Source organism: Sinohyriopsis cumingii, unplaced genomic scaffold (assembly GCF_028554795.1).
Source record: "Sinohyriopsis cumingii isolate HCF-2022 unplaced genomic scaffold, ASM2855479v2 utg001397l, whole genome shotgun sequence".
In the NCBI taxonomy this organism is placed as follows: domain Eukaryota; kingdom Metazoa; phylum Mollusca; class Bivalvia; order Unionida; family Unionidae; genus Sinohyriopsis; species Sinohyriopsis cumingii.
In genome coordinates, this window is record NW_028315993.1 from 1,300,793 (window position 1) to 1,583,414 (window position 282,622).

At 35.4% G+C, this 282,622-nt stretch overlaps 1 protein-coding gene across 1 annotated transcript; it reads right to left on the reverse strand.

The window, feature by feature from the left end:
* Positions 1-50,279: 50,279 nt before the first annotated feature.
* LOC149772535 (uncharacterized) lies at positions 50,280-183,080 on the reverse strand. The gene is made up of 22 exons (XM_089947643.1): positions 183,011-183,080; positions 171,107-171,886; positions 168,732-168,820; positions 159,219-159,348; positions 153,137-153,403; positions 143,380-144,126; positions 142,718-142,824; positions 139,412-139,633; positions 135,926-136,144; positions 124,368-124,619; positions 120,996-121,114; positions 116,580-116,743; positions 100,727-100,854; positions 95,713-96,021; positions 85,839-86,408; positions 83,691-83,709; positions 79,479-79,514; positions 73,116-73,207; positions 67,142-67,631; positions 65,484-65,530; positions 60,635-61,227; positions 50,280-53,509 (listed from the first exon to the last, which is right to left on the reverse strand). Exons 1-21 carry the CDS (start codon positions 183,078-183,080, stop codon positions 60,922-60,924), a joined length of 5,163 nt encoding a protein of 1,720 aa, XP_089803769.1. The 3' UTR covers positions 50,280-53,509; positions 60,635-60,921.
* Positions 183,081-282,622: the final 99,542 nt, after the last annotated feature.

Genomic DNA, 282,622 nt, shown 5'->3' on the forward strand with positions numbered 1-282,622 from the left:
TACAAAAACAACCCTTGTGGGTGAGGTATAGAGAACGTGTGCCTAAAACGCAAATCGTCTTTTTCTGCCAAATCTTCGTGGTGTATTGTGTCATCGGGGCAGCCATCGCAAATTTGAGTTTGCAACAAGGAGACAAACAATTCTGGACCATTGTATTGAGCAGTTACATCGGTTACCTGCTTCCCAATCCCTCCCTGAAATTCTCCTCGAACGGGAACCACGGGAACCTTGTGTTCAGTGTCAGTGCCAGCCACCACTCCAACAACAACTCCATTTTGGGCGGAGACACTCCATTGACTTCCAGTATCGCCTCGGAGAGCCACAAAACTCTGGAATTATGAGCAATAACAGCCAATTTTACTTAACCTTACCCAGTGACAGTTCCATGGAGGTGTTTCCCAACAACACGTTGTGCTGTTACACGGTCAAATTACCTCAGACCATCCAGTTAGATCACGAAGCCCATTGGGAAGTGGCTTTAGTGGAAATCATTCACCCAACACAAATCAAAAACATCACCGAAAAGCAAAACACTTTCGAGGTGGAAATCCTGAATGCCCAATTGGAGGAAGAAATCAACAAAATCGGGTTTTTAGGGGACACAAGACCAGCCAGCAATCCAGCCTTCATTATCTACACCTTGAAAATTCCTTCAGGTTATTATTTTAGTGGTGAACATTTGGTGGACACTATTGCGGACAGGTTCAACTTAGCCTTTGGCAAAGCACTGAACAGAGCCAAAAAAAGTGTGAAGATTGAGTACCATAAAGTGGCTCATCGTCTCGTGATCAAATTTCAAGATACGGACACATTGTCCCTCAGGTTCAATGGTAGTTTGTTTGAAATTTTGGGTGGACATGCAGAAATGGTCGCAAACAATATGAGCCCCAAGATCAAAAGTAATATGGATTTTTACAGAGCTTTTGGAAACCCGGTAGAACTGAACCAAGGGCTTAATTTGATCTTTGTGTATTCCGATGTGGTGGAGTACAACGTGGTGGGACACACCTCTGTTCCATTACTGCGTGTCATTCCTTTCAAAGTGGATAGTACCACAAACAATGACCAGGAAGGTGCAAACACCTATCACGTACACCGTGAATTTGTACATCCTCACTATTTACCCGTCAGTAAGTCGTATTTAGACACTGTCAACATTGCTATAAAAGGAGATCTGGGACAAAATATTCCCTTCTCCAAAGGGAAAGTTACAGTGAAACTCCATTTTCGAAAACGGTTCTCTAACGAATTGTAAGTCAAGACAGCGAAGAGGGACATTTTCACCCTATAAAACCCGGCCAGATGCGTGTGGAATTTCAGTTTGCAGAAAATCTACGCGCAGATAATACGGTGAACGTCCTCCTGTATGCTGAATTGGACAATACGATATAAACCAACAGTTTGAGAGAAGTCATTCTACACTATTAGAAGTCATGGAAGACTTTTATCAATGTTTGTATAGTAGGGATTCTTTGGACATGGAATGTGAAGATCCTGAGGAAGGAGAACCCCAAGACAAAGACGAAGAAGTCATCATGATGAAGTCTAGATGGCCAGAACAAGAATCACATATAGTTTCCTGTTATGCTATAGTCTTGACAGAAAAAAAATTAAGGAATTGATCAAGAAAGATTGCTATGGATGTCATAACGATCATCCCAGTCAAATTCAACACGATAAATGCCTAATGCTGAGTCAAGAAGAAAAATTGGACGAATATCTGGACGAAGCTTGGAGTCTCATCTCGGACGAAGTCGTGTTGCATCAGTGGTATAAAGACTTGCGTGAACATTCTTGTCCACCATTAAACACTCAAGAGATCGATCGTATCGAAGCTCTCCTGAATCAGAGTGAGGAAACGAAACGAAGAAACTGTTATTTGTCAGACATTTTCAAGCAAAAAGTCAGGATCGAATTGATGACCTGTTATTACCTGTGAAGAAGAAGAAAAAAGCGCACAAAACATGGATACCTGGGAACTTTATTACCTTTTGAACCACAGTTCGTATACGTCTTCTTGGAATCCCGTCGTCTGTGCTAAAGATGAACTCCCTCATCGCAAACCTCAAGACCATCTAGCTTACGTGATCAACAAGAACGACAGTCATCTCCCAGGAACCCACTGGGTAGCCGTTTACTTTCCTCAAGAAGGATGTGTGGAGTATTTCGATTCGTACGGATTGCCCCCTTTGGAAGACGATATCATCGACTTTATGAGAAGAAATGCTCAAACCACCCGATTCAATAATGTGAAATTACAAGGCACAGATTCCTTGGTGTGTGGACAATATTGTGTGTATTTTCTGCATCATCGCAGCCTGGGCTATTCCTTAGAACATTTAGTGACTCATTTTGATCCTCGTTCTTCTTCTAGAAATGATGTGAAAGTAGATCAATGGTTTTGTGACCATTATGCTTATCTTTTGTCTCAAGCTAGGAAACGTAGTGTCAATCAATGGCCTGATGACTTCCAACAGTGGAAATCACAATTTCATTCACAACGTTGTCAGCCCTGTTTAAAGTAGAGTGTGAATTGAAAAAAAATGTTTGGTATTTGAAAAAATGTTTGATGTTATAGTGTTAGATTATTGTTAAAAAAATGTTAGAGTTGTTTGTTAGTATGAATAAAAAAATGTTGTGTTTTGAAGAAAAAAATGCCATTGTGGTTTGTTTGGCTATAGGAATCTTGATTCATGCTCTTTGACTTCTTTCTATCCCTCCCATAACACTATTTGAACGTTCCGGCTCGAAAACCGTGTAGCAATATTTTCCTTCACGTCCGCACTTGGACAATAAAAACGGGGAAGTCTCCAGTCTGCCCATCCATTGTTAACTTATCTTCCTACGTAGATGTGCTCAAGATTAGCCAAGTTGAACGAAGCCTATGTGAATTTGCATAGGGTCATGACAAGTCTGATACCGAGACCTGAAGAGATAGACAATATCATAATGTTGAAAGTCACTGAAGACCTGAAAGAAGAGCTCTTCAAGGAGGAATTCAAGAAGGAGAAAGAAGAATGGATGGAGAAGTACAGACTTCATAAACGGCAGAGAGAGAGCAGCAACAGCAGCAGCATGAACCTGACAAAGGCTTTGTCGATTGTCGTATCGACACCAAAGAGTTCTTCTTCTCTTTTCCGAAGAAGCAGATCTTATCCTGTGAGAAAGCCTGTCGTCAGAGGAGGCCGCCATCTTATAACCTAAGCGATCGCCATAGCTTCAAGTTCCCAAAAACATTTCAGGGCTACCCCATACTCTCGAAAAGAAATAACATTGCATTGCCTATGATATGTTAGTCAGTTAGAAGAAAAAATACAGAAGTGAGTCTATCAGCACATGATTTCTTTATCTTGGTTAGAAAGTGTGACTCTAAGTTGTTCGTTTCCGTCGCTTATCAAAATTTTAAAAATAGTAATGTTCTGTAAAAAAGTGAGTGAGTGTTTCTTTTAGGTCTGTGCGTTTTTTTTTTTTTTTTTTTTTTGTTGGTGATAATATGGATAATGTAAGTTCGGGTACAACGAAATTAAAAGAATTAGGCCCAGAACTCGGTGTGGAGGGAAGAAACATACGCAACAGCATCGGGAGCAAGAAATGCAGACCTAGCCAGTTAGCAATGAGGCATTCTGCGTTTGACAATGCCTTTGATGTCGTACACGTCGTCTTTTTTTGGTGACACGACTTGATTTGAAATAAGTACGGGCTAGCGTTTTGGTGAGTACTTAACATCCATGGCTGTCTTGCTGAGCACCTTTTCCCTCCTTTACCACGCTCGGACAGAAAAATGAGTGTGTGGTGAGACAATTCCCACTCATGTGTAAAGCCTTTCAGTCAGGTTGTTAAGGACTAGTTAGTCCTACACCTGAGTGGCTAAATTTAAAAATAGTCTGTGAGTACATAAAAGCCTGGGGGATGAGGCTCTCTTTCCTTCCCCAGGAGTAATTAAAAATCACGCGGTGCGTTATTGAACCAGTGATACATGCTCCATTAGAGCGAAAATCACTTTAATTCAAGTAAGCAAGCAAGCAAGTTCGGGTACCGTCTCTAGCACTCTTGATGACACCAACTGTCTGGGTTATTTTCTTTCTTGCAAGCCCCTATGTTCCACTTCTGTTTGTGATAATAACTTGTGATACTTCACATTTCCTAAAGTGGAAATCTTTACAAGCCGTACAAAATACAAAACTTATATGACTTTGGCTTTTGACACTTGCACAGACTCTTCACTTTATAAGTGTCACGAGAAAATTGTATATCCAAGTTTTTACCATTTTCAAAAACACGCACACACTTGCAGCTTGACCAGAAATATGTACATCTTGTTTTGTGGATAAGTCACAGACAAGTCCAAGCATATATAGGTGGTTATGAACGTTAGGAATATCCTCTCATTTTTTCAGAAATATCAAAGCTTGTATGTGCATTTTCCCTTTTCCACTCTATATTAGTGCTTAGATTTGTTCCAAAACAAAAAGAAAAAAGAAACGAAATAATTTTGAAGAAAAAAAAACAACAACTGAATTTTGAATTCAGGTTTCTCTCTGTTTATAATTTTTTTCAAGTTGATGGTGCATGACAGAGTACATTCGCCTACCTTTCCAAAGTGAGAGGCATTTCTTCACATGTCATTGCCTTTGTTAAATTCGGTTTCATTGGTTAGTTATCGTTAATCTTTAATTTTTTTCATGCATTTCTTTTTGATAGAAGATGTAAGGCTTTCTATTGTTGTAACGGTATTTATGTTGTTTAGTCTGTTGATGAAATTATCTATAGCAAAGTGCTTAAGATTTTTCAGCTTTTTTTATTATTTCAAGTCCTACAAAAGGAGACCAAGTTTGTCTTCAAAGACGATTGAAACTCTAAATTACACAGGCGTGAAGGAAAAACATCGTTGTGTTTAATCTAATCATGCTTGCCGTATCTCTTTGTGTTTTAGAGGTCATATTTCTTCTTAAGTAAATACACGCATCAATAGACAGACAGATTGGGTCATCATCCTTGAGTTTCACTGTACTTTCGGTTCTTTACTTCATACAAACCCCAAATTTATTAGTTTGAAAAAAAAAGATAACATGCCCCTCAATACTGTAACACGTTTGTTCTGATTCTACCGATGTGAGTGTGAGTGTTTATGTCGAAATGTTTAAGTGAGATATAAAAAAATGGTCAGCTTGAAAACGCGAACCAATACTGTGACGCTCAGTATTTTGATGTGGTAAGAGGAAATGGTACAGCACATACACACAAAGAGGGCTTGTAAGTTCACATTTCAGTGTCTGCACTGTAATGGTAACAACGCAAGAACATAGGGATTATTATGCCACACAGTCCTAGAACAAAACAATGCATCACCCGTTGTAAGCCATTTCATTGGCTATACTTATTTTCTTACCGCGTTCGCTTCGAATTGACTTGAGTAGCTATTCACACAGTGACGAGAATGGCCATGCTTTACTGGGTCTATCCTATAGGCGATTTATATAAAAAAATATTTTAAAAATTAAACTAATGCACGGACAATCGTACCATGGGCGATCCGATGGAAATTGTGTCCGTCTTATTGCAAAATACATCAACATTTAATTTAACCGCGCAGATCGCTAAACAAACCTCTGATAATACACATTTTGAAAAGTGTTGTGTGACACGGATCGCCATTGTCGTTTGGTGTCTACTTTCTTCTTCGAAAAGAGATCGTTTCGTCTTGACTATAAAAATTTAATTTGACTAAGTTTTACGCACTACTTGAACTCATACATTTACGTTGTAGGTGTAAGCCGTCGTTCTCAGTTTTCTGGAAGTTCGTTTTTGCGTTTATCAGATGTGATACTATTTTGTATGGACCGAACGAAATTTCTTTTGGCATGAATCAGGACTCGTGGTTTTGTGGCAGAATGGAGAGCATTGATTAAAGCCCAGTTATGTCGTCTTCGAAATCGCTGACACGGATTTGAACTAACACTTCAGGTTTTGTGTGAGGCGATACGGTACATCATTGCCTTTTACTTCCTCAATGAAATCGTTTCATCTTATTGCAAAATTACATTTGACTAGGTTTCATACGCAGCAGGTCTCTGTATATAAGGAGAGTGTCTTAGCGTCAGAGTATTCATTCCGCTCTCAAACGATCAAAGATGGAAGAGTCAGCATAGATCGACCTGCTGGTCAAATATTTGCTAAAAGTCATACGAAAGCATAATTCACATGCGAAAGTGGCAACAAAACTTACTCTTTTGGTCGTTGATTTGATGAGAGTCATACGAAAGTGTGTAAGTGCTAATGAAGTTTGCTATATCTGCAAAGGTAAATGGGTATTTGTCTCCAAAATACCTGCTTCGTCTAAGAAAGAGAGACAACAGTCAAGATACCTAATATCGTTGTCAGGAGAAAGGACACTGGAATTCAGAGTGCCCTACGAGAAAAGAGAATAAACAAAATACAAGACGAAACAGAGAAGAGGGATTCAGAAGAAGAAGAAGAAATTGAAGATGATGAAGAACTTGTACCAGTAAAGACATGGAAATGGAAAAATTGACAATGTGAGCCGATGCGTTGGCCCTGATGTGAAATTTCATACTACCTTCTAAAAGAGAATAGACTAGAAAGAAAACGTAAGTGTCTCTTGGTCTTGACATTGTATAATAAGGATGGCGTGTTTTGTTTTTACTCACACTTTATTAAATTGTGCTCTTTCACCTCTCTCTATCCCTCTGGATCATCTTTTAGTTAGAATTGAAATGGAAGGATGTTTTCCTTCACGCACGCTCTTTAGGCATGCAAGTCCGTAAACAATAGTCAGTCTATTCATCCATCATTTTTGTGTCTTGATGTTTCCTAAAGCACACACTGATGCCATAAAATAACGGGTTAAATGGGTTTTGTAGTGTTGGGAGTGGGGGTGGGGTGGGGTGTAGGTGTTTGGCAGAGTTGGTCATTGCAGGTGAGGGCTTAGGTGCTTTTTCTTCTTCACTCTGTGTTGATGGAATATAATGGGTTATTTTCTTCACTCTCTGTTGATAGTATATATAAAGGGTTATTTCTTCACTCCGTGTGGATAGTGTATAATGGTTTTCTTCTTCTTCCCTCTGTGGTGTGCGCGCGCGTGTGTGTGTGTGTGTGTGTGTGTGTGAGTGTGTCTGCGCGTATGTTGTGTGTGTGTGTGTGTGTGCGCGTGTGTGTGTGTGAGTGTGTCTGCGCGTATGTTGTGTGTGTGTGTGTGTGTGTGTCTGCGCGTATGTTGTGTGTGTGTGTGTGTGCGCGTGTGTGTGTGTGTGAGTGTGTCTGCGCGTATGTTGTGTGTGTGTGTGTGTGTGTGTGTGTGCGTGTGTGTATTGGTCTCTGTTTGTCCCTATAAAACTCACTTTATCCCTATCAGATACACTCTACCTACCTACCTACAGTAGCGCGTATTCAGGTCAGCCACTTGCAACACTGTTGCCATTTAGCCCGTAGTGTTCAGTACAGTGACGTCACTGACGCTGGAAATTTTGAGACTATAAATATCGACTTGGGGATTTCCACATTTTGTGGAAATTTTGAGACTATAAATATCGACTTGGGGATTTCCACATTTTGTAGCTATACATATATACTAGAATTCATAAACAGGAACGTCACTCAAGCTGAGGCTATAAAAAGATAGTGGGATTTTCCAAAGGAAAAACCCACAAGTTGGAGCTATAAATAGATAGTGGGATTTCATAGGAATTTCAGCTGATTATAGATACATAGGTATTTATCCACGATCGTCACAGAAGTTGATATTGTAAGTAGTTACTAATTTTATCCATTTTAGTCTAAACCATTGTAACTTAATTTTCGGGGATATGTTTATTTTCCTTTAAATTCTGGGACAATTTCGTCATTTTAACGTTACTTTTAGTCACATCCATTTTGTCGCTGAGCATTTCCTTGATTATAGCTATTTATAGCATCATTACAATTATGCAAATTTTTGAACACCCCAGCAAGATTTCAGGTCTTGGTAATGCTTTATATATAAATCCCACGCTTGTACTAGTGTATGTATGTTTCTGTCTCTGTTGTGTTTGACCCTCTACCATCATTGTCCCTAGATAGTCCCACCATGTTCAATTCCCCTTGACGCTATACAGATCCACCATGTTCAATTTCCATATGTTAAATTCCCTTGAGGCTATATCCCCCAGGGGTTTCCGTAATGTTAAATTTCCCATTGTCCCTAGACAGTCCCACGATCTATTCCCCATGTTAAATTTCCCTTGTACGTAAAGTGACCCACGATTTATTCCCATGTTAAATTCCCCTTGTACGTAGATTGTCCCACGATTTATTCCCATGTTAATTCCCCTTGTACGTAGATTGTCCCACGATTTATTCCCATGTTAATTCCCCTTGTACGTAGAGTGTCCCACGATTTTTCGCCATGTTAAATTTCCATTGTACGTAGAGTGTCCCAAGGGGTTCTGTAATGCTAATTCCCATTGTACGTAGGGTATCCCCCTTCACTACTCACATTGCTTATTACTGGCTCCACATTAATCCACATTACTTAGTATTAACTCTAAATGAATCCACATTGCTTAGCACTGTCTCTACATTGATACACATTGTTTGGTACTGGCTCCACATTAATGCACATTGCTTAACATTGGCTCTACATTAATCAACATTGCTTAGAACTAGCTCTAAATTAATCCGCATTGCTTAGTACTGGCTCTATATATCAATACACATTGCTTAGTACTGGCTCTACATTAATACACATTGTTTGATACTAGCTCTAAATTAATCCACATTGCTTATTACTAGCTGTACACTAATACACATTGCGTAGAACTGGCTCTACATTAATCCACATTGTTTAGTACTGGCTTTACATTAATCCACATTGCTTATTACTGACTCTACACTAATGCATATTGCTAAATACTGGCTCTACACGAATCCACATTGCTTAGTACTGGCTCTACACTAATCGACATTGCTTAGTTCTGGCTTATATTAATACACATTGCGTAATATTGGCTCTACATTAATCCACATTGATTAGTACTGGCTATATATTAATCCACATTGCTTAGTACTAGCTCTACATTAATCCACATTGCTTAGTACTGGCTCTACATTAATACACATTGTTACGTACTAGCTCTAAATTAATCCACATTGCTTATTACTGGCTCTACACTAATTAACATCGCTTAGTACTGGCTCTACATGAATCCACATTGCTTAGTACTGGCTCTACATTAATCCACATTGCTTGGTACTGGCTTTACTTTAATCCTGATTGTTTAGTACTTGCTTTAAGTTAATCCACATTGCTTAGTACTGGCTCTACATTAAACCTCATTGCTTAGTACTTGCTTTAAGGTAATCCGCATTGCTTAGTACTGGCTCTACATTAATACACATTGCTTAATACTGATTCTATATTAATCCACACTGCATATAACTGACTTTACCTTAATCCACATTGCTTTGTATTGGCTTTACATTAATCTACATTGCTTGGTACTGGCTTTACATTAATCATGATTGTTTAGTACTTGCTTTGTATTAATCCTCAGTGCTTAGTACTGGCTCTACATTAATCCTCATTGCTTAGTACTTGCTTTAAGTTAATCCACATTGCTTAGTACTGGCTCTACATTAATACACATTGCTTAATACTGATTCTATATTAATCCACATTGCATATAACTGGCTTTACCTTAATCCAGATTGCTTTGTATTGGCTTTACATTAATCCATATTGCTTAGAACGGGATCTACATTGATTCACATTGATTAGTACTGGCTCCATATTAATCCGCATTGTGTAGTACTGGTTCAACCCAGGAAGTCAGCGAGAGTGATTAATGTAAGTTGTAATAACTTATTTTGCAATCGATGGAAAATAGATAAGTTTAAGCTCTTCAGACGATGCGCTTTGGCAAAAATGACAACTAAATGAAAATAATAAGCAACTTTATTTCAAGCCTTAACGTTTATAGTTTTTAACAGGCTTGAAGTCGATCACTCGTCATACAGATCAAAGTTTTAAAAGGCATTGAGTAGATAGGCATACATGTTTATCGTATAAGCAGCCTTTTAATTTCAATTTTGTCTGTTAATATTTGGGTTTTTAACGTAGCACCAAATATAATTCAGTCATATCGCTATTATTTCAATTTAGCGAGGCATCTTTTATTATTATCTTTGGCATCTTTAGCATGACTCGGCCGGGGTTCGAACCAGTCCCACCCCCGCATCCGAGTTATCCGAGACAGACGCTCTAACTACTTTGGACACCGTATCAGTCTTATTTTGTTTTTCTTTTTAACAATATTTGGATAATTAGTAATGGTGTCATTCATTTTACTTAGGTAAATTGATTATAATGTTTATATTAATTTTACCTGGGTAAACTGCTTATCATGTTTATATTCATTTTACCTGTGTAAATTACTTATCAAGATTATATTCATTTTACCTGGGTAAATTACTTATCAAGATTATATTCATTTTACCTGGGTAAATTACTTATCAAGATTATATTCATTTTACCTGGGTAAATTACTTATCAAGTTTATATTCATTTTACCTGGGTAAATTACTTATCATGTTTATATTCATTTTACCTGGGTAAATTACTTATCAAGATTATATTCATTTTACCTGGGTAAATTACTTATCAAGTTTATATTCATTTTACCTGGGTAAATTACTTATCATGTTTATATTCATTTTACCTGGGTAAATTACTTATCATGTTTATATTCATTTTACCTAGGTAAATTACTTATCATGTTTATATTCATTTTACCTGGGTAAATTACTTATCAAGATTATATTCATTTTACAGTGGGTAAATTACGTTTGAAGCCTTTAAAGCACAACTGTTTATTATACACGCGTTGTAGGACGGGTCGTATTATATGACGGCCAGTGGCGTCATATTATAATTCGTAGAAACGTTACTTATATCGAGACGATTTATCGGTTGCAACTTTACTGTCACAGTGTAGGTCAAAGGTCAAATCGTGTCCGGGCCGTAAATATTTAACCGGTTGGTATATTGGAATCAAATGGGCAACAACGTCTATAATTCAAATGATGATGATGGAATACAAATTTGGTACACATAGTTACTCACACCGTGCCGCAGACGGGCTTGTCTTGCATGCGGCACTATAGTTATCGTATTAACTCACCTGAGCAACTACTTACATGCTCAGCTGAATTACATTGGATGGTTTTACTGTCCGTCCATCAGTCCGATGAATTTGTGTGTACCGAGACATTTGAGTATACATGCAATCGTAATTAAATAAACATGATAACAACTAATATTTCAACAATATATCGGCTCCTATCTTTATCAAACAATATCCGTTTATATCAACCAGATTTATTAAAATTTGCTTCAGATTGTAATAGCTTACTTAATGTTACAATTTCTACCACTTTAAACCAAACTTGGAAGAAACTAAGTTATTTCCAGAAGATTTCTGTTTCTTTACTGATTTAGCAATATTGCTAATGCTTACAAGAGTAATAGGTATTTTTGTAATATTTAGTATTTTATGTACCATAGAGTTTTGATGTTTCAGCCAATTATAATCAGACTTGAATTTAATTTAAATGTATATTTATATTGGCTGTTGCAACTCATTATATATACAAGTGTTTCATTTGTCTACGATTGCCGTTCTTGATGTTGCATGAACCATATACATTTCATTCTCATTCAGCCTTCACCAATGTTAGCACCAATTTACAATATATAATGAACACAAAATATTGTGTATGACCAATTATTTCAAGAATTGACTCAATGTATGCTGGTTCATTTCTTTGACCTAAGTCATACGTTTATACCAGGGTTATGCCTCCTTTAATTTGTTGTCAATTCTTATTTGGAACATTGTGTGGACCATATCTTGATCAGATTCTAGTCAAGTCTGGCCAGGAATAATGTTGTTGTGATGGCATTGGTTCTTCATATGGCGTAAACGAGTAAACGACATTCACGTTAAAAGTGGGTTGGCAGGTGAATCGAATGGAAATGATTGTTTATGTTCAAGACAGTAGCACATTTGCTTAGTTTATCTAATTTTATTTGATGTTGTATTTTGATCTCAGCTTGATTTTTGTTGATAATGATCAATTTCGTCAAAACTAGGTCACCGGAATAAATTAAAACAACAATAGAATCAGTATAATCGATGAATGCTCTGTGAAACCTGCCCTTGACTAAGTGATCCACCCAACCCCATTAAAAAAAAAATCTAAGGATGATTTTGGTATTTTGTATAATCATCCAATGCACCTAAGCAATGCACATTAAAGTATTATGATAAAAGCTGTCGCAGGTTGTTCGGTAAAACGGGACCCTGATGTTTATGATCTAATATTAATAGTTGTCTAATTCCTCTGAGCTTTCATCAATATTAAGACTCTGACCAAGGTTGGTAATGATCAAATGCAATACGAAGGTGCTAGAGTGTTCGGAAAGCACATTAAATAATTTTTCATTTATCAAGGGCCATAACTCTCAAGTTTAATATCCGATACTATTCATCTCTTCCAAGCTAGAATATAAAGAATGGCCAAGTTGTGGTAAAGTCTGGAAAGTAATAGTGTTGACATCAAAAGGTTAACGGACGGACGGACGACGGACAACAGACTATGTAATAAGCCCTACTAATAAGGTCAGTAGAACTAACAATGAACGAGGAGCAACGAACGAACGAACGGGCGGACGCACAACGCCATAGGGAAGCACGATAATCCTTGTAAACAAGGTGTCCAGCTTAATTATTCAAATTTCCCCATAGACAATAGTAGCATCAAACTTCGGTGAATGAATCTGTACTCTCCTGTTATTATTGTAATGACTATACATGTTCATTTTAAAGACAAAATGCAAAAACAAAACCTATCAACTAAACAACATTCCTTAATGCATCATTTGTAAGAAGAACAAATACTTTTAATACGACACAATATAACTGTTACACTATAGAATCGATCTTCCATGTTTGTTACTTTCCGCATCCACAGGGGAGATTTTAAAAGTAGTGATATTAAATATGTACGACTATGTGTATTTCACCACCAGTAAAGTGTTCCTCGTTGTTTGGCGTCATCTTACAAACTGAAGTCGTAAATTATAACATAATGTCCATATATTAAACGACGTCTTAGTGGAACTAGAATATGTTAATATATCGTACTTAATTAGACAGTTCGATAGGCATATTGTTTAAAATAGAAAGAATTTAAATTTACGACAGGGTCAACAATTTTGACTGACTAATTATCACATCCAAATTATTTTCAATTGATGAAAATGAATTTTAAAAAGTGACCGTATAACGAAATTAAAGAAATATAAGTATACATAATTTTCTTTTCTTTAATGAATCAAACGACCTTTCCACTATTATCACTGCTTTCCGTGTACAATATATTTAAATTAATTATTCTAACTAAACTATGTATGTATATCTAACTAAACGTCTATTTTGATTTATTGAAAATATCACTAGAAAGATTGATGAGACATGCAAGTCCGACAAGTACTTTGACAACGTATATTTTCACAAATGCGAACTAAACGACAAGAAAATATTTCATACAAAGCTTTGATGAAACATATGCATACACAATGTTGCATACTTAGATATGCTACTAATTAAGTTTCTTCCAATATCCTTTGTAGACAAGTAATTGGGGTATTCTCGAGGTACAAAAATAAGATTGTAGGGTAGCCCAGAGTATTCTTAGCCTCATCTATGACAGGGTCGAAGTGGTAATTTATGTTCTCGATGAAAACCGCGTTATAGCCGGGTGTAATTCTCGACAGCGATTTATAGGCAAGGCACGTGTAGGCATTGCATCCTGCCTGTAGAAACAATACATGTAGACGGATGTGTCAGTTTTGCGAACGCAAGTGTTTCCATATCAGTACCCGAAGTACCCTCTTCCTGAACACATTAACTTTGTAAATAGCGATTCATTGGTTGCGAATAAAGTTGACGCAAAATATTTTGATTCTCTTTCATACATTCGACTACTTTCTTTCTCACGATGTTGTGTAACATGTGAACCGCTAACACCGGGTAACTTTTTGTTCTAAACAAACAATTATAATCCCATAATGAATATACGTACATCTTGTTTTGCATTTAATGAAATCGACCTCGCTGTACCGGTTGTGTACGCTATTTTACACTTCACGAAATATTTTTGATTTGTTCATTTTCCGGTAGAGAATATTATAAACAAATGCGTTCTGAATACTACTAGTAATAGTGCTACTTTATTAATCAGAAGGAATTATATTTCCATTTTGGGTCTCCATATTCCCTTGTTGTACTATGTAGCTTGTATTATGTAGCAGTAAGACAGGAACAACCATAATAGTCAATGTCTACATCATAAATGAAGAAATTGAATGCAAAATATATTTGCAATAACTTCATAAAATTGAATAATAATAAACAAAACACCATTTTCTATGTTAAAATAACAATTTAGAGAGGAAATCTCCCACACATATACTTGAAATATCCTAAGACATATCTATTTGAAATCTCCCACATATATTTGAAATCTCCCCAATACATCTATTTGAAATTTCCCCAATACATCTATTTGAAATCTCCCCAAATACATCTATTTGAAATCTCCCCAAATACATCTATTTGAAATGTCCTCAATACATCTATATGAAATCTCCCACATACATCTGTTTGACATCTCCACACATATATCTATTTGAAAAATGAGGAATTTACTGTATACAGAGGATCACTAACTTTGGGATTGAACATATATTGACCAATGTTTGCGCATTCAGTTGATTTTGTGGAGCCATTCATGTACATGTTAGCGATTTCTGTAAAGAATGGGCCTGCATACAAACAATGAGTTTGTTACAAAACACAGAAGCCACAATTTATAAACAAAACCAATGTAAAAGTGAATCAATGAACCTTACAATTGGTATGGCGATACAAATCAGATAGCCTGACACCATAGACTATTCCATTTTTATTTCGGACAGCAGGCAGCAGTTATTCCAGGGCAAGTGCTAATTTTCAAAATCTAAAATGAAATGTCCCAATTTCATTAATAACGCTCAATTAGGACCTGAGCATTTAATATACGCGCAATGCTTGATTTTTCTGGTATCAACGTTCGCCTAATCATAAGGTTGTCTTTGAAGCTTTAACACGAAGATCATGGGTTTCAACGCTCTTGGTATATAAGGCAAATATTGATACCATAACAAGTATGTTCGATATTCTTAAATACAACCTCACCAAAACACGTGTAATCGCTGTTCTTAACAAAGACCCCACTGAAATAATTATGACTGCTATTCCAACATAAAACCTCAATAACTCATCATTGATCGATATTATTATATAAACTCACAAAAGGTATGATCGCTATTAATAAACCCACTAACACATATGTGACTGCAGTTCTTTTATAAACCCCACTAAAACATGTATGATCGCTATTCTTACATATGACACCACTAAACCATATATGACTACTATTCATATATAAAACACCACGAAAATTGTGCATGATCAATATTATTTTTACAAAACTAAAGGATTAGTGATTGTTGTTATTACGTAAAACCCCTTTAATACATGTACGATCGCTATTCTTACAAATAATCCCACTAAAATATTTATAATCACTATTCTTACACAGAATCCCACTAAAATCATGTAGGATCGTTATTCACACATATAATCCCACTAAAATCATGTATGATCGTTATTATTACATATACTCCCACTAAAATCATGTATGATCGTTATTATTACATATAATCCCACTAAAATCATGTATGATCGTTATTATTACATATAATCCCACTAAAATCATGTTATGATCGTTATTTTTTCATTAAACCAAATCACTGAAGGTTATAAATGCGCTGATATATATTTGCTTAATCCTTTCCTGTGCCGGAGAGCGTAGCAGATCAACTGACGTAAATTGAGGGAATTGTTCATTAGAATAATGTTGTTTTTGTTGTTGTGTTTAACGCCATTTTTCAGCACACGATGGGCTATGCATGGCGGCCATTATTACTGGTGGAGGAAGAACCCGGGAAAACCCCGGAAAGAACCACCGGCCCTCGAGAATCTACTGTCAAGCTTTCTCACATACCCAAATTGGCTGAATTGGAAGATTCGAACCGACGCAGACAGAGGTGAGATGGCAATGATCCGTAACGGAGTGCGCTTAAGACCACTCGGCCACTCGGTGCCTCTCATTATAATAACGAGGAATAAAGAAGATACAAATCAAAGATCTTTGGTAGATAATAATGTGAAATTAATCAGAAAATTTGCAGTAATTATGTGAAAGTACTTAGATTGTGAGCCATATTTTCATTATACGGAAATTGATGGTTGATATGAAGCAGACTACATCGATATCCCTTTGAGTTTATCGTTATTTCTATCACTCTGAATGAATATTACTTATTAGGTTTGGACACACGGTACTAACTATACGGAAGAACTGTGAACCAGTCTAGAAATGGGTGAAGAAATAATAGAGCATTTACGGGTTTGGTGGTCAATAATTGGTTAATAATGAAAATTAAAATTTTAGTAAAAATATCCTTTTAGAGCTTATCCCATATGACATTTTCAAAAAGTATATATACATATTTTACTGATGAAATGTTAGCCTTCTTACAGGCTTGACTTAGGAGTACTCAGTAATGAATGTAGGACCTGATTCATTTGGTGCAGAATCAATAACATGTGTTTCATGCACATGTATGTAAACAAAATGCCGCGGGTCATATGGTGTTCTCCACACATAAGCTTGCACCAAGGTTAGATGTGCATGAAGAATTATTGGTCTCATCATCAGTACCCAGACATTTTAAGTTATTGAATTTTGAATATGATGGTGTTTCCATATGTTTACTATTGGAGTTGAATTAGTACCGTGTGTCTTAATATGAAGCAGACTACATTCGAGATTCCTTTGAGTTTATCGTTATTTCTATGACTCTGAATGATTATTATTTATTAGGTCATATTTGTTCTAGTTGGACTGGATTTAATGTTTTCAAGTTATACACAAACTATGAGGAGGTGCATAGCCATTTTGTTATAGTGCAGTGGAGTGCGGCCTTTTCAAAAAATTATATCAACACACAAGGGCATGAATACCGCGTCAAGTCCATATTGATACATGCTTACGGCCACATTGATATACCTCATCCATCAGATCAATACTGATACATGATAACGGTAACATTGATATACCTCATCCATCAGATCAATATTGATACATGATAACGGTAACATTAATATACCTCATCCATCAGATCAATATTGATACATGATAACGGTAACATTAATATACCTCATCCATCAGATCAATACCGATACATGATAACGGCCACATTGATATACCTCGTCCATCAGATCAATACTGATACATGATAACGGTAACATTAATATACATCATCAATCAGATCAATACTGATACATGATAACAATAACATTGATATACCTCATCCATCAGATGAATACTGATACACGATAACGGTAACATTGACATACCTCATCAATCAGATCAATACTGATAAATGATAACGGTAATATTAATATATCTCATTCATCAGATCAATACTGATACATGATAACGGTAACATTGATATACCTCGTCCATCAGATGAATGCTAATACATGATAACGGTAACATTGATATACCTCTTCCATCAGATCAATACTGATACATGATAACGGTAACATTGATATACCCTATCCATCAGATCAATACTGATACATGATAACGGTAACATTGATATGCCTCATCAATCAAATGAATACTGATACATGATAACGGTAACATTGATATACCTCTTCCATCAGATCAATACTAATTCATGATAACGGTAACATCGATATACCTCATCCATCAATTATGCACAAGCATTCTGTTTTTAAGAGGGATATGTGTCAATATGGCGCGCTGAAATGTAACTCTCTAAAAACTTCAGCAAATGTCGGTCGATGGAAGGTATGTGATAGCTTGGTTGACTTGATTAGAATAAAGAACATCAACTCGGCAATCGGTTGCGTTGTTTTGCAGGAAGCTCAATCTGTACATTCTCTACGTATGATCTCCTCTATTCAACTTATTTTGGGTACATTTTGACAACAGATCTAAGATTATTTGAGAATGTGAGCAATTATTGTGTCTAGCCAATTAAAGGGTTTTCGACGGGTTAAGGAGCCCTGTTGGAATGTGAACTGTTTGTTTAGTCAGGATACCGTGTTTTAAAAATAAACGTTAGCAGATCTGGGGCCGATTAGAGTCCATATGTTTTCCATAGTCAATTTTGATCAAGAGAAGAAAATGAAACTTATTTGATTTTATGTAACACAATAGATCGTAAATTACAATATTATCGAATAGTGAAGCAAAATTATGTATACTTTTAGAACTTCACGATATCCCTAGTTACGTTCAGGAAACATACACAAATAAATACGTCAAACAGTGTCTGACAGGAAGACACATCATGTTTGGCAGGTCAAATCTACCGGAATATATCACGTTACGTTTTTCAACATCTCATACAATCTTAGAATGTACTAGACACAATATCTTAGATCGGAATGTTGACAAGAAAAATGAATTGACATTTCACTTACGTGATCATGGTGGCGACTGCTTTTTTTTTATCCCAATGGCAAGCACATCTTAGATATTTTGGTTATTAAATTCTTGAATAGTATCAGCTGTAGCAAAATGTCGAATATGCACTGAGAACTACATTCTCTAATCTGGCCGATCGTCTTATACAGATCTTCGTCCTGTTTCCGTAATTACATAGATGCTGCCTTGGTTTGGATGATTACGTTTTATGATCAAGTTTTAGTTTGATTTAATATTGCCCTTATTTTTATTTCACGCTTATAATACTTAATTTTAATTGTATGTGTTTGTTTATGTGTATGTATGTATGTATGTATGTTGGTATGGATGGATGGATGGATGAGTGTGTTTGTGTGTGCGACAGGAAGAGACTTGATCCTTTGACCGTTCATCGGCATGTCCAAGCACATTTGTATATAAATAACATACTTTGACATGTTTTGACCTTTCATCAGTATGTCTAAACGCACGGCAAGAGAGAGAGAGAGAGGGGGGGGGAGATAGATAAAAGGAGATAGAATGTGTTGACGTTTTGACCGTTCATTATTATATGCCTAAAACATTTTGTTAGAATGAACAGAGACAGCGAAACTTAACGCTTTGACCGTTCATCAGTCTGTATATAAGCACATTGTGAGAGAAGGTGAGAGACTTGATGATTTGGCCATCCATTAGCACATGTCTAGGTACATTCTACTTTGAGAGAACACAGATTTAACCTTTGACCTGGACCATTCATCATTAAATATCTAAGCATATCATTAAATAGAGAGAGAGAGATGACGTTTTGACAGTTCGACATTACGTGTAAGTACTCCATAACTCATATCAAAGATAGGGGAGCAAGTAGAAGCCAAGTAGTCTTAGGTCTCACTGGACATTTTATTTTGGCAGATCTTGATCAGACGTTGACCTATTGCAGACAAATTGATAATAATATTACATTAAAGACACCAATAAAAGCAAACTAATGATTTTTGTTAAAAGGATGCTTGTAAGATTTTGACTGAGGTATTAAGGTTAAATCCTAATGCAATTTGTGGCTTTTATACTGAACCTATTCCAGTACCAACCCGTCTTTTAGCATTCATTTTTGAAAGTAAAGAGCTATTTTGAATATTTTCCTGTGATAATGCAGCTAAAACAATCAGCATGTGCCTTATGCATGAATAAAGTTCACTAGTTTTATAACAAATTAGCATACTTTTCATCAACCTTCACCCGTCTAGATTTTTAGATATTTACCTCTGTTGCAGATACACGTAAATACATATGCCAAGTCGGCTGCTCATTTACAGCCCAGGTTACGCATTTGATCTCCAGTGGTCGCCTAACTGTGACAGGCAGTCACCAACAAGCCAACCTTTCTAAGCCTAACCCAAAGTAAATGCAAACCGCAGTGTTTCCCTTTACGCACATTTGTGTGTCAGGGACGCACGCTAGAGAAAATTGACGCACACATTTTGTTGCCGTGCGTTTTTTTTGACGCAAGGGATTCGCATAATGCAATCAGGATTTATTTAATATCCAATTCCTTGGACGAAGTGTGGCATCGTGTATACATCGAACATAGGCATTGATTGGTTCCTCGCTTTGTTTACTCCCAGTGTTGCGCTTCGCTATTCGTATAGCGGAGTGGAACGCAGGGAACATACGAAATAAGGAACCAGCATAGGCAATGTTATGACGGAGTAGCTTCCTCTAATCTCGCGAGCTCCCACGCGACATCCATTGAGCTCAGCAAGTAGTCATCTTCATGTTTAACCTCAATATTTGTTGCACTAGAAAGCGATCTCCAGATTAAAACGTTGTGCATTAAAAATCATTAGCGAAGAAAGTGAAAAAAAGCAGAACACAAAAGAGTAACTGTGGATCTAACTTTAATGAAAACTGGAGAAAATAGTTCCATTGGCTGGAATACGGCACATCCATTAGGATTACAGGTGTGACTTATGATAGCGAAGACTACATAAGTGAATAATCCTTTCGTGACAGGGGTTAAGAATTTTAACAAATCTGCCCTCGATCGCCAAAAGATATATGGAGAACACATTATAACCCAAGACATTCTTTCACAACAAAGAAATCAGTAAACTTGCCGAGACAAATGCGTTTATTTGGATTACACAGTCAGGGAGGCATTGCAGATTTTGTTGGTTTTTAACTTTGCTGCAATAAAGGAAAGACCTTAAAGTTCAACTGTAACTTATTTGAAACAAGATGAATCATTAGTCTCCTTGATTTTTGGATAAATTTGTTCCAGGACTAAGTACAATGAAACCGATGACAGTACACATTTTATGACAGGCAGTAAATTGACTGTCATTCGGTTATACAGATTTATTAGTCTTTTTGTATTGGCTTGTATGTAATATGTTGGTCTATAATATTGCTTCGAAAAGATTATAAGGAGACTTAAAAGAAAAATGAAGTAATACAATTATTTTTTGAATGGACAATGCATTTGTTTGTTAAATTTAATTGTGCATGTTGGTTTATTGGTATGTTTAGAGAGAGAGAAAGAGAGAGAGAGAGAGAGAGAGAGCGTATGGTGTGCAAGTTGCAATATCCTATTTCAAGCTGAAAACGTACGAGTTGAATGAAAATTTGTCAGTATATTTTGGTCCCCACATTTTTTATTTGACCCCCAGTTCTGACACCAAAGGTTTTTTTACCCTCAGCTTTACACCCCTGGCGGATACGCTGTTTAAAACCACATGACATCTTTAGCTTCTGTATGAATTTATATATGCTAGGATTGTGATAATTAGGCTCATACCTTCTACCTTAAAGATCAGGGGGTTTCAAAATATCAAACTTTCCAGTGAGACCTTAAGAATTCAAATAGGAGTCTGATTAAGGGAAAGTCTTCTTATTTTCAAAACTTTGGCCAATTCTAAATAAAATGCAATCGTATGAAGTGTACAATTAAAAACCGTTTGTTTCCTATGATTTATTGAATTTATCGATGACCAAAAACAGAGCAACCGCTATGAGACAGCTTTATATTTCATGTATTACTTTCGCCACTGAAACACATACTTTCCTTATAATATGCCAGTTTCATCATACTTCATAGCTAATACAAACAGCATTATTAATGCCTGGTGATATGAGAGATACCTGACAGCACAACTAATAAAACTCGTAATGAAATCGGAAATTGTAGTGAAACAAAAGATGTTAAAGAAATCAAGCTGAATCTCTTGTAAAAATAATTCAGAATGTATATGCTAAGTACTTGAAAGAATAATGAAGACGCATATCATATATAAACTGGCCAGTACTCTCTCACTGGTTTAATAACGAAGGTCAAATCTATGTTACAACAGAGAAATCTGAGGTAGAGTGTAAGGGAGGCAACTCATCATGTAATCCCAAATTTACTAACCAATTTTTGTAAATATAACCGATTCATTTGGGAAACTTCAGCACTGTAATTCTATACCCAGACTCAGCACATATGTTGATATGTATGGAAAATGTATTTTAACAGCCCTAAGAAGGTTATCTTTGGGTCACGTTCACATTGGCCAGCACGTATTGTTGCTGAAGCTGCTGTTTTTCAGAAGGTTTAATTTCCTATTGAGTGTAACATGCCTACACTCGAATCTAAAGTAAACATAAAATCATGCAAAAGAAATCAGGGGAGGAAAAACCCCCAGTTTAAAAAGGGACATTCTTTTACTGGAACTCACAAAACTCCAATGCAGTTGATGCCGATTCACCTGATCCTGCAAAAGCCCCACAACAACTGATGTGGCTGACTTATTAATTTCAAGACAATACCACATTTGGTTGAAGCTTTTATAAACCATATGTGATGTTCCAAAACCAAGGTTATCATTGAGAAACAAACGGGATTGTGTATTACAGCTGCAGTCACTTGTACAAACTGCAATTTCACATCTATGGATGTATGAAACTGTTAAAAAGTCACGCATGCCTTCTGCTGGTGTACTTAATGAAGCCCTGACAATGCTGAAATAGCTCCCTTCTTCTAGTATAATTTTCTACTATCAAATCTATTGGACGTGATTGGAATACCTTACTATGTCTGATTCAAGACATTGAGCTAATACGGAAATGAGTTACGGCACAGCTAATCACATTTGACAAGACTAAAAAATTTACATGGGTTCTTGAGGTCGCACGGGACAGGTTTTTTTTGTTTTTGGGGGGGGGGCATATTTTCATCCAACGATGACCTATTGCAAACAAATGATTAATATTACATTAAAAAGACAAATACAAACTAACTAATAATTTTTGTTAAAAGGACGCTTGTAAGATTCTGACTGTGGTATTCAGGTTAATTCCTTATGCAACTGGTGGCTTTTATAATGATTCAATACTACCACCAACCCCTCTTTCTTACATCATTTTTGACTGGAACGAGCTCTTTTGAATATTGTTCTGTGACAAGGCAGCTACAAGAATCAATATTTGCCTTATGCATGAATACAGTTCCCTAGTACTATAACAAATTAGCATAATTTTTATCACCCCTCAACCATCTAGATATTTAGATATTTACCTCTGTAGCAGACACACGTAAATACGTAAGCCAAGTGGGCTGCTCACTTGCAGCCCAAGATACGCATTTGATCTCCAATGCTCGTCTAACTGTGACACACAGTCATAAACAAGCCAACCCATTCCTAACCCTAACTCAAAGTAAATGTAAACAATCTTACAAATTTGGCTTTCGTGTGAATTTATAAATGCTAGGATTGTGATAATTAGGTTCAGGCATGCTACCTTACAAATTGGGGGGGAGTCAAAATACGAAACTGTCTAGTGAGACCTTAGGCGCTTGCTTCTACAGAGTACGGTAAACATTGACATGTGAGACATTTTTCCAGTAGCCTCCTGTAGTTCCGTACTTATCTCGGGGGTCTTCATGTGTTATTATTGTTATGATCACAATGGGTTTTAATATTTTATAGAACCAATACTGTTTATTTTACTAACAAGGGATTTATAAGGCCCGTATTATTTGCGATAACAACAATGGCCTTTAACAATTTATATGGCCCATATTAATTTGTATAATCCCAGTAGACTTTAAGAACGTAGAAGGTCCGTATTAGTTGTTATAATGAGAATGGATATTATCCATTTATAAGGCACATATTACGTGTTATGATAATAATGGCCCTTAATCAATTATAAGGTCCATATTGTCTGATATAATAACAAAGGCATTTACACATGTATAAGGTCCATATTATTTGCCTTAATAACAATGACCTATACTCATGTATAAGGTCCATACTACTTATTATAATAACAATGACCTATACTCATGTATAAGGTCCATATTATTTGATATAATAACAATGACCTATACTCATGTATAAGGCACATATTTCTTGATATACTAACAATGACCCATACTCATGTATAAGGTCCATATTGCTTGCTATAATAACAATGACCTATACTCATTTATAAGGTCCATATTACTTGCTATAATAACAATGACCTATACTCATTTATAAGGTCCATATTACTTGCTATAATAACAATGACCCATACTCATGTATAAGGTCCATATTGCTTGCTATAATAACAATGACCTATACTCATTTATAAGGTCCATATTACTTGCTATAATAACAATGACCCATACTCATGTATAAGGTCCATATTGCTTGCTATAATAACAATGACCTATACTCATTTATAAGGTCCATATTACTTGCTATAATAACAATGACCTATACTCATTTATAAGGCACATATTACTTGTTATGATAACAATGACTTATACTCATTTATAAGGTCCATATTACTTGCTATAATAACAATGACCTATACTCATGTATAAGGTCCATATTACTTGCTGTAATAACAATGACCTATGCTCATGTATAAGGCACATATTTCTTGCTATAATAACAATGACCTATGCTCATTTATAAGGCACATATTTCTTGCTATAATAACAATGACCTATACTCATGTATAAGGTCCATATTACTGGTTATAATAAAAATGACCAATACTCATATATAAGGTCCATATTACTTGATATAATAACAATGACCTATACTCATGTATAAGGTCCATATTACTTGCTATAATAACAATGACCTATACTCATTTATAAGGTCCATATTACTTGCTATAATAACAATGACCCATACTCATTTATAATGTCCATATTACTTGCTATAATAACAATGACCTATACTCATGTATAAGGTCCATATTACTTGCCATAATAACAATTACCTATACTCATGTATAAGGTCCATATTAATTGTTATAATAACAATGACCTATACTCATATATAAGGCACATATTACTTGTTATGATAACAATGACTTATACCCATTTATAAGGTCCATATTACTTGTTGTAATAACAATGAACATTAATTATTTATATGGTCCATATAAATTGTTATAATAACAATCGATGTTGGTCATCTATAAGGCCCATATTACTTGATATAATAACAATGGACTTTAATCATTTATTAGGTCCATAATTTTTATTCAAGCTGCCTTGTCACAGGAAAATATTCAGTATAAATCTTGTCGAAAATAAACCATATTAAAGAGGAGTTATAGTGTTGTTTCCGTGCAAAACGTCTAAGTTCTATACGGAACCCTGATAAGATGTTGCAAGCATGTTGTCCACATAAAGATATAGCTGATTTTGTTTCTAAAATGTCATTGATTAGAATTATATTTCTGCAATCTAAAATTTGAGAAGAAAATTTTTCAACGCCGCTCAAACTCTCCAGTGAGATCTAAATACGATTAAAGCAACACCCGACCAACGAAGACAATATGCCCCTTGTAGGGGACACAATTCTAATTACCAACATGCTTTTAGCCCGATTATGATTACTTCCCCTTTTGTTATGCACGTTTTAAGTTCATTCTATGCAATATCTATGTAATGGAGAATTAGGAACATGTTTAAAGTTTTAATAAATATAAGCATTTAAGAACCCCCCTTACTAACATTACTAGTAATATTACTACTACTACTACTGCTAGTATTACTACTATTGCTCCTAATAATACTATTACTACTACTACTACTAATAATAATAATACTAATAATAATACAGGTTATATTTATTCATGGGATCGTCTAGTCAGGGAAACTTCAAAATATGGGGTGGGAAAGTGCTGATAGGTGGGGTGAAAATGTATTGGAGGGAGCATGAATATTAGTTTGTAGTTTTCATACACAAACGATTTTCTTTCCATATGTGACCAAATTGAAAAGGTCAGTTACCATCGACTCCTTCTAATTATAATTCTGTCTTTTTAATCCTACAAACATCACATACACCACCACCCACCATGTTTCATTGAATTGAGAAGGGTCGTTTCTATACTACCAAAACCATTTCTACCCTATAACACATGTATTGTTAGATTGGTAAGGGTACTTTCAATCCAATCAAGAACAATTGAATTCACCGACCACATGTCTTGTTGAACTGATAATGGTAGTTTCCTTCCCACTAACCACAAACACACTCACCTCATGGATTGACAAGCATGTTAGTACCACCTATTTATAAATATATTTCTTAATATTTATCCTACAGCTCGCCCACCCACCCTGTCATCTCTGATTGATAAGGATTGTTTAGCCACTGTTTTATCTGATTGATAACTATAGTTCAATCCTAACACACACTCTCGCAACCTGTCTTCCCTGATTGATAAGGATAGTTGCCATCCGCTCAGCCTCTTTACAATATTGTCTTGATTTCGATCCAACCATCAGCACATGCACCCACCCACCACTTATATCTTGTTGGGTTGGTAACTATATTTGCTATCTGCGACAGGTATTTTTAACAATATCTTGATCTCTACAGATCCACCCATCCACCACCATATTTATCCGCTGGTGGATAATGGTTGTTGCCTTCCGTGACACCATTTTGTACCTGTATCACCTAATCTATATCCAATCATCAACAAACACAAACACACCCATCTCATACCTTGTCTAATAGATGTTGCCCTTGACACCTATAACTCTGTTTTATGATCGCTATCCTATCATCAACACACCCACCCATTGACTTCAAGACATAAATTTAGTTTGTATATTTGGTACGTGTTGACTTTTGGGTCCATAGAAATCAAGACATAAGTATAGTTATAGACATAACCATCAACACACCGACCCACTGACTACAAGTCATATCTGATTGATATGGGAAAGAGAGAGAGGGATTAGAGGTACTCCATCCATAGTATATTTTTTGGAATTATGTTACATATTGAGGATCCATAGAAATGAAGACATAAGTCTAGGTGGTATATTTGGTGCGTATTGACTGTTGGGTCCATATAAATCAAGACATAGATTTAGTTGGTATATTTGGTGCGTATTGACTGTTGGGTCCATAGAAATCAAACATAAATTTAGTTTGTATATTTGGTACGTATTGACTGTTGGGTCCATAGAAATCAAGACATACATTTAGTTTGTATATTTGGTACGTATTGACTGTTGGGTCCATATAAATCAAGACATACATTTAGTTTGTATATTTGGTACGTATTGATTGGTGGGTCCATAGCAATCAAAACATAAATTTAGTTGGTATATTTGGTACGTATTGATTGTTGGGTCCATAGAAATCAAGACATAAATTTAGTTGGTACATTTGGTACGTATTGACTGTTGGGTCCATATAAATCAAGACATAAATTTAGTTGGTATATTTGGTGTGTATTGACTGTTGGGTCCATATAAATCAAGACATAAGTATAGTTATAGACACAACCATCAACACACCCACCCACTGACTTCAAGTCGTATCTGATTGATATGGGAAAGAGAGAGAGGGATTAGAGGTGCTCCATCCATAGTATATTTTTTGGAATTATGCTACATATTGAGGATCCATAGAAACCAAGACATAAGTCTAGGTGGTATATTTGGTACGTATTGACTGTTGGATCCATAGAAATCAAGACATAAGTCTAGGTGGTATATTTGGTACGTATTGACTGTTAGGTCCATAGAAACCAAGACATAAGTCTAGGTGGTATATTTGGTACGTATTGACTGTTGGATCCATAGAAATCAAGACATAAGTCTAGGTGGTATATTTGGTACGTATTGACTGTTAGGTCCATATAAATCAAGACATAAATTTAGTTGGTATATTTGGTACATATTGACAGTTAGGTCCATATAAATCAAGACATAAATCTAGGTGGTATATTTGGTACGTATTGACAGTTAGGTCCATATAAATCAAGACATAAATTTAGTTGGTATATTTGGTACGTATTGACAGTTAGGTCCATATAAATCAAGACATAAATCTAGTTGGTATATTTGGTACGTATTGACAGTTAGGTCCATATAAATCAAGACATAAATCTAGTTGGTATATTTGGTACGTATTGACAGTTAGGTCCATATAAATCAAGACATAAATCTAGTTGGTATATTTGGTGCGTATTGACAGTTAGGTCCATATAAATCAAGACAAAAATATGGTATGGTTGTTTAATATTGAATATATGTTCCAGATAAATTAAAGCATGTCTAGTTGCTATGTTCGGTTCATAAAGACTGGAGGGACATAGAAAAAATCAAGACTTAAATCTAGTTGGTATGTTTAGTTCACATAGACTGGATGGACATAGAAAAATTAATACTTAAATCTAGTTGGTATGTTTGGTCCATATAGACTGGAGGGACATAGAAAAATCAAGACTTAAATCTAGTTGGTATGTTTGGTTCATATAGACTGGAGGGACATATAAAAATCAAGACTTAAATCTAATTGGTATGTTTGGTTCATATAGACTAGAGGGACATATAAAAATCAAAACATAAATCTAGATACAAGTCTGTATCTTCAAATGTAAAAAAACAAATGTACCAGATATAACAAACGTATAGATGTTTCGTAATAGGGTACATTTCAAACTATCATATTAAATGTATTGTTTATTGTAAAAGGAAACGTCAAATAAGACGTCACAATCAACCTTTAACTTACTTATATTTAATATGTCATTGTTTATTGTAAAAGGAAACGTCAAATAAGACGTCACAATCAACCTTTAACTTAGTTATATTTAATATGTCATGAAATCTTGCCGGTTATGTGTGAATGTCACAAATCTTTGTATATTCATTCCGAATTTTAGAATAATTTTGTGAAAAAAATATTTCTTCTCTCAAAAACAAGTTATAGATAATATTTTTCTTTGTTTGTGTTAATGCAGAGCAAAATACTTTTTGTATCAAGTGGCGTAAACATGGATAATACAGTCATTCATAATACTAGAGCCGAGAGAGAGAGAGTTATGTAAATATATATATTTTGCAACTCCTATTACATAATTTTATTTACTTAGTATAATTCTTATTTGTGGCTGTAATGTGTATATAATAATATTTCTTATAAATTGTTTACGTAAATTTCATTTGTTAGGAACGCAAAATTGCGTAGGATTTATAAAATAGATGTTTACGCACGTGTTGAAAATTAGCAATAATAATCGCAATAATTAAACTTAAAATGGCGCACAGGACTCAATTTCTCATGTGAATGATGGGATATGGACGGTTCAAGAATAATTAAATGGTTTTCCATTGGTTGCGTGAGGTCACATGCATATTCATTATTGATTCACAATCTATACTGTACAAAGTCACGTTTAGTCTGTTGCGAAGTATATTAGCGTTACTCTGTGTATATAAGTAGAAAGTCAATCAAACAGTTTCATTCAAATTTTGGGAGTCGTTCACACTTTTTGGCTGAAGACGTGTTTCATGTTGTACTTAGCTGTTTTTCGAGAGGAAAAGCATTTGGTTGAACTGTTCAATGATGAGAGAAAGTTCTCATTATTTGGACAATAATACTATTCTGGAACTGTTATACCTTATTTGATAGAACTTTGGACAACGCCATATTGATAACGTCACGTTTCTTGGAGGACCAGTACATTTCCGGTACTGATATAATAAAAGACTTTTCATTCGTTTGTCTTTGAAAGACCTTTATATGGATAATTTTTGGATTCACTTCATTATACTGTAAGTTCCTCTCACATTTTTTATTTATCACTTTAATAATTAAATTGTTTTTTAAGGTTACAAAACTTGTTGGCTCTGTGTGTGTGTGTAAGAGAGAGAGAGAGAGAGAGAGAGAGAGAGAGAGAGAGAGAGAGAGAGAGGAGAGAGAGAGAGAGAGAGAGAGAGAGAGAGTTGTGGGAAGTTTTCATTTTGTTCCATGCGTAATCCAGATTTACAGTCAGTACCATGAACTGTAACAATGTAATTGCTGACTGTCCACACTCAATCAGTAAGGTTACAGTTATCGCAAGTGAGAAAAATAGCACAGATGTAATTTTTGTGAGCATACCGAATCATAATTCGTGAATGTGTCAGCATTAAACTGGTCTTCAAAAACTGATAAATGAAAAATGTTCTAGCCTTATGACAAAAGAGAATGTCTAACAGTAAATCAATTAACGTTCTCTAGTGGATAATAAAGAAATGAAAAGCAACTATAAACCAGCATTTAATTATTAGTAATACGTCCCTTACTCATTCCCAGATAGCGGCATAATATTAAATCCCCGTTAGACGGCATGGCTTATTTATCCTCCAATGGTCCTGAAAACGGTAGCTGCCATCCACAACACATATTTATAACTCTATTTTTTGATCGTTATCCAACCATCAACCCTATCCACTAAATGCCTTCTCTGATAGTTAAGGGTAGCTGACATCCGCAACACCTATTTTAAATTATGTGTCTTGTTCACTATCCTACCTTCAACGCGTCCATTCCACCCCACTTTTTCCGTGATACGTATTTTTTTTTAATAATTATATCTCTTAAGAGAAGAATGATGTCACCTCAGTAAGGGGCGGTATCCTTGCACGACAAATTGTTAATCAGATTATCGTTTCTTACTTAGAGTGCATATTGAAAGGTTAATCTTTGGCATATTATAAAATATAATTGTTAATGGCATAATTAATTATTTAGCAAATTCAAACAGCCAATATATTTAATCTCTTTAATCTGATGAAGCATGTTTTCACCTGCTCATTGTACTCAATACAGAACTAGTATTTGCTGACAATGCACTCTTTCCTAAATATACATTTTAAAAATGTACATTTTTAAAATAGTCCACTCGCGATTTGCATGCCACGTGGGATATAAAAAAGATGATACAAAAATAAAGTTGTAATTAAAAGACTTTATTAACACAACTTACATTATGACAGAAAGGTGAAAATTTGTACCTTTAATGTATTTCTTATTCTGTCAATCTGATGCAGACACATTATATAGGTCCTAAAAAATTATTGCCATCTCATCTATCCAATTTAGACACATTGTGTGGGTCCTAACTAGTTTTGTCATCTCAGTCCTGAATCTCGATATGCTATATTATATCCATCATGATTCTGATCCCAGTGATATTATGGCAATGAGAACGCGAATATGGCATGATACTATTTTCATTTATATTATGTCAATGAGAAAGAATAGATGACAGCAGTCTATTTCCATTTATAATGTGTCAATGAGAAATTGAATATGATAGCATAATGTTTCCATTTATATTATGTGAATGAGAACCTGAAGATGACAGCATACAGTTTTTAGTTCTATTATGTCACAGAGAATGTAAAGATGACCGCATACTCTTTTCATTTATTTTATATCATGTTGTCAATGAACCAGTGTCGCTGTCAGTACGAATTGTGATCGAATTAATAGCTGTTGGTAATACACAGTTCAGCACAGGGTGGTGGAGGCTTGAACTTTGTTTTTGAGAAATGGTATCAGGAAATTGCAATCGTGATATCCCATTCTTTCCACTCATATAAAAGGCACCATTTAGAAGTATATACTAACAACTTATACAAATAGTTCCGTAAGTTTGTTCCACATACTTTGATATAATGCACAGCAATATGGAGTCTGTATATAATGAAAATGAAATGCCATTGACACCTGTGAATCATTCTTTTAGTGACAAGCAGACGTGCCATTTACACCTGTGAATAATTAATTTAGTGACAAGCAGACGTGCTATTGACACCTATGAATAATTCATTTTGTGACAAGCAGAAGTGGTTTTGGATACATTGAACATGAGCTGATTTCTGCACATATTGCTTGCAAATAAAATGAAATCTAGTCAGTTGTTAACCTTTACAGTAGTTCCTAAAAAGTGAACGATTGGCCATAAGAACCGCGTTATGAAGAAGACAATAACACAATTTCAATATCTTTTCGAGGTCATACAAAATGACATAATTTTAGTCGAAACAGTTGTATGTTCCCCGAAATCAAGAGTCTGGACTATTCTGCTCACACGCCTTTCTGTACATACTGAAAAATCTATCGTACAACAATTTATAATTAAGTTTTCTAAACTTTAGCAATTATTGAATCTTTGAGATAAAATATCTGACCAATTTCTTGGTATCCTAATATTGGGTTAAAGGCAAAATGTATGAAAAATTCAAGATATTAGTCTGATATTTTCCCTTTATGCAGACCACCAGCCACACTAAACTGACTCCTTGTATCCTGGTTTCTTTATCACCAAAGTACTTGCTAATGACTACACTGTACAGCGACAAAACCTAATTTATCCAGGATTCACATGTCATACACAAAATAATATAAATAACTAGTTATCACAATACTGAAAAGTGTCACCAAATCATCACTGATATGCACTGTTATTTTCAACAGAAAAGCACATGATATGTACACGAATAAATGGCATGTACCGTCAACATTCATATCGCCCTATACCTCCTTTAACATCGCCCTGTGCCTCCTTTAACATCGTCCTTTGCCTCCTTGAACATAGCCATATACCTCCTTTAACATCGCCCTATGCCTCCTTTAACATCGTCCTATACCTCCTTGAACATAGCCATATACCTCCTTTAACATGGCCCTATATCGCATTGAACATAGCCCTATACCTCCTTTAACATAGCCCTATACCTCCTTTAATATTCACAATTACTGACAATCGTAACATCCACCACAACTGAACGAAGTACCATCTTGTAAAGTATGCATATACTCTTATATCTTATCTGATCAGTTTGCAATTTTGTCAAAATGTCCTGTATTGACTGCCTTTTCACACACTAGCGTAAACGCATACCACAACTTGCATAGTTCTCATACATACGATCAAATTCTATATAAATCCCATTTATTTCATACATATGATTTTTAATTAGGATCAGTAGCTAATGACAAGTATTTTTATCATCTTTAGATCGGAGTTAAGATTTGAAAGAATGGGATTACTACTTAGAAAAGTACGTGCGGTGATAGATGAGATGAAAAAGAGCAAAATATAAACAGGCGAATAATTCATTGTTATTTTCGAAATGGTTAGTAATTCTCTTTGTTATTATTAGTACCGACAAGAAATTTACTTTCAATATGGAAAGTGTGTTAGCCATCGGGCTACACGAATGCGTATAATATTATTGCCCGTCAATGGACAAGGTTGACTGGAAGAAACCGAATGGCAGCCACCATTAATTTGTAGAGTGATATTTGCCACTTACATTTTATACAATGTAGCTCGTAGAAATAGGTTTTCAGTAAAACAGATTGTTCTCAAACATTTAAATGGCAGTTTTGTAGGATAATAATTCATAACTTCAAACTTGTTATGCACTATACGTGACATTTGATAATACCACACCTACCCACCGGAAAAGCGAACTAGTATTACAAATAGCCATTAAAGATTGTTCTACTTTGTAGTTCCATTAGACCAAATACGGAAAATCAAAAGATTAGAAAATAAATGTTCGCCGGATGGGAAAAAGCATGAGTGTACAAAATGAAACTCCAGTCTAGAAACAGTTTTTAAAAAATACTGTTACCTGGTTTCTCTTTGTAGACTTTGTCGTCATGAAAACGCTGGTTTTTTTGAAAACAATTATTATGACCTAGACTCTCCTTGTGGACTTTATCATCATGACAATGCATGTGCTTTCCAAAACTAAATGTTCTGGCGCAGGATTTCACTGTGGACTTACATGGATTTTCCCCACACCAAATAATCTGACTATTTGGAGTGAAAAGATTCATCGATATATCGATGCATCGATACGTTTGCTGTAACGATGCATATATCGATAGAAGAGACGGATAATCGATACAAAACAATACTTATAGTATATAAGTTATTTTAGTCTTCAGCAGACATGAATAATTAGTGTTATAGTCTGAATATACCTCCTCATTTGTTTGAGCCCCCAACGTATTTAAACATGATTTGAATGACGAAAACGGCAAATGAGATAAAAAATGCATAGCATTTAGACAGTTAATTTATTGATTTATAATTTCAAACCTGAAACTGATTTATAAGTTCATGCCCAGGTGAAACATTAACACCGTTATCGCCTACGCGTTTCATTCCAAACGAAAGATTTCAGTGTAAAAGACGACTTGCATAACTCAGGTTATAAATTATAAATCGATACAGGAATTGTCTAAATTATGTGCTCTTTTTATCACCTTAAAATTGCGATTATTGAAGTCAGTAAGGTGTACAAACAAACGGAGAGATTTAGTGATGCTGTATAATTCACCTACAACATTTGCAGTTCTAGCACTCATTCTTATTAGCAGAAAATATACTAAACACTCTTGAGAATACTTGCTCGTGGTCTGCAAATTAACATAAAATGACATGATTGGTACTCTGTGTCCTCCCCCATTCCATGCTAATTATATTAATCTAGCAGCATGTATTCCACGTGTATGATGAAGTACTTTATTCATCATAATATCTACTTTTAAGCGAAGTTTCTACGTTGAAATTTATCTTGCTTGCTTTGGTCATTTTATCAGCTACACTACCCATGTGTCAAACTGTGAAATATGTTACATTTGAATATCATTGCTGGTTATTACCTGCTACGGTCCAGGTTAAATAAAAACTACCAATCAGGAACTGGTGTTGGTTTATCTCTGCGTGGACTGGCAAAGCATCGGAAACATTGTGCAAATGTCATGAACTTACATGTAACGTACTTAAACATAGATGATGTTGGAGTGGGCCAATGCGTGAATCGTGCAATATTTGTACGAATTCTCACACTTGAACATGAATGCGCGAGTACGCCAGAAAATTAGTTGAAAGTCCCACATATGAAAATGTCCTCGTCGAATACACTTTTTTAAAACCGTCATGTTTTTCGGTTAGGCACATGTTTTTTGAGTTATACAATCATTACATGAATGGTTGTTAAACTAAATTCGATTGGCACATTTTGCCCTAACGTAAGTATTATGTTGTATGTTGCATCTTCCATGAAGGATGTTTTCTTTATGCGTGTGTAAAATACCGGCTACCTTGAACATACAAAATGTCTGATTCCCGTTTTTTGTCATTAAGTTTTCGTTCGGCAGATACTAGATGTTGATAGTGATGAAGGCCACAGTTTTTAAGGTTATGATGTATATCGGAGTATTGGGGCGTGAACATGGAGATACCAGTGACTGATTTTGAGCCAGCAAATAGCGTTAAATACGAATCAGATTTACATGATGGATGGATAATAAGTAGACGGCATGACGGTCAATATCCCTTTCAACGGTGTATTGAAATTAAATGTATAAAGGGTAGGATACTGAGCCTAAGTAAAATATAATGCAATTTCATTTTTGTACCAATCACTTTAGTCCTGCGGATCATACGCTACAAAACCATATATCTATATCAGGGTTAAGATAAACAAAGGATAAAAAAAGAAATTACAATGTAAAGATATGTATTTGAATACATATGTCAGCACATGCACTATGGCATTGATATTGATGGACTAAAGTCCTTAACGACATTGTGGAACATAATACGTCTGGCATGGTAGTCAGCAAACTAATGAGTCGAGAAAGTATGTTCGGGAAAAGTCAAATTTTGGAGAAGATGTATCCAAACAATAATATTTGTGAGTTCTGGATCAGTTTCCAAAACGTCTTCAAGCTGAAAATTATAATTATGTATATGCCCCTTCAGAAGGAAGCACATACTAATATTCATGCACATATATAAGGAACAGAATATGCTCAGGAATAATTAAGAGACTAATGCTTATACAATTAGGTATAAAATCTTTTAAAATCTTTGAAAAAGAGGAGCAGTAAGAGAGACATATTTTGAAGTGTTAAGTAAATAGCGAAATATGACCATTTCCTCCTCCCTCTCCTTATGTTATATTCTCCCCTTATTTCGGGAAAAATGGGCTAAGGTCCCTTTAAAAGTAAAGTCCTCCCAGAATCTCTCCTTAAAATGGATATGGGGAAAAACATTTCAATTTATGCAGAGATATTTAACCAGTGAATGAAGGTGCTGATGGATTAAATACAATTAACATATAATCAGCAAGGTGGCAGATTTCAAACTGCTTAAGTTTAATACCTTGTGTAAATGGTTTGCAGAAATATTGAATAAAACTGGGTGTTGTCAATAATTTCCCTTCTTCACTACCAAATACAAGTGCTTGTGGCCACAGCAGTGTTTTGCATCTGCAAGAAGTACAATGTGATATATTGTGATGGTATTCATACTCATTTCCTTGCCCGGATTTGATCTAGATGAGATTTCCTTTGTACGAGGAAATTGATTGATTTCTCCTGTTTTGAAGATAACATCGAAATGTCTTCCACGTTTAAGAGAGACATGAAGTTGGTAATCAGACGTTTTCACAGCATTTATGCCTTGCAAAACAAAAGGCCTAGTGGATAATGTGAGTTAGATGGAGCCACCATTATTTAGCATACATCGCTGAATAAAACTAACAGAGAACCAACAAGAAGTCTTTCTGAAAATTGTTTGTTTTCTTGTCATTCATGAGAATGTTTTATTAATATATGGTAACTATATCTCTATTTGTGATCTGCATCCTATAAATAAAGCCAGTATGACAACATACTTAAAAGGGCACCGCCTCCCTTCCAAAGATGAAAAGACCATTACGTTCATGTATGTATTGATATGTATTGTATCGAAGGCTGTGTATCGCGGATCGTATCCATACATGTCACCCCTACTGACTATACGCTCTGTGTACTTTATTCTCTTGACAACATGGGTTTTCCCATAATCAAAATTCTGACCTTGACTGTCTCTAATGGACATTATCTTCACACCAAATTAAAAACTCTGAAGCGGACTCTGTTTAGACTCTACCATTATTTCAATATCTTTACATAGAATGGATGCAAAAATAAGATGTTTACTTATCTTTAAAATTCATTTGAGTGAGGGGCTGCAGATGAAAACATACAATAAAGCATTGGCTAAAGGTATGTATATGTGCACAGATTCAATGAATTTAAATTTAATTGAAATGCAGCATAACATCTAACTACACACTCTCAAACAAGTGAAGTAACTGGAATGGAAGAGCGGGTAAGTTCTCTGAGTAGTTGAACTTTCATCTGATCCGGATACTTGATAAAAGCATTTATTGATTTTAGGCGTATTGATCCTTTCCAGTTTCAGCAAACTCCCACCTTATCAATCCTCATTTCTAAAATACTCCAACCCCCATCCTACTAATTATCATTTCTAAACACCTCTGACCCCCAACACATCAATTCCCATTTCAAAAATCCTCCAAACCCCACCCACCAATTCCCATTTCTAATCAGCCTCCAACCCCCATTCCACCAATCCCCATTTCTAAAATTATCTGATCCCCAACCCACCAATGCCCATTTCTAAAATCCTCTCCCCAACCCGTCCAATCCCTATTTCTAACCGCCACCCACTAATTTTCCGACCGCCGCCCACTAATTTTCGTTTCTAAAATCCTCCAACCCGCACCCAACCAATTTCTAAAATCCTCCAATCCCCACCCCACCAATCCCATTAAGAATGTTCTCCAAATTCATTAAAGATCCAAACTAAGATTTAGTATAGTAGTTACAAGTGTTAAAAACGCAAGAAATTCTGATCGGCAGATAGCCCATTTTGCTCCGAATGTATTGGCATAGATGGATTTGGAATGTAGAAGGAATCGGATCACAATTATTACTTCCAGTTTAGTAACCACATATGTAGTTCCAGTCTATTTTTATTTTTAAAAATGTTCCACCCTCAGTTCGGTGTTGATAGACGAGTTAGGTACTTTTTTGTTTAGAATTTCAGCATTTTGGTGTGGTTGTCTATATATATTTAGGCGACAATGCACATAGAATAATGAAGCATTTAGCTTGATATGAGAGTGAAATCCGTGACCTATTGTACGGTACGTTGTTTACACTCCAGCCTCGAAAACATAACTTCATCATGAATTTATATTTGAAGTTATCGTTTAATAGGCAATGATTTATTATGTTTTGGACACAGTGTAAAGTTCACTAATGAGAAACAAATCTAGAGAGTATATAGGAAGTATAATTGTGAGCGAGCCCAAGAGTTGGAGGGGGATATTGTAGTACTCGCGGTACATTGTCGGTTTCACGGTACTGATGATATGGAATAATTTGAATTAGTCGAGAAATGGGTAAACTGAAACCTGATTATTTATGGGTGTGGCTGGACAGGAATGTTTGGTAATGAAAATAAGGTTTAATAAAAAGTGTCCTACGAGAGCTTACCCAAGTTGTAGCTGAAACAAAATAGAGACATTGTTCAGTTAATATAATTTCGATTCTTTTACAGACGAGTTTGGAAAACTCATTGCTGAATTTAGCATCTGTTTCATGCGGAATCGACAATACGTGTTTTAAGAACATGTAGATCCAGAAAATGCCACGATTCGAATGGTTTTCTCTTCACAGAACCTGTCATCAATAATGTTTCTATACTGATAAATATAGGCTTGATCATAGGCGCTCAGAAATGTAAAATTTATTTGGTTTACTATGGGAACTAAATTTATACAGCGAGTAGGTACTTTTGATACAATTACTGGAAGAGTCGATTCGTATAATAGAAAATGCTATTTGCACTTAGGCCGCTCAAATCATTAGGGACAAGTCCAAAATAGTCCGAATAATGTAAACCCAGTGAAACCTAGCATATAGCCATCAGCTGCGGGTTTGGCGGCCGATTTATCGGATTAGAACACGCCATGGAAAAGGAAATGTTATCCGTAGGGAGAATTAACACTTTTAAAACACAATACGAAATACGGAGATGATACTGAATATTACAATGTGAATTATAGCTGTGGTTTTGTATATTACAATATGGATAATACAGATGGTTTTGAATATTACAATGTGAATTTTAGCTGTGGTTTGGATATTACAATATGGATAAATAGATGGTTTTGAATATTACAATGTGAAATATAGCGGTGGTTTTGAATATTACAATGTGAAATATAGCGGTGGTTTTGAATATTACAATAAGGATAGAAAGATGGTTTTGAATATTACAATGTGACATATAGCGGTGGCTTTGAATGTACAATATAGATGGTTCTGAATATTACAATAGGCATTATATATATTTATTTTGAATGTAGGATATGAACTTGTGAAAGTAATTACATACTTGCAAAACTATCTTCGTTTTGGTCTTCGCTTTGTCAAATTATTTTATTTTTTCATTTCAAACTATTTATAATGTCTGAAAATGACCCTCAATCCTAAATTGTAAAAATATACTGCATGCTTGGAACAGACATCATCATATGGATTTGTTCAACAAGGGATCTTTATGTACGGATATATATTTAACTGTCGCTAAAAGACCCCAAAAGGGAACGCCCCTCTTAAATGCATCTAACATTTGTAAGTGCAAAAATGTTTCACATAGAGAATAGGGAACTATATATCTTTATAGGTAAGGAATGTTTATATTTCTTACCTCTGATTCGAAACACCATGGAATATAAATATATTTGTGAAGGAGTTCCTGAGAACATATAGATTTAGTACATCAAACACAATCACAACAATGTCATAAAAATAATCACAACAATGACAAAAAGATAAATAACATTGAAATGTATACGTCGCTAATATTACCATATTAAACTGTACACAATGTTTTAAATGTATATACTATCAAGTGTATCGTATAATAAGTTTATATACCATCGCGTGTAACGTATAATAAGTTTATATACCATCACGTGTAACGTATACTAAGTTTATATACCATCGCGTGTAACGTATAATACGTTGATATACCATTACGCGTAACGTATCATACGGTCGATATACCATCACGTGTAACGTATAATAATTGTATATAATATCACGTGTATCGCATGATAAGCATTGCATGATAAATGTATATGCTAGTACATATATTGTGTAATAAATTGACATGCTATATCATGCATTGTCTGATAAATGTATATGCTATCGTGCAATTAATTGATATTATCACACGTATCGTGTACTAATTTCATGATAGTTTATATGTTCAATGCAATAACTGTACATTTTGTATTTCTTAATAGAAACACCTCCACATTTAATGGCTAAGAATGTAAAAACCCACGACCTTACAAATACTACGTGATTTATAATTTAATTTCTTATAAGGGCTACGTGACTATGTTTAAGACATTTAAACGTTCATGTGTAAAGTTAGTTGTAATGTGTTAAATATCCTTGCCTTAATAAAAACACATTTTTGTACTAAGGAATTAACACAACACGGTTTACAATAACAAAAAGAAACTACGTGATTTATAGGTTTCTTTAATTCATTTGCAATGAATGCACTGACGATATTTAAAATAGCTTAACATTTTACAGTGACTGCTAAATACAAATAGACTGCACGGGTCATGCAACTTCAAAATAATGGAACATGCTATCATATCAGTATTCAAAGTTTGTACAATTTAAAATACGAATTATGGAGATGGTTTTCAATATTACAACATGAATTATAGGAATGGTTTTGAATTTTACAATTTGAATTATAGAGATGGTTTTGAATATTACAATATGATTTATGGAGATGGTTGTGAATATTATTTATGAAGCATAAAGATAGTTTTGAATATTACAATATGAATTGTATAGATGATATTGATTATTGCAACATGAATTATAGAGATGGTTTAGTTATTACAATATCAGTTATAGATAAGGCGAATGTGTTGCTTGACAGATAGGCCCGTGTCAAAGTAAAAAGTTTTCGCCAATTGTCAGCATCTTGTTCCTATGTTTGAAAGCACACTGTTTTATTATTACTACCATTGCACAAGGACTTAATTTTTTTTGTAAGATTCCGAAAATGAATGTGATCGGCTGATTGATGTTTCACTAGGTGATTACATTATTTGTATGATTTATGTTAGGGTGAATTTTTTAAAACAGTTGTATAACAGCGTGTTCACAAAGGTTATTTGCATACATTTCGATTAGGCTACCTTCGTGACAGAGGTTTTTTACATTCCGTTAGGGAATTTAGATACATATACAAACGGTATCAATATGTATACCCTCTCTCTCCCTCACACACACACACACACACACACACACCCCTTGGGTTAATGTGAGAAGCACAATACTTGCATAAAATCTTAATAACGATATCATGTAAATGTGTAGAACAAATGCTACATGTCTAATGTTCATCTATTCATAGGGCTTTCTGTATCTGAATGTAGAACTGATTAAGTACAATTTTGATCTAATGCTTACAGTAGGCTGGATGCTAAGATATTATTGTGCATCTTTCAACTACAGTAAAATTTTTATAAATCACTGTATTGACTACATTTACAAAATGATATCTATTCATGATATGAACGGATGAACCAGATCATATGCAGGTAGGTTGTTATGTTATCCATTAAAGTTTTGAGCTTCATTTTATTGTTGTGAATTGTTTAGATCTATTATTATGTATTCTTGCTAAAATGAAGTATTTTAGTTCTAAGTATTTAACACAGTGCACAAGGAAACATATTTAAAACATAAGTTATAATACAATTAAATATTTAATTCATATGTTTAGTTACAAAGATACAAAGAATAGGGCAAAAGATGAACCCATGCATACAGAACGAATGGCCACTACATCTTCATGGTTCACATCAACACCTGGCCAAGTGCTTTTGCAATATACAGAGAGAATGAAGACACCTTCAGTATCTGAAGTATTTGCTTTTGAAAATTCAGGGAGGTAAACGTTACACCTTTTTCCGTTTTTGTTTCTGGGGGTCATACAATTGTCATTCTACTGTAAACAATGATGTAACAAATGCAATGATGATAAAGGACAGTACTTTAACTGTGCCAGCAGGATGAGTTCCCACATTATACTTTTCTTAGTTTGACTTAGAACAAAAGATCATTGAATTTCGCTTTTTCAGAAGTGGGACGGGATACTTCAACTACGCCACTTGATGCATGGTAAAAATGCATAATTTGAAATGCCATTGTTTTGGGTAGGCAAAACGGTTCCAGCGTAATGTCCGGGCTAACTCAATACATCTTAGATGACAAGTGATTGTATATTGATATTGTGTCTACATATCTCATAAGCTTTTTTATTCAGTTTCCCATTTATAGCTATGTCCCACATGCAGTTCTTGCTAACACCCTGTGCCCATATATCCACTTAGATTATGATGAATGCACATAGGAGATATATAATTTAAAACAAAATTATGAGATGACAGAGTTGAGGATGTTTAGGACACCACTAGCATTTAATCAGAATTTTATTCGTTAGGACTGTTGATTAAACTTATTTGGCATTGAATTCACAATACTGTATGTCATTTTTAAGTGTTCATTTTTTCTTGGGAATTAAATGATTTGTTGATTTTTCCAAACCTTGTTGGTTTTCAGTCTTTGCTGGTTTAAAAGTTTGGAGTTAGAAAGCTGTTTCTGTTTTGATTATTACTCGTCAGGAACACTGACCCAAGCAAAATTGCAATCCTCGTACGTTAACTATTAGCCGAATCTCCAATGCAGCTTTCGCTTGATGATATAAATCAAGCTGTATTATCAATATGGGGTCACCATGACAAAATCATCCATCTTTAGGTGCTATATGTATAGATTGTGGCATTTTTCCAAGTATCTACAGGAGTGTCCTACATCACATCACCAATGCACATGAGTAGATATGCTCACATGGCCAAGGCATTAATAAATGTCTACATTAACTTTTGTTGGAGAATGATGAGTGGACACAATTTTGGCTTGATTCCAAGAAGGATGCCAAAGTGCTGAACATTTTGCCACAGGTGCTTTTGGACCAAAGGTTCCTAAAGTTAGTGGAGTATTATTTACATTTCAGATATGCCATTTCAGGATTGCAGCAATTGCATTGTATGTAAATGAAAAAAATGTGAAGACTGCTTTAAATGCTGTCATTCTCAACTTGAGAATAAATTACTGTATATATTTACCATTTGAAGATCTGAATATGTTAGCATTTGTAAGAAGTGTGCTGATGATGCATGCGCAGTGACTTTCCTCAAGTCTTTGGTAAGTTCAGGTATAATAAATGCACATCAGGTATTTTAAAAAATCCATGACACTCTTTCAATAAACACTTCAGTAAAGATGTTATGTATGCAAAATTTATGAACAGTAATTATTATTTAACAATTGTATTAATGTGTTAGTAGATTACAAATGACACATGATATAAGATACAAATTTTGATAATTGCAGAAAAACTGCTAAGCTTTACGCTTTTCATCACCACATCCTGTTGTACTGTGCCAAGAGATTTCCATACATCCCTCCTGTGTAAGGATTAGGAATGAGCTGACTGCTTTGGATCACAATATCCATAGTGGCAGAGGTGTAACAAAGAAGGGGAGATAGTGCAAGTTTGTTTCTCTACAGGAAATTAGAAATACGTTTATATTTTGAGTGTACACTATGATCCCTGCTTTGACATCAAGCCATTGGAATATTATTCACATGTACAAGTCATACAAACTTAGTATTATATAAAGATCTAGATACAAGTCATTTTGCAAACCGGCACACATTCTATTAATATTTGTGGTAAGGAAAATTAATATTTTCATGTACACATATCTTGTGATTAGTGTTGTTTTCATTCTAGTGGATATTTACATCGTTCCATTATATTTATTTTGATTTGAGCAATGCAAGTCTTAAAATTAGAGCCAATGATATGTATAGCACTATCCCAGGGGACAGACACATTATTAAGGATATATGGGGTTCATGGACGTTTGGGGAAGATGGTGTCATCATGACGATTACTAGCTGATACCTGTTAATGAAAACATGTTGCCTTCGGAAGAAATGGGCACACATACATCTTGTCTCACGTAGTACTTTTTAGATAGAACACATCGGAACAAAACCAACCCCTCAACAGCTCATTGGGAACTGGTTACGAGGCTCTAATATTGCGTGAAAGATTGTTATGGGTTAACATGGGGATGCTTGCTTAACAAGTTAAGAAAATAAAATTTCCTTTAAACAAGTATCGATGTTGTAAACAAAACAACTGCACATGGTCCATCTGACCATACAGAGAAAACAAGATAATGATTATATCCTTAATTACTCTGTACACATATTTTTTGCTGTTGTAATGTCATGATGTTTGTTTATGTGAACTTGTCATTGTATATGTTTGTTTGTATTCTCCAATATCGTACACTCCTTAAAGCATCTAAAGTTAGGCGATATTTTAAATATACATTACTATTATTATTTTTATTATTATTATTTTTATTATTATTATTATTATTATTATTATTATTATTATTATTATTATTAGCTCATTGTCGGAATAAATAGCTTATTCATAATAGTTCAGCCTTGGTGTTCGTCATTCCTTATTTTCCTCACATCTCTCACAAACGCTAAATAAGACTCTGCATTTCATAAGGCAAAGATGCATACTTTCCTAATGCGCTGAATTTATTTTCAAGATGGAAGCTTGATCATATCTCATTAATTAATTTAGTTTTTGTTGAAAAAATGGACGTGTACAGTTTCTAAATTTTCTGTGACCCCAGAAACGCTAAGAACAATTAAAAGGCGATCAATGCATACAATGTATATTACAATCTGAGCATACAATAAAAAATACAAGATAATCGGTCTGTGAGGTAAACCCAGCGCATCGCCAAGGCATATTTTCGTGCGTATGAAATCAAAGTGCGTGAGATTATTTCTGCTCGAAATGGATTTAAGTCCTCAAATTGACCCCGGGTTCCAAACGAGGAGGAATTTGGGAGTTAAGTTATTGATATAGGTCAAGGCCTTCGAAACACCATGCCCTATCATAGAGCAATAATCCATTAAAAGTAACAATTACCAGAGAACAAGAAAAATAAGCCAAAATCATATTAACGTGGTTTTCTTTGATGATGTGTGCTAAGCAAAATCAGCAGATGAGTAATTCATCATTCATCATTAATGTCATAGCATTACGTATATTTGTTTTTATTGCATAGCATTCCTATGTCATACTTCGTACCTATCGTATATTCTTAAAGTAGTTGCAACAAAACCCATTCCAGTTAGACTGGTGGAATAATTCCATTCTTTGTAGCTTCATAAACGTTGTGAGCAGCGGAGGTCCTAGAGGTTACATCTCTCTCTCTTTCTCTTCTTCTCTTCATTTGTTTAGAAACAAATCTCATGGAATCAAATCAAATAGAGAGAGAAGGAAAGGGTTTAGCGTGCCATCTGTTTGGCTGTTGTTATGTATATCCGTAGTTTTGTTTGTTATTTTCCCATTTGTTATTTCTCCTGTGTCTTTAAGCAACCCTTTCAAAAGTTACTGTTCAAATAAGAACAATTTCAAAATTATGTTATGAATAAATTCATTGTACCCCGGTCATTATTTCAAATTATACACATGTTCTTGTTTGGGAAAACTTGGGCTGTTTTCGACAAACGTTTTCAATATCGCTACTCTCCAAGGAATGTACATTGTCCATTTACTAACATGGAGTTATTTAAAGCAATTGCATTAGTTATGCATCAAAACGTACGACTTGTATTTAGATGCACTGTTGCTGAATTCCTTTTCTTTTGGGATAATGGATTGGTTCTGTAAAATGCAATGAATATCTTGTTGTCAGTGACATTAAAGTAAACTGCTTTAATCTAAAATGCTCATCGTAAGATGAAAATATTTTCTAAAGTTATTATTCTGAGCTGGATTTACCTTTAGCAAGAATACATTTATGTCTGGGTATTTTTCTTTCTAATTTACGTTATGACACAACGAAATTTCAAACAATAACGTATTATCGGTTAAAAAGTCCATCTATCATGCGTATATATAAATAACATTAATATATTGTTTTTGTTCGGAACTTGTGGAATCGGTTACTTGATGATATTAACAATGATCTTAATATACTGTTTAAATACCTGTCGCGTATCTGACAACATCAAAGGACCCGTCTTTGTGAAGAGCATGAAATCGAAACTAATTACATAAAGATTGGAGCTATAAACATTCTACAGAGGTTAGGCAACTAAAATCTTTCCATTTAATAATGGCATTATTCTGGACTCTTACATTGCATTCCATATAAATTGACCATAAACATTTAAAACACGCATTTGTGCATCGTATCATAGCACTACTACTGCTACTGCTTATAATTATGATAATAATAAACCAGAAACAGCAATTATAGTAGAAGTTGCACGAAGGACAACAAAGCAATGAAAACTAACCGGCATAGATGGACATGCATTTCATGTTTAATGTTGTGGTTATCTCGAATTAATTTTCATGAAATTGTCCAACTTTTATTACAATTATACAATGATAATAGAGCTTGAAAACTAGATACCTGTATTAACAGGGACTTCATTATAGCTTTTGCCTATTCACAATACAATCATCATGACACTACATTAATATTTAAAGCTGATCGGAAAAATTTCCTGTAATATCTGGGCAGGACCGTAAAAGTGCGTTTGTTTATAAATCAAGAATGAAGAAATGAAATTTGAAAATCAATCTTTGGAATCATTGCCGTACAGATATCTAAAATCTGAATAAATAATTTAAATGTTTGAGAATATAAAAATAACATTATTAATATATTGTATTACGCCTTATTTTACTATAAAAAAAAATCTTTTCTACCTTAAGTAATGTTTCTATTGATTTATTTTCTACCTCGGAAATTTAAAAACTGACAAATTTAGTTATGGTTTATATTATATTTGTTAATGTAAGCAAATGAAGTTATATCATAAACTGTAAGATATATAATGTATTTGGAATAATGGAATACTCACTGTAAACGTTTGCAGGACCATTATATAAAATTATCCAGGTTAATGTAGTTTTGGGGTGCATATAAATAATTTAGCAAATCAATTTCAGTAAATCTGAATGATATTGAGCAGCTTTGTCTGTGGTACCAGACATATGAGAAAAAACTAAGCAGTGATGGCTATTTTAGACAAGATGAAAGATGTGACTGAGGACTGGTAACCCATGTTTTCGCTTATCAGAAACGGAGTTTAATCCAGTGTAGCAAGTATTTCAAATGTATAGATAAAGGGAGCAGTGACATAGACCGATTTACGATTATAACCTGAGAGTATTTTAGTACAAACATGATAATAACCCTATATTTCAGTGCCAATTGCCATTTTAGGAGAAACCACCAGCATAATAAAACATCAAGGGTTTTATCCCAATCGTGTTGTAGTATGTACACAAGGACACTAACCCGATATAATTTTAGTGTAATAACCTGGTAGAGTTTTATCAAAAACGACAGGCTAAGGACAATAATCTGTGTTGTTTAAGAACAGATCGTAATGGACAATGACTCTATAATGTTTTGGTACAAACCATTAGGATAAAAAACCCAGGATTGTTTCAGTATGTACCATCAGAGATAACAAAAACACATGACTGTTTCAGTATGTACTATCAGGATAATAACCACAGGACTGTTTCAGCATGTACCATCATAGATAATAACTCTGTTTAAATAAAAAGCATTAGCGATAATAACATGAGACGTTTTACCGTCAGGATAATAACCAGAGAGTGTTTTAGTACAAATAAATCAGGGATTGTAAGTCAAGGTCGTTTTAGTACAAATTATCAGGTTAACAAGCTGAGTGTTTTACTACAAACCATCTAGGATTATTAAACTTAGAGTTTTACTACAAACCAGCATGGATACTGACCTTACAGTGTTTTAGTCCAAACCAATACGGATAATAAAATACATTATTTTTGTACACACCATTAGTAATAATAACATGAGAGCATTTAGTACGCACTGTCAGGGCAGTAACATCAAGCTGTTTTAGTACGCACTGTCAGGGGCAATAATATAAGAGTGTTTTTGTATGCACTGTCAGGGGCAATAACATGAGTGTTTTAGTACGCACTGTCAGGGGCAATAACATCAAGGTGTTTTAGTACGCACTGTCAGGGGCAATAACATGATAGTTTTAGTACGCACTGTCAGGGGCAATAACATGAGAGTGTTTTAGTATGCACTGTCAGGGGCAATAACATCAAGGTATTTTACTACACACTCTCAGGGCAATAACATGAGAGTGTTTTAGTTGAAAATTTTAATGACAAAAATTATAGAAATTCTTTTTAGTACAAACCATACTGGATGTTAACCTGATAGTGTGTTAGTACAAACAATCGGGTATAATATCCTGAGACTGTGTTAGTACAAACCATCAGGTATAATAACCTGATATTGTGTTAGTACAAACCATCAGGTATAATAACCTGATAGTGTGTTAGTAAAAACCATCAGGTATAATATCCTGATAGTGTGTTAGTACAAGCCATCAGGTATAATAACCTGATAGTGTGATAGTACAAGCCATCAGGTATAATAACCCGATAGTGTGTTAGTACAAACCATCAGGTATAATATCCTGATATTGTGTTAGTACAAACCATCAGGTATAATATCCTGATAGTGTGTTAGTACAAACCATCGGGTATAATAACCTGATATTGTGTTAGTACAAACCATCAGGTATAATAACCTGATAGTGTGTTAGCACAAACCATCGGGTTTAATAATATCATAGTGTGTTAGTACAAACCATCAGGTATAATATCCTGATAGTGTGTTAGTACAAACCATCGGGTATAATAACCTGATAGTGTATTAGTGGATATTAACCTGATCTTGTTTTATTACATACCATTAGGGGTAATAATATTACAGTGTTTAGTACAAACCATCGGGTATAATAACCTGGTAGTGTGTTAGTACAAACCATCGGGTATAATAATCTGATAGTGTGTTAGTACAAACCATCAGGTATAATATCCTGATAGTGTGTTAGTACAAATCATCGGGTATAATAACCTGATAGTGTATTAGTGGATATTAACCTGATCTTGTTTTATTACATACCATTAGGGGTAATAATATTACAGCGTTTAGTACAAACCATCGGGTATAATAACCTGATAGTGTGTTAGTACATACCATCGGGTATAATAATCTGATAGTGTGTTAGTACAAACCATCAGGTATAATATCCTGATAGTGTGTTAGTACAAACCATCCTCTATAATAATCTGATAGTGTGTTAGTACAAACATTCGGATATAATAACCTGATAGTGTGTTAGTACATACCATCGGGTATAATAATCTGATAGTGTGTTAGTACAAACCATCTGGTATAATAACCTGATAGTGTGTTAGTACAAACCATCAGGTATAATATCCTGATAGTGTGTTAGTACAAACCATCAGGTATAATAACCTGATAGTGTGTTAGTACATGCCATCGGGTATAATACTCTGATAGTACGTTAGTAGAAACCATCGGGTATAATAACCTGATAGTGTGTTAGTAAAAACCATCGAGTATAATAACCTGATAGTGTGTTAGTACATACCATCGGGTATAATAATCTGATAGTGTGTTAGTACAAACCATCTGGTATAATAACCTGATAATGTGTTAGTACAAACCATCGGGTATAATAACCTGATAGTATGTTAGTACAAACCATCAGGTATAATATCCTGATAGTGTGTTAGTACAAACCATCGGGTATAATAACCTGATAGTGTGTTAGTACAAACCATCGGGTATAATATCCTGATAGTGTGTTAGTACAAACCATCGAGTATAATAATCTCATAGTGTGTTAGTACAAACCATCGGGTATAATAATCTGACAGTGTGTTAGCACAAACCATCGGGTATAATAATCTGATAGTGTGATTGTACAAGCCATCAGGTATAATAACCTGATAGTGTGTTAGTGGATATTAACCTGATCTTGTTTTATTACATACCATTAGGGGTAATAATATTACAGTGTTTAGTACAATCATCGGGAGTTATTACCTGGGTGTGTTTTAGTGCAAACTATAGTGGACAATTGCCTGCAAATAGGCTAAACTTTAATTGTGGAACTTAACAATTAAAAATAATCACTGGAGATTATATCCATCACTGGAAGACAATCAATCGAATAATTTCAATTCGATCCACGACTGTCTGTCAAACGGGAAAACGGATTAACTAAAAATCAAAGTGACCCTTTACATTCTAATGAAACGCACATACTCAATGCAATTCAAAATTAAGTAATAATGCATAGGCAATAAAATAAACAAAATGAGCAACACAAATATGTAAAATCGGTGACTCATTTGAATTTATTGTTTATTCAGATTCATATATGTGCAATATATAATATTTGCTTTAACATATGGCAAGTATTCATTATTATATTAAATGCAAAATAAAGTATGTTTATATCAGAATTCATGTATATACAGTATGAAATAAAATTTTAGCAGGCAATGTATTAATCATGGCATTTTCAAAATTGTTATTTCATATTGATATTTCATATTGATATAACCATATATTTTATTCTTATTCAATTCAAATACACAAAAACAAAGTTGTTATTAAAGTGTTTCACGCAATATAATATATGATCTCATTCCCCTTATTCACATAGGTACACCATCCTACGTCATATTTTTGTCAAATATAGTCTCGACTTCAGGAATAAAAATTACAAATTTGACAATATGTGCACAAAGCTTAGAGTAATCATCTAATATTATCATTTTATGAAACATAAAATTTACAGGAGTCAAATAAATAGGTGCAACACAACATAAAATGTGTGACGTTTTGAGAACGTACATTATTTAACTTTTTAACATAAATGATTGATATAGGGAAACATGTTATGAACAGCATATTAAATATATAACCCGTTTGTATCAGTCCCTATCTTGGAACTTTATAGGAACTTGCTGACTGGGGTGGTTATTGATCAGTGGGCCTAAATGACCACAATTCATGTCAAGGTATGCAATATCAACTAAAGTGTGGGGAAACCATTATGTTCTTATTAGACATGTTATGGCAATGACTCCTGATCCCCAGGTTCAGGACCATTGGGTTCTTCTGATATCCAAGTGGAAGTCGTTCACACATTCACAAAATTATGCTGTAAAGTCCCCTTTTCTATGCTACATATGACCATTCTCTTTGATTGTTTGACCTCAAGTAAATATGACTCTTCCATATATTAAGTGCATATCATCCAGGAACATTGGTCAATGAATGTACTCTATAGTTGAAGTTATGAAGGCGACATATTAACACTAACCACTGACCATTTGACACCAAAATCAATAAGTTCCTACTTACATGACACGAACGTCATCCACAGATTTTGGATGCAGAACGGACCCATTGACTATACAACTTGCCAGCTCAACCGAAATGCATGCTATTTATACAGTTTGATCTGGGTCAGTTCATGTCTTTTCTCAAAACTATATTTGCAGTGAACCTGACCGTTTACCTGAAAATCAATAAGTTTCTTATTCAACACAATGCAATATACTTACACAGATTGTTTGAGTAATGTGATGTTCAGATAACGTTACTGTGCAGAAACCAACTTCAAGTCACAGTCACCGTAGTATTTTAACTTTGAAGACCCGATATGCTTCTTCCTTTACATCATGTGCAAAATATTCACAAATGTTTGTCCTGGTCTGTGATTTAGAATATATGTTATAGTGTAGAGACAGAAGAAACTTATTTCTTTCAGTCATGGTGACATTGCATGTTAACCTTGTTCCCATGAACTTAGATGACGTCATCCTTATCGCAAATGCAAGATACATGTACATTTTGTTTGGTAGAAGTATAGCAGATATATGTGCTGTGTAAGTGAAGGTGTCATCTGCGGTTAAATAGTATATTTCCCGAAGTAGAACAATCTACTGGACCTTTATACATGTTGACATTGTTAACATGGCATTATGTCATCATTATCATCATCATCCACTGAGACGTTATACCGGCTGTCATTGTCACATTGTCATCAGTTCATCCTTTACAGTATCGTCTACGGTAACTCATATAACAATATTAGTACAACCATATAATCACATAAAAACAATATTATGATGTGTACATTTACATTTTGTAGCAAAACTCATCAACAGCTCTAAAGTCTAGTGAACACGAAGTGAGTTTTCCATCGTTTCATTAGCCCCATTCTTATTTACTTTACTAGTAAATATAATATGAATTTTAGATCATTGCAAGGGGCCCGTGGTTTAACTTCCATTGCTATCTAACATAAGATGGGTTTTGGATCCTTTTTCAGTCTTCTTCATGATGTACTATATTTGTGAATAAAATACCAGTTTTGGGTCACTTTAAAAGCCTTCCCCACCAGATTTGTTTCCTTTACCAGCTACTACACGATGGATTTTTGAGCCTTTCAACACAGAAGATAAATTCAGTTTATACATATTTCTAAAACGATGTTCATATTTCACGACTTCTTTGCTCTATGACACTATGCGTATGATCCAGGTGTATGCATATTTAGTGCATGAAGTATATTCGGTTTGCGATTGATTTGTACAAGTTCATGATCCAAACAAATAGATAGCAGATACAAGTCCATCTAAAGTCCTTAAAACATAACCAGTGCCAAGATTATCTCTGTCATCCACAGCACTATCAGGATTTCTAAAGATGTGTTTACTTCCAATTGCCTGTCATCCAGTATTACAGGATTTCCCCAGGATGTGTTAACTTACCACATAAATTGTAAACAACACTCTGTCTACAGTAACATTAGGATTTATCCAGATGAGTTAACTTTTCACCTAAAGTGTAAACAACACTCTGTCTACAGTAATATTAGGATTCCTCCAGATGAGTTAACTTTTCACCTAAAGTGAAAACAACACTTTGTCTACAGTAACATATGGATTTATCCAGAGTGAGTTTACTTTCTACCTAAAACAGCTATGCCGTCAAAGACACTATGTACTGCCGCCTTAAATGTGCTTTGAGATTTGAATCCCATCGCAAAATCAGCTATGTATAAAGGCTGAACCATTGTAATGTAAGGTTTGGCCAGTCTAATTTGCAACTGGTCATCGCGATATACAGAATGAATTTTCCCAATTTAGGCCTGATGTTCCTGTGATATTGATGCTACCTGTAGAAGAGGAACATCATTACCGTCACTTATCAGTGTAATGATCTGGAGAAGAATAATGATGGACATCTGTGTACAAGATTCTAGCAGAAGTATGGACTTTTATTATCCTATTATTCTCATAAAGATGATGATCATCTGTCATCCTCGTACTATGCATATTTCCTTCATTGTGTTTAGAAAAATTGAATTACCGTCTTGTCTCCATCTTCTCCTCTTTAAGGTGATGTTCATCAATCATCCCTTGCCTCTGCATAGTACTGTTTCAATCTGACGATAAAGATATAATCACATAACTGTTTTTCTGCCTTCTCCATATAAATATGATGCTTATCTGTCATCCCTTGTCTCTGCATGCTAGCCTCAATCTGATGAGAAAAATGGGCAAACTTATAACGAGTTTGGCTATTAGAAAATGATATAATAATTACCCTAAAATGGCCATTATAAAATACATAAAAAAATTACACTCAAATGTATATATGTACATGTTATATACACAATGGGTACATTTATATAATATATAGACAAGACAAACATTACATATTCAATACATATATATGCTGGAAACAAGTACATATTAAATGCAAGTACACTGGACATACATGTACATATTACACATATATGAATACATCATACATGTACATATCGTATGCATATGCATATTACATATATATGTACAAAGTCTGAGAAAGATGCTATAACACAGATTCTGGAAAATATTCTGTCATGGCTATAACAATGATTTGTCTTGTCTACCAAAATATGATATAACACACTCTCCTGGCTGCCGTATAATTCAGTTCTTGTCTAATACATTTTCACATCAGTCAACTGTAATCTTCTGCTCAAAACTCACATCTGGTGCTTATCACAGTTTTCAAAGCCATTTACGCCACACGTGACGTCTGTGACTAGTCCTAGGTTTTATTTCCATTTATATCACACGTAGCATCTGGAGACTAGTCTTAGCTTTTACAGCCATATATGTCACACGTGACCTCTGGGAACTAGTCCTAGCGTTTACAGCCATTTACGTCACACGTAGTGTCTGGGGACTAGTCCTAACTTTTACAGTCGTTTACGTCACATGTGACGTCTGGGCACTATTGATATCTTTTACAGCCATTTATGTCAAACGCGGCGTATGGGGACTAGTCCTAGCTTTTACAGCCATTTACGTCACACGTAGCATCTGTGGACTACTCCTAACTTTTACAGCCATTTGAGTCACACGTGGCGTCTGGGCACTAGTCATATATTTTACAGCCATTTATGTCACACGCGGCGTATAGGGACTAGTCCTAGCTTTTACAGCCACTTGCGTCATTTAATGGTCTCCAGGTGATACAATATGTTATCCTAGGTTGTTGGGTTTCTAAATAAAAATCTACTAAGACCTTTACGAAGGCTTTTGGGTCTAAAATAAATTATGACCTGTATATCTATTTAGGTGATTGGGTCGATACTTCTGTTTGGTGGCCAAATCTTTTAATTTAATGCTATGTAGATGTTCACTCGGCTTTGGGGGCTTATATGTATGTATGTATATATATACACACACACACACACACATATATATATATATATATATATATATATATATATATATATATATATATATATATATATATACATATATATATATATATATATATATATATATATATATATATATATATATATATATATATATATATATATATATATATATATATATATATATATATATATATATATATATATTATGCATAGAAAATATATTTTGGCTATTACCTGATGTATATCAGCATGCACTTTATTTTCTTATTATGTGGTTAAAACTAGCTTCAATAATATATTACTTACCTGTTGCTATTGCATAGCTGGTACTATGCCAAATATACAACTGTGATGATAATGTGTCCTGCCACTAGGGTGAAACAGGATTCCAGTACACTAGATCACCAATTAGACACCTTGCACAAGCTGCTCATGCGGACTGTGCCCTTCATTCTTTTTCCTAGGTAGAAGCCTATCTCAGTGGGATATCAGTACAGGATGAGATGATGGAAGTCGGCAAATTCGTAAAGATTTACCATCAATGCTAGTCTCACTATCCAAACTCTAGCCAAGTATCAGCAATACTATACATGTTGCTACTGCAGAGCATAGGTAGTCAGTCTGTTGGGAGGCTGATGATCATGCAAATGGTGAGCACAAACAAACACAACAAATACTCACCTTGTGGCAGTGTGTCATTTTGATTGATAATGTAGCTTTTAAAAGCTTTTCAGTCATATAGGTATGATGTCTGCTTTATGACTGTTTATATTGATGTCTAGCTCTGGGTCATCCTATTGCACAATGTAGCATACTGTCTCATCCATTCAAAATATCCTGACACCTGGCAACCAGTCCTAGTACTAACCTCTTAATTCTTAGTGCCGAGTGAGTTAGCTGCTAGTACCATTTTTATAAGTCTTTGGAATGACTTGGCATAGGTTCAAAGCCGCAACCTCCCACATCCAAGGTGGATGCTGTAACCACTAGGCCACCGTTGTGGTTCTTATTGTTGAGTAACAGACTATAGCATTATGGAAACCACAGCGATCATTTTCTGAGCAACAAAAGATTAGTCCCAAGGTAAAGAGATTATCTCTGGTTAGCGAACAAACAAAGGTAAATTGTTGGGCAAAAGTGACAAACATGTGGCTTTCATCAGATTTTAAAAAGACAAATGAATGGGAGAGGTCATTGAGACAGCAGTAGTTGAAAGGTCATGGCCTTTAATTGTCATGAAAGAATGGTCCTCATCATCAAGGGACTTGCAAACCCTTGACAGAAAATGCAATGCATCTAGAAAGGAGAAATAATTAAGCTGAAATAACAGCAAAACCTTAAATAGGTAGGATAAAGTAATTCCTACCAGTTGTTCTCACTTTAGTGACAGCTAAATAAAACTAAAAAGCACTAACAAGAAACAAAAGTATATCTTTATTGCAGGGACATTCAGGGTTGGAGCAACTGGTAGCAATTGTTCTTTTTTCTATAAAATCCTGTAGGCAAATGATAAACCGACTTATAATTCCCAAAGGACCTGATACAGCCTATATTGATAAGGCATTAAGCCATCTTCTTTTGTCGTGCCAACATTAATGCGACAAAAAATTACAAACTTCTTGAGGGTTAAAATTCTCAAAGGAAGCTTCACCTTAACTTCAAAGAAAGTTTATTAAGAGACCACAATCTAAAAGAAAGATTCCATTTTATCATTAGAGAGCGAGATACTGGTATTTGCTGCTCAGATTCTTAATCCCTGATCTGATCTGCTAAATGTCCCAATGGCTGGCTCATTTGAAAATGGGATTGCTGGATAAAGCAGCTCAAACGTTTTTAACAGTAGAAACTAAGGGTTATTTCTTTCAAAAAGAAGAGACAGAAGAAAATCAGCCATAAAGCTCATAGATGGAGAGCTAGGATTGATAAGATTTCTCTTCGCTAATCACACCGGATTCTCCAGTTGCCATAAAATACCTTAGACATTTATCCTGTCTGGTTAGAATGATACAAATGACACAACTCGTGAAAAATATGTCTTTGTAGAGAGTTCGTTTTAGATGGGCCTAACATGAAGGTTCAGAATATGTGAGTTGTTGTGTCCGAGAGAACCCCTGTCTTGCAACAGGTGGTCTTTCCTTTGAGGTAAGGTCCTAAGATATTCCACGAGCAGGTTAAGAAAATCAATAAGCCATGATCGCTATGGTCGCAGAGAAGTGATACCATTGAGCTGAACTGTGGAGTATCTGACTTTCTGTAGAGCTTGTGGGATCATCCTGAACGATGGGAAGGTTTAAGGCAATGGGCTTCCAATTCATGCTGAAATCACGCATTGTCCAGACCATTTTGTCCACGACTAGGGAAACATAAAAGGGCATTTGGTTTTCTTCCAAAATCAGAACAGGGTAATTGATATAAATTGTGGATCTACCATTGTGTGATGACTATCAGCTCTTTCATTGGAAGACTATATGAGGAAATATTAATATTTTATCTGGAAATGTAGTGAACTTGGAGGGTAATTCCTTCTGCAGTTGCTCAACAAAGTAGGTGCAAACCTCTCTACATAGAAAAGTTGTACATGTTCCCCATCGTCTCATTGCTGTCAGAGGAGACCATGCATGCACCACTGAAGGGCTAAGAACGCTGACCTCATTTTTAAATTGTTGATGTGGGGAGGTCATGAACCCTGTGTAATCGGTTCTTCCAGTTCTAGTTGAGTGTCCGATCCTGAATATAATTGTTTTTGTTTAGGGTTTAATGCATTTGTAGCGTATGATACGCTATACATGTCTGCATGTATAAACGGTTGAAGACAAACTAGGAAAGCTCATGTAAGAACCAGTGAACCAATGAAATTAAAAGCAACCTTTCTCACAAAGCCGAATTAGCTGAGACAGAATCAAACCCACGAAGACACAGGCGTGTGTCTGAATGTGATGCACATGTGAACGGGAGGGGTTGGCGTTAAGGAAAGGGGAGTTCCAATGTATCTACCAAATCAGATGTTGATGGAAATACCGACCAAGTATCCGGAGTGTTGGATGGGCCGCTGTGTGATTTATACAGTCAACACGAGAAACTGGTAGGTTGCTAGTGCAGACTTCCTAGGGGAACCAATTCTGCTGTGGAGCTGAAGGTCCCAGTAGAGAGAGAGAGAGAGAGAGAGAGAGAGAGAGAGAGAGAGAGAGAGAGAGAGAGAGAGAGAAAGAGAGAGAGAGAGAGAGAGAGAGAATGAGAGTGTGTGAGAGAGAGAGAGAGATAAAAAACAAGCTGACATTGGTAAATTTATTCCTTCAGAGATACAATCATGAGATGGAGTGAGATCTGACTTTTACAAGTTTGCCAGAAGACCTAGTATGGTCATCATAGCCAAAATAGGATACAGATGTAGTCTGATGAACCCTAACGGAGGATTGAATTTTGTGTTAATTAAGGTACTTAGTGATCTAAAATGGCTTGACTTCTGATGGGTAATTATGAAATGGCGGTGTTGAGCTGACTTTGGGCAGTCAGACAACATGCAATATTAGGGCGTTGTGCTACCTGTTTTATCAAGTATAAATATAGCACTATTCATAATACAGATGATTCGAGTTACACTCATTCATATTGAACAATAATATGAACGAACGTGCCTCCATAGAGTGATGAAAGATCTGTTAATTTAACAAAATACCCTAGAGAGATAAATGAAGAACCAAATCACTATGATTTGGACACAGGGATTAAAAACAATAAGATAACAATGGTATGGTGTAAACAACATTTACGAGACATATGATATCATCACTCAAGGGAGTTTAAATTAACATAAAAAGGGGCATACAATAAAAGTTTATGAACAATATGCACAAAAGAGATACATACATTCATTGTTTAATACACTACCAGCAGCAGATTTTCAAGAACACAAACAAAAAAGATAATACATACGTATGATCTTCATGGGTGAAGTGCGAAATGGGCAACATGTGTGATGTATTCCAGTGGTGTTCCAGATTACTGGTATGTTCTGCTTCAGCCTAATTGGAGGATGAATTTGTGTCGTATAGTTGGGGCATTTTCCACATGCTAGCTGTGCAATAACAACATCTATATTATTACTGATATTAAACATACATTGTATATCTATTTAGAGCATTACATATTCTGGGGGCTAAAATAGCTACAGTAATCTATTTTCATTTGTCAATGGTACCGATACGAGTCAACTATTTGAAAGCGCTAATATATATAAGCTTTGTAAACGTAACGGTAAATTGTTAGTATCACTGAAATCAAGTGAACTCTGTGGAAGATCCACCATATATAAGCCAAATATTCCCCAGATATATTGAATATTAAGCTGACTTATTTTAATTTGACAATGATATTTAGGCTAATCATCTGGTCTTATCATGAAAAAATGTGTATATCATGTATGATATTGAGTCAGTCTTTACTGCAGTATAACATGTATGATATTGAGTCAGTCTTTACTGCAGTATAACATGTATGATATTGAGTCAGTCTTTGCTGCAGTATAACATGTATGGTATTGAGTCAGTCTTTACTGTAGCATAACATGTATGATATTGAGTCAGTCTTTACTGCAGTGTAACATGTATGCCTGGGGAATCTGTTAATGTTGTATAACATGCATGCATTAGGTCATTATTTACTGTTGTATGACATGTATGCATGGGATCCTTCTATACAGTTGTATAACATGTATGCATTGAGTCAGTCTTTACTGCTGAATAACGTGTATGAATGTGATAATTATGTAGTGTTCTAGGATAAGTTGCATAGATGCAAAATGACAACAGCCCAATATAGGTGCAAGCTCTATCAGAACCAAGCATGAACATATCATATTTACTTACTTTCAATGTTCAACTAACTACGAATATAATGTACTCAGATCAGATGTCATACCATGTGCTAAATTGTGGCACTAGAGACTACATTGTCATATGAATGATTTTAAGAAAACTTCATACAATTGGAACTCACAAAACATGACGTTAGATCCAGGTCAAATACTGGAGTAATTTAAAGCATATACCTTGATACCCCAGTGTAAAGTGTGAGGTCAGAGATGGGTCTATACTGCAATAATGCAGCATTACAAATATTGATTTCCCGTTGTAAACTGTGATGTCAGACCTAGGTCTGTACTGCATAAGTGAACTAAATACATGTTGATGTCCCAGTGCAAAATGTGAAACCAGATATATCTCTGTGCTACACTAAGCAAACATCAAAAACATCAATCAGCAAGTGCAACATATGAAAGTAGAGCCGGTTGAACATTGTGCAAAGTGAACAAATTAGACCACAATCAGCCTTAGCAACATAAAACAGAAGATCTACCTATATAGCGTGCTAACTGAAAGGAATGCACCTCAATCAACCAGTTTAACACACGACTGTATACTGGTTTAGGATTATACTTTGCAAAGTGAAGAGAATAGGACTCAATGTGCATGCGAAACATGTAACACTAGACCTAGGTCTATGCTGTGCTAATTGAACAACATAAATCTTCCAGTGCAACATGTGACAGCTGAACTAAGTCTGTCCTCATAGGCTTTGATTTTCTATAGCTGTACGTGACAGCAAACATTGCAGTAAGGGAACAACATATACCTTGTTCTGCCACTACAGCATGTTGACACCAGATCAAGAACTATACTGTTGAAATTAAGGAATACAAACCTTGATATTTTAGTGAAAAGTATGGCCATTGCATTTGGGTGCACTCATACCAGAAAATACAATACTAGAATGGACTAGAATGGATACTCTTCTGGTTTCAAATATAAGCACTCAGGTTGGGAATTTCACTCCACTATCGACTAAGAAGGATGCTGTACTGGTTTCAATTGTGAACAATTGGACATTTCACTTTACCCTTGACTTGGGATACTCATTCCACTCTTGACTAGAATGTATGCTGTCCTACTTACAAGTACAAATTGGGATTCTCACTCCACTCTTGAGTAGGATGGATGCTGTACTGGTTTCAAGTACAAGTATACAGACTGGGCATTTCACTCCACTCTTGAGCAGGATGGACGCTGTCCTGGTTTCAAGTACGAGTATACCGACCGGGCATTTCACTCCACTCTTGACTATAATTGATGCTGTCCTGGTTTCAAGCGTGCATTTTCAGATTGGGCATTTCACCATATTCCTGAATAGGATGGATTCTGTCCTGGATTCAAGTATGAACATTCATAGTGGGTAGTTCACTCTACTCTTGACTATGAATGCTGCTTTCCATGATATCTTTGATTTCCTTGGCCGTCTTGTGAATTTCATCAATCCCTATTCCAACACTAGCGCCCGTCATTATTTTTATTAAGATATCATAGTTTCCTACACCGATTTTCCCTGTATCTTCAAGAGCAGACAACAAGTCATCCATACTTTCCACTTTTTCCAGAGTTATTCGGTCAAGATATGTCCTTGCCATTCGTTTCATTCTCCTCAATGCGTCTTTTGTTGAAAGTTCATCTAATTTAACACACAGCTGATTGTGTTTTGTTTTCACCTCAATCTGTAAGAAAAATACATCCATATACTTGTTAAAACTCTGCATAACTTAGTGAAGCAGACAAAATGGGGAATACTTTAACTAATCATGATTATATAAATATACTATACTATAAATCCCTCTTGATTTTTTAATCCATTGATTATTCTGTATTAGTCTTCGACAGATCTGTTTGCATAGGACAAATAAAATGGAAACTAATCTTAGACATAATTTCAAGGTTAATTTGCAAATCAGAACATAACATTAAAATATTTATTTGGCAATCGTTAAAGACCAATCTATATTAAACTAGCTTTAGTCCATACTCATAAAGCATAATTACAATCTTTATTCAAAATTACCAAGCGTTTCAGTCCATTTCAAGCAAATAAGCCTTTTATTACTGCCTTGAGATATGTCAACGTTTTAAAGATAACTATAAAGACCATATATAACATTCAAAAAATATTATTGTATGGGAATTAATACTTCATCCTTAATAACATTTAAGAAAATAAATTTGCTTAATTTCTTTAATTTCCACTTATCAACAAGTTTCCATCTTATCCTCAGTGTACCCAAAATACTGTCATTCATAATCAACTATCAGTAAATTATCATGGTAATACCTAATGCACCTGTTGTGATTAACTCATAATCCCATGTCGGTATATACTATCTTGACAATACAAAGTGTAATCTTTGGTTAGTAAAGTGCCATGACATGTCATTAATAATACTCTATCAGTACAGTAGGATGATAATGTCATTCATAATACCCTGTCAGTCCAATGTTGTAACAATGTCATTCATACTACCCTGTCAGTACAGTATCATGACAGGGCCATTCATGCTCCCCTGTTATTAGAGTATCATGACAATGTCATTCATAACACCCTGTCAGTACAGTGTTATGACAATGATATTCAAACTACCCTGTCAGTACGGTATCACGACAGTGTCATTCATACTCCCCTGTCAGTACAGTATAATGCCAATGTCATTCATACTAACCTGTAAGTGCAGTGATATGACAATGCCGTTCATACTACTCTGTCAGTACTGTAGCATGATAATATCATTCATACTACCCTGTCAATAGTACAGTATCATGACAAGGTCATTCACGCTAACCTATCAGCATAGTATCATGACTACCATTCAATCTACCATGTCAGTACAGTGTTATGATAATGCCATTCATACTGCAAATTCAGTACATTATTATGACATTACCATTCATTATACCATGTCAGTTCAGCATCATGACATTTCATTCATTCTACCCTGTCAGTATATCATTATGATAATACCAGTCATACTACCCCATCAGTAAAGTGTGAAGACAATGTCATTTACACTACCCTGCCAGTGCAGGATCATCACATTACGATTCATTCTACCTTGTCAGTAAAGTTCATGACAATGGAATTAATACCACCATGTCAGTACAGTATCATGATATTACCATTCATTCTCCCTTGTCTATATAGTATCATGACAGTGTCATATATACACCCCTGTCAATGCAGTGTTTCTACAATGTAATTCATACTAACATGTCAATACTACAATATGATGACAAGGTCATTCACACTAACCTGTAAACACGGTATCATCACTACCATTGATTCTACCCTGCCAGTACAATGTTATGACAATGCCATTCATAATACCCTATCAGTACAGTATTATGACATTGCCATTCATTCTACCCTGTCTGTGAAGTACCATTATATTGCATTCATTCTACCTCGTCAGTACAGCATTATGAAAATACCAGACATACTACCATGTCAGTATAATGTGATTACATGTCATTCATACTATCCTGTCAGTACAGTATCATGATAATAATACTCATACTACCCTGTCAGTACAGTCTCGTGATAATGACAATCATTTTACCCTGTCAGTACAGTATAATGAAAATACCATTCATACTACTCCGTCAGTATAATGTGATGACAATGTCATCCATACTATCCTGTCAGTACAGTATCATGATATTACTATTCTTACTACCCTGTCAGTACAGTATCATGACATTGCATACATTCTACCCTGTCAGTACAGTATTATGAAAATACTATTCACACTACCCTCACAGTGTAATGACAATATCATTCACAATAACCTGTCACTAGAGTATCATAAAAATACTATTCATAATCCCATGATAGTACAGTCATGACAATACCAGCCATACTCCCATGACGTTGAAGTGTATTTGGATGGTTTGACTCTAAATGAATAGTTATATGTCCAGGACAATAAATGAGTATAGTATATCTTACACTCTAAACGGTTTTGAAGTGAATCTTGGAGTCTGACTGACTCTTAAGTGTATTCACATGCCCTGGACTCTGAATGAGTATAGAATGCCTTACACTGTAAACGGCTTTGAAGTGAATCTTGGAGTATAATCGACTATTACGTGTATTCACATGTCCTGGACTCTGAGTGAGTATAGAATGCTTTACACTGCAAACGGCTTTGAAGGGAATCTTGGAGTCTAATCGACTATTAAATGTATTCACATGCACTTGATCTCTAAATGTTTCACGTTCAAACTTTAAGTATAGTTGTTGACATGGAGTTTAACTGACTGTGAGAGTTACATAGATGTAATAACTCCAAATAAGCCTAAATCATACTTGGATGCTTTGGACTCTGAGATATATTTAGAAACCTTGAACTATGAATATTCTAAGCCTTCAGTGGCATAATGATGTCTTTCCCGATGTCAAGAAATATTATGGGACGTGTAATATTGGACCAAAATGATATTGGTTTATTAGATTCCGACGTCAAGAGGTATTATGAAACGTGTACTGTTGGACCAAGATGGTATTGGCTTATTAGACAAACATTGCAGTATATAAGTAATAGCTAGTTACAATATATCCGTTTCTCTGTATAATAAACATGTCTTCAGCTACCTGATTAACAGTATTATCAATTTTATTTATATATTATCTATCACAATATTATTAGCATTATTAGTAGCAGTAGTTGTAGTAGTAGTAGAGGGATCAACTTTTATTTGCTAGTTATCAAATTACATTTAACATGACTATACTGATATTTTGTATAGACTGACCAATCATTTCTTAAATTTATCGTTCACAAGTTCAGTCAATAGTCGTCTTATAGTTATATAGATGTAAACAATACAACTTTCATAAATGATACACATGTTTACACACACATATATGTTTAAGTACAAAATACTAATTTACTAATACAATACTACCATATATATATATAGAAACATAAGTGTGTATTTACTATTATCTCAAAAATTACCTCTGGACATTAAAATATCCACCCATCGTGCTTCATTGAGAGGAAACACATATTTGGCTAAGAATGGTTTTAAGAAACCATAACATATTATAAACTAATCACATTTAGCATTACTCCTTTGCATTACGGTTTTAAGGCCATCACATAATTACCATTAACTTCAGCTGCAAGTTATTTTATTGTTGTGCTGTTATCTTGATAAATTTCCTCACTTTTAAAATGTACGGTGTACAACAACTACAACCAAAATTTCATATCGTTGAGTGTGAACTTTTAAATAAAGGAAATAACAAACCGTTGTATATTATCTGTATCACACAGCAATCATAACATTTGTTCTGATCGCTTCCTGAAATGAAGTTCAAAATGTCAGATCTCAACGGGACCATCTGAATGAATATTGTACAACAACGACAACCAAAGTTTCATATCTTTGAGTGTGAACTTTTAAATAAAGGAAATAACAAACCGTTGTATATTATCTGTATCACACAGCAATCATAACATTTGTTCAGATCGCTTCCCGAAATGAAGTTCAAAATGTCAAATCTCAACGGGACCATCTGAATGAATATTGTCTGTCTTGGGTTAAAAAATGACTGCTATGTACACAAGGACTGCATCATTTTCTCAAACAGACTGCTATGTACGTAAGGATTGCATCATTTTCTCAAACTGATTTTTGTTATATAAAAAACAAATAAAAATAAAAATGTGAACTAAGTTTACTTGTCATACATGAGATATGACTGGATTCTAACTTAATTTCCCATCCCAAGGGTCAATAATTGGATATAAGCTAACTGGTCATGTGACTGGAATCTAGCTCGCCTCTCATATTAAGGGATGTAAACGGGATCTAAACTCACTTGTCCTAACAAGGTATGTGACTGAGATCTCACACAGCTCGTAATAAGAAGGTATTATTTGTATAAGTCTTCTTTCAAACAAATTGAATGTGTACTTACATATTTATCTTCGATGACACCATCAGCGCCTGTACCACTAAGTGTCCCTAAAAGATATATATATATATATATATATCATGCACACAGATTTCTGTACCCGTTGAAAATTGTATCATTCACACATATTTCTATAAAAGTTGAAAATTTTATCATCCACACAGATTTCTATAAAAGTTGAAAAATGTATCATCCACACAGATTTCTATAAAGTTGAAAAATGTAACATCCACACAGATTGCTATAAAAGCTAAAAATTTTATAATCCACACAGATTTCTATAAGAGTTGAAAAATATATAATCGACACAGATTTCTATAAAAAATTGAAAATTTTATTATCCACCAACATTTATGTATAAGTTGAAAATTTTATCATCCACAGATTTGTGTAAAAATTCAAAAATATATCACCCACACAGATTTCTATACAAGTTGAAAAATGCATCATCCACACAGATTTCTATAAAACTTGAAAATTTTATCATCCACAGATTTATAAAACAGTTTAAGAATGTATCATCCACACAGATTTCTACAAAAGTTTTAAAATGTGTCATCTACACAGATTTCTACAGAAGTTGAGAAAGATATCATCCACACAGATTTCTGTAAAAGTTAAAAAATGTAACATCCACACAGATTGCTATAAAAGCTGAACATTTTATCATCTACACAGATTTCTATAAAAGTTGAAATTGTTTCAGTCGCACAGATTTCTATAAAAGCTGAAAAAGGATCATCCACACAAATTTCTACAAGAATTGAAAAATATATCATCCATATAGATTTATATAAAACTGGTCGAGAATGCGTATATCGAGTTCGTAACAGTTCGTAATTGTAAAGCAGCTAAGACTGAGAAAGATTAACATTATTTGAACAAAACTAAAATGTCAAAATGTTGGTGGGCAAAATTTTAAAATGTGACCGTAATATTAAGGTATGAAGAAGTTGTACAAGGCTCTTCATGTCAGCTTTGAAACTAATAATTAATAATTGATGCTCATCATGTCAGCTTTGACACTAATAATTAATAGTTGATACTCATCATGTCAGCTTTGACACTAATAATTAATAAATGATGCTCATCATGTCAGGTTTGACACTAATAATTAACGATTGATGCTCTTCATGTCAGCTTTGACACTAATAATGAATTAATGCAAGTTTATAATATTACATAACGCTTAAATGAAATGGCAAACTTGGATCATTTTGAAATAATTATATCTTATACAAGAACATTTTCTCAAATAAAATGCGCTAAATCAATGTAAAAATGTTTTGTATTGAAGAATTACAAATTGTGCAAAACAACTTCCAGAGTTATTTGAGCAATACATCACGTGGTCACCAAGTGAGTTCATGAGTGATACTATTCATTTGCCATATACACCTATCATTATATAACGCCAGCTGATTAACTGACAATTATATCAACTTTCTTTCCTGAATATGAATGATCAAAATTATCTTTTACTGCCAAGAGGACATTCAAGTGTTAGTCACTGAATGAATTCAAATGAAATACTTTAAAACAATTTAAATTTGACTCTAGTAAAACAGTTTTAGACACATGGATGAAGCTGCGGATAAAGCTGCTAACTTGTTGATGTTACAAACATTTAAACGAGCATAACAAGTAAACTTCTATCTCACCTTGAGTCTGCAGCTCCGATAGTAACTTGGGCCACCAAATGCCTCTCTGACTGGGATTCCGGGCATCAACATAGTTCAGGACACGAAGGTGATCAGGTACATTACAGTCCTGCAGTAATATTGGGACAACACAGTTTCTACCTTCATCAAAACCTTGAAGCAAGGCCATTTGAATTTCATGTTGAACAAAACCGCTCTTGAAGGCTTCCTTGGTCATAACTACAACAGTTTTGTAGGCATTTCGTATGCTATCATCAACAAATTTCAATAATGATGTTCCTGGAGTATTGTCTCGATCATACTCGCAACAAACAAATCCATGATTGTTTTCTAGTCTTTTAACAGTATCCTTTACCCACTGTATGTCTGGGCTTGCGTAACTGAAAAATGCATGGTATTTCTTTCCTGGTGGCAAAGTCAACTCATGATCCTCAGTTGCAGTCAGATCTGATGCCTGAGAATATATTTGGTCCACGTTATTCTTCGTCTCCTACAACGAAATATAAAACCATTATTAGCAACTACGTATTATATAAAAGATATCACATTGCTGCACTGCTTCCAAACAAGGAAATGCAAGTTGCTACACCATTTATGATGGCAAAAAGTGTGATAAAATATAGGTTTGCATGTTTTGCCATGAATAACACATGAATATCAAAGACAGGTGTGAATCGTATGCCATTAATAATGCATGGATATCGAAGAATGGCTTGCTTTGCCTTGATAGTATTTTCAAACGTATATGCCGTACTAAGCCAGGAGCCACAGTTGAACAATTTTCTAGAAACGTGTGCTATCTGGCGAGCTGCTAACTATGTTTCTACTCTGAATAAATTCAGTGAACTAGGTGGTAAATGTATATACTATCTAAGACGGTTAATGGTGTTCACGTTAGGACTAGATGGTCAATTGTCATTATGAATGTAAAAGGTGTTCATATTAGGACTAGATGATGAAATTCCGTCCTATGCATGGAAGGAAAAGGTGCTTGTTTGTTTGTTTGTGTGAGGACAAAATGGTTAGGATTAGCTGGTGTGAACGAACACGGTGTATTTGCTGACACTTTTTCATTTACTCTTATTTCTTATGGCAGTTATATATATATATATATATATATATATATATATATATATATATATATATATATATATATATATATATATATATATATAGAGAGAGAGAGAGAGAGAGAGAGAGAGAGAGAGAGAGAGAGATATCTATTTATCTATCTATCTATCTACTTATATATCTATCTATCTATCTATCTATCTATCTATCTATCTATCTATCTATCTCTGTATATATATATATATATATATATATATATATATATATATATATATATATAGTTTACGGGCTAAATGAGCTCTTCTTCTAGGGAAAACATAACTAACACATGCAAAATACGCATTTAACACAATGCATAAAATAAAATTTCTGGACTACTGCGTATTATAATCACTTGATTTAATTTACAGCAAGAGATATAACAATACTAAGTTGTACAAGAGTAAAAATGCAATCGGTTCTTGTGTTTATCACAGTGAACCAGTATGTGTTGACCTAATTCTAGATTAAGAACACAGGAAAGAAAATAGTGTAACGAGTAATCTATAGGATTTGGTAACGAAATTATATCCAGTATAATTATCCAAGGAGGTTTTGAAGGAAAGATATTAAGATAATAGCGTATCAGGACATTAGACAAGAACTACTGCTGCTAATACTCCCACAACAACAAATACTACTATCACTAATACTACTACTAATAATAATAACCATACCTACTTCTACTACTACTACTACTAATAATAATAATAATAAAGGCAATACAATATCAAAATACGTAATTATTTGGATAAAATTAGCGCACAATTTGCGATAGATGAAACACTATTGACTGGCTAGAATGTTGATAATATTGCAACCAGAAGGTTAGATTTGTTCATTTAATCCAAACTCATGAGTTTTTAACTTGTATTCTGTAACATTGTTTTCTGTCTGTTTACCTCAGGTTTGACTCAGTTGGTAACATCTCAAGGAACGTGACTAAATGTGAGTTCTATTTGTATGGATTGGCGACGATCACGTTGATTTTCTTGCGAATGCAGTTTTGTGATTGTCATTCACTTTCTGAAATCAATGATTTCCTCCAAAATATTGAATGGCACATGCAATATTTGTATTAATGGCTTGACATCAGCACTTCTGATTTATCATGTAGATAGCTCTTGTTGTTGAACTTCAGAAAGATTTTGAATCAGGCAGATGTTTGCAAACTAAGCAACATTTTTCTTTGCAACGGTATGTGCCTGTATCTATAATCATGTTTGAAGTTACCGTAGCAAGTACTAGACTGAGATTTTATGTCTACGGTATGCAGCCATGTAATCTTCCGGAAATATGCTCTGATATGGGTTTCATCGCAAAATAGATGAAATGTCAATTTAAGATTCTTTAGGACATTCAGTACTACCCTGATAAAATTTAGTGTAATAGAGTATTAAGACAAATTTGTAAATGCAGTCTTAGTGAGGTTTCTAAAACAAGTGATTGAAAAAAGTACTCATATTCATCAGGTATAGTCATTGTTACTATTATACTGAGGCGATTCTTAACAAAACTAGGCTCATCGACAGAGCACAGAGGAACCCTCCTGTACTATAAAACAATGAAGACCAACAAGCGTGTCCATTTTAAACAAACTTTACACTCCGATGCCACAAACTTACAACAGTTCATAATGTTATGTATATTTAATTTAATTGTTTGACTTAGTTTTACATATTTTGTATTTCATTATATGCATTTGTAATGTAACATTGTTTACTGGATTTGACATTGTCCAAAATTGAGTTAATTTCTTATTGACTTTACTTTTTTAATTTCTTTTATGTAAACAATTAATAATTTTTCATTATGCTCTGTTTGTATGAGCTTTTAAACCAAGTTATGTTTCAGGTAAACAAGAAGTGGCATATATGTTGATCATGGTCAGGTGTTTTGGAGATTCCCGTGTGAACTTTATATGATATTGTGTTGTAAGTAAACGAAGCTCATTAGTTCATTCAAGAAGGTTATTTTCCATTAGGTATTACGAAAATGCTAATGTGACATGCTGTCAAGCAGAAGACTATATTAGCTTGTGACTCAGGACTTTACAAGTCGTTCTGTAATATCTGGCATTTTAAGTTGTGTTATACTGTGACTGTAATTTTACTTTCTCCATATTATTCAATTCAAGTGGTTATTTCCTCTGGAAATACAAAAGTGCTCTAATAAAATTCTTGAATAAAGACATTCACTGGAATTTATACTGAACTCAAACCTTTGATAATATTTCTGTGATTCAATAAGAGACTGTTGACACATCAGTACTTCGTAGACTATAACAGACGCGCCATCGCCTTCAATTTGAGATCTCTTTGGGCCTTCGGGAAATGGGTTTCACTCAGGAAATTTTATTACTATATATTGTGCCTTTAATTCTTGATCAATTTATTACGCAAGTTACTTGTTCATATTTTTCACTTTGTTTTCTAGGGAAATACATTATTTGTTAAATTTTACAAAGCTTGTTGTCTTCCCTCTTTCTGTCACTTACTTTAGGACACCGCTCCGGTGGCCTAGTGGTTAGAGCGTCCGCCTCGGATGCGGGAGGTCGTGGGTTCGATCCCCGGCCGAGTCATACCAAAGACTTACAAAAAATGGTACTAACAGCTGCCTCGCTTGGCCCTCAGCATTAAGAGGTTAGTGTTAGGACTGGTCGGCCCGGTGTCAGGATAATATGGCTGGGTGGGACATCATACTACATGTCTGCGGCATGATGCCCCAGTGCTAGATATCATTATAAACTGCCACATTACAGACATCGTCGCGATATGAGTGAAAAATTGTTAAAGCTACGTTAAAATAAATCCAAATCCAAACTTACTTTAGGAGCATAGACCCGTAACAATACGCAAACAGTGACACCCTACTGAATCATTTGAACGTCTCAAGTGTTAATGGAGTCAAAGCAGTCACTCCGTAAAAGCATCTGAACATTTACTCAAATTTGTGGAAGAAGATCAATAGCAATTAGTCATTTTCCTATCAGTGTTTGAGGAGTCACATCTGTCACTTCGACCAAGCTAGTGACAATTAGTTCATACATGTTTGGGATGAATGAGTACATACATGTAGATTTTTATATATTTTGTTATGAAAGCAACATCAATGCTAGAAGACTTGCATCAGGCACTCTGACCAAACGTGGGGAAATTAGCTCAATATACATTTTGGGGCAGAAGGCTGAAATAGGTTTTCAGTCTTATTGATATAGTCATACTCGTTGAACATCACTAGACAACATTTTGAGTGAGCATATTCATTTAAACAATCTTTCTAAGTTTGAGCAATAGTGACACATACATTCTAGAGAAGATAATACAAAATATGTTTCCATATATTTACAATGGAAATCAAAACATTTCTAATGGAAACCATGTTGAAAACAATTTCGATGGCGAATTCCCAACCAAACATTCCTGCAAGGTTTTGAATGAAATTCACTCAGGTGTTCCAGAGAAAAACTAATTGCTAGATTTTATATTTGGTCTCAAAGAAAGCTTCATTATATGTACATGTGACAACAAACACAGCTTTTCATTGAACCTGTCCTAAAAAGTATTCCTTGATTGAAACTAACTTGGCTTTTCTTGTGAAGTGTTAACATATTAATATAGTTACTGAGATGACCCCGCTGTTGTGGGGTAGAAACATTGAATACATTATTAATGGAAAATAATAGAAACATTTGTTACGAATATAATAAAACTGCTCTAACCCACGAAGATGAAAATATGTTTCTAAGACAACACCATTCCCAATATAATTAAAATCATCTATCTCTTGTCATACGTGAAGATGTGACAGCGACAGCTTCGGTGTCGTGTTCTGGTGACCTTTGAATTAGCCAAAGCAAATGCAGCTTTCAGACATTAGAAAGTGAACCTGTTCTGGAAATATTCATGCTCTTAAGTTATATTGCTCAGTCAAATAAATGTGAAGGTATAAGAAATGATGTCCTGGTGGTTGCAACCAGCTGGGTTAGAGTAAATATTGCAAAGCGTATTATTTTGGGTTTAATGTCTTTTATCAGCACATGATAGGCTACACATGGCATCAAGTAAATTTGGTGAATGAATAACCTCGGATGATCCTGGGTAGAACCGCCAAACCAAATAAAACTATTGGAAAGCGTTCTCACATACTGAAGCTGCTCGAGTCGAGACCCAGGTCCACACACAAGTGAGATGCGAGCGATATGTAAAGGGGAGAGTCTTAGGCCATTCGGCTACATACGGCCCCAACATTAGGATAGATCAGGTTGAAGAGTCAACTCTGAAGCTGCAGAATGATATTATCAAAATGCCTGCTTAAAATTATCATGAAAAAGTCAAAGCCAGTTCTTATCCTTTTCAGACCATATCTCAAATATAAAAGAAATTAATTATAAGACCCTCTGCAAATAATTTTAGTTATACTTATTACATCTTAAACATAATGACAATAATGAGTATAAACGTCATCTAATACATGCAAGAGGAGAAAACGGACATCTTTATTATATATTCCTAGATTAACAGCAAACTTGTAAGCTGAAATCTTAAACTTAGTTCCATAAACTAAGAGTACCCACCTTCTATTTCAGATTTCAGTTTACTGCTAATGGTTTTTGGTGAGAGTTAATTTCCGTTCTCAGTTAATAATTGCGGCATCTATACAAATTATATGAACTGTAAAGAAAATGATAACACTGGCAACAAGTAATTTGATTTTAATTATGTAGTACACTGCTTTCCTTTCCCAAAATACCAAGTCCCCATTATACGATAATATTCAAAGAATTGAAAATAATATGATCAGTCTGATTCCTTATTCATATTTGAGGTAAACTGAGTTGCATAAATCACAAAATTGCACTCACAGATTCCTGTTCAGTCTTTGTAGATGTTTCTGTAGTGAAATGCTGTTTTCTGTCGTTATCTCCCAAATCTTCTGGGGCTGGGTGACCTCCTACTGAGAAGACAAAATGATATCAGGTTTAACCATACCATCATGCAATATAATTTGATAAAGGATATTAAAGTCTGCAATGAGAGTGCTTTGAATGGCTTATACTACATCCGTGTTGTGCATAAAGGTCTTATGTAAATAGCTACAGAGATTTTATTCACAGCCTAACTCTAATCAAAAATATTTGGTTCGATGCAATGGTTGTCAAGTATGTGCGGAGAGTTCTTTTTATCAGGCCTCCATAAATGATACATATTAGCCTGTGTTTGTGGTTATCAAGAAATATCTGACATAAATTGTTTTATATGACATGCCACAATGAATGATACTTTTTGGCATCTGCTGCTTTTATCAAAACAGTTGAATACATTCAAATGAATAAAATCTGTGCTCAAAAGGAGACTATGCATGTGTATATTGTATGGCTAACTTATATTGATATATCTGAACCAAATGTCTTCACAGTCATATTACAAAACCAGCCAAATGCATGAGTTTTAAGTATCAGTATGGTTAATTAATGTGTGTGTGTGTGTGTGTGTGTGTGTGTGTGTGTGTGTGTGTGTGTACCACATACATTAAAACATGGCTTTTAAAGTGTTGGCATAAACCAATTTGATATACCAATACAACGGGTATATCAAGTTTTGATCTGCCCATAATACCCATATATAAACAATATTGGAACTGTGTGCTAATGGGTCTATTCCTATTGATCAATGATGAATTTCACTCATTAATCATTAGTGAGTTATTCAAATAAGTATAAAAAGGAACAATAATCCCTGTTTCCTAAATAAATTTAACATGGTACACAATTTAATCTCAATCCTTTCTTTTACCGTTTCCCCTCCCTTCTCATGCACAAGGGACAAAATATGGAGAAATTTCGAGTGAGAGAAAAATGAATTGGGCCGGATAAAGATATTTGAACCTGAAATTGCACCAAGTAACTTATAATATCGTTCTTAACGCTTCCTTTGGGACTTATGTAAAGTGTTTATATAATTAATGATACAAAGTTGCAATTGCCGGTCGACAGGGGCACACATATGTATGATATGTTTGGCTTTGTTGATGTTGTTTTTGTTTCTTTAACCTATTGTATTGTTCTAAAAATCGATTATTATTAATTAAATATGAAATTATCCAAAGGCCGCCTCTCTCTCTCTCTCTCTCTCTATGTTGAATTTATCGAAAAACATTTTTAATTTTTATTTTAAAGTCGTTTCTGTGACAGTATGTTTTATTCAGGGAATGATCTGGATTGTCCAGTACTGGCCAATGTAAGTATGTAATAATTTGTTCCCTTGGCAATTATGTAATTTGTGACCCATGCAATCGTGTAATAATTTGTGACTTTGTCTGGATTCGGTCCATGGATGTGTATGTTTCGTCCATATACTTACTATGCTGTACTTTCAAATTCGGCTGGACATAAAAACCTCATCCCATAACAGTCTGGGTACTCTAGTGCATGACTAGTTCAAGTTTCGCCTGATCTTCCATTTAAGAAATAATGTTGTGGAATCCTGACAGAGATTTTGTTTTAAGACTGAATTAAATTAATCCATCAGCGACTTGTAAAGCTTTTGGAAATTACAACTGCTTCTTCAAATTGATTACTAGGTTGACAACATTTACATTCTTAATCCAATTTATCATGCATTTTCCTATTGACTAGAACGCCTGAAACAACTGGAATATCACGTGTCAAAATCTTATTTGTACAAAATCTGTTTAAATGTATTAACCACATTAAGTACTTTTTATCAAAAGTTTCAACAGTCTTGGATTGAAATGGTCACGCAATGCATACACAGTGAATAAGTGTACTGCTAGCACAGGGAAATAAGACATGTGTTTCACCTGATGATCATTAATTGTACGTCTGTGTCACCTAATAACATTCACCTATCTCACCCGTCATCCAATTAATTTGAAATCTTATTGAAATAAGCATGAAGTCCAAGTTTTTACAGGACTGGATGGCTTCCAGAATATCAACTCATGAAAATGCGTCTATCTTGCTGTTTACCTAACTACCTGAGAATGCGATGATAAAAACGCATCTTCCCACAGTACTATGTGAAAAAGCAGGAATAACGTATGGCTACTTTAAACAGCGAAAATAAAAATAATGTGTAATGTATGTAAATTACTAAACATGATACAAACTTTACTTGCCTATGCAGACCTATACAAATGCATGCTGTTACTTGCACATTAGCTTATATTGCGTCCAAAAGACTGACATAATTATGTTTTATTATTGTGAACATTAGTAACCCAATTCAGTTTCCATGGGAAACATTTTATTTTGCCACACATTTATTATACTGCACAAATATTACTAATATTTTTCAAATGTATTAGACTATGATGATTTTTTAATAACATTGTCACGTTCTCTGTTAAACACATACAATTGGGAAATCATAAATACATCATCGTTTAGGAAAAGTGTATTCAATATAAATGACGTTAACTGACTTGGGTTAACGATACATTTCTGACAGAAAACAACCAAGATTTTGTTATTTTCAGAGTTATTATTTTGGAAAATAACACAAAAAAAATTCGTCAGCAAGTGTTGAAAAGCAAAGTGGAATCTAAACTGGTATTCTTCGAGTTTTTCAGATTACAACACACGTTGTCTCATGAAAAATAGGAGAATCAGTCAGTTATATAATCTCAAGTCAGTGTATTGGCAATATGAAGAAAGAAAAAACTGGTGGGAAGTGTTTGTATGTTTCATCTTTTCTGGTACATGACGAATGTGTTAATTTGGGTTATAATTTATGCAGCCTGGCTTTATTTCAGATGTGGACCCTCGAAAGAACTGCAGGCTACATCTGATCATCGTAAATTTCTGGACATCAAAGTTCAATTGTAAAGAAAGTTATTGATAACATATTTTAATAGAACTTATTTTATATATTATATATTTTGCAATTCATGACTGCACATTAAAAAGTTGGTATTGCCTACTCTGGCACAGTTCAATTTCCCTTTAGTAATACTTGATTAAAGATCATATACATGAGACTAACACCAGGTGAATTTTGAATGTATAGGAGCAGATGTTTTGATTGGCTGCATGCTTAGATCATCCACATTACAACCACGAGCATTATGTAAAGAAATGACATAGTGGTATGCCAAATTCTCTTCATGTTCCATGTTGCAAATGCAAAGAACTTCACCTTACACCTGTCACTCTTTCCGAAGCATGGAATATTTCTAGAGTGCCCCATAAATACATTGTACTGAGGTAATGCTTGGAAAATACATGTCTAAACTTTCAGAGTTTTGCAAATCACAAAAATATTCAATACGGTTGCTAAAAATAGCCACAGCCTGATAACATAGCTCCCAGATATTGATGTGATGTAATTAATTGAATCTTTGTATCCAAAAAGTCAAGATCTGGCCAGAGTGCGCAATAAGATTCACAAACATTTACTTACTTTTTGTTCCATTATGACAAGGGTTAAAACTGTATATACCGGATCGTGCCAGACTATCCCAGTATTCTCACTGGCATGCTCATTACTAAATCATTTATGTTTTGACCTGTATTCATACTTGTAATTTTCTTGGCAATTAAATCTGATTAAATTAATTAAACTGTGTGTGCTGGTGATGAAACTCAAACAATGCAGTTAAATATATCTGTCCAAAACGTTAGATAATCCGTACATATTAAGGAGTATATAGAATGACATCCTGACAATTTCAGGATTGTACTATTCCTGTTAATATGCAGAAGTTCTTACTTATTTCACAGATCCAGACCATAAGTATATTCATACGCTGTAAGTTTTAAGGCTAAGTTCCAATTCTTTAAAATGTATTTTATAAACTACTCAGGTGATCAACACCGTTTATGGACTCATCACAGCTTAAAACTGATGTATAAATCATACGGAAGATGGACATGGTTCAGTGACTTAATACGCCTTCACAATGTTTTATAACTTACACAGGTGATATAAAAGGCTATTGGACTAATTACAACTACAAAATGATTTGTAACTAATTCCATCTTTGAAATTATTTGCAACCTACACAGTTAATATACGTGGTTCACGGACTAATTACAGCTTTAAAATGATTTCTAACTAAAAAGTGAGGAAAATTGTTTATGGACTAAGTATAACTTACACTAGTGATGTTCATCTTTTATGAAACGATTTATAATCTACAAAGGTGACATAAAGTGTTAAGAGACTAATTACATAATTTTATTTTATAATTTATAACGAAGTACATATTTGCAATGGCATTGAACCTACACAGGTGATATACATGGTTTATGAACCAAGTACATTCTTCAAATAATTTGTAACCTACACAGGTGATAAGCATGGTCTATGGACTTGGCACACCTTTTGAAATGATATGCAACTAGGTCCATCGTTGAAATGATTTGTAATCTCTTTAGGAAATGGACATGGTTTATAGATTAAGCACATCTCTGAAATAATTTTCAACCTAAACATGTGGTGGCAAAAGTGTACAATCTAAGTTCATCTTCGAAATGATGTCTAACCTACACAGGTAATAAACATGTTTTATGGATTAACTTTATATCTTTGAAATGGTTTCTGACCTATGCAGGTGATGGACATCGTACAGTTTTGAAATGATTTCTGAACTACACATACACTGGACTAAATACTCATTTACATTGATTTATAACATGCTCAGGTGATTGATATTGTGTATGGCCTAGGAACATATATGAAATCGTTTACTACTTACTTTGATGATTACATGGGTTATGCACTAAGTGTACCTCTGAAATGATGTTTATCCTACACAAGTGATGGGCATGGTTTATGCACTAACTTGTATTTTTAAAGTGATTTATAACTAGGTACATCTTTGAGTTGATTTATAATCTAGACAGGCATATGATATATACAATACATAACCTAATCAGGTTATGGACATAATCAATGGACAAAGTAAATCTTAAATCTTCAAAATGATTTATAACCTGCACAGGTGATGGAGTTTGAACTAAGTTCATACTGGAAATGATTTATTATCTTATACATATTGTTTATAGACTACGTATATATTTGAAAGAATCTCAACATCAGGTTTTTTAATCTTTGAACAATTTTAAATAAGTGTATATTGATTTGTTTTGTCTTAAAGACGGCACTAGTACTTTGGATCAAACTATTTAATGTGAGTAGTTTGCCAGATCAGAAGTTTTAAAAGTCATTACTTAACAACAAGTGTAAATAAACTTGAAAATACTGTTGTTAATTTAAAATCAAGAAAGGAATTAAAAGGACTGATATAATAATCAATCCTTTGAAGGACACTGGAAAGACAGACACTGGAAGGACAGACACTGGAAAGACAGACACTGGAAAGACAGACACTGGAAAGACACACATTACTAAGTAATATACAAGTATCAGTGTCATACCATAAGTATTAGAGAATTTTGGTTTAATACCTAACACTTTTACCAAATAGTGCAACATATCGAAAGAAAAGAAAACTATGATTTGACAAATATTTTATGCATGGCAAAGTCAGTAACAGCAAAATTATGTAATGGCCGTGTCTTTTTCATGTTCTGTGACTCGTCTGTAACGAGATGGAACTTCAGTAACTTTAAGTTTACATTGTATATGTCGAGGGTATTGAAATATTTTAATTCAAAATATTCATCAACATGGTTTGACCACGCTCACTATGGCTTATATAAATTTATTTTACATGGTATTTATACAAATATTACATGTAATGGCTCATGTGCAAGAAAAGTTTTCAAACATGAATCAAAAATAAACAATAATGTCCCCATGATAATTTATACAAACTGAAATTATTGCATTTATATATTTTTAATATATTCAACAAACGAGGTTTGCCATATCAATTTTTTGGAAATGGTTGCTTCCCCTGCCAACTGAAATAACAGATCCAAAGCAGGAAAAGTATTTAATTTAGTATCATGCAATTCTACTAAATATGTACCAGGATACTGCGTATGAAATATAATAAAGACTGAATGGATGGATAGCAAAATAAACTGGCAGAGGCAACAATTATAAAGTATTTAATTTCCCTGCCTAAACAAACAAGGTAACACAATTGTATCTAATGACTTGTACTATTTTACCAACCCCCACCACCACATATTCCAATTTAATTTAACTTGTGTTTCATCTCAAACAAAGTCATTATATTGTGGGGCCGTCAACAGCTGTTTAAAATGTTTTTGAGCAAGAAAAATAGTCATTACCTTCCTCTGTAGGCTGTACTGCTCCTTGTTTCTTACCTGAAAGCATGCATACATCCTTCTACGTTTTATTGTATTATTATCAATACAACTAGCAATTTAAGGAGGTGCTCTTCGTTTCTTGTCTTATTATATCATTTGATGGTATTATTGTCAACGCAATGTGCAATTTAACAATGTAACATTTTGAATAAAGTATAAAAAAAAAGCCCACATTTAATATCGGAACCTTAATCAGCAGCAATCTGTAAATAATAATGTATATTATAATTACTATGCAGTTCACAATATTTGCTCCTACAAAATACAGCAAGAATAATGAAAAAACTTTCAGAAAGAAAAGATCCTAATACATACCTTTAATACCATTCTTCCTATTATGCCAAACACAGGTGATGGCATAGCAATCAGCATGCAAAATGATGTCATCACATCAAGTATCATTTATATGGAATTTGAAACACTTTATGTTAGCTTAAAGAGAGATTTACAATGTTATCTGAAGCAAGAGTTATTGATGAGACTGATGCTTGACTGGCCATATAACAATTTCATATATTTTTGCACTCACTGTACTTCATTTAAATTTAATTCTATCAGTATGTCATATTCCAAATGATAGATGGTTGCTATCATGAGAGTGTGTTGATGCCATTCATGAGCTTGAAGGCGGGAAAAGTAGTTATTTATTTGCGGCAGAAATTAGACATGCCTTTTATAAAAGAGTGACACATATTGTGTCTGAAATCGTGTTCTATTAATATCTGATGAAGAAATCTAATTTATAATCAGGTGTATCCATATTTTCAATTCCATCATACATAATCATGACTAGATTCATAAAAAAGATGCTGCCATACAGACACTACTGAATATAAAACAATGCTCCAAAAGTCCTGTTTAGAATACTGCCTTCACTATCATCACAAGAACTGTCCAATGCAAACTCAGCAAACTGAAAGACTCATGCCTGAGCGATAAGGCAAACAAGATGCACTTATATGCGGACTCGAATTACATAATCCGCTTTTACGAGGATTTAAAAACATCCATATTAAGTGCTTATGGAACCAAACAACCCATTGACAAAGACAAAATCTTACAAAGGTGGAGACAACTCTTTCACAACATTGTCAGTTAATACACTATATTTAACTGTTTGACTGCAGATATTTTGCAACACTGACTGAACCTGAGAAAGCAACCAACTTGCTGCCAAAATACCGGTATCAGATTTTATGTTGGCAAATATCTACCATGCCAGAGGCTTGAACATGATTGAGCAACAGACTGAACTTTTCTGGTTAATCCGGACACAAGGAACTGTAACCCAGGGATACAGGAATGCATCCGCTGTATACTTATGCAAGCGGACATAAAACACAATTGTGACAACAATCAGGACATGCCCTTGCTGTCAAAAGCCAGCAAAATCCTCACCAGGATTCCACTGAATTGTCGTATGTGTCATATCAGTCAAGTGCTTCTTTCTGGTTTCAAAGGGCAAAGAACTGCATACATGGTGCTCGTAGCTTGTTAACTGCAGGATAAATGGCACATAGAGAATTCCCACCTGTACATGACATTTCTTGACCTGATAAAATCTGTTGACTCAGTTAGTCAGAGACACGCATTTATGATGGCCTCTGGACGATCATAGTACAATTTGGTTGTCAAATTACTTTGTTCTAATTGTTTGGCAATGCTATAATGGAATCCCTGCTTTCATCATGGACAACTGTGCATCTGAACCTGCTGCCAGTGAAGTCATGCAAGTCTGTATAAGGGTCTTTTTAGTATAATGTTTTCCATCACGTTTTCAGATTTCATATTGACCGTAAGTTCTGGAATCTGAGTAGACCAGAAGTGAAGACAAAGCTACAAAAGTGACTGTTCATAATCATCTATTTGCTGTCAACAGTTCATGTAATGCCAACTCGAAGTATATGCAACAAGCATCGCACCATTTCCCTTCAGCATGCGACAATGTCTGTCTCATAATAACAATCAATCCAACACAGGTGATGCACCAGACTATGCCAGGAAAGCCTTACGCAGGGTTTACCTTCACAAAGAATGGCCACACATTCCAGGAAGGTGACAGTGTCGCTGATCTTAAGAGTCCAGATTGATACCAAACATCCCCAAGCAAGCATAGCCTTTGCAGACTATACACAAAAGCATGGAAGAGCATATCACCAGTTGGCAAATGAGTGATTGCAAAGGATACAAGCTAAGTTGAAAGAGAGAAAGGAATCTGTCGAATGACTTAAATACATTCTTAAGTTGTTCTTTAAATACTTCAATTATAAAGTCAGACATTGGATAGTTTCATCTGATTCAGTCTCATCCATATTGGATCAACAGAATGCGAACTCAGTCGAACTGCTGGATCAGTGGAACAGAAGGGCGCGCATCTTATTTATCAGATTAGATTGCAGCATGTTTTGTGTTAAACAAGCCGCCTCAAGTGAATCACCTGTTCACTGTGATACGCACAGTACATATGAAAATTGATCCGAGCAGCCAATCACGTGGTCAAGGAAACCAATCTAGTTAGTTATGTAATGCTAGTCTTTAGACTCAAAAGATGAAGAATATCCTTAAGACATGGAGTAATATGGCGCCTTAACAAGAGTAGAAGAGATCCACATATCATGTTTTTCTTCTTTTACTGCAAAGCTTACAAATGCATATAGTAGAACCATCCACTTTTAAATGAAATGATAGCAATGCAGGCAGTACAACCATCATCTTTTAAAAGAAATGATATCAATGCATGTGGTACAACCACACTCTTGTACAAGAAATAGTTGCTATAATAATGCATACCTTAACAGAAAGAAAAAAAGATATTTTCACTACAAAAATAAAGTTTGGCAAATAACCAGCCTGAAAAGGTTTTTCCTAAACTGACCATCCATTCTGGGGATGTAGTGATACCACGATGTTCAATATGGCTACTGTGGTAATCATGTTGGATGTGCAAACATAATCATTTTTACCTAAGATGAACTAGAGCATGGGATGAATTTGGTACATCATAAGTCTTATAATTATAATAGTGATTTGACCGTTGAGGTGGCGCTCTAGTTTCGTATTTTGCATAGGGTTAGAATTTTAAAGAAAAATAATTTCCCTGGCTTTCCTCGCTGGTTATACTGGCTGTTTAAAAAAAGACCTTGCATATCTTAGGTATAATTCAAAGAACCTTTAGTTCCCTTTATTTTGGTGTATGATTGATGGGTATAATATGGGTTATAGAGTACGCAGCTTGGTCTTACTCCAGATGTGCACCTTTGAAAAAGTACTAGCTCCTCTTGGTCATTTTCACTTACTGAACTTCAAAGGTAAGTTGTATAAAAAGGAGCCGATAAGTTCTTTTTACATTTTATATATTTGGTAATTCATTCATTGCACTTTTAGAGGCTGATATTGCCTAGTCTGGCAAAATTCATTTTCCCTATTGTAATACCCGCTATGTATAGTGTACTTTAGACTAATTCAGGCTGATTTTTTAGCACAAGGGAACAGTCATGTTTGTTAGCAGTGTGCTTAGATCGTGTACAATTTCCAAAAGTACAATATCCAAATAAATATCATCCACATTACATTAATGTAGCATAGAGGTATGCCAACATTCTCTCCATTGTGAATGTTTACATATTCTGACGAATCATACTGATGGAATCGTTAATCTAAGTTTCTTGTTTTTGTTTAATTTTTGTCAGTTCATTATTCTGTTTACTTATACCTTGTTCCAGTTAATAACTGTTTTAGTCATATCAGTAATATAACTAACTGCACATCAGTGTGTTAAATATTCAATATTCTGATCTTCTGTACATGAGTTAGATTTAGGATTCTAACTACCTTCGAACCATCCATAAATAGAGATCATATTACATGAGTTAGATATAGGATTTTATCTACCTTCGAATCATCCGTAAATATATACCATATTGTTGTTACCATTGTTAGTATATTCGTTGTAATCTGACCCCAACCTGGTTCATCTTGTTACACTAGCAATAAAACTGTTGACTGATGACAGTAAACTCATGAACTGAAGTTAGTTACATCACTTGACCTTATGAGAAAGATAACCTAGAAGAAAGTACAAGAACAACTTTAGATGACATGTAATGCCCCAATAAGGGAATCTCGTAAATTATTGAATGGTTAATGTGAATAATGAGAAAATGATATATTTACATCCATCCGCAGACTGTTCCTGAAAAGTAAAGAAAATAACATTTTAAAAGTTATTATTCATTGCTGCTTATGTGCCAATGTGTGCAAAATTGCACCATGAGTACAATTGTGACCCTCACTTATGTAGGAGCAAGAATTATCAAGCCCTAATGATACAGGATAAATGTGGTGACGTGGTGTAAGGAATCTGCCATTTCGTCTAATACTGATAATCCAGGCTAAATGTGGAGATTATGGTGGAATGGATCTGACATACTTTTCACAAAGATTGCTGATATGGGATAAACGTAACATATTTAACAAAAGATGTTACAGTAAGTGAGGAGTCCAGTGGCATGGCAAAACAGGCATTGGTGATCATTCCTGAATTATATCAAACACCGCCATGAAGTGAAGTGATTGGATCCATTGTTGAGTTTATATGGCATGTATTCTAACCTATCATATACATGGATCCATTGATGAGTTTATATGGTATGAATTTCAACCTATGACATACATTGTTGTTGTTGTTGTTGTTGTTGTTGTTGTTGTTGTTGTAGGGTTTAACGCCATTTTTCAGAACGCGATAGGCTATACATGGCGGCCAGTATTAATGGTGGAGGAAGAACCCGGGAAACCCCTGAAAAGAACCACCGACCCACGAGAAGCTACTGGCAAGCTTTCTCGCATACCCACATTAGCCAAATCCGAGACTCGAACCCACGGAGAGGTGAGATGGCAGTGATCCGTAACGGAGAGCGCTTTAGATCACTCGGCCACTCGGGGCCCCATGACATACATGGATCGATTGATGAGTTTGTATGGCATGTATTCCAACCTATCATATACCTGGACCCATTGATGAGTTTATATGGCATGTATTCTAACCTATCACATACATGGATCCATTGATGAGTTTATATGGCATGTATTCTAACCTATCATATGCATTAAGAAGTAAGAAGAGTAGCTTGAAAGATCTGATGCTCTTCTGGGCGATCATACATTCCAGGAATTGAAGTAAGACTAGTAAGACTGTCTCTTAATTTTAACTGCCTGTCAGCTTTGCACTCCGTTCATTAGAACAAAGGAGACATCATTAGAACACTTCTCGTGAAATATCCATGTCGTCATGATCAGATTTGCACCATTTTCATTAACATCCAACTGGACATCATATGAATAGGATTTTCTGCTCAAGAAAGTGTCATACCATTTTTGAGATGCCATCCGTATGGGATACCAGACTGGTACCTTTTGTACTTAGGACTAGCTAAACAGTGTAAGACGTGTTTAGTAAAAACTTCATACTGATATGACCATATATGTATAATGAATAACAGTAACACAATCTTAACAATCGCCACTATGGTAGCCATACTGAACCTCAGATCGGTACCACTTTAACTAGACAAATACGTATGTTAGTTAAAACCCCTTATTTATATGACTATCCATAACAAGATTTTAAGATGGATGCCATGTCGTAAATATTCAACATCAAACCGGCATAATTTTTGTTCAGAACCAACTACATATCACACGAAGTCTATTAGTGAAATGTCCATTTTTTAGTATGAACATCAAATCAGGAGGAGAGGAAATAACGAGAGTTTAAAGATGGTTGCCATATCCTACCTGAAATATTTCAACTCATTATTGATGTAACACTCACACATATATTTCCACGTGTTGTTTTAAATGTGTACATTATAAATCAGTGCGCATCAAGTGAATATCAACATTAGAGTTACAAGAAGAAATGTATTGTATTGCATTAAAAACAATTGAAATTTGCATACAATTTTGGTATTGATATGAGTTCAACGTTTTTATTAGAACTATGACCATTTACTGCACAATATAACTAAAAGATATGCGATCTCTTAATCTTATATAAATCATTCATGTTCTTTTAATTCTAAGTGTCCTTCCTCAGTATTCATCCGGAATACAGAAACTTTAATAGAAGATATGGCTTGTTCACAAATATTAAAATAATTGTGACAGCTGGATTACTTCCAACAGTACCATAACATAAAGAATTTTTGAAAACATAAGTACCTCACATATCAGAGTGGAGAATTAGCTGCAGATTAAAAGAAATGACTCTCTGCATGCATTTAACATGCATCAACTGCAAATAGCAAATTAATCCTTTCTCACCGTTTCCTGAAACCAGAAGTTTATCACATCCTGGGACATAATTACATGACTGATCTCATGGAAATGGCAAGGAACATCTTCATTCCCTTTGAGGTCTTCAACAGGGATCAAACAGTCTACACGGTACCCGTCCATTCTGGGGCATTGTATGAAAAGGTCAAATCGTAGACTCTGTCCCAGATATGAAATAATACTGGACAAAGTCATTGTGATGAACTTTTGAACACCGGTACACAGTTTAGAAGAAGGATTCTTCTCAGTGGCCCCCATTCTTGTGACTTGTGCAAATATGACATAGTCCCTGAATAATATGGTCAGTCTATGATGAAGATCAATATTAAACACACAACAGCCACAAAAGATCAAATTTTCAGACATTTTCTTAGCAATGGGCCAGTGACCAACACATGTGGCAAGAAGACGATGGAAAATGGGAGCAGGAAGGAATTTCCCTCGGAAGACATAACAAAGGACTGAGGAACTGTTCCTCTCTGGATGTTGTGCAAGGCTGATCAACTCTGTGGGTGTTCTTTCCTTAAGCATGCATGGTGCGAGGTAATAACTTTCCACCTGAAAAATAAAAGAGACGAAATGTAGTTGAATGTGTTGTGGGGTTTTAATGCCATTTTCAGCACAAGATAGGCTATACACGGTGGCCAGTATTAATGGTGGAGGAAGAACCCAGGAAAACCATGGAAAGAACCACATACCCAAGCGAAGCTACTGGCAAGCTTTCTCACATAACCCCATTGGCCGAACCCAGGTAGACGGAGTTGAGATTACGTGATCCATAACGGTGAGCGCTTTAGATCACTCGGCTACTCGGTTCCCTATGAAATGTAGAAAGCGTTTATACGTTCAATTATGTTAGAAAATATGAACATTTAAAAAACGTTATAAATACACGTATCAATTTCAGTCTAGTAGACATAATTTCTAAATGAATTTAAGCTGAGGAGGAAACAAGAAAACTACCCATTGCAGTATAGCCAGGTCACATACCATACATATAGTATGAATTTTATTAATGGACTGACCAATCTAAATGCCAACTCCATTGAAAGAGCATAAACCATACATATAGTATGAATTTTATTAATGGATTGACCAATCTTAATGCTAACTCCATTGACTCTACAAATAATAACGTCTGACAAAGTGATAATAGACTGACTCATCTAAACACCTCACTGTGGCACTCTCTACAGAAGCCATAGAATACCACCTTATAGAGAATGTGAGTATACTGATGTACATTATACAGTACACCCTCACTGTGACACTCTCTACAGAAGCCATAGAATACCACCTTATAGATAATGTGAGTATACTGATGTACACGATACATTATAGCCTTATTGTAACAATGTCTACAGAAGCCCTAGAGAATATCACCTCATAGTAAGACTACCATAAAATAAAGTAGATCAGATAGTGTCACTTTATTATAACACCATCCATAACAGCCAAATTATATCAGCTTATAGTGAGACTGTGTTATAATAAAATACTATGGACACTTAAAATGAAGGAATACTTACTCGTTATAATAGTAATATTACCTACTAATGTAGTACATGATACTCACTCATTATAATTCTGTATGTGGCAGATATCCCGTATACTGCCTTATACTTCATGCAATATTCCCTGCTCCATGGCAGATGTACTGAATACTGCCTTATGCACGTCATACTGTATTCAATGATCAATGATATTTATACTGTATGCTGCCTTCTATAGATTATGCTGTATTCACTGCTCCATGGTACTGTATACTACCTTATATACATCATACAGTATTCAATGATCAATAGGATTCATACAGTATACTGCCTTATACACTTCATACAGTATTCCCTGACCCATGGCAGATATACTGTATACTGCCTTATACACATCATGCAGTATTCCCTTTGAGGCAAAAGCTTCTTTAACCAAGCAAGAAATATTTTGGTCCAGTATTTGGTGGAATGTTTTGGATAAAAGTGTTTTGGTTTCGATCATTAAGTCTGTATCAGACTCTGACATAAAAGTAAAGAAATTAAAAGTAAAATACAAGATTGAATTTGAGTGAAGAAAGCTGGAACATCAGAAAGATAAAGAAGAAAAACAAATGTAGTTGAAGTTACAGAAAGAATAAAAACATAGGCAGCTATAAATGACGGAAAGAAGAAAAACAAACGTTATTGGAGAAAAAGGAAAGAGAAACAAATGCAGCTACAAGTGAAGAAAGAGAAGAGAGACAAATGCAGTTAAAGAAAGAACAAATGGAATTAAAGAAAGAACAAGCGCAGTTACAGAAAGAGCAAATGCATCAACAATTGGAGAATGAGGAGAGAAAGAAACATTAAAATGCAAAGACAGAAGGAAGAGAGGGGAATATCAATATAGAATAAAAGAAATAGAGCTGGCAAGTGAAATGCGCGTTCCGACTTCACTTGCAAATTCAAGTTTTAATGTTACTAAGAATTTTAGGTTAGTGTCCCATTTTAGTGAAAAACTAGACAAATATTTATTATTTTCCATATTGGGCTCAATTATTACAGTGTGAACTTTGTTGGCAAAACCCTATATATTTATTCAGTTCAGACAGTGCCGACTATGATCAGGTTAAGGAATGCATCTTAAAGGGTTATGATTTTGTCTCTGAGGTTTAGCAACAAAAATGCAGGAACTATAAAAAAGAAACTGGACAAACTCATATCTAAATTGCAAGTGAAAAATAGTAGCTATTTAATAGGTGGTGCTTAGTCAGGAATGTTGATCAAGATTACAAAATTCACAGACAACTTGTATTACTTGAAGTGTTCAAGAACTGGGTCCATAGTGACATTAAGACTCATTTGGATGAGCATAAGATCGAAACCTTGGAAAACGCTGCTCGTGTTTCTGACGAGTATTATTTATTTCGTAAAGTTCTTTTTTAAGTAAGTCTTCCACTCAGCAGTCTTCTGGTACAAAAACGTATTTCATTTTTATACAAGCCATTCTAAGTTTAAACCTGGCAAAACTGTTAAAAATCAAGTTTCTGATAAGAATGATCAGAAATCCTTATGTCTTCCTACGTGAACCTATTGCAAGAAGAAAGGACACGTTATTCCTGATTGCTACAAACTGACAAATAAGCGTCAGAATCAAGACGAACCTATTCCAAATGCCTTTGTTTCTAAGAGGTCATAGTCACGGTCATATATGGAAAGCAATACACTTGTTGGGTCTAATAAACCCCAGTCTGCTTTTCTTATTAAGAATTATGAACCATTCATGTCAGAGGATTCTATATCACTCTTGGGTGATTCAGCCAATCCCATCCCTATTAAACGTTTAAGGGACACACGGGCTTCTCAGAGTCGTTTATTATCAGGTACTTTCTTTTTTTCTGAGAAGTATTCTTCCAACGAGAATGTTCTTATTCAGGGAGTAGAGTGCGGCTTTGCTAATGTTCCTCGCCATTGTGTAAATTCGTCATCAGACTTAGCCTTAGGACTCGTGACAGTAGGAACAGTGTACGCTTTACCTGTTCAGGGCATTAAGTTATTACTAGGCAATGGCCTAGTTGGATATAAGGTTGCGGTCAATCCACTTGTAACTGACAAGCCTTGTTTAGATCAGAAGGTGGATCCTATTGGAAATAATTCCTTGAGTAAAAGCCTTGTTTGGATCAGAAATTCGATCTTATTGAACAAGAATTTCCTGATTTATTCGCAGCTTGTGCAGTTATCAGAGCTATGGCAAAGAAAGCTCTTGAAAATGATGTTGATCAGGAAAGTGTTCCTTTAGCTGACACATGTTTTGGTCAAGCTTCTGATGAGGTCACTTTCACTCCTTCTTTGGATCAATCAAAGGATCACAGTGATCTTGAACTGCTCATTCTCTTTATTCTAATCAGGGTGACAAAAAACAATCACTTGTTGTCAAACAGGACAAAATCCTGGGATCTCATGTGTTTCAAAAAGCCATTAGTGAAACTTAAGTCACAGAAGCACCTGTCTGTTATTTCGTTAAAAATGGGATTCTTTAAAGAAAATGGAAACATCCTGAGGTACCTGCTGATGAAGAATGGCCAGTGAACTGTCAAATTGTAGTTCCAAAATCATACAGACAGGAAATACCAAGTCTGGCCCATAAAATTCCTTTGGCTGGTCATTTAGGGATTAATAAGACGTATCACAATATGTTGAATCACTTCTACTAGCCAAAAATCAAAAGCTATGTTTGTAAATACTGTAGACTTTGTCATACTTGTCAAATGGTAAGCAAACTCAATCAGAAGATACCTATGGTTGATCTGCAACCTATTCCTACATTTGACGAACCATTTAGCAGAATTATGGTAGACAATGTCAGTCCCTTACCTAAGACCAAATCAGGTGCTGATACGTGTTGACCACAATGTGTGCGTCAACAAGATTTCCAGAGGCAATTCCTTTGACGAATATTAAAACTAAAACAATAGTAAAAGCTTTGATAAAGTTTGTTTTTACTCAATTTGGCCTTCCCAAATCTGTCCAAAATGATCATTGGTCAAATTTTATGTCTGGAAATTTCCCGCAATTTCTGTACAAATTAGGCGTACAACAATTTAAATCTTCTGCCTATCACCCTGAGAGCCAAGAGGCTTTAGAAGGATTTCACCAAACTTTGAAAAATATAATTCGGTCATATTGTTTCTATAAAGGCAAAGATTGGTGTAAAGGCATTCATTTACGTTTCTTTGCTGTTACAGAATCGGTTCAAGAATCTTCAGAATTCAGTCACTTTGAACTAGATTTTGGTAATACTTTGTGTGGACCACTGAAGTTGTTAAATGAGAAACTTCTTTCTGATGAAGACACTGGAATTAATCTTCTTGATTATGTTTCCAATTTTAAGCACAAGTTGTGAAAGATTTGTGAGGTCGTAAGAACTAACTTGCACTCTATTCAGTCCAAAATGAAATCAAAGTATGATAAGAATATAAAGGATAAGAGTTTTCAGCCTGGTGATAGAGTTCTGGCTCTCTTGCTCTTCTCACAAAATCCTCTTCAGGTCAAGTAGCATGGTCCTCGCACAGTTGAAAAGAAATTAATTGATTTAAATTATATCATACACACTCATGGGAGGCGTAAACAAAAGCAACTTTGCCACAAAAATATGTTAAAGGTGTACGTTGAGAGAGAGAGAGAGATTAATCATGCAATTAGTTCAGTTGTACCTGTCATTCACTCAGGATTTAAGTGAAGGGATGCAATCAGACTCTACTGATTTTGAAGTGACAATTCTTCAGAACTCAAAAATTATGAATGATCTGGAAAAAAAAACGTTCACATTTGCAACAAGAAGAAAGGAATGAACTTAAACAGTTATTACTTGAATACAAGCACTTATTTCCAGACGGACTTACAAGAACAAACACAATTTTTCATGACGGTGAAATTGTAAATTCCACACCCATGAAACAACATCAATACAGGATGAAACCTCTCAAACAGGAATACTTGAAAAAAGAAATTCAGTATTTGCTGGAGAATGATTTCATAAAGCCAAGTAAAGGTGAGTGATGTTCACCATGTATACTTGCTCCGAACACAGATAAAACAGCTCAAGAATGGATGACTAGATTTTATAAGACAGGAAATGCAAAGTATGTTACCTAATTTGACTTTCTGAAAGGAGTTTGGCAAATTCCATTGATGGAAAGAGCAAAAGAAATTCTGGCATTCATGCGTTTTATCAATGAAAAGTGATGTCTTTTGAGATGAAAGGTTCGCCAAGTACTTGTCAACATCTAATGAATATGATTTATTCTGGTCTAGATAATTTTGATGCTTACAAGATGATGTCATCATCTGCAACGACACATGGAAAGAACATTTAGCAACAATTCGTAAATTCTTTGACAGACTCACTGCTGCAAATTTGACAATTAATTTATTCAAAAGTGAGTTTTGCAGTGCTTGTGTAACATTTCTAGGACATATCGTGGGAAATGGACAAGTTCAAGGTATAGATGCTAAGGTCAACGCTATCTCTTGATCCCTGTGCCTATCAGTGAAAAGTAACTGATGCCATTTTGTGGTATGGCTGGATACTATTGGACATTTTGTTCCAATATTTCCATAAGGGCTGAAACCCTGACAAATTTTTTAAGCCAAAAAAAAACAAAAACATGTTTCATTGGACATAAAAATGGCAGGAGGCTTTCGATAAGTTAAAAGCCATAATTAAGAGTGCACCAGTTCTTACAGATCCAAATTTCAGCCATTAATTGAAACGGTTGGTGCAAGTGATGTTGGGGTTGGGGCAGTATTGATTTAAGAAGATAATAATGGTGTTGATCATCCGGTATACCTTTTTGTTCTAATAAATAAGCATCACAGAATGTATTCAACAATCGAGAAGGAATGTTTGGCTTTGATATTGACATTACAACACTTTAAAGTTTACATTAGTTCAGCTCCTCCAATTATTGTGTTTTGTGATCATAACCCCTTTACTTGCATCAGCAAGCTGAAAAACAAAACTCAGAGATTATTAAGGTGCAAATTGTTATTACAGGAATATAATATTGACGTCAGCACATCAAAGGAAAAGACAATTTAAGTGCACTTTCCCATTTATATAAATATTATTTCATGTATACCTTTTATCATTCAAAAGATTTCTTCTTCTCTTCTTTTTTTTTATAAAGTACATTTATAATTGACATATGGTAAAAAAGGCTTTATTATATAATTTGTTCTTTTTCTTTTATGGGGTAAGTACTGTGTCTATTTAATTTAATTATTTGTTATTTTTTAATATTTTTAAAACTTCTATTGCATGATATTGTAATGAGACTTTGTATTTGATATTATTTAGAATAAAGTTCAGTTTTGACTGATTTTTTATTTTTGACGCAAATGCTGACCTAGTTCGCTACCTTGTTTCCAAATCAGTGACAACTGTAGTAAGCAACTTATTACCATTTTGTTTTAATTCTTTTTCAGAATATGAATTAAGTCAATGCCATACCTGGACTAGGTGATAATTATCATGTAACAAACTTCCATCTGTTTTGCGTTTCAGCTAGACTGATTCCTAATGTATTGAGATAGCATTGTCAGTCGTACCATAACACTTGAAAAGTCAAGTTGTTGTACGTTGTGTCCAGTTTGGGCTAATTATTTTATTTTCTTCAAATTATTTTGAATTCAAGTGACATTTATTGAAACAAACAGAATTAAAAAAACTGAAATAATATTTTCTATGATTCAACAAAAGACTATCGACACTGCAGCACTTTGCATGTTCCAACAGATGTCATCATCTTCCATTATGGATTTAATCAGGATTCAAACTCAGTTTCATTCCGGACATTTTATTACTAGAACTTATATTGTTTTAATTATTAGATTATGTTTGGTTTCGATTCGTAAAACCTAAGTTTTTTTCTTCTCATTTTTAACTTGATATTCTAGGGAAATACATTATTGTTACATTACATTTTGTAAGAGCCAAGACATGTAATACATGGAATATATACACTATACTGCCTTGTATATGCATCAGTATTCTCTGATCTATGGGATCCATACTGTACACTGCCATACATACATCATACATTATTCCTTGATCTATGGGACCCATACAGAATAATGTCTTATATACATCATACATTATTCCGTGATCCATGACTGATATATAGTATACTGCCGTATACACATCATGCAGTATTCCCTGCTCCATAGCAGATATCGCGTATACTGCCTTATACATATCAAACAGTATTCAATGATCAATGAAATTCATATTGTATACTGTTTTATATACATCATACAGAATTCCCTGATCCATGGCATATATAGTATACTGCCTTACACACTACATACAGTATTCCCTGATGTATGGGATCCATACAGTATACTACCATATATACATCATACATTATTCCCTGACCCATGGCAGATGTAGTATACTGCCTTATGCACATCATACAGTATTCCCGGATGAATGGGATCCATACAGTATACTGTCTTATATACATTAAACAGTATCCCCTTACCCATGACAGATATACAGTGTGTCAGATATATCATATAGTATTCCCTGACATATGGGATCCAAACAGTATATTGTCTTGTATACATTATAAAGTATTTCCCGATTCAACGCAAATATACTGTATACTGCCTTATGTATATCATAGAGTATTCCCTGATGCATGAAACCCAAATGGTATAACATAATAATAATATTTATTCTTGCAACAAGTTTGTCTTAAAATGTTTGCAATCAACAAGCAAAATTTTGTAGGATATTTGTAATAATTCCAGTTATCTACATAGAGGTATATCAAGTAATGCAATTTGTATGACAGTAAATAACTTAAAGTAAACGTGGGATAATTAACAACAAAGTGAAACTCATGAGCACGAAAAGGGCATGGGAACACAGTCCTGGGGATGCTGTTATATCTACTTATATTTACCATTACATTGAATATGTTATAGTATACTTCCTGATATTGAAATGCCTTATAATAAATGCAGATGATACATTATTCCTTCATTACAATGATGTAAATGGCAATAACACATTGACTTATAGTGACAGTGTAGGTAGAAACTGGATAGTCATGCAAGACAATTTTGGATACAGAAGGTGTATAGTCACTCATGACTGTTGTGTATACATGAGGTACAGAGTCACTCATAACTGTTTGTGCAGACATGACGGATACAGTCAAAAGTGACTATTTTGTAGACAGGAAGTGAATAAATCATTCGTGACATGTGCAAACATAAGGTGAGTAGTCACTTGCGACTGTTTTGCAGAGAGGAGGTGTATAGACACTCATCACTTATTTGCAGACAGAAGGGGGATACTTAGTTGGGATAGTTTTGTAAACATAATCAGTGTAATCACTCTGGTCGGTTTTGTTGGCAGAGGCCATATAGACAGTCCATTCAGTTACACTGGCTCTCTAAGGGTATAGTCATTGAGGTATTGACAAAGGAGGTATAGTCATTCAAAACCGTTTTGATGGAAGAGAGTTATATTCATTACCGCCAGTTTTGTTGTCAGAAAGGTTATTGTCTTTCCATATAGTTTTGGTGGCAGAGAGTGTACAGCAAATTTCCATACCATTCGGAGAGGAAAATTAGGAGCATAACGTTTAGAGAAGGGACAATTCACACATAAATTTGACTTTTTTGAAGAAATGTCGATGGATTCAGTTACATGGCAACATATAACTGTGTGTGTTAACTGTTACCTGTAAGAATACATTTTTAAAACTGTTTTCCTAATCCATATTATATCACGGAATAATAGTAACTGTTACATGACAATAATATAAACCACATAATGTATGGCCATGTCTTAACAGTGAGACAAATCATTTCGATGTTCAGTCACTCTTTCAGCAGACACATAAAAAACGATGCGAAATGAAGCATCGCATTAATAAAAAACAGACAGTTACAGTAACAATTACAAAATAAAACCATTGTTGTATGTATTCGCAATATTTATTTGTTGTATGTACTCGAAATATTTAATACCACTTGTTAAAGACTTTTCCAATAAATTCATCATATGTCACAGGGTATTACTAACACTTAACAAGGCACCTGTCTTCGAGTTTTGAGTAGTTGAAATGTATATAAGCTCTTTAATGGTTACTTATTATTGTCATGCTGGTTTCTCACAGAGACAGTATATAAGATTTCTGATTTTAAATCTCTATCTTAAAAGACACAACATTCAACATCATGTTCTTTGAATGTCTTGAACGAAAATGGAGAAAAACACTACTGGTTTATGAAGGCTGTCTTTACCATTTGCAAAAATATTAGAGGGGAAGGAAATATGACAATGTAGTAATTGTCCCTCCGAAGGTCAATGTCACATTGCCAATGGAGGAATGATCAAAGGTAACAGCAACTCTGCCAGTGGAGAAATGATCAAAGGTCATTGCCACACTGCCAGTGGGGAAATGATCAAAGACCGTTGTCACACTGCCAGTGGAGAAATGATCAAAGGATGTTGCTACACTGCCAGTGCTGAAATGATCAAAGGCCATTGCCACAGTGCCAATGGAGAAATGATCAAAGGTCTTTGCCACACAACAAATGGAGCAATGATCAAAGGCCATTGCAACACTGCAATGGAGAAATGATAAAATTATGTTGCCACACTGCCAAAGGCCATTGCCACACTGTCAATAGAAAAACGATCAAACGTCATTGCTACACTGCAAAATGGAGAAATGGTCGAAGGATGTTGCCACACTGTCAATGAAGAAATGATCAAAGACCGTTGCCACACTGCCAATGGCAAAATGAACAAAGGCTATTGCTACACTGCCGATGGAGAAATGTTCAAAGGCCATTGCCACACTGACATTGGATAAATAATCTAAGGTCATTGCCACATTGCCCATTGAAAAATGATCAAAGGCCACTACCACACTGCCAATGAAGAAATGATAAAAAGGCATTGCAACACTGCCAATGGATAAATGTTCAAAGTCCATTGTCACACTGCAGATGGAGAAATGATCAACGGCCATTGCCACACTGCTAATGGAGAAATGATCACATTGCCTTCATATGATCTGTATGCTGCATTTTCAGGAGAAATTGGCAAGCGCATGTTAGAATATCAATCAAATAGAAATGAAGAATCGGAAGAACATTCTCCGGTTATAGTTCAATCAGTACCTTGAAATTTGTCTCAGGGATATTTCCATGTTTTTAAAGTTTAAGGATGAAACATTGCCTTGACAGTTTATTTTGGATTAAAAACACAATATTTACATAGCTTAAGATCAATATGATTAACAGCTCCTAAATACCTAGAAATTATATATGAAATTTGATAGCAGGGTAATACATGTAAGTATTAGACATTATTTTCAAGTTAGACAAGGTAATATGTATTTTATATGAAGGGATTAAAGAAATATTAAAACCATAAGATGCCTGAATTACCTTTATTTTTGTAAACATGGAAAATGTTCCCCAACAGACTGGGCACATGCAGCTTTACTTGTAAATATATAGATGACACATGTCTCAAATCATACCTTTTACACATAGTATCATTGGATACTTGCCAGCCCATTTGAAGTTTTTACATGTTTATATGTTCAAACAAACATTACAAAACAAAAATATTATATACGGTTGTTGTCTTTCATAGGCAATTTTGTTTTATCTTGTCTTAATTAGTCAAATATTACACCTGTAAAATTTCTGCAATTTTCAACCACACAAAACTCATTGGATCAGCAGGTGTATGTAGGTCAGACACCAAAAAGAATTCATCAAAATAGTTTTCTCTTGAGTAATATTTTGAAATATGGTATTTTTTCACAAGCTCGAACCGTAAAAACCATTATTTTCACAGTGATTTGTGAATAATTTGTCCAATTTTCAATAACTTATTATTTGATATCTAAACTTTGCTGTCTTCAAATCAGTGAGAATGCAATGATATCATTGTTTTAGATAAATTATTTCAAAACTCGCGACGTTTCTATGAATGTTTATATTAAGTGGCCGGATTTGGTCTTTTATCTTACATCTCACAGCAGATTCAAGAAACAGTGCATTATTTATGGAGAGTACCAAACTATATTTGGCCAGTCAATGGCAAACCCACAGTGAGTATTAAGATAAGAACAACATGCTGGGAACCAGTCCATTTCTGACTTACATAGAAAAGTGAGTTTTTTAAATGAATTCACAGGAAGCATTCAGACACATGTACCGTCCACTAATTTACTTCGTGCTGAAAATTGCATAGTGTTTATATGTGGACATTCCGCTTTAATGATAAATTCACTTTTTCTTTGTTCCAGGTAATTCTGAAGACTTTCTGTGCCTTTTTATCACACGCCCCTAACATTTTTGCATGAAGTAGCATAATCATGAGCCATACCAAGTTGAAATTGTATGTTACTCTTAAAACCAATAGTGCATATTCATTACAGTGTTCTTGGACGGTGCAACAATGAATTTTGGATGTCCTAAATTTGCGATATTTTCATAATAATTCTGACCCTTGTTTTGAGTAATATTACATAGTTCATGAAATAAAGACATATGTGGTATCAGAGATAGAGACGAAACTGGCACTAAGTTGGTTTACAAGAAATATTTATGATTATGTATTTGTTTAAATGGAGAAATACTACAGACCGATTATCTATTGCTTGGCTTATGATGACAATATTCATATTGATACTCACAAAATAATGCCATGAAAATTTTAAATGAATTTGTTTTCATTCTTCAGAATTCTGAAAAATAGTTGAACTTGTAACGTTTTTCCGTCCTTACTAAACATTAACATTTTAATTTTAACACCAGTGTCTCTAGATAAGAATCGTACCTAGAACAGATGACCCGCCATTGCTAATATCTCAGTGATCACAATCACATACATGTTATCAATACGTCTAGTGTCACTGAATCAGTGAGTGATACTCCCGTCAAGTCTCTAACCTCGAAAATATATCTCAGAACAAAAATCAGTTTATTCCAAAGTTCAGTACCTCATTTTCAGTCAACCAATGAGAAGACAGCATTCCATTCTGTGCGGTGACTTGCATATTAAGTAGGTGCAATCATGGCCATGTTGAGCTATAGAGTGGGAAAAATGGCCTATCGTTCCATAAATGTATGCCAGTACGACAAAGTTTTAGTATGCATACAAAGTCGAATGCCTGTCAGATCAAAACATAGGTACCAAAATTATTATGTTACGTGCAGTTTAGCTTAAAAGGTCACGTGAAGTTGCGAGAGGAACTGCGCAATCCGGTTTAATTCAAGGTCGTGATTTTTTTCCGAAGCACGTACTTGTCATTCAAATAGTTCTAACCAATCAAATGGAAGCTAAGAGAAGAGAACGTTTTATAAGTTTGCGGAGTTTCAAATGTACGATTTTCAAACTTAATTCTGAGACTGAAGCATGGTCTCACCCTTGTATCTGTTTATCGTCAAGTTCTCACCTCTAAAAGTAGCCACAGCTTACTCCAGGCTGAATGAAGTCAGCTATATCCCCACATCTTCGACGGACCACAAGTTGCATCCATTTTTTTCATGTTCTAAATATTCGTCTTCAGCATCCATACCATATATGGCTACATCCGAAGACTTCCGAATAAACACGTTCCCATTGTTTCCGTATTTCCGTTACAATTACAATTCATCGGAAATTGCAGATTTAGTTTTTCTTTTCCCTGAAATCGCGCGACTTGTGATGAGTAATCCGAAATGACGTTATTTTTGTTAATGGGAGGGAGGGGGCAGAAACACAACGGTGACATTATAGAAACATATTATTAAAATAAATAGGCACCACCGATAGAAGTATCTTTTCTTTTGATATGACATGGCACAGAAGTGATTATTTTTTATTGATGACCATGCGTGGAAGTTTTTTTTTTTTATTTTGCCGTCTGTGGGGTAGAGGTATGTTTAAATGGAATAGACCCCACGTCACAAAGACTACTTTACCAACAACTGAGACTCTTAAACACGAAATCAGAATATGCTATCATTTTCATTCAATTGAGAATAAAATCTTTCTTCTAAAACTTATAAACACGTTGACTGGTTCAATGTTACTATGTCACGAGGAAACTTTCATTCAATTTATGCGGATAGGAGATCTTGAGTTCTTAGCTGGAAGTCAAATTAAATTATGTACATGACTGTAGCGACAACATTAACCTGGTTGCACAAATGTCGGACTTATCCCAATTTACAGAAAGAACTTTTTAATAATAATGGAAATTTTGGTGTAATAGTTCAGATGATCTGAATATTTTTCAAAACGTTTTGAAAACAAAACATAATATTTCATTCATCTAAGAAATATTATGTTTTATTTTAATATTGACTGTGTTCAGTCTTATGTTTTATAGACAAAAGGGGTATTGTCAATACATGCAGTTTTCTAGATAGAATGGGTATAACAATCCAGTCATTTTTTCTAAACAAAATGGGTAGAGTCATTCCAGTTAGTTTTCTATATGGAATGGGTATCGTCACTCTGGTCAGTTTTCTAGACTGACTGAGTATCGTCACTGAGCATAGTTTTGTAGACAGAAATGATACAGTCACTCAGGACTGTTTTGTTGGCAATCCATGGGCAATTAATTCAGAACAATTGTAGTGGCATCTAAGTGGCATAGTTTTACAGGACTGTTTTGTTGGCAGAATGGGACATAGCTACTTACTACCATTCTGTTACTCAGATAAGTTTTGTTGGCAGAAAGGGCATAGCCACTTGGGACTGTTCTGTTGACAGAAAGGGCATAGCCACTTGGGACTGGTCTGTTGACAAAAAGGGCATAGCCACTTGGGACTATTCTGTTGACAGGAAGAGCATAGTCACTGAGACCGTTTTTTTGAAAGAAAGGGCACTGTCACCTGGGACCGCTATGTAGGTAGAAGATGCAGTCATCTAGGCACATTTGATAGACACAAGTGTAGTCACCTAGCACTATAAATCACTAAATATTGTTTTTATTGGCTGAAGGGTGTAGTTACTCAGGAGTGTTTGAGGGCAGAAGGCATATAATGACTCCAGTCAGTTTGTTGGAATGGGTACAGTAACCCAGGAACATTGTTTGAAGAGAAAGTGGTAATAATTCAGGAGTTATGTTGACAGAAGGAAAATATTCACCCATAACAGTGTATGTTTATGGTGTAGGAACTTCTGTCAATTTTGTTAGAAGTTCAATGGATTGCCATGGAAGACAGTTTTGTGCCTAAATGGAACAGTTTTATTGGTAGCTTACTAGATGATAGTTGAGGTTGTTTCCATTGTAATAATGTAGAAATAAGACAAAATTCCAACAAAACTCTCATACAGTATACTTTATCATTCAGACTTTCAAGTCAACTCACCTTGATTTTAGACCCATCCTCACTGTAATATCTTGGTTTGGCAATAATGTTTAATTGTTCCATGAGTAGTAAGATGTGTTTTTTGTTGTCATGGAAATCTGGATTATTCTTCTTTGACCAGACAGCATCTGGAAATTGTAAGAGAATACATATTACATTAACAACTGAGGTACTCATGTATTTGCCTTTTTTAAGACAATTATACAAAAATATTCTTTCAAACAAACTGAAAGCATCCTAAATTGTGTAGCGCATATGTAGACAAATGACTCACATTGTGAAACATCATGAATAAATATAATGTAGTTGGTATTAATGATGGAAAGCCATTGTACACTACTGTGTCCAGTCTCAAGGATGGCTATTTATGGCATGTCGCGTTATGCTACTGTATCCAAAATCAAGGAAGGCTGTTGATGGTATGCCACTGTACACTAGTGTATCCAGACAAGAGGAATGTTCATAACGAATATCCCTGTATGATACGGCACCAAACTAGAGCAATGCTGATAGCATGTCCCTGTAAATTATTTCACCCAAACAAGTGGAATGCTATTGCTGGCATGTCATGGTAATCTACTACACCCAATCTTGAGGAATATTAATGATTGTGTGCCAAGGTAAACTAATATACTTTCTTTCTTGAATAAATTCCAGCATTTAATTATCATCATGCTAATTATTGAACCAGCCCAACTCATATATTCACTGGTTGCCTCATATGACTGTAAGGGATGTACTTTGGACCCAATCAATATGACATGGGATGGGTGTGTTTCTGTTAGTAAATATATGGTTAAATGGTGAAAATCTTGATAGTTTCAGAACAGTATGAAGAGGACATTTCAAATGAAAAAGGGATAAACATAGTATAATGTTCAATTTTTGGCAATTTATGGAATAGATGTATGGGTTTAAATTTAGTCAGATGAGTGATTGCATTCATTAGGCAGAGCTATGTATCATATAACATGTTGGCGATATCTGCGGTTAGGTAATACCTTGTGAAATGTTACTGCAACCTTAAAGAGTGTATCATTCATCTACAAAAAGGAAACTTATATCCCAATGTGTTGGTCCTTCTGGTCACAACTTTAGTAAATTTGCAATAGTAAATGTTTCTACTTGCTATCTTGCAAGAGTTTTGAGTAAATGTTCCATCTGTATGTAACATAGCATCATGTAGATGCCATATTCATGATAATTATAAAAAATATTCTTTCAAACATACTGAAAGCATCCTAATTTGTGTAGCGCTTATGTGGATATAATGTAGTTAATATATAAATCATAACCTTGGATTGCCATACATGCCCTTCTGTGTGCCGTCAGCCATCCAGTGGTTTGGTTGACAAATGACTAACATCGTAAAACATCATAGATTACCAACATTTGAATACAGTTGGCATTAATGCTGGAAAGCCACTGTACACTACCGTATCCAGACTCAAGGAAGTCTACTGATGGCAAGCCACTGTACACTACTGTATCCAGACTCAAGAAAGGCTATTGATGGCATGCCACTGCACAGTAACTGTATGCAGAATCAAGGAAACCTATTGATGGCATGCCACTGTACACTACCGTATCCAGACTCAAGGAAGTCTACTGATGGTATGCAACTGTACACTACTGTATCCAGACTCAAGGAAGGCTAATGATGGCAAGACACTGTACAATACTGTATTCAGACTCAAGGAAGGCTATTGATGGCATGCCACTGTACACTACTGTATCCAGACTCAAGAAATGATGTGGATGGTATGCCACTGTACACTAGTGTATCCAGACAAGAGGAATGTTCATAATGAATATCCCTGTACGATACTGCACCAAACTAGAGCAATGCTGATTACATGTCCCTGTAAATTATTATGCCTAGTAAATCATCAACCTTTGTGTCAGCTATCCAAGACATACCGCTGTGTACTGCATTAGTAAATGCCCAATCAGTAGGACCACCTGAAAAGATTACTGAAATAGTTATTTTTATCAACGACCAGAATATTAACGTATTTCTCCTGATAGAAACGTGGCTAAAAACATCAGGCGATGAGCCCAAGTGTGCGTATCTAACACCCACTGGTACTCCATCAAGTCGTTCCCCCGTAATTCTCGCGGAGGTGAAATTGCTGTCATCACAACGAACTCCATGATCAAACGTCTTAACCACACAACTTTCAATTTATACCACACATCGTTTGAACTAGCCTAAACCACTGTGCAAAGGTCAGTCCATTTTTTATGCCTATACCACCCTCCTCCTAGTAGAAAAAAAATAACGAGTTGACTGAATCTCTCTTTTTGGAGCAGTTTCCGAATCTCCTGGATTATGTAGTATCGATAGGTGGCAACCTGATTATTCTTGGAGATTTCAACTTTTACTTTCACAGCCCTGGAAACCCATGCACATTAAATCTCCTAGATTCCACTAATGTTTTCAACCTTAAACAGTCAGTGAACCAACCCACCCATAAACATGGTCACATTTTAGACTGGATTCTTCATAGACCTGATGATAACATTCTACTGTCCTCCCTGGTATCCCACAAACTTGCATCAGATCACCTCTGCATTAAATGCCATCTGGACCTATCAGTCCCTAACCCTCCACCTTTATTTGCTTCTAAGAGAAACATCCGTATGATAAATATAACCAAACTAATGCATGACATAGAAGCAAACCCAACAACTTGCTTACTTTCTACAGCAGAACAACTCGATAACTGCCTGCGTTCATTGCTCGACAAACATGCCCCAGCCACCAAGTGCAGAGTATCGATTCAAGACTGTTCTCCATGGCACATCATTGCTATGGAACAGCTTCAGACTGCTAAAAGAGACCGCCGTAAATCTGAGAGGGTTTGGGTTTCACCAGATTCACTATTCATAAGCAAGTCAATGAAGCCGCTAAGAAGAATGTCAGAAATATAGTCCATACAGCAAAATCAGCCTACTTCATTACTAAGATCCTGGAAAGTTCCAGCTGCAAAGAGCTCTTCGTGATTACTAACAAGCTAATGTCAAGGAACAAATGTACATCACTTCCAACTACCTTCTCACCTTTCGACCTTCTGGACCTGTTTGCAAATTTCTTTCACGACATAGTACAAACTATTAGAGATAAGCTTGACAACACAATTTCAATTGACTCGTTGTCACTATACATTTGGGATACATAATTTCAGCGGCAACAATTAGCAGCATTTGAACCGGTCTCTATGGATTTAATACAAAAAAGTGTGCAAAAACAGTCATGTAAACTTGATCCAATTCCAACATCGCTTCTGATAGAGTGCTTAGATCCAGTATTGCCTTCATTAAATGATTGTATTAATACCCCTCTCTTCATCCGGGGAATTCCTATCATTTTTCAAAACTGCCATTGTAAAGCCTCGGCTGGAGAAACCAACACTCGACCATAACGATGTAAAGAACTACCTCCAATTTTCTAATCTCCCATTCATATAAAAAATCTTAAAAAGGTTGTTCTATCCCAGCTTGTATCTCATCTGAATTTCAAACAGTCTTTTTAACAGTGTACAATCTGCATATCACCCTTGCCACAGTACTGAAACTACTCTTTTAAAAGTAGGTAATAACATTCTCTCTGCTTTGGATAGCGGAAATATTACAGTCCTCACCCTCTTTGATTTGTCTACAACATTTGACACAATAGACCAAGATATATTAATTCACTGTCTCCAGCATGTATTTAGCATTTCTGATAAAGCTTAATGTGGCTCAAGTCCTACTTGGTCAACAGGACACAAATTGTTTCTGCGATTGGAATACACTCCAGCCCAGTTAAACTATGTAGTCGCGTTCCACAGAGGTCTGCTCTTGGACCTGTTCTCTTCATTCTATACACCCAGCCGCTTTCAAGTGTCATATATCATCATCCAGTGTCTCACCAATTGTACGCTGATGACACCCAAATATACAAATCTAGCCACCCAACTGAAGTTGATACTAGCATCCAAGGTGTAAAGAGGTGCATTCTGATGGGAAATCATTGATGACATGTAACAAGCTATAGATGAATGATAATACAACTGAGGCCATTCTGATCACAACATAAAGACTTTCTGATTCACATCATTTACTTCAAACAATAAATATCAACAACACCCAACATTAAATTCAAACAGTCAGTACAAACCGTATGTGTTACTCTGGACAGTACTCTCACATTGCACCAACATGTCATGAACATATGCAAGGCGGCGTAGCTTGCATCGCATCAGCTCCATTCTCAAAATGTAATATCTTTTAGTTCATAACTCTAAAACTCTTGTGTTCATTAGTACTTGCAAGACTAGACTATTGTAACGCAATTCTGTCTGGTTCGTCTCAATATCTTCTCCAGAAACTTCAAAAAATTAAAAACACAGCTGCTCGGATCATACTTAGAGTATCACGATCAGAGCATACCTCCATGCTGCTCTGTACCCTACACTGACTATCCATTCGATCCAGAATCAAACACAAAATTTGTTCTCTGTGCTACGTTTCACTGACGGACTCGAGTCCAATATACATATCCGACCTCACCCATGTGTATACACCAGCAAGATACTTACGCCCCTCTTCTGGCAATTGTACACTCATTATTCCCACTATGAAAACGAAGTCATATGGGCAAAGTTGTTTTGCATACCATGGCCAAGCAACGTGGAATGAATTGCCCACTGAACTTAGACACAAAGGTACAGAAAACATAACAAACATGCTGAAGATAGTTAAGGTAGATCCATTATTAGGTCTTTAAGGTTGTTTTTGCAGTCGAAATAAGTAAGTTTTAAGAACAACCTTGAATGGGATATTTCCTTTCCCTCAAATTTAATTTGTATATTTGTTCACATACACTGGTAACAAAGTTATAGATAAGATGTATATGTCCGATAAATAAATATTTAATTACCATTTTGTTGAGTTACGTATTGTGTAAATATGTAAGGAAATGATTATGCTGTGATAACCCTTTCTCTTTATCTAACGGTATAATCGGTTTGGGAACAATTGTGTGGCCATATTGTTTCTGGGTCTGACAGGTTCAGTGACAGTTTCATGTATAAATGTGCATTCGGTCCAAAAGCAGGTGTATCTATGTTCGAGTTATAGATTTTTCTTAAGGCCAAGCAGATGTACGAAAGAAAACAACGGATAACACATTGTTTGTTTATCTCAATGTAGGCACTAACATGTTATCTATGTATCTAAGCATATATGCATACATTGTAATGGCACATCAGCACAATCCAGGTTCCAAACAGTTTTTACATGTATAATCCATGCCACAGTGGATAATTTAAACTAGTGAGAATTACTACCAACAATAATTATCAATGCCATATTCCCATTGCAAACTACAACATAATGAGCCAAGATATATCGCAATGCATTTTTGTGAACTATAATCAATAAAGGAACTTAGGCTTAGTCGTCACTTAGACATAATACCTCGTATCTGAATTTGTTCTATACTGTGATGAATATTTACAAAGCTTAATGACTTTCCAGGTTGGGATCAAACCTACTCTTTCCACCATTATTTTCCTTATTCCCTGTTCATGTAGGGATATGGGGATGGGGCCAAGAGGACTGCGATAAAGTATTAATCACTTTTGTCTTTGACTTCTGCTGACTGCGCTTGCCTTTCATGCCTATGTATCTGCCACTGCGAACATTGGTTTACGCAGGTTATTGCAAGTGGAAGTCGACACATAGCAGTTGTCCTTGTCCAGCTGAATATTAAATACACTGTACAAGTACACAAATATGGCCAAAACGAATTTAGATGAACTATTGATGAGACCATTTTCCCTCGAAATGAGTAATAAAGACATGTTTAATATTTTTTGAGAAACATCACTATTTTCAAATTAGCCTCTGTGTCATCAAATTGAATGATCTACTCCATTTTTATTTTTGACCAATAAAACACCATTAAACGTTTTTTGGTGAAACTTCATGTCACTATGACCATTAATTCAGGATATGTGATAATTAGATTCAAGATTGATACCATGTTGATCAGCTATAGTTTTATTAAGGACCAAACAACAACATATATCTATATAACATTTACAACCATCTTGAAGGATTAGCAGTCACACAATTTAAAAATGTCCATCAAATCAACGATACTACAAGCCAGATTTGCAATACTGTAATATATAACCAATTAGACATAGCAACGAGTCTTCTGGTTGACATTCCATGTCAATATGACATTCCATTGGGAAGCAGTGGCAAGATTTTAAAGATGGCTGTCTGTCAGATCAGCACCAGATTTAGATAGGTCCAATTATTCATCATGAGAAGTTGACTGGTGTTTATACGACATTCTGTTTATCAGGAGTAACATCAGGATTTCAACATGACGGATATGGCGGTAATATTGGACATCAGGAGTAACATCAGGACTTCAACATGACGGATATGGAGGCAATATTGGACATCAGGAGTAACATCAGGACTTCAACAGGATGGATATGGCGGTAATATTGAACATCAGGAGTAACATCAGGATTTCAACAGGATGGATATGGCGGTAATATTGGACATCAAGAGTAACATCAGGACTTCAACATGACGGATATGGCGGTAATATTGGACATCAGGAGTAACATCAGGATTTCAACAGGATGGATATGGCGGTAATATTGGACATCAGGAGTAACATCAGGATTTCAACATGACGGATATGACGGTAATATTGGATATCAGGAGTATCATTAGGATTTCAACATGACGGATATGGCGGTATTATTGGACATCAGGAGTAACATCAGGATTTCAACATGACGGATATGGCGTTAATATTGGACATCAGGAGTAACATCAGGACTTCAACAGGATGGATATGGCGGTAATATTGGACATCAGGAGTAACATCAGGATTTCAACAGGATGGATATGGAGGCAATTTTGGACATCAGAAGGATATCATTTTATTTTGAGACCATCCACATATGATATGAAGACTTCCAGTGACATTCCCAAGTTAATATTACAATCCTAATCCAATAACAAGATTTTCATGATGTCCGCCTTGACAACCTTATTAGATGTCTAATTATCACAATTTCCATTTAGGACCAACTTGAAACACAAATGTTAATATGACTTTCCATTAGGGATAAGTAAGTGATAGCAAGATGTTAACAATGGACGCTGCATTGACTGTGATAGCTATTGAGGTATAACTAGATCATGGGATTAATGTGTGTGCAAAGTTTCAGCATGTTCAAGGCAATCCTCCAAGTAGTATAGGATTCATATCAAAAACAAACTTATGCTACCAGACAGAAGGACACCAGATGATGAACAACACACCATCCAATATCCTCTTCTAGTCTATGGCCAGTATAATTAATGACCAATTAAACATTGTCATTGTAATAAGAGAGCTGCTGCAGCACTTTGGTTTTCACAGATGTTCCTCTTCAAGCATAAAAAGATATAAACTCTTACAACCAGAGTGTAATCAAGAATTACATAGCTCACCTATATGAAATAAAGTAGGATCCAGTAGATACTGTAAACATCGATTATCAAGCGGAATTCAGATTCATATTAAAGTGATACCGATAAAGAACAGTTCGACCCTTTTTCTAACCGATTTATTTTCTCTTTTTTCGTTTATACATTTCAGGAAAATAACTTGTAATAGACATTATATAGCTAATATTGTGCTGATATACCATTCAGCTATAGATATGCATACTTTACATATATATATTCTGTGACATAAAAAAACAAATAAAGGAATAAAGTGTCTATAGAAGATAAGTATAGGTGTTATACTTAATTGGGGGACAAAACAGGTTTTTTAAAATATAAAAATTGAGTTATTATTAAATAAAGTTGGTTCAGTAGCCATTATACATGTCCACCACTGGAAGACAAACCAATGGTTAGATTTGCAGGTTTAGTGCCATTTTCAGCACACTATATGCAATACTATATTGTGGTCAGTATGCATAGTAGAGGAAGAACGTATGAAAACCCCACGAAGAAAGAGCAACCCAAGGGAAGCTACTGGTAAGCTTTCTCATGTACCCATGATAGACCAGCCAAAATACAAACCCATGCAGAATTGTTTCATGATTCTAGGTCGATCATTATGCCAGCAATTCATAGTATCATAAGATAAATCCCAAACCAAGGCAGTAAAACAATAAGCTTATGTTGCTCTAAGAATGGGATACTAACCTGCATCATTAATATAGTGACCATTGCCTACCAGATAACATCAAACACAAATCTAACTTTGTGAAGCATAATAATTGACACCAGGTAGGAATTTGTATATAGATCAACCACTCGTCATTCTAGATTCAATAGTATGCACACGGCAAGCAACGAACCTATGAGATCATCAGACGAATTCAAAAACAGAACCCAAACTCAGATAGTAAAATGTATTAAATGTAAAACAATAGAAATCACACAAATGGCAGTAGATTTGACAGCTCAAATGGTAAAGTGTCAGACTTATAATCCAAAGGAAACATATTCGATAGTCATGCTTCCTCAGGAAAGATGTCATGTTGTGTCTTTGGAAAAATACACTTACCTCACACAGGGTTATAAGTGAATTATTTTTAGGTTTATTCCAGCTTTTACAATTTTCTTTGAGGTTGATGACACAAAGCAGTTACAAGATTATCTCTAAGGAGAGCATAACGGTTATTTTTTTATATAAAAAAATTGATATAATATTCTTTTAGATTATTGTCTGAGCAAAATGAAATTAAAACGGTTCCCACCCTTTTAAAGGATATATTACCAGATCATTTCCAGGTTTTTTTCCAGGATAAAATTAATTTTTTCAAGGTTCACATATGACAATACTGAATGAATTCATGAACAGTTTAGCTTATAAAACAAGCATGTTTTTATAAATCAAAGATAGTTCTATTTCAAGAATCTAAGTCAGTAAATATGATCATGCACAAAACCATAAAATGTATCACATGAAACAAGTTTGACTAAGTTATAATCCTTTAAATTTTCATGTAGAGTCATTTCAGTGTACGTTATAAAATGTCCAACTTTACTTGCATGACATGTATTATGTTTGTACGAGGAAACAACATAATGAACATAAATTTCATTATAAACCAATCAGATTAATCAGTTTGTAAATCAAGATAACAATATGTGTTCTTGTTACAAAAATTAATCATTTGATACCAAAGTATGAAAATAAAACAATATATGAAAAGTGTTAGAATCTTAACTTGTAGATAGATAATAGATAAGTTTAATCACTGAATGTATGTGCCAATAAAACCCAAAACAAGATTTTTCAAATAATCTAAACTCAGTAAGACGATCTAATTAAAATCCATGATTTAAAAAAATCATTTACAAAAGAGTTGATAAATGTTGACAAAAAGACCTTCACAATTAAATACTAAGGTAACTACTAACAAGGACTGGTGTTTGTTTGTAAATGAACATATGTCTGCTTCTATTGCGATAATCCAGTCCTAAAACCTGTATTAAAGAGTTTGTACGGTTTTGTGATATTCCATACAAGGGACGACAATCTTCCTTTTTTATGCGACCTAAATGAACTCTGAAGCCAAAGCAGAATAATAGTTTAACACAAATGCTCAGCTCAGACACTCAACATTTTGGACCACAAATATTTGACTTAAAACGAATGGCAGTCCGTTTTCTAATTCGGGATTCCTCAGAAGATTCCCACATTTTCACATTTTGACAATTTGATTGTGATGTGATATGATTGTCTATGAAAAAATTAGACATCTGCTGCCATGGTGTTGTAGTCTGGTTCCCTGCTTTCTATGATCTCTGTGTTGCACTCCGTTTTATGAAGTCAGGTGAACGCCGACTCCATATTGTCACGTGATCGAACAAATGGCCCCATATGGATAGACCTAGTTAATTTAACCACGGCACATTTATTCCTTTAACATTCTCTTTGTTAATGACACAATGCGATTTTAACAAATACTTTCTATTTTAACTTATGGCAGACATTATCTTGCGTTCACGCTTAACCACCAATTCGGTCATATAATTATTTTTACAAATATTGTTATTAGTCGGCGAAGTTGAAAGAGATGGGTACACCCAATGGAATTTTTGTTAATATTGCACATTATAATAGCTAGATATAATAAATTCCTTCTCCAATCAATTCCAGGATACATTTTAAGCCGAAATTGATATGAGGTGATGTACACCAGCCTAAATATAGCCAAAGATTAATAAGAAAATTTCACACCTCTTTCATGAGGGGTGCGGGTAACGATTGTTTTACAAATATTGCATGCTTCTCACCATGTCATCTAATATATTCTAGCTGCAATACATTTCTTGATCAATGTTGCACAGATATTGATTCCTCGTTGTATATGTAAAGTACCATCGTTAGATTAACTAGATCTCTCCATATGAGACCCTTTGTTTTGATCACGTGACAATATAGCGTGGGCGTTCACCTGACGTCTAATAGCAGAATGCAACGCAGGGAGCATACGAAGCAAGGAACAAGACTAATGGTGCCGTAGTGGCATATGATAGTCGCTTACCAGAAGGCCTAGCAACACTTAAATGATGTTACATCATGTCATGCCTGTATGTAATCTGTAGTAAAAAGGATTTATTTATCAGAACTGCCAACTATAATGATCATTAATATGCAGACAGACTGGGCAGAACTACAGCATAGATGAAATCTGACCCGGTGCTCACTATTTACATTACTAGTCAAATAACTACACACATCTAAAACTACATCTTAGGTCCAACATTTATGTAATATTAATATTACTATCTTAATGTTGTTGTAAGAAATTCAATCAAATTAAATGAAAGTAGAAACCAGAAAGAACCCATGATTCTCAAAATATTTATTTCAAGAACAACAACTAGAAAATTGTAGAAGTGAACAGAATAGTCGACACGTTAGTCACGTGATATAACAGAACATGTGCAATTGTTCCCGCAATAAGTATATAAATAAATGGATGTTCGTCTCGTATTCTTCATTATTGCAAAGAGTATACGAATTTAATTTAATATGTTATTTTGTATCTGCAGCATTTGTAATGGGTTATTACTGATATCATGTGACTACCGTTCTATGATGTCTTGAATATTTGGATCATGAGACTTGTGCAATCATGAGCTTAGCAATGCAAACTGTGAATATCAGATCAAAATTCATTAAAACCATAGCTTCATCTCGTCTTCGAGCAGATTCAAGACGTAACTTAAAACTCGCATTATGTGAGAAAATAAATAATTTTCATATCGATTTCATGCAGGTATGACTCAATGCAACAACATTTAGGTTTTCTAGGACATTTGGTAAATTGATATGCTTTGCCACCAGCATGTCAGCTTCTAGTGATGATAAACTGGTTTTCAAACTTAGCTGTCTGTGAAACAACCAGTCTACTATCCTAACCTAATCACCGAGTGTTGGCTCAACAAATACGGCAAGTTCCTAAATGATCCATATTGCAACCTCTGCATTGTCTGGTCAGAACTCTATACATTTAGCTCATGATCAGTTCCGTTATGACTCAGTTATGTAATTGTTTCTGGCGTCAAGTGTTGGCAGAAAATTATGGGTTTCCTTTGCACTTTCATCAATATTCAAGGACTTTTCATGGTCAGAAATTATTTTAAATCATTTTTCCTGACTTATTCCCAATTTCCCAGTAGTGAGGGAACCCTGAATTAAAGACAACTGAAAATTAATTTTAAAAAAAATAAAACAAATAAACCTGCAAGTGCTAAGAAGTTCACCATTAGTTATTGAAAGACTAGTTGGGTTCTGAAAAGTAAAAGTAATAAAATTCTTTGAAAACCTGCTGATGTAAACTTATTGATCAATATACACATCGTCTGATATGGACCACAATGTATACCAAGTTTGAGGCAATGCATCAGAAGAAATGGGTCTAATCCTGTTCGCAAGAGTGCATCATACATGAGATCCAGCTTTAAATACCAAAATGAATTAATTCATGCAAAAGTCAACGTGCAGAGTTATTGGTGAATATGCACTTTTTAACTTGCTACCATGATACACACAATTAATCCATTACAAAGAACAGAACAAGCAGTATCTACAATACTCTGTCGTACACTACAATACTCTGTTGTACACTACAATACTCTGCCGTACACTAAAATACTCTATCGTATACACTACAATGCTCTGTCGTACACTAAAATACTCTGCCGTACACTAAAATACTCTATCGTATACACTACAATACTCTGTCGTACACTAAAATACTCTGTCGTACACTACAATACTCTGTCGTACACTGTATGCAGTGGAAAGTAATAAATTACAAAGTGAAGAACGTGCCATACCTGCAAAATATATAGGTTACTGCATTTGCATGGAAAAATATGAGAGTGTTTTGGGTTGAATACTGCACGAACTTGGGAGTTCATATTTTCCCATACAAATGCAATAACCTTTTTACTATATGGTCATTTTTCATAATACGTAAGGCTTTATTATATAAACAAAATACTCTTCAAGAAACAAGATAAATGACTGTATGCCGTATTCCAAACTAAATACACAAGCGCATTATTACTGCGCACATAACTACGCCCAGATTAATTTAAACTTAGTCGCGCGCTCGACATAAATTTCGAAAAAAAATGGCGTGTCTAGATATAATTGATATTGGAAGTCATATTGTGAATGAATGTGCATTGCAACAACTTTTCCATTTGATCTGGAATACATATATTTTGGTATTTTCTTCGATTCTACGAAATTTCGTGATTATAAACTGGATTTGTATGTGACAAAATTCCACATGAAATACATGGGATTGAAGAAGCATGTTGACATCTGCAAATGTGTTTCTGTTTCTGTTATTGAATCTTTGAAATCTTAATGTGGGAAAAATATGAAGTCTTTGAGTTGAAATTATCAAAAGATGCTATGGAATTTAATGCTTATTTCATTTCGAGTGCAGGAAGGAGGATGTAATTGCGCTTATCATCGAAATTACAGTACAGTTTCGAAATGTGTAATCACGAAGGAGAATCTATGACATGGGTCATGTAATTTGGATTTGCAGAACTAAGAAAGTACATTTTGAGGAAATTCCCGATGTAAAAGTGCAAGTATATTTGTTTAGCCATTCGTATCACCAGCTAAAGAAGACAGTATATGGCTTGTCACTTGTATGTTATTTGTAATGACCTGTTCTTGCGTTTGCTGTATACTGTAGCTAGCCTAAATCCGAAACATTGTATCAACGCGGAATGTTCCAAAGCAGCTGGTATGTGGCAGTCCCGAAACATCTGTTTCAGTTCATTCAGAAACAATTTTAAACAACCACAACATAAAACGCGTCTTACACGAGTGTACATGATTCGTTTACAAATCTAAAGTGCTGGCGTCTGGATCCATTGTTTGTTTACAACATAAAGTTGTTCGTTTATGCATGTGAATGTTATGTTGTGTATTGGCGCGCGGGTTCAGTATCGGGTAATACTGCATGATTCTGACAATGTAAGGTTAGCGGGGAAAAATGAGCATATAATAACATATTTTACAACACTTCATCAGATGCTTTAAGACAAGTCAAAATTAATGAGACACCAGTCAGGAGATGTATTAACTTAAAGTCAGAATGGACAATACTTTAAAATGCATTTTAAACCCTGACCCATATTTAAGTGTCCTCTATAAAATAGGTCATGCTTGACTCTGGAGACTAATGGGCAGTGGGTCTTAATGATGAACCTTTCATCAGGCTATGTATTACTGACCTAAGGTCATTGTGTATAAATCTTTTGTTCATATTCGACTAACCATGGCTATGACTTCTAACCTCTGGACCCCAATATCTATACATTATTTATAAAATACTTTGGGTCACAATGATCAAACACTTTGAGCTTCTGGCCACAGCAAGAGTGACCCCTTCCATATGTTAAGCTCATGTCGATAATAAATGTAATCTTTACATACAAACACCATTTTGTCTTGTTTGAGTCCCATTAACCTTGTCTGTTGTCCTTTCCCAAAATAGCAATAATCTTTGCCTTGAATCAGGTGCAAAACATTAACAGTTTAGTATAGGTCTGTGATATAGAGCTTAAGTTAATATGCAGAAACATTATTTCTACGTTCAATTACATTGACCTTGACAGTTCTGTTCTTCCTGAATCATTATGCATCTGTATTACCCAGCATGAAAGCCATAACCAAGCTTTGGTGAAGGTACATTGTTGCAAACTGGAACTTTTGTGCACATACTATCTTCTCGCACTTATACAGACTTTGATTATTGACCTTTCGTCCCAAAATTGATTGGGTTTTTCCTTATGCCAACTGCAAGCTATCAAAAACCTCTTTTCCAAGTCTGTCATGATGAATAAAGGCAAAATACATTTCCTTTCAATATGTCACCTATTGGGACACTTAAGTTTGGCAGTGAATCTCCATGATTAATAACCTTATTCCTTACCCAAAGTGCAAACCGTACATAACGTTTGCTTGTTCCAGGAATATCAGAGAACTTTTGATATTGTGCAGAAACTATTTTACTCTTTTCAGTCTCAAAACGATTAGATTACATTTTTAACCGCTGAAAAATTATTCAACATTACCATATGTGCAAGATATGTACAAGGTTTGGTCCAGATGTTGAACCATTGGTTTGGGGCATAAACTATTTTCTTATTTCAGTCATATTAAACATTGACCATTTCAGCCCAAATTCTAAAGGTTTGTGTTTTACCCGATGTAAACGCTATCCACGCAAGTTAGTTCAGATAGGCGATGTATAACTATCTGTAATGTGTGGAATCCATTTTTGTGGCCCTGGCATTTGATTTTTTTACCCCAAAGTCAAGACGCTTCTGCCTTAGTAGTATGTAACAGTCCGACATCAGGTTAGTAGTAACATTCCTTCATCCATTTATTAGTACATGTATGTATCATTCACATACAGTGCATGTAACATTACTACATCAGGTTAGTATCACGTAAAATTCAGCACAGTAGAATGTAACTTTCCTATCACTTTTGATCCAGCCGGATCCGACGTTTTTGGGGAAATTGAAAAATATGAAATGTTGCTGGATAGTCTATATACAATGGACAGTCGAAAGACAACAAATAGTCAACATACCATGGACATTCAATAGACAATGGATAGTCTATATACAATGGAAAGTCAATTGACAATGGACAGTCAATAGACAATGAATAGTCAACAGACCATGGATAGTCAATAGACAATGGATAGTCAATGGACAATGAATAGTCTATGGACAATGTGCATTCAATATATAATGGACAATCAATATACAATGAATAGTCAACATGCATGTATAGTCAATAGACAATGAATAGTCAATGGACAACGGATAATCAACAGACAATGGAGAGTCAACAGACAATGGATAGTCAATGGAAAATTGATGGCCAATAGACAATGTTCAGTCAATAGACACTGAATATTCAACTGACTATGTATAGTCAATATACAATGGATTGATGCATGCAAGACAAATTATGTGACATACAATAATGTAACACCATCTACATCAGTTGAATTTATGGCAGATTTACATATCACATGATGCCTGTGCAAACACAAGTAAACATATATATATATATATGCATAGAGAGGGCCAGAATCAAAATATCTGAGCTTTTTGTTAAACGGATTCGGTCATTGGTTTAATCAAAATAAAACCCAAATATGTTTGAATTAAAGATGTACCTGATTTGTTATTTAGTTTAATTACCGTGAAATTTAATGAGGCAGTCACATTTCAAAAATATATATTGCAAAGTATGGACTTTACAAACCGATCAGCTCTGGATAAAGTTTTCCTTTCTGCTTGAACTCGTGCCATTTGTCAGCGATAGCTAGGGCACTTTTCAGAACAAACACCTCAGCTGTGATGAGGGACTTGAGGGCATTAATCATCCACTGTGGGTCCAACACAATGTGCTCTTTCAATACTTCCAGGCTGTGGACGATGAATAAAAGTATCAATGAAAATCAGAGCTATACATTTATTACTCTTGCTTCAGAGTCTAGAAAAAAGTGAATCATAATTATTAAAACATTAAGTACTTTGAATTTTCCTGTACACTGCTAGCAACAACAACAAAAAAATAACTAAATGCATCAGTGATATTATTCTTCAATTTCCCAAGCGAACACCAGCCTCCAAGTTTGGTAACTTTAAATGGTCCTTAACGCAATGTCTTTTGCAGGAATAATTGCCCTCAGTCATGATTAACTTGACGTTTCACCAAAAAATTGATAGGTTTCTTCCTTACACAAAGTGTAAGCCATAAAATTTAGTAATTGTATATGGTAAAGAATTTGAGTGCTTGTGCAGAAGACACTTTTCTTCTTTCAGTCACTGACCTTGACCTTTTAACCGTTGATGCCAAAATATATAAGTCACTTTCTTCCACCAAGTGACATCTATTGCAAAGTGTAGATGGTAGGAAATTTGAGTTACTGTGCTTACAAATATGGTAACAGACATATCAGCAGATCAGCAGATGGACAGAGACATCATAGTACAATGTGTTTAACCATGGGATATTTGCCCATACAGTGAGACAATTGTGGTGATTTCAAAGGTATGGTCTGACATCCTCTATTGGTGTTACTTTAACAACTTTAAAAAGACGTGTGTATAACTCACAATGCACACACACACACACACACAAAGACACACACATAAACACCTATATATATATATCTATCCATATATATAATGAGTCCCCTCAAAACTAACTTCAGTATACCAGAATCACCTCAACATCACTTCATTTTTAGTCCTGAATTTTTCCTTGTTTAATATTGTCATATGTTTTGCCAGTAACCAATCCCATTAGCTTGAACACCAAACAAATTTCGATCCCAAATGTCATCTTTACTCTTAAAAATACCCCATAAAACTACAGCTAAGATGACATTTGGACATATATTTAGCTACTAAATTCCTGACTCAAGCTGGAACAGATTGATTACAATTAACAGTACCATCAGTTATCTGCTCAATGAAACAAAAACAAAGAAACTATCATAAGGGCATGCATGGTTAAAGCAGTAAATGACAGGAGTGCTGACACTGATGAAGGCTAATGATAGTCTAAAGTCCTTTGCACCATATATATATAAGGTTGATTACATTTAAGGCTGATTACATTTAAGGTTCATTACATTTAAGGCTGATTTGCTAATAAAACTAACAATCCTATTCCAACATGAATAGTTTGTTAGCTGAGCTGAACCAACATCAGCAGCCAATTCATACTTACCATGAAAGCTGCCATTCCCACAAGCCAGAAAGATGGTATGCATCTTCCAACATCCAAAAGATACTAATTTCGAAGTAAGCAAAGCAAATATCCACAATGAGTCTATCACTAAGTCAACATGTTACACATTATCTTAAATGTATAAGATAAATTATTTCATATATATCACCAAATTAAGTGTATACCAAAATAAATATTTTGAGAGTTTGGAATATATATTAAGTCATACATTATATGAATGTTACTTAAGTAGACATCATGTCAAGGGGGTAAACATGAGCTAGAAGCAAACTGAAAACAATAAAATAGGTCAAATGCAAAGATACGTCCAAAATGAACAGCGGCTCGTTTAAACAAGGATACATCCAAAATGAACACTGGGTCATATAAAGACATCAAGTACAAGCACTGAGTTATGCAAACACACTGATACATCAAGACTGAACATTGGGCCATATGAACACACTACTACATCAAGAGTCAACACTGTATCACATAAACTCATGGACACATCAATAATGAACAATGGGTCATATAAACACATTGATACATGTAAAATGAACACCAGGCCATGGAACACACTGATACATCAAGATTTAATACTGGTTCACGTAAACAAACTGATACATCAAGATTGAACACTGGGTCATATAAACATAATGTTACGTCAATATTGACCAATGGGCCTTCTAACACACTGATACATAAATAATCAACACTGGGTCATATAGACACATAGATGCACCAATATTGAACAATGGGTCTTCTAACACACTGATACATCAAGAATGAACACTGGGTCATATGAATACACTGAAACATCAAGAACGAATTCTGGGTCATATGAACACATTGACATATCAAGAATGAACACAGGGTCATATAAACATTGATGCATCTATAATGAACACTGGGTCACAAAGCCACACTGAGACATCTAGAATGAACCCTGGGTCATATAAATAATGACATATCAAGAATGAACACTCAGTCATTTAAACACACCGATATATCAAGAATGAACACTGGGTCACATAACCACACTGAGACATCTAGAATGAACCCTGGGTCAAATAAACACTGACATATCAAAAATATACACTGGTTCATATAAACACCGATATATCAAGAATGAACACTGGGTCATATAAACACTGACATATCAAGAATGATCAATGGGTCATATAAACATTGATAAATCTAGAATAAGCACTGGGTCATATAACACACTGACACATCAAGAATGAACACTGGGTCACATAACCACACAGATACATCTAGAATGAGCACTGGGTCATATAAACACTGACATCAAGACTGAAAACTGGGTCATGTAAACACTGATATATCAAGAATGAATACTGTGTCATATAACACATTGATACATCAAGAATGAACACTGGGTCATATAAACACACTGGTTCGGTACCATGCAAACTGAACTGTTTGAGGAAAAATATATACATGTAAATTTATCAAGCATGACAAGCACGGACTCTGATAGTACGTATTTTTGATAACTGTCGAAAAATGTTGATTATTCCAATGACAAAAATGTAAAAAAAAAATAAGCAAGGTGGCTGGAATGCCCATCACATAGGAATTTTTTTATACCTACAATTGTCCACATACTGTGATATTATTACATGCGCTGAGCCAAATCCAACACTAATAATCTATTCGATATTCAGCACATTTTGATGGCAATTACTGGTGTGAAACCAGACCAGTACACTATAGTCATGAACGGTGTTGGTGTGAGACCCCTACAGGACATCACAACTTCAATATATTTCAGTTTGTTAAAGAATCTTGAAACAAAGTTTTTTTTTAACAACACAAAATGCTGACAATAATTGGTTACAAAGCCCCAGACATAAACTATGTCTACCCTACTAAGTCTAGAAACAACCAAAATTACTTGATTTATGATCAAGTTTTATGTAAAATATTTCCTAAGCAGAAACGGTACCAAAAACGTCACTGCAGACAAATTAACAACATAGGTCTAAATAGTCCCAACATTGTGTAAACTACAATGAAATCTATAATGAACCGACAGTAAGCACTATATCGACACATATAGCCTATTTAAATGCCGGAACGTTACTCTGATATATGAGATAAGAAGGAAATATGTTTTCAATTCAACAAAACAAAATATATGTTGATAAGAAAAATGATGGCTATTGAGCATAAGCTTGTGACATGGGGAATATACTGGGTCTATATTCTTTCTCGTTCTGTGACATGGGAAACATAATGTGTCTGTCTTCTTTCTAGTTCTGTGACATGGGGAACAGACAGGGTCTGTATTATTTCTAGTTTGATACATTCTAAAACTTTCCATCTGAGGTGGGGAAACAATGAAGCAATGCCACAGCGGCATGTAATGAAGTACTGATTTCAAAATCAACACTCCATCGGCAATTGAAACAGCTAACATATATTTTGGTATCTTTGATTCCCGGAGTCATTTTTACAAAAAAACCTAGAGGCGAAATCTTACCATAAGCTGTTGCAGTAAAGACAGCTTGTATCCGTGTCTAAGCAGACATGATCCCATCCAACACATTAATCAATATTTGCTATTGGATGAAACTTAAAGCAACTGGCCAAGATTACCATATAGTTTGTATGGCACTGAGATAAAATGGTGAGATTATCTTTTGAAACAGTTGATTCAGAACCTACCCCAACTTTGCTTATGTTGATAGTGTTGAACCCCTTTTTAACCCTCAAAAGGTAAAACACATAATTCCTCTGGAAATTACATTTAGTATGCCTATCCTTCAGACAAGAATTATCTATATTTATGTTTTACAGAAATGAATTTCCTATAGTTATTATGTCCATTCTCAGTTCAAACCTTTGCCCTGGATATGGGGTAAGAAAATAAAAATACTTATGTTTACAGAGACAAAACAATCCCATCCGTACCTGAAGTAAAGGATTGTGCCAATGTCATGGAGGAATCGAAGAAATAAATCTAGTTCATCTGCTGCTATCTGAACAGCTCCGGCCTTGTTCAAGTCTTCCAACAAAGTCAATGGAATCACCTGTAGACACAAAATATACATACGATTTAGTTTCCTCGAGTTAAATGTTTCTTATTCATTTCATTTAATGCGATTATCTCCTTCAATTAGTAACTGGGCATCTTACCAATTGTAGGTATAGAATAACAAAAACCAAAACAAAACATTACCCATGTCCAATTCCTCAGTTAACTTCCGTCACATGGAATATTGTCTTTCTTTGACTTAGACTGAGCCTGAAAGAACATCATAACAGGGAGTGAGGAGGGAATTGGGAAGTAAGATCAGACATGCGATATCAAACTAGAATTATTTGGGCAAATGCTGCATTTGACAGCCTGGTGAGAGAAAAGTTGCCAAAGTGAATCTGCCCATTGTTGTCAGTAGGGTTCTTTGCTGTACGCTTGAAGATAGCCTGACAAAATTGACAGATGAGTGCCTTCACTCTGATGCAACATAGAGTGAAATGATGAGAAGGTGGACGGAAACTGCCAAACATGTGGCTTATATGAATAATATAACTGATGTACATGGATACATTGAAATAATTGTTTATACCTTCTTTCACTTGAAAGGGTGGGGACCACAGATCACCAATGCATAATGTAAAATAGAATCGGAAACAATCCCACACACCTAGCTGTAAATTAAGAGTTTCGCTAGCACTGAGCTTTCCCCAGATGTCTTGATCTGAACACTATTTGCACTGCCCGTCATTTATCAAGGTGGGGTCAAACCAAATTATTTAAAGAAAAATCAGTGTCACACTATGACGCTTGATGATCATGTTTATTACCAAACATAGCTGCACACGGTTGAACATGGGATGCCGAAAGGTATGTGTGGAAAGCTGTATGGGTATATGTTGCCATGCTCATAGATTTCTGACATACCTTGTTGAAAATGTGGAGTCAATGGTACTTGGAAGTGTTACGGAAGCAGGACGATGGCAAGAGGCTAAAAAAACAAAACAACAGGGAAGTAGTTTAACAAGGTTACTTTTGAGAGTGTCTGTGGACAGATCTCACCTGTCGTTATCCTTTCCAACTCCACTAACGTTCTGTATTATTTGTGTGTGTGTGTCCGTACATATGAAGCCACTTAGATATTTATATTGGTAGTCAGTTAGAGTTAACTAAATGGCTGCAAGTACCCTATCATGCCATTCATTCTCTTTGGTAGCTTCCTTCAGCAGCGATAAGAACGTTATTGCTAATAAAGGAAGTTATTCCCAACAAAGGCAAAGGCAGTAACCATCTTGTGCTTTTATGCTCGCCAGAAAAATGCAGTTTCATTAGCAAATATTGTGTCCAATGGGAAAAAGTAGTGGTTCTAACTGCCTTTAAGTTAGCTGCATCCTCAAAACTGAGATGACAGATTGCATTTTCAGCGGCCATTTCATGATACATGTATAGCCCATTTCAATACTGCTGAACACATGGAGATTTCCAATGTTTTTGGCATATGGTGTCAAAGGTATCTTTTCTTTTTGGGCTTCGAAAAGAGAGCTACAACAGGAGCGAATGGCAGGTTTTATTATGAAAGCGGTTCAGCTGCCGTCTAATAGAAGAAGGCAGTTCCTCAATCTGTATTTCAAGAAATTTTATTTTATCCGACATTTTACCAGTGTTGGTGAATGATATTATATGTCGACAAGGCCTGCAGCAGACAACACTTTGATGCCCCACAGAACGTAAGGTAGTATTGGCCTTTGCACACTATCTCAACTGGAACCACAGGAACAGTGGTATGCGTGATGGCACTCTCTTTTACTGTTCCAGCTGTGATTATTGTTGCGTAATAGCAATGAGTCCATATTTAATGAGGCACTGATTTTATTAGGTTGACTAGCTTTTTACCAGATTTAAAACTATGCAAGAGCCACATCACCTTCATCATGCAAGATGGTGACCTCCCTAAAGTTAGAACTTCTCTAGATCCAACCTGGGAATGGAAGGTGACTTCCAGGATAAAGAGGAAGAATCAGGTTCCTTCTTTCTGGCTCAATAGCAATGGTGACGTTCAACTGTTCATGCATACATATGCATGCTGAATTGGTTGGTGGTTTTGTCCCAAGCAACCATTTTATGATAGTATCTGCATAAATCTTGAAAATTATTCCAAAATACTGAAAGAAAGCTATAATTAATCAAAGCAACCATTATGGAATGGAACACAGGTAAATACAATCAGTGTGATGACTAGGGAAAATGTCAAATATGGTGAAAAAGGTTATAGTTGACAACATAAATGTCAAAGATGCACATGACATAACAAATGGCAAAAGACAAATGGGATGATGAAAATGTTGAGATAAATGAGAACTACACAATAGCAGGCAGAAAAGCTTTTAAAATGTCCACAGATTGTATATTTTGCTCCTTGAAATTACAAGCAACAAGAGATTATACAATTTTATGATACGATTTTGTAGATAACTTTTAAATTACCATCACACTGAACCTGTCTCCTCTCTCTCTAATTAGGCATAATACCAATGGACAATGTTGATAAATGCTTAATGTTGAGCTGAAATGGTGTAGGTCAGTTAATCGTGAAACCCATGTCACAGTAACGTCACCATAGAAAAGATCGCAAGGAAAATCATTTTTGCAGTAACAATAGCTTTTTAATTCTTGTCCATACACCATAACAACATTTGGCGGTTAATAATGTAAAACATGTCCACATGGAACTTTTATAAAGAAAATAATTAAGAAATACATACACTGTTCTTTCTGGTGCAAAAATATGTCAAAATTGACTGCAACGCAGCACTATATACATTATGTGTATTTGTATTTACACTGTTTATATCAAGTGGCTGTTGGTCAAATGTGCTGTGGTTTTTAATGTCAAAAAATCCAAAAAGTTAAAAAGTGTTTTAAAGCTGAAACACTACCCCAATAGCCTGAAACTATCAACAAGGGTTATGTGCTTATAACTATGATAAAGCGCATTAGATGTTGAAGTTGACTGTTCCTTAATGCCACTTTAAATACTGAGGACGCACGAGGCTGCTGACATTAACTGACATGGATGGGTATTAATCACCTGTCACTTGAATTAGGACTCCAGTGCTCTAACGAATGAGTTACCATAGCACAGAGTAACATTAAACATGGTTTTATATTTACTAGATTGCATAACATCATGCAAAACTATATTCAGGATTGATGGCCAATGGAAGAACAGCATAAATACTATATGTCAATATGACTATCACAGTAAGAAAAGAAATTATTTGTACATTATCATGCCTGTGAATGCTTACTTTGATTCCAACATCTTTCAGCTTCATCAGCTCTTGTTCCAGAGGAAGCCACCGTGCGGGTATCTCCTCCCCCCAGTATGGCTGATGAAATGCCACCTCAACAATTTTCCTCTTCAAATCCTCCAATTTGCGGTCTAAAATAGTGTTGTCAATGGCAAAGTCCTCATCAACTAAGTGAAGCCTTGTAGGTTTGTCTCTTAAATAAGAACGGATCTCTCTGAAGTACTTTGCACACAGTTCATAACGATAGCTCTGAAATAAGAAAGATAATTTTCAGTCCATTACGTTTCTCCTTGAATACTTACCGATCAGGTTAACATTATGGAAATAAGCCCTCCTACCTCCTGAATCCAGTCCTCCCAAAGGCAAAGATTCTTCTGTTGTGCGTTTATTACATAGAAAAAAGGAAATAACTCTTGCACATTACCTTCCCTTGTTACCAACCCGTGGTGGTAGTTTTCAGCTGAGCAAAACATCATGAATGTGATGCTCATATTGAAGGAGACGAGGGGAAGGTATTAAACATATGTGATCGGGCAGGTGTTCTAGGAGAAACAAATAAATGTGCTTTCTCCTTCAAATAAGAACTAACATTTGGAGAAGATGTAATAGGTGGAGAGAATGTTGAGCATCATACAAACACATCAATCAATCTCTAAGAGAAGAAGATTGGATTGCCCACTCTCTTAAATAGCAAGCTGCCCAAATGAATGCAACATGGTTAAATCTGGAAAGACGAAATACTAAGATATTCTTTCCACATACGATTTCCAGGTGTATCTTATAAAAGCTGCACAGGGTGCCCAGTCAATGGTTGTGGTGATGACAGTTGAGTCACGCTGCTACTTGTGCGACTGAGGCTAGGTCTACCTGTTCCAGAATGTGTTGTGGAGACAAGTCTTATAGATACATCTCTAGAAGTTTGAATCTGCATGCCAATTGATGGCCTCTATACTATCTTTGATGGACATACGACATTCAAGGCAACTGCTTGAAGAGACTGCTTTTCTCTGATGAGCAGAGCTCTTCATGAGACAGCTCAGTTCCAGTGATGTGACATTACCTCAATCATGATGGACTGAGGGTTTTTCTAGGTCCAATTGAACGAAAGAAGCATCGTTGAGCTCCAAAATCGGGCTCAATCCACCTCAAATAAAATTTGAGCACTTGTAACAGGCCTGTTTGGAAGTCTCTTGGGTTGTGTCAGTAGAAGACAGAGGTCGTATGATGAGTTGCCGAGCAATCTCAATGAAAATGAAGGTAGGCTAAGGCAACATATAGGGCATGTAGTTTACTGACTCTGCATGTCAAAGCTAATACCATCAAGAAATGGGATGTGCATGAAAGGAGCTTCAGCATGGTCCTGAATTAACCAGTGAATGATTTAGACTTATGTAAGTCAAAGTTGGACAACAAGTGAGATAGGTCATGGTTACAACCAAGATCCTTCTGACATGATAATATAACATGTCCAATGGGATGTAAAACCGGCCATTAATTTTACTCGGAACTAATATTAACTCTTAGAGCAGTCAAATAAAACAAGTCAGCTACTTTTGGGACAGCCACACTGGAAATAACGATGTTTTATTTTTACCATGCACTAATACCTGACAACATTCAGTTTACCATAATGAGCCTTTAAAGTGGAAGGTCTTTTAGGCTGTGCAATCTTTTCTATGACTGAAGGGTTGAATTGTTTCTAATACACGGTTTTCCAGACAAGAGCTAGGCATGAAGACGCAGACTGCCTGGACAAAGATAAAACACGTTGCCTCATGACTGTTTCCTGGTAGATATGTCATTAGAGTGAGAAGATTGTTGATCCAGGATTTGTCCCAGTGGAGAGAAGTAATCATAATCAATATGAACGTCTGCACCTCAAGATCATTGTGGGGAGATTGGCAAAAGTCAACATACCACTTCAAATTAAGACATTTTGGAAATAAGATCGTTGGGGATGGGGGTGCAAGACAAAGGCAAACATATCCTCCCAACAGAGAGAAAGAGCGTAAATGGACCAAACCTCGATATCTTGCACTGGATATATGAAGGTGGACTATTTGTGATTATACCTGGATGCAAAAGGATCGATCATGGGATGCCCCCATAGGGGTTGTCCATAAAGGAAATCCGCAGATAATACATGTTTTACTACCCAACTCTCCCTTGTACACCTTTGTATGCATGTGGCTTACCCACTCCCCGTACGTCCGGACCTAGCATTATACACTGCTCTATGGTCCGGTAGTGTAATAGCTGGTGCTCTCAAAATACAACCCTCACTGATGTCATCACAACATGTAGCTCAAAACAAAACAACAAAAAATAAACAGAAAGTTCTTTCTTAAAAAGTCTTTATTTAGAACTTACAACTAAAGTTGTCATCTCAAAGAAACCTAAATTTGACGGACTGTCACTCTCTTACTCCACTTCAACTAATACAGACTGTAGCTAGTCAAATAAGTTGTGAACAATTGGCAGACCATCATCACTACTTTCAGTTGCGGAAGTTGATGATGCAGTTGACAGAATAGCGCTAACAGATTCAGGCTCCACAGCGCCTATGTCTGCCACCTCAGCTTGTGTGCTCACTGTTGCCTGCCTGTGAATACGGTCATCATTGACTGAGAGGGAAAGTACAGGCCACACTGATTACAAACGAGCTTCTCAAGATCAGCAGTCGCCGACGGACAGTATAAATCAAATGTCATCCTCAGGAAGTCGTGTGAAGGATGCAGATGTAAAAGAGCCAGTCGTTGATAAAGGATCGAAGCGTTCCACTGTTGTTGACAACTGGTACATAGGTAATCCCTTTATATGTGATGTAGTTTGGAACAGGTGGAGGTAAAACTCATCCAGGAAACATATCACTGTAGTTATTGCGACGCTGACAACAGCAGGATTCAATGTTGCACTTCACAATCTGCAAGCAATAATGCGACTGTTTAATGTGACGACTTGACCACTCATCTGAAGTTGGATTGATATCCAGTTTTCCTGCATCACATGATACAAAAGATGCTACCACACCAAATCCATCAATAACCGTTGAGCTCCAGATTTCTGCCAACACTTTACCGCCTTCTGGAAATTGGCCCTTTCCAACTCTCACATGTCTTGCCATTGCTGTCCAAATGAGATCCATGATGACTGTAAGGCAGAATCAATCCTGATAGGTCGCATGACAGAGTAGCTATGCGTCGTTCGACGGTGTTGTAGGCAGAGTGCCCTGGCGCATGGCAAGCAACGAAAATTGCATGCAGGTTGTTTCAGTGGAAGGCTTAATAGGCTGCGGCTAGTGTTTTCAGAAATCGAGGATTCTCATCCGGACTGCCATCTGCTGTTATGACCACAATCGGCTTCACTGATCCATTACTACACATAAAAGGCTGAAAAGCAGGAAGTTGTTTGAGTTCTTCAAAATCATCAGCGTGTGTCATTGCTGTGCTACTGCCATGGTTCCCACTATGAAGATAGCAGTTGGCCCTGAATACGATACAGCCCCTGGTTTTATAACACATGCAGCATAGACTGATTGTGGCGTTCAGCTATGACCCAATCGTGATTTGGCAGCTGCATACGATACTCCATGTGCATCAGAATTGGCGCCTGCTTATTTGCATCCAGTAGCATATTGGGATACGTTCCTTGTCATCTTGGCTCAAGAACAAAGCAGTGTTCTCCCACAGCGACAGCGAGATCTTTCAAGTAGCAGATTGTAGCTGAGGCAAAATGAACATTCACATGATTGCACCTTTCACTGTTTGCTGCCTTAAGCAGCATAACAGGCACTGATGGTCATGCGACGCTTACCTTCAGCCGTCGCTGAATTACACAAATCTTTCCAGGAAAAAGAATTATTTCTTTTGAAATCCAAACGATCTGTAGAAAATTACAACACAAAAATCTGACTACAACACAAGAACACAACTTGATGCTAAGTGTAAAAGCCAGAAAACAGATCTCTCTCTCTAAAACAAAGGTTATATAGTATTCTAAGACGCAGTTTCGAAATTCCCCAAATTGCCAAATCAAAAGAGGGGTCACGTGATCGTGTTTGCATATAACAAAGATCACGTACACATAATATATCCTTCATTAGACCAATGATTGTACTTTGAGGATAAAATTTCAAAAAATTGTTTACTTCTTAACCCATGTAATCCCATAATGACCTTGACAACAACCAATCATTTTAAAATAAAAACAGTACTTATTCACGTGGCTGCTACTAATCTTGAATCAAGGTCAGAATCCAGGTCAACACCTGGTGTTTATGAAAGAATGATTAATGTCAACCGATTTTCTGGAAAAATATCATGTCCAGAGAATAAATTTACATTATAATAGCATATAATATAATAAAATATTTAAAACTGACAAACAATTCAATTAAAATAAATATGAATTCAATCTGATATACGTAACAATATTCTTAAATAATATGTAGTATTAGCCGGAAAAAATATAAATATTAAAATGTTTATTAAACTGTGTGTTGTCTATGTCACTGATTAACAAACAAGGCAGCTGGAGTCGATGCTTTCAGATATACTGTGCGAAGCAGCATTGGCTATTGCAGCCAGCCACCTGCTTCAAGGCCAACACATTCATATATACCCACCATGTTGGCCAATTCTGCGCGTCGGGTAATTCTGCGCAACGATATGTCATTACTGTAAACATTGGATCACGTGTTATTTTGGTTCAAAAATCCATTTTGTATCAAGAAACAACGATCGTGCTTTAATCAAGGACAGTGATATTCTAAATGTCAACATGTAGACCCACTCCATGGCCTTCTTGAACCTGTAACCCAGAACATCCAATTTGCTATGCAGCCTTTACAATCATAAAAATAATTACATTATTCAAAATATGGAAATGTAAATCTTATAAAAATTCTGAATCTTAATCCAAGTTTCTCATTTTGCAAGAAGTTGTCCCACACGTACAAAATTGTCTGCTACCCATCGCATAAACTTGCCGCTAGAACGAAATTCCAGGGCGTACAGTTTGTTTCTAAATTCTTTAGTAATTTTTCCCCATAAACAAGACGTTGTAATCACATTACATCCTATTCAATGTTGTCTCTATTCCATATATTAGCTTATTTTTTATATCAAATATTGAATTTTTTACAGGATCGGTTTAGTTGTTTAATAGTTCTTGCCATTATTGGCATTGATACGTTGAATTTTGTAAAACTACCTTTAACACTGACCTATTTAATCAACTGAAGTGCTGAAAGAAACAGTCCAAAGTAATATATTTCATGTATATAGCCGGATATATAAACATTACATGTTTTCAAAGCTGTGCGCGTAATAGGTCGACCTTTCGTGAGTAATGAAAACATGAGGTTGGTATCCGGTGTGCCCAAATTAATATTAGTATGAATAGATTATTCAGGTGACAATTGCCACTTTTGAAATGGTAGGCATCACAATATTTTCTTTTCGTCAATTGGTCGAATTCGGTATGCATTTTGCTTCAATATTGGAGACGGAAACTTAAGTGCGCAGAAATGCTTGACAGCATTGTATTCTGTGGCACAAATCGTACGAAAAAATTAACAAATGATTTATACTTAGTGATCACCCATTAATGATGTCCGCAAAACATACTGGAATACATGTAGTAACCCTATAGCAGCTGATCAACAGAGAATATCATAACATAAAATACTAGCTTCCGAAGGTCGCAAGGTCCGTTACACCTGTCCCCTTGTAAGCAGTTGTCCCCAATTAAACAAACCTCCCTCGCCCATCTTTGCGGACGTCCTTTATGGAAAACCCAAAATTGGCAAATCCTATGAAAGACTGGCCGATGGAAGGATATTCTGTGTGGAGAACCTCTCCTATCCTTGACAGAAAAGCAGCAAACAGTTTGAGTCTGCTGGGAATATGTCCGATGTGGATGTCGATGTTGAGCTGCGTTCACAAACAGCTGAAGGTCCAGAGCATAATGTAGAACTGGGGTTATTTGGTACAGCATTATTTGAGATAGTGTGTCACCACCACTGAGTTGCCTGACATGGACAGGACGAACTTATTCTGAAGACCGTAACTTCAACAATGAAAAGCTAAGGACAGATTTCATCTCCAAGAGATTGATGAGCAGACCTGTGTCATTCAGACCCCACTGTCACTGTTAGAGTCAAAGTCAAGTCACTGATGGGTAATCCTGTAGTGATCCAACTTTTCTTGTGCCACTGGTCTAGGAATGATACTATCTCACTCGTTACCATAATCCTTTACTCGAGGGACATCTTTGAAACAGGAAGGTCATTTAAAAGGGCGCATGTAGAGGTGATAATATTCGCTTCTGGTTCAAACAATTCTCGGAGTTGCAGAAATATGATAAAAGTGATCCATTTCGTGGTGGAAATTGATTCTGTTTGGAAGGTATGGACAAAGATCGGATTTCCTAAATGATCAGAAAACACTGATGACACAAAAGGGAATGATAATATTTTATACTTTGACAAGAATGGAACTGATCATATATTTTGTGGAGAATGTCGTACGCCATTGCGGGTGTAGATAAAATCATACGGAACATGGATATGACAAAGTAGAGTAGTTGCATAAAGATCCAATGACTTATATTTAAGTCAGTAGAGGTCGCGAAATGCTAGGTGTATGAACTGTAAGAATGTAAGTAAAGACGGATGAAAGGGAATATAAGATTATGTGTCAGTCAGATAGAGGGATGAGGCAAACTCATTTAGACAGATGGAGTGGTGAACTGATCTTATCATGTCATCTTAAATGCTCGTCCTGTGTAGAACAAAAACTTGGAGTAAAGCACCAGATATTGTGGCTTCTGAACAAATTCCACTGCCCGATTCTCAATATAAATTGGGAACGGTTGCTGAAAAGATCCTTAACTGAATCTGGAAATGTGCACTTGGAATACATGAGACATGAGGCATGATATTGTCGATGGCTTTGAATTCTTACATTGGGTATACTTAATCATCACAGCAAATATGGAATGACAAAGTAAATACAAACAAAATGCATAGTTAAATGCATTGAGAATGCCAGAGACAACCTCTACATCATGGGTAATAAATAGTGTTAGCAAACACGAACTTAAACATGTTCTTTTACAATGTAGCCATGTTGAGCCATGCAACGATATACTGCAGAAGCTACGTCTACACAGCTATGCAAATTTGTATACTTGTGATCGAAATATAAAACTAATGTATACCACCTTTAGAATAATCTTTAATACATCCAAAAGTAACAAAATCCGCAGTGGATAGGATGAAAAGTAGCACAAATTTTAAAAGGATGTTGGGAGGCTTAATTAAAAATGTTGCCAGTTCACAGCAAAAGCTTAAAACTAGTGCCAACTGTTAAAGACAACGGGAGGTAAAGGGCAAGAGTCATTGCCCTTTGTCTACATAATATAGACAGAAAAGACGAACTTGCGTCTTTGGGAGGGCTGGATTCAGAAGGTAATAGGAGTTATATTCCTAGCGTTAATGTGTTCGTGGAATGTATACAAAGGTGAAGGAGATAGTGACAAAGTGTGTTACCTAATAGGGTAAAGTACTTAAAGCTTTTAAAGATTATACGCTGTACTAAATCCAATTATTATTTGTATTAATAGTATTAGTAGTAGGATGCTCAACATGGTTCACGATATAGTAAATTATGTAATCAACTGAATACGTTTAATGCTCGAATTTTTAAAGACCTGGTTAAATGCACCTCAATCCCAATTTAATTTCTCCCTATTTAAGGCTATTGACTATTTTTTGGTTTTCTTGCAATGTTTGTAAGATTTCTTGTTTGTTTAGTGTTAACTTGGTAAAAATGAATATTTTACAGTGATCGTGGTATGCATGTATTACACAAGTGAAGACAAGAAAGTAGTTTATAGTGGCAATTGTGTCAAAGAAAGTGACAGTTTAAAAGTAAAGGAATATTTATAAGAAAGCAGAATGTAATGCCAATGATGGAACTTACAATGTCATTTTTTGAAAACATACGGAAACATCAAAATGTATGGGACATTAAATACACAGAAGAAACGCGGAATGAATACAACTCATTTCCTTAATTTAGGATACGTTTGCTCGATGGAGACCACTCTGCTGTCCTAGTTGTTAGAACATCTGTTTTGGATGGGGGAGTTTGCGGGTTCAAACCCCGGCCAAGTCATAACTAAGACATATACGAATGGTACTAACAGCTACTTGCTTAGCATTAGGAGGTCAGTGTTGGGATTGGTCTGCCTTGTGTCAGGGTAATGTGACTTGGTGGACATCCTGCTACATGTCTGTGGCATTATGCCCCAGTGCTAAACATTACTATAAACTGCCACACTGTAAATATCGTAATAATATGTGGAAAATCAAAATCACACACACACATACTGGTATGGAAACAAGCAGAACGTTAAACAGGCGTGGATAAAGAGGCAGAACGAAACCGAATGCAAAATATTCACGATCAAGGGCTCACGGTACCCGAATAACACAATAAAAATACCACAAAAAAGTAATGTCAACCATTCACAGTTTCTGTTTGTCACCCTTACAAACTCTTATCTAATTTGAAAGTGTTCCACTCTGCCATTTTAAATCGTAAACACTACTCATTCATCTTGCAATACTTATTAATTAATTCATCTATCAGTGATTAACATGTCACTATTATAGGTATCATTATCATCCACCGAATTGAATCATGTCATAGATATGATCATTAATTTTGGAAAATGCGTAATGAAAATCCAGCTTTATTGAAATTCAAAGATTTTTTAAAACGAATATTCAATTCCAAGGCATTTTAAAATTCGCAACATAAGTTGATATTTTACAAGTGTCCAAGACCTTGGAACATCATCATGGAATCCAATGCCCAGAACAGAACAAAATGATATGCAGGAGGGCAATTCAGGCATAGTTCATACCCCAATCCCAAACATTAATCAATTGTTACATAGCCTCCAGCAGCCAATGTAAAACATATTAAGTAGAAGAAAAATAACTTGAGACTACAACGGCATCATTTTTAGAATATAATTTGTTATCAAAGAATCTGACTTTAGACATAGTAATCTAATATTTAAAATCTTAATCTTAACTTTTAATTTGAATCATAGGACTAGTATTTTGCAGACGTACTCTGAAACATCTGCTCCTCATAATGCATCCCCAATTTGCATTACTCTGTGTACAATAGTATGCTCATAGCTTGATATGCGGTCATGAAGTAAATGCGTTAGGACTATGGGTCCTGAAATATGTAGTATAAAGTAAATGCGTTAGAACACTGGGTCCTGAAATAGCGGCCATGAAGTAAATGTGTTATGACTCTGGGTCCTGAAATATGTTGCATATATTAAATGTGTTAGGACTCTGGGCCTTGAAATAGCGGCCATGAAGTAAATGTGTTAGGACTTTGGGTCCTGAAATAGCATAAAGGAAGTAAAACCAATAATTTAAGAATAATTCAACAAACAATGCATTTCCCGATAACACAAAGTTAAAACACTATATATTTCATGTATTGATCATTCCAAATAATCATAAGTGTCCTATCACAATGTCAAGTAATATGGTATGTTCTGAATGACTTCTGTCTTGAATTCGCTGATATATCACTGATGTAATCCAAGATGTATTTTAAAGTATGCACAAGGTCCAAGTAATGAATTAACCCAAAGCAATGAGCACTTTAGTAATTCCATGAATGATTAAAACAAATAAGTTCTGTCTTATTATTTCCTCTTTCGGCAACACAAAAAACTCAACAGATTCCCAAAGCTGTGTCAACAAAAATGGAATAACTTCGTTACCAACAATTATGTACACACCTCACCTGACCTATGGCCTAATGTAATGTTATACATTCTAACATGAAAAACAGCCTAACTGTAAACAAGACTAGGCCTTCAACTCAAATATTATGAAACATCCAGCTTACAACATAAATCTGCAGAAGATATGAAATCTTAGCTTAATCCTGTAAAAGTAAAATATATATGGCAATGACCTTTTGTGGCAGCAATGTTGTATGAATAAAGAATTATTAATGTAATGATAAATCATGAGCTAAATGCAAACAATTAACAGAAGCCATGAGGGGAGTTAAACTAATTTAAATATTTTAACATTCACATGGTTCTATTGCATAGCTTGCCCCTTTCATGAGAGACATTATCCTTGCTTGGTTGATGAGAACTTGCCTCCCACTGAGTGACATTCCAGGAGATTGTTGAATTTGACCCTATGACCCAGAGCATTGACCAATGATTATAATCCTATTTCAAGGTCATAATCCATTAGTGGGACATATGTATCATGGGAGGAGGTGACCTGGCAATAGTAACAGGTGATTATTATATCATTAAAATTAGAAAAGTGGCGGGCATGCAAAGTTGATTCCCTTTCCTAATCTGATGCCTGAAAACCAACTAACAGTACCCAGCTGGGTTCTCAGAGCATGATACTCCTCCTTGAAGGGTTGGTGTGACTCATTCTCAGTCCTATGGAAATGGAAAGGATTTGCTCCTCCTCACATAGGATCCAACTCATTCTCTAACATATAGGAGTGAAAAGGGTGATGCTTCCCTGTCACAAGTACTGTGGTTCATTCTCTGCCTGTTCATTTCCTCCTTTGAGAGGGACCCCATGAGTCTTATGTTTCTCTAATGCTAGTGGTGACACCTAAATGGACACCCATCTATCCTTTCATCATCTGAGATATCGTGTGATTGTATATTTTTATCTATATTTATAGATCTTTTAAATTTCCAAGTGCAGTAATTGAATAGCAGTATAAAGCAGCATGAAAATATTTCATTCTTTTAAAGGTAGCTATTTCCTAGAATATGTAAAATTGCAGCAAAACAGTGCATTAGGACTGTCGCACAAGACCAGACAAACTAAAGCACAAACAAAATATAAAAGCTGACAAACAACATAATGAGGTACATGAAAAAATAACATAATGAAAAAGCCCAACAATCAATGTTGGATAGTAACCGAAAATCAAATATTCAAATAGATATTTCATGAAATGTTACCAATGGAACTGTGAAGAAACAACAATCAGGAAATGGAGAAAAGGAGTATAAAATACCAGCGAAGGAAAACAAATTACATCAAAAATGACATTACAGCTGGCATTAAAATACAGGAAATGAACAGCTTAGCGTCAAAAAAGATAATTTAATCCAAATGTGTAAAATAGTGAAAAAGATTGTCAATAGATTTGCACAAGAAAAGAAAATGTCATACCATTTTTTTTAAGATTAGCAATAGCTAATAAGTTATCATATATAGATGGAATACTGTTTTAAACAGCTAACATCTACATAACGTTTGAGTCGTCTTTATGTTGAACCATTCGAATGCATTGAGACAGTTAGCACAACAGTCAACACCTTTAAAATAATTTTATGAAATCAAACCCAATACCCTGAAACACAATTAGTCAGATACTTGAAAATTAAATAGTGGGAGTAATCGTAAATTGCCTGATAATGTGCCACCGATGAGACTGTTAGTGACATTCTTATAAACTCACCTGCACGTAACAAGCAGGTACCAGTCCCACTTCACCCAGGGTATTTCTAACCTTCCACCATCCAAAACCTTCCAATGATTTATCAATCAAGATCAATTGATCCCCCTCTAAGATACTCAATTCTCCTGGTTCACTGCGTGTGTAATCACACATTGCTATTAAAGTCTCAGGCTTATTGTGATCTCCCAATCCTGATGTAGAATATTTGTCTGCACATCTCTGAAATATGTCATAATCAAAATAAATGGCAGATCAGGATTCATCAAACATCTTGTCTACGACGAATGATGAGTAATTATTTTCAACCATCTGCAAGACAACTAAATGTATTCAAAGGAGGTTTTTCCAAAATCAAATAATTATGTATAATGTGAATAAAACCTGTCTCATGACAGGATGTGACATTATCAATTATTAATAGTCTGGTTATCAAACTTCTGATGTTAATTAATTGTTGGGTTACCACTGTCAGTGTTAAATACTACACTATAATTTAAATTTCTTAGTGCAATGTAAGTGTCACCTCTCTAAAGTCAGATCTGAGACTGACATTCTGTGGAATGAAGTCAGAATCCATATTATTGCGCACAAACCTACATATGCAGTGATCCCCAATATACTAGAGTCTAGCAGACTCAAGGTATATATTACACATCTGGTGCATAATGTTTTGTTGACGGCAATTATTGTTTAAAGACTAAGAACACTGTTGATATTTCTATGTAAATTGAATGTTGTCATTTGGAATTTATTTTTTTCACATTGATTCAGATTGATTTTTCTTTTTAAAATTGGGTTAAATATATGTCGTTAAATAAAGTAAACCTTCAGCAAATGGATTCCCTTTATGTTCAAAATCAGGAAAGAAAAATAGTGTGACAAAACTAATGTAAAGAACGTACCTATTTCCCCTTCGGACTTGGTATTTTAATCATATTCAGTACAATTCAGCTGATGGTACACAAAGTTTCTTTATTGCTGCTAAAATTATATTTTTAGTATATTGCCATATCCTGTAGTTTTCATGATTGCTGTCCTTCTTAATCATATCTTCATTAAACTTGTTGTCTTCTGTCCGTGTTTCGTATGTGAAAGTTCTGTTCAACTCAGCCATGTCTTTATCTTACTGACACCTAAATATATTCTTGTACCCATCTATTTATTTGCCAAATTGCATTTCAAATTATTCTTCAGCAGCATCATAAGTCATCAATTAACTTTTGTTCCAATGCATAGCAATGTTGATTTAAGAAATTTAAGATAAATGCACGGCAAAATGACAGTAGGCAAGATGAAAACATGGCTAGAAAAGAACACAATGTAGTAACTGCACAAATATTATAATATCTTCATAGAGTTGAACTTGAAATACAACAAGGATAATAATCACAAGAAATTCAAACATCTATTCTCTAGAAAGGTAAAGAGCCCAAAATTTCGGAAACAATGCATATACACTTAACTAAATTAAACAAATCTAAAAACACAGTATTTCATATGTACCTAAGCTGTTATGGGTACCTTGTTCATTAGATTAAATTCGAGTAACAGGATCCTCGTCTCCATCAAACAAGAGCCATAGTAGGACATCAGGATAGAATTTAAACAATCTTTTATAATAATGAATGTATAATAATCAGAATAAGATGGCAGGTGTTTGTGTATCAATAGCCTAATAATGTAGATGTTTATCGAGTTTGCACAACATAATATCATGTTGACTTACCACATACCAGGGAAATCTGCCCTGAAATCAGCCTTTACTTTTACACATAGGATACCGGTACATATATACAATATCTGCTAAAGATGTCAAATTTTCCACCATCAAAATGGATAATAAGTTAGATTTCAAGATTTCAAACTGATGAATATATTTTCGTTAAGTCAATAAACAATCATCTATAGCGAATAAACTTTTACCTGATAAATATCACAGAAGAAACTGAAAAACAAGAAGATCCAGAGTGTGTTGTTGCAGAACCGAGTCTCCTAGATAAAACTCTGAAAGGTTGACTGTGCATGCCAACCGATGGTCATTATTGTGTCAATGATAGAGATATGACGTTCAAGGCAAAGAATGCAGAGACTGCTCTTATCTCACGAGCTGTGATCTTCATGAAACGACACTGTTATATTATTCTATCCTTTAAATATTTTGAGATACCATGTATATTTGTGTATTTGTATCTACATTTGTAGATAATACACAGAGGATAAATTTTGTCTGATTTATACGTTAATTTAGATGTGTGAATAAAGCAGTCAGAAATAGTTTCCATCATCCTATCTTTGCCAAATATAACTAAAAAAGAATATAACCCTGTTTGACACAACCACCGATATACTGCTGAATCACTGAAGAAGAAAAAAAAACAGATGACAAGTGCACATCCAGTTACACATAGTAAGCATTAAAACACATATTTGAAGAGCCGTAATTTGATAGGAGTATACATGAGCCTAAAAACATTTAATTCTTTCTAAAGTAAATATCTTCTATCATATGTAGAACTGCAAAACAAAAAGAAAATAAGTGCAGTATGGCTGTATCACAAGACCAGAAGGACAAAGGAAAGTACACAAAAATACAACACAGTCGAAGAACAGAATGGGACACGTGAAAAAATAAAAAAATAATACGGTATATACAATATAAATAATGGCAAACCTGGGTAAAAAGTGACATCGTAGAAAATATTGAAAGAGGACTCATTAATAGAATGAAGTTGATTCCATCATTTCAGGGAAAAGATTTAAAACTAACATGATGAAAATGCAAAGCATTAATTTTGGATAGTAAATGAAATTCAATTATTCAAGTAAATTGTATAATATATAATAAAATATTACAAATGCAACTGAGAAAAAAAATGTATTCAGGAAATAGAATAAAGGAGAAGAACATACTGGTAATGGTAAAGATTGCATCGATGAAGGCTGGTATAACAATACAGGAAATGAACAGAATGAAGTCAATAATCTACGCTGAATATGGGAATGTGTAAAAATTGTGAAATATATGGTCAATAGATTTGCACAAAAGAAAGTTTAATACCACTTTGTTTAAGATATATCAGTAATACCGAAAATATTATCATACATATATGGATTACTGTTTTCAACAGGTAACATATATATCACCTTAAAGTCAACTAGAAAGTTTAATACCATTTTGTTTAAGATATATTAGTAATACCTAACATTTTATCGTACATATATGGATTACTGTTTTCAACAGGTAACACCTATATCATCTTAATGTCAACTAGAAAGTTTAACTCATTTGAAGGTATTAAAACAGCTCTCTTTAACAAGGTCACTATTTTAAATTAATTTAAAAATACCAAGTTTACTACCTTGAACTAGATTTTTTCATATTCAAAGCGTTCAATGTTAATACTGAAATACTACATATTAGACAAACAGCTTGCAGTCTGAGGATGTGGGTGGATGAAACTAATAGCAGCATTTGTTTTAACTCACCTGCACAAAAGAAAGAGGTACTAATCCCACTTCACCCAGAGTATTTTTAACGTGCAACCATCCTACACTCTCCAATGATTTATCAATCAAAAGAAATTGATCTCCCATTAAGAAACTTAATTCTTCTAGTTGATCACGTGTGTAATCGTACAGTGCTATTAATATCTCAGGAAAGTTATGATCTGCCAATCCTACTGGTGTATGATGTTTGTCATCGCATATCTGAAATAAATACAAACATGTTATAAACAAATCAAATACGGCATAGTAGATAAGGGTCTTCATATCTTGTCCATGATGAGAAACGAGTGAATGTTTTCAAGCCCACTGCAAGAATATTAATGTATTCAATGGGGTGAGGGCACTTTCTGAGCAAGCACTTGAACACAAAATAACTCAATGGTCAAACGCTTTCCATCCTACAGAGTAAAAATGAGACTGGCTGAACCACTCATCCAGACCAAGTCTGATGACAACACATACATAATATGGAACATATCTCACAGCACAAAGCTATATTGTGATGAATGTGAGAGTTCAGAGAAACATATCATAATTAATTCATTAATTTAACATATGCAAAACAATATCAATATCAAGAGATAATCTATGTTGGTTTGCAAATTTGGGTGGAATAAAAGTATAGTGAAAGCTAGGTGCGCTATAAATAACAGTCAATATATTAAAACTGTTTGATTTGTTATTTGCATGAATCAAAAACAGATATTAACAATGTTTAATGCAAGATGAAGCATTATAGATTCAATTTAATAGTTACATGGATACAAGAATGGTTCAAAACGCAGCCTATCAAAATGGAATAAATTATCGTAGGTTTGTGGATGTATAGCCCAGTAATGTGGAATGTTCATCACGTTTACACATCTGTATGCTAACCTTTTCACGCAATAATATGATGTCGACTTTGCCATGCAGCAGTGGAATCTGCCCTTACATGTGCATACAGTTAAACTATAAAAAATAGCTGCTAAACAGCTAAAGATGTCAACATGTCCACCATGGGAATTAGTGTGGAATATAATCTAAGCAAAATGACGAGACAATAGGTAATTCAAATAGTTTAATATATTTAAAAGTTCATCTAAGTCATTATTCTGCTTTAATGAACATTACTACTGACCGTATAATTATCTCTCTCTCTCTTGTCTTGTTCAGTTTGATTGAACATTTGCCATCATACTTCACTGGTCCAGAGACACAAGTGAAAGTCCTCTATTCTTGTCTTTTCACGGATTTTCGCCCTTTCCTCATTATTACATTGCGGTTATCTCAATCCACATCATTTAGCTTTACTTTAACAAACTAACTCTAGCAAGCAAGTTTGCCATTGATAAATTGCACAAGTGATCACATACTGGTTGGCCTTATCTAAGAATGTTTGTACTTCTCAGGAATTACACAGTAATCTGAAAGAATTTAGAGAGGCACGAAGATTCAACATGAATATGTATTTCATGTTCACTTGATCTTCTGAAGAAATGTTTCCATTTTAAGTTGGAGGCAAAGTTATCAAAGGTCCACCTTTATTTTTGTATATTCCTGAATATGGTGTATTGTTGCATGATTGCATGATTCTACAGTGTGAACGAAAAATGTGAAAAGTGTATTTCCTGCACGAACCTTCTTACATAACTCCCTAAAATTTGCCATCACAAACAAACCGGATGGCAGCAACTGTGGAATAGAAAATAAACCCTATGACACTCTTCTTTCCTCAAAGTATGTGGTCTTGAAATAGATTTACTGTGCAAGACTAGTTAGGTTTCTCTATTATCATAAGTGCAAGCATTTGGTCAAGAAATGTACCCTGGAACAAACTTTATTCTGCACAACCCAGTTATCTTAGAGCAATACATTTCAGACCTCCAACCACCCAATTCGTTGTGCCCCTTTCATATCCCAAAAGTAGTGCAAGCACTCAACAATCTGTGTTCATTGTACATGGTCTAAAACAAACGTCATTGCACAAAAAGCATTTGTATTCTTCTGGACATAGTAGCATTGACCCAGAACTGCCAAACCTAACAAGACCTTCTCAGAAAGGCATTCGAGTTTTCTTAAGTTGGACCCGTTTCCAGTAATGTGTAATTAAGTATCATATGCCACTAATGACAAGCTGAAAACATGCATTGAAGGTCCAGGTGTGTGATTTTGGACTGTTGCAGGGAATGTAAACACTGCGTTCAACTCAAAAGGATGTAAAGTTGACTTTAGTCTTAATTGCGTCCAGTACAGCTTCACAAACTACGGTTCCAAACCCCATGCAGCTCATTGGCTTTTTAATATCTGCCAACTTGACGTGATCGTTAAAACACAATTCTTCATCATTCCCGCTAACATGTGACATACTCAAATCAACACATGATGTCCACTAAACGATTGTTTGTGCCCTTCCTGCTTTTTAACCAAGAATCTAAATATTCCACTATATTCATTTTGCACTAATGAAACCTTTTCAAGAGATCTAGTGTTCTTTTCTTCATGACATGTTACTTATTGGACATAATTCGTAAAAAATAAAACCAAATGAGCAAAATGTTGATCGTGCAGACCTTTTTCATCACACTGCATGTGCAGTTTAAAAAGCCTGGAGTACTGTGGTAAAAGATAGTCTGGTTCCCTGAATAATTCCACTGAATTTAATTTGAAAACTGGATCCAAATTAAACGCAGACATGCCATTAGCCGGATCATCCCTCAATCAATCATATTTATATATGTTCTTTTATTCTGTAAGTCCATATTTTAAACATCATTTTCGTCAGACTTACAGCAAAACTGTAAAGATTTGCAGGTCTATTGAACTTTGACAAAATCAATAGTCCTCTTTCATACACTAGGTGCCAACCATCCACACAGTTTGGCCCTGGTCTGTGATGCAAACTATTTTTTCTGTTCAGAAACCAGTTGTACTCCTCGAGTCATACAGATTTTCATTTTTCATATATGGACACTGAAATTGACAGACTGTTTTACACTAGGCTGGATGCAAGCCATCCATAAAGTATGTTATCTACAAGTAATGTTATTATACAGAAACCATGTTCTGCTTTCTAGTGAATGTGACCTTGACTCCAACCACTGAACTCTGAAATTCATAAGCACATTTATAATGCCAGGTATAAGAAATACAGTTTGGCAAGCGAAGTCTGGTGGAGGTACTGTTCGGAAAAAAACAGTTGGACAGACGAACAAAAATCACACTGAATCATGTCTTATGGTAGGCATATAAAAGGAGGAAAAGACAAACGTTGGAACATATTGGTCATTTGGCTTTATGCTGTACCTGATTAACTTTATCCACATGTGTTCCCACCAAAATCACAGGCGGGATGCCGGCTTCAGAAGATGGAGCACAGGAATGTATAGAGTTTAGCCAAACATCAGTCAGTTCTGAAAATAAATAAAACATTACCAACATATATTTTACGTTTAATGATTTCCATACAAAAATCAAACAGGTGACAAGTATTGTATCATGTGACAATAATTGTGCTGTTCATCTTCATGATACATTTATATCTTGCAACGAACAAATGTGAGCATAGACCTGCAATGAGATCCCGCTCTAAGGTTCGTTAATAATGGCATTTATATATCTAGTTAAATACAACAACATACGGATACAACTCCTGAGTTTCAATAATACTGGTATTTATTCAGCTAGATAAAGACAAGCATTAATCCTACCACTTGAGTTTCGATCATGCAAGAGGATAGATAAGATAGCTTATAAATCGGAAGAGACTGACTGTTATGTAATGCAAATGCAAAGGTAAACATGGCAACAAAAAACAGATGAACAACAATGAATGCTTTCAACGCTTTTCTTGATCTCTTTGATCCTTTGTGAGATAATGCTGCGCTTAGACTGACTGTGTTTTACCGTTTAACATTACTGTGAATAATACATGTATAATTGCATTAGGTAGATGAAGTCATACTCACCATGAACTCTGCATTTTGTAATCCCTTCACTATCAAAAAAACACTCATCAGCCACAAGATCAGTAACCTCTCTACTGACATCTGAAACCAAGAGATATATGGCTCGTCTTGTTAGGAATGTCTGGTGTGTTGTATAAAATGCGTACTGCCCTGCGAAATCCCATACAGACAATGGCGAGACTTTGCCTTTATCATGTTTTAACTGATCAGTACTTTCTTGCAATAGTTTTAACATTTCCGTCATTGGATCCTTAATTTGTTCCTTGTCTGCAACATATGCATTACTGTCTGGAGTTATCTTCCCCTGAGGAGGGATGATGATTTGTATAGTGTCTGCAACATTTGCATTGGTGTCAGAAATCAACATTTCCCTCATTGGATCCATGCTGCCTTGTTCCTTGTCTGCAACATTTGTATTACTGTCTGGATTTATCTCCTCTTGAGGAAGGATATCGACCTGTAAATCAGCAGTAAGATTTGCATTGCTGCCAGGAATTAACATTTCATTTCCTGGATCCACCTTAACTTGTTCCTTGTATGTGACACTTAATTTGTTGTCAGGAGATCTTTCGTCTTGAGGAGGGCTCATAACTTGTTCTTCTTCATATGTAACATCTGCATTGCCATCAGAAGTTATCTCCCCTTGAGATGGGATTACAACCTCTTCATGAGCAAACCCGTCACTCACTGACTGTTTCTCAAGTAAGACCTTGGCAAGGCGCTGGAGTCGATATTCCTGTTCTGTATCTGAAAAACAGGAGAGATAGTGAATAAGACACATTCTGCTTTGAATGACCAAGGCAATCAAGTTTGAAATGGTAAGTCCCTAAAACACTAGGTACATATACACATGTAATAATTCACAATTTCCCTGTATAATCTAATGTTTCAATCATGTTTCCTAACTATTTTTCGGACAGGTTCCCATTAATTTAAGGGTCTGTCCTTAACCCCATGCAACCCAACCCCTTAAGTCATAAACTGGAGACCACCGAAATTTGGATGGAACAGCTGTTCTCAAGGAATTGGACCACATTCAGTGATTCACATCCAAAAGAGCTATGTTGACACAGTGGTTTGATGGTGGACTCGTGTCCAAAAGGCTGGACGGAGAATCAATTCCAACAACACGATCAGCTTGGATTCTCATTTATAAAGACGGATCTCATTTATCATGAAACTGATCTGAGAACTTGTGACTATATGATAACATGGCAAGTCTGAGGCTATATGACATGAACATGAGGCTATATAATAACATGGCAAGTCTGAGGCTATATGACATGAACTTGAGGCTATATAATAACATGGCAAGTCTGAGCCTATGTGACATGAACTTGAGGCTATATGATAACATGGCAGGTTTGAGGCTATATGACATGAACTTTAGGATATATGATAACATGGCAAGTCCGGGGCTATATGATATGAACTTGGGGCTATATGATAACATGGCAAGTCTGAGGCTATATGATATGAACCTGAGGATATATGATAACATGGCAATTCTGAGGCTACATGATATGAACTTGAGAATATATGATAACATGGCAAGTCTGATCAAGGTCAGTTCAGATGGTTGGTCTCCTGAATATTGTTAAGCCCAACACATATAATACTATATGTGGTAATTTTGCTAATAATTGAATATCTTCATACTTTTTTGATGCAAGCTCACATGCCAAATCTAATCAAAGTCTCATTAGACATGAAACATGTAGTCTTCACAAGCGAATGTAATCAGATGTAAGATCAACTTTTGTGCAGATCTCGCTCATAGCTTAACTAATCCAAAATATGGAGATATTAAATATTACATCTGATTAAAATCTGATCCAAATATGTCCTCAGTAAGGTTCAGAGCTCAACACTGGGTTCAAGAACACGTCATCAGTGTATGTGGATCCCTTTCATTCTTAAATTCGGAATATGATCAAAAATTGATCAGATATGTGACCTCACGATAGTTCACAAGCTCAGCAAATCATATGCAAGATAACCTCATTAATATTCATTTGTCTCACTCGTAATCAAATTAGTCTTGAGATCTTGATGATATAACCAAACAATCCAATTTTTTTTAAAAATCTGATCAGAAATGTGGCCTATCGAGTGTTCCAAGCTTAGTCAGTTAAATGCAAGATCAACTCATTAGTTTGCTTGGATGCGACTCTAAAGCAAACTACTCCGAAGTCTTGACAAGGTATACTTAAATAAGATGGTAGTGTGATCAAAGCTCTGACCTCTAGAGCGTTCACTAATTCTGCCAATCGGATCCAAGATCGTCTCATTAAATATGCATGAATGTTGTTTATAACCAAACTCGTGAAAGATCTTGATGATACAAGCTTGGATACCAAATCTGATCAGAACGCCTCTGGTGTGTTCACGAGTATGTGTTGATGGACAGATGACTAATGACTCTGGTGTATTCACGAGTAAGTGTTGATGAACAGACAACTAAATACCCTGGTGTGTTCAGGAGTAAGTGTTGATGGACAGATGACTAATGTCTGGTATGTTCATGAGTATGTGTTGATGGACTGATGACTAATGACTATGGTATGTTCGTGAGTATGTGCTGATGACAGATGACTTATGACTGATATGTTCATGATTATGTGTTGATGGACATATGATTTATGACTATTACGTTCACGGGTAAGTGTTCATGGACAGATGACTAATGTTTTGAGTGTTCATGAATATGTGTTGATGGACAGATGACTAATGACTGGTGTGTTCATGAGTATAGGTTGATGGACAGATGACTAATGTCTAATGATTACAATGCAAGAATTAGCTTCTGATACATTATATACCTGTACCAAACAAGACTCACCTGCTGATTTAGACAATAAAAGGGTGTTATTTACAGCATACCTATACTAAATAGCAATGCATTCCTGTTCTAGACAGCGAAAAGTGTTATTTACTGCATACGTATACTAAATAACAATGAATTCCTGTTCTAGACAGGGAAAGGGTGTTATTTATTGTAGATATCTATACTAAATAACAATGCCTTCCTATGCTAGACAGGGAAAGGGTGATATTTATTATAGATATCTATACCAAATAACAATGAATTCCTGTCCTATACAGTGAAGGTGTGCTATCGATTGTGGGTACGTACACTAAATAACATCTTGGTTAGGTGAATGAAAGTGTGATATTTTTTGTAGATACGTATACCAAATGACAGTGACATCCTGGTCTAGACAGTGAATATGTGCTATTTATTATAGATAACTATTCCAAATACCAATGACATACTGGTCTAGACAGTGAATATGTGGGGACATCCTGGTCTAGACAGTGAATATGTGTTATTTATTATAGATAACTATTCCAAATACCAATGACATACTGGTCTACACAGTGAAAGGGTGTTATTTATTGTAGAGGCCTATGCTAAATAATGATGGCATCCTGATATAAACAATGAAAGGGTTGTATATTGACCCGATTATACAGAACATCAGTTAATGGAGAATCAAATTAAGTATCATCATTTGAAATCGACCAAACTGAAGATATCATCAATAATGCACACTTTAAGTATTAATTATTTTTGATAATTAAGGGTTTTGAAAGTGCTCTAATTCAAGGATAATAAAATATTCACCCATTCTATTGATGTGCTGCTATTAAATTGGCCTACTGGTTTTCTCAGTACGGTTTTCATTTTATTTAGAAACATAAGAGTTGTATGTCTGCTTGAAACATTCTATACTGTAATGTCTATAAGTTTGATGAACTGACACCATTGTAAATGAAATTTTGTCCCAGTCAAGGAGTAGGAGTGGAGACACAATCCTTACTAACTTTTATAATGTTTTTAGTACCTCAGCAAAATTATACTTAAAGAGAACTTTCCGAGTCAATAATTCTGAACTATTTCTAATATAAAAAACAGGCTTCAGTTGATGTAGAGCTGCAATCCTTCATTGTCTGTTCCTGCAGTATACACTGAGTTACTTCCCCTCATAGCTATAATAAGGTAGATTAACTTTCTTCATGACTATACCAAAGTGGATTGCATGCAGGCATGACTATCTCAAAGGGTTTTATTTCCCTTCATGGGATCTCAACAAGAATGTTCTAAGAAAAGACATTGCACGGAACCTGTTCAGGAGAGATGACTGTTTTGCCTGAATAACCCCTAGCATGGATACTGTAAGTATTTGTTTATACAACATATATGGGTTTGGGTTATGCCTTAACCTAGCATGGACCTTGTAAGTATTGCGTTTCTCCAGCATGTGTATGTTCGGTTTATGCCTGAAGCACCCCATAGTACGGATTCTGCAAGTACTGGGTTTCTACAACATAAGTGCATTTTTCAAAACAAAACTGACCAGAGAGCAGACAGTTCTCGATTTTAATAGTAATGGGTATATATCCATTCGTCAAAATTATAAATTTGTTTCAAGTAGATGTTTGAATAGAATATAATACATTCATTAATACACATGCGCTGCTTCAATTTGACTACTAAATACATGGCAGAAAATACATATTGGTAATACACACATGTAGTGCTTCCATTTGACTACTAAATACATGGCAGACAATACATTATTGGTAATACACACACACACATGTAGTGCTTCCATTCGACTGCTAAATACATGGCAGACAATACATATTGGTAATACACACATGTAGTGCTTCCATTTGACTACTAAATATATGGCAGACATTACATATTGGTAATACACACATGTAGTGCTTCCATTTGACTATTAAATACATGGCAGACAATGCATATTGGTAATACAAAACATGTAGTGCTTCAGTTTAGTTACTGAATACACGGCTGACATATTTTTGCCAAGGTATGCTTAGAATAGTGGGGAATTCTAATCCGCTTTTCAACTACCTTCTTTCTAATGAAAAAATAACATTTTTATCACATTTAATTTCATTTTTAATACTGGTAGGGGAATATACTTTAAATATTTTTCAGTTAGTTGACTCTTATGTATTTTGTAATGTGCTGCAACAATTAAAATATTTATGAAAAAATATAGCATCAATTTGCTGTGAAACTAATGATGATATGTGACCACATAACACATTATTCCTAACAACAGAAATTGATAAGCATTATTATAAAGCATTATTCCAATAACACCAAAAAATAACAAAAAAAAAATATAATGCAGCCTTAAATTAAACCATGCTTGACAATTAAATAGAAATTCCCTTACTATTAATTTCGCAAGAAAAGAATTCCTGATATTAGGGATGGGGGCCTCAAAATGTCATTGTTATTATAATCCTTCATGTAGTATACCACTGTATGACTTTACACAGAAAACGTGTATTCTGTGTTATCGCTTGTATCAACACCATTATATGACTTTACACAAATAGAGATTCTTCTTTATTATTACATATATGTACTCCATTCCATAACTTTACACAGGCTGTTGTTGTTGTGGGGTTTTAACGCAATATTTCAGAACACGATAGGCTATACATGGCGGCCAGTATTAATGGTGGAGAAAGAACCCGGAAAAACCCCGGAGAAAACCACCGACTCACGAGAAGCTACTGGCAAGCACTCTCACATACCCACATTGGCCGAATCCGAGACTCGAACCGGCGCAGACAGAGGTGAGATGGCAGTGATCCGTAACAGAGACGCCAATATATGTTATAGGCATCTCAAGCACTTCAAGATGTGTCCCTTACGTAACATCCTAACATCAATATATGTTATATACACCTCAAGAATTTCAAAATGTCCCTTATGTAACATCCTAACATCATTATATGTTATATGCACCTCAAGCATTTCAAAATGTGTCCCTTACGTAACATCCTAACACCAATATATGTTATATTCACCTCACGCATTGGTAGATGTATCACTTTTGGAACATCCTAACAGCAATACATGTTATATGCATCTCAAGCATTTCAAGATGTGTCTCTTGTGTAACATCCTAACACCAATATATGTTATATACACCTCAGGCATTTCAATATGTGTCCGTTTGTAACATCCTAACACCATTATATGTTATGTGCATCTCAAGCATTTCAAGATGTGTCCCTTATGTAACATCCTAACACCATTATATGGTATATACATCTCAAGCATTTCAAAATATGTCCCATATGTAACATCCAAACACCATTATTTGTTATATACACCTCACGCATTTCAAGATGTGTGCCTTTTGTAACATCCTAACACCAATACATGTTATATGCATCTCAGGCATTTCACAATGTGTCCCTTATGTAACATCCTAACACCAATATATGTTATATGCATCTCAAGCATTATCAAGATTTATAACTGATGTAAAATCCAGATCCAATATACAACCTGTGAAACATGTTCAAGATGTAATCCTGACATAACATCCACACACCAGTTTACATTGTATGATTCTCCAATATTTTCAAGATTTGATCTTGGCGTAACATCTCAACCCACTATAACTCATATAAATCTCAAGTATTTTCAAGATCTGACACCGGCATATCATCCCAACACATTATATCTCATATGAATCTCATGCATTACAAGATTTGACCTGACGTAATATACCAAAACCAATAATATTCCATCACAAATTTCACATGGATCTCAAGTGTTTTCAAGATTTGACCTTGACTTAATATACCAACACCAATAATATTCCATCACAAATTTCACATGGATATCAAGTATTTTCAAGATTTGACCTTGACTTAATATATCAACACCAATAATATTCCATCACACATTTCACATGGATCTCAAGCATTTTCAAGATCTGACCATGTTGTAACATCCCAACACGAATATATATCATACGAATCTCAATCTGTTATATTCCAAGACCAATATATCATATAAATCTCATGCATGTTCAAGATCTGACCCTGTTGTAACATAACAACACAATTGAAAGTCACCGGTCATAGTCCAACATTTTTATTTTAAATCAGATTTGATTTGCATTACATGATTAAAAGGCTTATACTTGCAACAATGAAGAGACAAATTATCAAGTGTTACGAAGAAGTAATATTTTAATTACTCAAAAAAGAAATATACAACGCTGTTACTTCCCCTTATTTATGATTTCCCATCTATAGATGACACCAACTGGAAATGGCGTACATTTTTCCCTACAAGACGAAGTATATGCTTCTTGTTGTCGATAAATAAGCACTATAAACTATGGATAGGGAATCTTTAGATGAAACTAATGAAATCTAATTTATTGTTCATCTTTATATAGGCATGCGTGCACGACGCACTAGATTGTGTCACTTTCAAAACTGTTCCATTGCTTCAATTTATTTTGAAAATTCCCATTAATACTAGTAAAACGAAATCAATGCTGGCTTCCCTATGTCGGCAGACTTTATATCAAATAAAGAAAAACAAATCGGCACATTTAAAGAATCCAAATAAAATCAAACTTGACTTCTTTTTGTTGGCGGACTTCATAAGAAAAAATCGGCATACTTGAAAGATAGCAAAGTCAGTTTCTGGTGTTGGTTTGCTTTGTAATATGATAATCTATGCAGTTGATATCCTGTCGGTAAGTTTAAACAGTGAGTTTATTGCTCCCTGCCAGTTGCGTTTATCACCAGGGCTTGTATTTGTTTGCCATATTTAGTCATAATTGATGTTTGCTGTGCAAATAATATACACAACAATAACTTGCTTTAATAACATGTTTGAAAAGATAATCATTTGTACCCAGAGTTAATGTATTCTAAAATAATGATTTGTATTAGCGAGATACCGTCTTAGAGTTAATCTGGATACAATACATTTCGGGTCAGTGTGCATCTTGCAATTTGTCATGCATGAAAGGCAGGTGCCTTCAAGCAATCGGGTGATCTTTTCGTCTCATTTCCGATTTTGTTATTTGACATAAACGATACACACTACACTAAGGATGCATGCATAAGCCGGCATCCGCTACATATAAGGAGTTCGTGGATATCTATTGTTTAAAAATAATTTTCGCATGATGAAAAAAGAAGGAATATAGGATACCAATGCAACGTTAATTTCTTTCCTTTTATTTTCCATTAATTGTATCAGTTTCTTTTGTACCGTGCAGGGGTGGGAACAAATTAAACACAAAATTATTTTCTTTCCAATTTGTACGGAATATTGGAGCAACTATGATTGACGATATTGACTAGTAATGACAAGCTTTCAATTTACACGCGCTCACACTAAGACAACTTGAAAATAAAAACAAACAATAAAATTAACTGGTAAGAACTTCATATTGCAGCAACTAAATACTGACAAAATGCTCAGCATTATTCTCTCACTCTCATGTGTAATCTAGTATGCATTGTATGCAGCTGTGTTACAACGTGAAACCTAAAATTAAGTATATTTGTTATAATATCTCATGTACACTACCCTTAGCAATATGTGTGCGTATTATGTAGAATATTACCTGTTAAGTAGTATTGTTTCATATATCATGCTTGATAATTTGACCGGAAGACTTAAATTGAGAATGTCGTTGTGCAGATGCATATATTTTTAGCATAAAAAATGTATATAAATATTTTAATTAGAACGAGCACGATATGTAGTTTGTGTTTTCTCTCATAAATATGAACGTATGATTATTTTCTTTGAAACAATATCAAGATAGTTTGTTTAAATTTAGTTTTTATTTCCCCCTAAAACCTATTTTGCATAGTATACACTTGTTGTTTTGAAGAAAAGGAACGTACAAGCAATTGTCAAGTTGGGCCAAATGGTCTTTCGAGTTGGGCCAAATTGTCTTTGGGCCAAATTCACTATAATCTGGCATAAATGATAAAATTTCCCCACCCCTCCCCTATTCGATCCCACAGACTAAATCCACTTTTTTCTTTTAGACATCGTCTTTCGGAAAAGGAAAGAACCCTTTATCCCATCAGTACTCTTTTGATTGCATGGTTATGCATGCGTATGCAACACAGTGCACCATATTTGCTGTACAAAAGTATGATCGTACAATATGGCGCAGACATTTGGGTGTGGAAATTAAACCCTTGAATGGCTAGGTTGAACAGAAGGGATACATATGCGTCATTTCAAAAAGCTGAGTTTTAAGTCTAATTAAACAATTTTTTGGTGTGCATACATAACAAATGCGTTTTGTTTATAACTATAATAATATCACACGTTTGTACAATATAGATAGCCAGTGACCTTAAACATATAAAACTCAAACATTTTCTTGATCTTAACCTGATATAACATAATATTCCTATAGCAATATAAGTCTTATGAATCCAAGGCATTTTCCAAATCAGGCCCTGGAATAACATCTACATGAAAGAAAAAAATCATCAACTATTTTGCAATATTTATGGAAAATGATGGCTTACCTGATTTAATGTCTCTATATAAATACAAGATAACTAACAAGCTTCATTACTCAGGTATGTTTGGCCCTGTTTAATGTCGCTGTACATACACAAGAGGAGTACCAATACATCTTTAGTGAGGAATATTTGGGTAGACACAAGCATTAAACTCATTCTTTTCTTTGTAAAGAACACAAATAAACCATGACCTCCAAGCAAACCTAACACCTTTATTTTATTTTGCAATTGTATTTTGATTGTTTTTTTCTAAATCTTGCTGTACATGTTATATAATACTGTATTGCGCCTAGAGGTTCTAAAGATTTGGTGCTGTGCTAAGTTCACATTATTATTTATATTATTATTAATGTCACCGAAGCTGTAGTAAAGCTTAGGGATTATGATAGCGTACCTGCATACTGTACTGTCCATTGCCCAGTGTCTAGAGAGATTTTGCAGCAATGTTTATACACATCGATTCCTTCTGTGCTTTTCCTCTCAGATATATCGACTTGCTGCCCTATAAGGCGCTTTGTTAATGTTGTCTTTCCAACTCCAAATGGACCTACCACCATGACTCTAATGTTATATACCTTTTCCTTTCCATCCTGAAGAGCCTTTTTGTACAACTTTAGTGACTCAGTATCCATACGAAGAATCTCCACAGGAATTGTAGAGTCTGAAAATAGAACATATCAACAACATATGGAAACGACTTTTAAAATCAGCATTAATTAAAATCAGTCCTATTCTTAATAGACACATGCAGGTTTATCTGATGGCAACAATTTCAAAATTAAAAATCAAAGGTTCAAACTGTATACAAAATATATTATATCATTCTTTGTCTGCGTAAATGATATTTTATTTTTTTTAAAAATAAAGTAGTATTTAATTTCCTGCATTATTTATTTTACCTTTTCACCACATTAAAAACCCTTGTCCGGACTAGATGCACCATTCTCCTGTATAAGAAAGTTCATAGGCCCATGCTCCATTTTCCTGAACAAGACAATTCAGAGCCCCATGCACTATTCTCCTGTTCAAGAACATTCAAAGACCCATGAACCATCCTACTTTACAAGGAAGTTCATAGGCCCATGCACAATATCACCTCATTTTTCTACCACCCTCAGTATAGACTGACCTCGGAGCTGGATTGGTAATAAGCAACGCATGCCCATAAACGGAACTAAAGTGTCCCATCAACTCAAACCCATTACTAGAAATAAAGGTGCCTTATTTTAATATTTGTTAAGGGAAGAGTAAAAGGCAAAGACACAAAATATGTCCTAAACACTGTGACTCGAATAACAAAAATATATACTGCAGCAAGGTCACAACCAACTTGAAGGGGTAAGTTTGAGTGATGTCTTGAATAGCGTGTCAACACATGATGGGTTATACTTTAATGTGAAACAGTTGATAGGCCTGATGACATCCTGTATACGAACTTAATGTACTTGATGCACTTACATGACTACTTCAGTGATTTTTTCAGTCACTAATTTTACATCAGCACATGATGGTTGTTGTTGTTGAAGGGTTCAATGCCATTTTTCAGCACAAGATGGGCTACATGTGGCGGCCAGCATAAATGGTGGAGGAAGAACCCAGAAAAAACGCAGAAAGAACTACCGATCCACAAGACACTACTGGGTTTTATCATACTGTGATATTGTTTGAAATGCAAGATAGCATTACGCACATGATTGGTCACATCATACTGTGATAATAGTTGAAATGCATGACAGCATTCTACACATTATGGGTTATATAACACTGTGATAGTGGTTGAAATGCAGGACACATCACCAAATTAGGGGTAATATCACACTGTGATAATCGTTGAAATGTAGAACAGCATTCTACACATGATTTGTTGTATCATACTGTGATAATGGCTGAAATGAATGACATCATTCTACATATGATGAATTATGTCATACTGAGATAATGTTTGAAATGCAGGACAGCATTCTACACATGATGTGTTGTATCATACTGTGATAATGGTTGAAATGCATGACAGCATTCTATACATGATGGGTTGTATCGTACTGTACTAATGGTTGAAATGCATGACAGCATTCTACACATGATGTGTGATATCATACTGTGACAATGGTTGAAATGCATGACAGCATTCTACATATGATGGGTTGTATCGTACTGTGATAATGGTTGAAATTCATGACAGCATTCTACACATGATGGGTTATATCATAATGTGATAATGGTTATATCATACTGTGGTAATGGTTTAAATGCATGACAGCATTGTACACATGGTGGGTGATATCATACTGTGATAATGGTTGAAATGAATGACAACATTCAACACATGATAAGTTAATCACACCACAACATTCAATTCTACAACACATATTTTGAACTGATCCAAACCACACTCACACTGGAACAAAGGTCAGTACATTTATCTGCCTCTACCGCCCTCCTCCTAGTAGACAAAACAAGCTGACCGAATCTCTTTTTGGAGCTGTTTCCGAACCTCCTGGAGCATGGAAATTATATAGGTGGCAACCTGATTATTCCTGGAGATTGAACTTTCATTTTGACTGTCCTGGAAACCCATACACATCAAAACTCCTAGATTACATTCATGTTTTTAACCTCTAACAGTCAGTTAGCCAACCCACCCATAAACATGGACACATTTTAAACTGGATTCTTCATAGACCGGATGATATTATTAAACGGTCCTCCCTGGTATCCAACGACATTGCTTCAGATCACCTCTGCATTATATGCCATCTTGACATATCAGTCCCTAACCCTCCACCTTTATTTGCTACTAAGAGAAACCTCCGCATGACAACTTGCTTTCCGTATACTACCTGCATTCATTGCTTGACAAACATGCCCCAACAACCAAGCGCAGATTTCAATTCACAAGTGTTCTCCATGGTATAGCAGTGTTAGGGACCAGCTTCGCACTGCTGAAGGAAACCGAGCTCTTCGAGAATACTAACAGGATAATGTCAAGAAACAATTTCACATCACTTCCAACTACCTTCTCTCCAGTCGACCTCCCGGATCTGTTTGCAAATTTCCTCCGTGCCAAAGTACAAACCATTAGAAATGAGTTTGACAACACAATTTCAGTCGATTCATCATCACCATACAGTTGCGATACAGAATTTTAGCTGCAACCGTTAGCATTTGAACATGTTTCTATTGAATAAGTATGTACAATCGTGATGAAGAGTTCACCAAAGTCATGTGAACATGATCCAATGCCAGCATCACTGCAGTCTGAGTGCTTAGATCCAGTATAGCCTACACTAACTGATGTCATTAATACCTCTCTCTCATCCGGGGAATTCCGATCATTTTCCAAACTGCCATTGCAAAGCCTCTGCTGAAGAGATCAACACCCGACCATAAAGATCTCCCATTCATATAAACAATCTTAGAAAAATGTGTTCTATCCCAATTTGTATCTTATCTGAATTCCAACAATCTTTGTACAATATGCATATCGTGACCTACCTGTGGGTTGTATCTAAAAATAACATGGTAGGGATGTATGATGTACAAGAGAATGACATCACACCAAATTGTGGGTTGTATCTAAAAAATAACATGGTAGAGATGTATGATATACAAGAGAGTAACATCACACCAAATTGATGGCTGTATCTTAAAATAGCATGGTAGGGATGTATGATGTACAAGTCATTGACATCACATCAAATTGTGGGTTGTATCTTGAAAGGACATGGTAGAGATGTATGATGTGGGTTGTATCTTACAATGACATGTTATCACTGGAGCAAAGGTCAGTCCATTTCTTCTGCCTATACCGACCTCCTCCTAGTAGAAAAAAACAAGCTCGCTGACTATATATTTTTGGAGCAGTTTTGTAATCTCCTGGACAATGGAAATTCGATAGGTGACAACCTGATTATTCGTGGAGACTTCAACTTTCACTTTGACTGTCCCGGAAATTCAAATACATCAAAACCAAACTAATGCACGACATCCAACCTAACCTAACATCTTGCTTACCTCCTACCGTAGAACAACTTAATAACTGTCTGCGTTCATTACTTGACAAACATGCCCCAGCTACCAAGTGCAGAGTATCAATTTAAAAGTATTCACCATGGTATAGCAGTGTTAGGGACCAGCTTCGCACTGCTAACATAGACCGTCGTAAAGCTAAGAGGCTCTGGCTTTGCACCAGACTCACTATTCATAAGCAAATCCATGAAGTCGCTAACAAGAATGTCACAAATATAGTCCATGCAGCGAAATAAGCCCACTACACTACTAAGATCATGGAAAGTTCCAGCTGCAATGAGGTCTTCGAAATTACTAACAAGCTAATGTGAAGGAACAAATTAACACCACGTCCAACTACCTTCTCTCCAGTCGACCCTCCGGACATGTTTGCAAATTTCTTCCATGACAAAGTACAAACCATTTGAGATAAGCTTGACACCACAATTTCAACTGACTCGACGTCACCATACTGTTGGGATACAGAATTTGAGAGGCAACCATTATCAGCATTTGAACCTGTCTCTATAGATTTCGTACGTACAATCGTGATAAAGAGTGCACCAAAGTCATGTGAACTTAATCCAATTCCAACATCACTGCTGCTTGAGTGCTTAGATCCAGTATTGCCTTCACTAACTGATGTTATTAATACCTCTCTCTCATCCGGGGAATTCCCATCATTTTTCAAAACTGCCATTGTAAAACTTCTGCTGAAGGAACCAACACTAGACCATAACGATTTAAAGAAGTACCGCCAAGTTTCTAATCTGCCATTCATATAAAAAATCTTAGAAAGGTTTGTTCTATCCCAACTTGTATGTCATCTAAATTCAAACAGTCTTTTTAGCAATGTACACTCTGCATATCGCCCTTGCCACAGTACTGAAACTACTCTTCTAAAAGTAGTTAATGACATTCTCTCTGCGTTGGATAGCGGAAAGATTAAAGTACTCGCCTTCCTTGATTTGTCTGCAGCATTTGACACATTAGACCATGATATATTACTTCACCGTCTCCAGTATTTTTTTGACAATAATGACACAGCCTTACTGTGGTTCAAGTCCTACTTAGTCAACAGGACACAAATTGTATCTGCAAATGGAATACATTCCAGCCCAGTTGATCTATGTTGTGGTGTTCCACGGGGGTCTGTTATTGGACCTGTTCTCTTCATTCTGTACACTCATTCGCTCTCAAGTGTCATAGATCATCATCCAGTATCTAACCAACTGTACGCTGATGACACCCAACTATACAACTCTAGCCACCCAACTGAAGCTGATGCTACCATCCATGGTACAAAGAGTTGCATTTCTGATGTGAAATCATGGATGACATGTAACAAGCTGCAGATGACTAATGATGCCATTCTGATCACAACACAAAGACTTTCTCATTCACATCCTTTATTTCAATCAATAAATATCAGCAACGCCAACATTAAATTCACACAATTAGTACGAAATCTAGGTGTTACTCTGGACAGTACTCTCATATTGCACAAACCTGTAATGAGCATATGCAAGACTGCATATCTTGAGCTGAGACGCATCAGCTCAATTCGCAAATATCTTTCAGTTGATGCCACTAAAACATTTGTGTGTTCATTAGGACTTTCAAGACTGGACTATTGTAACTCAATTATGTCTGGTTCATCTCAATATCTACTCCAGAAACTTAAAAAAGTTCAAAACACAGCTGCTCGGATCATACTTAGAATACCACGATCAGAGCACACCTATCAGCTATTATGTACCCTACACTGGCTATCCATTCGATTCAGAATCAAACACAAAATTTGTTCTCTGTGCTACGTTTCAATGTCGGACTCTAGTACATCATACCTATCTGACCTCACCCATGTGTACACACCAGCAAGATACTTACGCTCCGCTTCTGACAATCGAATACTCACTATTCCCACTATGAAAACAAAGTCACATGGACAGCGTTCTTTTGCATACCAGGACCCAGCAACTTGGAATGAATTGCACACTGAACATAGACACAAAGACACAGTGATCACATTCAAGAGGGTTCTCAAAACTCACTTATTTCGACTGTAAGAACAAAGTTAAAGACCAAATAATGTTTCCTACCTGAAATATTCTTTTGTAATGTTTTTCTAATTTCATGGTGTTTGTTTCTGTAATAATATTATTATATGTTTTTTATCATAAAGGTGTTGTCTAATATTGTAAAGCACTTAAAGCTTCTAAAGATTAGGCGCTATACAAGGTCATCATTATTATTATCATTAGGATGCAGCACAGAAAGTTTTATATACCAAAACAAAAAGCGGAATCTGGTATCCATGGATCCTAGAGAAGAATACTTGATAACATTAAGTAAATGATCCGTAACAGTAAGCGCTTTAGTCCACTAGGCAACTCGGGGCCCCACAGTATATCATAGGAATGTACCTAATATAAACAAACCTGTACAATTCATTGCAGCCTAAATACATTGAGTCATGTATATGATCTTGTAATAAGTTGTGTAGTTACCATTGCCTTGTTTGTCATCTTCAGATTCCTCAGGGACCAGTAAAGATGAGGGCATTTCTGTAGCTACACTTGACTGCGCTTGATCTACCTAAACAAATGGAAGAAATACTTGGTAAACGAAGGCAAAACTTAATGTATAAAATAACAATGATCTGAGATAAGATACTAGAGTCGGCATCAACATTTCAATTCTGCTCATATAACTGGCTTCAGGCACAGGAATTTATGAGGAAACACAAATATCATTATTGTACTATAATTGAGAAAATCATTCCATGGCATTTCCCTCTGCATATCTCAAGACTGGATTAAATTACACCGGCTCATTTGCACAAAAAATACATAGTCCTGTAATTGCAAATTATTGTTAAAGATTTTTTAAAGTTTGGTTTGTGATTTAGTGTCATGTCATAAAAGAGTAGTCAGGTTAGTTTTATGTGTTTGCTTTATCGAAGACACATTTTTAAAATGGAGTATCAAATGATGTAAATTGTTCTGGTTTGGTGGTCTCTTGGAAATAAACTTGTGGAAGGTAAACTTGTGGAAGGTAAATAAAAACATCTAGTCGGTTCTAGATGAATAGAATAATAACAGACCTTTATTCATGTGCATAGTGAGCAATACGCTTGTGAAAGTATCCCTTTATTTGTGTGTACAGTAAATGTGATTTTCCAATAATTCATATAGAAAAGTACAACAACAACTTCATGGACAAGATCTGGCACATGTCACCAAAGGTTGTCATTACAGACGTTGTCTTCAGTTATTGTATGAATTTCGTTGATTTCAAATCACAGGATTTGTAATCAACTAGCAAGGTCACCAATGGCAAGGTCGTTTTGGATTGGCTGACTGATTGGACTGCTTCGTTTACCACAATATTTGCAGATGCGTGCTATCTATCTAATCATTCTGATTACAAAATTACCAAAATGTATGTCTTTCGACCTGTAAATAACTCTTCAACCTCAATGCTGCTTGTATGCGGTGTCGATAACACTTGTTGACTTCCAAGTGACGTAGGCATGTGTATAATACACTGCTTGAATATTTAGTGCCTCGTAGAAGTGTACCCCATTATCGGTATGTTAACTAAACGTTGATTGGTTAACAGGTTACACATCTTTGATCATCATAACGAATGAGAGGGCTGTTTACTCAATATTTTGATAAAAGTCTGAAATGTCGTACGCTAAATGTACACACACTGGAAGAGGCTTTTCCACACTTTAAGTATGTAGTCCATATAAAGAAAGATGGATTCAGGTTGAGATGTGAGCGAATTTGTAGAGTTTAATGGTAGCGATATAAAAGAATTAAATGGATCAATCTTAGAAAGTGGATCAGTTATTGATGTTAGTACAGTTTCAACACCAGCTGCAAGCAATTTTAAATCAGACGCAGATGATGCCATAGGACCAATTACATAATGGAGTAATGACATAGACACTTGATTCTGGGAAAACTAATGTGTTATATGGTGAGTGTCTACATTAGTTTCACCAGATTTAAGTGCATGTAAGTAATGACATCGCTATATTCGAGATCAATGATTTTCATTATGATGTTGTGTGAATTGATTGGAGTGATGACGTCGCCTTGTTAGAAATTGACGATTTTTAATCTGACGTTGATTCTGGCCAACTAAGTAATGAGAATCATTTTTCTGAAGTTTTTTCCTTCCCGTGAATGCAGCAGATATCCAACAACCCCATTGCTTGGATTGCATCAATATATTATGGGACATCAGGAATACCAGACATCATGACCAGAGAAAGGTTTGACAAAAGTAGGCAGATATAATTCGTGCTAATGACAGAAGAGTCAACAGAGCTGGAGACCAGCCAGAACATGAATAAATTTGGCACATAAAGCCTTTCTATCACACAGTCCTGGAGAATAACTGAAAGAGTATGTCCCTTCAACAAAATCAGTCAATTAATGAAGGTATGGTTGCGTATAAAGGAAGAATATCATTTAAATCATACCTGCTGGAGAAGCCCACAATATTTGGATTAAAATTCTGGGAAAGAACACATTCCAAAACCAGCGATGTCCACAAATTATATGTACATGTTGGTAACCCTAATGGTCCATAGAGAGGGAAGACCTTACAAGAAAAAGAAAAATAGCCACCATATATATATATATATATATATATATATATATATATATATATATATATATATATATATATGTATGTATGTGTGTGTGTGTATGTGTGTGTGTGTGTGTGGACAACTTGTTTTCAAGTCTTCTGTTGTTTTAAGATTTACTTCAGGAAGGGCTCATCTGCTTGGTATAGTCTCAGCAAACGAAAAAGGACTGCCAAAACCTTAAACAAAAACTGGTTTGAAAAGCCAGGGGGACATGAAAATTAAGCAAAACTGAAGATGGTCTGATCTGCCTTGAAAGACAAGAAAACTGTCCATATATTGTTTAATAGCATGGATCCCACATTGCACCACTCTCCACTACTGTTGTGTATTTATAGTGCATTTCTTTCATATTTTATAAGGGATTTATTTTGTGGGATATTCAATTTGTAATGTTTGTTATTTGTTCGTCATCAGTAGATGTTATATGTAATTGTTTTTGCACTTTACCTTGTCCAAAGTCAAGTTCATCGTATACATGAAAACTATCTTTAAATGTTTCTATTAGTGTAGGTTAAATATTAAGATCATCATCAATCAAGGTAAACACGTTTATTTGGGTCTGGGTTTGGTACATTGGTATTTCCCCATGAAGACCCTGTTGGACCTGATGTTTACCACATTCTTTATTATAACATATTTTAGTACTAGATTTTATCTATTTATAACTTAGACTTTTGCATGCAAAGAATCATTCCAATTCAGCTCAGAATGTCAGGCTAAATTAGCATATAAAAATAAACACTAAAGGAAACATAAATAAAATTGTAAAAAATTAAATAATGAAAACACATGCATTAACACTGTGCAACGCATACATATTTTTTTAAGTAAAAGTATATATATGGGAAAGCATAAGATTAGATTTGATTTGGACAACTCCATCCCCTACAAGAACAAAGGAGAAAAGAATGTAGAACAAATTCAATACCACAAACACACATCATGGGGTCAAAATTAACAAAACTTGACAGACCTTTGGGCAAAAGTCACTTATTGATTTAAAAGGGAAAAATACAAGGATTCCAGACAAACGGGATCATCCGTGAAGGAAAATGAGTATTAATCTAGAAATCTCTGCCGGATTAGGAAATATAACAAAAAATAAGGAAACTAACATAAAAGAAAGAAAACTCTTGATTCAAAATTATGTTTTCCAAATTATTTTTATTTTTGTAGATAAAATACCCAATCATCAAATAATGGACAGGGATAAACGGGCATTAGTTTTAGAAAACATCAGGGGGCATCCCTAAAGTTTATGTGCTGGGATGGGGATGTGTGGTGTCCAGAGATAAGAAGCTTACAGAGCTAAACTCTGAAAAGGAAATTTCATCTACAAAATGTCATAATAATTAAATTTTGGAAACTCCTAATTTCACATTACTAAAGTAGAAGAGCTCTTCATGTGAATTTCGAATTGAGGTATTTACTGTTTATCTTAAGTATTAAATTATCTCAGATTATTAACTGTTTACAAATAGGCCAAATTGTTGTATTAAATGGGAATTCATGAAACTTTATAAACTGTAGAGATATACCTGATAAGTTATTATACATAACATCTAACAGTACTCAATATTATTATTATTATTATTATTATTATTATTATTATTATTATTATCTACCACTCCAGTAGCCTAGTGGTTAGAGCATCCACCTTAGTTGCAAGAGGTCGTGGGTTTGAACACTGACCAAGTCATAACAAAGACTAATATAAAGACGGTACTAACAGCTGCGTTGATAGGTGCTCAGCAAAAAGAGGTTAGTGTTAGGATTGTTCGGTCTGGTGTCAGGATAATGTGACTGGTAGGGACGTTATGCTACATGTCTACGGCATGATGTCTCAGTGATAGACATTATTATAAACTGTCACACTGCAGACATCAAAGTGATATGACTGCAAAATTGTTAAAGCTGCATTAAAAATCCAAATCTCACACACATTGTTAGTATTATTATTATTATTAGTAGTAGTAGTAGTAGTAGTATTAATTATTTACTTATTTATTATTATTATTATTATCATTATTATTATTATTATTATTATTATTATTATTATTATTATTATGGTATGTATGTTTAGTTTAATTGCTTGTCTGTTAGTTTTAATTTTTTTAATTGAATTACATGTTATTGTAATTTAACATTGTTTACTGGACTTAACCTTGTCCAAAATTGAGATCTGTTCTGTTTGACCTTATTGGCTTTGTTTTTAATTTGTTTTATTTCATTTAGGAAAACAACTAATAATAGCTTCGTGATATTCTATGTGTGTGAGCTCATTGACCAAGTTATTATTCACATAAACAAGAAGGCATAAGCATGTTGATCAGGGCAAGGATTTGCAGATCCCCATGCAAATTTAATAGGCTATTGTGTTGTAAGTCAACAAAGATCAATCTAGAAAGTTACTTTCCATTAGGTAATGTTTGATTGTAGAGAAAGCTAATCTGACCTGAGGTCAAGCAGAGAACTTATTATCTTGTGACTGAGAATTTTACTAGTTGTGCTTTAACATCTACCCCATCAGAACTGACAAATCCAAGCTGGGAGAGAAGCAATGCTTTGCACCCTCAGAAACATCTGCAACAAGATCTTGCAAATAGGAGTATGGCGAATCATGGACAATAACAACTGACTTAGAGGAAAGAACACAGGCCATAGAGATGAGATGTTTCCGAAAGACCCTTTGCATCACATACAAAGACTGTGTCTCCAACGAAGAAATATGGGAAATGATCAACAAGCCATTGGGCCTCACGAAGAGCTGATCATATTGCAAACACTTAAACTGCAGTGGTGTGGCCATGTTTCACGATCATCAGGACCTGCCAAGACAATCATGAAGAGAGGCAAGCAAAGAAAGAAGTGGGAAGATAACATTCGAAAGTGGACAGGCCTGACTTTGAGTTAATCACTGAGAAAGACGGACATTTGAGAGGAATGGGGAAAGCTGGTTCCTCGGTCTTGTGCGATGCCCCAACAGTCTACAAGACTAAAGGACTGGTGATGGTGATGATGCTGTAACATCTAGCACTGTAAGTTATGTTATGTTGTGAACAGTGAGGGCTGAATTTATTTTCTTCAAATTATTGAATTAAAGTGATTATTTTCGCTGGAAATATAAAAGTGACCTGTTACAATTTTGGGATAAAGACATTCACTGGAATTTATGTTGAATTCAAACTTGGAATAATATTTATGTGATTCAACTAGAGACTGTTGACACATTACTTTGATGACTATAAGAGACATCATCACCTTCCAATTTGATCTCACTGGGACTTGAACTCAGTTTCATTCAGGACTTTTATTGCTAGGAGTTGTGTTTTTAATTCTTGGATTATTCTTGGATATAATTTGCAATATCGTAAGTTTCTTTCTTCTCATTTTTCACGTTGAATTCTAGGGAAATAAATTATTTGTTAAATATTACAAAGCTTGTTGTTTTCACTCTTTGCTGTTACTTACTTTAGAAGCATAGACTCGTATCAAAAAATTGGGTGGTCGTCCTTGGGATAATAATTTTGTTAAAATGTTTCAGAAAACTTTGTTTTTGAAATATAAATTCCATTAAGTTTTGGGATTTTTTTAAATCCCAAATATTATTTCACATTTTAGAAATCTTTATCAGTAAGCTTTTTACAATGTCATCAAAAGTGGAGATCTTTATTTCAAATCCTAGCAGTTAGACTGTTTGCATAAAAGATGTATTGCTTCAACTTGGCAGAAAATGTTTTCTTTCTGAGGCAAATGTTTCTTTAACGTAGCAGGAAATATAATATATCTTGGTTCAATATTTGGTGGAAAAGAAAGTTTTGGATACAAGTGCTTTGGTTTCAATCAGTAAGAGCAGCAGAGGGGGCGACCCCACCTCAATAATTCCGATAAAACAACTCTATATGGCTTACCTTAACGGGGGTAGGTTCAATTTTGAAAAATAAAGCTTTGAAAAAGGAAAACTCCATTGGAATGGCCAGGGCAAAAACGTCTATAGAGGAGATGTCGCACCCTCGTTGCTGCTATCCAAAACATTTATCAAGACTTATATCATATCTTGATCGGGGGTCATGTAAGTTTATTGTTATAAATCCATGCGGTGTTGACTGAGCCTGACTAAATTAATTTCTAAACTTAATTATGTATATATATATCCAAGTCTAATGAATATTTCGTAACGTATGTGTATCAACTCCGTTAAACACAGCAAGAATATCACAGTTATATCTGATCACTTTTGGTATTTGAGTATACCGCTGAGTAACATACATCAAATCTGTGTTTTTATGTCTTCCACGCGAGAATATCTGAGCTGGATTTGATTGTTTGTCCAGCATCACATCGTCATATACAACTAAATTATTAATAAAACCATCGAGGTCATCTACTGATGGTGCTTCACTGATATCAGTAATACATTAAATAACGTCTTCGTTTAACAAATTTGCATTTTCATTAAAATCCTTAAGTACTTCGTAGCATCTCTGATCATCACCTGACGGAGCAACTAAATATAACTTATCCCATTTCAACCATCTCACCATTAATGTAAGTAGCAACTGTGTTCCAGACGGACCTATTATGATCATTCGGACAGATATTGGTAGCGCTGCATGATGCTTGACTGGCTCTTGCTTTCGTGTCGCTGAGAAATCAATTGCATCCATGCTGTAGAAATGCTATAAATGATATTGGTTTATATCGTGTAAAATGCAAGGCGCGTACCCCTACAAGTGGACTAACAACTATTACAACAAAACATAACAAATCAGCAGTTACAGATAGGTGTGAATGATGTGATACAAAGAAATTAAAGTTCATTTCCGCTGACAAACCAACGGGCAAAACAAAAAGGAGAGGTGATATTGCCGCGCAGTTAACAAAGTTACCAGGAACACCATGGGCTAAGTATCCAAGAGAAAAGCATCTTTAAGGATATAATTAGTGTGGTTCTGGTACCAGGCTTGATATCCGACTTGATAATCAAGATCAGCCAAGGCCTGGTGAGTATACAGTAAATGCTATTGATAAAGCGTGTCACGCTCATGATGTAGCTTATAAAAGTATAGATCTTCATCAGCGACTTATCGCAGACGTAAAATTAATGTCTGCGTTAAATTACATAAAATATAAATCTGTCAAAGAATCGTTTGCTAATTAGTTCGTGAGATGAGCGATCTAGGGTAAACTATCCTTAGGAGCTGGTAATTAAGGACCATATAGCTCATAATGAGTCTACTGGTATAAAACCACATGTATATGTCATATTTCACTTAAAAGAAGTAACGAGAAGATTGTAAAGATTCCACCAAGACAGCCAATGTTGGATATCCTTCCTAGTTAGTATCACGTGACGTGTTGGAATGTTCTCTCTGCCTGATGAATCTTGCTGTTCTAGCTTGCTGCGACAGCAGCAGATTTGTGGATGTTCTTGGAATAAATATTAAAAAGAATGTGTCATTTATTGTTTTTCACGTACATGGCTTTTATTTAATATTATTTATATTTTGTACAACTTCATTGGGAAAGGGGCTTCTGTTGCTATCACATGAAAATAGGACCTCTGATGTCATGGATTATAGGCTGCTAGACTCTATTGACAAACAAAGAAAACTAGAACGTACTATGTCAAATTTTGTCAACACCAGTTTTCTTTGTAATTTTGGAGAAGATGAAATAACTTCCAATTGATTTTTAACACTTAGCAAGAATGTAAGGCCATTTAATTTTGTCAGGCTAATTAGTAAGCAGCTACTCCAATGTGGTTTATGTGAATTCCAAGTTTCCGATGGGCAATGCATTCTGACCCATACCCAAAAACATATTAAAAATAATCTTTGGTGTAGTGGGAAAGATCAGAGGAAACTATGACTAGTTGAATTAACATTTTGTTTAGAAGATGTACCAACAAGATTTAGATGGCGGCCGCCAAACTGGCTACACGTTCATCGAATGCAATTTTGATCGTAGACCAAACTGACATTGCAAGTGTTTTCGTGAAAATCCCATGCTAATATACTCATTCGAATTTCAAGATGGCAATAGTGGTGGCAAGATTGGATATTCAAGTGGCAATGTTTTCATTTAAAATCAACCAGTGGTTTTTTTCCGAACATTGGTTATAATTGATTATCAGTTGGTTGAGCAAACCAAAAAGATAGTCGACTGAGACGCTCCGTAATCGATTGTGTGTGAAGGGAGACAACTTCTTTTAAGTTGTATGCAAAGCTCAAAGGCTAGTAAAACTCCCAGCCAGTAAAGTTGATCTGAATTATTGTTTCCCTTTATAACTACAGATATAAAACCATCGGATATTCAATAGATGCAAAATTTCATAATTAGAAACGTAATGTCATGATTACATGATCAAGCTGTTAAATTACTGAGTTAATAAATGTAAGCACATTCTGATGATTTGTTTCAGTTTAAATGTAGAATCCTTTGTAGTATTTGTAAACAATGACAAAGAAGAAAACCATGTCCTTCTATACTCTAACTTTAGACATATCACATTTGGATGAAAAGATTTGGGGGATTGCTACGGTATTTCAGTTGCATATGACGATCAGCCGTAAAAATATGCGTTCATTTAACAAAGGTGTAGAACATAAATAACACAAACTAGAAAAAATGTAATATTATCATCAGGTTCAAGTATAAATGTCATTGAAATAGATTGCTCCTGTACATGTATTAACGTCTTGAACTCTTTATCAAAGGTATCACTGTATAACAAACAAAAATTAAAATTTGCTCGTAGTAACCAATTATAATCGATTACAAGCTGGTTAAGTGGAACCGATTATCGATTTTGAAGTTCTTTCCAATTCCTATCACTAAGATCAACTATATCGTGGCATGAACGTGTCAGTACATTTTCATGGCAATTTTCTGTGAAGTTTAGGAATAGATTCAGATGATGGAAAATGGGCCATCCCACAAAATCTTCTGGTCTATAAATATAGCAGTAGACTGCTATACAAAAATTCATGCCAACACATTGACCAAATGAAATTCAAACAAGGTCATTACTTTCCAGCTCGAACTTCATGTCTTCATTTACAACCTGTGTTATTTTTAGCAAATGTTCCCTGACTTTCAAATGTTAAGGGAAATTACCTCTCCCCCTAACTTTTCAGTTCTACTGTAGAATAGACCCTGATTTAAAAGTAAAAATGCTTGAATAGTAGTAAAGGTGTATCATCAAATCATATCGCACTTCAGAAGTTCTGTATTGTGATAGAGTTATACTGGAAGTGGGCTACCAGTACAATGTGGTAAATTATATGAAATGCATATATGAAGCACTTACATTTCCCTGTCCTATCTGTATGGCTGTCTCCTCAATGACAGAATGTCTTCTTTCATCGATCACTAGAATATCTGAAGCTTGATGACTTCCTGCAGCAAAAAGAAATTTGTCCCAGCTAATTAGCAATACAGAAAAACATCGAATTTGAGAGAGGTATTTAGTAACATCTGTACAAACGATAGTTTACAGTAAAATATGTCTGGGAACAATTCAGTTTTCATAAGACAGCACGGGCTCTACTGGCCAAAAGTATTGAAAGATACTCCAGATACAACTGTACTTTCTTGTTCAACTTGCTAAGTACTGAAAGCATCTCAGAATGACGGTGGGGACTGGGGTGGGGTGGGGTGTCTTGCAATACCTGGAATGTCTTGCTCGACAAGATGTAAGGTTACTGGGTTCAGCCCCGATTACATGTAATAAAAACCAAATTGACAGCAGTCAGACTTAACCTACAATATTTCATATAATTATGTTTGGTTTATTTCATAAAATTATTCCTCACATTTTCAAACTTAAGTCAGTAAGAAATAAATAGAGAAAGTGACTGGTGGATATTCTTTGCTTTCTTCCTATTCCCTTGCAACTTTCTTTACCACCTCACTGGAAAATTAATGATGCTTCTCTGTTGTTGATTTTTTTTTTTTTTGGGGGGGGGGGGAGAGTACAAAAATTACACTTGTAGCTAGGTTGATAAAGTTTTTTAAAAAATATTATCCCTTTATACCCCGTTTCAGACTTAATTTTAAAAAAGAAAGAAAAACCTTATATAAAAACTGTACATAAATTACTAATGTTGTGCATCAATTTCAATGTTCTAATCTGGACTCAATCCAATTAATTCACAGAAATCAGCTTAATGAAAATCAGATTTGATTTTACAATATATCATTTCGGTTTGTTTTATTGACATAAATTTATTTCCAATATTTTCAAACATTTTTTTGGTTGCTACCCCACTGTAAAACTACGATAATTCTAAAAGTGGGGGAAACAAAATATTGTCATCTAGCTTGACAAAAAGTGTTGTTCTTTTAAAAAAAATAAACAATCCGTGTGTTTTGCATCATAAAGCTTAATTGCCTCAGAAACAAATATTCTATTATTTTTTGGTAAATTAGAACCTTAAAATTTCCTTATGTAATGTGGCAATTGTACAGTATCAACTATTATTTCACAATTTCCGATGCACATATAAACAGATTATTTTATAGAAAAATGTAACAAGATGAAAACGTTTTAAAATTATGGATGATTTCCCTATTTATCCACCTAAAGATTTAAGTCAATAAAAACGGGGAGGCGCGGGGGGGGGGGGGGCAGAAAAAACATCATAGTCTTAGAAACAAATGTACAGAACTTACACATTTAATTCATTAATTTCCAATGTATAACCTGCCTAACACTATAGCACAGCACAGACTTTTCCTTACTAATACAGCCTAAAACTTACGAGGGCGAGTCCATGTTGTACCACACAAGTGAGATATTGTTCGCCGTCTTAGACAAATAGTTTTTATTTTTGTAACTTTGAGAATTTTATTCTGTTAGAACACAAGGATACAAGTATACTTTTTTAGTTTTGCTCAATTCTTCTTACACATGGTGTTCGAAATATTAAAACTAAGCATTCAAAATATTGGCAGTTTTTCTTGCAAACGGAAACCCGGAAAGGAGCAACTTTCTGATTGTTGGCAACATCTTCCGTCGGTTTTAAAATATTTTTTTTTACTGACGGTTATTTTGTGATATAAATTTCCAATTAGAAAATGTTATAAATATAAATTATAAATGAAGAAAAATTAATTTATTTGTAAAACTAGCAAATATTTGTACACATGGTTAAACGTGTAGATATGGTTAAACAAAATATATACATAATTTTTGGTAAATGATTATATAACCGTGTCAAGAAATACGGTATACAGAACAAATGAAGACATCCAACGGCCATCTTTGTAATCTATACTTAAACAGATTGAATGGCACGCGCGAGGAATGAACGCGACACTTGTTGGATAAACTTGGTACAAAATGTCATCGTCCTTTTCAGTCATTGATAAATGTATGTATATAAAAAGTATATTAGTTTTATATACGCATAGATGAAAATATCACAAATAAATAGTATACATAATGTTGACTACTTAACGATATAAATGTGAACATAATATACATTTTATGACAACAAAATACTGTTTTATTTATACGTAACTTCATATCAACATGACATGTATGCGTGACGAAACTGTCATGTTGACATTTTGTTTTCTAAATTGAAAATGACATCTTTGAGAATTGTCAATAAATAAAGTTTGTAATTTAAAAATAATAAAAGTTTGTTATGTCAGTAAAATATAAGAAATATGAATTACTTGTAAGCACGGGTTGGAATACAGTAATGTCAATACTCCCCCAGGATGTTACATACAAACGTCCATTGTCCCAGAATATGGCACGGGGATACCGTGGAATTCCCTGTGTGAAAATGGCGAGAAGTTGACATGAATCTGTAAGTCGATGAATACAGTCATCAAGGAATCCATTGCATACGAAAATATCCCCGTCTTCATTTATAACGATTGATGTCGGCCACTGTAGACGTTGATGTTTGTATTTATATTTACATTGACTAGGATTCAAAATGTCGAATCCATAGACACCAGTATCAGGGAATTTAAGACCAGCATGACACAAGATATAAATAATGTTGTCTTTTGTTGTCACTCTACTCCATTCGTCCCCTTTACAAATATAATGAATCTTGTCAGCATGTCCGTCGAGAAGTGACACAATGCACCAGTACATTGTGCCCTGTTTAGCACCAGTGATAACAAGACTGTCCTTGTATCTGACAACGCCATGATATCTATTAAATACTCCCCGTATCCGTAAACTCCTGGTCCTTTTAATAACACGTGACACGTCTGCAGATTCAATGGACATCATTTCTAACAGACCGTCGCCATGAAGAACACAAATTGTCATGGCGTCCATCAGACACATGTCTCGTGGTATAGGCTCCAGCGTGTCTGACGTGGCCAGGAATTTTCCATCATGGAAACGATGGATCTGGACTTTATCCGCATCGATGTCTAGCAAGACTATCTTGTCTTGGCAGACGACAATAGAGATGTAGTGGGGGGACTCGTCGGCTGTGGAAATAAAGTGAGATAAACATTAATGCACATCTACACAAAAATATTAAAAATATATAATTTTATTAAAACATGAAATGACTTGTACATTTATAGTGCGTAAGTATTAATACATTAATAATAATTTCACTACTTATATATTAAATATTTATTCCTGTTAAATCTATGATAAACATTCCACTGTTCTAAATTTAACTGTAAAACAGTTCAATGGTCGTTGTGGTATATTTACTAAATTTGCATTTGTATATTTATATTAAAATAATAAAAAAACTAGCATTTGTACTTGACATAAACATTGGAATAATGCATAATATAAATGTTTACACACATTTACACAAAAGATACTATATATGTATAATTTAAATACTAAATAACTGACCATTACAATCGTCGTAATGGCGTCATCGTTTTATTATTATTACAAGAGAGATTTACAGCAGACATCACACAGACCCAGTAATCACACTATTATAGTTCTGTACAGCATTTTAGTAAACTGAAGATACCAACAATAGTGTGTTAACAGGTTCTGAGTGGAAATTGCTATTGTCCCTCATTTTCTATCATGTTACGTACCTGTATTCGTACGTATGTATTAATCTTATACTCCTCCAAAAACGGACAACACAAATTAAGACACGGAGCCCATCCTTACATTAAATAAATCAGTCTCTGTGTCATTGCTTGAAAGCTATTGAGTAAAGGTCTTCATTCCACTACCACGTAATAACTGTGCGCAAAACAGGGACATACACCAAAATGAGGGGGGAAATACAATTTAAAAATAGCAACCGTTACGGTATTTTAGTCAAAACAATGAAATAAACGGATAGACTACTAGTTTTGCAAATATAATAATGGCTGTCAAATTTAACGAGTGTAACTATAAATAAAGCATGATCGCACACTAAATTAAACACAGTCAACTTAACTTCCATTTGTTAATAAAACCATAAGAAAATTAGAAACACTTCATTAATTTACAACTATAATAGTATCACTTAAAAATTTCAATCTTGTTTCAAATTCCATTAAAAGCCGAAAACATATAGAAAATAAGAAGAATTTAACCTGATGAATGCCATTTGTTTCATTCTTTGAAAAGTTGTTTAACCACATTATTCGCGTTGGCCATGCAAACGGGACATCGCAGAAGGAAGACAGGTGAACGAAATTCACTAAATAATAATAATAATAATAATAATAATAATAAATGATTCATCTAATATTTTCCTGTCATACTCAACATTTAGTCGTTACCCTATATGTATGTACTACCCTGAGTATTTCATTGAAGATCCGTGTTAATAAACGTCTTCATTCATTTACTTGTCTGCTGTATTTTCTTACATTGGGCTGCCTGCCTTGGATTATGACAACTGCACCGACAAGAACGATGGCGGAAATATACACCATGGAGAAACGTACTAATCCGCGAAGCCTGATGTACTAAAGTTTACATGAAACGGAAACATGCAACATGGAGAAACGTATTTATTTACAAATGCGGGAAGCCCGATGTACTAAAATTGACATGACGCAGGGGTCAAAACAGCGGTAGCGATTTATTATGACAAAGTTCGAGTATCCAGGTCTGAAGGAGCTCGCGTCTTCAACTGTATCACACAAACTCCGCCTACTAAATCACTCTCTGGGAAAAAATGACAATGTCAGACATACATAACGGAAAACATATTATACACAAGTTTATGTTTCAAAGATTGCATTTGTTGGTATATTATTTTACTTTATAATATAAAACAAAAAATACATCGACAACTTTGAACCAAATGGTTATCGTTGTTGATGTTGTTATGTGAAAACGTCTGGTAAACATTTGCAGCAATCAAAATAATAATTTGTAAAGATATTTAAACATAGGCACTGTCAATATGCATGGGGTTATCACTTTTTTTGTATAGTAGTTCTGATGTCAATTTATCATCTTTTTCAAGAGAAATATTTATCAAGCCTTAAGATCCAAGCTCCAGACATATAATTATCGACATGTGTCGAATTTTATTTCCTTAAAGGATGTTGCACCATTTGATCATGTTCAAGAATATTAAAGACTCAGTTATGTCAAATGTCGTGCTTGTAATTTTCCTGTGATTTTTCACGAAGAAGACTTTTCGCGATAAAAGTGGCTATCTTTGGGAAGAAAGCAACGGCATTTTAACTTTAAAAGCGTGTATCCTGGCCCTATCTATCTATCTATCTATCTATCTATCTATCTATCTATATATATATATATATATATATATATATATATATATATATATATATATATATATATATATATATATATATATATATATATATAGCTATCTATGACGTGTTCAGTATATTCACGAAAAAATGACTGGTCTTCCGTGAAAAATACACTTTTTTTACGTATCTTCACCGAAACTTTCTGAGAGGCTAAAAGCAGAGACTGTAAATTTGAGAGAGAGAGAGAGCATGATTTAGGTGCTCCCTCGCATTGCAAAATATAATTTCCTAGTAAAATGTTCTCCTTAAACGTACATATTATATTCATTTTTACACGACCTCTTTGAGAAATACCGTACGCATTCACATATGTAATTAACACACACACACACACACACACACATATATACATACATGCACACACACACATATATATATATATATATATATATATATATATATATATATATATATATATATATATATATATATATATATATATATATATATATATATATGTGTGTGTGTGTGTGTGTGTGTGTGTGTGTGTCTGTGTGTATATGTGTGTGTGTATTATACATGCCGTTTATAAAATTATGCTTGTATATTAAACAATATTTTATTTGAACATAATTATCCAATTGAGAAGATAACATACTCATCTCATTAAAGTCCAAATTTTAACAATAATTCCATATAACTATAAACACTGTCATTAACAAACTTTATACTGACATTGTTCCATATACAATAATTCCATATAACTATAAACACTGTCATTAACAAACTTTATACTGGCATTGTTCCATATACAACAATTCCGTATGACTACAAACATTGTCATTAACAAACTGTATACTGGCATTGTTCCATATACAATAATTCCATATAACTACAAACATTGTCATTAACAAACTTTATACTGGCATTGTTCCATATTCAATAATTCCATATAACTACAAACACTGTCATTAACGAACTTTATACTGGCATTGTTCCATCTATGTAAGCCTTATAAGGGAGCACGCTATTGTTACAGCAAATTATAATTTGTTTTGTTATACATGGAAAGTTTGGCAATATATTGCAGATTACATATTACAAAACTTTGACTTAAACAAATTAAATTGCAAATTAAAATAAAAATGTCCAAATTTAGACAAAAGGATCTTCTAGACACTTGAAATAGCAAAGGAAATTTACAGCGAAGCGAACACGTTTTGTCATTGTTGCTGTCATCTGAAATGAATGTGTAATGTCCAATCCCATAACTCAGAAACTATAGATAATGATAAAAGCTGATTCGATTGAGTCTACGACGTACTATTACCGCGTCATGCCTATTATTGCATCATGCCTACCACCGCGTCCCATAACTCAGAATCTACAGGTAATGATGGATACGATTGACGTCCTATTACTGCGTCATGCCTACCACCGCGTCCCATAACTCAGAAACTACAGGTGGTAATGAATAATATTGACCCTACGACGTCCTAATACAGCGTCATGCCTATCACTGTGGTGTTTGAGCGTATACTACAACCGCTGTCATATTGCATCACATATTGTCAATATATTAGGTGGTAAAATAGATCAACAGAAGTGGGAGCTACGGTTTCAGGCAGAGCAACCCGTGATAAATAAGCACATGCACACGTCATATGTTTACAGTTGTTGAAACATATATGGCTTTACACTGCAGTATATTCAGGAATACGCTGTCAAACAGGTATAGCACTGTACCGTATCCCCTCGACAAAGATTAACTGACTCGGATTCTTTCCTTATGCATGCGAAATCTTACCGATGTATTTATAAAATTACGGTGTCCTTTAAGTGATATATACTTTATAAAGGAAGTACTACATCGAAATAATGACATATCTTGTTTAATGGAGTTATGTATATGTATGAAGCAATACAATATCGTTATTTCACAAATAACGCGTCAGTAAATTGAAATATTACTTCGTTATGTCATCATTTGGAAGCCATTGCTTCTTTTAATAAATATGATCTTATTAATTGTAAAGAATGCATGGGTGCTCAAGAATTGTGCACAGCCGTCAATAGAGTTTCCTCCTTTTGTGAAAGGTCAATCTATTGCCTGATAGATTCAACGCTTATAATTGCTAATTGCGCTGCAGTTGATATTTTACTTTTGTCTGTTACTTGTCAGTAAGTTTCATTTTTTTTCTTTTTTGAAGCAGGAATATTAACTGAGTAATCTTTTATAACACAAATATGGCCCGATAAATTATCATTTCATTCAAAACAACATCCACGTGAATTTAATTATCTGAAGTTAACAAAGGCTATAACCCGTGATAGATAAACAGATATACAGATATCACATAAACTAAAATTAACTTTTAAAGTGTTGGTATGAAGTAATTTGATATACCAATACTGATGGTATGACTACGCATATAATTATTGTTTCAACGATTGATTATTTAATAATGCAACAAAAAGAAAAGCTCCTGAGAAGTTCCGAATGTCCATTTATGGATCATTTACTAAATAATAAAACAGAAAGAAAGGTAATTAATATTTACCAATTCAGAAATGAATTTGATCGGAATTTCCTCTCATTTCCCCTATAATTTATGGAAAAAACGTGGTGATTATGGAGAGTGACAGGAAACGGAATTTGAAGGGATGAACATGTTCAAAATGACCTTACATCACGTAACCTACATGAACCCTGGTCATTATTATAGCAGGCGTACACTTTCCATGAGACTTATATACAATGCTACAAAGTTAAAATAACGTCACGAGATGAGAAAATCTATCTGGAAAACCATCGTGTGTCATACACATACATGTACTTATTTTTTGTTGCCAGCCATTATTTACTAATTTTTCTAATTGAAATATTTGTGATAATTCACCGCAATTAAAATATAAACGGCTTTGTCGATACTATTTAAACCAAGAAAGACGAGGTCTTTTCAGAAGCTTGAATAGCGCGCGCGCGTGCGTGTTTGTGTGTGTGTGTGTGTGCGCGCGCGCGTGATTTGGATTTTTAAAGTAGATTTAATAATTTTCCAGTCATATTGCTACTATGTCTGCAGTGTGACAGTTTATAGTGATGTCTATCTAGAACTGGGGCATCATGCCGCAGACATGTAGCACCAGTGCCGGATTTAGGAATAAGCCAAACATCCTACAGCTTTGTGCCTCACAGTCCGTTGGGGCCTCTCAAAAGCATTTTTATACTAAATATGGCCTTTACAGCTTCTCATAGCTTAGATCCTCGCTGCACCTAATTCCGTCACTGTGTAGCACGATGTCCCACCCAGTTACATTATCCTGACACCATGTTGACTTGTCCTAACAATAACCTTTTAATACTGAGAGTTAGCGCGGTAGCTGCTAGTACCATTTTTATAAGCGTTTGGATGATTTGGCCGGGATTCGAACCCGCGACCTTCCGCACCCGAGGCGGACGCTCTAACCACTAAGCCAAATGAAAGGTTCTTGAATAATGTAGCAGTATGTATGCACGAACAGCAGAGAAACCAAATTCAAAATAAAATTAATATGCATACATTTTTTCTTCATTTTTTTAAGGTGTTGTTTTGCCATAAATTTGGGAGGAGAATTATATTTCTACTGATTTTCCTTTATAAATATGCAGAAAACACCGTAAAAGTTAAATTGTAAACAGCTAACGTTGTTGCCACGGATAGAGTACAATATATGCTCTCAGTCTGTGACAAATATTGTTAACTAGTACGTTTGAGCAAATGATAAATGGAAATTTGTTGAAGCGAGTGAGTAACGGGAATATTTTATCTGATTGGTGAAAATGCCTAGTTTTTCTTCCACTCGACGAAATATATCCCGTATTCACTCATTTCAAGCCAGTATGATCTCTTAAGTCAACTGTTCATTGAGTCTATCGCTCTGACACACAGACACACATTATACTCTTCTCTCTCTCTCTCTCTCTCTCTCTCTCTGACCAACAAACAGAACAACAGAGAGAGAGAGAGACGGGGGAAGAGAGGATAAAAGCAGTCTGAATGTGATTAGCAATAGTAAGTAAAACAAGCCTCGTTTCTATTTGTTGAACAATGTATACATCACTTTGTACATCAAAGATAACAGCTTACTAAACTACATACATATATACATTTTTACATATATTTTTACATACATACATACATACATACATACATACATACATGCATGCATACACAGACAGACAGACAGACAGACAAACAGACAGACCCAGACAGATTGTGTGTAAGCTTTATCATTTGTATACCACCAGATGTTTAAATTTTCCAGTAAAAGGAAACGGGGCAAATTCTACATCAGTATCTCTTTTTTACCCTTTCGGTTGGTCGATTTGAATGGATTTTTACCGTCATTATTAGGATGGGACACAGTCCAATGACAGTCTAAAAAAATATCGTGATACGATGGTACCCAGAGAGAGATAGAGAAAGAGAGAGGGGGGGAGGGTTATGGAATAATTACCAAAGGTCATTTTTGCTGTTGACAATCCCTATATTTATATGTTGGTCGATTTGTCTGTTGCCGGACCAACCAAAACAGGGACAATGTAGATGGGGCATCTTGTTTTACAACCCAATTATAGGTTTAAGAAAGAAAAGAAGAAAAATAAAACAGCAACAAAACTTAAGCATTAAGTAGATTACAGTGTGTGTGTGTGTCTCATAAACAAGAAAATTACCTTATAATTTCTACAGATTATTGAGAATTTGTATCACTGATATACTGAATACTGTAGATACATCCAAAGGAAAGTGTACACATACCGTTACAATGATGCAGGTTATAGTAGGCTACTTGGTTAAGGTTCAGTTTCAAGAGTTTCATCAAGCTCTAACAAGTTGTATCACTCACTCCAGATTCCTGCGTGCTCTGTCCTTTATGAATGAAGAAGAGAGCACGGGCAGAAATTGGTGCAAATAAATTGTGTATCTGGTTAAATGCATTTAGAAAGCGGGAATTCTTAATATTTGTATCGCTATTTTCTTACGTTGCTAGTGGTTGATCAGTGGAAATTCATGACTGATCTATATAATTGATGACAGAGTCGAAACAACATTTACTTAATTATATGCAGATGATGCCATGTGACCAGATTTGAAATGTTCTAAATCAGTGAGAGTTAGAGTAAACAACTTTTAATTTGTTTCAAAGTCTTTCTCACAGTAAGATCCATAAGGTGAAATTGGCGCCATACTTGGAGTGATAAATAGCATGTATTAATTAGGTTTTTCCAGAGGATTGACCCACATCCGGGCATCTGTTTTGCGTCGTAGCTAAATTTATTATTGATGTTTTGAGAAAAAATTTTCATTACTTGCCTTAACACTGGAGACGCCCAGGTTTTTTAATGTTGTGACCAGCTTTTGGGTAATTATTTTATTTTATTTTAAAGAAAAGTTGCTATTTTCATATGAAATGATAGTGCTCTAAATTCATTCTTGGAGAGCGGCATTTATCGAAATGTACACAAAATTAAAAACTGGAATATCTTTCTGTGATTCAACAAAGAATTGTTGACACATCAATAAGATGCAGACCACAGCACTTTTTATTACTAAGACTTCTTTTTTTAATTCTTGGATTATTCATTTATTATTGTTGGATTTCATTCGTAAAGCCGTAAGTTCTTTTCACCAGTTTTACTATGCTTTCTAAGGAAATAAATTATTTGTTAAATATTTATGTGTGTCTGTGTGTATGTGTGTGCGTGTGTGTGCGTGTCTGATATGGTCCAGCCGTCATCGAACTGGCTGGAGATCAATGTATTAAATGCGTTTATGAGCCTCTGATTGCACGACTGAAGAGTGTGTTTGACCAGTCCACATCATCTTCCCTAGTCAAGGTTCCGATAACCCTATCTACAGATTTATTCATCGGAACCTTGGCTAGCGAAGATGAGTCCATATCGACGATTTGTAACCCTGGTTGATGGTTGCGCAAGTATGGTGAATAGTCAATCTCTAGCAATCTCCATGGCAACATAATAGCATATTCTTGTACCGGAAAATAACCCTGGTTGACAGTGGGGTGGGTAGGGCAGTTACTGAACTTTTAATTTCTAATCGTGTCAAAATAATATCGTTTTAATATTATTCATATATAAATCTAAATATATTGGTAATCGAACTTTATTTGACCTAGTAACATGAGGTGCCATTTTACCTTTTTTAGACCTTATTGCATGATATTATATTTATCTTCTGATATCATCTTATTTTATTATATCAATTAACTGAATTTGTAGTTAATATTTTACGAATATAAAATTAACATATATTCCAATTTATTATACCATAAACCCTAAATGCGTTACGTGTACAGGAAATTACCAAATTTAGGCTTCAGTCGCGAGGTTTTCTCTTCACAATAGAATTCTCTTTTTAGTCTGGGTAAATATCCAACACGTTTTACTCAGTTCCGACGGAATATAAATCATTCATCATTCATTAAAAGAAATAACAATATAATGATTTTGAAGTTATGCTATCGTACACGAGACTATACATATCAAACACCGAATGCATTATACAGCATACAATAATAAATTGGCACGTTATATGATTACACGATCAATGCAGTCTTGTGTTACCAAAATGTTGACACATGTTTTTAATAAATATTTATAATAATACCAGTTTGAGATTTATGCCAGCAAAGTAGACTATAGACTAAATTATACCGGATTTGGATGAAAGGATTTCTTTTACTCACGAGCTTACAAAACATGTACTTGGATACCTTAACTAGAACATTATTCCTCAAAGTAATTCTACTCAAATATGAACAAAATGAGACTTTTTGGTTTAGACGTTTGTCAGTTGAAAACATACAAATACACAGTTTTATTCTTTTGAGGTCGAATTTCCAATATTTTAAGAGCGCGCGCATATAAAAACTGTTTTTAAAGAAACAATGTTTTATTGAATCTACTTTGTGCCAGAGACAAACACAACATATCTTCCTGGGATGCTCTATCATCACCAAAATCGTCGTCATCGTTACCAGTCTTATTTGTGTTCATAATCTCTATACTCCGTAAGAACAGCTTCTAGATCGAGATCATCCAAAGAAAGTTGCCTGAATATCGTCCGTGCGAGAAAAATAATACATATACATTTCACCCTTTTCTTACAAAAATCTAATATCTCTCCACAGCTCAGACATTTTGGTACTATACATAAAGATAAATAATTCTTTAAGCTCGGTAAAAACAAAACCTAGCATTGCGGTGGTAAGATTACCTGCCAACAGTGACATGAGAATGTTCATACCTGTCATCACGCAGTCACAATCGTTACTGGTCGGTTCATATTGCATATGAATACACAGTACGTAGCCACACACTACACTGAACAACTAGTTTGGGGTCCTTTATTAATCTATTTTATAAGAGAGAAAAATAATACATCCATTTGTTATGATGAGAATTTTGTCTTTGGGTTCGTTCTTGGCATATACAATATTTGTATGACTGTTTGACACACTACAGGATTTGACGCTTTAAAGCAAATAAAAAATGCTAATTATAGATTCAACTTTTGAGTATAAGCATTATATCAAGTCATTTCAGATAAAGCCAGTACAGTGGGGGTCATGGTGTATAAACATTAGACCATGTCATTTTAGAGAAAGCCAATCCAATGGATGTCGTGGTGTATAACCATTAGACCATGTCATTTTAGAGAAAGCCATAACAGTGGGCGTCATGGTGTATAATCATTAGACGATGTCATTTTAGAGAAAGCCAGTGCAATGGGCGTCATGGTGTATAACCATTAGAAAACGCCAGTACAATGGGTATCACGGTGTATAACCATTAGACCATGCCATTTTAGAGAAAGCTAGTACAGTGAGTGTTATGGTGTATAACCATTAGACCATGTCATTTTAGAGAAAGCCAAAACAGTGGGTGTCATGGTGTATAACCATTAGACCATGTCATTATAGAGAAAGCCAAAACAGTGGGTGTCATGGTGTATAACGATTAGACCATGTCATTTTAGAGAAAGCCAAAACAGTTGGTGTCATGGTGTATAACCATTAGACCATGCCATTTTAGAGAAAGTCAAAACAGTGGGTGTCATGGTGTATAACCATTAGACCATGTCATTTTAGAGAAAGCCAGTACAATGGGTGTCATGGTGTATAACCATTAGACCATGTCATTTTAGAGAAAGCCAGTACAATGTATGCTATGGTGTATAACCATTAGACCATGTCATTTTAGGTAAAGCCAGTACAATGGGTGTCATGGTGCATAACCATTAGACCATGTCATTTTAGAGAAAGTGAGTACAACGGTTTTCATGGTGAAAGGGTATACACATTGCCAATGAAAAGACTCTTGCATTTGCGGCCAGCTGGAATATCGAATTACCAGACCCCGGGTGTATGGGTTTATATCAGTTGTTAGGTTACTTAGTAATTCCATATTTATGCTTACCCAACTCTGATGTGTTTCCTACTGGCTGTCGTATTGCTATTACACACTATCTGTTATATATTTCCTTTCCAATATATGCATTATAAGTACTTGTATGCAAGGTATGAAAATATTTACTGACATATTCTATTAAGTATGCCCGACATTAGGTAACAATAGAGTATGAAACTATGATCGGAATTCAAAGTATTCACTGAAATATTCGAATAAGTATGCCAGACGTAAGTAACAAAGACTTTGAAAATATGAAATTATTAACTGTCATATTCCATTAGCTATGTCAGACCATCATGTGACACAGAATATGAAAACAGTCACCGACATGCTCCACTGTGTAATGCATGTATTACAGGTATGAATATGCAGAATATGAAAATATACACTGACATACTTCACTGGATTTTATTTGCAACTTATAAATCACTTACCGTTTTTAGGTGTCACAGTCCCAAATTTGACAAGACTGTAACCAATTTGTTCATCTCCTCCTGTAGCCATTTTATATTTTTATATGATTGTGCTTCAGGGTTATTGACTCCAAGTGAAATGAATTTTCAACCTATCACAATGCTGACACGATGACAGGGCTGCAAAATATAGAGAGGAATATTGTAACCGTATCCATGTAATAGTCATAACTAATATTTAGTTTATGAATTATTGTACAAATATTAGCTTTCTTCTAAAATAAAATATCTACAAAAATGATATCGCATACAAATGTTGGTGTGTAAAGAGCTTATCGATGCTTCAAATACATGGCCTGTTTTATGCACGCAGTATGTAATCATCTATAAATTCCCTAATCATATTAGTGGTTTTGTGTGATCTTAGAGGTCTTGTGTGATCTTATGGGTATTGTGTTATCTTAGTGGTTTTGTGTGATCGTATTAGAAGCAGGGAAGGCAGACAGACCTAGGGGTCCCGACAAAGAATAAACCTTCCACAGAAAACTTTCTTGTGGAAGGGCTCTATTTACCGAATAAAGGCTTCTTGGGGAAGTTTACTTGTTACCGAACCCTGTTCCATCAATAAAACCTTAGTCTGAAGATTTAGCTGGAAAAAAAAGTATTCTACGTGAATTTTAATTTTTTTTTTGTTTATTGCCATACGACCGACCATAGGTAGGGCCTTCCCTGCTGCTATTATCTAATTGCATAGAATTATGCCAGTCGGCGTTAAAAGATTGTATCCAAACCTATTCGATATCTTGACCTGGGATCACATAGATTTACCGTTACAGATCCATGAGGTGTAGCTTGAGCTCGTGAGAAGAAATTTTTGAATTTATTTATATCCATGTCGCCACCGCACCAGGTCTGATGAATATTTCTTAATGTATGAGCATCAACGCCGTTAAAAATAACCAAAATATTACAATTATCTCTGATCACTTTAAGTATCTGAGTATACCTCTGAGTTACATAAATGACATCAGTGTTTTTGTGGCGACCACGGGAGAATATTCTAGCAGGGTTATTTTGTTTATCCAGCATCACGTCGTCGTAGACAACTAAATTATTGATCGACCCATCTAGATCATCAGCAGAGGGAGCTTCTATGATGTCGGTAATAAAATCAATTATATTTTCACCGTCATTTAGCAACGCTGCATTTTCATTAAACTCTTTCAATACCTGATAACAACGCTGATCATCCACAGATGGTGCAACCAAATACAATTTATCCCATTTTAGCCATCTCATTATCAGATTCAACAATAATTGTGTTTTTCCACTACCAGATGAACCTATTATTATCATTCTAATTGAATTGGGCAATGCAGCATGATGCTTGACAGGAACGGATTTTTTTGTAGCTGAAAAATCAATTACATTCATGATATAATACATATTATGGATCTATATTGTGTCAAATGTAAAACACGCACACCAACGGTAGAGCTAACTACGGTTGTTACTCGCACAAAAAAGTTTAGATTTATCTCATGAACTAAAAATAAAAATTCCACGGAGGTGACATCACCTCAAAATTATCCTCGCTACCAGGATTCCCCTGGGCTAAATACTCAGGAGAAAAACACCTACCAGGATACAGCTACTGCGGACCAGGTACCAGACTCGATATCAGATTAAATAATCAGGATCAGCCAAATTCAGGTGAGGAGCCAATTAATGCGATTGATCGGGCCTGTTTGATTCATGACATAGCATATCGAAATAAAAATATTCAACAACGACATCTTGCTGATATAAATGTAATTCACGCAATAAATTCCATAAAAAATAAATCTATCAAAGAGAGGTTAGATTCGTGGTTAATTAAAAACGCGATGAAGGGTAAATTAATCTTCGGTGCCGGTAATTAATATGGAAGCGATTTATTATTCTCCAGCAGGATTTTGGCGGGGTAAAGCAGCTATCAAGAAGCTTGCAAAGGCTGCTCGAGTAAAACCGTCAACGGCTGCTGCTTGGTTATCTAAACAAGCAATATGGCAAATTTATATACCACCACCAAAACGAATCGAACACGCGCATTTTGATGTTAGTGTGCCAAATGAGGTTCATCAGGCTGATATAATGTTTTTACCACATGATACTGTTGACGGTAAAATCTACAAGTACGTTCTAACCGTAGTAGATATTGCTAGCAGATACAAAGAAGCTGAGCCATTAACCAAGAAAACAGCCGCTGAGGTAGCTGATGCATTTGAGCGAATATATCAGCGAGGACCACTAACCTGGCCAATTTTACTTCAGTTTGATCCCGGACGGGAATTTCTTGGTGCGGTGACCTCATTAATGAAACAAAAAAATACAAAAATAAGACGCGGTAAAGTTAATATTCACAATGATCAGGCAATTGTGGAGAGATTCAAAAAAACATTAGCTGAGCGGTTATTTGGTTATCAGTATGCTATGGAATTTATTCAGGATAAACGATCTAATGATTGGGTTGTCTGGCTACCCAGTGTTATTTCTGCGATAAATAACGAAACAACGAGTGCTATATCAATGAAACCAGCAATTGCTATACAGAAAGATTTTATACCGATAAAACGACGTGACTTTTCAGCTCGACCTGTTCTTGGTAGTGTCATCGTCAGATATTTATACAAACCAGGTGAGTCTGAGGGTGGCAGAAAAAGAGCGACGGATCCAATCTGGAGCACGACGACACATAAGATAGTATCAGTGACAAAATCATCAGGTAGACCAGCAATTTACATGCTCGATTCGTTAGCATCTCAGCGAGGTTTTACTCGCGAGCAATTACAAGTAATACCAGCTGATACTCAATTACCGCCTCAGTCACTTAGATAATCAACTCCGAGCCGATTACACTCTAAACACGTCAGCGTAACATTATCGCGATTGTGGCCTAAATCATTATTTATTCTGTCTACGGTAAATTGTCTGGAATCATTTTTTTTTTGATAACTCCATGTCATTATACAATTACAAAACCGGCACAATGATTTTTTTGTTTCTCTTTTAGCGATAAAATAAATTCGACATCTAAATCGAATTCACCATTATTTTTTTTATCGGTTTGTTTATAGCTGATCAATTTTTGTTTTAATCACATGCTCGTCAATTTCGTCATTAATAATTATTCTATCTAAAACAATCCGTCCTAGTTGGTTTATTTTTTTTACTCTAGATACGGCTAAATACACCAGATTAGACCATTCTATGTGATCGTCAACAATCCAAACTCGAATATCGGTTATGGTTAATCCCTGTGAAGAATGAATTGTCATGGCATATCCTAACGTCCACGGAGATTTTTCTGCACTCAACATATCACTAACGAAATCGATATAAACAGTGACAATATCATTCAATACAAGATTCTGCTTTCCTTGTCTTAGTATATCAACGTCAATATTTTGCAATCTGGTATCGGCTGGTCTGTAACACAACGGTACTGGCATCAGCGGAAATTTTTCTTGATGTAATTTAAATAATCTTTGCTGAAGTACGTCACGTATTATTTTTCTGCTACCCACAATCAAATCATTTGGAGTCCACGCTGATAAGAAATCTTCCATAGATGTTTTTGGAATTATTTCTCGCATCACACTGCATTAAATTTTATTTGGTTGTAATCGAATTAATCTTTTGAATTCGCTCAACGGACAATCAAGAGATCTGTAGTCGGTGTTAACTTCCTCATAATAATCAACAAAATTCTTTAGCCATTCATGAGGTGATTCCCCATCAATAGGATTGGGTTGGCCGTGGTCGCCGCACATAATTACCGCTGTGTTTTTTGTTAGCAACCAATCCAAAAACATTCTTAACGTTTTAACGAATACAGTACAAATTTCATCCCATATAATTACTCTGTTCACGTATTTCTCACCCATTCGCGAAGGAGTCCATGTACCACCATTGTATTTGAAAAAAACTGTGGTACGTACATGAGTTGACGCCGCGTTGCCTCATCTCTCGTGCTAATCTGTGTGTTGGCGTCAGTACAATTACGTCAGAATTTTTAAATAATTCTATAATTCTGGTCGTTTTGCCTGATCCATCCGGTCCATTCACGTAGACTGTCTTGTATCTCGATACAGGATCATATACAGATATTGCTGTCGAAATTTCTGATATACTATCAGAATAATAATTATCCTCAACAGGTACATCGGCGTGTTTACAAGACCGTAAAATATGTTCGTCTTTTACTCGCCATGTACCCCATGAACCATCGCCGGTTAATTTTTCCAACTCTGGTAGAAATTTTTCATTACATAAAATGAATCAGTAGCTACCCTAACAGCGCCATTAGGGAATTTATTTATCATCGATAGCAGATTTATACTCGCATACGCCAGCATTGACGATCTTAAATGAGTATACTGCGGTGACTCTCCCTCGAGATAGCTAACTACAGTACCTAATTTTGTTCCGTTTGATAAATAAACATTTTCTCAGTCACAAAATATACCTCGCTCAGCGGTATCAGCGATTATAAAATCTAATTCAGCTTCATCCATGATCAATCTACAATTATGTCGCTGATGATCACACGAACCACCCTGAGTAAATTTTCCGATTATTTTTCTACCCAAATCTTTCGCGTCGTCATGTTCAGTTGGCAGCCAAACGTCGTTTTGTTTTTTGTATGATACAATAGCCTCGCTGACCGTCAACGATGTCAACATCGCAGAATCTAGCATATATCGCAATAAAACAATTGGAACCCATTTTTGTTCTAAAAAATGCTTACCAAACCAAACGTAACATATCTTATGCAAACCATTATTAAATTTAAACGATACAACACGAGCGAATCCTGTCAGGGGAAAATCTGGCAATGATCCATTAATAGATATTCTGGTCATCTCATCGCGGGGATGGCCAAATTGAGTAAAATATTTACTGCACTCACCCATTCCGAGAAAACTACCAGGATAACACTATATCATGTCAAATGAAATCATCTTCATAAGATTATATTCAGTATTCCATAATCCACTATGACTGTATTCGATACAGCTCTGCTGAATATCTTTAAGAAACTCACGTCGAGTTGGCTTCCATGAATATTTCTCTTTCGCTGCGTGAGCAACAACAGATGGAATCGTGAAATAATTAACCAACAAATTTTCATCCGCAGAGTATTTTTTTACCATTGCTGTCATCGAATCATGTAAAGATTCACTTCGATATAATTCTCCGTAAGGCCGTACGAACTGATCGTATTTCTGATCACTAGAAAACAACCAAATAGATACCGGGTCAGATTTAATTATTTCATGAATAAAATCAAAAATATATCCGCAGTAAAATTTAACAACGCGCTCTTGAGGAAAACTTGTTACCGCGCTGCTCCATGCATGTGAATTATGATCAATTATTTCTATGGGTTCTCCTCTGGATTTATACGCAGATGAATATAAAATCTCGCCTGATATCGTTTTTACCGTGGTGGGAAATTTTAATTTTGCCGATAACACATCAACATTGTCAATTGATGCACCATCAGCCACAGATTCTGACCAAGCATTAATCTTTTCTCGCCGCAGATCGGTTAACCCATTCCCGCGTTTCGCGTTTGTAAAATGCTCTATTGTTCGCTCAGCTACGCAATTTGTCTTCGTGGACATCTTCATCTTAGTAAGATTCTCAACGGCGGGTTTATTTAGTTTATATACGCCATAAACAACCGCTGTGACAGGATAAGCTCGCACATAATACGGTTTGTCTATGCCGGTCAATAATCCTGGTTTAGATTTTTTACTCACCGTTACAGATTTTTTTCCGCTAATTACGGGATCGCTCTTGTCTCGAGTAATCCATACGTCATTTTCGTTGTATACAATGAATTTGATTCTGAGTATGTATTTGTCATCACCGAGTAAATCAATTAATTTTTTAGCTCTTCTATCGTTCATTGTATTGTCTATGTCGTTTGTTCTCCATGTGGACCACACATGAGCCGCTCCATCATCGTAGAATTCTTTCTTGGCGAGATCTACTTCAGAAACAACATACTCGATATCATCGAGGTCGAATATTTTCATTCTTATATTTTAGACAAATGTTTAATAAATAAAATGAACAATTGAAATGGTTGATGGTCGGCTCGTTAAATTGTTGCAACAGGTCATGTAGAAAAGAATACTGTGGAATACATTTAGCTTATATGAAACGAGGTGGAGTTGGTCCAACCAGATGTATCAGATGTCACGTCGGAATACGAGGGAAAACGCGTATTTGTTCAGACTGCGGTGGGAAAAAATATAGAGAACTAAAACGATATTACAATAAAAAATCACAAGATAGTGATCTCGCTATCAAGTGCGAAGAAGATTATCTAGATAGATTTTCGGACAAACTTTGATTTAGACAAATGGATATTGTATAATGAACCCTATATTCATAAAGCATCCAATTTTTAAGAAATACGAGGCATCGAGCGATGGTGTTGTTAGAAATTGCAGAACAAAAATAACGGTTGGTAACATTGGTAACACCGGTTATCTTATGTTTGGAGCCGGAAAAAAATATCTATTACAATCACAGATTTGTATTTGAATGTTTTCATGGACCAATCAAACGTGATCTGGTAATCGGTCATACTGATGGAAATAAACTCAACAATGCCATAGAAAATCTTCAAGCGATAACACAGAGCGAAAATCTGAAAAAAGGCAATACGGATAAATATAATAAAATTGCTAAAGCGGTCAAATCAATCAACGTGGAGACCGGTGGGGAATTGTATTTTAAATCAATGACCTCTGCTGGTAGGTATTTTGGTATTCATTCTGCATCAGTACAGCACGTCGCAACAGGGAGAGACAAATCAACATTCTCATACAAGTTTGGTTATTGGGTCAAATTCGGTTATTATCCTCTGATATTAGATTCAGATGAATATTAGATTCTGAATAAAGATCTTATGTATATGACTCAGACGAATATTATTTAAAATGATTATTATTTTTTTTCGCACATTTAGAATTAAGCTAATATAAATATGAACCAAGAAAATATTAACGAAATAATCAAATTTATTGAGGTACTTCGAATCAAAGAAATTCCTTTATCGGATGATTTAGACGCCGACAAAATCACAATGGATTTTGAAACGCTGATGCAGAACAAACAAGAAGGCCGATATTCCTTATCGTCCTAATACAAATTCATAAAGAAAATACAATCTGAGATGTACAAATCACTCATTAACATCGACGACACGCAGATATCAGATTTTACTCCATTAGCTCGTGCGATTGAGAAGATTAGATCAGCGCTATTTGACGAGTATGAATCTAAAAAAATGATTGATATACGTGCGAGGCAGCTGCGAAAACTGATTTCTGAATAATTTATTTCTGAATAATTTTATTTTATTTCTGAATAATTTTTTTTTCTGAATAATTTTAAGAAAATCAACAATTTTGGTGAAAAAATCGACCATTTTATCCGATTTTGTCAAATTACAGATTTTCGTCAGGTCAAACCTCAAGCGGTTCTCTAATTGATTTATCGATAAAATGCGAAAAAAAACGTCAAAATTAACCCCAAACCACCAGGAATTTATCAAGAAAACCATCAGTAATTGTTGATTTATGAGCTAATTTTGTTGATTTTTGATGATTTATCGATAAATCAATTAGAGAATCGCTTGAGGTTTGACCTGACAAAATTAGCAAAATTGTGGATTTTTCTTTGACAAAATCATGTAAAATGGTCGATTTTTTCACCAAAATGGTTGATTTTTCATCAAAAACGGCCGAATTTTTCAAAATCTTCAGAAAAGAACACAAATATAAAATAAAATTATATTTTTGTTGCTATAATAACAAAATTAAGATTTTATTAGCAGAATTATGCCCAGAGTCTCGCCACGTATATCTAACAAATTCCCAGATTGGTCAGTTAGTGAGAAATTCACTCTCGACAGCAGATTATTGTGACACCGCAAGTAAACAGGATTCATCGGTTCTTGCACAAGTAAAAATCCAGGTGGAGATGCTGGTGAAAACGAATATAAAACAAACCCCTGTTTTGCCTGATCAGACACAGATGCATCTGCGCTGTAGCTGTTTTCGATGATATCACAATTAAGATTAACCGCGACAACATTTGTTATATTTACCACATCAGGCGAAATATGCCGTCCGGTACCATCTGGTGCATTATCGCGCTTAAGAATAGATGGTGGTGGTATTGATTTTCTCCACGCAGCGTGTAGTTTGGGAAACAGCTCATCAATGGTATCCTCAAGGGATTTTTCTAATCTATCTGCGTTGTATCCTGGAAATTTAAAATTTTCTAACTGATCCTCAGTGGTCGAGTACGCGTCTAAAAATTTTTGTTTATTATTTGATTCTTTTATTGCCCGAATTAATTTTTTATTAAATCTTTTCATAGATGATACAAATCCTATCATGATTTCTATTCGTTCAATCATTTTATCACATGAACTTGTTATATCAAAAATACACTCCTGAAAATAATTTCGCAATTGTTGTAAATCTTCTTCATTATGAATTCGCTCATATTCATTAAATATTTTGATAACATCACTCAATTCAAAGTTAATACCATTATCAAACATCCATAACATATCATCTTTTTTTCTAATGATAAAATTTGATACACGGCTGCGAAGATCGGATTTACTTAATTCTACGATCATATCTTTTTTGACATTAATAAAATTCTCTCTCTTAGGTTCTGATGGTGCTGGTGGTGTTGGCGGCGCAACCTCAGGCCAACCTAGTATGGTTCTTATTGAACTCGCGTAGATATCTACGCTGTAATTTGAGCTCACTTCGATAACCGAGGCCAGTGTTGGCTCATGCCCAGATATCTTTATTCCAGGATCCTGTCCGGTTATATTTTTTATTCTCCATATTAATTCGTCGCTGATTTGCTCAATCTGATAACTGCCTGTTGGTAATCCAACTACGTTCCAATCAGGTGTTCCATCGGGTTTATTTTTATTAGCAAAAACAAATGAATTATTCGACTGTAAATTTCCAAATGATTTGGATCTGATATTAGGCCAGCTGTAATAAACTCTCAAGTGCGCCAGTACTATTTCACTAATAGAAATAGGTGTTGGAAAAATAATACTGAACTCGGGCTTAGTCGAGCTCGCCGATATCATCGTTGTCTTTTGCGGATTTGTGTTTGTCGCTATCTGCGTCAGTAATTCTGTCATTATTTATATTGACATCTTTAATCGTTTGATTGTAAATTTTAGTCATCACCGAGAACTCTGTATCAGATACAATACCGTCATTGAGAATTTCTGATAACATCGAGAATAATCTTGAATACGCCGCCATCGATGTGTTTAATTTATTTTTGTATTCGGTTAATTTTGCGCTGGTACATGAAGATATTTTTTTGCTATTATACCAAACACACCGGATAGCGTGGTAGTCACAGAAACAACGATGGTTATCGCTGCCAGTGCTATCATTGTTAACGCGGATAATATTATTCCGGTACCAACAACAACGGCAGATACAGGATAAACAGTAACATCGATTACGACTAATCTGTGCTGATATTTTTTTATTTTTGTTTGATAAATATCGATTATGTTTTTCGGAGACTCCTGCCACGCACGAGCCTGATCGTATCGGTATTTTGATGCACTCATTTTATATTAATTAGGATGTTTTAAATACAAACTCAAGCACGTACGAATAATTTGTTCTAGATAAAGCACCATCAATTGACTGTAATTTAAATACTGCTTCAGTATCTTTTTGTAATTCAATTGATAGTCCAGCTATAATTACTCTAAATTTCATTGGACTAATCACTGTTAATCTGTATATGCCGGTAACAGCTGGAGTATAGTTTATTTTATTATCTGTTCTTGTCCACGTTACAGATGTAGATGATGATACCACACGAACCACTTCATCGAATAATTTTTTAATTTCTGAGTATTTTATACTGATTGCAGGTGATCTACCAAAAAGTTCGAGAGTCATTTTGTTTAGGTCTAAAGTATTTCTTCTAAAACTTGTGAAAGCTGCGAATGCACTTAAATGTTGATCATGCTCTTCACGTAAAATACCTAATTTTAAATTTGCATCATCGACGTACTTTTTTGTTACATCATCCTCACCTGCTGTTGGATCTCCTAGTGAAGATAATTTGTTTTTGCCCATGTTAAGTTCTCCTAACATTGCATCGCCTGTGATTTTTACATGATTATCGAACTTTGCATTAATATCGCGAGCATTTTTATTAACTTTTTTGATGGAGTCATCAATTTTTTTAAATATCTTCCCTACCAGTATTAAAATCACCTACGTGAGTACTGTATTCATCTCGTTTGATTATATCGCCTATCTTAACGTTGCTGGTTTTTAATTTTCTATGCTGATCCTGAAAAATAACAACCTCGTCAGGATCTGCACCTGCCATCGACAAAAGATTATTTATGTAATCTTTTGTTGCATATTTAGATAAATCAACATCGACGGGTATCTTTTTAATTGATCGCGATGAGAGAGATCTATCAAAAATATCAACCATTATTTATACCTGATTGATCTAATTTATTTGACGTGTACTCGTGGACTGTTTTATGGTATGGTTTGTTAGATTTAAATCATCGTCATTTCTGATCGATCTTATTTCATTGATATTTTCTTCGGTAAACTTTTCAATAAAAGGAACTCTAGCAGAAGGTTGTTCTGTTTTATCCTCCTCGTATACATCCTCTTCTTCGTCTGCGGTTGGAATTTCCTATTCAGGTTTTTGTCTAATTCCACTAGGTCCTGCTTCGACAGGTACAGGCCGAGGTCGTGTTTGTTCTTCAATTTTTTTCAATATAGGAAGAATACCTTGTTTCTTATCCTCAATATCTTTTGTATCACCCAAAATAACCTGCTCGGTGGTCTCGGTAATTGGTTTAAATAATAATTCGGTCGACACAGTAAATTCTTGTTTTGCATCTTCGACGGCACGTATTTTCTGCTTAACCGCTTCTTTTATTGGTATATATTTCTTCAGAGTTTCCTGTCGCTCTCTTGATATTCTTGTCCTCAATGATTCTCCAACATCCATGATTATGTCATTATTGATGTAAACTCTAATATAATCTTTGTGCAATTAAATGACAGCAGCAGGGAGGGCCCTACCTATGGTCGGTCGTATGGCAATAAACAAAAAAAAAAAAATAAAATTCACTTAGAATACTTTTTTTTCAGCTAAATCTTCAGACTAAGGTTTTATTGATGGAACAGGGTTCAGTAACAAGTAAACTTCCCCAAGAAGCCTTTATTCGGTAAATAGAGCCCTTCTACGAGAGAGTTTTCTCTGGAAGGTTTATTCTTTGTCGCGACCCCTAGGTCTGTCTGCCTGCCCTGCTGCTTCGTATTGGTTCTGTGTGATCTTAGAGATACTGTGTGATCTTAGTGGTCTTGCGTGATCTTAGTGGCTATGTGTGATCTTAGATGTGTTATCTTAGTGGTTTTTTGTGATCTTAGTGGTTCTGTGTGATCCTATAGGTGTTGTGTGATCTTAATGGTGTTGTGTGATATTAGTGATTTTGCGTGATCTTAGAGGTATTGTGTGATCTAAGTGATCTTGTGCCATCTTAGAGGTGTTGTGTGATCTTAGTGGTTCAGTGTGATCTTAGAGGTGATGTGCGATCTTAGTGATTTATGTGATCTTAGAGGTATTGTGTGATCTTAACGATCTTGTACATATTAGAGTAGCTCAATTCAATTAAATTAGTTGTATTATAACGGTGTGCGCTGTGTGTTTAGTGATCGCACAGCAACCTGTTACTTGTTCCTTGGTGAAGGAATTAGAGCCTCATACCCCAGGCATTTATGTGCTCCCAGAGCACTGTTAATTTAGCCTCAGGCCGTGTTTCCATATAGGTCCCTAACGGCCTGAATGAAGGGCTGACATGAGTGGGAATAGAACCCAACAACACACACTCATGTAAAAAAAGACTTGACTTAAACGCTACTGGCCAGGTGTCAACCAGTGCAGCATGTAACTCCAGTTGCGATTGGTTGGCGACTATGACGTCATATCGGGACATCGAATGTTTAGCGGGTACAAATCGTTCCACATCTCCGCTCGAGTGTACGAATGTCCGGAAATGGCAAAGGAGGAAAAAAGTCCAGCAAGAAGGCTATCTTCAAGAGAGTCACTGAACGCCAGCACGTACTTAATCCAATTTTAGTCCAGTTATTTAATGAACCCTAACAAAACCAATATCGTGTGAGCCACCTGTGTAATTGAGTCAAATCCAAATAAGTCTTATAATTTTCCTATATCTAACAAAACAAATAATACTAGTAATAGTGTACATAATAATTGCCCTAGCAATTTCAATTTACTAATCGTTATTGGAGAGGGGGAGTTAGTGGTGTGTGTAAATAGTGTAGATGGGGTGTTAGTGCTGTGTGTAAATAGTGTAAATGGGGAATTAGTGGTGTATGTAAATAGTGAAGATGTGGTGTTAGTTTTGTGTGCAAATAATGTAGATGGGAGTTAGTGGTGTGTGCGAATAATTTAGATGGGGAGTTAGTGGTGTTTGTAAATAATGTAGATGTGATATTAGTGGTATGTATAAAAACTGTAGATGTGGTGTTAGTGGTGTATGCAAATAATGTAGATGTGATGTTAGTAGTGTGTGCAAATAAAGTAAATGAGGAGTTATTGGTGTGTGTAAATAATGTAGATATGGTGTTAGTGGTGTGTGTAAATAGTGTAAAGGTGGTGTCATTGGTGTGTGTACATAATGTAGATGTGGTGTAAGTGTTGTGTTTAAATAGTGTAGATAGGGAGATAGTGGTGTGTGCAAATAATGTAGATGGAGTGTTAGTGGAGTGTACAAATAGTTTGGGGGAGTTAGTGTTGTGTGTAAATGATGTCGATTATGTATATGGGGTGTTAGTGGTGAATATAATAATAGTGGAGGTTAGCAATCCGTGTAAATACCAGTCATGATTGCTGCTAAAGAATATGCATCTACTCTTATTGAATATTCGTATACTTGTATTGATCTCAAGAGTCACAAGAAATGCCGTGTATGTAATATTTGTATCCTATAATCGCACTCGTTGAAAATGAACATTACTTGACCTAGGTTTGAGCTAACTGGATTTAGCATGTGAACATCTGACTCACTGAGACTGTACAACTTTTTTTATCATCAATAACATATGTTTGAAAACTTATAAACTCCGTGAATTCACTTGATTTATTATTAACTGAATAACTATTGGAAAGACTAGAGTCAGTGACCTTGATTTGAGTAAATGTAGGACTCTGCACGTTTTGTACAACATTATTCCATTTTCATGCATTGACTGAATATAAATAATGTGTCATAAAGTAAATAATAGACTGATACTTACAGAATATCTAGAAATCCCTTAAAATGTAACTTTATCAAGTTAACCTGACTGTGTTTTCTGTAATGATTGTACTTGTCTCGAGGCAAATTCTTGTTATCATACAAAACACCAACCGATCATTGCATGACAACAAGCTATATTATTAAGTGTTTACCTTATCTGGCAAGCTTTTGGCGTGTACTGACAAATACTACAATGAATACTCAAATGGCTTTAGTTACGACATGCGTATCTCATTATTCGGGTTTACTTGAGCAAACAACATGGCTGGTAGAAAGAATAGCTCTGAAAAATAAATAAATCAAAACAATACTTGTATCTGTCAAGTTAGTTAAAGAGATAGGTACCTCAGGGGAGTACGTTTTGGGTTGTGGAATTTTAATGTAGTTTTATCGATTTTAGTCATATCGCTACGATGTCTGCAGCGTGGTACTTTATAGTGATGTCTAGCACGGGGGCATCATGCCGCAGACATGTAACAAATGCTTGTGAGAGGCAACTGCTAAGTACCATTTTATAAACCTATGGCATGATTCTGCCGAGGTTCGAACCCGCGAACACCGGCATCGAGCAATTGGAGCCGTCTAGCTAGCTCACAATCATTATGTTTACTACTACTACCACCACCACCACTACTGCTACTACTACCATACTGCTATTCCTGCATATATACTTTCTCTACTACTACAACCACTACTACTAATATTACAAATATTCTTTTACTGCTACTACTACTACTACCACCACTAGTATTTCTACTTCAGCTACTACTGCTATAATACTACTACTCCTACTGCTAATACCACCACTGCCATAACTACCGTAGTGTTATTCCTATTTATATACTCTAATTACTACTACAACTACTACCACAATTAATTTATTGATAATGTGATGTTGTTGCAGCTGTCACCACTACGAGTTACATATATAAATTAACAACTAGTACATACATACTGCTACCACTGAGAGTTACACATAGAAATTACCGACTGGTACATGCATAATGTTACCAGTACGAGTTACATATAGAAATTATTGACTGGTACATGTATACTAGTTCTATACTTATTCTATTTTAATACCAAAAAAGATAAAGGGTGGATAATTATGACGACTCGACGAACAATTGCATATAGAATTGCCAACACATACATACATACATGCATGCATACATACATACATACATACATACATGGTGCGTGCGTGCGTGCGTACATACATACATATATGGTGCGTGCGTGCGTGCGTACGTACGTACGTCTCTACTTACATACATACATACATACATTATTACATACATGCATGCATACATACATACATACATACATACATACATACATACATACATACATACACAAATACATACACACACATACATACATACATACATACATACATACATAAATACATACACACACATACATACATACATATATACATACATACATACATACATATATACATACATACATACATACATACATACATACATACATACATACATACATACATACATACATACATACATACATACATACTTTTATTATTATTATTCTCTCGGGCCTTACTGTTCCAGCGTTACCACAAAACAATTGTTGCAATTATTTGGCGACCGCTAAAGCCTCACATCATTATAAAAAGGGTATATGGACATCCTCTACTGGACAAATGATGGTATATCCCGATGGAGTGTTATATCATCTTAATTTGATGGCGTTATCTTTATATAAAGCATTCCTTCTGATTCGTAATTGCAGGTTACCTGGGTTATTGTTATATAAAGTATTCATTCGGTATAGCAATCGACGGTTAGCTAGGTTATCTTTATATCAAGCATTAATTCGGATTCGTAATCGAAGGTTAGTTAGGGTGTTAGCGAATACTTAAGCACGGTGGATTACATCTTCTTGAGAAGAGAATTTAGGGGTCTCGTCGCTTGTGAATCGGCTTGTTTGATTCAGAATCGAAAATTCCCAGACATTAAGTATTCTATAATCAGACTTTAGCTGAGCTTTGGAGTTTGTATGTCTCTTGTAATAAGTGAACAATATTGGACAACTTGGAAAAAATGTGAAAATCCTAATCATCATAAGACGATAAACGTATGTAAACATGCTAATTATTTACACCAAAATGAATATGAAACTGATACCAGGGAAACATACTTTATTCATAATTTATCCACAAGTCGCCGCTTAACCGGAATTTGGTATATCATGTCGTCTTCCATACGGTCGTAGTAGTCTCGATGAAGGACACACGGTACAAATTATATGGAAGAACTGTGAACCAGTCTAGAAATGGGTGAACAAATAGTAGAGTATTTCCGGGTTTGGTGGTCCATAATTGGTTAATATGAACATTAAAATGTTAATATAAAAAAATATCATTTGAGAACTTATCCTGTATGTAATTTAAAGAAAATATAGATACAATGCTACTGATGTAATTTATGTATTTTTACAGTCTTGACTTAGTAGTACTCAGTAATGAAAGTAGCACCTAATTCATTTGGTACAGAATCAATAACACGTGTTTCATGCACATGTAGATGCACAAAATGCTGCGGCTAATGTGGTGTTCTCCACACAAAAGCTTGCACCAAGGTTAGTTGTGTAGAGAATTATTGGTCTCATCATCAGCACCCATAAATTTTAAGCTATTGAACTTTGAATTTCACCGTGTTTCCATAAGTTTACTATCGAAGTTGAATAGTACCGTGAGTCCTGAAACTGAATTAGGACGGTTCCATGCAGTGATCGATCCGATGAAGCAACATGTGTTGTATAACAAGATGTGAAATATATTAAATGTAATTTCTAGTGATCACACTTTTCTCCACAAACGGCTTCCATTTAGAAAATGTCTCATTATGATGTCAAACATGTGTCTTTCGAAATTATCAGGAGGTTTCCTGTACATGTATAAGCATCTATAATCAGCCGATCTTTGCTTCCGGAACCTTTATTAGGGTAATCTGAACTGTTGTTTTTCCTATCAGAAAAGTGTATATCGTTAAAAATAAGCAACAACAGTTAAGCCATCCCCACTCCCGTATGATATCAAAGTGAAATCAGATTAATTTGATTCCATAATCATTATCAACGTATTCATTCTGAATCAAATTAAGTCATGATTGCGGTATCAGTTGGCTCAAATTTTGATGACCGTTGGCGATGGAGTCATGCTATTTCCAGATAGCTGGTGATCTGGTAAGTTGTTGATTACAGTAATTGACAAAGAGATTTGGTCCTGATCACAGGTGCTCGACACGAGCTTGATGTTGAGAAGCAAGAAAACAACACTAATCTAAGGGAAAAAATCATACAGAGTGACAAAATACCTTAGATTACCCCAATGACTCGTTCTGGCATAGGACCCTCTCTATCATAATAATTAAGAGAGAAGGTACGGAACTTCCAAATACTTCATTCCACCCATGACCCTCGATTTCCTTCTACTATTGCCGTTGTTTTGAGGCACACGACCATACTATATGGCTTGTTTTACTCTGAAATATGTTTATGTCCATCAAGCCATCGTTGACTTTTCTGCGTTGTACCAAAGTTACGGGCTAAGACACAATAGCGGAACCAGGATAATGGTCAGTTTTTCATCAAATTCATAAATAACTTACTTCAAGAACATACTTAATTGCTAAAGCAAATAAACTTTAACCCCCATAATATGTTCTTCTCAAAGTAATAATTATCTTAATATATCAGTTAAAATCATGAACACGTAAACATATAATTACTTTGCTGATGCTGAGAATTAGATAGATCTGTATAATTATTTTGCTAATGTTAGGAATTAGTTAGGCCTAGGACTGTATAATTATTTTTCTTATGTTCAAAATTACGTAGGCATACGGAATTATGATTATTTTGCTGATGTTAGGAATTATGTATAGAGCTTTATAATTATTTTGGTGATATTAGAAAATAGTTAGGCCAAGGACTATGATTATTTTGCTGATTTTAGGAATTAGGTATAGGACTGCATGATTACATGGCTGATGTTATAAATTATTCAGGTATTGGGTACAAGGTACATGACCTATAGTCCCCATTCATTAGCCAGTAATACTGATGATGTAGTCCCATTCATTAAAAAATAACAAGGATGATGTATTTGCATAAATTGTTATGGTTTTCATGGAAATATCATGATATAATTAGCAATCAAAGAAAAGACTCCTATCAAATTTCATAATTTTATATGGAGTTTATTTTAGGCAAGAGAGTATTCAGTAAAATTGTAGTAAATTTTAAGATGAAAGGACAGCATTGATTATCACCTCTGACAAATGTGACCTGGAGACTGTTCATACGGCATTGATGGATAATTCAGATTTAATGAGTCAGCATAGGTTTTTTCTCAGTGTGTTATGATATGTCAAAATATTTTGACTTATTCCAGTGTTAATTATAGGAACTATTTTCCAGGCTGAAGGCTGATAATACTTATGGCATATTTTAATATATGTGTGTGCTTATTGCATGATTTAATGTCTTTATGTGATTATGATATGATTTCCACGTCTGTGTGTTTACATGTATACCATTTACATGCTTACCATTTACATGCAGACCATTTACATGTATACCATTTACGTGCATAGCATTTACATGTACATCTTTCATAGTGTTGTGTATATTGGATTTGTTGGGCTTCTTTTGGTTCCTTATATGCTAAGGATAATTCTATTTTGGACTTGACCTTATCCAAAAGCATGTTCATTTTATACCTGCCCTGAATCATTGTATTGTAAGCAGTGTGTTTATCTCGATCTGAGTCCATGACATTGGAAATTCCCCATGAAATGCTGTCTGTCAGTTGTTTACGACATTTTACATTATAAGTTGAGTAATAAGTATAAGTAAGATTTCATTTTATAAACATTTGGAACCTTTCAGAATGAAAATTTCCATTAGGTACTAGGTTAGTTTTTAAATGCTAATTGTGACCTGAGGTCCAGTAGATGACTCTACGACAATGTATAATAAAACTTCATGACATTTGCATTAATCTACCCGTGTCATAATTATGTTTATATTTAACATGTCTACACTGCATGACGTTACAAGTGACATCATAACTTCATGAACATAATGATGTTTTGCTCTGTAGTCATCTTTCTTGTTGTGCAAGCATAGTCCATTTAGAATTGTCACATCTATGTGGTCCAAGTCAGGTTTTACTGTTTTGTAAGCACAATACATTTGGACATCCATTAGTGTCACAAATACTGGGACTAAGTACTATTTTAATGCTTGTCAATGAAATAAGTGTCACGAGTCAGAAATAATGTGCTGCTGTTAGTCACAGACACTCCAATTTGAAATGTCATGACAGGAGGCAGAATATTGTTTTACTGTTAGGCATCAACACTCCTTTTCAAAGTGTCATTATTATGCGATCAGAAGTACTGTGTAAATGCTTGTAATGGAAATTAATTTTGGATGTATCATGACTATGGGTCATGAATACTATTTTGGTGTTGGCATGTACACTTGTTTTGGCTGTCATGAATAATATTGCACTGTTGGCATGGGCATTTATTTTGAGTGTCATAAATTCTATTGTACTGTTGACATGGATACTTATTTTGAGTGTCATGAATACTAGTGTACTCTCGGTACTTTTTGTGTCATGGATATACTTTTGACATATATACTTATTTTGTACTTATTTTGGGTGTCTTGAAAACTCATGGAAACTGTTGGCATGGGCACTCATTTTGGGAGCGTTATGACTAATATTTTACTGTTGATATAGATTCTCATTTTGGGTATCATGACTATGGAGTCATGAATATTATTGTACTGTTGTCATGGGTGTCGAGAATACTAGTGTACCATTGTCATAGACACTTAGTTTGCGTGTCATAAATACTAATGTACTGTTGGGATGCAAACTTATTTTGGGAGTGTCATGACTGGAGGTCATAAACGTTATTGTACTGCTAGCATAGGCACTTATTTCGGGAGTGTCACGATTGGAGGTTAGGAAAACTATCTTGCTGTTTGGCAAGGAAGGTTCATATAGAAGTACAGATATTCTGATTCCAGGATTACTGTTTTACTGTTAACCCAGGCATTGGATGTGTCATGACCAGAAGGTTATAGTAATGCTTTACCCTAACACAAGGACACTCCATTTTGAAGTGTCATGGCTATAGGGTTAGGAGTACTGTTTTGCTGTTAGCCATAGATACTCGATTTGGAAGTGTCGTGACTATGAGGTAATTAGTTCCGTTTTACCGATTGCCATAGTCACACTGTTTGGAAGTGTCATGACTACGATATCAGGAATACCTAAGTTTCTGTTAGACATGGAATCTCGATTTGGAAATGTCATAACTTTGGGGTCATATTATTATGTTACTGTTAGGCTATTCAGCTTGTTCCAAATGTCAGGTATCACTGAGGTCAGCATTACTTGTTTACTGTTAAACTGCCATGTGTCATGAAGTATTTGAGCAAATGAGCTTGTCCCAAATGCCAGTTAACTACACTTGAAGTATCACAGATCTATTTGAGCCAATCAGCTTGTCCCAAATGCCAGTTAACTACACTTGAAGTATCACAGATCTATTTGAGCCAATCAGCTTGTCCCAAACGCCAGTTCACTACTCTTGAAGAATCACATATCTATTTGAGCCAACTAGCTTCTAATGCATCAAATTGCAGTCATTAATAATTAAATCTCTAGCAATTTTTATTTTGTTTTCCTGAGCAACTGTACCTAGTAATTCTTCCTGAGTAATTCTACCTAGTATCAGCAACTGTACATAGTATCAGCAATTCTACCAAGCATCATCAACTGTACCTAGTATCATCAACTGTTCCTAGTATCATGGGTCTTTTGGTATATGATATTCAGTTGTATACAATAAACAAACTTTGTTTTCTCAGGCTTGTCAGTCAGCTGTGATCTAATTGCCTCTCCCATTCAGATATGGTGCAGTAGTCTTTCTGAGTCAGCTATGGTGTATTAGTCTTTCCCAGTCAGTAATGGTGTAGTAGTCTTTCCCAATCAGCTGTGGTGTAGTAGTCTTTCTCAGACATATATATGGTGTAGTAGCCTTTCCCAGTAAGCTGTAGTATAGTAGTCTTTCCAATTCAGCTGTTGTTTAGTAGTCTTTCCAATTCAGCTGTGGTGTAGTAGTCTTTCCCAGTCACATATGGTGTAGTAGTCATTCCCACACAGACGTGGTGTAGTAGTCTCCCCCAGTGAGCTATGGTGTACTAGTCTTTGTCGGTCAGTAGTTTTTTTGAGTCAGATATTGTCTAGTACTCTTTCTCAGAATGGTAGCACATAGCCTTGAAGCCATTTACTGTGGTGAGATGGAGGGTGGCTTGTCAGTTTGAGAGACCGGAAGTTCAGAAAATACAACATAAGGTATGTTAACATTTTTTATTTTGATCCTAAAGGATAAATAACAATTAACACGTTTATTTGAACTTAAACCCAATTAGCTATATATATATATATATATATATATATATATATATATATATATATATATATATATATATATATATATATATATATAATATATTTATAATATGATTGCAGTCTTCCAAAAACTTTATCATATATTTGACAGTTATGCATGATGTGGCTGCAAGAGACGCATCCATAGACTGGTTATTGTGATATGTTTGGTATGAGGCAATGTGTCTATAGGCGATACATCCAAAGATTTGTTATTGTGAAACGTTTGATTAGAGACAGTGTGGCTGTAGGCGATCGATCCAGAGATTGGTTATTGATATAGGTATGGTATGAAACGATGTGGCTGCAAGATATCCATCCATAGGCTATTATATTAAGGTCTTTTATGACACAGTATTGTTGCAGGAGATCCATCCCTAGACAGGTTATCGTGATAAGTTTGATATGAGCAAGTATGGCTGCATGTGATTGACCCAGAGACTGATTATTGTGATAAGTTTGATATGAGACAGTGTGGCTGTAGGCGATCCATCCAGAGACTGGTTATTGTGATAAATTTTGTATGATACATTTTTCTGTTGTCTCACATTAGCTAAAAGAAAATTTCAGATATCTGTCTGGTACCCTAGCCTCCTGTGCTGCTCTGCACTCAAGGCCAGGCGTGACCTTTGCATGGCCGATATCTTAGGAGAAATTACAATTTGCAGAATAAATCCAAACAATGCATTCGCAATAAAGAAATATGATTTTTTTTTAAATTGTCAGCTCTGTTACCACCACATTTGTGGTTGCATTAGTCAAACCTATGCCAATTAAAAAGATTCTCATTCATTGTTTAAAGTGTCCCTATACAGTATTGTCATTTTAAACCATTTTGTGTGAGCAAATTGGTACAGTGAGAGAGTGGAACTGTTTGGTCGTGCTTTAATTGTGTCAGAGATGCTTTATTTGAATAAATGTTTTTTTCAGTTGTGTTTTACTGCTTGTTTTTTTTTTACATTAAATTTCATCAAATGAATTTTCAACAAATTTTCTCTATTGACAAATGAATCCATGTTTATGGATTAATGGCCATTTTTTGTCATATGACGGAATGCATTATGCTGCTCCAGATCACTTTGACTTCCTGTTGTGACACCACCCTTGTAGTGAGGTTTATTACATTGTATTACTTTAGACCACTGTGACGTGCTTCTGTGACACCACCCTTGTAGTGAGGTTTATTACATTATACTACTTTAGACCACTGTGACTTGGTTCTGTGACACTACATTTGTTTGAGGTTCATTCCATTATACTACCCCATACCATTTTCAATTGCTTACGTGACATTACCGCTGTTCTATGTTCATTCCATTATACTACCCCAGATCATTTTCAATCGCTTATGTGACATTGCCCCTGTTCTGTGTTCATTCCATTATACTATTCCAGACCACTTTCAATTGCTTAAGTGACATTACCGCTGTTCTATGTTCATTCCATTATATTATCCCAGATCACTTTCAATTGCTTACGTGACATTACCGCTGTTCTATGTTCATTCCATTATATTACCCCAGATCACTTTCAATTGCTTACGTGACATTGTCCCTGTTCTATGTTCATTACATCATAGTACTCCATATTAATTTCCCTTTGAAAATGATAATTTGACATGAGTTCATATCATGCGGTTATGGTTTCTGGCTCAAAGGTTTACATTCTCAGGACAGCGTAGCAATGCCTGATCAGTCTCAATGTATCATACTTTCTAGCTTTTCAAGTTTTAACATTGACATGGGGTGGGAGGCGGAGAAAAGAAGAAAGGTCGAAATACCCCTATACAAAGACTTTTCTGGCTTAAATGTCATAAACATTTTAATGCTCAATGCATTTAACTTTAATGTTCAATACAATTCAAATTTGACACTTTACGTAGCCCACCCCGCCGAACCCCGTATAAAATCTGGGATTTCGTTCTCCGAATTTTGAAGTTGCATTTCAAGTTATTGTTTACATGTCCTGAAGTGACCCCTTCACAACAGAATCAATTAGTCTACTCAGACAATCTGCTCCAAAATTGGCGCTTCCCTTAATGTAACGCGATCAATTGCTGAAGAAATAATGACTGTCTCAGTAAACGTCCATTTATGAATTTAGTTTAGGACAAATAAGCAAGTGGATGGTGATCAGTTTCCAGAATAAACTTTCGACCAGACAGATCGCGCTGTAATTTAGAGATTCCAAAGATAATCACTAGGCATTCCTTTCGGTAACAGAATAATTTACGCTCTGCCGGCAAAAACTTTCTTCTACCATAAACAACCGCATCATGTTCTTGCAGTACAGATGCACCAAGACCCCTGTCAGAAGCGTCGGTACGTAAGACGAAGTCCTTTGTCACGTCCGGTAGTCTCACTACGGCGTCTGGCGTCAACCTATCTTTCAACGTCTGAAATGCTTTCTCACAAGCGTCCGTCCAAATAATCTTCGTCTGATCCTTCTTCTTTGTCAAGTCAGTCAACGGACTAGCAATAGCGCTGAAGTTTGCGACATACTTACGATAATAACCTGCAAGTCCTAAAAGAGATCGCACGTCTGTCTTCGCAGATGGACGTGCGGCGTTCCAAAGTTGGTCGACTTTAGTACTGTCTGGGTTAATGTATCTTCACTGAGTGTGTGTCCTAGATAAGTCAGTCTCCGAAATCCGATGTGACATTTAGATAGGAAAAGGGGTAATTAATTTGATTCGGCTGTCGTTGTCTAGAGGATGATCTCCCTCGATATTATAGCTGGCTGGAGTGGACAAGATAATTTCAGCACAGAATTGAGCAAGAATACTGGGAATAAATAATGCAATACGAGCCCCATAGACAAGCAAAACTAACAAATTTAATCAAAACTAATTAATAACCGCAATTCCAATTCATTCTAAATTATGCCAGCATAATTTTAAAGCAGTGTCTAATTTGGATTTATTTCATGATAATAACGATAGGTGAAATAGTGCAATGTCCACAACTGATTGCATCACCGGCCTCCCGTGACCGTGTGTGTGTGAGTGTGTGTGTGAGGCGAGACGGTATGATGCTGCCTCTTTCATTCTTCCCGTTTCATCTTGATTAAAAAAAAATCGTTTTACTAGGTTTCTCACGCAGCTGGTCACTATATAAGCTTAGTGGCTTAGAGTGTTTAGCGTATTCATTCAGTTCTCAAACCATCAAGAAGATGAAAGAGTCGACACAGATCGACCTGCTGGTCTAAATTTGCTACGAGACATAGGAATGCATAATTCACAAACGAAAGTGTAAACAAAACTTACTCTTCTCGTCTATGATTTGATGAGGGTCATACCAAATGTATAAATCCTGATGAAATTTGCTATATATCTAAGGTACATGTGCGTTAGTCTCTAACATCCTCGCTTCGTCCAGTAAAGAGAGACAAAAGTCAATATCCCTGTTATCGTTGTAAGGAGAAAGGACACTAGTTTCTTTATCCTTAAATTATAACGTTTCTGTGGTTGCAACAGGTTATAGTGCGACGAGCACACTTTTATAAGTATAAATAACTGCGATTGTTTAAATGCTATTATTATATGGAGGATTTTCTTTCTTCATGCAGCAGTTTTCTTTGACCGCGCTCTGTGATTTCAGAGTAAATAATAAAGGCATCGGAAAACGCGACATTTGATCTCTAGACAGGATGGATTTATTTTTCGATGGATTTATGTCAGTCTTTCTTGATGTTTTTAGAGCGATATAATAGACTTGATAATCGGAAAACTAATATACTACAAGGTGTATGTATGACTGTGTACCTGCGTACGGCACAGTGAATCTAAACACATAAGGTACCTAAGTCAGATGATGTCAATATAGAGTGGTACTTTGTATATTATAATGTAACTCAGCCAGCTGCTGTCAATATAGAGTTGTAATTCATATATTATAATGTATAACTGTCTGCTGCGGTAAATACAGCATGATATTTCATAGTAGGGACAGCAAAGCAGCAATCTATGAATGAGTGCCACGGCACTAATTTGAAACACTTTTCAGGTCCACACACGATGTTATCCCATCAATAGTTGTTAATCTGGATTTAAAAAGGAAAGCAATCAAATTGTGGAAACACGTTATACCCACCCCCACCCCCTGAAATAAAAACGTTAGTTTGCTGTGGTGATCTCGGCTGTTCACCTTTGGTATGAATTGTTTCAAGTATGCAAATCCAGTACAATACAAAGCGAAAAGATTGAACAATGGTTTTCCTGTGACTCCGTACGCTACAGATTGTACAGGGCTAGTGACTGTTTTTAACACGAATGGACTATTCCATTTAGGAATTCCTTTTCTGATTAATGCCACTAGTATAATTATATTGCATTGTCTTGTTTTTTCATTACAGTCTAATGATAGCTTAACAAAATTTCAAACCAAAGAAGAAAACTTGGCAAGTGGAATATATTAGTATTGATAATGTCACGGTGAAACTTGACTTTCTTTTCTAATAGATTAAACTCATACAAGACATAGTTTTAAGTATGATTTAAAATACTCCCCTACTGAGAGTAATTTTGGAACAATGCCCTCAAGACTGTTGATAGCCATCAGTAGTCGTATTCATGCACGATGACAAACGGCTTTGCTAATACAAATGATAATGGAGCATAATGCTAATTTATTATAACACATCCGTCATGTTCCAGCCTCGATCGTTGAAAGCAAATTCTAATCTAATTATTATATTGAAGAACTAAACATACAAATATGGACGTTTATGTGACAAGATCAAGATATTTAAAGACTAAACGTTGATCGATGTTCAATCACATGACCAACATAGATACTTCGCTTTCATCTAATAGACAACAAATGGGTTTAAATCGACAGTAATGACCAATAATTTTGACGTTTCGGTGGAATATTTCGTATTGTAAGGTCCACTCATTGCAATATGTCTTAGGGTACGGTCCACTTAGTGGAATATTTCTTAGGATACGGTCAACTCAGTAAAATATTTTTTAGAGTACGGTCCACTCAGTGGAATATTTCTTAGGGATTTGTCCACTCCGTGGAATGTTTCCAAGACTGCCGTCGACTCAATAGAATACGAGTTCATAATCGGAGAATTAGCATTATGTGTGTATTCTCATACAATATAAAAAAGAAAGCTATCCCAGGGTTAAATATTAATACTTGGAGGAACAGGGTGATAATGCTTATGACAAACTGCATTTATAAAGCAATACACAGTATAATGAACATTTCATTTATGTGCCATCTCAAGCGAACATATACTCATTCTGTACAAAAATATCGATGTCAAAATCTCTCGTTATTTACTCATTTTATATCACACCCACCCTCTTTTAACGATGATTGAAAACCCTCACTCTATGAACAACATCACTTGTGATTAGTTCATATTATACTCGAAAACATGCTTCGAAAATTCCTATCACACGAGACTCATATATATAACAAAGTTAGTACCTGCTTATTGTACCACACAAGCATGCACATATATATAATGACCAAAAAAAAAATAGAAAAAGAGCTGTTGCGGTTGTTGTCATGGGCATAATACCATTTTCAGCACATGATAGGCTATACATGGTGGTATATATATATGGTGGAAGAAGAATCCGGAAAAATCACGCGAAGAACCACCGACCTAATTGAAGATAATGGCAAGCTTTTCAACCTACCCACGCTGGCCAAGGCTAAAACTGTAATCCACGTGGACAGAGATGAGATGTGATTGGTCTGTAAAGACAAGAGCATTAGACAACTCGGCCTCCCGTGGCCCAAGCGTAACTATTCTATACTGATATCGAGATATATTACATCATTAGTACATCCTTGTATCAATATATATTACATAATTAGTACATACTTGTATCGATATATATTATATAATTGGTTCATGCTTATCACGTGAGATCAAGATATACAACTTACAACGTCTTCATGGAACATGTACATCGTCACTGTCCACGTCTTATTAACTAGGTATGGGACAAAAATTTCATTGAATTTTATAAAAGTCATATTTGTAATTTAAACATTTAGAAATGTTTACTTCTATAAATTTATTAAACGATGGAACAACAACCAAAAAACAATGACTTAAACCTTCATTTAGAACGTTGTCGAGGTTTGTATGAAAGGAAGGAAACCAAAACCAAACAAACAAAACAACTCAATATCAAACCTGAATGAGCGGAAAGATAAAAACTGATTAAATGTTCACGTCAATTGCTTTTGAATAGGATAATTTGGAATCAAATTTCAAGGTATTAGTATTTCATTGTCTGTACACAAACTGCTGATTACTTTCTACACAACGTTTGACAATGGGATTATAACCTGGATATAATATTTTTCACTTTGACTTCATGCTTGATTTAATCTAAATTACACGGCCATGATGTCCATGTAAGCATTGTAGAGAGAAAGCATTGTTTTTGAATCAGAATATATATATATATATATATATATATATATATATATATATATATATATATATATATATATATATATACTAACAATTTCGTTATTAATTGATGTATAAAGTGTCTCTGTTTTACTCATAAAGAAAATTAAAATTCAAGTTTAAATTGTTGTATACAATTATCTAAGTATATCCCTTTCACTCAGTAAGAAAGTTGGAATTCCTTTTTCATTGTTGTACATTCAAAGCATCTCATTTTCATTGAAAAGAATGCTACAACATTGTTTAGAAAATTATCGAAGCTATCTATGTTCCTCAAGAACGTAATTTTAAATGGTTGAGACTTGATGGGGTGTCGGGCCCATTCTACATTAGTCAAATAAATCCCCACCTGTCAGTGTTGATACTGATGGAAGATATGTGGGTGTCATATCATTTGCTCGTTTGAATGTGCAAGTTTGCTGCGTGCAAATCTTTCCGGAATAAACCCACGTACACTTTAGACACATACCGGTAATTAGTAACAGCCAGCATGCCTTTTGTTATTTTGATTTTGACTTTGCCCCGGGACCCATCCCCTTTGGAACGATTTCTGTTCACGCCAATCGCTATCCATTTAAGAGTGAATTTTTGCTACGAAAACTAGCTGAGAACACATCAAAATTACTTAAAATATTTAAGATTGGTAATTTTCAAAAGATTCGCTTGACATGAATGAATGAACTTACTGAACAGTATTGGATTGGCTTTCCTTAAATGGTTCGTTATTTTTCACCCCTTGCTTGTCACTGTAACTTCAACTTGGCTATCATATTTCTCTTCATCTGTGTCATATATTATGTTGACTCATGGCGGTCTAGTCAAGAGTGAGAGATTAGTTTACATGCATACATTTCCCTCTTGGACTGTGCCACCAAGAGGTATATCCTTACCTTATAGGTATTTATGTTCCTCTCCCACACTGAGTACAGTTTCACTGTATACAGTCTCAATGAGTACAGTCTCACTGTGTACAAAGAAACTAATACATATAACTATAACCTATTGCGGAAAGTGAGCACAGCGACAAATAACTTTTTAATTGCGACCTCAGATGGTGTGGCATGGTGAAACACGATTTGTCAATAGCAGATTGTTGTACAGTGCTACCAGACTTTTAACAGCAAATTCAGTTTTTACCAGTTCTTTCAGCGGTTTGCGATTTATTTAATATCAATTGTATCCATTAATATCAATTGTATGATCTGAATTTTTTATCTCAGTATATTTAGAAAGGTTTTAATTTTTAGAGTTTCTCAATATATGCTCAATTAATAACATATGCTCAATTAATAACAATTTTCACCACAGGAAACGCTTCCACTAGAATTTCAAGCTAAAGGCAATCAAGATGGTTACTAATAAAATGTTGCATTCACTGACGGGGAGTAGTGGGTGGATGGGAAATATGCAAATTTCGGATTAGAAGGGAACGTTGTTTTTTTTTTGTGTTTTTAAAAATAATTAAGGTATACGTTCCACCATAACCAAGAAACACAAGCAAATGTCTGTCCTGAGTTCGAAAGGTAGAAGTACAAGTATATAGTGCATTTATTATTTGCATCTCCTCTCTCTCTCTCTCTCTCTCTCTCTCTCTCTCTCTCTATATATATATATATATATATATATATATATATATATATATATATATATATATATATATATATACACACCAGGCAGACCGGAAAGTCCCCTTGATAATTCAGAAGGATTCATGGTAATATGAAGGGAATTCATATTTAGAAAAGTATTGTCATACAGATTACATAATTACAGGTATCACTCACATGGTGATCTAGTAATTAACTCTTCTCGTTATTCCTTTTCCTTATGTAATTCACTTAATTATATCACACAATCTCCGGTGAGATTCAGGAATAACACTTAAAAATATGTATGGTGAATACGCGTACTTGTCTAACCTGGATTTGAATCTTTGTAGGGGACAAATTAAAAACTATCTGACATCTGTATACACACCTTTCCTTGAAACAAATGTAAAGATGAATGTTTCTTCTTTTATACACCTGACCTTGAGAAACGAATAAAGATGAATGATTTGTGTATAGACGTCTTGGTCTTGGGACAGCTATAGAGATCAACGCGGTCTGTCAAGACTCCTGACCTTAAGACAAGATTGAAGATAAATCTTTCTGTAAATACACCTGACCTTAAGACAAGAGTAAATATAAATCTTTCTTTATATACACTTGACCTTAAGACAAGATTGGAAATAAATCTTTCTGTAAAGACACCAGACCTTAAGGCAAGATTAAGGATACATTTTTCTGTAAAGACACCTGACCTTAAGACAAGATTAAATATAAATCTTTCTGTAAAGACACCAGACCTTAAGACAAGATTACATATGAATCTTTCTGTAAAGGCACCAGACCTTAAGACAAGATTACGGATAAATCGTTATGTAAAGACACCAGCCCTTAATACAAGAGTAAAGATACATCTGTGTGTATAGACACCTGACTTTAATACAAGAGTACATGTTTTTTTGTGTGTCGCATTCGACGACAGTAGAGCCAATGTTTAATCAAAGCCAAAGGAAAATGGAAAGAGAAAATCTGAAGGAGAAAGAGGATGCAATGAATATGGTGGAATAAGCGATTCGTTGAAGAATTAAAAAAGGCACTGATAATGCTCTGTTCCATCCGGTGTTTGTCGGTTATTAAAACAAATGCAGTTTCTAGTATGTCGTTCTTGAAATCAGATGTTTATCTTAGCATGTCAAAAATTCAAATAACTATGAAACTTGTTCTCATTTCGTTTTAAGTTTCTTCCCATTATTTCATATCATGTACATGTGTTGAGATTTATTGCATACACAAACGCACAACTCGTTGTCTTTTTTATTTCCTTTTAATTTTTACTGAACTCGATAGAAGTGTGTTTTAACGACGGAAAGATAATAAGTTATCTAGGTTCTAATATTAACTGTAACTGTGTTGCTCCATTTCCATTTTCCGATTCCAGTCTTCGCTGTACTCTTTGGTTTCATTCATCCATGATCCCAAAGGCCATTATTTCATTGGTCTTAATATATTGATGCTTAGCACAGTTTGGTTTCCTTTCTTTATGCTCTTTTCTCTCTCTAGTCCTTGTGCTGTACAATCAAGTATATAGCTCTTTCTGGGTTTGCTTGTTGCAAATTGACGTAAATATTTTGCTTGCTTCCTTCTTAAACCTTGTTATTATTATAGTTGCGGTATTGCTGATTTCGTTACAATTTGTATGAGGATATGATGTCTAAGAAATCCTAATGCAAAACAGTCAGGTCGGAATGATAGCGATGGTATTAGTTGCGTGGTAGAGGTTGTGTAATTGTGATATGCCTCTATGAGTTCCCTACATCTACGACACACACCATAGCTTGCCTAAGTTAATTGTGCCAGCACTGCTGTGATCGTCTGGTGTTAATCCTTGAGTGACAGGTTTTCTCGAATAGATCACGCTGAGAAGTATCAGTCAAACTGGTATCATCACTCTGTCGTGACTATGGTAATATCATATAATTATCATCGCCACCTTCATGTAAACAAACTGGTAATTAGCTAACGGTTCACTAATAAGCCTGACATTTCAGAATGGTTCACTGACGTGTCACACGTACACTCTTACATGATGGTAATTTTTCTAACATTTCTAAATATCCGTTATGGGCTTTTTGTTCTCAACGCTTCATATCGTTGAATACGAGAAAGCTATTTAACGACGCGCCGTATAAGGTTATTCAATGACGCGCAGTGTAAGGTTATTCAACGACGCATATAAAATGCTGACACCTGTGTATCTTTGATGTCCTTGATAAATCTTCTGGTTCGTAATTCGCTTGTTGTGCTCGCAAATTGGGATCATCGTCGTTAATATCATGATTTTCTTTGTAACAAAATGACTTGTCATGGATTACGCGACCAAATATTATTTATTCCAAGTGTGGAAATCCATGATAGGATTCAACAGCGAAGCATTTTCTGCCCCGAATGGACACATAATAATCGCTCGCACGGTATTCGGAAACGCGACGTGATGGCTATGTGGCGATATCATTATTTTAGTTGAATACTCATTCAGGGTGAGATTTGGGTCATTGTTTTCGGTTACTTGCCTAACAGAGCGTTAAAATTACGACGTGCGTCGTAACACAATTGCTTGTCCGCCGATTACGTGACCAACTATTCTGTATCACAAGTGAACCAACCCATGATAATGTTTAATAATAACGAAGTCTTACTTGACCTGAAGTGACCAATACTAATCGCTCGCACGGTATTTGGAAACTCGGCGTTTTGGCGATGAGGTGATTTGTGTTGATAAATCGTTAAGTGTGAGAGAGTATTGTTTTATCTAATTGGTTTATCATGATTCGCTGGACGAATAGATTATGTCATGGAGTATAAAACATTACCGGCTTGAGTTCATATTGCATGTAATGTCGTGAACTAACACGAACCATACATGAAATAATGGTCACGGTGGCGAACCAAAATTTGCTAACGATGGGTCATTTGCACTGTACAGAGTATTAGTAGGATCTGGCTCTGCATTACATCCAAAGACACACATAATAGACGTAAATCGTATTCATGATTTGAGCGCAATTACATGAACGGCGATGGGCGAACGTGTAGCTCGATTTATTATTAGCGGCACTAAGAAAGCTAAACTTGTACAAGCTGACACAACGCGCTAGTGCATAAAGAGCGTAGAGAAACTTTAGTATTACGTGCTAGCAGGCTATAAAATAATTTCTTATTTAAATCACTAGGATGCCATATGTACAACACGTCACTGGAAAAGACACGCGATAACTGAAGTTTATTATAATCCAGATGATTATTGACAAAGATATCGCAATCGTCAATACATTAGATCACATTGACATTGTATCGTTAGCCGATGTAGATGAGACGAAACTCTATCTTTCAAAGATTTAAGTATCGGAGACATCTTTAAACATATTTGCTGGTTCATCTTGGTCAAAATGAGTACAGGTAGGTCCTGGCATCATGTTCAATGGAGAGTGTCAACGTCGATAAAACAAAATCAAGTACAAATTCGCCGTGAGCGTATCGGTATTAATTATGATCAACCCATCGCTGAAATATTTAGTCGTACTCTCGCGGAACTACTTTTGAACAGAAATGCGCGCAGAAAATGTTAATGTAGCCCTCTGAAAGAATTATAAATAAAAATAAAAGAATCACTACAGCAGCAACGCCATTTTCCACCGAGGTTGAGTTCTTGTATTGGTGGGGGAAGTGGACACAGCGCCGCTATCATATAACTGAAATAAGTACGCACGAAGATGAGTTTCGGAGAGCTATTAATCCCATTTGGATTCGAAGTACACCTACAATATCACCTACAATATCACTTGTCTTAGTAAAGCACTAGTGATAGATTATCTTGCTTCGTCACACATAATGTATACATTTTAAATAACTTTATCACATACACATTAGGCATATATTTTAGGTACCTTTATCACACATACATAAAGTATATATTAGCTAACATTAACACACATAATTAAGGTATAGATGTATCTATTAGTTACCATTAGCCCACACACAATATACATAAATAAATAAATAAATAAATAAATAAATAAATATATATATATATATATATATATATATATATATATATATATATATATATATATATATATATATATATATATATATATATATATATATATTAATTGACATTAACACACATATACTTTATATACCTTGGCTACAATTAGCACACACATACATTATACATCTTGGCTACCATTGGCACACTCACATAATATTTATATTTTAGCTACCATTATCAATATTCACATAAGGTATATACCTTGATTACCTTTAGCTCACACACATAAGGAAAATAGCTTAGCTAAACTTGGCAACCACACAAATTATACTGTAACTATAATTTTGCACAAACGCATAAGGTATATGGATTAGCTAACATTAACACACACAAACACACACACACACACACAGATAAACACACCCGCGCAAATAAGGTTTATGTTCTGGTTACCATTAGCGCGTGCACAAACAATATGATTATATATAGTTGGCTTAACTTCGCTTGCGAAGATTAGGAAGGGGTGTGACCTTGTCCATTGCACGCGCGCTGGCGGCTGACGAGCCCAATACGTGACAGGCACGTCCGTCCACAGAGGCTGCAGGGGAATCTTTGGGTTGTGGTGAGTGTTGCCGATGATTTCCGGATTTTTCTTCGCCATCGTTTTTCCTCCAAGATAGCCCGTCTGTTTTGTTCAAAAGTGTCAGCGGCCTGGTGAACTGTAAGTCACCAGCTTTCACTGTCATCGGCTTGTGATACCCATTGGCGGTGATAGATGCCACAGGAGGTGAGGCTCTTTTCCAAGGTGGTTTTATATCTCTTTCGAGGTGACCCTCTATCACGGTGGCCAGTTGACAGCTCAGCATACAGTGCGATCTTTGGCAGGCGATGATCCTCCATCCTGGACACGTGCCCTGCCAAGCGACGATGTCTCTTCATGAGCTTGGCCTCAAGGATGTTGATCCCTGGTTGTTTGAGGACTTCGGTGTTGGTGGCGAAGTCACTCCAGTGGATTTTGAGGATGGTGCTGAGGTAGCGCCGATAGCAGCGTTAAAGGAGTGGAAGTGGCGGTGTAGGTGACCCAGGATTCGGCGCCATATTGGAGGATGGTCAGTACGACAGTTCTGTAGACGCTGATCGTTGTATCTCTCCTGAGACTGGCGTTGTGCCAGACTCGTTTATAGTGTTTGCCGAAGGCGCTGTTTGCCTTGGCCAGTCTGTTGCCTATTTCTTTGGCAATCTTGGCATCAGACGATATCACACAGCCCAGGTAGGTGAACTGGTGAACTACGTTCAGCTCTGCCTGATTAATGAAGATGCTTGGTGGTTGATACTCATCCTTGGGAGTAGGATGGGAAGTAACTCAGTTTTCTTTCGGTTGACCTCAAAACTAAAGAGATGGCAAGCTTCTGTGATTCTGGATGTTACGCACCGTAAGGCAGCTTCCGTGTGGGCAGCAAGGGCGTCGTCGTCTGCGAAGAGAAGTTCTCTAAACAGATTTCCAAGGTCTTGGTGTGGTCATTAAATGGCATTAAGTTGAAGAGGGTGACATCAGTCCGAATTCGGATAGCGATGCCATCTTCTTCATCAAGGTCTTCTGTTGCTTTTTGGTGCATCATGCTGAAGAAAATTGAGAACAGTGTTTGTACTAAAACTCAGCCCTGTTTCACGCCATTTGCATTGGGGAACGTCTGTGACAGGTCATTATTGTTTCTGACCTGACCAATGTGGTATTCATGTAGTTGGATAACCATGGTAAAGAATTTAGGAGGACAGTCGAGCTTTAAAAGGATTTTCCACAGTCCATTTCTGCTCACGGTATCAAATGCTTTCGTCACGTCCACAAATGTAATGTACATTCTTTTGTTTTGTTCTCGATATTTTTACTGGATCTAAGGACGAACGCCATGTCAGTTGTACCCTTATTGGCTATGAAGCCATATTGACTCTCAGGAGCATGTACTTTTGCAATAGTGAGCACCGGTCAATTTAGCAACATTTAACAAGGATGTTGCCTGCAATGGAGAGCAGAGTTATCACACGGTATGGTTATCAGTCAGACTGTTCCCCCTTGTTTTTGTACAAGGTGATGATGACTGCATCTCGGAGGTCTTGTGGACGTTTCCCTCGCTCCCAGCATCAAACAAAGAACACGTGAAGTTTGGTGTGCAATGCTAGGCCTCCTCTCTTCCTTATCTCTGGTGGGTAGCTCTTGGCCATCTGCACTCCGTAGGGGGATCTATATTGGAAGGAAGAACTATACACTGATTTCAGCGCTTCATAGAACCACTTCTAGTCACTGGTGTCAGCCTACAGCTGGTTTCCTTCTGCAAGCTTTGTCCACATGCATCTTGTATGTCTCGGAGACTACACTGGAGGGAGCTGCATATAAGGCGGAGGACTGCTTTCCTCTTTGGGCTGGATGGCTGTGCGAGATCGGCTTGGTCTCTTTTTGGCAAGCAGTTCTTGGATTACTTGGTTCTTTTCGTCAAACCAGTCTTTGTTTTTCTTAGTGGTGAATCCAATGATTTCTCCTGAGGTTTGCAGAATGGCAGCCTTGATGTGGTTCCACATTTCTTCCGGAGTTAAATCTGGCGGACAATTAAGTTATTCAAGCCTAGACTGCAGTCACTCTTGAAATCTGCTTTGACGTCTTCAGACAACATGTTTTTTATTTGAATTTTCCTTTTTTCCGGTACCCACTGTTGTTTGGGCCTGGGCTTGAAGTGGAATTTGAGCATGCATCGACAAGACGATGGTCAGTGTGGCACTCTGCACTGGACATCACTCTGGTATGAATGACATTTTTTAAGTCCATCTGGCGTACTATGATGTAATTTATTAGGTGCCAGTGTTTTGATATAGGATACATCCATGTGTTTCTGCTGAAATACGGTGTTTGTGATGATGAGCTGTAGTTCTGCGCAACATTCAAGAAGTAGGCGCCCATTGTCATTGCAGCCACCCACGCCATGTTTCCCATGGACTGCTTTCCAGGCTTCTAAGTCTCGGCCCACTCTGGCATTGAAAACTCCGAGAATGATTATTTTGTCGCTCTCTGGGATGCTCTTGATAATTCTATGCAGGTCAGCGTAGAATTTATTATTTTCAGAAGGAACTGCTTGGAGGTTTGGAGCATATACACTGAAGAGTGAGGCGTAATGTTGGTTCCATAATTGGAGACGCGTTTTGTATTTGTACTCTGCAGTATAGCTATATATATATATATATATATATATATATATATATATATATATATATATATATATATATATATATATAATGTCATTATGTCAGCTGCAGTCAATATAAAGTGATATTTTATTGCAGAGAAACACAGCTTGGATAAGTAACATATGAACGCAATGTGGATTTATGGACACAAACAAAGTGGAAAAGCTATGCAAACGAAAAGCTAAATTCTACAACACTATTTTTGAAATAATTTTCAGGTCTATAATGAGATGTCATTACGTCAGTAATTGGCGAACTAAATTTAATGTTTTGATGGCTTGTACTGTTCTGACATATTATGAACTGTTCAAACCGTAAAATACAATACAAAATAAAGCTACGTTAAAAATCCAAATCACACACACACACACACACACACATTACAAAATGACGTTAATAGGCTAAAAACAAATTTCATGGTTTTCCAGTGACCCGGTATATCAAGGGTTATGCACAAGGAATACTTGTATTTAACGCTAATGTCCTCTATTTAGAGATTATTTTTGAAGTTATGCTACTAGACTATTTATTTCACATTTTGTTGCCATTGCAATGCCGTCCATTGCTCTCGTATAACTTACCACAATTGTAAACAGACAATAGGGCAAACATAATGCAATTATATTTTTGAATTCTTTCTAGATTGAACTAAAAAAATACATGGCACTAAAGCTTTAAGAAGTATGATTTAAAATAGACCAGGCCCTAATAATAAGGCCCTACTAATAATGACTGAAGTTGACCAGGCCCTAATAATAAGGACTTATGTCTGTGTGTGTATGTGTGTGATTTGGATTTTTCACGTAGCTTTAACAATTTTTCAGTCATATGGCTACGATGTCTGCAGTGTGGCAGTATATAGTGATGTCTAGCAATGGGGCATCATGCCGCAGGCATGTAGCATTATATCCCACCCAGTCACATTATCCTGATACTGGGCCGACCAGTCCTAACACTAACATGTTCATGCTGAGCGCCAAGCGAGGCAGCTGTTAGTACCATTTTTGTTAAGTCTTTAATAGAACAGGCCCTAATAATAAGGAATCCGGTAGACTAGTCCTTAATAAAAACGAATTTAGGTAAACCAGGCCTCAATACTAATGACTAAGGTAGGCCAAGCCCTAATTATAATCACTCAGGTGTACCATTCCCTAACAATAAGAACAATACTATCATAATATGCATATCAGGTAGACCTGACCCTAAAGATAAAGACTAGTGCAGACCATTCCATAATAATAAGGATACAGTAGCACGAGACCATATTAATGAAGACTCCGGTAAACATGTCATAATAACAGAGGTCAATGCATACACACCATCATATGTATGCATCATGAATAGTTGGTCTTAAAAGCGATAATAATTATGGATCAAACTGACAAGTCATTGTTATTAACACATAACATAGAGATGGATAACATCAAAATAATTGGGATGTGTGTGGAGACGAGATGTAGGACTTTGCGGTTTTCCGGTGGGTCAGGATACATCACTCGTTTAATTGCATACTTGATGAATTAATTAGGAAACATGGATTACTTAGAGATAACAGAGATCCTCTAGTACCTATCAACTTAATTATTTACGTTAGCATGATGGTTTTAATTCATTACGTTACCGTGTTGGTTAATTCATTATGTTACTGTGTTGATTGATTCCTTACGTTACCAAGTTGGTTACTTCCTTACGTTACCATAGTTTGTGAGTGAATGTGCGTGTATATGTGTGTGTATGTGTGATTTTGGAGTTTTAACGCAACTTTAACAATGTTTCAGTCATATCGCTACGATGTATGCAGTGTGGCAGTTTATAGTGATGCTTAGCACAGAAGGATGCGGCATGATGTCCCGCCCAGTCACATTATCTTGACATCAGGCCGTCAAGTCCGAACACTAACCTCTAAATGCTGAACCTTTCGAGGCAGTTCTACCATTTTTATAAGTCTTTTGCCTGACTCGCCCGTGGTTCGAACCCACGACCTCCCGTATCCGTGGATGTTACCAAAGTGGAGAAACAAAATACGATAATTTATAAAATCTGAGAAATTTAATTATAACAATATGTTTCATGTATGATCTAAAAATTATATTTTTATTGTTGACTGTCTGATTATCAGAAAAAGGAGTTCAGTACATTTAAATATGATTTTTAATTGAACACATACAAAATTTGAACCATTTATTCTACTTTGGCCATTAATTCTGGTGTTAGGCCTTAAATAAAGAATTTAAAAGTTAAAATGGACCATTATTACCCAATTTAAATATTCTAAGATAAATAGGTTGACAATTATCTGACTAAACGTTGCGTATTTGCAATTTTAAGTTTGAAGAACAACAACTTTTAATCAGTCACCTTCTTGCCCTCATTTGAAACTTCGTCGAGGTATAGGAAATAAATTTAGTAACAAAATACAATTAAATTTCAAACCTGAACGGTCAAGACGATTCAGTTGCCATTAACTGTTCATGAATGTTAATTTTGAATAGGCCCTTGACGAATCGAATTTCCAGATATTAGCTTTTGATTGTCTTTACTCGCATTTGCTTATGAATTGTTTACGCAACGTTTGATATGACAGCTTTTACCTGGATATACTATTCCTTTCGTTGACGGTTATCGGTTTGATCTAAATTACCTGTATGTGGGGTCGTCATTGTAGTCACGAGAGAGAGAGAGAGAGAGAGAGAGAGAGAGTGTGTATACTCAAGATATCTAATACCTTTGCACGAAGTAATGCACAAAAGAGCTATCCTTGTTGCTATGCGCACGATTTCGTCCATATACAAATGAATGTGGATGATATGCATTGAATATAAACGGTAAATTACAAATAGGAAATGAAAAGCATCTTATCTGCTTGAGATATTATTAGGCCACAATTCATATAGATGGACTCCTGAATAGTTATTCTTTTTAAAACACCTGGAGGAAGATTCATATAAGTACGCCCAAATATATATAGCCGAGTGTTTCTCAACATACCGCGACACGTACCACGCTATATGGCAAATACATTAGGGGCCAACAAAATAACTATCTGGGGCAGAAGCTTGGAACCTTTGTTCTTTTGAAAATGTCCGTTTCTCGATAGCTGAAATATGTTGCCTTAAAGAACAACTTACTATACATATTATATTATTTGAGATATAAAAAAGTATCTGAAATGGAAATAGCAGCCCCCGCCCAATGAATATTCAGTATTGCGTTTGCTATGTTTATGTTAATTACATTATCAGTTTAAATGTAAAGCTTGGAACTAAAAAGGTATGATTCGGCTTACATTACAACTGACACCCTGTAAAGGACATTCTGCTAAAATTAAAGACCTTGCTAATTACACCGAAGTTTATAAGTTAGTATCTACACTATTGATATAACAGGCAAGGAAAGATTGAGTGGGATGCCAACACTGAGGCAAGATATGTAACATCTCACACGATTGCAGGTAATGTGTTTTTTTTCGGTGATTACAAGATTTTTCTCGTGCGTCAAGAGCTGATTTTTATTGGCGTTGTACTATAACATTCAAGGTACACTGGAACCTCCACAACGTTTACATAATGATATTTTTTTTTCTATGCCAACACTGCGACGTTTATACAGACTTGTAATTTATTTTGCTTTCCTGGCACAACAACGTTTTTATGGAACGGAACCACCACCGCGACAAATGTGCAGCAGTGTGTATCAAACATTAAAAATATTCGTTTATTCATCAGTGACCATCTCGAGCACTGATACCAATAATAAGCCATTTAAAATTGTTTTGTCCGAATCATATCTGATCATTCAATTCTATGTATTAATTTAATTTGCATTTCCACTGATGTCTATATAAATTAACGCTACGATGAATTTTCTCAAGGATAATCCACATGCCATCACACATCTTGATGCATTTTTTAATCCACAGCTCTCGTAAAGTCCCAGAATGTACTCTATGCGGACCTCCCATAAACAAGTAGTGTCCTAAATGTAGTACTAAATTTATATAAGCCACAATGTCTTCAATAGCTACTGATGTTGTTCGAGTGAGTCAACAATTACTTTCTTCAGCAATCTCGTTAACAGTTGACTTTATGCAATTTATGGGAGCAATAGTGGAGGAAATCCACTAGTGATCGAGGGGCTGATACTACAACAATTAGTATATATTTTCACTTCTTGTTCAAAGTTTCCTGTGACATCAATACAAACCGCCCATACATTAATGCTTTCATATGTATGTGGCTTGATTCCCAATATTCTTACGAACTGTTGGAAATATATATTTCTTTGGGTTTTTTCTTTCACCTTTCATCACGATAGGAACGCGATAAGTATAAATGTTGCGCACATATCCTTTTAATTACAAAGTTTGTCAATTATTCACTGAGCCTGTCTATTTACGTTCATGTGTCAATTGAACCACGTGACAGGATGTAACCTCCTGTCATCATAGGATATTTGTTCTTTAAAATCTTTTGTTTTTGTCAGTCCGCATCCAATTAACTAACTGTTGTTTACTACTTCTCTTTAAATTCATCTAAAACTGCAAGTACATTTTTGTACAAATATGTATCAAACTCTCAATCAACACAAGAATTTATTCTGTTAAAATGTATCTCACTCATCCGCGATGTTTTCTGGGTGCGACCATGTTGACGTGAAAACGATGTTGGAGTAAAGAAAGTCATGTAAGCAATGTTTATTAAAGTCCATATAATGTACATATATTAGCACACACACAAAGAATATATTCTGGATACCATAACCCACCCCCACTGACACGCACATAATATCTATTTCTAACTACCAATAGCACATATACAAGGCTAATATTACAGCTACCATAAGCAAAAATACATACACGCATAAAATCTATATTTGAACTACCATTAGCAGATACACATGGAAAATATTTGAACTACCATAAGCACACAAAAGCACGCTGCTCAAAAGTATTTAATTCAGCTACAACAAGCACAGAGATTAAAAGATTTTGACCACGCACACATACTCATATTGTCCAAAATTAAAAATAGTTTTATACTTCCTCAAAGTCGAGTGTTTCACTGGTAGCGACAAATTGGTAATATAACGATAATAATAATAATAATAATAATAATAATAATAATAACAATAATAATAATAATAATTATCTTTAACAGGGGTGTCGACATTTGGTAATGTAACGATCAAACCTTTAACAGAAATACCGACTCATTACATGCGCACCAGAAACGATGTCAGTTACAGGTATTTGTGACGATACAGGAGTAATAATAAAAATAGAACGTATTGTGGTGCAACATTTTAACTTGATAAGGTTTTGTGAGTTTAGAGTACATGTAAACGCATAAGAGCTCGGAAAACATGAGGATACCTGGTCTCCGGTACGAACTAATTTTGTATCGTTTGGTTTACAAACCACACGATCGGGAAAATGTAACATTTTAGAGCGAAGTAATTTACTTGACAATCAAAACACTGACATACTCCAAGATAAAAATATCAAGGCTCATTTGGTTACACATAAAGTGCAGCTTCATACATTATAATGTAACTTTGTCCACTGCAGTCAATATATACAGGATGGCATTTAATAGTAAGGACATATCACTTAGATAAATGTTATATGAAGGTCGTGCGCATTGAAGGATATGAAAAATAGCGGGAAAACCAAGGAACAATAATTCCACAAAATCAAGTTTGAAATCCTAGTAACGTCCACAAGGATATGTAATTACTTCATAAGGCTTTGAACTAGATTTAAGAAGGAAAATAATCAAATTGTAGAAGCAACTGATTTCTGATGTTCTGAAATAGGATGAACTTTCTAAAGAGGAAAATACAGTACAAACAAAGTGAATGGAATGGTAGCAATACTCCATGGTATTCCATTGACCCGGTACAGTACATGTCATCTAGGGGGAGCAACTCTATATAACAAGATTGTCCTCCTCTATTTAAAGATTCCTTTTCTAATTAGGCCACTACACTATTATCTTACATATTCGTGCCTTTTCAATGCTGTCCATTGTTATCTTTATAGTTTAACGCAGATTCAAACAAAATACAAATTGGCAAACGGAATACACTGGTAGCGTTCATGTCAGCGGCGAATCTTTGCTTCAACGCTTGGTAGATTGAACTCATTAAAGAAAGAGTTTCAAGTGCGAATTAATTAGTCCCCTACAGAGAATACTTTTGTAACAATGCCATCAAGCCTTTATCTTTGATGATGTATTAAGTAACCTTTAAATGACACCTTGATACATTTTCCTATGAGTAGATATGTGTAAAAGTCTTTCTTTACATAAATCAAAGTTGTCGAATGATAGCAATCGTAACAAGAATGGTTCAATCAATGCAAGGTGACATTTGGCTTTGCTAATACCAATAGTAATGACGCAGAGGTTACAATAAAAACAAAACGTCATAACTCACACGTCGTGATCTAGCTTCAGGTTTTTAAGAGCAAGAGTCTACTCTAAATTCTATATTGAAGAAACCGATTTACAAAAATTAGAAATCTGTGTGAAAAGAAGAGACTAAAATAGGCAAAAAGAGGATTGTTTTCACGAATGTAACCAACATATATACTTCTGTATCGACTTATAGACAGCAAAAATGTATTAGTCGATAAAAAAAAAATACCTTTGCATGTGACCTTTTAGTGGATTATTTCTTAGAGTACGGATCACTCAAAAGATAAGGACTACGGTAGATGCTTCGTTTGTGTGAGATTGTAAGGAAGTGTCTTGTTCAAAGCCAGCATGCACAGCCTCAGGTAGACAAGGCCCTAATAATAAGAATCCAAGTGGACCAGACCCTAATAAAGATTCAGGTAGACAAGGCCCTAATATTAAGGACTCAGTTAGACCACGCCCTATTACTAACGACTCAGGTAGACTAGGATTTAATAACATTGACTCAGGTAGACCATGCCCTAATAATAAGGAGAATTGATGCTCATCATATGTTTACCTCGTGTAGACTAGTTCTTGTTAACGATGAATCATGTAGACTACTCCGTAATAATGCAGACTTGGGTAGACTAGTTCTTGATATTAAGGACTCATGTAGACCAGGTTCTAATAATAAGGACAATATATATATATACACCATCATATGTAGATCTCAGGTAGACACTGTCACAATAGTAAAAGAACAATACATGCTAACCATCATAAGTGTGTGAGGTAAACCAGGCCCTAATAATAAGGACTCACGTAGACCAGGCCTTATTGATAATGACACAGGTAGACCACGTCCTAATAATAAGGACTCTGGTAAAACAGGCCTTGCTAATAAGGACTCCAATAGACCAGGCCCCAATAATAAGGTCAATGCATGCTAATCACAATTTATGTCTCATGTGAACAAGGCTCTATTAACTATAATAATTAGGGATCAAACGGACAAGCCATTCTTGTTAATTTTTAAAGTTGAATTTACTTCTTGCTAACAAGAGAAACGTTTTGGGGGCAGATGAGATTTGGAACTTGTGGCTTTCCGGTGAGTTTGAGTAAATAACCTGTCTTATTGGTAAGCACCGCGAGTTAATGAAAATAGACTTCTCAGATATAACATGTGTCCCGTATGGGCAAAGGGTTAATTCCTTGCTACGATAGTGGACAACATACTAGCATACGTTGAACGACCTGGAAAGTTTAATTATTACAGTATTTTGTATTTATAATCTCAAATCTCTATACTTATTTGATGACTGTGTATCAACTCAAAATTTATGTCGGTATATATATAAATACTATTTTATCCAGACCAAATGACATATTTGAGCCATTTCGTCTATTTTATCCATATATCCCGATTGTCACGTTTGCTCAACCACACTTCGTAATTCCTGGATAAACTAAGGTATTTTTATTGCAAGTCATGTTTGATGTCTAAACAGGCCGCATGCTAGAGTTAATCTCTTACGCAATGTTACCGTGACCAGCGAGACGACCCGGCATCTTGAATAGGCACAAGCGTGAGATAGAGCGACTTCCCACCTATATGTTTCAAGATCAGAGGAACCGTGAGGGGGAAACAGGGAGTGTTCTAAGTCCGTCCCACTTGGACAGACAGTGAGTAGGACATTGTCCGCTAGTTTGATTGGATCGAATCAAAGAGACATCCAATCGGAATTGAGACGGAGGGTGTGAGAACAATTTCGATTCGAATTATAGTTTCTAACTAGCAAGCGAACATTTAGTTCTCGTGAGAAGATTGTTCAGTAAATAGGATTACTTCGAGAAAGCCACACGTAATTTGGCGTGAAAACCTTGAGAGGAGATTCTAAGGAAAGACAAACTTTGTAAAGGAAGCTTTTTTGGGGACAGAACTTCCGGTTGAATGAGTACGGAGTATCTGAGAGGGGAGACGGAATTAAGACTAGCAGAGCAGTCGGAGTCGACAAGTCTAGTCAGTATAGAGTCGAGAGGGGGGAGGAGGATGAAAAGGAGTCGAGAAGGATAACGTGAAGAAGGAGGAGTAATATCGAGGAGTCAGTGGACAGAAGGAAGTTGGAGAAAGTCGGGAGAAACAGGAGAAGGAATTCGAGGAATAGGAGAGAATAATACATATATGAGTAGAATATAATGGCAGGTGGAAAGCTATATCGCACTACGAATCAAATGATGCAATACATTATCACAGGGTCGAGCGGAAGGACAGTACTCTGGAAAATTTCAATCATTTGATTATTGAGTTGTCATTTATGATTATTAGTTGAATTTCACTTTTTGTATATTCAATCATTTAACCGTCGGCATTGCTGACTGGGGTCTCGGATCTTTACCCCTATCTTTTACTAATGTAACTTCCACCCAAAATTGAGCCTGTGTGGAACTTCTATAATAATTTAAACAAATATTAGAAGCACCCCACCCCACACCTACCACAGTGTCGAAATACCAAACGTCGACACGCAACAGTGGGCGCTTCGTCATGGATCTGAATTAAACATAAATAATGTCTTTACGACCTAAAGTTGTATTTATTACGAAGTATTAGTGAGTAATTGTGAGATATTTTCCATCCTGTGTATATTGAACTTTTATGATTTTTCAACTTGTATATGTTATATTTTGAAATTTACATGCTTAGTTGATTTCAGTTACTTGCAGTAATTGTGAAACAAATATAGGGGAAAATATCTTACCTGAGCGAAGTTAGTTAATGTCAAGAGGTAAGTATTTGGATAGGAACGTGTAACATCTGTCAGTTGTTTAGTAAGTCGAGACAAGGTATCACTAACTGTTAGCATCATCATAACATGGCTACAGAAAGACAGATGATTAGGGAGCATCACGCCATGAGCAAAGAAGATCTAGGGTACGAGGGAGCAGCGTTCATAGAGGAGAAAATCAGAGAATGGAGGACCGAAATTCAGCCGAAAGAGAGACACAGACTTAGCTGGCCAGGTTATCAGGGGACAAAGAGACTCAGAAGGAGCTGGAGCGGGCCACGATATCAGCGGACAGAGAGATGGAGCTGGCCAAGATAGCAGCAGACAAAGAGACACAGAGGGAGATGGAGCTGGCCAGGATATCTGAAACCGCAAAGAAAGAGAGCTCACTCATGCTCTCGAAATGGAGAAATTAAGCGTAGAAGCTAGGACCACCAATAAGGACGACTCCAGTACGAGTTTTAGAGGGAGCGTACGACCGATTATGGACCACTAATTGTTACGGATAAGATTTCCGCGGTTCAGTGACAAGAAGGGTCTATTGACGATTTCATCGTGCTATTTTAGAAACTTGCTGTGCGTTATACAATTTCCGAGCAGCATTGGGTGATTCACGTATCAGCCTTTTTGCAAGATGCAGCTCGCGAAGTTTACCATAACGTAGCAACAAAGAAGCTGACGACTACACAGCCCCCAAGAAGGCGCTTCTTTGCCAGTAAACCGTTTCGGGCCTCTACAGAAAAGGTAACTGAAACCCACTCTCAATTCCAAACCCGTGTTCGAATGTTATTTGAGATGTAGATAAAGATGGCAGAAGTCGAACGATCGTACGACGGGCTACGCGAGGTTATACTCAAGGAGCATGTCCTAAGTACTTATCGTCGCGGGTTAACAGTAATCCTAGCTCAGAGAGAGCACCAAACTCTCGAAGAGATCGCCATCTTGTCGGAGAGACATGAGCAGGCACACTCGAAAAGTGGAGGTTCCGGGGGTACGGACCGACCGCGACCCACTGATGTTGAGAACTTCTATGTCGTCCAGAGCATAATCATGTGCACACCTGACGTTAGTACAGAACGCACGAACACAAGTAAGCTATCTTATTCACCTCTTGCATTCCTTCAAGCAATATGATTCTTTCACCTACAAAACGTGAAGTAAAGATGAGTGATCAACGTGTGGTTTCATGTTAAACATTGTTGTGCTTCCTCTGTGTAATAAAGCAAAATAGTTCCTTTTATCATTCTCTTGTTGTTCGGATCTGTTTCAGAAATATCCATACGTGATGGTCACAATGGCAAGTGAATATTCAATTTCTGATTATTTCGTTTTAATTTATCGACAACTAAGCTAGATTAACATATGTAAAACATTATATATATAAGCTACATGTCAAATTGTACGTGAAAACGATATCTGAATTATTGTCAGGTAACGAGTTTAATGATCAAGGTCCATAACGGCACACAGTAACAAGCACACACACACGAGACTGTGCAGAATCTTGTGTTCATTATGCATTTCCCAACGAGAAAGAGTAGCCAGTGTTAGCCTTATTTTTGTTGGCATATAATACAATAGTGGAATCTTCCATGTTGACAAAAGTTGGAAGCATTTAGATCAGATCTATATGACGGGATCTTTTTATTGCATATGTGATCAAATGACATCTTTGATATCAACAAAATGAATTATATATTGCAATCTCTTGACATGATTGTGTGTAGAGATGACATTTTACAACATATACATAACAATCATTTGATCTTCTAAAGTGAGATGTAGAGGAACCGATGCTAAGGGAGTTGTTTAGAAGAGTTTGCACGCATAATGCATTATATCATTATGTATAACATGCAAATTGAAACAGCTACTATAGCGTTAATTTCACTTCTTGAAACTGTATTTTCTGTTTATAATTTGAGACAGCAAACATTATCATATATAGAGTAGGCAGACCAATTAAATTAAATGGTATGTATAAGGAACCTCACAAACACACACACACATAACTATAATCAATCTGAGACCATGTACTTTGTTGGAATTGAATCGTACACACAAATATAGTCAATCCATGGCCCTGTACTTTGTTTCCCACTATTTTATTTGACTGGGCTGACATCTACTAAAAGTCGGATCTTGAAATGAGCCTATACGTATAAAATGTTGTAAACAATGTCAGTTGCTCACCGACATTTGATCTTACGGAGTTCTTTTGTAGCCAGTGGTCAGTTGCGAATCTGTGATATAAGTTTTAGAAGTAACGTAGTTCTTAATATTATTTTTAACTATCTATCTATCTATCTATCTATCTATCTATCTATCTATCTATCTATCTACCTATCTATCTATCTATCTATCTATCTATCTATCTATAGATATATATGTATGTTGTTGTTGTTGTGGGGTTTAACGCCATTTTTCAGCATGATAGGCTATACATGGCGGCCATTATTAATGGTGGAGGAAGAACCCGGAAAACCCCGGAAAGAACCACCGACCCACGAGAAGCTACTGGCAAGCTTTCTCACATGCCCACATTGGTTGAATCTTAGACTCGAACCGCCGCAGTCAGAGGTGAGATGGCAGTGATCCGTAACGAAGAGCGCTTTGGACCATATATTTAGACATATATGTATACATACATACATACATACATATATATATATATATATATATATATATATATATATATATATATATATATATATATATATATATATATATATATATATATATAAATATATGTATTTATATATATATATTTATATATATATATGTATATATATGTTTATATATATGCATTTATATTTATATATATATATATATATATATATATATATATATATATATATATATATATATATATATATATATATATAATGTGCATGCGTTAAGCCTTTGCAGACTTCTTGGATAAATGAGTACTTCTGTAGGTTTTAATTCAAATTCTAGTACCATTTCACCGGACAAGAGATCAAAGTGCGTTTGATATTTATCACATGAGTAGTTGACATGTCAGTTTATGAATTCGGTTCACAAACATATTGACTGGAATGAAAAACTTAAAGCAAATAATTGCTACATTTTACAATGATTTTGGTATCATGTTCTTTCATAGGCATAACAAACACAAGTCATTTAAACAACCTGCTTTTTCGCCTGGATTTCATCCGTTTTTTTGTAGACTGGGACTCGATAAGAAACGTAGAAACAGTTCATATCAATATCCTTCAATTATATACACAATGAGACATGAGAAGGGGAGTTAATCAATACAATTAGCATGGGTTGCCGGGTCTGTCTTTACTCACAATCCTTGGACCAGTCGATGATATAATTACTGGGACCAGTGTGTTCGATTCCCCAAATCGTATTAGCCTGGATCAACTACCAAATTTAAAAGGATTTTTACTATGGTTTCCTTGATGTTAGCTCAGTTTCCATCCCTAAGACACATTTCTGATCTCCGATCGCTGAAGAGTCATATGATGAAACCATACATGTGATCAAGTTGCCACAATCTCTTGAATTTACGAGAAATGCTCACTTTGCATAACATCTTCCTGTGTGCGTAAGTTATACCAGTGTTAGTGAAAAGATTATGTTATTTATGGAAGAATTAATTATGCCTACTAATATCAAGCATTCTCCTGTAGAATCCATGGGTAGCACTTTCCGTTCTGTTTGGTGTATATTTGTAATTCTCTATCATTAATCCTATATGCTTTGATTTCTTTGATAGGTATCCAGAATAATTGGACTGTGTAGATATGCCGAAATAAGGCTTTCCAGAGTCCTAAGCACAGAACATACAATTGCACTCCCTACAAAATGTGAAACTTATAAAAACAATATTTAAAGCTAACAAGGTGGGAACATACCAGTGTTGCCATCATTCCAAATCAGAATACTCATTCGTGAAGATCAAAATGATCAAAAGTAATTAATTAAATTGTATCATTAACCATTAATTTGAAATTTTGGCTTGTGCACCTGCTGAGCAGCTTCGTCCTTATCACCAATTGCACGATATCCAAAACATTTGGTAATTCATTGGAACTATTTGCTACCAGCTTGCTAAATACGACATTTAGATATAGACTTGTATATCATATCTTAGATGAATTATATTCACAGTATATAACGACATGACTCTCCTTTCTTCACACTATTATTTAAACCATTTCTCTCATTTCCCTTTTTGCACACTAATATAATTGACATTTACCCACTAATGCAACTACTTTTTTTCCCACTAATGCAGCTACACTTTTTCCACTAATCCAACTAAAATTTTTCAAATAATACAACTACAATTTTTCCACTTATACAACTCTTATTTTTCCACTGAGTGTCTTGTTCCCACTTATGTAATTACCGTTTACACACTAATGTAAATGTCTATTAGTTATTGCATACATTTCCGTTTTATTTGTACCACCCCATACTGATTTCAATAGAAAAAATATATAATGTGATAGAAAATGTACAGAACTTACCAAAGATGAAACATTGTGGCAAATTTATTTGATATCTAGACATGAGTACTGAAGTTAATAGACCAATTTGTTTGAAATCTAGACATGAGTGCTGATGTTAATACATCAATTTTTTTTAAATCTAGACATGCGTACTGATGTTAATACACCAATTTGTTTGAAATCTAGACATGAGTACTGATGTTAATACACAAATTTGTTTGAAATCTAGACATGAGTACTGATGTCAATACATCAATTTAGTTGAAATCTAGACATGAGTGCTGATGTTAATACATCAATTTGTTTGAAATCTAGACATGAGTGCTGATATTAATAGATCAAATTGTTTAAAATCTAGACATGAGTGCTTATATTAATACATCAATTTGTTTGAAATCTAGACATGAGTACTGATATTAATACATCATTTTGTTTGAAATCTAGACATGAGTACTGATGTTAATAGACCAATTTGTTTGAAATCTAGACATGAGTACTTATGTTAATAGACCAGTTTGTTTGAAATCTAGACATGAGTGCTGATGATAATACATCAATTTTTTTTTAAATCTAGACATGCGTACTGATGTTAATACACCAATTTGTTTGAAATCTAGACATGAGTACTGATGTTAATACACAAATTTGTTTGAAATCTAGACATGAGTACTGATGTCAATACATCAATTTGTTTGAAATCTAGACATGAGTGTTGATGTTAATACACAAATTTGTTTGAAATCTAGACATGAGTACTGATGTCAATACATCAATTTGTTTGAAATCTAGACATGAGTGTTGATATTAATACATCAATTTAGTTGAAATCTAGACATGAGTACTGATATTAATAGATCAAATTGTTTGAAATCTAGACATGAGTGCTGATATTAATAGATCAAATTGTTTAAAATCTAGACATGAGTGCTTATATTAATACATAAATTTGTTTGAAATCTAGACTTGAGTGCTGATATAGATACATCCAATTGTTTGATATCTAGACATGAGTGCCGATATTAATACATCAAATTGTTTGAAATCTAGACATGAGTGCTGATATTAATACATTAGTTTGCTTGAAATCTAGACATGAGTGCTGATGTCAATACATCAATTTGTTTGAAATCTAGACATGAGTACTGATATTAATACATCATTTTGTTTGAAATCTAGACATGAGTACTGATGTTAATATACCAATTTGTTTTAAATCTAGACATGAGTACTGATGTTAATACACCAATTTGTTTGAAATCTAGACATGAGTGCTGATGTTAATACATCAATTTTTTTTAAATCTAGACATGCGTACTGATGTTAATACACCAATTTGTTTGAAATCTAGACATGAGTGCTGATATTAATACATCAATTTACTTGAAATCTAGACATGAGTGCTGATATTAATACATCAAATTGGTCAAAAACTGCTGATTTTCATACTTCTATTACAAACTATAAACCAACAATAATCAAAACATTGATTCATATAATTATGTAAGTAATTGTTGCATATTACATCAAAAACCTAACATACATATTTACCGTGCTGAAATATAACTAGACCAGACATGATGTAACAGACATACAGAGACCAGACACGATGTAATAGACATACAGAGACCAGACATGATGTAACAGACATACAGAGACCAGACACGATGTAATAAACATACCAATGATGTATTAGACATACAGAAACCAAGCAGGAAGAAACATACAGACAGTCAAGAGGTAAGCAGTCAGCACATGATTTGTCTTTGCAGCAACACATCTGATATGGACATACTATTATTACAAATACCAAAGCTACAAAAGTAATAAGTATTATGCAAACCATAGTCATAACACGAGTGTTTAAACAAATGATCACAGTTCTTAATGTAAATGATGTTTCCAAATGAAACAGATATTGTACACACATGTAAGCAATTAAAGCATTTATTCAGAAAAATGTTAACTCAAGGCCATACGTTATATGTCCATATGTATAATAATATAATTAAAAGTCTCCATGAAGCACATCTGGAAAACAAACAATGCATTGAAATACAAAATGAAGTTTCTATTTACAATGACAAAGATTCTTCTGATTCATCATACGATATTCATATAGTGGTAGACCTGCCATCCCTTACAATCATGCCTTACGTCTTATGTAACTGACCCTTAAAATATGGACTTACTGAATAAAAGCCAGTACTAGGGACAGGCAATTGTTGCCGAAAACTCCTGATAATTTGTTCATCCGTGTTTGATTTGGATCCAGGTTTCGTATCAAAATCAGTGGAATTAGTCAGGGAAAATGACTAAAGCAGTACCTAAGACGCTTTAAACTGCACATATTTTGTCATGCAAAGCGTCTGCTTGATTCAGCTGTTGACTATATATATATATATATATATATATATATATATATATATATATATATATATTAAAATGGCGTCAAGCGGGCGATGCATGTTAGTGATGAAATAAAAAGAGGAACATGCAGAATCTTGTGAATAAAAACAGGAAGAGACAAAATTATGTTTATGTCAGATGAATATGTCTCGTGGTGGGAGATATAATTGTGGTCATCTGAATTGGCCCAAAACAATTAGAATAATTACATAAAGTTGAGAGATAGTATCAAGTCATTGAGCTGCATAGGGTTTGGAACTGATGTGTGTGCACCTGTACTAGTGGTAAATAACATTTCAATGTACATGTAGTTGAACATAATGTTTACTGTAGCTGCCTGTTGTAAATACATTTTCCGGCTTTACTGTAGCTGTTTATGATGTTTTGTTGCACCTTACTGAAAACTGGTCAAACTTACGGAAAAATATCAACTGCCTTACTGAGACGGTCTCATCATGGTTGTCAGGTCTGTGGTAATGTAATGAAAATTAAAGTTGTCTTTACAGAGTAAGACGTACATATAGAATTAAAGTTCTCTTTACACAGTCAGACATCTATATAAGTGTTATGAGAATTGGAGATGTCTTTACACAGAAAGACACAGATATAGTAATAGTATGAAAAATATAGTTGTCATTACAGAGTAGGGTATATATATATATATATATATATATATATATATATATATATATATATATATATATATATATATATATATATATATACTGTATATATAAAGCAATGTTATGACTAATGAAATTCTCTTTGCGCAATATGACAGCAATATTAATAATATCATTTACATCAGACAGATCACAAACATGTTGCCTACTTCCGGCCTAATTTTATGTCTTTATAACCATTCACTTTCAACAAGTGTCAGGATTACATACATACATTACAAATGTATATACATAGACGGAACGTGTACAATATATACAGTTTTATATTCTGAAACAGCTTACGAAATCGAAATAATGTTAAGGTTGTCTTAAGTTGTAAATCTTACTTTAAAAATACATGCAGAAGGAAATAATTCCGAGCATCAGATACCGGGTAGATTGTTTTCAGGAATCGATTCTTATTATCATATGGAGCAATTGATACGCATGATCTAAGATCTCGCAGGCTGCTCTGATATTTGTCTAGAAGAATGGAAAGTATATTGTGACTGATATTTGTCCAGAAAAATGATATTGCTTATTGTGAGTAATGACGGAAAAGTAATGACTAATAAGTGAATACACGTTTTGATGAAGGGGCAATTTGTGAAAGATGATGCATGATCTGTGAACAAAGTCATCTTATCTTGATAACCGTGCCACATTATTAGAGATTCCTAAACTTATCAAGTCAGTTATATCCATACAATAAAGCAACACAGCTTAATGACATAACCCATACCGTAAGGCAACACAGACTAATGACATCACCCATACAATAAGGCAACACAGCCCAATGACTCCACCCGTACAAAAAGCCAACACAGCCTAATGACATCACCCATACGATAAGGCAACACAGCCTAATGACATCACTTCATACAATAAGGCTACACAGCCTAATGACACTACCCATACAATAAGACAACACAGCCTAATGACTTCACCCATACAATAAGGCAACCCAGCCTAATGACATCACCCATACAATAAGGCAACACAGCCTAATGACATACTTTAAGATGAACACTATTTTTTAAATCTCACATTCAAATGCTGGCAATGCTGGTTGACCAGGACAGTTCGATAAACAATTTATTTTTAGTTTTCATTATCATACTTGTTAGAAAATATACATCACTGTGTACACTTGCATCAAACACTGTGTATAGCAGTACCCACAAAACATACATCACTGTGCGCATTAACACCCATAAAATATGCATCACTGTCTAGACTAGCATTAACAAAACATACATCGCTGTTTACATTATGTCAACTAGCAATGTCTACCCGACAAACCACACAATTTTTGTCTATCACATTTTCAGAATATTCATGCTGTATAGTTATTCATCAGCTGGTTATCAGTTACAGACATCTTATATGCATTGCCATTCCAATAAATGTATCTATCACAGTTTAATTCATCAGCTGGTGTACGAGTTACAGCCATCTCATATGCATTGCCATTTCCATACTTGTGTCTATCAGTTTTATTCATCAGCTGGTGTATCAGTTATATCCATCTCATATGCATTGCCATTCCCATACTTATGTCTGTCACAGTTTTATTCATCAACTGGTGTACGATTTACAGCGATATCTCACACGTATTGCCATTTCCATAATTGTGTCTATCAGTTTAATTCATCAGCTGGTGTACCAGTTACAGCCATCTCATATGCATCGCCATTCCCATACCAGTGTCTATCAGTTTTATTCATCAGCTGGTGCACCAGTTACAGCCATCTCATATGCATTGTCATTCCCATCCTTGTGTCTATCAGTTTTATTAATCAGCTGGTGTACCAGTTACAGCCATCTTATATGCATTGCCATTCCGATACTTGTGTCTATCAGTTTTATTTATCAGCTGGCGTACCAATTACAGCCATCGCATATACATTGCCATTCCCATACATGTGTCTATCAGTTTTATTCATCAGCTGGTGTATCAGTTACAGACATCTCATATGTATTGCCATTAGCATACTTGTGTCTATCAGTTTTATTCATCAGCTGGTGTATCAGTTACAGACATCTCATATGCGCCATTCCCATACCAGTGTCTTTCAGTTTTATTCATCAGCTGGTGTACCAGTTACAACCATCTCATATGCATTGTCATTCCCATCCTTGTGTCTATCAGTTTTATTCATCAGCTGGTGTACCAGTTACAGCCATCTCATATGCATTGCCATTCCGATACTTGCGTCTATCGGTTTTATTCATCAGCTGGTGTACCAATTACAGCAATCGCATATACATTGCCATTCCCATACATGTGTCTATCGGTTTTATTCATCAGATGGTGTATCAGTTACAGACATCTCATATGTATTGCCATTACCATACTTGTGTCTATCGGTTTTATTCAACAGCTGGTGTATCAGTTACAGACAACTCATATGCATTGCAATTCCAATACCTGTGTCTATCACATTTTTATTCATCAGCTGGTGTAACAGTTACAGCCATCTCATATATAGTGCCATTTCCATACCTGTGTCTATCAGTTTTATTCATCAGCTGGTGTACCAGTTACAGCCATCTCATATGCATTGCCTTTCCCATACCTGTGTTTAACACAGTTTCAGAATATCCATGCAGTATATTTATTCATCAACTGGTGTAACAGTTACAGCCATATCATATGCATTGCCATTCCCATACCGGTGTCTATCAGTTTTATTCATCAGCTGGTGTACCAGTTACATCCATCTCATATGCATCGTCATTCCAATACTTGTGTCTATCAGTTTTATTCATCAGATGGTGTACCAGTTACAGCCATCTCATATGCATTGCCACTCCCATACCGGTGTCTATCACAGCTGTATTCATCAGCTGGTGTACCAGTTACAGCCATCTCATATGCATTGCCATTCCCATACCTGTGTTTATCACAATTTCATGATATCCATGCTGTATATTTATTCATCAGCTGGTGTACCAGTTACAGCCATCTCATATGCATTGCCATTCCCATACTTGTGTTTATCACAATTTCATAATATCCATGCTGTATATTTATTCATCAGCTGGTGTACCAGTAACAGCCATCTCATATGCATTGCCATTCCCATACCAGTGTCTATCAGTTTATTCATCAGATGGTGTACCAGTTACAGACATCTCATATGCATTGCCATTCCCATACTTGTGTCAATCAGTTTTATTCATCAGCTGGTGTACCAATTACAGCCATCGCATATACATTGCCATTCCCATACATGTGTCTATCAGTTTTATTCATCAGCTGGTGTATCAGTTACAGACATCTCATATGTATTGCCATTAGCATACTTGTGTCTATCAGTTTTATTCATCAGCTGGTGTATCAGTTACAGACATCTCATATGCATTGCCATTCCCATACCAGTGTCTTTCAGTTTTATTCATCAGCTGGTGTACCAGTTACAACCATCTCATATGCATTGTCATTCCCATCCTTGTGTCTATCAGTTTTATTCATCAGCTGGTGTACCAGTTACAGCCATCTCATATGCATTGCCATTCCGATACTTGCGTCTATCGGTTTTATTCATCAGCTGGTGTACCAATTACAGCAAGCGCATATACATTGCCATTCCCATACATGTGTCTATTATTTTAATTCATCAGATGGTGTATCAGTTACATACATCTCATATGTATTGCCATTACCATACTTGTGTCTATCGGTTTTATTCAACAGCTGGTGTATCAGTTACAGACAACTCATATGCATTGCCATTCCCATACCTGTGTCTATCACATTTTTGTTCATCAGCTGGTGTAACAGTTACAGCCATCTCATATGCAGTGCCATTTCCATATATGTGTCTATCAGTTTTATTCATCAGCTGGTGTACCAGTTACAGCCATATCATATGCATTGCCTTTCCCATACCTGTGTTTATCACAGTTTCAGAATATCCATGCTGTATATTTATTCATCAAATGGTGTAACAGTTACAGCCATCTCATATGCATTGCCATTCCCATACTTGTTTCTATCAGTTTTATTCATCAGCTGGTGTATCAGTTACAGGCATCTCATATGCATTGCCATTCCCATACTTGTGTCTATCACAGTTTCAGGATATCCATGATGTCCCTCCACAATGTATTGTTCCCATTGTTATCCAATACAAAAACACCATTACTTATAATGGGATTCTTATCAACAAAAGTCTGTAGAAGTAACCAGAGTCACATGCATCTGTCATTCATTCGTTAACTTTCATTCCCTGTTCTCTGTTGGTATGAATATTATCTTGAATGACTTTTGGGGTATAAGTGCATCCACAAACATTGGAACCAGATGTACACATATCTACTGTTTCTAGTCTATTTGATGTGTGGCTGAATTTCATGAGTCCTGTATCAAGATTGATATTATTAGCTGTATTGCTAAATTCCATGAGTCGTGAACTCAGACTTTGTTCACTGTATCTAGTCTATTTTGTTATGTGTTCCTGATTTACATGACTCCTGTATCCAGACTCATCTATTCTATTCAATGCATGACATAATTCCATGAATCTCGTATCAAAACTGATATATAGCGTATTTGAAGTGTGGCGTTTTTCCAATAGTCCTGTAACCAGACTGATAGGCTGCCAAGGACCTTCATCTTAAACCTATAAAATATGACAAATACTGAGAACTTCTTTGTCGTCCAGAGCATAATCAGAATTCATCAAGGTTTTTTTATTTCATACCTATGGTATAAGCAAACAAACAGAGAAATAAGAGGACAGTACATTGCATATTATATGACTGTCTGTCTGTCAATCCACCAACTTACTGACCTATCTACATGTTCTAGTCCACCATACAAACTTATAGGTATACAGCACTTTCATTCATGCAAAACTCTCACAATCCATACACCTATTCTTCCATTTATAGAAAGAAACGCATGCAATAAATAACAGATGAGCTCTGGTCTAAACTTTGTACATGAATGGCTGGTTGCATTAAACTCAGATAAATTATTTACAGAAGATTCAAACTGAGATTATAAAATGTAAATATGCCTTGGGTGATATATTAGGTGTGGTCTCATAATTTATTGCACCGAAGTACAAACAGACACAATTGCCATGCACCACACTAGCTAACAAAAGGTTTTTGTACGAGGATCTTTAAGTTATGTTTGATTGTACATTATCGAAGTGTTGTGTCACAAGGAAATGGGGTCCTATTAATTGTACTAGGTACAAGTCACTACTTGTACAAGAGCCTTCACGACAAGTTTGATTGTGCACAGGAGTATTGATAAGCGAATACTTAATACACAGTTAGCATAGAATATGCATAGAATATTCATTGCATATTCAGTTGGATTGCAATTCTCAGGATGACAGGAGTCCCCACCACAATCGACGAGTGTATAATCCAGATGAAAATGCAACGGAAACTTTTGCCCATCTCTAGTACTTATGCAAATGGATTCCCCGTCTTAAAGGTATCGACAGGTTCATAATTTACCATAAAGTTATCAGGAACTTCCACATATTTCCATTACATGCATGTGAGGTGGATTGCCGATTTTCAGGTTATAAATTACCCCTCTACAATGACATCTACCTGTCTGGGTAGCCAAGTGATTAAACTGATCCACTGGGCACTTCAGGCAGCTGGCCAAGTATGAAACACACTCCAAACCAGGCTTGCAATGACCTGCATATCTTGGTGAAGGTATATAGCCATGCTTGCTATGTCTCTGGAAACATTTGTTTTCAGTCAGTGTCCTTGGATTTTAACCTTCAGACTTTAACATCCTCTTAATCATTTATTCATCAAGAACTTACCTGGAATGTTTGGTGAAGGTACGTGCTGTATAACTGAGGTTATCATGTAGAAAAGGGAAATACGTATGGACAACCAGAGATAGCCACAGCATGATATACTTCACTATTAAGACATGGCATCCAGGATACATATTCAACGTGGGGATGATGACACTGGCCCAGCAATTCATCTTGCTCCTCGTAACATGGTCTTTAAAGATCAGGTCCTCAACAAACTCCATGACCAGGTTAATGTTCTCCAGGTTGAATAAGTGGCTCTGGTAAAGTGAAGTCCTTCTGCCTGTGCTGGATGCTATATTTAGGCCATGGCTCATGTAGCTCGGGATTTGGTGGTAAGTGCAGGCCAAATTGTATCTGCTTTCCTCGGCCTGCTCCGTATTGCCTTTGCGGTTCTGATTCACATCAGCGATATTGAGTTTGTTGTACTTCATTGAGTTGCATTCATGGTTCTTGCAACAAGGATCTGGCAAGGTGCAGAGAAGCCATGTTGGATGCCGATGTGCCAGGAGATTCACCTGCTATCAACTCTTTTCTTGTTAAAGACTTGAAGGATAAAGTTGAATATGCCACATTTTGTCACTAGTGTCATCGCCATAGCCTGCATCAAGTCGGTACTCTTCATGATTGTGATCTTGCATGCAGACATGGTGTTATTGCTGTAGATGGCATTGTCAGTTGTGTTTTTGTGGGTCAGAGTGGTGGTGTGCTTGCCTTAAAATATGGCCCGGAAGGCGCCGGTGATCCGGGACTCCAATAAGATCAATGTTATTAACTTCTCATTCACAAGAAAGCCAAAAGACCACATACACAATGAGACCAGCTGCCAGATCGCATCCGTACACTGTCACCAAGCATCTCTGCATACAGTTGCTGATGAATATTCTACAGCATGGATTAGCAGAAATGTTACAACTCCCTGAATCAGTTAAAGTACAGTTATTTTAGAACCGGTCTGACAGGACGATATGGATGGAAGGAAATATATCTTAGTCAATGACAAATGATACTGGAGCAATGAAGAATACCACTGATGTGGGTAGCTCAACTGTCATTCAGTGCTACGTTTACATCTTAAAAATGATCCAACATAGTTCCAAACTAGGTGTCCTCTTCTGAGGACCAATGCGAATAGCGTCTGAGGGTTAGACTATACTTACACAGTAATAAAGCCAGTCGGACTCACTGATTGAGTCTACTGGGATGTTAGGAGCGAGTGGCAGCCTATAGAGTAGGAGACGCGGAAGCCGAACAGGAAAGAAAGAGGAACTAACGCCGCTTAGGCACTGAGAATGCTGCACAGAATAAACCGAGTCACTCTGCTATCCCCACCTTTACCTGTGCGCAAGATAAAAATTACCCCAAATCTCAAACCTTTTGCAGATAATATTTCCCATTATATCGCTGGGAAGACACCTTGAGATAAATGCAGCTGACAACAAACATGAAACAAAACGTAATCTGATGGAAACTGGCAGATTACACAAAAGAAGCCGCTTAAAAGCAAGCCTCATAAATCCTGCTGTAAAAGACAAGCAATATGCTAAGACCTTGATTAGTTCATGGAAGCCACAATAGCCACCAGGCACAAAGTTCAAGGACCCTGTGTGCTGCCTAGCCATCTGTCCTAAATGCCATGATTTCCAGAAGTCGATATCACCTCGGCAGATTGCACATGCTGAGTCAACACTATCAATGCATTAGGCCACAGAGATGACCTGTATCGTTACAGAAGCAAGTCAACTCCTTTGACGTGATTCTCACCTTGGCACCCTCTCCTCTATTTCTTGTATGGGTTGAGGTATCACGCTACACTAAGCCTAATACACGGTGAAAGCGTTCTGGAGAGTTCAGAGAATAACCCAATTGAAGCACTAACATGGGAAAATGGCTTCCTGTGCTTCTTGCCCTGGAGAGAATACAATGAGAAAATGAGCTGACCAGCTACCACAAAATGCTAATGGGGTTACCAGGCAAAAACACCTGTGACATGGTAAATGTGGCCAGGACCATCTGCCAGCAACTGCTGCAAGACACTATCTTGTTCAGACCAAATTCAATGTGCTGATTTAAAAAATTCACAACAAGTACTATGACTCAACTTTCGACACCGAGGAGACTGCTCATGCACAATGCAGATGGTGAGCTTGAAGAAGCTGGCGTAAGATAACAATTTTCCAATGCCAATCAATCACTTCATGGACACAACCTCGAGATCGCACTGTCACCCAACCTGGACTGCTATAACCTACACAACATCTACTACGGACCTCCCATACAACAAGTTTTCTTCAGAACATATCACCTAGAACAGCATGCAGCTACCGATGGATACCAATGAGACTGACATCATCAATCTGGAAGCCCAGCAGCAGATCTCAACCCATGCAAGGAGATGATGCTGAGGTGATAATCACGTCAAATGAGCTGACTTGCTTCTGTAACGATAAAGATCATCTCTGTGACTTACTGCATTGATAGTGTTGACTCATCGTGTGGAAGCGGATGGGGTGGCCCATCATGGTGGATTCTGTGAGGGCAGTCCTCTGTCTGGGCTAGAATGTTGCGCCTTGCATCACGCATATTACCACCATGACCTTGGCATACTTCATCTTTGTCGCCATGGCCAAATTTTCTGTGGAGGTGAGCACCAGCGATTGGGCTAATCCTGCCCATGTGCTCTAAAATTTAATCCATGACAAAAGCCCTGAGCAGTGCGTAATTTATGCTTCCACTACCTGCCATGCAAATCCCTACATCTCAAACGCTGAGCTTTGCTTTGCTTTGCTTTGCACTGACTGACAAGAAGATTAACCTCTATGACCAATGCAGGTTTTGGCATCATCTCCATAGTCCACTTTAAGACAATGCTCCATATTTATATCCAGCTGCATGATCGAAAATTAATAGACTGACGATTTGAGAGAGAGAATGTGTGTGCATGTGTGTTGTAAGAAAATTACTTAAACAATAGTTTGAAATTAAATGAACATTTTATGTATGCTATGAAACATTGATCTTTGACAAACAGTCAGTAATTTTAAATATAATATTGTGCTTTAAGATATTTTTGATGAAATTGACAAGTTATTAGTTTAATTATAATCTTGCACCGTAATATATTTTTCTTTCCTTACAGTCTTCATTTTAGAGTGATGAGCTGATTCACCACCATTTCGAACACTTCCCGGTAGCCCAGGTTACCAATTATGCATTTTCACATCACATCATCAATCTTATTGCAGCAATACTCAAACCCCTCCTGGTTTATCTTTCCTACCACTACTTGTATGTGAGCAGATTCTCTCTACACCAACTACAGAATGACCACTGATATTACCCATATATGAGCAGGTTATCGCTTCACCCACTACAGAATGACCACTGATACTACCTCTCCAGGAGCAGATTCTTTCTACACTCACTACAGAATGTCCACTGATACTACCTCTCCAGGAGCAGATTCTCTCTACACCCACTACAGAATGACCACTGATACTACCTCTCCAGGAGCAGATTCTTTCTACACTCACTACAGAATGTCCACTGATACTACCTCTCCAGGAGCAGATTCTTTCTACACTCACTACAGAATGTCCACTGATACTACCTCTCCAGGAGCAGATTCTCTCTACACTCACTACAGAATGACCACTGATACTACCTCTCCAGGAGCAGATTCTTTCTACACTCACTACAGAATGACCACTGATACTACCTCTCCAGGAGCAGATTCTTTCTACACTCACTACAGAATGACCACTGATACTACCTCTCCAGGAGCAGATTCTTTCTACACTCACTACAGAATGTCCACTGATCATGCCCCTATATGAACAGGTTATCTCTACACTCATTCCATAATAACCACTAATACTACCTCTGCAGGAGCAGATTCTCTCTACACTCACTACAGAATGACCACGGATCATGTCCCTATATTAAACAGGTTAATAATCCCTCTGCGGAAGCAGATTATCTCTAGACTTACTAAATATAATGTCAATTGTTTGATCTGTTGGAGGATTTTCAAAGCCTTTTGCTGGAGTAGGAACCAAGTTTATATTTCTAATTAGGGTATATAATAAATAAATGTCAAATTGTTCATGTGTACTGCCCAATGTGATCTGAGAAGACCATATGAATTTGAACATTGTTTAGTGAGGCATTTTGCCATTTTCCTCACTGTCTCCTTATGGCTAAGTAAACTTGGTTGGCTATGGTAGATCGTTGATACTTTTGAGAAAATTGATGTGAAGCAAGATTACAATAAACATCTTCTCTTACATATGGTAAATTCTGCAGCAGTCAACATATATATCAAATGGATGTTTGTATCCTGATTAACTGACAAGGATATCGAATAGTTCTGTGCTGCAATTGATGGTTGTACATAATTGTTTAAAATAATATTAATTAACGTTTATTAAAAACTCCATAACATGCACGTGATTTTTAAACATTCAATATTTAAAAATCAGTTATATATTTTTAACTTTTTAAGTAATTACTAATATGTATTTGATACCCCTCAAGAAGGACCACCTCTTTTATAATACCACTTTCTGCTGCAGAAGAGTTGACCTTATAAGGCGGGGGGGTGGATCGTAATAAAATTATATTATAATATTTATGGACAATGTCACAGTGATGGAGCACCGTACTGTAAATTAACATGATTCGTAACTTATTCATGTACACACATATTTACAGCAATACATTCTATTATATGGCAGTGTTAAACTACATGTATGTGATCTTGCGTTTGTTATTAATACTTTATAAACATGTCTTTCAGTTGTATAAAGCTCTATATATTGGTTTCCATCATAAGATGCCAAACTCAAAGGACACCACCCCTGACCAGGGCCACTTGCCTAATATCCAAAATAATATAGCTTTACCAATATGTTCACCTTACGTCAGGCAGTTTTTACTATAGCGTCAGATTTTCATTACATAAGGGGTAGGGGAGTTCTTCAATAGAGACCACTGTATTTATTGAAAAATAATGGCCTGAGAGACACAAATAAAAAATAAATAAAAAAAAACAACATATGAAATGGAATATAGGTATCGGATGAAGAACCAGATCACTTGAATCCCAGAAGCCAATAAGGTGTGTGTTTGTGTATGTGTGTAATTTGGCTTTTTAACGTAGCTTTAACAATTTTTCAGTCATATCGTTACGGTATCTGCATTGTGGCAGATTCTAGTAATGTCTGACACTGGGGCATCATGCAGCAGACATGACTATCATGTCCCGCGCAGTCACTTTACCCTGATACCAGGCTGACCTGTCCTAACACTAACCTTTTAATGCAGAGCGCCAAGCGAGGAAGCTGTTAGTACCATTTTATAAGTCTTTGGTATAACTCGGCCGGTGATTGAACCCATGACTTTCCGCATCCGAGGCGGTCGCTCCAACCATTAGGCCACCGGAGCGGTTGAAGCCAATGAGGCAAAAGAGACAGAATTGGTACAGACCATTGTTGTTATCAGATATCTTCCCATGCACTAAGTTTCACCTTGGAATAACCAAAACTACCAAAGGTACAAATTTATGAAATAAAACTTGATAGTCACTGGAAATTGTAAACGATATAAAATATCTGTGCAAAATCTTAGGAGGCCGTATTTGAAAGTTGATTGGCATAATTTGAAAAAAAAATCTTAAAGACTTTTATGCCATTATGCTTTTTCAAACCTTTGGTCAAATTCTAAAGATTTTATCAAAAGTTATTAAAATATTCTATTTTTCGCAACTAGAAAGATCTGATATCAGACTGCCATAAAATTTAATTGCACCATGCATGGATGGTTGTCGTAAAATTTAATCAACAATTTTTGGGAAGAGGGAAATATTTGGTTTTCTTTTTTAGTAATGGCAACCATACTTAAAGGTGCATCAGCCTCAGTTGTATTCGGTTTGACGTCCTCCATAACAGGAGACTTTCTCTCAATTCTGCTCAAATTCTATGAGTGTGTTCAAAAGTTTTTCTTGTTTTAGTAACGTTGGCCATATTTTATGCCAGACTGGCATTTTCGTTGTTCAAAACTAAAAGGTCTTCGTCTGTCAAGTTTGGTCCAATTCTATTCGGCAGTTTTGGAGAATGAACTGTTTAAATGTTATTCTATATTTAGTAATGGTGACCATATTGGACTTCGTATGTCAAAAAATCAACACCATAAGTTCCTGTGATTGGTATGCACAAACACTGCAAACAGTTTATCGGGTGCCAGCAGATACGTTTGTAGGCTACATGTTGATAATCGTTTTCATAGTTATCTGCATGAAACACATCGGTTAAATACAACGTAATAAACGTTATACACATATACACTTACCTGGCGGAATAGTTGGTTGGGGAAAGGTGTACTGGGGTATCTACTGCTGTGCAGCTAGATTAGTGGTCCATACCTGTTTGGTAGAGTCTGCTGATACAGTGGATCTTAGTAGCCACTAACTTGGCGAATTGGGCGTATTGGGGCAAGATGTCAATGAGACGCCCCCTCCCAACAAAAAAAATAATAATAAAAAACATGACCATACATATTTCAGTGCTGCTTTGTGTGCATTTTACATAAAAAAAACCATTCTTTTGCAAATACATACAATTATTATAGTGGTACCTCTCAAGAATAACAAAAACAATTATCAATTAATGGTTACTCAAGAAGTCTATTTTCCCTTAAGAATAAGATGTGATCAGCAATCCTCTTACATATAAGTAATAAATATTTGTAGTTAACTTGTTTCTTCAAAATTACTTACCCAGTCACACTTATTGTTAGAAATTACTGCTACCTCTGCAATCAAACCGTCCCAAAGAATTGATGTCTCCATTGATATATACATCACACAAAGAGAAGCAACTCTTACAGATTATCTCCCCTTAGAGAGCTTGATCGTACCAATATAGCCAGTTTGCATGTATTAAAATGTTCACTTAGAACATGAAACAATCGATTTAAAAGATTTTAAGATGAAAATAATCGTAACATATATGGACTTGAATTTCTCACACAGCGTTTCACACATACACACATATGTGGATGGATAGATAGATAGATAGATAGATAGATAGATAGATAGATAGATAGATAAATAGATAGATAGATAGATAGATAGATAGATAGATATATAGATAGATAGATAGATAGATAGATAGATAGATAGATAGATAGATAGATAGATAGATAGATAACGCATGAACAGTCTTCATATTTCACTTAAAGGCGACGGATATGTTGGTTCAGGTTTTCTGTTCGTGACAATGGATTGCATTAAGCTATACGATAGTTTTAATCATATCCATTGCATTAGTTATCGTTTGAAAATAAAGATAAAAGAAATATCGAAATCAGGGAGACAGTGATATTATCTTCATGCCATCTTTCCTGAAAGGAACAATCGACGAGATTAAGCATTGTTTATCATTACATATACAAAACTCCAGACGTTCAAAATGAAAATTCATATCTCTCCCCATCCCCCAACCCCAACTAGATGTTACCGTATAAAGATTTTACAATCCATTAAAAACTTGGGCGAATTGTGTAGGGATGATCACCCCTGAATGTCATGACCAGACGTAAGAAGTAAACTGACATTAGGCTATTGAAGGATAAAGTGGAGTTGTATTGGCAGACGTAAATTGACATTAGGTTATTGAAGGATTAAGTGGAGTTGTATTGGCAGAAGTAAACTGACATTAGGTTATTGAAGGATTAAGTGGAGTTGTATTGGCAGACGTAAATTGACATTAGGTTATTGAAGGATTAGGTGGAGTTGTATTGGCAGAAGTAAACTGATATTAGGTTATTGAAGGATTAGGTGGAATTGTATTGACAGAAGTAAACTGACATTAGGCTATTGAAGGATTAGGTGAAGTTGTATTGGCAGACGTAAATTGGCATTAGGTTATTGAAGGATTAGGTTGAGTTGTATTGGCAGAAGTAAACTGACATTAGGTTATTGAAGGATTAGGTGGAGTTGTATTGGCAGAAGTAAACTGATATTAGGTTATTGAAGGATTAGGTGGAATTGTATTGACAGAAGTAAACTGACATTAGGCTATTGAAGGATTAGGTGAAGTTGTATTGGCAGACGTAAATTGGCATTAGGTTATTGAAGGATTAGGTTGAGTTGTATTGGCAGAAGTAAACTGACATTAGGTTATTGAAGGATTAGGTGGAGTTGTATTGGCAGAAGTAAACTGATATTAGGTTATTGAAGGATTAAGTGGAGTTGTATTGGCAGACGTAAATTGACATTAGGTTATTGAAGGATTAGGTTGAGTTGTATTGGCAGAAGTAAACTGACATTAGGTTATTGAAGGATTAGGTGGAGTTGTATTGGCAGAAGTAAACTGATATTAGGCTATTGAAGGATTAGGTGGAGTTGTATTGGCAGAAGTAAACTGACATTAGGTTATTGAAGGATTAGGTGGAGTTGTATTGACAGAAGTAAACTGACATTAGGTTATTGAAGGATTAGGTGGAGTTGTATTGGCAGAAATAAACTGACATTAGGTTATTGAAGGATTAGGTGGAGTTGTATTGACAGAAGTAAACTGACATTAGGCTATTGAAGGATTAAGTGGAGTTGTATTGGAAGAAGTAAACTGACATTAGGCTATTGAAGGATTAGGTGGAGTTGTATTCGCAGAAGTAAACTGACATTAGGCTATTGAAGGATTAGGTGGAATTGTATTGGCAGAAGTAAACTGACATTAGGCTAGTGAATGATTAGGTGGAGTTGTATTGGCAGAAGTAAAGTGACATAGGCTATTGAAGGATTAGGTGGAGTTGTATTGAAAGAAGTAAACTGACATTAGGTTATTGAAGGATTAGGTTGAGTTGTATTGGCAGAAGTAAACTGATATTAGGCTATTGAAGGATTAGGTGGAGTTGTATTGACAGAAGTAAACTGACATTAGGCTATTGAAGGATTAGGTGAAGTTGTATTGGCAGAAGTAAACTGACATTAGGTTATTGAAGGATTAGGTGGAGTTGTATTGGAAGAAGTAAACTGACATTAGGCTATTGAAGGATTAGGTGGAGTTGTATTGTCAGAAGTAAATTGACATTAGGCTATTGAATGATTAGGTGGAGTTGTATTGACATAAGTAAACTGACATTAGGCTATTGAAGGATTAGGTTGAGTTGTATTGGAAGAAGTAAACTGACATTAGGCTATTGAAGGATTAGGTGGAATTGTATTGGCAGAAGTAAACTGACATTAGGCTAGTGAATGATTAGGTGGAGTTGTATTGGCAGAAGTAAACTGACATTAGGCTAGTGAATGATTAGGTGGAGTTGTATTGGCAGAAGTAAAGTGACATAGGCTATTGAAGGATTAGGTGGAGTTGTATTGGCAGACGTAAACTGACATTAGGTTATTGAAGGATTAGGTGGAATTGTATTGGCAGAAGTAAACTGACATTAGGCTATTGAAGGATTAGGTGGAGTTGTATTGTAAGAAGTAAACTGATATTAGGTTATTGAAGGATTAGGTTGAGTTGTATTGGCAGAAGTAAACTGACATTAGGCTATTGAATGATTAGGTGGAGTTGTATTGACATAAGTAAACTGACATTAGGCTATTGAAGGATTAGGTTGAGTTGTATTGGAAGAAGTAAACTGACATTAGGCTATTGAAGGATTAGGTGGAATTGTATTGGCAGAAGTAAACTGACATTAGGCTAGTGAATGATTAGGTGGAGTTGTATTGGCAGAAGTAAAGTGACATAGGCTATTGAAGGATTAGGTGGAGTTGTATTGACAGAAGTAAATTGACATTAGGTTATTGAAGGATTAGGTGGAGTTGTATTGGAAGAAGTAAACTGACATTAGGCTATTGAAGGATTAGGTGGAATTGTATTGGCAGAAGTAAACTGACATTAGGCTAGTGAATGATTAGGTGGAGTTGTATTGGCAGAAGTAAACTGACATTAGGCTAGTGAATGATTAGGTGGAGTTGTATTGGCAGAAGTAAAGTGACATAGGCTATTGAAGGATTAGGTGGAGTTGTATTGGCAGACGTAAACTGACATTAGGTTATTGAAGGATTAGGTGGAATTGTATTGGCAGAAGTAAACTGACATTAGGCTATTGAAGGATTAGGTGGAGTTGTATTGGAAGAAGTAAACTGACATTAGGTTATTGAAGGATTAGGTTGAGTTGTATTGGCAGAAGTAAACTGACATTAGGCTATTGAATGATTAGGTGGAGTTTTATTGACAGAAGTAAACTGACATTAGGTTATTGAAGGATTAGGTGGAATTGTATTGGCAGAAGTAAACTGACATTAGGCTATTGAAGGATTAGGTGGAGTTGTATTGGAAGAAGTAAACTGACATTAGGTTATTGAAGGATTAGGTTGAGTTGTATTGGCAGAAGTAAACTGATATTAGGCTATTGAATGATTAGGTGGAGTTGTATTGACAGAAGTAAACTGACATTAGGCTAATGAAGGATTAGGTGAAGTTGTATTGGCAGAAGTAAACTGACATTAGGCTATTGAAGGATTAGGTTGAGTTGTATTGGCAGAAGTAAACTGACATTAGGCTAATGAAGGATTAGGTGAAGTTGTATTGGCAGAAGTAAACTGACATTAGGCTATTGAAGGATTAGGTTGAGTTGTATTGGCAGAAGTAAACTGATATTAGGCTATTGAAGGATTAGGTGGAGTTGTATTGACAGAAGTAAACTGACATTAGGCTAATGAAGGATTAGGTGAAGTTGTATTGGCAGAAGTAAACTGACATTAGGTTATTGAAGGATTAGGTGGAGTTGTATTGGAAGAAGTAAACTGACATTAGGTTATTGAAGGATTAGGTGGAGTTGTATTGGCAGAAGTAAATTGACATTAGGCTATTGAATGATTAGGTGGAGTTGTATTGACATAAGTAAACTGACATTAGGCTATTGAAGGATTAGGTTGAGTTGTATTGGAAGAAGTAAACTGACATTAGGCTATTGAAGGATTAGGTGGAATTGTATTGGCAGAAGTAAACTGACATTAGGCTAGTGAATGATTAGGTGGAGTTGTATTGGCAGAAGTAAAGTGACATAGGCTATTGAAGGATTAGGTGGAGTTGTATTGACAGAAGTAAACTGACATTAGGTTATTGAAGGATTAGGTGGAGTTGTATTGGAAGAAGTAAACTGACATTAGGCTATTGAAGGATTAGGTGGAATTGTATTGGCAGAAGTAAACTGACATTAGGCTAGTGAATGATTAGGTGGAGTTGTATTGGCAGAAGTAAAGTGACATAGGCTATTGAAGGATTAGGTGGAGTTGTATTGACAGAAGTAAACTGACATTAGGCTATTGAAGGATTAGGTGGAGTTGTATTGGAAGAAGTAAACTGACATTAGGCTATTGAAGGATTAGGTGGAGTTGTATTGACAGAAGTAAACTGACATTAGGCTATTGAAGGATTAGGTGGAATTGTATTGGCAGAAGTAAACTGACATTAGGCTATTGAAGGATTAGGTGGAGTTGTATTGGCAGAAGTAAAGTGACATAGGCTATTGAAGGATTAGATGGAGTTGTATTGACAGAAGTAAAGTGACATTAGGTTATTGAAGGATTAGGTGGAGTTGTATTGGAAGAAGTAAACTGACATTAGGCTATTGAAGGATTAGGTGGAGTTGTATTGGCAGAAGTAAACTGACATTAGGCTGTTGAAGGATTAGGTGGAGTTGTATTCGCAGAAGTAAATTGACATTAGGCTATTGAATGATTAGGTGGAGTTGTATTGGAAGAAGTAAACTGACATTAGGCTATTGAAGGTTTAGGTTGAGTTGTATTGGCAGAAGTAAACTGTACATTGACTGTCAAGGAAAAGCCACTTGCCCTTTGAAGAGGTACCTTAAAATCTTCGATTAAATATTTATGGGCATACTTGGCTACATTTACAGAGAACGCAAACCACCTATTCCAGCCCTCCAAATCTCATCAAACGTTGCTGAACACTACGGCTGCTGGTGATGTGATTCTCAAAATGGTCACAAACATGTGGCTGGGTTATGCGAATTGTCTACAGCAGGCTACTATTTCGTATCAAAACAATCTCTTGCTTAAAGCAAGTCCTACTCGTTGTATTTGATATAGGGCTTTTAAAGTGGTTAATTTGGTTGCTACTTAGTGGAACAATATTAAATGAAAATGTTAATTACAACAATAACATTTGACTTTGTCCCATGTTTGTCCTGAATAAATGTTAGTTTCATGACTCACTACAAAACTTTCAATATCATTAGCCATGCCAACCTCCTAATGCTCAGGCATATCTTAATGCTACGACTAGATTATATATGAAAGTACGAGACTACTTGCAAATGTATGTTATGTACATAACAGTGTGAGCCCACTTATATTTGTACTTGCTGTGTAAATAAAACTGATTGAACCAAATGGTCACTTTTCCAGTTGGCTGCAGATGTGGAGCAAGTCTTGAAATGGCATTGTCGTTGCGCAGCATTCTGGATCCAAGAGGTAGACATCTTGTGCAGGTCTTGTGCAAAGTACAGTGAAACACATATTCAGTTTTATTCTTTGTTCACTGAAATAGACTGTGGCATAACGCTGTTGTGATAAACTCAATAGTTTGTTTAGATGTGTGTGTGCGTGTCAGATTTTTAACGTAGCTTTAACAATTGTTCAGTAGTATCTCTACGATGTCTGAAGTGTAACAGTTTATAGTGATATCTAGCACTGTGGCACCATGCCGCAGACATGTAGAATGATGTCTCACCCAGTCACATTATCCTGACACCATGCCGACAAGTCCTAACTCTAACCCCTGAATGCAGTGCGCCAAGCGAGACAGCTGTTAGTACTATTTTATAAGACTTTGGTATGACTTGTCCAGGCTTCGATCCCGCAACGTCCCGCATTCGAGGCGGACGCTCTAACCACCAATCCTCTGAAGCGGCCAGTTTGTATAGAAGTGACATGGAAATGAATGCTCTATCACAGTAACAACTATCTCTGTATCAATAAATGACATGTACTTGCTAAAACGATTTCCTTGGATATCATTGATATGTTGAATAGATTATAGCAACCTTGCAAATATTCGAAAATAAAAGCATCTTTTGAGCGGGTCGATGTTTTGATTTGTTGGTAACGCATATAGATATGATGAGGGAAGGTGTATTCTGCTAATTGGCATGTATTGTAGTCATATTATTTTGGTTTCTTTTTGCTAATAATTCCTTATCTTTGACCAAATGTTGCGCATTAAACTTTTCAACCAATGTAATAATAGTAAGGTTTGGGAAAGTTGTGATGTCTTCCACTGCATACAAATGTATAGTATACTAACTACGACCGGAATGAAAAAGCAATAATCTCATTGTCGATGTATTTATTTTAAAACCTTTAATAAGGTTCTAAAACAGATTAAACACTTAAGAGTCTGTAGACTACTCTCCATCTCTTTTTTGCCACTGTGTCGGTTGGCCAGACAGCATCTCCTTTTCACCTTGATTAATCAGGCTCATTCTATGTCTATGTCTCTCTCTGTCTGTCTGTCTCTCTGTCTCTCTGTCTGTATGTCTCTCTGTCTCTCTGTCTGTATGTCTCTCTGTGTCTCTGTCTCTCTCTGTCTGTCTGTCTCTCTGTGTCTCTATCTCTGTGTGATGATAAAAATCACCAACTAATCGAACAGAGAAACAGAGGAATGGACAATAATAACAATCTTATAGTCAGTTTGTTTCCTACCGCACATCAAACCATACATCTCGCAGACACACACACCAAATAGTACAAGTGAACTTTCAGCCCGATACCACAGAAAAATCAGATTTGAACTCAATGCGCCACTTGAACGAGAAGTATTGCCGCAAAATCATTTGATCAGCTGAGAAAGAAACAAGGAATAGTCGGTTGTTTTGTTTTTCCTTTCAATTACACCCGTATCTTTTATAACTTGAAATAAATTTGAATTACACTGATCAGTATTCATCGACTTTAATGCGCCAAGAGAAACGTGATGTAGCGTGTATAGAAATGGCGAAAATTATAAAGGTGGAGGTGAAGGATGTGAGTAGAGAACTTTGGAATTAACAAAGTGACATCACATTGTTTATTACAATAATTTAATTGCATTCTTTTGAATATTGTTAATATTTGTTTATTAAGAACAAAATCGAAGACCCACATGTACCCTTGGTATCAAATTGTATCACCTGAAAAGGTAAGCCAAACACGAGAATCTGTCAAGCTCTATAACAAGCCTAGCATGTAATTTTATTAGTTCATCAGATTAAGAAATTTAGCAAGGCATAAACTGGCCATGGCAGGATATACATGTATGTCAAGATCAAGGCATAAACTGTCCATGGCAGGAGATACATTTATGTCATTATTAAGACATAATCTGGCCATGGCAGGATATACATTTGTCAGTATCAAGGCATAAACTGGCCATGGCGAGAAATACATTTATTTCAGTATCAAGGCATAAATTGGCCATGTCAGGAAATACATTTATGTCAATATCAAGGCATAAACTGGCCATGGCCGGAAGCACATTTATGTCACTATGAAGGCATAAGCTGGCAATAGCAGGAAACACATTTATGTCAATATCGAGGCATAAACTGCCCATGACAGGAGATACATGTATTACCGTATCAAGGCATAAACTGACCAAGGCAGGAGGCACATTTATTTCAATATCAAGGCACAAACTGGCCATGGCGAGAGATACATTTATGTCAATATCAAGGCATAAACAGGCCATGTCTGGAGATACATTTATTTCAATATCAAGGCATGAACTGGCCATGATAGGATATACATTTATTTCAATATCAAGGCATAAACTGGCCATGTCAGGAGATACATTTATTTCAATATCAAGGCATAACTGGCCATGTCAGGAGATACATTTATTTTATTATCAGTGGTTCAAACATAGTTGATCATTACTATTCTGACGTTGAAGGTAATTCATAAATGTCATTTTCTTCAAATGCAAAATTGATACAATTAGTTACAGTGGATATGTGCTGGAGAGACAAAGATATTCATCCATTGTATCCTTTATCTTGTGCTAATAACAAATAATCAGCATGCAAATACAATTCGTCATTTTTAAGCTCTTATGTCATTCTAAAATGACGACTCCAAAACGAAATGTTTGAAACCATGATAAAATGGCTACCCTTAAGGACACTTTGGGGTATCCATTCGGATAAAATATCCAATAACTTGGACATCCAGCAGGATGTACTTGACTAGATACAAAATGATGCAGATCAACAACAGACGAACATCATTTACAACATTACATGAAAATCTTGAACTAAAATTAGATTGTTACAGAATGCAAACCTTGACCACAATGTCAAATAATTAATTACATGAAGATAAATATGAAGGGCACAATGTTGTAAAACTGAGATATTGAGACGGCATGTTTATATACATACCCTATAGTAGCTTCGAATATTCCCTAAATCAGTGTTGCTGATTAAACCAATATTGAAAACAATGTATAATTCTTGATGTCTCATCAAAACATATAAAATTATAAACAGCATCGACTCTTTCTTGTAAGAATGTTGAATCAAAGGTTCTTAAAGTTTCTAAAGATGTGAATGCATATCTGCTCCGCACAATTTGCACGTTTGATGTTCATTATATTATAATTAAGGCGGTTTCAAACAAGGTTACATGGCATGCATCCTCTTCCAAAGAAACAAGAGGGAACTTTTATTTCTTGCCATCAGGAACCCTTGCAGTCAATATTAGTTTGGTTTAATTTGAAAGAACCATGAAGACACATCAGATAAAATAAGAATGTGAACATACATTTCATGCATTGACCCTCAGCGTTCACAAGGTTTCCAAGAGATCTAGAAAGAATTCCATCTACAATAATCTTAGTTCGCCCGCCATCACTCTCCGCTCTAGCACATTTCATCGTTCCATTGGCACTTTCAGTGGGTATGACAAACGCATCTAAGTTATCAATTTGGAACTGTTTCATCATTTCTTCTAGGTTCGACAGATGACTTCTAAATATTTTATTTTCTTCCTTCACTTTTTGCAGTTCTCTCTCCAGAAAGTGAAGTCGGTCGTTGTCATTATCTGAAGAAGCTATTATCATAAAATCTTTAAGATTTTCCCGTAAAGCAACTACGGACTGTTATGAAGAAGGATGTTCCTCTGATTCAGATGTATTCCATAAAGCGTTGGCATAGGAAAAAAATGCATGCGCTTATCGACAAACATAAGAAACAGTCCATTCTGGACAATACTTATGTGGACTCAAAATAACGCCGAAAAGGTATTTATACCATCCTAGGCCAAAATACACGTCACATGTGCATAATACAGCGCCTACTTACACATGTCATTAGTGTAAATATATAGCAATCAGCTAACCTTGCAATCTCTTTTATAACATTTTTTACGTTTTAGCATAATATACCAAAATTGTTTCACTGTAATAATCGCTGTGCAATTGACATCGACGAGCTTAATGATAACTATTTAAAATAATTTTCAAAATGGGTCAGGTGGGCCAAACCTTTAGGCTTTAAAAACTTGGTACAGTAGAATAGGGATTGTTTAGGATTGAGATCACCTTGAGATTTCATACGCATGGGTATTTTTATTATTTCTGCATCCAGTTTTCATCCTTTTGAACTATGAATTTTGAAAGGCTTAGACAAAAGCTAAACATATAGCCAGAAGGATAGCTATAAACTTGTGCCTTATCTATCTGGAATTGGTCTAAACGATGATGAATACATGCTTCATCTCAACAAATGCTCATGTTTGCAGAATTATGAAATTATAATTAACATCAAGTTTCAAAATTAAGATTTTATTCGTATAGTAAAGAGAACAAAAGCGTTTTGAGGTTTTACAGCACCTGCACAGGACCATCAATAAACATATTACAAACGATATTTCAAAAGGGACCAAGCTTTGAACATCAAGCAGGTGCAGATGAGTGCTGTCTGATTCGGACCCTGGCTGCTTAATACCAAATTACTGATTCGGACTAAATGCCGCCTAAGTTGGACCATGTGAAATATTACATAATAAAAGAAAATTTTAAAAAATTCGAAAACGATTGCATTTTTATTTCTGTAGTTATTCCTATTATTGCAAAGAGAGTATCATTTTAATAAGTACGATGTTCAAAGATTTACAGAACAGAGACGTATGATATTGTACTTAATTAAATCTTACAATTAACGGGACGCCACTATTAGAATTTTATCCAATACACGGTACAAAGGTACCTGCATACGATGGACGATCATCATAACGAAATATGCTGCGTCATTTTCTGGGCGTTATAAAAAGTCATTCTTGTGATGTGAAAGAACACGTCTAGGGTGTGAACGATCAATGCAGTTCTGGGAACAATATTAATTAAGGTGTAATGTTACTAGCAAGATTAAGGTGGTTCCATGCAGATGAGAGAAAACCACTGGCTCAGAGATGATTCTGCCAAGGTCTTGTCTTTATCAAGCTACAGACTAAATGTGGACTAAGTTCCTGTAAAGTTACCTTGTGAAGACCCGTTGACGAATAGACCCATAAACTAGATAGGCTTCAAGTCAGTAGAGCTGGGTTTTGATGAGAAATATGTACACAACTGAGACAGAGACAAGGCAGTACAAATCTTTTGTAAGGACAGATATATTAATGCCGAAATGGTGCTGTATAGTGTATGATTTGCTGATTAGACGATGGAATGGGATTCTTTTGATGTTTTTTATTGGTTTTGTATTTTAATCATGATAAGACAACAATATCTGTAAATTCAAGAGTGGAGCCTTTTAAAACGAAATAAGGGAGCACATTATAAAAAGTGTTATACAACTTACAATTATAGCAATCACCGGCATTATACAAATACCACCTTGCCTTTTCTAGATCTTTTATCAATTTCGTGAAATATTTAAACTTGAATTAAAAAGAAAGAGATAATAAGAATCATGGAACAAGTCTATATTTACCTATTGCTTTAGAATAAAGACTGAAGTAGAACACATCAGCAATTCATATATTATATATGTAGTGTATATAATTTATCGACAATATATATCCTAATTCAAGAACAAACATGCAACCTTGTATATGCAGTCAGATGTTAAGCTGGATTATATGTCATTGTATGTCATTTAGACGATTAATTAACAATGGCTTATAATCTACGATATGTCTGTCATATAAATCACAATAAAAATGGCGTACAATCCAAGGGCAAGTATGACATTAAGACAAGTAATTAAAAATGGCGTATAATCCAAGGGCAAGTCTGACATTAAGACCAGTAATTAAACATTGTTTATAATCAAGGACAAGTCTGATAGCAAGATCAGTAATTACAGATGGTTTATAATCAAGGGCAACTCTGACGTTAAGACCAGTAATTGAAAATGGTTTATCATCCATGACAAATTTATCAATTAGACCAATAATTAAAACTGGTTTATTATGAAAATTCATGATGAATAATTTTGAATCAACTCATTAGCATTTGTTAATAATTTAAAGAGGTAAATTAGTATTTTTCTTGATTTTTCATTTTATTCCCAAACATGAAACTCTTTTCGTTCACTATATATGAGTCTGTTGGTTATCGGTTGTCACAAAACCAGTGAGTTTTGCCACAAGTTTTATTTCTGTGTTATTATTAGTGAATGTGAAAGAAATGAAAATAAAAGTAAAATAACTGTATGCCAAACTATAGCAAGTCAAAGCCCAGACAATTCTGTAAAAGGAGTTTGCATGTTTAATGTTAGACCAAGATGATAGATCTGTAACGTGTTAGACCAATATGATATATCAGTGACATGTGTTAGACCAACATGATAGATATGCGACATTTGTTCGACAAGCATGCTATATTAGTGGCAGGTGTCGGGCCAGCATGATATATCAGTGGCAGGTATTAGAACAAAGTGATTGATCAGTGACATGTTAGATCAGCAGGATAAAGCAGTAAAATATGTCAGTCCTACAAGTTAGGCCTGTGACATGTGTTTGACCAACAAGATAGGTCTGTGACATGTGCTTGACCAACAAGATAGGTCTGTGACATGTGCTTGACCAACAAGATAGGTCTGTGACATGTGCTTGACCAACAAGATAGGCCTGTGACATGTGCTTGACCAACAAGATAGGTCTGTGACATGTGCTTGACCAACAAGATAGGCCTGTGACATGTGCTTGACCAACAAAATAGGCCTGTGACATGTGCTTGACCAACAAGATGGGTCTGTGACATGTGCTTGACCAACAAGATAGGCCTGTGACATGTGTTTGGCGAGTGTGATAGATTTGTGGCATGGGGAAGACCAAATATTAAAATGATTATAAAAGTTTAATAGGTCAGTGGCTTGTGTTAGACTAGTATAACACAAACTATTTTCTTTGGAAAATGTATTATGATTAATGTTGATATTTCACTTTGGAAACATGTATTTATACAAAATATTTTAACTTCAATTTTTATTACAGATAAATAAATGTTTAACAAAATATAATCATTTTGGTTATTGTTATAACTCTATCATCTTAAACTAAGTAACAGAAAAGTGAAAAGCTACAAGTTTAAACAAAATTAACAAATAATATATTTCTCTTGAATACAAAGTGAAAATTTAATCTTAATGTGAATTAAATTCCAATCTGTCCTAAAAGGTTTATCACAATTCCACAAGTATAGTGTATTCCGAATGAATTTAAATAGCATTACGAATGAATTCTAATATTAAATGTGCTGATGTGCCTTAGCCTTGAATGTGCTAATGTGCCAAGTTCTAATCTATCACAGTAGTATAATTCAGAGTGTCCTTGAGTGAATTCACAATAATTCCAAAGTAGGTATTTAGTTCGAAAACCAATCAAGCCCTTAGTAATTACAGTAAACAAATTAATTGAATAATTACTCTCAAATTAGAAATGAACTCAACTAAAATTGATTTGACAAAATATGATGTTAAGATATGGAATGAGTAATTCTGATGTAAACAACCTTACTATTCAGACTTAATACTCAAAAAATGAAAGCATGATAGAGGTCAAGTTTCCATCATACGTGTACACATATTCACTTCTAGACTGATTACGAAACGAAGACCTTAAGCACAAATTAGCAAACAACATATTTATAATAAATAAACAAGATGAACAAGCAAGTAAAACTTCTAGAACCTTGTAAAGTCAAAAGGTCATGTCAACATGTTTATATTATACTAAAGTAAAGTACAGTAGATATATAATGTAATGTTTACAAAATAACACAATCTACAATCATGGGCAAAAATAAAACATACAAAAGAGATATACATGAATTATATACAGCTCCATTTTATTTTTCTTTATTTTAACAAAACTTTTTAACTTATTTGTTGGCTATATCATACAGAGAAAATGGATGGCCTGGCTATATCATGTATATAATGTGGGATGGCCTGGCTATATCATACAGAGGAAATGGGTGGCCTGGCTATATGATGTATATAATGTGGGATGGCCTGGCAATATCATACAGAGAAAATGGGGTGGCCTGGCTATATCATGTATATAATGTGGGATGGCCTGGCTATATCATACAGAGAAAATGGGGTGGCCTGGCTATATTATACAGGTGTGGTTTATTAGATATAAAAGTATCACTGACCGATGTGATAATGCATGACAGATCAATTGTTGAAGAACAACCAACATGTGTACACACCAAGATGTTAATTGATACCTTACTGATTGAATATGTGAAGTTGAAGCAAAACTATGGGGTGTCATGTTAAGGTGTTATAATAAAGGGTGGTCATGATGTCTCCTGAAGCTTAGATGTAAATCATTTGACCATTATGGGAAAGGAGATAAGATCAAGAGAAGAAAAAATACACACATTTGGCAGACACACTGGACACACTACAGACACACAGAATACAGAACACAATACAGATACATTGCATTTTGATTTCTTTTGTTATGTTTAATTCTTATCGTATTGTTATGTTGAATTGTTATGGTATTATTCAGAATACTGTAGTAGGAATGTTGACGAGAAGATGTCACATACTGTGTTCAATTTGTGGCAAAATGCAGATACATGTGTTTTCTCCCATTGCTAAGAAACCACCATCTTATAAATACAACACGTTCAACGTAGTATGGATATCATAGTTTTAAACCTGGGCCACTGGGTAACAAAGGTCCTGAGTTTGTATTGTGTGTTGCAAATGTCCTGAGTAAGCATTGTGTGTTGCAAAGGTCCTGAGTTTGCATTGTGTGTAGCAGAGGTGTTGAGTTTGCATTGTGAGTAGCAAATGTCCTCAGTTTGCATGTGTGTGTAGCAGAGGTGCTGAGTTTGCATTGTGTGTAGCAGAGGTGCTGAGTTTGCATTGTGTGTAGCAAATGTCCTCCGTTTGAAAATGTGTGTGTAGCAGAGGTGCTGAGTTTGCATTCTGTGTAGCTGAGGTCCTGAGTTTGCATTGTGTGTTGCAGAGGTTTTGATATGTATCTTCTTTATTTCATAAACTACATCAGTTAACATTATTCATACATGTACATGAATTAAGTTCAATCCCTTGATAAACTACATCAGTTAAGATTATTCATAAATGTACATAAATTCAGTTCAATCCTTTGATGAACTACATCAGTTAAGAGTATTCATACATGCACATAAATTCAGTTCAATCCTTTGATGTACAAAAAATTCAGTTCAATCCCTTGATAAACTACATCAGTTAACAATAATCATAAAAGCATAAATACATCATGAAGTTTTCATTGTCTATTGATGGTTTGTAATAAACAGTCAAAATAATTTACGGTGATAAAACCTGCTAAGAGGTTGTTGGATCTTAGCTATGAAGAGAAAAATGTCTCTAAAGATAAAACTTGGTAATACGGCTTAAGTCCATGTGTAGAAATACTTAATGATACAAATCGGAAATACATCTTAAGTTCATGTCTAGAAGTTCTTGAAGATAAAATTTGGCAATACAGCTTAAGTCCAGGTCTAGAAGTCCTTGAAGATAAAATTTGGCAATACAGCTGAAGTCCAAGCCTAGAAGTCCTTGATGATGAAACTAGTGCATACAGCTTAATTCAATATCTAGAAGTCTTTGAGGATGAAACTTGGGAATACATCTTAAGTCCATGTCTAGATCTTCCTGTGTGGAGTGAAAATTTGGGAATATATATTAAGTCTATTTCTAGAACTTAATATGTGGAGTGAAAACTTGGGAATACATACTAAGTCTATGTCTAGATCTTCATGTGTGGAATAAAAAAGGACTATTGGAGTCAGCAACTTCCACTGTCGAGTGAAACTAACTTCGAGGACTATTGAAATCAGTAACCATACATACCCATCAACAGGAAACTGAAGCTGATGTTCTTTGCAGGCTGAGCATAGTTGTCCTGTCAATACAAAATCCTAATGCCAGTATAGAGAGGACATTCCCCATTCTTCATCCAATAAAAAGTGATTTAGGGGGAAATGTGCACCATCGATCTACTGATAGCCTGTTATGGGTATATAATCAAAGCGAATGCCATCAGTGGCTACCAGACAGTGATCTTTTGAAGGAAACTAAATATGCTGTTAGATGTTATTTTTCTAAAAAAATATTTTCAGTGAACTATAGGATACGCAAATCTTTCTTTTTCATTAAGTAGCAATATACTGATTAACATTAATTAATTTTGCAATATTGCCATGAAAATGTAAATCTTATTTATGTTCAAAACAAAACTGCTGTTTAACTGTAGCAAGACGGGAATACATATTATGTCAAAAATTTAACTTTTTTGATTTCATTCCTACAGAAGAATATATAATTTATTTTGATAAAACTCTACAAGTTTAGAAGCCAGTCTATGAATCAAAATTTGTAAATATACTGGTTTGAGACCATGGTTGTGTGATATGAATGGTAGAATATGTTGGACAGTGATGGACCAACAGCAAACAAGACCAGTACTGTATGAGGGCCAGTGATGGACCAACAACAATCAAGACCAGTACTGTGTAACGAAGTTTCCGGCTACAATATTTTTGGGTTCTCCTGTCTAGCTTTTGATTAAAAAGAATAATACAAGACCGTATAGAATCAACATCGAAAGTATTTATTTATAAATTACCTTAAGTACAAGAGCATGTGTACATGCAATTACTGAATGTCAATACAGTTACATATACATAAACATTTAAGATTTAATACCATACTTATGTAAACAAAAGAATCATGGGAGACAAAGGTGATCGACTCCCGTGGGGAAAGGTGCAATGGAGCTTCAAATATAATTGCACCTTCTCCACCTGTTTAAGAATATATTTGTAATTATTTAAATCACGTAGAATTCTCGTTATGGACGTACAAGAAAAAGTTGCTTAAGTCGGGGCTGTGAATAAGGTGAATTATCAACCTTCAGGTGTTGAAGGTGATGAGAAGGTGAAGGTGCAACGTGAGTTCGCCTTTAAACGACGGTGAAGAGTGACAGTTTAGAGCATTAATATACTTATATATCAGTTCCTGAGGGAACAATTTGATGTTTCCCAGGATGAGATATATCGCAATGATCTCTCCCCTTTACTTACATAGGTTAATCGCGGTGATAATTCACCGAAGGTGAAATCATATTAACCAACACGGTAGCAGACGTCACATCATGAATACAAATTAAATTCCGGAATTCCCCGTAATGTCAAGCAAGCACATCAAATTTAATTAGAACTAACCACTGCAACCTGACTATGTTTATCCAACATAGCTTGAGACATTACTGAAAAATAGTTGAAATGGATATAACGTCACCCAATGCTTTGCTTCCGTCTGCTCCGAACGCAGGACAAGATAAAAGTGAAGCCCTACATTACATGTACGTGGTGCTATTTATAGGAAAAGGTCATGTGACCAATAGCCAATCAGATTCCATAGCGCTCACTGACCAAAAGAGTGCAAATGGCACATTAGTACGTAATTTGACGGCGGGTGCACAGCCAAGCATTGGAATTATGGAATAATTTGACCATGTCCTGGTGGAATTATACATGATACAAGGTAATTTCCCTATACTGCTATGACTAACATGTAAAATATGCACACAATATTCATAGAAGGTTACAATACACACCAAATCTGCCTATCAATCGTGTCAAAACATCGTGAATCATCGTGTTCCAATACACAGTGCAGGTAACAAAATTCACTTGCTAAACGCTGAAAGACGTGTCCTAGATAAGTAGGTTATACCTATTACCATACATAAAGCGTATATCTCATCTAGGAAATGACGCATAGTAATTACATTTTAAATTTGTAATGAAGGTAATGTTCATTACAACTGTATGTTGGCCAGTGATTGACCAAACATAATCAAGACCAGTACTGTATGATTGTCAGTAATGGACCAACAATAACAAAGACCAGTACTGCATTATGGACAGTGATAGACCAACAGCAATCAAAACTAGTACTGTATGCTGGACGGTGATGGACCAACATCAATCAAAACTAGTACTGTATGCAGGACGGTGATGGACCAACATCAATAAAGACCAGAACTTTATACTGGACAGCGATGGACCAACAATAATCAAGACCAGTACTGTATGAAGGACAGTGATAGACCAACAGTTGCTGATCAGTGATGGACCAGCATCAATCAAAACCCGAACTTTATGCTGGACAGTGATGGACCAACATCAATCAAGACCAGTACTTTATGCTGGACAGTGATGGACCAACAACAATCAAGACCAGTATTGTATGCTGGACAGTGATGGAACAACAGCACTCAGGACTAGTACTGTACACTGGACAGTGATGGACTAACAGTAATCAAGACTAGCACTGTATGCTGGACAGTGATGGACCAACAATAATCAAGACTAATTCTGTATGATAGACAGTGATGAACCAACAATAATCAAGGCTAGTACTGTATGATAGACAGTGATGGACCAACATCAATTAACACCAGTACTGTATAATGGACAATGATGGACCAACAAAAGTCAAGACCAGTAATGTATGCTGGACAGTGATGGACAGAAACAATCAAGACAGTGCTGTATTATGGACAGTGGTAGACCAACAGCAATTATGTTCAGTACTGTATGCTGGCCAGTGATGGATCAACATAAATCAAGACTAGTACTGTATGCTGGACAGGGATGGAGCAACAGTAATTAAGACTAGTACTTTATGATAGTGATGGAGCAACAATAATCTAGACTAGTACTGTATGATAGTGATGGACCAACACTAATCAAGACCATCAATGTATGCTGGACAGTGATGGACCAACAATAATCAAGATTAGTATTGAATGATAGACATTGGTGGAACAACAATACTCAAAGCTAGTAGTGTATGCTAGACACTGATGGACCAACAATAATCATGACTAGTACTGTATGATAGACAGTGATGGACAAACAACAATCAAGACCAGTACTGTATGATGGACAGTGATGGACCAACAATAATCAAGACCAGTACTGTATGATGGAAGGGAAGGACCAACAATAATCAAGACTAGTACTGTATGATAGACAGTGATGGACAAACAATAATCAAGACCAGTACTGTATGATGGAAGGGAAGGACCAACAATAATCAAGACTAGTACTGTATGATAGACAGTGATGGACAAACAATGATCAAGACCAGTACTGTATGCTGGACAGTGATGGACCAACAATAATCAAGACCAGTACTGTACGATGGACAGTGATTGACCAACAATAATCAAAACCAGTATTGTATGATGGACAGTAATGGATCAACAATAATCAAGACCAGTATGATGAACAGTGCTGGACCAACAATAATCAAAAGATTAGTACTGTATGCTAGACATTGATGGACCAACAATAATCAAGACTAGTACTGTATGATAGACAGTGATGGACAAACAATAATCAAGACCAGTACTGTATGATGGAAGGGAAGGACCAACAATAATCAAGACTAGTACTGTATGATGGAAGGGAAGGACCAACAATAATCAAGACTAGTACTGTATGATAGACAGTGATGGACAAACAATGATCAAGACCAGTACTGTATGATGGAAGGGAAGGACCAACAATAATCAAGACTAGTACTGTATGATAGACAGTGATGGACAAACAATAATCAAGACCAGTACTGTATGATGGAAGGGAAGGACCAACAATAATCAAGACTAGTACTGTATGATGGAAGGGAAGGACCAACAATAATCAAGACTAGTACTGTATGATAGACAGTGATGGACAAACAATAATCAAGACCAGTACTGTATGATGGAAGGGAAGGACCAACAATAATCAAGACTAGCACTGTATGATAGACAGTGATGGACAAACAATAATCAAGACCAGTACTGTATGATGGACAGTGATGGACAAACAATAATCAAGACCAGTACTGTATGATGGACAGTGATGGACCAACAATAATCAAGACCAGTACTGTATGATAGACAGTGATGGACCAACAATAATCAAGACTAGTACTGTACGATGGACAGTGATTGACCAACAATAATCAAAACCAGTATTGTATGATGGACAGTAATGGATCAACAATAATCAAGACCAGTATGATGAACAGTGCTGGACCAACAATGATCAAGACCAGTACTGTATGCTGGCCATTAATGGACATACATCATTCAAGACGAATTAGGAATAAGCTGGTGATTTTCGTGGAGAACTGTGATAAGTGAAACAATTTATAACTTGCTCAGAATCTTTTGCACTTTATGTCCACTGTTAGCCAGCTGTGTTATCAAGACTTCCAGGGTGTCAGTAGAGATTTACTTCACTGAAGCATGTATCAAAACAACAGTGTGTTAAGTGTAACAGGCTATAACTTGGCAGCAATCTTTGACATGGTATGTCCAATTTTAGCCAACAGACCTATCATAACTCATGGGGTCTCAAGAGACTACATATTGAAGGAAGCATCATAACAACTGGGTGATGAGTGTAATGACTTTTAACTTGGCCAAAATCTAGGATCATTTTATGTCCACTGTTATCATGACTCCCAAGGTCTCGGAAGAGACTGACTTCGTGGAAGCATGTATCATAACAATGATGTGAAAGTGAAACAATTTCTAACATCACCAAATTCTGGAATATTTTATGTCAACTAATTTGCCTATATGTTTAGAACATTTTATATCCACTAATTAGCCTCTATGTTTAGAACATTTTATATCCACTAATTAGCCTCTATGTTTAGAACAATTTATGTCCACTAATTAGCCTATATGGTTAGAACATTTTATGTCCACTAATTAGCCTCTATGTTTAGAACATTTTATGTCCACTAATTAGCCTCTATGTTTAGAACATTTTATGTCCACTAATTAGCCTATATGGTTAGAACATTTTATGTCCACTAATTAGCCTATATGGTTAGAACAGTTTATGTTTAGAACAAGACAATTAAGCAACCAGTCTGCTGATATTAGAATTTTGTTCGCAAATAAAAAACAGCTGAATAAGGAATAATAATAATGATAATGATAATAATAATAATAATAATAATCATCATCATTATTATTATTATTATTATTATTATTATTATTATTCAATTAAATAAATAATTAATGAAACACTTATTAGAATAACAAAAAATAAACAAATTTGTTGTGGTCCACATAATTAAAATAAATGGAACCTTACTCTTAAAATTACTAACATGCACATATCAGAGATTTCAATATTTGTATCTTTGTACATGTACATATCAGAGATACTATTAACTGACGATGCATCAATAAATTGGACATGGTGTCCATAATTACACTATAGCAGTTTTTGGTCATTGTGTTTTACAGTTGCAATACTATTAAATGATGATGCATCAATAAATTGGACACGGTGTCCATAATTATACTGTGGCAGTTTTTGGTCATTGTGTTTTAGAGGTGAGCTACTATTAACTGAAGATGCATCAATAAATTGGACATGGTGTCCATAATTATACTATGGCATTTTTTGTTTTTGGTCATTGTGTTTTAGGGGTGAGATATTATTAACTGATGATGCATCAATAAATTTGACATGGTGTCCATAATTATACTATCGCAGTTTTTGGTCATTGTGTTTTAGAGGTGAGATACTATCAACTGATGATGCATCAATAAATTGGACAAGGTGCCTTTCAATAAATTAGCCATGTTTGCCTCATTAGTATTATGTGTATAGATATGTATTGTATTTTAAGTACTGTATCATGATATGTATTGATAGGCATATTGTTTCACCCCATGTTGTGTTATGTATTGATAGGCATATTGTTACACCCCATGTTGTGTTTGGTTTTGTATTCATCATCATATTGTTTCACCCTATGTAGTGTTTCAATGTGTATGTTGTTGTTGTTGGCTTTAATGCCATTTTTCAGCACATGATATGCTATACATGGCGGCCGGTATTAATGGTGGAGGAAGAACCCGGGAAAGCCCCGGAAAGAACCACCGACCCAATATGAAGCTACTGGCAAGCTTTCTTACATACCCACATTGGCTGAATCCAAGACTTGAACCCACGCAGACAGGTGAGATTGCAGTGAGCCATAATGGAGAGTGCGTTAAACCACTCGGCCACTTGGGGCCCCTTGTATTGATATGTAATGTATTATAATTTGTGAATCATGATATGTATTGATAGGCATATTGTTACACACCATACTGTGTTGGTTTTGTATTTTTAGACATATTGTTATACACCATGTTGTGTTTGGTTATGTATTTATAGGCATATTGTTACAAACCATATTGTGTTGGTTTTGTATCGATATGCATATTGTTACACACCATGTTGTGTTTGGTTTTGTATTGATAGGCATATTGTTACACCCCATGTTGTGTTTGGTTATATATTTATAGGCATATTGTTACACACCATATTGTGTTGGTTTTGTATCGATAAGCATATTGTTACACACCATGTTGTGTTTGGTTATGTATTGATAGGCATATTGTTACACACCATGTTGTGTGTGGTTTTGTATTGATAGGCATATTGTTACACACCATGTTGTGTGTGGCTATGTATTGATAGGAATATTTTTACACCCCATATTGTGTTTGGTTTTGTATTGATAGGGATATTGTTACACACATGTTGTGTTTGGTTTTGTATTGATAGGCATATTGTTACACCCCATCTTGTGTTTTGTTGTGTATTGATAGGCATATTGTTACAACCCATGTTGTGTTTTGTATTGATAGGCATATTGCTACACCCCATGTTGTGTTTTGTTTTGTATTGATAGGCGTATTGTTACACCCCATGTTGTGTTTTGTTGTGTATTGATAGGCATATTGTTACACCCCATGTTGTGTTTGGTTTTGTATTGATAGGCATACTGTTACAACCCATGTTGTGTTTGGTTGTGTATTGATATGTACTGTAATGTACATTGTATTTACTAATATGTGACATAGAAATATCACTTCACCCATTTTGTCTTCGGTTATTGTATTTTGTCATTTGTTGAGACAAAAAGACACCAGAATACTAGAAAAGCTTATCTCATGGACATATGAAAGTTCTATCTTTTAATGATTGTCCTTAGCTCAGTACTATGAACATCCTATATTTCATTGGCCCATCAAACTATGTGACTTATGAAAACCCTATATTTTAACAATTGTGCCAGGGTCGGTTCTATGGACATAATATTGGTTTCTCGCACAATGTGACTTATGAGAACCCTGTATTTCAATGGTACCTCACACCATTTGACTTATGAAAACCCTATATTTCAATGGTTCCTCGCAATATGTACGAAGGAAAACCCTATAATTTCAACAAGTGTCCTTGGTTCAGTACTATGGACTTAACATCGGTCCCTCATACCATGTGACTTTTATATGAAAACCCTGTATTTCAACAATTGCCCCAGGGTTGGGTTTGGCATTATACAATGCAGCAAGACAAATAGATTATTTAGTGTAATGCTTTTGGTATGGTTTGGTATTATACAGTGTAGCAGGTAGTTTATTTAGTGTAAGGCAATTGAAGTAAAGTACACCACCCAATGATACATTATGGTACCTAACTAGGGCTATTTATATCATAGGATATGAACCTAAATCCTTTTGGTCATGAGTCCAGCATGCTAATTGCCATTTATCAAACCATTAAGATGTATCAGTGGTCTATAACCATTCCTCAGACCTTTATAATAAATAATGGACCAACATGGCCATATATTATGTGTCAGTAGTCTATCACAATGCATCAGACCTTTATAATAAAATATGGACTGACATGGCCATATATTATGTGTCAGTAGTCTATCACAATGCATCAGACCTTTATAATAAAATACAAACATGGCCATATATTGTGTGTCAGTAGTCTATCACAATGCATCAGACCTTTATAATAAAATATGGACTGACATGGCCATGTATTATGTGTCAGTAGTCTATCACAATGCATCAGACCTTTATAATAAAATATGGACTGACATGGCCATATATTATGTGTCAGTAGTCTATCACAATGCATCAGACCTTTATAATAAAATACAAACATGGCCATATATTGTGTGTCAATAGTCTATCACAATGCATCAGACCTTTATAATAAAATATGGACTGACATGGCCATATATTATGTGTCAGTAGTCTATCACATTGCATCAGACCTTCATAATAAAATACAGACATGGCCATATATTATGTGTCAGTAATCTATCACAATGCATCAGACCTTTATAATAAAATATGGACTGACATGGTCATATATTACGTGTCAGTGGTCTATCACAATGCATCAGACCTTTATAATAAAATACAGACATGGCCATATATTGTGTGTCAGTGGTCTATCACAATGCATCAGACCTTTATAATAAAATACAGACATGGCCATATATTGTGCGTCAGTGGTCTATCACAATGCATCAGACCTTTATAATAAAATACAGACATGGCCATATATTATGTGTCAGTAGTCTATCACAATGCATCAGACCTTTATAATAAAATATGGACTGACATGGCCATATATTATGTGTCAGTGGTCTATCACAATGCATCAGACCTTTATAATAAAATATGGACTGACATGGCCATATATTATGTGTCAGTAGTCTATCACAATGCATCAGACCTTTATAATGAAATACAGACATGGCCATATATTATGTGTCAGTATATCACAATGCATCAGACCTTTATAATAAAATATGGACTGACATGGCCATATATTATGTGTCAGTGGTCTATCACAATTCATCAGACCTTTATAATAAAATACAGACATGGCCATATATTATGTGTCAGTAATCTATCACAATGCATCAGACCTTTATAATAAAATATGGACTGACATGGCCATATATTGTGTGTCAGTGGTCTATCACAATGCATCAGACCTTTATAATAAAATATAGACATGGCCATATATTATGAGTCAGTAGTCTATCACAATGCATCAGACCTTTATAATAAAATACAGACATGGCCATATATTCTATGTCAGTAGTCTATCACAATGCATCAGACCTTTATAATAAAATACAGACATGGCCATATATTGTGTGTCAGTGGTCTATCACAATGCATTAGACCTTTATAATGAAATACAGACATGGCCATATATTATGTGTCAGTATATCACAATGCATCAGACCTTTATAATAAAATATGGACTGACATGGCCATATATTATGTGTCAGTGGTCTAACACAATTCATCAGACCTTTATAATAAAATACAGACATGGCCATATATTGTGTGTCAGTGGTCTATCACAATGCATCAGACCTTTATAATAAAATACAGACATGGCCATATATTATGTGTCAGTAGTCTATCACAATGCATCAGACCTTTATAATTAAATATGGACTGACATGGCCATATATTGTGTGTCAGTAGTCTATCACAATGCATCAGACCTTTATAATAAAATACAGACATGGCCATATATTATATGTCAGTAGTCTATCACAATGCATCAGACCTTTATAATAAAATACAGACATGGCCATATATTGTGTGTCAGTGGTCTATCACAATGCATCAGACCTTTATAATAAAATACAGACATGGCCATATATTATGCATCAGTAGTCTATCACAATGCATCAGACCTTTATAATAAAATACAGACATGGCCATATATTATGTGTCAGTAGTCTATCACAATGCATCAGACCTTTATAATAAAATACAGACATGGCCATATATTATGTGTCAGTAGTCTATCACAATGCATCAGACCTTTATAATAAAATACAGACATGGCCATATATTGTGTGTCAGTGGTCTATCACAATGCATCAGACCTTTATAATAAAATACAGACATGGCCATATAGTATGTGTCAGTAGTCTATCACAGTGCATCAGACCTTTATAATAAAATATAGACATGGCCATATATTATGTGTCAGTAGTCTATCACAATGCATCAGACCTTTATAATAAAATACAGACATGGCCATATATTATGTGTCAGTAGTCTATCACAATGCATCAGAACTTTATAATAAAATACAGACATGGCCATATATTATGTGTCAGTAGTCTATCACAATGCCTCAGACCTTTATAATAAAATATGGACTGACATGGCCATATATTGTGTGTCAGTGGTCTATCACAATGCATCAGACCTTTATAATAAAATACAGACATGGCCATATATTATGTGTCAGTAGTCTATCACAATGCATCAGACCTTTATAATAAAATATGGACTGACGTGGCCATATACTGTGTGTCAGTGGTCTATCACAATGCATCAGACCTTTATAATAAAATATAGACATGGCCATATATCATGAGTCAGTAGTCTATCACAATGCATCAGACCTTTATAATAAAATACAGACATGGCCATATATTATGTGTCAGTAGTCTATCACAATGCATCAGACCTTTATAATAAAATACAGACATGGCCATATATTGTGTGCCAGTGGTCTATCACAATGCATCAGACCTTTATAATAAAATACAGACATGGCCATATAGTATGTGTCAGTAGTCTATCACAATGCATCAGACCTTTATAATAAAATACAGACATGGCCATATATTATGTGTCAGTAGTCTATCACAATGCATCAGACCTTTATAATAAAATATAGACTGACATGGCCATATATTGTGTGTCAGTGGTCTATCACAATGCATCAGACGTTTATAATAAAATACAGACATGGCCATATATTATGTGTCAGTAGTCTATCACAATGCATCAGACCTTTATAATAAAATATGGACTGACATGGCCATATATTGTGTGTCAGTGGTCTATCACAATGCATCAGACCTTTATAATAAAATATAGACATGGGCATATATTATGAGTCAGTAGTCTATCACAATGCATCAGACCTTTATAATAAAATACAGACATGGCCATATATTATGTGTCAGTAGTCTATCACAATGCATCAGACCTTTATAATAAAATACAGACATGGCCATATATTGTGTGTCAGTGGTCTATCACAATGCATCAGACCTTTATAATAAAATACAGACATGGCCATATAGTATCTGTCAGTAGTCTATCACAATGCATCAGATCTTTATAATAAAATACAGACATGGCCATATATTATGTGTCAGTAGTCTATCACAATGCATCAGACCTTTATAATAAAATACAGACATGGCCATATATTATGTGTCAGTAGTCTATCACAATGCATCAGACCTTTATAATAAAATACAGACATGGCCATATATTATGTGTCAGTAGTCTATCACAATGCATCAGACCTTTATAATAAAATACAGACATGGCCATATATTATGTGTCAGTAGTCTATCACAATGCATCAGACCTTTATAATAAAATACAGACATGGCCATATATTATGTGTCGGTGGTCTATCACAATGCATCAGACCTTTATAATAAAATACAGACATGGCCATATATTATGTGTCAGTGGTTTATCACAATGCATCAGACCTTTATAATAAAATACAGACATGGCCATATATTATGTGTCAGTAGTCTATCAAATGCATCAGACCTTTATAATAAAATATGGACTGACATGGCCATATATTATGTGTCAGTGGTCTATCACAATGCATCAGACCTTTATAATAAAATACAGACATGGCCATATATTATGTCTCAGTGGTCTATCACAATGCATCAGGCCTTTATAATAAAATACAGACATGGCCATATATTATGTGTCAGTAATCTATCACAATGCATCAGACCTTTATAATAAAATATGGACTGACATGGCCATATATTATGTGTCAGTGGTCTATCACAATGCATCAGACCTTTATAATAAAATACAGACATGGCCATATATTATGTGTCAGTGGTCTATCACTGTATCATACCTTTACAATAAAATATGTACTACAATAGTCATAATTGAAAAGAAAATTAATTCTACCTACAACAAATGACATTTACTATCATCATCCCAAAATGTGCTGATCCAGCAAGTCATACTGCCAGACTTGACCAGAAATGCCCATCAGTGAACAATTATCCAGTTTTGAGACAGTAAGTCATTACTGTCAGGCTTGTCCAGAAATGCCCATCAGTGAATAATTATCCAGTTTTGAGGTAGTAAGTCATTACCATCAGACTTGAGCAGAAATGCACATCATTGAATAATTATCCAGTATTGAGGTAGCAAGTCATTACTTTCAGGCTTGTCCAGAAATGCCCATCAGTGAACAATTATCCAATTTTGAGGCAGTAAGTCAGCCTGTTGATTTAAGCAATACTGATTGGCAAAAGCAGTGAGTGGCATAAATTACCGTTGTTGTTTGAAATTCTTTATTATAATTTTCTGAAAGAAAAAAAAATCATTTTTGTATCAATAAATAGTTTGTGAAAAAACTTGTGAAGTAATTCAAGAATGAAGTACATTTCCTGGTATATTTAATAATAATGTACATACATGTTTTCCTTTTTAGTGCTACATATTGTAGAAGAGTTTGTGGGATCATCTTCTGTCCATCATCTCTTTGATATCAATCCACAAGCAAAATGTTGTTAGTACAGTTCCTACTAAACTGTTTCATGGATTCCAATGCAGCTTTATCCACATATTTATCCCAGGTCTAGTTGGTCCTACATGACAAATGTGTTGCTTGGAGTTCCAATTTGGTACATGTATTCATCACAGGATTTAGTTGGCCCTACATGACAAATGTATTGCTTGGAGATCCAATATGGTCCACATATTCATCCCAGGATCTAGTTGATCCTACATGACAAATGTGTTGCTTGGAGATCCAATATGGCCCACATATTCAACCCAGGTCTAGTTGGCCCTATATAATAAATGTATTGCTTGGAGATCCAATATGGCCCATATATTTGTCCCAGGGTCTAGTTGGCCCTACATGACAAATGTGTTGCTTGGAGATCAAATATGGCCCACATATTTATCCCAGGTCTAGTTGGTCCTACATGACAAATGTGTTGCTTGGAGATCAAATATGGCCCACATATTTATCCCAGGATCTACTTGGCCCTACATGACAAATGTGTTGCTTGGAGATCCAATATGGCCCACATATTTATCCCAGGATCTAATTGGCCCTACATGACAAATGTGTTGCTTGGAGATCAAATATGGCCCACATATTTATCCCAGGTCTAGTTGGTCCTACATGACAAATGTGTTGCTTGGAGATCAAATATGGCCCACATATTTATCCCAGGATCTACTTGGCCCTACATGACAAATGTGTTGCTTGGAGATCCAATATGGCCCACATATTTATCCCAGGATCTAGTTGGCCCAATATGACAAATGTGTTGCTTGGAGATCAAATATGGCCCACATATTTATCCCAGGTCTAGTTGGTCCTACATGACAAATGTGTTGTTTGGAGATCAAATATGGCCCACATATTTATCCCAGGATCTACTTGGCCCTACATGACAAATGTGTTGCTTGGAGATCCAATATTGCCCACATATTTATCCCAGGATCTAGTTGGCCCAATATGACAAATGTGTTGCTTGGAGATCCACTATTGCCTACATATCCCTGGATCTAGTTGGCCCTAATCAACAAATGTGTTGCTTGGAGATCCAATATGGCCCACATATTTGTCCCAGGGTCTAGTTGGCCCTGAATGACAAAGGTGTTGCTGGGAGATCCAATATGGCCATCACAATAGCCAGGTCAAAAATATTATCGCTACATTTCCTGATTTGATTGTCAAATCAAAATGCGATTTTAACTGCAGCACCTTTAGTTACAATGTCTTGTTGGTAAATTATACTGATCCAATATGGCTGCCAGTGCATTGATCATGAAAGTTTTTTTATTGCCATTTATTCCTCCTAGATTGGTGGTCATATCAACATGAGATTCCTCCTTAAGACTTCTTGTGATGTATGTTTGGTCTCAAATGATAGTCTTGCTTGACACCTAATATGGCCACCACAGTGGCCATCTTGAAAACCTTGTTAATAATATTTCTGCTGATTGGATGGTCATATCAACATTTGATTTTCACTAAAGACTTATTATGAAGTCTAGTTTGTCTTAAATGATATTCTTGCTTGATAACTAATATAGCCACCACAGTGGCCATTTTGGAAATCTTGTTATTATTACTACCCTGCTGATTGGATGGTCATATCGTCATGGGGTTTCCAAAGTGGCCATCTTGAAAATCATACTATTACAACTTCTGCTGATTTGATGGTCATGTCATCAAGTGGTTCCACAGTGACCATCTTGAAAATCATATTACAACTTCTGCTGATTGGATGGTCATATCATCATGGGGTTTCCAAAGTGGCCATCTTGAAAATCAAACTATTACAACTTCTGCTGATTTGATGGTCATATAATCAAGTGGTTTCCACAGTGACCATCTTGAAAATCATATTTCAACTTCTGTTGATTGGATGGTCATATCATCATGGGGTTTCCCCATTGGCCATCTTGAAAATCATATTACAACGTCTGCTGATTCGATGATCATATCAAGGGGTTTCCACTGCGACCATCTTGTAAATCTTGTTATTACAACTTCTGCTGATTCGATGGTCATATGATCAAGGGGTTTCCACAGTGACCATCTTGAAATTCATATTATTACAACTTCTGCTGATTGGATGGTCATATCATCATGGGGTTTCCACAGCGGCCATCTTGAAAATCATATTACAACTTCTGCTGATTGGATGGTCATATTAGCAATGGGTTTCCACAATGGCCATCTTGAAAATCATTATTACAATTTCTCCTGATTGGATGCTCATATTATCATGGGGTTTCCACTAAAACTCTTCTTATGATGTCTAGATGGCTCAAATTAAAAATGGCACTGATCTGATATCCAATATGGCCATCAGTTTAAAAATCTTAAATTAAATTTGCGCCAATCAGACATCTAATATGGCCATCACAGCAGCCATTTTGAAAATATATCATTGTTCCTCCTCCTGAGTGGAAAATAATATCTCGAAATATTTTGTCTCCACTAATGTCCAAATGAATAGCAAAACAACATGTTGCATTCACCAATATAATTCTTATGATAACGAGATGGTCCTAAATGAAAATGGTACAGTTGTACTTCCAATACAGTTACCATGGTAATCATCTTAACAATCTTTTTGTCACTATTCCCTCTGAATGGATGGTCTATGACATTGCGTTTTTACTGAAAGACTTGCAATGATGTATACTTTGTTCGAAATGAAAATGGACCCAATTTAACATCCATTATATGTATCACGGCAGATAATTTGAAAACATTTTGATCAGTGAAGAAATCAGAACTGGTTTCAACATGTGAGAGTTGAATGGAAGAAATGGTCTTATCTTGAATTCTGTAAATTCATTACAGACAGAAGAGTTTATGTCCCTTCATGGGACTGTTGTTTCATCTATCAGTCTCATTCCTTCAAAGCATTATGTTGCCTTTCTCAGGTTTGACTTGTAATGGGCAGTAGCAGGTAAATTGGCTTGCATCCACCCTCAGAGCCAGGTATTGATGCTTGGTAATGGGAATGGGCCACATCAGTTGAATTGTCTTGAATCCACCCGCACATTGCACATATTAATGCACTTATTCCAGGGAGAGTTACCTCCCTGGAACTTAGTTTCTCTTCTCTTATGGTTACCTTTCATCATAGCGCAACTGCACTTTGCATTGATCAGATAAAGCTTGCTGCATATATATTTATATCTAATTCTTGGTATCCTGTCAGCTACCCTGACAACTGTGTACATCCCTGACACCTTGCAGATAAAATATGGCAAGTATCAATATTTGTCCAACACCTGATGACTTTCATACCCTTTCTAACATGTGAGAGTAACCAGTGCCACTAGATTTAATACCCTATCTAGCCTGTGTGTGAGTGACCATTGCCTCTAGATTTAATACCCTATCCAGTCTGTGTGTGAGTGACCATTGCCTCTTGATTTAATACCCTGTCTAGCATGTGTGTGTGACGAGTCTGTGTGTGAGTGACCAATGCCACTAGATCTATTACCCTATCTAAACTATATGCGAGTAGGCACTGTCATGAGATTTCATGCCCAGCCTGTCCACGAGTGACCACTGTGTAACATGAATGACCATTACTGGTATTTAATATGAGTGACTTGTGCTCAGCATCTACTTGTAAACTTTGTTCTCTAAAAATCCAGCACTTTGTGACTTGAAATATTTTACATTATAACTTGTGTCAATGAAATTAATTTTTTGGAAATTCGCAACTTTTCTACCGTTCTGTTTAAAATTTTTATATTTATCATTAGTGCATTTGAATCAAATTTTCTGATATACATTATTCCTAAGTTTAAATTCAGTTTTACTGCATGAAAAATGCCAATAAATGTAAAAGTTACTGCAAACTGAATTTCTTACTTCTAAGGCCCACGATCCTGCAAAAGTGTCACCTTGCTTAACAGAAACTGTACATCATTTGAAATGGCTATACATTTCTTACATGGAACTTGGTAATGCCTTTATTATTACATGGAACTTGGTAACGCCTTTATTATTACATGGAACTTGGTAATGCCTTTATTAGTACATGAAACTTGGTAATGACTTTATTAGTACATGAAACTTGGTAATGCCTTTATTATTACATGTAACTTGATAATGACTATAGTACATGAAACATGATAATGCCTTTATTAGTACATGAAACTTGGTAATGACTTTATTAGTACATGAGACTTGGTTGTTGTTGTTGTTGTAGGGTTTAACGCCACTTTTCAGCATACGATAGGCTATACATGGCGGCCAGTATTAATGGTGGAGGAACCCGGGAAAACCCCCGGAAAGAACCACCGACCCACGAGAAGCTACTGTGAGTGATGAAACTTGGTACAGTGGAACCTGTCTTGAAAGACCACCCCTTCTGCCAAAATATAATGGTCTCTCATGACAGGTGGTCTCTCATAACAGGTTATAACACTATATAATCTCTAAATCTGTACATGGAGAACCTGGTCCCTCAAAACAGGCGGTCTCTCATAGCAGTGGTCTCTCAAGACAGGTTTTACTGTAATGTCTTTATTAGTACATGTAACTTGGTAATACCTTTATTAGTTACATGGAACTTGGTAATGCCTTTATTATTACAAGGAACTTGGTAATATTAACAAGTACATTTAAAATGTGCCCTTGTTAATGATATTTTACTCTAACTGAGATTGATTGCAAGAAGTTTAATCTGACAGGGCCTAGATCACAATTAAGATATTCCAAAGAAATAGTGCTTTATTTGTATAGTATGCCTGCTACTGTCTCATTGGGTGAAGTTACTTAGTGCATTATAAAAAACAAACTTCGTCAAATTGTATAGAAATTGGTATTTGCTTGTTGTTGAATGAAGACAAGCAAGATGTCAAATGTACGAGTTTTCTATGTCATGCAGATGCTTGTTTTGTAATGAAAACAGTAAGATGTCAAATCTGCCAGTTTTCTACTTGATGGAAATGCTTGTTGTTGAATCAAAACAGCAGGTCCTAAAATGTAGTTTTCAAGGTCATGTTAGTACTTGTTTTTGAATGAAAACAGTAGAATGTCAGATGTCCCAGACAGTTTTCTGGGTCATGTAAATGCTTCTTGGTTACTTCCTCTGCATTGTTTGTTTATACTAGTAATATGTGAATCTGTCTGGTATTACACTTGCAGTTTGTTCACCATAAACAAAAGCCAGTGTTGTTGTTATTCTAGGGTTTGATGCCATTTTTTTAGCACATGGTGACCAGTATAAATGGTGGAAGAAGAACCCTGGAAAACTCCGCAAAGAACCAGTGACCCATGAAAAGCTACTTTCATGCCTTTTCACATACGTACAACATCCTAACCTGAGACTCGAACCCACACAAACAAGTGAGATGGCAATGATCAGTAACGGTGAACATTTTAGACCACTCGGCCACTGGTGGCCCCCCAAAAGCCAATGAACGAATTGCATAAGAACCAGTGACCCACGTTAAGCTACTTTCATGCTTTTTCACACACCTACATTGGCCGAATCCGAGACTCAAACCCACACAATGGTGAGATGGCAGTGATCCATAACGGTGAACATTTTATACCACTCAACAACTAGGGGCCTCCAAAATTTCATGAGGTCATAAAATAACTTTGTATGACCTGTTGTAAGATCATGAGGAAAAACTTAATATGGTCTAGTGATATACTTCGAAAATGCTTTTGACTCATTTCAGTCTGACGTTTTAGAAAATGCTCTGAAAGCTTTTAACTTTTGTGGAATATATTTTTCAGTGATTCAGAGTATTTTGCAAGTAATACTGGTGAGACGTTAAATGGTTTTAATGTCAAAGGTTCCTACTTTAGCAGTTAGAAGAGTCATGTCCCTTGATTGCCTATTTTTCTAACTACTGCACCATACCTT

Coding starts and splice junctions, on each gene's coding strand:
- LOC149772535 (XM_089947643.1), bottom strand. CDS start 183,080: ATGGCTACAGGAGGAGATGAACAAATTGGTTACAGTCTTGTCAAATTT. Junction 142,825..143,379: donor TACAAAATGCAGAGTTCATG/GTGAGTATGACT, acceptor ATTTATTTTCAG/AACTGACTGATGTTTGGCTA. Junction 124,620..135,925: donor TACCTGCTTGTTACGTGCAG/GTGAGTTTATAA, acceptor TTCTTATTTCAG/AGCTATCGTTATGAACTGTG.